Genomic DNA, 258905 nt, shown 5'->3' on the forward strand with positions numbered 1-258905 from the left:
CGCCTCCATCAGGAAGGACGTGAGCGTGAAGGGCGTGACTATCCCAGGCAGCGGAGGCCTTCAGGTCAAGACCTTCCTGTACATGGACAATGTCGCCGTCTTCTGCACCGATCGTCGGTCGGTGAGTAGACTATTGGACATCTGCGGCCAGTTTGAACTGGCCTCGGGTGCCAAAGTCAATAGGGGTAAGAGCGAGGTCATGTTCTTCGGGAACTGGGACGACCGCTCCTTCATCCCCTTCACCGTCAGGACAGACTACCTGAAGTTGCTGGGTGTTTTGGTTCAGTGGAGCTGGGGCGTGCACTAGGACTTGGGAGGAGCGTATCGCCAAATTGAAGCAGAAGCTGGGCAGGCGGACGCTCCGGTCCCCCTCCATCGCGGGTAAGAACCTGGTTGTCAGGTGCGAGGGGCTTTCGGTACTGTTATATGTGGCGCATGCCTGGCCTATTCCCTGGACCGCCGCTGCGGTCACCCGGGCCATCTTCCACTTCATTTGGGGGTCGAGGATGGATGGACCGGGTCCGCAGAGACACCATGTACAAAGACCTGGGAAATGGGGGAAAAGGCGTACTGAACACCACCCTCGCCCTGACGGCTACTTTTGTGTGTGGCTGCATCAAGCTGTGCGTAGATCCTCCAGTACGCAAACACCTAGTGTCACTACTTACTGAGGTTCTACCTGTCCCCGGTGTTGCGAAGGATGGGCCTGGCCTCGTTGCCGCGGAACGCTCCGAGTAGTTGGACCATTCCGTACCACCTGTCCTTCGTGGAGAAATTTTTGAAAGGAAACACCTTTGACCACAAGGCCGTCAGGCAGTGGTCAGCACGTAGTATCCTCAAGACCCTTCGGGAAAAGGAGAGGGTGGATCCCGTCGTGTGGTTCCCCACGCAGACTGCCAAAGTCGTTTGGCAGAATGCCTCATCGCCAGAACTTTCAAACAAGCACAAGGACATTGCTTGGCTGGCGGTGAGAGGGGCTCTGCCAGTGAGATCCTTTATGCATGCCCGGAATCTCTGCGCCACCGCGCGCTGCCCTCCGAGGTGGCTGCCGGGGGGGACGAGACTGTCGATTACCTCCTTCTGGAGTGTGCCTATGCGCAGGAGGTCTGGAGGGGGATGCAGTGGTATTTGTCGAAGTTCGTCCCTAGCAGCTCCATGACACGGGACTCCGTGCTCTACGGGCTGTTTCCGGGGACGCACACCGAGACCAACATCAACTGCGCCTGGGGGACCATTAATGCGGTGAAAGACGCTCTTTGGTCTGCCCACAACTTGCTGGTCTGCCAGCTGAAATAACTGACCCCGACCGAGTGTTGCAGACTGGCGCACTCCAAGGTCCAGGACTACGTGCTGAGGGACACGCGAAAGCTTGGGGCAGCCGCCGCCAAGGCGCGGTGGGGAAAGACCCACTGTGTGAGCCCCCTCGTCCAGAAAAGGGACAAGAACCCTATCTGGTAGCTGGGCCCAGCTGGCGCCTTCCCCAACTGGTCAGGGGGCCAACAGGGACCGTGCGGGGTGACGACTGCCGGGGCGGTTTCTTTGCTTTGTTTTTTTTTCTCTAGTTGGTGTGCGTACCCCCGGGTAACCTGGAGTGGCTTGCATGACTGGGTAGGTGTATAAATGTTTTATTTTTTTTGTACATTCTATGAATAAAGTATATTTTTTTCAAATGGAAAAAAAGTGACTGATTGTCTGGGAACAAACCTTCAAGCTCAGTGAACCAGCTTACATCTGGAACACAATAAAGACCCACTCTCTTGTGGACCGAGATGGGGAGAGCGCTGTGTTGGAGGTGGAAGGAAGACGTCAGGTTGGCTGTGCACCCTTGCAACCAGTGGATCTTAATGCTGGCTTCGGCCTAACGCTGGTTCAGGGGAGCAGCCAACCTGCAACGATGGCTGCGGCAAGTGGTCGAGCCCCAGGTCAGGGGGTCTGGAACACCATCCGCGTTTTTGTGAAGAAGGTGGATGAAGGTGCACCTGTGGACCACGCCGCCTTCATGAAGAGGGTCCTGTTGGATGTGGACATTTACTGCCTGCAGGATTTCCCCAGAGGAGGTTTTTACAATGTGACCTTCAGGAGTGCCAAGCTTTGCGAGCGCTTCCTGCAGGTTTTCAAGGAGAAATGAGGTGAGGGCCCCCTCTCTGTATTGACCGCTGTTCGTGATGCCAGCACAGAGGAGCCATATGGTGACTGTACACATGTACAACCCGCATGTGCCAGCAGTTGATGTCCTGACCTTCCTTGGAAGGTACGTGAAGGTGCAAGGGGACCCAACTGACATCATGGACCCCTTTGGCATCTGGACCAGTAAGAGGCAGGTCAAGGTGCCGCTGAGGATGGGCGCGGACAGGAACATCGTACACGCACCGTCCAGCTTCGCGATCGGCGGGAGCAAGGGCTACCTGACCTATGCAGGGCAACCTAAAGTCTGCCATGCCTGTGGTAGGACAGGTCATGTGGCGGCCGACTGCAAAGCCACCATCTGCAGGGAGGAGGGACACCTTACAAAGGATTTCCCATGAGAGAGAAGCTGCAACCTTTGCGGGGAAGCGAGCCACCTCTATAGGACATGCCCGCAGTGGGGGACCACCTACGCCCAGGTCGCCAGCAGGGGCAATGCGGGGCCAGCCCCCCCAGAGGAGAGTAAGGCACCAGGCCCCTGCAAGGACCCCACTAATGTGCAGGATGGGCCCGAGGCCAGCAAAGTGCCCCTCCAGGCTCCGCTCCCCCTGACAACCCGGAGTCGATGGAGGTGGCGACAGGCGACCCAGGGGAGTGGACAACGGTCCGGAAAGTGAGGAGGAAGGTGCGTCTGTGGACTCAGGGACAGCAGCCATCAGGTGGGAAGAGGCAGCTACAAGTGGGGCTATAAGAGCTCCTCTGATGAGGGAGATTTGGAGAGGGCCCGCCCAAAGCAGAAGCTAAATAGCTCAAGGGAGAAGGAAAGCAGCACCCCACTTCCAGGTGACGGGAGGCATCCTGAGGCTCCCTCCGACACCCAGTCACATGCTGCTGGGGCCCTGGAGGGGCCCCCCGGAACTTCGAGGCGGGAAGGAGGAAACAGCGCGTCCCCAGCCTGAGCCAGAGCCGGACTCTCCTGCCTCTGTACCCCCGACTGGGGGGGATTCCACCCGGAAGGCAGCACGGATGGTTTCCTGAGCCCGGACAGCGTCCAGCAGTTAGCCTGGACAATGGGCATGAAGGAACAGATGGACCTTGGACTTGGGGAGAGTACTGCAGTCACTGCCCACAATGGGGGTACGAGTTGTGAGCATTAATGTGCGCAGTGTCCAGTCTGCCGCAAGATGTGTGTCCACGTTGGCCTACCTGACCACCGTCAGGGCAGACCTCCTGTTTCTGCAGGAGTGCGGGATACTGCACCTCAGCAGGTACGGGACATGGTCTGGCGTTAACGACTGTTGCTCCTTGGGCCTGGCTATTCTGCTGCGGGGGTGCAACTTCACCATCTCTCAAGTTCAGGGGGTGGTGGGGGGGGGGGGCATCTCCGAGTGGCTGACGTCATCTACAGGAACGCTCCCTCGAGTACTCTAGAGTCAACCAGAATTGTAGAACTGGAATCACACGTAACCTAAAAAATAACGTAGGTCAAGACAAGTTTTCTCTTCTTCAGAGAACTTAAATCATCAGACTTAATCAATTTAATTTTTCAAGTTGTCATGGTGGGAATTGAACTCTCAACCCAACACCTCAGAAGAAAGTGTTAAGAAGGTGGAAGCCCTTGGAACTAAAGGGAAAGCAATGGTACAGATAGGGAATTAACTCTGTTATCAGAAACAGACAATGGTGGTGGATAGGTGTTTCTCACTCCAATAGATTGTAGTGACGTTCCTAAATGTTAATTTTATGTCCATTACACTGAATATTTTATAAATATTTCCATTCAGGTATAGTAAAATGTATTATAAAACTTGTAGATGATGCAAATCTCGGTAATGTGGCCGATAGTAAGGGTGATAATTGTAGGTTTCACGTGTACGGGCAGTTTGGAGAAGTGGGCTGAAGAAAGGCAGATGGTGTTCAATACAGTGAGGAGATTTATTTCTATATTCTTTCATGGGATGTAGGCACCAGGAGCAGGGTCAGCATTTCTTGTTGATCCCTACAGTGTGGAAACAGGCCCTTCAGCCCAACAAGTCCACACTGACCCTCAGTGTCCCACCCAGACCCAACCCCCTATAACTCCCCTAATCGCTGTTGCCTTGATTAAATTCCATCTATGAGGATCCTCTTGACCAGATCAAAATTTACATAGAAAAAGGAGAAATCTGCATCAAAGATATCAATAGATCATTGATCTTCAAGGCCATTGGCAAGTGCTGTTCTTTCACTGCTAATCACAAAATTCAACCCATTATATCTGTTGAGATAATTAGCTATTGCTGAAACATACTAGTCAATGGTTACACTGCGCATTTTCAGACTGCAGAATCTATCTCTAGCTGATCTGAGTCAACAATGTAGGTAAAAATCTCAAGTTCGTGGTCAGGCTTTTAGGTTAATGTATACCTTCAAGTAAAAACTTTAATAAAGTTATTAAAATACATAAAAGACTATTCAGAAAGTCAGTTTATCTTATCATTGTGTTGCATCACTTCTAAATGTTTTTACTTTGTTTAAACCTTTATTTGTTGCATTACAACTTTGTTACTGAGCAAGGAATATTTATTTTCCTGAGAATTTTGAACCATTCATAATAATATCAATGTTTTAAATCAATAAATTCTCCTGGCTGATTAATCAGCACTAATTACACTCCTAAATTGCCAATAGTAGTTCACTGGCAGTTTATTACCTTCCAACGATTGCTGTTTTTCCACTGTCTTCAGCTCTGATTTGTTGCTCTTTTATTTTGAAAAAGCCAGCTAAGTATTACACCAAACCAAAAAAATAAATCAATAGGAATCAATGTGATATTAGGAAAAGCATACTAGATCAAAGACGTTATTGCACATAATACATGGTGAGATATTTTGATAACATATTTACAACTGCAATGCATTAAGATATTCTAATCAGTAGTCTTCTGGAATAAAGTACAAGCGTTAAAACAGCTTACTGAAAAAAATTATTTCCAAGTTAAGAGAGCAAAAAAAACTATCCTCATGATAATAAGGTGTAAAAATAAGTTTAATGCTGTGTTATGATCCCACTTGAAAATATTAACTAGATAAGATAGATCCTGTACTAGGGTGAGAACAGAAATTATTGGGAGAAACTCAACAGGTCTAGCCACATCTGTTGAGACAAAAACAGAGCTAATGTTTCAAGTCCAGTGACCCTTCATCATCCATACTGAGACCCTGTTGATAGACCTAAGTTTTATTAATTTTTCTTTGCTGTAGAGATATGTCACTTAACTAATTCACAAACATTGTCAGTGTGTGTTTAACAAATTAAAAAATATTGTTCTACAAAACATAGAAAAAGCACACAAAATTTATTTTATGATGCGATGACAAATATCAGAAAGAAAGATTCAATACTCATATTCTAACAATAACCATAGAGATACTCATTCCTCGGTGAAGGGTCATTGTAACTCCATACTATGGTTCCTTGTTCAGTTAGCTCAACTGTACTTGGTTTATTTTTCAGCAAAATTCTGGCCAGTCATTTGATGCAATTCTCTCCAATTAATTTCTCTCCACATGACTTTTAAATTAGTGACTAAGCCAACTCACTGTTACTATGGGAAATAGGCTCTTAAATGTATGCCAACAGCACTCTTGCACAGAGTCATCTTCTCTAACACTTCCACACCCATCTGCTTCTAGAATTTTCTTCTCAGCAAGTCATAACTTCTCCTTTCTGACCTGCCTGTTCCGGGGCAGAAAATTCCTGCTCATCATTTAACTCCATTACGTGATTTCTTGGAAATACTATCTTTAGTTCACTATTCAAAATTACTTTTTGGCCTTTATTAAAAGAATTAAGACAGACCTTTGTAGCACTAAAAATTAAAATCAATTTTTCTTCTACTTTTGAACCAAAGTTTCCATATAATAACAAAATATCATGAGCATTCATCATAATTGTTAAACAAAGCAACAAGATTAAAATAGTTTGCAGGATCTAAAGAAATATGTGGTATCTGCTCACAAAGATATTGCTATTTAAAACCATACTGAGACATTATTAGTGAAGAAAATATTTGTGTAGCTAAAATAATCCCTTTGATCATTGAATAGAATCCCTACAGTGTACAAAGTGGCTATTCAGCTCATCAAGAGTGCACTGACCCTCCAAAGAGCAGCCCACCTAAAGCCAGACCCCCAAACTATCCCCATAACCCCGTATTTACCACAGTCAATTCACCTACTCTACACATCTCTAAACACCACGGCAATTTAGCGTGGCTGATCCAACTAACCTGCACATCTTCGGACTGTGGGCAGAAACCGGAAAACCTGGCAGAGCCCCATGCAGACACAGAGAGAATGTACAAGCTCCACACAGTCAGTCACCCAAGGCTGGAATCAAATCTTGATCCCTAAGTGTCGTGAAGCAGCAGTGCTAACCACTGAGCCACCACATCACGCCAAATTTAATTCATTTTGTTTCCAACCTGAGACACATAACAATATTTTGACTTTGGCTTTCTCAGGAAATTATAGAATATTCTTGTTTTATCATTGTGAATTACTTGAGAATATGTGGTTTGAACATCACAATGCATCTGAACATAAAATCTGAACACTGGTCAAAAGATAGATTTTCTGAGTAAGAGTTGCCTGTGTTTTTCTTGCACTGTTGGTCAGTCATCTTAACAAACAAATACATCACAAATATGTAATGAAACAAAGTGCTAGTGAGATTTGGTCAGAAATCACACGACACCAGGTTGTGGTCCAACACGTTTATTTGACAACACAAGATTTGGCACACCAGCACTTCTGTACATAGACATAACACTTCAAATCCAAGTAAATCTACTTTGATCCCCAAGGGGCTCAGGAAATGATGAACATATGCTTTTGAGAAAGGGGAGGAGGAGAAAGTGGAACATGTGGCGAGGATGCCCAGAGGAAAAGACAATGGGAGTTCTGATGGAAGAACAGGTGGGATATAGATGCAGAATAGGTGTTAATGGTAAGTGAGAATAGTGGAATTATAGATCAGCTCAGCTGAGAGTAAATCCATGTTAAAAAAGTATGTCATGAGGAATGGAGTGTAACCAAATAGAGGACACCGTTCATGATCTGAAATTGTTGGATTTGAAGTTCAGACTGAGGCTATGAAGTGCCTATAACAAAGTACTCCTCAACAGTCACTAGCCTGGCTTCAGTGGGAGACATCGCATCACAAATGTTTTGCACACCTAAGCTGTGGGCCTGAGAATCGGGAAGGGTGGGTGGGTAATGTGGGGAAATGGAGTCTTAAGTAATGGTTTGGATGGAAGAGTGATTTGCTCTAACCTAACATGGTTTACAGGAGTGCAATGCAAAAATGAAATGAAAGTTCTGGGGGGTTCGGAATGTATTGGTCGGCCAGATTGACAAACTGAGTCTGCAGCATATTCTGTGAAACACAACCTGTGTGGTCCTCCATCCTCCTCTCAACCATCATTTAAAAATGGCTGCACCACATTTGGAGGGAGCAGAGCAAGTATGTGTATGTCGAAGGGAGCAGGTTCTCCTTGTGCGTAATTTGAGGCTCTTCGGGGGCAATAAGGTTAGTCAAATACTTACACAGTATAGGTTAAAGACATCTGGAATCATATATGACCACGTATGTTACCAAGTGCATGTCTGAAAATCCTGGGTACATGTATGCCATCTCATTTACAAATAATTTGTAATAATCATTGTGAAGGAAATGTAACGTCAGTAATGAAGCTCCTAAAGCTGCTTACCTCTTGCCTTGGAGTATAACATTTTCACATTACTACCTTACAAGTAACGCTGCCTTTCTTGGGTAATGAAGCTGATGGGGGCTAGGCAGAAACAGACTCATTCCACCATATGAATCTCCAACTGAGCATAAGTGTGAATCAGGTCTACCACAAAAGGCCCCATGTCCTCCTCCTCAGATGTTTTCATGTTCCAGTGTTTGGAGGGCAGTGGTTACTTGTGTGTGCTGCAATTGCTGACTGATAGCATAACTGAAGAACTACTTTGTTTCAGGTATTCCCCACATAGGCCTCACTATCAAGGCCTATGGATCAAGACATAGAAACTATTATCATCTCTGCCACAACTTGGAGCGTTCACATAAATTGATGAGGAGCACATGAGCCTGGAAGCCCAGTCCCAGCAGCGACATCTAGAGTTACCAGCAAATGGTCCCTCATGATGCAGAGAAAGTGTAGAAGATCAACAGTCTTTCCTCACTGATGGAACATTCTCCTAACGAGTGAAGTGTATCAAATGAGGTTGTCTCAGAATACCAAGCCAGAACAGTGCCATCTGCTGAATAATTCCAAGATCAGAGCACTATAGTCTTTACACCTGTCGGAATGCCATATCATGAAGCCCAATGTATATTCAATGCAATACCTTCTTCTACTGGGACTATTGACAGCCATATAATATCTCCTCAAGATGGTGTTCCCACTGTTGCACTAGAGTACAGACCCATGGTACTGTACAAACCTTGTATACAGTGTTTTGGAGAACTGAGGCACACAATGAGGGTATGTGATGGACTATGAGGATCGGTGAGAACTGCAGTATTGATCCAAGTAGGGAAAATGAGGAAATTTATTAAAATCATCATTCCTTTTACCATGTTACAATGCAATGTAGCAACCAGACAGAAATTCTTTTGTAACCATTGTCAATGGGATTGAAGTTAACATTTACTAATTGAAAATGTATTGATGTTGGAAAGAATAACAGCCCTTATTTAACCTCAACTGCAAACCACAGCCAACTGGCTAATTTTTTTCTTCACTTTTCTTGCTGTTTAATAAAACTTAAATTATAAACCGATGGACACTTTTACAACATCGGGTATTCCTTCATCCAATAAAGATGAAACATCATGCACTAGAAAGAATTGATGTCCTTCATCTAGCATTCTAACATCATGTGACTATGAAAATGAATGTCCTTTGGAACTCACCCAAGTGAGGATGAAAAATAAGCATAAATTTATAAATATTACGCTCTAATTAAAATGAGATTACACCCAAGCCACCTGCGTGCTCTCAGAAAGCTTTCTTTTACCTTTTCATCCCGCTATGTCTCAAATGAAGTTCAGAGTCAGCAACTGGAATGGATGGAGCTGGCCCTATAATGGAGCCTGTTGACCTCAGAGATTTGGATGAATGATACTGGGGCATTTTTATCTCACGCAGCAGGCAGTGAAGAAAGATCACTGGAGTCAATGTTAACTCTGCTTTCTTTCCACCAAAGGAGCCAGGCCTGCTGAGTTTCTCCAGAAAATTCTGTTTTCATTGAAGCAAATTATATGTTGGTCCTCACAGCAAGTGGGGATTCAAGTCCAAGAGTAGGGATGTCTTGCTGTAGTTGTACAGGACTTTTATGCAACCACACCTGGAGTATTAAGTGCAATTTTGGTCTCCTTATAGAGTCATAGAATCATAGAGACATACAGCACAGAAACAGACTTTTCAGTCCAACGAATCCAGGCCAACAATGTCCCCAAACTAAACTAGTGCCACTTGTCTGTGTTGGGCCCACACCCCTCCAAATATTTCCTATTCCCATCCATTTATCCAAATATCTTTTAGATGTTGTAACTGTACCTGCATCCACCACTTTCTCTGGTAGTTCATTCCACACACAGACCAGTCTCTGTGTAAAAATGTTGCCCCTCGTGGCCTTTTTAAAACTTTCATCTCACCTTAAAATTATGAAGACTAGTTTTGAACGCCTCCACCTCAGAGAGAAGACCCTTGCTATTCATCTGATCTATGCCCCCACTGAGGAAGAATGTTCTGGCTATGGAAGGAGTGCAACAAAGGTTTACCAGACTGATTCCTGAATGGGATCAGTTAGGACTATATTCACTGAAGTTTGGAACAATGATGGGGAATCCCATCGAAAGCTATAATATTCCAACAGGATTAGTTAGGTTCGATGTTTATAGAATCCCCAGGTGTAGAAACAGACCCTTTGGCCCAACAGCTACCACCAACCCTCTGAACAGCATCCCATCCAGACCCATCCTCCTAAACTTTCCCTGTAACCCTGCATTTCCCATGGCTAACCCATCTAATCTACACATCTTTGAACACTATGGGCAACTTAGCATAGCCAATCTATCTAGCCTGCACGTCTTTGGACTGTGGGAGGCAACTGGAGGAAACGCACGCAGACACAGGGAGAGAATATGCAAACTCCAAACAGACAGTCACCCAAGGGTGGAATCAAACTTGGCTCCCTGGCACTGTGAGGCAGCCAGTGCTAACCACTGAGCCACCACGGAGTCTGGAACCAGGAGTCACAGTTTTAAGGATATGGGGTAGGGCATTTAGGATTGAGTTGAGATGACATTTCTTCAGTGAGTAGTGAGCCTGTGGAACTCTCTGCCAGTTGAGGCCAAAACATGGAATGTTTTCCTGAAGGACCTGGGTACCATTCTCACAACTAAAGGGATCAAAGGGCATGGGGCAGAAGTGAGAACAGGATACTGTGTTAGACAATCAGCCATGAACATAGAGAAAGGCTGAGCAGGCTTGAATGGTTGAGTAGTCTAAATGCTATAGAAAGCATGACTCATCAGCTCACCAGCATGTTCACAAGTCGGTAACTGCATACGCCTGCATGGAAACATATTGAAAAATGTTACGTTCTGTGTGTGAACCCCAGTGGGGAAACGTGCACCACCAGAAGCGAGGGCCAACCAGTGCTGAGGGAGAGTCAGAACAAGATTCCACTGCAGATAAAGCAGGAAGTCAAACCTGTAGCTCTCTGACAGAAACACCCCTGATGAAAGGGTACAAAGGCTTCAGTTACAAACTTGCAATGGGATGGGGTGTTTACAGATCAGGAATATTTGCTGATACTTTGGCTAGCTGCTAATGTTTGGTCATACCTTTTGGTTTTGGTTTTGTTTTGGTATTCCCTAAAAGGTACAGAATACTTTGTAACATTGTGCAACCTGATATTGCAGAAGAATTCTTCGCTGAATTCTACTTTTGAAATATTATAATTTTATTTATATTTGTTATATCAAATGCTTGGGTGCGCCATGATTTTGAGCAGGACCCAACTCACTACACAAATGGTGTAGAAAGGCCTGCGGCCCCAATAATTTCCTCAGGCTGTCAATTGAGCGTCACTATATACGGGCTGGAAGAGCCCAAAAATATCTAAGTTTATCAGTAACAAATCTGTCCAAATGATCAGATATCTTGCCTTTCTGCTTCCACACACTGGATTTGAGCTGCTGAATTAATTGTCAAACTATTGCAGCTTAAACATTTTCAGTTGCCGCAGCTGTTAAAAATACGGAACGGAAAAGATACTTACTATGTTCAGCCAGCAGGTGGGGCTGATGTTCTATTTTCATAAATTCTTGAAGTTTCCGTAATTACACATTTCTATTGCAATTCTGCTGTGGTGTCTTAAAATCTTCTGCTTTCTTTTATTTTTAGCACACTCAATAACACATTCATGTTTATATCTCTGTGTTAATTATTGTACCCTATGTATTTCAAATGAGTTAATGGACAAAGATAGCACAGGCAGTAACACACGACCTGCTACACCAGCAGTAGTTGGATATGCTATTTCAATCTGACAAAATTGCTCAAATTTCCCTGACATCCTTGGTCTTTGTTTTCTTAAGCTGATCTTAGTTTTCTGTTGCCAAAGAATGTCTACAGAGCCTGAAATAGAATGAAATACACTAACTTTTATTTGCAAACACAACTAGTGGTACCAACATCTATCAAAGACTTTAACTTTCCACAAGGCTGTAAGAGAACAATATAATGTGCCAAGTGACACTGCATCACTTCCTGCGATGATATTAACTGTTTTATTTACATGTTACACAGTAACCTCCTAGATTACAATTTTCAAAGTATTTATTTGGAGTTTTGTTCAGATAACAGACCTCAGTGCATTAAGTAGAGCAATTTCACACTTAAACAGGCAATATCATCAAGAAAGGCAAGATGCGAGCTCTATACTGGTTAAGACTGTGCTTTGCAATTTTTAAATTTATGTTTCCTACATTAGCAACATTGAGTGAATGACAGTGTAGGGACAGTTCTGTGCAGTGCTCAGGAGTTCAATGGAACTAGGCTGAGATTTCTTGTGTAAACAACAGTAACGTAGATTTATAAATCTCTTTTAAATAATGAAATACCACAAAGTGCTTCATAGGGTTGTCATAAGTCAAAGTTCAACAATGAACCAAGTAAGAAGATATTAGATCGGATTCCTTGAAATTTGTCCAGATTTTGGCCGAGTCCTAAAAGAGGAATGAGGGATAGAGGGCAGAGGGATAGCGGGATGTAATTAGAGAGATTGGGGCTGAAGTAGCATAAATCAGAGGAATTAAAATCAGAGCTGGGCCAGTGGCCAGAGTTACAGGAATACAGGTGATGTTAGAGGGTTCTGGGATTGGAGAAGATGTATATTGGGAGGAGTAGGGTAACAGAAATTTAAAAACAAGAATGTCTTGGTATAGCCAAAGTGAGGAGACACTTTCTCACTGATGCACTCAAGACTGAAATGAAGATCTCACGGATGGACCAACTTGTTGGGCCCTCCAGTTTAGTTTATCATATTACAAAGTTAAAAATAGTTTTGTGTCCCCGTTTAATATGATACCAATTTATCTCACTGATATTCCTTTTGTTTCTAAGTCAGAACAATAATCCAAGCCTCACATAATATAAATTATTATGTCAATGCATTACTTAGGATACTGGCATTGTCAGAAGGGCTGCCTTTTAAATGAGGACTTAAAAATTTCTCCCTGTTCAGTTAGATGCAAAAGATTCTTGCCACTTCAAAAAGGAACACGTTCTGACTAATTCATATCCTTCAGTCGTCACTACTGATGATCAAATTAACCATCCGTTGGAGTCAACTTGTTATTTAGGAGTCCTGCTGTGCAGAAATTAGCTACAGCACCTGCTTACATCAAACTTTGAACAATACCATGAAGCCTTGGGGCATCTAAATGAACTGAAGTCTAAGGACGGATTTAATGTGAATTGTTCATGGTTAGATACCACGGTAGTGATTTTCAATGATTGCATGCCTTGTACTCCATTGTCAAAGGGACAGACTGCAATTGATAAGCGGGGAGGGTGAAATATCCATCACCCATTGTGCAATCGAGGCCTGTCTAATGTGATTTTTATATTGTGAATAAGCAGCTAACCCTGCATTTTGAAACAGGCAAGAGCCTATATGCAATTGTCAGTAGCAAACAGCTCATCAACTTCTTGTCCATTTTGTGTGTAAATACAACACCACTTTGATATCCAAACAAGATTACCGTATACTGATAACTCTTCAAATTAATGTTCACAAATGTTTCTTAGTTTCATGTCACAATTGGGTTGAAATTACACATCGTCAGTACAGGATTACAATGTGTTCAACATAGAACCTCCATACAATAAAACTCCATACAGACTATAATAAAACGAGATTTAGAAATTTATCTTGGAAAACATTTAAGGGAAGGTGATGTGAACTTTTTGTGTAATGCATAACTGGTCAACATCCTGTGCCACTGCAAAGCAATAGAAAAGCTGAAGTGTCTGGAAAACGATTGCATCAACTTTCTTAAACACTGTCTGAGATATCACTGAACAGTTAAGATTCAGAGTAGACAAAATTCACCACTGTGGAGGTTAAAAATATATATTCCTGGTTTGCTTGAGGCAACTCACTTGCACAAAGTACAAGATGATACATAATATGACAATGAGGCAATTTGGTAAATTAATAAAGGAGCAGAACCATCTCTTACTGAGGAACACTGAAATTATATTCAAGAAAATGATTGATCTCTGAGCAGTCAAAAGGTGGATTAATGCTCCCTATGTCCTTCAAAAGTCAACCTCCTCAATACCTAAATCCTTCACTTACTAGCACCAGATGGTATCTGTGCAGGAGCATCAGATTTGCAGCCCTCCACAATCTGCTGTTCCAAATGCACAATACTAAGTAATGAGATCTGAACAGAAAAGTTGGCCATTTTAAGACAGACATTTAACGGGCAGGGCACACATACATGATCTACTGGGTAGTACACACACTTCGTCTTTTGGGGTGCCGGTAGATCTCAAAGTGGGCATTATAGGGATATGATTTGGAGTCCCAACTAGCAAACATCTCCAGCGAGCAGTGGCCAGAAACAGGGAAGCCAGTAACCAGAGGTGGAGTGCAGGAGTGGGGTTAGTGGCCTGCTGTGAAAGCAGGAACAGCAGCCCAGTGCAGACAGCAGTCAGACTACATGGAACCCCCCTATGCTGGTCTGCTGTGGGGAGCCCTCAGAAAGAGACTGTGATATTTGTCTTTTTAAACTTTGATTCTTGTTTTTTTTCTGACTTCTGGTTACACTGCATATAGCTGTAACGTAACTTTTTTTCTTTATTTCTCCATTCTGCAACTAAGGACTGTACCTAGGTGCTCTGTACCTAAGAAGGCAATGTGTTGGTGACATGATTACACTGTAACTAATCAATAACTGAAGAATCTGTACCTAGGTACTCTGTACCTAAGATGGCACCGTCAGTGGCAACTTATTAACTTTCCACTGCATTCATTTGAGTAGATGTGACAAGAAAGCAGATTCAATTCAGTTCAATTCAATTTAAACATAAAAGTGCATTGGCAGGTGGTAATATATTAGCATGACTCAAGAATTGGCTCATGAGCAAGAGAGAGCGGGAATAAATGGGTCTTTTTCTAAGTGGCAGGCAGTGACAAGTCGTATATTACAAGACTGATGTTTAGACCCTAGCAATTCACAAATACATATAAATGATCAGGATGAGGGGACCAAATGCAACATTTCCAAGTCTGCTGATGACACAAAACTGGGCTGGAATGCGAGTTATGTGAAGGATGCAAGGAGACTTTAAGTGATATAGACAAGCACTGGCCAACGCAAGGCAGCTCTAGTACAACATGGCTAAATGTGAAGCTAGAAAATAAAAAGACTATTATTTATGTGGTGATATATTGGGAAGAATGGGTGTACAAAGGGACCTGGGTGATGGGGTATGGGGAGAAAGCAGAAATGGAGGATCAACCACAATAATATTGAATGGTGGAGCAAACTTGACAGGCCAAATGGCCTACTTCTGCTCCTAACTTCCATTTAAGGGCGGTATAGTGGCTCAGTGGTTAGCACCGCAGCCTCACAGCACCAGGGACCCAGGTGCTCTGGTTTCCTCCCACAGTCCAAAGATGTGCAGGCTCGGTGGATTGGCCATGAGAAATTGCCCATAGTGTTCAGGGGTGTGTGGGTTATAGGGGATGGGTCTGGGTGGGATGCTTCAAGGGGCAGTGTGGACTTGTTGAGCTGAAGGGCCTGTTTCCACACTGTAGGGAATCTAAGCTAATCAAATGCTTTGGCCTTGTCTTTTGATGCTGGAGATATTTGTGGAGGCTTCTCCTCCGGTGTCTGCATCATTATTGAAGAAAGGCCAAGATGTGAGCAGAAAACTAGGGGAGCAGGGCAAGAACTAAGGAGGCAGCAAGACAGATGGGGCCAAGCAGTTAGCAGCACTGGCAGTATTAACATTTTGATTTTCATTTGTGATCTCAGCACTACAAATTTCACACCAATTCACTCATCTTGGTGGGAACGACACCAGGACACACTCAGTCAGGAGCATCTCATCGGTTTGTGATTTTGATGCCTATTGCTGAGCTTGCCATCCCCAATTTGAAAACTCAGGTCCTGTATATCTCTAAGATTATTTTCCAAGGGCCTGCAGATTGCATCAGAGAATACCTAGATACAATACTTTATGTGAAATTGCATCAGCATAGAGTTTGATCATCATTGCCACTAAAATATATTGTTCTGGCTATTATTGCATTAGTATACAATTTGTTTATTATTTGATTATTTAATATCATACCTGCTATGCATTTGAAGTCTCACTGGGCCCTGTGATAGTTTTAGGGCAGCACGGTAGTTCAGTGGCAGCACTGGTATCTCACAGCACCAGACCCAGGTTTGATTCCACCCTAAGGCAACTGTCTGAGTAGTTTGCACATTCTGCCCATGTCTGCGTGAGTTTCCGCTGGGTGCTCCGGTTTGCTCCCACAGTCCAAAGTTGTGTGGGTTAGGGAATTGGCCATGCTAAATTGCTCATAGTGTTCAGGATTATGTAGGTTAGGTAGATTAGCACTGAGAAATGTAGGGTTACAGGGAAAGGGCGTGGTGTTGGGTCTGTGGGGGATGCTGTTTGGAGGGGTGGCGTGGACTTGTTGGGCCAAATGGCCTGTTTCCACACTGTATGGATTCTATGATTGTTCACCCACATTGACAAAGTAGTTTAATAACATTCTGCACCTGTGGGATTGAGTTCAATAGCAATGGAGATTGGCGAGTGGCAAAAATAGCCTCTGAGCATCTGCAGCACCACAGGTTAAGGCAGTGATGGAACTCAAAGTAAAGATTGACAGTAACCTCTTTTTACATACATTAAAAGTTTAGCCTGCTGGTGTCATATTGTCATATCTACAGTACACAAGTTTGTGTGACAACTGTCCTGGAGAAGCATTTGCTAGATAATGGCTGTTTCTCCTGATGGGATTAGAATGCCTGTCTGGTCTGAGCTTGCATCATTAAGAGGTGTAATTCTTGTCTTTAAAGTTAGTAACAATAGTAAAAATACTAGATCAATATGACCTAAATAAGTGAGAACTAAATAAACATATGGAGGATATTAAACTGATCTCCCACAGCTGGGTTGTCAGATTTCATCTACTATTACTGGTACGTCAGATGCCTTCAAGGCAGAGATCGACTTATTCTTGATCTCACAAGGAATCAAGGGCTACGGGGAGAGTGCAGCGAAGTGGTGTTGAAATGCCCATCAGCCATGATTTAAATGGCGGAGTGGACTTGATGGGCTGAATGGCCTTACTTCCACTCCTATATCCAATGGTCTTATGGTCTTTTTGACAGTTCCTACACATTCATTCATGCAGCTTCATGCTCTTTTGACAGTAAATTTCTGAAAGGGAGCAGCTGTCCTATTTAAAAAGTGTAAATCCACATGTTAGTACAAGATGGATGTCCTAAATAAAAGTTTGAAATAGGCTGTGCATAAGGAAACATCAAAGAGATAAAAAGCAGCAGACTGTAGGGATATGGTAGTAGAGTAAACTGTTTGATGTCCTGCAGCCTATTCAGGTTGCAAGAGAGGGCTACTAAAGGGTTAGTCAATGTTATAATCTTTCCATTGTTTCAAGTGAATTTTTGGAGACATGATGGTAGGGATGACATTGTTCTGGGCAGGTTACATTATTAATACTTATTCGGGGTAGACAGAGGAATGGACGCTGTCGGTGGCAGGGGGGTTGGGAAACAGTTGGAAGTAATGTTTCATTATGTTGCTGTGCATTTACAGTAGAAAGAGATGATGTCCTGCAAGTAATCTCCTTCCTAGATTCCTGAAATCTAAGTAGTAGGAGTGAATACTAGCATTGAATACAAAAATAGGTGGATAGTGTTGGAGATAATGGGAACTGCAGATGCTGGAGATTCCAAGATAATAAAATGTGAGGCTGGATGAACACAGCAGGCCAAGCAGCATCTCAGGAGCACAAAAGCTGACGTTTCGGGCCTAGACCCTTCATCAGAGAGGGGGATGGGGAGAGGGAACTGGAATAAATAGGGAGAGAGGGGGAGGCGGACCGAAGATGGAGAGTAAAGAAGATAGGTGGAGAGAGTGTAGGTGGGGAGGTAGGGAGGGGATAGGTCAGTCCAGGGAAGACGGACAGGTCAAGGAGGTGGGATGAGGTTAGTAGGTAGCAGGGGGTGCGGCTTGGGGTGGGAGGAAGGGATGGGTGAGAGGAAGAACCGGTTAGGGAGGCAGAGACAGGTTGGACTGGTTTTGGGATGCAGTGGGTGGGGGGGAAGAGCTGGGCTGGTTGTGTGGTGCAGTGGGGGGAGGGGACGAACTGGGCTGGTTGAGGGATGCAGTAGGGGAAGGGGAGATTTTGAAACTGGTGAAGTCCACATTGATACCATTAGGCTGCAGGGTTCCCAGGCGGAATATGAGTTGCTGTTCCTGCAACCTTCGGGTGGCATCATTGTGGCAGTGCAGGAGGCCCATGATGGACATGTCATCAAGAGAATGGGAGGGGGAGTGGAAATGGTTTGCGACTGGGAGGTGCAGTTGTTTTTTGCGAACTGAGCGGAGGTGTTCTGCAAAGCGGTCCCCAAGCCTCCGCTTGGTTTCCCCAATGTAGAGGAAGCCGCACCGGGTACAGTGGATGCAGTATACCACATTGGCAGATGTGCAGGTGAACCTCTGCTTGATGTGGAATGTCATCTTGGGGTCTGGGATGGGGGTGAGGGAGGAGGTGTGGGGACAAGTGTAGCATTTCCTGCGGTTGCAGGGGAAGGTGCCGGGTGTGGTGGGGTTGGAGGGCAGTGTGGAGCGAACAAGGGAGTCACGGAGAGAGTGGTCTCTCCGGAAAGCAGACAGGGGAGGGGATGGAAAAATGTCTTGGGTGGTGGGGTCGGATTGTAAATGGCGGAAGTGTCGGAGGATAATGCGTTGTATCCGGAGGTTGGTAGGGTGGTGTATGAGAACGAGGGGGATCCTCTTGGGGCGGTTGTGGCGGGGGCGGGGTGTGAGGGATGTGTCGCGGGAAATGCGGGAGACGCGGTCAAGGGCGTTAGGGTTAGGGTTAGATAGTGTTGAATGGCGGGCTAAAACAGTGGTGAAGAAGGGTTGTAGATTCCTGAGGCATTGGACCTGCACACATTTGATCGATACCACTGCAAGGTCAGGACCAATATTTCGACTGGGAGCTTTGCTAATGCTATTACTCAAACTAACTGGCAAGATAATTTGATAATCTGCAGTAAAGAATTCTCCAGATTTACTACTCTAAAAGAAATTCTTCCTCATTCTCACCCTAACTGGATAACCCCTTATCCTGAGATTACACTTACTGGTCACAGACTCTCCCACAAGGGAGAAACAACCTCTCAGCATTCACCTAGCCAAACTTATTCAACCTTATCTCATAAAACAATCCTTCCATACTCAGTATCAATCCCCCTGGTGAAATGTCTCTGGACTATCTGATCTGTCTCCAAAGTCAATATATCTTTACTCAGCTATGGGGACCAAAACTGTTCATAGCATTGTAAATACAGCCTAGCTAATACCTTGTACAGTTTTAGGAAGACTTCCCTATTTGTAAACTAAATTCCTTTTGAAATAAAAGACCAACAGTCCACCTGTCTTCTTTACTACCTGCTGAGGTCAATTATCTCCATTCCAGGATTTTCTACAATAGTTTCCCTATCATTGAAGAGAGACTAACTGAATTGCTACTGAACTACTAGGTCATTTCAGAGGGCTGATAAGAGTCAATCACAATCAGATCGCTGCAGAACCAGAGTTATATGTAGGCTACAAAAGGAAAGGATAGTGTATTTCCTTTCCTAAAAAGACATTAGTGAATACGATGTTTATGTTAGAAACACTTGGTGATTAGCTTCATAGACACCATCACAGATCAGATTTCAATTCCATGTATATTATTTGAACTTTTAAATTTCAAGACTTGCCAAGGTATGACTTCATGTTAAAGTTGGGAAGTTAAGAAAACGAGTTTTTGAGAAGATTTGTAGCTCAGGTTGAGGTTCTGCATGTGAGTTTGCTCGCTGAGCTGGAAGGTTAGTTTTCAGACGTTGTCACCATTCTAGGTAACATCAGTGAGCCTCCGAAGCGCTGGTGTTAAGTCCCGCTTTCTATTTATCTGTTTAGGTTTCCTTGGGTTGGTGATGTCATTTCCTGTTCTTTTTCTCAGCGGCTGGTAGATTGGCTCCAAATCAATGTGTTTGTTGATGGAGTTCCAGTTGGAATGCCATGCTTCTAGGAATTCTCGTGCGTGCCTCTGTTTGGCTTGTCCTCGGATGGATGTGTTGTCCCAATCAAAGTGGTGTCCTTACTCATCTGTATGTAAGGACATGAGTCATAGTGGGTCATGTCGTTTTGTGGCTAGTTGAAGTTCATGTATCCTGGTGGCTAGCTTTCTGCCTGTTTGTCCAATGTAGTGTAGCCCACGAACCCACCAACACACTAAAACAGCAGCTAATGAACTTAAAAGTCCCTATACAGACAAAAAGCAAAACAAACGTCATCTACAAAATACCTTGCAAGAACTGTGACAAAACACTACATTGGAGCCAATCCACCATTCTCTGAGAAAAAGAACAGGAAATGACATCACCAACGCAGGAAATGACATCACCAACCCAAGGAAACCTAAACAGATAAATAGAAAGCGGGACATAACACTAGCGCTTTGTCGGAGGCTCACTGATGACGTTACCTAGAATGGTGACGAAACGTCTGAAAACTATCCTTCCAGCTCAGCGAGCAAACTCACATCCAGTTAAGAAAACCTCACATCTTAGGAGGAGGAACTAATATCACATCACCCACAAGTGCAATTGTTATAAGAACAATATTCAGAGAGAAGGCACAAAATCAATTCAGTTAGTGTCTGTAAATCAGTGTGACACAGCTAATGATGCCCTAACTCAGTGAACATTTGCACCTTGAATTCACCCTCAAACTGGCCAAATCAGGAGACGAGCAGGTTTAGTTCAACTTCTAACACAACAATCCGTGAAGACATTTTGTTTTGTTACCCCATCAGAACAGGAGCCACGGAGACACACAAAAATCCTGACAGCTACATTACTCAACATACTCTAGTTACCAGGTACTGCCACCCACATTAATGGTAGGCACAGCAGAATAGTAACACACAAAGCAGTCTTAGTGTGGGTGCATTTCGGTACATACAGAAAACATTAGCTGCTGGGAGCATAGCTACCAACCTGAAGGAAGTCCTAGAAGGTGTAAAATTGGTAAACGCTACAAGACATTCTCCTTTGAATTCCACAATATTTGTTCCTGTGTAGATTGGCCACAGTCAGTTGGTTGCAGACATGTCTCTGAATCACAATGTTCAGGGTCAAGTTCCACTTCAGACTGAACATGACAATATTGGGCGAGTATTGCATTGATGGAAATATCACATTCGACGTCAGATGTTAAACCGTTGCCTCATCTGCCTGCTTTGTTGGAATATACAAGATCCCACACATTATTTAGAGGAGCAAGGAGTTATTTCCCGTATCTTGGCCAAAATTAGTGTCTTAATCAACATCACAAAAATGAATTGTTTAGTCATTATCAGATTGGTCTTTGTGGGCAATTGGGGAGCACACATCAGCTGTTGCATTTCCTACACAGCACTTTAAAAAGTACGCAACTGGCTACAAAACACTTTGCAACCAGTGACCATGAAAAGCATTACATAAATGCAAGTTTTTTTTCTATGTAATATTATGGGAAATGAGCACATCCACTTCTTGTTTGAAGGGAATTTCAATGGTTATCATTTAACAAGGTCTTTGGGAAACAATCATACTCACGTTAATTCAGAAGATTTTCAAATACCAGCACTGTAGTCCTTACATAGATAAACATGTGTAACAGCTCTGTCAATTCTATTCATGACAAGAAATGCACCCAGTTCAAAAGTGGCTAACATTTGCTGCTTAAAAAAATAAAGATTCTTTTTAAATTCAAGGTTCTTTTTAAGAATCTGAAGACAAATGACTTTTATTTGCATATAACTTTCTGTTGTCCTCAGTTGTATTTTGGAATCACTGATATAGACACAAAAAGGTGGCGCAAGTTGTATCAACAAAAAATACCAATTATTAAAACACAATATTGTTAAATTGACAGGACTTAAGTGGCTAATACAGGCATAATATGACAATAGGGCAATAAATTAGGATTCACAATCACTTATTTTGATAGTTAGTGAAAAACTACAACTCCCCATGGTCCTGGTAATATTTTTTTCATCTTACTTCAGGATGAATTAATCTTTAAAATGACACCTGAATGATGAAGTGAAAAGATGTTTTAACATGTTGATCAGTTCCATTTTTGCCAAGCTTGCCATTTTTAAACTAAAATGGTCAAACATCATTTGCACTGGGCAAGGCTTGGTTTTCCAAGTATGCTCAGGAATAAATGAATATATAACGGGAATACCCAATTTAATGTTAGTGGCTTTTTTTTGATGCCTTCTCATATGCCTGAGGGTCCTTTGCAAAGCATTTCTCATGGAAAAATGACAACATCTCCCTGCTTGTCAAGTTTGCTGCTTTCATGATCAATCTTTCTCCATCATCTGTCGGAAAAAAAGAAATTTTTGACAGAATCAAGAAGTTATCATAACTACTTCAAAATAAACAAGCCAAACAGTATTCATACAAAGCTGAGCATTCACACAATATATTTAAATACAATTTTGGAGTTTTATTTTCATAAGTGTGCTTTAAACCTTTGGAAAAAATGAAATAATTTCATACATCACCAAAATACAACTTCTGTAATGATATATACTGCAAAATGGTACACAGTGCATGTATAATGCCTTTTTTACTGCACCCTTAGGGTTTAAAAATTTAAAAATCCAATTTTCTGCTACTCAAATTTCATGGTTTTGTGCCAAGCTGACATAATTGCCTCAAAATATTTTTTTCCTCTAATAGATGGCATAACAGCTAAGAGGGCTACAATAAAGAGTCACAATCTTAAATATGGTCTCACTAACACACACAGACTTAGAGAATTTCTCATGAACTACCAAGAAGGGGCTTTCCAAAATCAATTGAACTGTTTCTGCAAATAACATTTTAACTTCTGCATTCCAGACAGCGTTATAGATGACAAAACAGCTACGAGAGATTTCTAAAGGCAAAGGAATCGTCATATGAAAGTTCATTACTTTAAGGCTTTTTGAAATTCCATTAAACTATAAACACGGATGCTGATTTCAGTACTAACGTCATTCTGCTTAAGTCACAGACTTGCAGTTAACTAAGCGCTTATCACACTAATATTCTTATCACAGGTTCTGTTGGGTTTCTGGATACGACATTCTGCACTAAACAAGTCAAAATTTTGTTTCTGGTCAACTGTAAATAAGGAAAGGAAGTAAATTTTACAAATTTTACTTTGATGAAAACAATTATTCAATTAAGAAACAAGTCAAAGTTGAATGGGAACTTGATACTGGTACATTTTAAAAAAAATACCTACATATTTAATGGTCAGCTAAGAACAGTATTGAATGCGTCAACAATTTAGGTTCTGCGCTTTTTCTTCTCAATTTCAGCCTAGAAGGCTCCAATAGAGTGGGAAAATGCAAGGCAGTAGTAGGGAATACATTTTCAATAAAAATACAAGGTTGAGCACTGTTATACATTTCCGATATTTTACATTTGTGCCAATATCATCTAATCTATCACACTGTAGAAATAGAGTGCAGAAGTGCTATCAAAATGACAATGTGCAATGAGTGAAATGACACATAACCACATACAACACTTCACTTCAAAGGCAAAAAGAACTATTACCCTCAAACAAGGCAGCCCAATAACCACTGTTTGCAGAGAATAGAAAAGTAACTAATTATTTTACTGAAAAGCTTGGGCATATTGTGTCACACCCTCAGGACAGGTGGATATGAACACTCTGCCACAAGAAATTCATGTTCAACAATGTGCTGCAGCTGAGCTGAAGCAAAGGTTGTAGACTATGGCTAGGAGCTTGAGAGTCAAGAAACACTGGAGAGTTCTGAAAGGACAGGCAAGTGAGAACCCTCAAGTGATTTGCAGAATAATCTAACATTAGTGACCATTGTAATTTCAATCCTTTAGCATATCAAGCTTAACTTCTTTCCTACTTTAAGAAATACACAGAATCCTGTGCCAGAAACAATTGGAGGACATAGTAACAACTGCCGATGCTGGAGTCAGAGATAACACAATGTGGAGTTGGAGGAGCACAGCAGGCCAGGCAGCATCAGAAGCTCAAAAAAATTGGAAGCTTCAGTGAATGTCTTCTGGCTGCTACTCTCTCTCTGAATTTTCTCTTGATGTTTTCCTCCTGGTTGGAAGACTTGCACGTGACAATCTGTGTCTGAGTTTTCCATCTTTATGAAGGTGTGTTTACGGGATGCTCCTACTTTAGAACAATTATTTAGTAATATGACTTTCTATTACTCTTAAGTTTTCCAATAGATTTAAGTTATTCTAAATTTCTCTCTCATTAGTTGTGTTTTAACTAGTATTTATATAAATTGTGCTTTGTGTAACGTCATGTAGTTTGACCAGTTGCACTGCATCTGGAATACGCTCTTTACATTCTTCCCAGCTATAATCAGTTCTGAAGCAGGGTCATCTGCTGCATGTTTCCAACAATTGTTGTTTGTGTTTCTGATTTCCAGCATCCACACTTCTGTTTTTCTCTCTAGACCTCTGTTGCTCCCCAGAATGGCTTGATAATTTACCACTTGTATGCTAATGGTAGACCAACACTTCCCATCCAGAACTACCCTTCTCTGCCTGCCTGAACCCGTTTGCTCACTGAACAACTTCTCTTAACTCCCTTCACTTCCTCCAAATTAAAGGCGCTGCTATGGGTACCAACATGGTTGCAGCATATTTTCCGAACATGTGCTTAATTTTTGTTTAAATACAACAACAGCCTTTTTTTGTTATGCCAATATTGTAACAATGCTTACTTCCTACACTCGCCTTCAATCATAAAACTTAATTTATTAACCTTGCTATAAATTTCCACCCTTCTCTCACCTACACACAGCTACTTCAGATTTTCTTTCTGACCCTCACTTTATCTTCATTTCTGGCTATCACGAAGTATCATCAGCTCACCATCTCGCTCTAACTCAGAACACTTCCTCACATCCAGTCTCCCAATTCCTCTCCCTCATGGCATCTGTTTTGATTATACAACCTTCTAAACCAACAATGTTTTGTCTACCTTGCACCTCAAGCAAACATCCCCTGCACCTACCATGACTGACTTGGCCTTCAACTGTGTTGGAGGACTCATTTTCTGTACTTTACTTTCACCCTGTCACCATCCTGCTTCACAACAGAATGCCCCTGCCGTCAGCTTCTATCCTACCAGCTTCAGTATTCAACAGACCATTCTCTGTCACTTCTACCAACTCCAGAGTGTTGCCAACAAACACAATATATCCTTCCCTCCTTTTCTAGTATTCCAAACAGACAATCCTCTCTGTAATATCTTGGTCCATTCCTCAGTCATCCTGAATGCTCCAAATTTGTTTATTTGGTTCTCCTTGTACCACTCTCTTTAGCTCTGCCTCACCAACTCTATTATCCAATAATAACTCTAAATTTACATCCTATCAGGCCTTCTCTTTTGCTCCGAGGAAGGGCGCCGGACCTGAAACGTAAACTTCGTTTTCTCCTTCACAGATGCTGCTAGACCTGCTGAGCTTTGTCAGCAACTTTGTTTTTATTACTATATCGATACCTGGAATAAGCAGGATTATTTTGTTGTAGATTGGACAATGTTGGGTTGGTTTGCGCTAGAGTTCAGAACAGCCAAGAGTGATTTCTTCAAAATTTAAGATCCTGAATGGTCTTGCCAAGGTGAACCTGTAAAAGACAGGTGATCCCAGATCTAGGGGACACTTTTTAAAAGTAAGGGTTGCCCTTTAAGGACAGAGATGAGGGTTTTTTTAAACCCACTCCCTCAGGGTTGTACAACTTTGGAACTCTTTCCCCCTCAGAAGGCAGTAGTGGCAGAGTTATTGAAAGTATTTGCAGATGACCGATTTCCTTGCCAAACAAGAATCTAACAGATTATCAGAAACAGATGAATTTAGAATTTGGAATAAAAACTAATCAGCGATTATCTGTATTGCTGCTGCTCCTAATTTGTAAGTTCTTTCTTAAAATAAAGCATTTTAAGTTGGCACAAAAATACTTTCTAGTTTGACACAGAAAGTTGACCATTTTGTGAAACATTTCCTTTTCCTGAATGTTCTCCCTTACTAACTCCCCTTGCACATGATAAGTCATTTTGGCAGCAATATTTCCTGTCAAACCATTATCAATGTATTTATTCACTACCAACCAGTCAATGTTCAACTGAGCGAAACGTATATTCCTTCTCTTATTATTCATCACATGCAAATAAACATTTGGCCTCTGCATCGTACTTTACAAAGCAGCACAAATGCGGCTGGGTAGAGTTTGGTGCATCACACTCATGTAACCAGATAAAACTGATACCAAACCAAAAAGGGGGAAAGTCTAAAACACAGGATCGTTTCAAAGGACAAGAGACAAGTAGCGAGGAATAGAGGTTTAGATCAGGACTTTTTTTTACTTAAGGCTAAGCAAGTTGCTTCAGTCAATGGCAGATGTTAAACAGCAGCTCGGACTGACAATCGGTTATGGAAAAAATGATATGGAGGACATCAATCCCCGGATGGTGAAAGACAGCTGCGAGAAAAATACGGACTGCCTCTTTCAAAACTGCATATTAAAACCTGCAGACCAAAACATTTACCATCTGGACTTCCAGGGAATGAAATCTGGGTGTCTTTTTAATATCTTTGACCTTTAGTGGACTCAAAAGTAATGCAAAACTTACTGAAGGTGACTGATATAACAGGCTCCGTCTCATCATGCTTTACATCAGCTACAATCCGGCAATTAGAGTTTGTTAGGCGTGCCTTTTCTGTTCCTACTGCAGCAAGAAATTCCCTACAAAATTTTGAAAATAAAATGTAACTGGGCACAAACTATGCAAATAAAAACAAAACAGTCTTTTCATGCTTTTTTTTCCTGTTCAAGTGAGAAATACACTTTCAGAAGTGTAGAAGCATACATTTGCAAGGTCTCACATTTGCAAAACATTTTTTTTCGCAAAAAAATTGCCTCTTTTTAGCAGTTAGCAAAATGCACTGTTTTATTTTAATTAACATTACTGAACTCTGAAACACACATGTTCATAGAAATAATGACCAACTTAGAATTTTTAAGAATTCTTTCACAGGGTCTAGGGATTGCAAGGTTAGTCCTCATATATCCCCCCTTTCTAGTTGTCCTTGAAAAAAAAATGCCCTGTCTGCAACTGATGCAGTCTTTGGAGGGTAGGTACACACAATGCTGAAAGGAAGGGAGTTGCAGGATTTTGATACCAATGATAGTGATGGAGCAGCTATACAGCTCTAAGTCAGGATATTGTGTACTTGCAGTGCAACATTTAAATAGTAGTGTTCCCATGCATTTGCTGCCTTTGTCCTACTAAAATAAGAAAACTAAGGGTTTGGAAGGTGCTGCCGGGGTGAGTTGCTGCAGTACCTCTTACAGATGGTGCACACTGCTGCCACTTGTGCATCAGTAATGGAGGAACGAACACTGAAGGTGATAGATGGGATGCCAGTCAAGTTGGTGATTTGCTGTTGATGCTCTTCAAGTGTTATTTTAACTGTACTCATCAAGTCAGCTGGAGAGTATTCCAAACTCCTGACTTGCATTCTGTACAAAAACATTGCTGGAGAAACTCAGCAAGTCTGGCAGTATTTTTAACAGGATTTGTCCTGCTCTTTGTTGTCAGGACACACAGATGCTGTATTGGTACACCTTGGCTAGGGGAGCAAATGGTTAGAGTGTCATGGAGTCATACAGCATAGAAACAGACCCTTTGGTATAACTTGCCTATACTGAGCAAGTTTCCCAAACTAAACTAGTCCCACCTGCCTGCATTTAGCCCATCCCTCTCTAAACCTTTCCCACTCATGTACCTGTCCAAATGTTTTTTAAATGTTGTAACTATACCTGCATCTGCCACTTCCTCTGGCAGTTCATTCCACATAATGAACCACCCCACACCATGTGGGAAGAAGTTGTCCCTCAGGTCCCTTTTAAATCTTTTTCCTCTAAACTTAAAATTATGCCTATTTTGAACTCTACGGAAAACACTTTTGCTATCACCAAATCTATACCTCATGATTTTAAAAACCTCCGAGATCACCCCTCAACCTCCTACGCTCCAGTGTAAAATATCCCAGCTTATCCAACCAGTCCTTATTACTCAAACCCTCCAGTTCTGGTAATATCATTGCAAGTCTTTCCTGCACCCACTCCAATTTAATAATCTGTTCCCTACTGGAGGGCAAGCAGAGCCATATACAGTACACCAAAAGTGACTTCACCAACATTCTGTACAACAAGCGATATGACATTCCAACTCCTCTATCAAATGTCTGACCAACGAAGGTAAGCACACCAAACACCTTCACCACTACCTTGTCTACCTGTGACACAACTATCAATGAACTATGGACCTGAACGCCTAGGTCACTATTCTACAATGATCCCCAAGGCATTACCATTAACTGTGTAAGTCCCACTCTTGTTTGTCTTACTGCCAGTAAGTTGTAAGGGTCCATAACCCTTGCAGCATTCAATCATTTACCCAACACACCGAGAAAATTGAATTGATTGAAGATTGCATCTATGATGCTAGGGAAATCAGAAGGGCATTACTCAGTGTTTCTGAACAGGTTTGGACTCCTGGGTTCACGGTCACAGTTGCGTATGGCATAAGCCAGACCATGCAGTTACAGATTGTGGTTGAAGACAATTCTGCATCTGATGCTTTCAGCCCCACATAAATGTCCATTTGTTATGGTATGTTTGTAAACTATCCCATTCAGCCTACATGACAGAGGCAAGTAAAGGTAGGACTTTGGCTCACAATGACTGTGTGATGGGCACCATGACGAAATTTGGCTTTAAGAGGTGCATTTCGTCCTGGGTTTACTTTTGGAGAGGGGTTGGTACAACACAAGCAGCAAAAATGAGTGGTGTTAGGCTCCCAAAGAACCAGGGTTTTAGTTCAGTTTCAGTATTTGTTGGGGTTTTGAAGCTGGCTATTGAAGTTGCTCCGTCTCTCTCTCTCTCAGCCACATCTTTTCTCCCGGACTGGAGAAACACTGCATGTGAGACAATCTATTTTACTGAATTTGCCTTTGCCAAAAGTATGTTTATGAGATATTGCTATGTTGGAACAGTTGCTGTTTAGTAGTTAAATCATCTACTGTTCTGTTAAGATTTCCAATAAAGTTTTTATACTGACTCTTCTTTCTTTTGTTTGTATTTTAACCGTAGGATAAGAATAAAGTGTGCTTTGCTTAACGCCTAGTAGTGTGACCATCGAATTACAAATGAAATGCAGCACCTTAAACTTGCCTTTATAGAAGATAAAAATTAGGGTCTGGGCTATCTCCTTGATATATATTAAGGAGGTTTGGTATGGTCGTAGCATCACTCCTAATGATGTCACGGGCATCAGCTACAGCTACATCTGTGAAAGCAAGGTCAATTAAATGTTACCATCTTGTTAATTTTCTGACCTCCTGAGTGAAGAAACTCTATTGTTTAGGACTTGATCAGTTGGTCAGTAGTGGTTCTACTATGCCATTCTTGGTGAGGGATTGAAGTCTCGCATTTCTTTTGGATTTTGTGTTCTTGCCACCCCAAGTCCCATTTACCTGTTGCTATGACAGGATATGCCAAGGACCCTGCGATGATAGTCTTACAGTACGGGGTTTGAAATAGCTTGGGAGACGAACAAGCAGCAATATAAGAGGGAAAAATACTTCATTGAAGAGCCCAGCTCTGGGTAAACAAAATCAAACGTTAGTTGATAAAAATGTCACCAAACGAGCTACTTTTTAAAAGATGGCTCATGTACACCTGATGTACATTCTTGCATGATGAAGGGACAACAATCAAGGCCGGAGTTCAATGGTAACAAAGTAGAGTGTAGAATGAATCAGATAAAGGGTCTATATGACAGATGTCAAATGTTAACACAAGTGAGAACCAAGCTGAATATAGAAAGCTCAGAGAAGAGCTGAGAAAGGAAATACAATTGCAACAACAGAGTCTGAGGAAAAAAAAAAGTGGTACCTGACATAAAGGCAGGAATCCAAAGATTTTCTTCTGGCATACAAACAACAACAGGATGGTTAAAGGAGGAGTGGAACCAATTAGGGACCACAAAACAGATCTGGTATCTCTCAGAGATAATGGGAACTGCAGATGCTGGAGAATCCAAGACAACAAAATGTGAGGCTGGATGAACACAGCAGGCCAAGCAGCACCTCAGGAGCACGTGCTCTTGAGATGCTGCTTGGCCTGCTGTGTTCATCCAGCCTCACATTTTGTTGTCTTGGTTATCTCTCAGATGCTAATTAAGTACTTTGCACTTGTCTTCACCAAGAAAGAAAACAATGCAGTGGTAGTTGACATACCACGTGCATGACAAGTTGATAAAGAACGGCTATTAAAAAGCTGATTGTAAAGACAAGTCGCTAGGGTTGAATGGAATGTATTCAATGGCATTAAGAGAAGTAACTATAATGCCATATGAATTTGGAGGAGTAGAACAATCAGCCCATCAAGCCTGTTCGTTATGCAATAAGATAATCATGACTGATCCGATTATCCCACATTCCCAACAGTCCTTGTTAACCTTTCACTGTCTTGCTTGTCAAGAATTTATATACCACTGGCTTTAAAATAGTCGAAGGCTCTGCCTTGGAGAAGCAGGGCTGCAAACACATGACCCTTTGCGAGAGAGCATTTCTCTTCATCGCCATCTTAAATGGTGACCCCTTATTCTGAAACAGAGATCCTGAGTTCGAGATGATCCCACAAAAACATACATCCTTTCACAATGTACCCTGTCAAGACTCTTCAGGATTTTCTATGTTTCAGTCAAGATACTGCTTAAGTAAGGGTGGAAACTGTGCATGTAGATATGGAGGTAGCTCCAGAGGACTGGAGAACTGCAAGTGTTCCACCCTTGTTCAAAGTAGGGCAGTTTAATTTTGTAGTGAGAAAGCTTTTAGAAATTTGAATCCATAACAAAATTAATAGTTGCTTGGACTGGTGCAGCTTAAGACTTGTTAAATGCAAAGTGAGCAGGTGTGATTGCACCTGTAGATAGAGACAAACAGAGTTAATGTTGAGTTCGATATGACTTTTTTGGAACTGAACAGGTCTGGAAAACTTGTGTTTTATGTTGCAAATAAACAAAGGGGACAGAAAAGAAGGAGCAAATGAGACAGATGGGAAAGATTCTTGAAGGCTGTAAAACATCCAAGCAGAAAATGAGCTGCTATTCCTCCAGCATGTGTTGGGCTTCATAGAATATTAAAATAGGAACGAGGACGGAACTGGAAGCAAGATGGCATATTGAAATAGCAGGTGGCCAGAAGATCAGGATCATACTTGCAGACAGTGCAGAGATGTTCATTACAGCAGTCATCTAGTCGCAGTTAGTCCCAAAAAAGTATAAGAGACTATATTATGAACAGTAGATACAGTTGGCTAGACTGAAAGTATAGTGCTCGCGTGAAGCCTTGAACAGTGGGCAGTGAGGAGATAATAAAGAAGTTTTTCCACCTTCTACACTTTGTGATTGCATGGCATGGTGCCATTGAGTGAAGAGGCGTTGAGCACAAGAGGGGCAGTGGGCAGCCCCTGCAGAATGCTAATAGGAGAGTAGGAAGGGAAGAAAAGATATTTTTCATGGTGAAATCTCATGGGGGTGGTGGAGGGTTGCCCTTTGAATGCAGAGTCTGATGGCACAGAAGTGAAGACAAGGGCAACTGTATTATTGCTGTGTGTATTTGGGTGGAGTGTAATGGGGAAGGCAACCAGTGAGGGCAGAACTGTGGAAAATGGGTCAGACATAACCAGTCTCATTAAGCAGTGTGGGGAAGAATCCTTAGTTCAACGAAAGTGATGCATTGGTTTTACTGTAACAGATGCAACGGAGACAGAGAAACGGGAAGAATGGTCAATCACGATTCAGATGTAAATCCATATTTTACAGCATTGCTGCCTTCAATCATATCCAATTTTCATCAGTGTAATGACCAAAACATGATTCTTAAGCTTTAGACCTTTTAAAAGATAGTTGAAAGCTGCAAGAGTTATTTAAACAGCTGTTAAGATTTTGGAACAGAAGTAGTCTATTCAGCCCATCAAGTCTTCACCAAATAAGATCAATATTTTTCCATTTAAATAATATTCAGCTCCTCTATTCAACCTGGCAAAAAGGACACAACTTCACATTTCGCCAAATTAAATTCAATCTTCCAAGATTTCCCCCACTTTCTTAACTGTCTTTACCCACCTGCAAAATCTTTGCATCATCTCACCACTCACCTTCTTATTTTTGTCATCTGCAAACTTCACAATTTTAAATTTATTTTCCTCATCCAAATAAATAATAATGGCCCCAGCACTAATCACTAGTTACTGACTGCCAGCCTGAACATGTCCCCCTTATTGTAACTCTATTAGTTAGCCAATCCTCTTTCCTTGATGATATATGACCTCCAATACCATGGTCTCTTAACTTATTAAACAGTGTAATGTGCGGTTCCTTATCAAAAACATTCTGAAAATCTAAATACATTTACAGCCACTGCTTCACACTTATCTATCATTGTTGTTATCTCTTCAAAGAATGCTAATAAATTTCTCAGGCTTGATGCCCCCTTCAAGAAGCCAACCATCTAGATAAGTGAGGAGCATCTTTGAGAACAGTCAAATATACTTTTACAGTTAAAAGTAGACATGAATATATGTTAAAAGTGGATAAACATATTGAAAATCTCAATCTGTCCAGGGAACTGGGAGTTAATAAGTTATTTAAATAACCTAATATTTACATTTTTAAGAAACCTACAGTGTAAAAAGAAAGTGACTGTCATTTCCCTGCTTGGTGGCATAAGCCTGAGGACTATCACTGGATGATTTGCACTGAACAATTCATTCCACAATCTATTATCAGTTTTGTTCCCTAACACTTCAATTTTACTGACTAGGGCAAGTAAATATAATGTAGTTGAGGAAAGTTAAACACATCAAATTTTGGTTTACAGTAATGAGATTTTTCGAAAAAGGATTTCAGCAAGAAGCACTTGGAACTTTATTATATTTCATCTCATTTTGGGCACTGAGGTCTGCTCACAGTATATACAAAGTGAACTGGCATTGAAAATGTAAGGACAAAGTGTGGTAAACAGAGTGATATGGGTGACCAGACCGCCATACCTTGGTAAGTTCACCATTCATCTTCATCCTTGCGTATTCATCTGCAGGCATGTTTGTGACTTTTTATATTTTGGTGCAGTCACCCATATTATTGGCTATAGCCATCCTCACTTAATTTCAGATTAACTCTAAATTCCTCAACATTAGCTCACTTTCTGAACTAAATCCTTAGCGTTGTAAACAATAGTGGCCCAAGCGCATATTCCTCCAGAACACCACTTCCCTTCCGTCCAAAATTATTCCCTTAAATCCTGGTTTGCAGCAATATTTCTCTTCATTTACCTACATAGATCTGACTCCCCATCCTGTGTCTTTGTCAGAAGGCTCTGAGATTTAACTCAAGATTTTTCTGATAGGCCACATATATCACATCCTCTGCATATGGAATCACAAAAGGGCTACACCAGACACCATTCTCCCAGTCATATCCATGGTGGCTCCCTGTAACAGCAATTGACTTAGCATCTTCAGCTTCACTGTGCATAGTTTTTTTCTTTCCAGATAACACAAAAGCAGAGTGAAGGCTTCAGCTCCACTTTCTTTTCCACTAACAGTGCCTGATAAACTAAATGTTTCCAATTTTATTTCAGATTTTCAGCATATTGCTTTTTTTAAAAGAAATCTCCAATATCTGCATTGCTATTTAATCTTCCATAGGCATAATCGGAGTGTGGAGGAAGAAAAACAGAAATTGCTGTAAAATCTCAGTAGGTCTGGCAGGATCTGTGGAGAGAAAGCAGAGCTAACTTTCCGGGTCCAGTGATGCTTCTTTCAAGTTGCCATCAGCTCTGAAGAAGGGTCACTGGACCCGAAACGCTAACTCTGCTTTCTCTCCACAGATGCTGCCAGACCAACTGAAATTTTCCAGCGATTTCTGGTTTTGTTTCAGATTTCCAGCACCGGGAGTTGCTTGGATTTTAAAAACGAAAATGAAGGACATATATTGATACTGATATTGATTTACAATAGGAACTCAGACCATTATGGCACCGCAGTTTCCATGCAACTGGATTCATGTCTTCCAGAAAATACAATTAATTCTGTTGAGGAGTCAGTTTGTTTTCACCAAAGGGGCAAACTATCAAACTAAGACAAAAATCACCAGAAGAACGAGTAGGAAATGAAGCTTTATTCTGAGACCTTTCCTACCTGGCGCCGCGAACATTGGACTCAAAGGGACAGAACTGCACAATAACTTCTTTCACGGTTCTCAGGACAACTCGACCCCTAGCCGCCGCCATCTTACGTGCCTCCCAAGAGGCCGGGGCGGGGTGATAGGTACCCGCGGTGCGCTCTGGGAATTGCAGTCCATTTCCTGCCCTGGGTCCAGGCCCGAAACGTCAGCCTTCCCGCTCCTGTGATGCTGCTTGGCCTGCTGTGTTCATCCTGCTCTACACCTTGCGACCTGAAGGTTGCGGTGAGCGTCGGCGATGCGTTCGGACAGGCGGCGGGACGTCATGACGTCAGTATCACCCCCTCTGATGACGCCTGCCTGCCTGCGGCGCTCTGTGTCGGAGCGTGGATCCCGCTGTTCAGGGCAGCGCGTGCGCATGCGTACCCCGCCCCTGCCCAGCTGTTTGTAGCGACTTGGGTGTCGCACTGAGTGTGGGAGGAGCAGAGCCAGAGCCAAGGATCGCAGCAGTGTAGCTGCTGTGGAGAGCCTGGTGGGAACCAAATTATTACAGCTCTGAATGTGTGATCTCTATTCTTCATACAGTTACATATACAGTACGTTACAATTGACTACTTTAGTTGCTGTTTATGTTCGTGCTTAAGCTCTATCAACTTGAGTGTGAAGCAGCTGCGAGATTTAGCGACTTCTTTCATCATTTTTCATGGTAAGTTTTTTTTTCTTTTAAAATCCCCTTTGTAAACGTTCAGTTTCGTAGCCAGATTTGTGAAATATGGAAATTATTAGTTGTGCTCAACATCTATTAACTAGTAGCTAGAAAGTCTCATGATTTGATGGTTGTACTCTTCACGCCGGAGATGTACAGATCGTAATACTTTGTCTCGTTGCCTTGAGCACAATGAGAAACTGACATTTGTGGAATTGCTCGAGGCTAAAAATGCTGGGCATTTGAAATTAAATAAAAATGTATGGTATCATACGGTTTATAGTTTGATTTTTAGTGAGTGCGCCAAATACAGTATATTCGCCTTTAGTAACGATAAATCACGCAGTTCGCAAGATAACCTAAATAAATCTTGTGTTTTCATTAGAAAGCGTCAGTTGTCTATGTGACTTGGGTCCAAATCTTCTATAGTTTGTGTAGTGTTGAGCATTATATGCAATGCAAAAATATTTTATTTGCACTTGAGTTCAGAGGAGGTGTCTTCAAACTTGATTTTAAACGTGATTTTTTAAAAAAATAGTTTCTTCTCCAACGGTTTAGCCAACCTTCAGATAAAGATTTCTTTGATCTCATGTTAAATACCTGTCTTTATCTCACTCTCAATAACTTCGGGATCATATGACCGTGGAATGTTGCAAAACTGATCGTTTAACATAATTATATGTTCGATACCACATTATGTGTTCAAGTGATTTTATTTTGTATGTTGAGTGACAAAAACAAATGCTTGTTTGGGAATTACATGTTTAACTGATATTCCAGGAAATAAATGGCAAGTGATTTTGTAAAATCTGCCATTAACTTCAGATGGATTCAATGTTCTAAAATTATGTGGTGTAGTTTGGAAATAGTTTCCACAGTCAAGACACAAACATCTAAATGCATTTTCCCTTTTTTAATATGGTTTTGAGTGAAATTGTTTGCAGGTTCTGACTAAACATTTCCAACTGGCTGCATTACAGTACTAAAAAATATTGCATGCTTTTTCAAGTTCTGAAGTGACAAAATGCTTATCGCTACATGCACATCAGTTAAAGCTCATTTCTTTTTAATTATGTTACATACTAATTGGAGTAGGTCATTTTACCCATCAAGCCTGCACCAGCCTTCATCAAAATCATGGCTGATCTATCTCAACACCATTTTCCTGCGCTATGCCCATACAGCTTCATACCTTTAATTTATAGAATTTTAAAGATACGTTCATGGGATGTGGGCTTTGCTGGCTGGCCATCATTTATTGTCTGTCCCTAACTGCCCTTGAGAAGTTGGTGGTGAGCTGCTTTCTCGAACCGCTGCAGTCCACCTGCTGTGGGTTAAGCCACAATGCAATTCAGAAGGGAATTCCAGGTTATTGACTCAGTGACATTGAAGGACTAGTGATGTATTTCCAAAACAGGATGGTGATTAGCTTGGAAGGGAACTTTGAAGGTGGTGGTATTCCCATGTATCTGTTGCCCTTCTAGATGGAAGTGTTCATGAATTTGGAAGGTGCTGGCTGAAAATCTTTGGTGAATTTCTGCAGTGCATCTTATAGATAGTACACACTGCTGCTGCTGAGCATTGGTAGTGGAGGAATTGGATGTTTGTGGATATGGCGCCAATCAAGCTGTTGCTATATTCTGGATGGTATCAAGCTCCTTGAGAATTATTGGACCTGCACCCATCCAGATAAGTGGGGAGTATTCCATCACACTCCTGATTTGTGCCTTTTTAGGTGATGGAAAGCTTTGGGAGTTAAGAGGTGAGTTACTTACAGAGGTGCAATATTCTTAGCCTCTGACCTGCTCTTGTAGCCACAATTTTTATGTGGTGGGTCCATTGGAGTTTCTGGTCAATGTTAACACCAAGGATGTTGATAATGGCGTTACTATCACTGAATCCCCACTGAATATCAAGGTGTGATGGTTAGATTTTCTCTTACTGGTGATGGTTATAGCCTGGCATTTGTGTGGTACGAATATGACTTGCCACTTGTCAGCCCAAACCTGAGTATTGTCCAGATCTTATTGTATTTGAACATGGACTGCTTTCAGTATCTGAGAAGTTGCAAATGATGCTGAACATTCCCACTTTTGATCTTGTGATGAAGGGAAGGTCATTAATGAAGCAGCTGAAGATGCTTAGGCCTAGGACACTACCCTGAGGAATTCCTGCACAGATGTCCTGGACCTCAAAGGATGGCCCCCAACAACAATGACCGTTTTCCTATGTGCCAGGTATGACTTCAATTACCAGAGAGCTTGCCCCCTAATACTCATTGATTCCAATTTTACTTGATGCCACACTGGGTCAAATGTAGCCTTGATATCGAGGGCTGTCACTCTCACCTCACCTGTAGAATTCAGTTTTTTTTTTCCATATTTGAACCTAGGCTGTAATAGGTCAGGAGCTGAGTGGCCCTGGCAGAAACCAAACTGGGCATCACTGAGCAGGTTATTGCTGAGCACGTGTTGCTTGACAGCACTGTTGATGGTACCTTCCATCACTTTACTGATGACCAGAAGTAGACCGATGGGATGGTAATTGGCTGAGTTGGATTTGTTCTGCTTTTTATGTATGTGACAAAGCTGGGCAATTTTCAACATTGTCAGGTAGATGTCAGTGTTGTAACTATACTGGAAGATTTTGATTAGAGGAGCAGCAAGTCCAGGAGCACAAGTCTACAGTATTATTGCCAGAATGTGGTCAAGGTCCCTAAACTTTGCAGTATTCAGTACCCCCAACCATTTCTTGATATCATGTAGAGTGAATCAAATTGGCTGGAGACTGGTATCTGTAATGCTGGAGACCACTGAAGAAGGCCACAATGGATCATCCACAGGGCACTTTTGGCTGAAGATTTCTGCGAATGCATCAGCCTTATCTTTTGCTCTGATGGGCTCTTCCATAATTGATGAAAGGGATGTTTGCGGAGCCTCCTCCACCAGTGAGTTAGTTAATCATCTACCACCATTCATGACTGGATGTGGCAGGACTTCAGAGCTTAGGTCTGATCTGTTGGTTGTGGAATCGCTTTGATCTCTATTGGCATGCAAGTAGCCCTGTTTGGTGACTTCAGGTTGACACTTCATTTTTAGGCTGATCCTGGCAAGCCTTCCTACACTGCCCTCTGAATCGGGGTTGATCCCTTGGCTTGACAGTAATGGTTGAGTGGGGGATACGTTGTCCATGAGGTTACAGATTGTGCTGGAGTACAATTCTGCTCCTGTTGATGGCCCACAGTGCGTCAGGAATGCCCAGCCTTGAGTTGCTAGATCTGTTTGAAGTCTGTCCCATTTAGCATGGGGATAGTGCCAAAAACCTGATTTGAGGATATCCTCTATGTGATTATGGCACTTTTCTTCTCACAAGTACTGTGTGGTGGTCAGTCTTATTGGTACTATCATGCACAGATGCATCTGCAACCTGCAAATTGGTAAGGATGAGTACAAGTATGCTTTTCTCTCTTGCTGGTTCCTTCACCACCAGTTGCAGACCCAGCCTAGCAGCTGTGTCCTTTAGGACCTGACCAGTTTGCTAAGTAGTTCTGCTGCTAAGCTTCTCTTGGCATTGGACATTGAAATTCCTCACCTAGAGTACATTTTGTGCCCTTGCCATCCTCAGTACTTCCTTCAAGTGTCGTTCAACACAGAGGAGTACTGATTCATCAGCCGAGAGAGTACGGTATCTGGTAATCAACAAGATGTTTCCTTGCCCAAGTTTAACCTGAAGCCATGAGACTTCAAGGGATCTGGAGTAAATGTTAAAGACTCTGAGGGCAACTCTGTCCTGACTGTATTCCATTGTTCCTCCACCTCTGCTGGATCTGGCCTGCTGTTGGGGCAGGGCATATCCAGGGATGGGGATGGGGATGGTGATGGTGATGGTGTTGTCTGGAACATTATCTGTAAGGCATGATTCCATAAGTATGACTATGTCAGGCTGACGCTTGTCTCGATTGTGCGACAGCTCTCCCAATTTTGGCAATAGCTTCTACGGGGGACTTTGCAGGGTTAACAGGGCTGTTTCTGCTGTTAGCGTTTCCGGTGCTTGAGGTGATGTCAGGTGGTTCATCATGTTTCATTCCTTTGAGACTTTGTAGTGATTGGTACAACTTAATGGCTTGCTAGTCCATTTCAGAGGGCAATTGAGAGTTACCCACATTGGAAGAAAGTTGGCAAGACTGATCTTTTGATAGATATGCAGGGCAGGGAGAAAGTGGAGTGTAACCATTAAAGTTTTTACTGGTAAACTGGCTGTTGAGTCTTTTGGACTTTTAGGAGATGTAAGAGATGCACTGAGGATAATTTTGTGATTATTTCCAAAGCAACCAATGCCTGGTAAATCAACAGGAGATGGAAGGAGACAAAGGATTGAGGATTTCACCTGAGGTTAGAGAAAATAATATAGGCATGATGGTTGGAGGAATTAAAAAAAAGGAAATATGGAAGTAATGGGCTCAGATCCAAAAGGGAAGCCAAATAGTGAATTGGAGAAAAACTAAGCCACATAGGTGTGAGTACTTGTTAGATCAAAGTACAGTAGATTTGTTTTGAAATACCTGAGAAAAGAGACAAGGCATCACATAGGGAAGGTGTGGACTTTGAGTCTGAAGTCTGATAAAGTTAATATACTTAGGTGAATAGTAGATGTCATAAATGGATACTAAGAAAGCTGAGTGGTGCTAGAAGCTACCCACCGTTCAGAATTTAATGTGTGAATTTTGAACAATTTAAATACTTCCTCAAGCCAAATTAAAACAGCTGTTTGTAGATTCCTAGGCTTGTGCATCAAGACTAGACACCCACTGATGCCTAATTGATCTAATTAATCTAAGATCAGACAAATGCAAAGTGCTATTTTTCCAAACGCAGATTGAGAATCAAGCAATGTTTAAGCAAAACCAACTTAAGAGTTTTCTACTAATGTTAAACATAAGCAAGTTATTTTCATAAATCAAGTGTTTAGACATGTTATGACAGACCTCATGGGGCAGGTAGGACTTGAACCTTAAGTTTCTGGCCCAGAGGAGGGACACTGCCACTGTACCACAGGATTCTTGAGAGAAGTAATTTATAAGATTACTATTTAATTAAGCAAAAAACCTTTCCTTCTTATCCGACTCAACCTATTACATGGTTAATTGCACTGTCCTCTATTAATGCCACTCTTCCGTCACTCAAATGGTGGCACTGTCCTTCCTTCTTTCCATATTTATCTTGTAAACTGTAAAAAAGAATAACTTGAATAGATGATTTTCCTATTCCTTTACCGATTCCTGTAAGTGCTGCATTGATTATCATTGGCCCGTTCATATTTCTCATCTCAGTGCTGTCTCTTGATTACATTGTCTGAAAGCAGGTTCTGCCTCTACGCTGATAAAACTCAATTCTATTTCACCACCACTTCTCTTGACTGCTGCACTATTTCTAAAATGTCAGGCTGCTTATTTAGTATCCTGTACTGGATAAACTGAAATTTTCTCCAATTAATTATTGAAAAAAGTGAAGCAATTGACTTCAGTCCTCCTAGCAAATTCTGATCCTTATCCATCGGGTCCATTTTTTTTCCTGAAACTATCTAAGGCTGAATCAGGTTTTGTAACATTGGCATCATACTTGATTCTGAGATGAGCTTTTAGCTAAATATCTTTGCCATCAATAAGGGTGCCAAATCTACCTCTGTACCATTGCTGACTTCACCCTCATCTCAGCTTATCTGTTGCAGAAACCATCATACTGCCTTTGATATCTCTCTTTCAAACTCTTCCCCACCAGCCTCCCAAGTTCAGCTCTCCGTCAGCTTCGTCCAAAACTCTTGTCTCTATCCTAATTTAGACCAAGTCCTGTTCATCTGACACTTGTGCCTACTGACACTACATTGAGGGAATTCCTCAGTTTTAAAATTCTTATCTTTGTTTTCAATTCCGTAATGGTCTCTTCTTTTCCCAACTCAGATCTATAAACCACCAAATCTGGTGCCTGGGCATGTTCATTTTTTATTTCTCCACAATTTGCAGATCTATCTTGCATTACCAAGGCATTAGCCTCTGGAATTCCTTTCCTGTATCACTTTGCTTCTCTACTTTCCTCCTTTAAGATTCGCCTTAAAAGCTATGGGCTGAATCTCACGTTTGTTTGGCTAAGAATGAGTTGTGTGGAGTTTTTTGGATTGTTTTTCACCACAAGGCCTAGCAAGGTCTTTAACTGTGTCTTATCAAACTCATTGCATTAATTACCTACCCTGCCCAAGATATCTCTTGCTTCAGATTTCCACCCCATCTTAGCAAACGTTGTTCCTACTACTCAGCAGATACTTGCCATAAGACCTGCACCTCTTGTGCCTATGTTAACTTTAAAAGGCTGCTGTGCATCTGGATGAGCACTGGCATTCTGAAGCTGCCCTGCTTGGTCAAAGACAGAGTTGGGACATGGTGGAGAAGGAGAAGATGACATTGTGCTTCTTTGATCGGGACTTGGTTGTCCTGGTGGATGGACTGGTCTAGAGGAGAGGTGTCCTATTTCCAGAGGATCAGCAAAAGACATCACACCACCATACCCTTCCAGCCTGTTCCAAGGTCATTGTTTTCAGGCTGTGGGGGAATGGCCAGCAGTGCTGCAGAATGTCAGTGACTTGCTCCACTCCACCATGGTAGGTGCCACCTTCTTCTCTCTGCTACCTTACATTCAATCCATCTCTGCACCAGCACTAACAGTTACTGTTACCTGACTCATTTCTCCACTTCTCTGTTGTTACAGGAGAAGACAGCCCATAATAGGGCAGAGTGAGCTTGTCTGGTGGGATATTAGGGAGAGGGCAGGGATGGATGTTTGTCAACATTCAGATTTTCACCCCATACAAGGAGAGAATCTTGCCTTCATAGAAGAATGCCAGGGATGCCCCCACAGGTATGCAGCAACATCTGTGTCCCTGCCAAATGAGTAAGTGCCACTCTCCTTGCTCCTGCAGATCTTGCATTGAATTAACCAAGATGCAGTCAGAGTCATTGCACACTACTTCTGACCACTGACCGGGGCACCATCTTTCTCTGGAGTCTTGCAGGTTTGGCCAACCACGCGACAACCTGTATGGAAGAATGCTGCCTCCCCAGAAACACCCTGCAGAACCTCTGGTCCTCCTGCATCGCCCCCCCAGCTCAGTATGTAGCGCTGCATGCTGGTGAGCACGGTACAGCTACCGATGAGGAGCCTACTACACCATTTGCAAGCAGTGGGAGCTATGTGTGTGCATGGCATTAGACTTTGTCCTTCCTCTAATGTTTAGCTCCCTCTGTGCACAAAGGTGTAGCTGCCAATAGGACGGCTGTTCCAGGAACGTTCAACATACAGAGAGTGTCAATGCTGAAGGATGGCCAGGGAGAAGGAAGTCAGCGTGCTCTATACTGCATTGGACTGTGGCCAGTGTTCCTTTCCTTTTTAAAACCCTATCATCAACCCACTACCTTACAGTTTCAGTCATATATCCTATCCACGCTGAGTATGTTGTCAGCTGTTTTCTCTCTCACTGCACACTTCCTATTTGCACGATTAGGAGCCAGTGAGGTGCCAGAGCCTTCCGACCTGAACCTGAACTAGAACTCCCAAGTCTCTCGTGCTTCAGATTTCCAAAGTTTTTCCCCGTTTAGAAAATAGTCTGTGCCTCTGTTCTTCCTAACAAACTTCCCACTGTCCCACATTATGTTCCATCTTTATTTTCTTTGCCCACTCTCTTAGCCTCCCCACTTCCTCAACTCTGCCTGTGTTTCCACCTATCTTTGTGTCATCTCTATACTTAGCAACAATGCTGCCTGTTACTTTGTCCAAATTGTTAAGGTGTAACGTGATTAGTTGTGGTCCCAACACTGACTCCTTTTGAACTCCACTGGTCACTAGCTGCCATCCTGAATTATCTTTATCCCAACTCTCTGCCTTCTGCCAGACAGCCAATCCTCTCACCATGGTAGTACCTTGCCCCTAATACCATGGGTTCTTATCTTATTTAGCAGCCTCCTGTGTGGCGCTTTGTCAAAGGCCCTCTGAAAATCCAAGTAGATCAAGTCCATTCCCTCTCCTTTGTCGAACTTGCTCATTAAGGAACTCCTCAAAGACTTCCAGCAGATTTGTCAGGCATGGTCACCCCTTGACAAAGCTGTGCTGACTCTGCACTATTTTATCAAGCAATTCCAAGTCCTCCACAATCTCACCTTTAATCATGGTCTTTAAAATCTTACCAACAACCGAGGTCAGGCCAACCAGTCTATAATTTCCTGTCTTCTGCCTCTGTCCCTTCTTAAACAAGTGTGTTATGTTAGCCATTTTACAGTCCTCTGGGACCCTCCCCAACTCCGGTGATTCGGGAAAGATCATCACCAATGCCTCTACAATCCCGTTGGCTAGCTCCTTCAGAACCCTGGGGTTTAGTCCATCTAGTCCACGGAATTTATCTACCTTTAGGCTTTTCAGCTACCCCAACACCCTTTCCTTAGTGATGGCAACTACACTCACCTCTACCCCGACTCGCTTGAAGTTCTAGGTATGCTGCTGGTGTTTTCCACCATGAAGAATGGTTCAGGGTATCTATTCAGATCCTCCAAGATTTCTTTGTCTCCTATTACTACTTCTCCAGCCTCATTTCCAGTGGTCGAATGTCCATTTTGCCCCTCTTTTACCTTTAATGTATCTTCAAAAAAGAGACTCTTGAAATCTTCTTTTACATTACTAGCTAGCTTACCTTCATATCTTATCTTCTTCCCCCTTATTGCTTTTTTCAGTTGTTCTCTGCTGGTTTTTAAACACTTCCCAATCCTCTGGCTTCCCATTGATTTTTCACCACACTGTATGCCTTTTCTTCTGATTTTATACTGTCTCTTCTCTTCCCTCATCAGCCATGGTTGTCTCATTCTCCCAGAAACTCCTGTCATTGCTGCTCCACTGTCTTCCCTGCTAGGGTCCCCATCCAATCAACTCCAGCCAGTTCCTCCCTCATGTCTTTATAGTTACCTTGTCTCAATTGTAATACCGTTACATCTGACTTCAGCTTCTTCTCAAAATGCAGAGTGAATCCTCCTCATATTGTTTCACTGCCTTTAAGGGTTTCTTCACCTCAAGCTCCCTCATCAAGTCTATCTCTTTACACATCACCAAAACCAGAATTCTGCAGTGGCCTCTACCACAAGCCTCTCCAAAACACCATGTCGTAGACATTCCATGAGTTCCTTTTCTGGGGAATCTGATATTCCCAGTCCGTTCCCTACCCCCGGATTTTCCAGTCCCCACCCACCTGACATACGAGGTGACCATGTCTTGTGTGAAGGGTCTAGACCTAAAACATCAGCCTTCCTGCTCCTATGATGCTGCTTGGCCTGCTGTGTTCATCCAGCTCTACACCTTGTTATATTGTGTGATCATGTGCTGTTTCTTCCCACCTTGAAACCACCGTGTTCTTGGCTGTAGATGATTCTCCATCTGCTCCCTCTTCCCACCCCCTCCCTCAAACCCATGCTGCTTTTCAGCATCACACCCTGCATTTGCTGTATGTTTGCTGCATAAATTACTGGCCTATGGTACAGGTGTGGGTCTAATGCAGCAAGACCTAAAGCCCTAGACTAAGGACAGCTGAGCAGCAAGGTATTCTTTGGGTTGTGAGACTGCGTTAATTGGCACAGCAAGGCATGGATCGTTTGAACATACAGCTCGGCACTGAGTGAGCAAATGCTTATGTATCTTGGTCCAATCTCTGTGCTTGGTGTCGGAGCCTGTGTGTAAAATGTCCTTAGTGCAGCCAGCAATGCAATTTTATGCTTCCGGTGCACACTGCCAGTGTTTTGGAGAGGTGTCAAGATCGCCCTGAGAGCTTGTCAGATGCTGTTCATTTGTGAAAAAGGACGACTGATTATTAATGACATGAGTTATCCTGTCAGTAAGGTCTCTAACAAGCAATAATCCCTCTCAATTAGCAGCTTACTGCTGTCTAGTGAGAATCTTGCTACAAAACTTATAAAACCGTAAGAGGTCACAAAGGGCACTTGCCATTCAGTGGTAGTGTCTCTGAGCCAGAAGTTCAAAACATAGTCATAGGAAAAAGGCCCTTTGGTCCATTGAGTCTGTGCCAGTCAAAACAACCAAATAACTATTCTAATCTTTATTTTTCTACTTTAAACTAAGAACAACAGTAATGTTGACCTTTTAACTTATTTCTTTATTTTTCTATTTTGTGCCTAAGATTTTATACCTAGGTACCTTTTGTGTCTTTGTACTTCTGTATTTGAGTAAATGTGACAATAAACCTAATTCTAATTGTAATTCCATTTTCCAGCACTTGGCCCATAGTCTTGGCATTGCAAATGTACATCTAAATACTTTGTAAATGCTATGAGGATGTGTGCCTCTACCATTCTTGCAGGCAATGAGTTCCAAATTCCCCTCTGGGAGTGAAAAAATGATTGGCTACCTCTCCTCTAACCCTTCCGCCCCTCACCTGAAATCTATCCCCAGTGATCATTGATTCCTCCAACAAGGGAAAATTTTCTTACTGTCTACCCAGAGTATGCTCCTCCTAATATTATACATCTCACTTATGTCCCCTCTCAATCTCTGCTTCAAAGAAAACAACCTCAGTCGATCCAGTCTCTCTTCAAAAGTAAGCTCTTCCAGCCCCGACAGCACCACTTGTCCAGGAGGTGTGTCACAACACGAGCAGGTTGATTAAAAATATCAAAAAGATGGTGTGAGTTGCTTTCAATCCCATCTGATTCTGTCACACGTCTCGCCATTGCTCACATCGCTTAGATCCCTAAAAGATTTCGCCATACTTCTTTGACCAAATTCAATCATCAGTGATATTATCTCCTTTTGTAGCTCAGTGTCAGGTTCTGTTCGACAGTTATCTCTAGGCAGTCTATTCTAAACGAGCTGTATAAATACAAGTTGTTATTCTTGCATCACCTTAGAATTTGATATTGAGATTGTTATTAATGTTCCTTAAAATGAAAATGGCATTAGTGGAATGAAGAGTGACCTATTGAAAAGTAGTTTTGGTTTATCACAAGAAAATGGCAATTGTGTTGAAACCTAGAAATTTGATTCTTTAAGATTGTGTTCAGATGGTGTAAAGTGTGCTTTCACAGGCCATTTACAGTTTGTTTCAATCATATGTCTTCCAAAGTAAGTTGCACAAGAATGTTTGAACACAGCATCAGTAGGGTTTAATCAACATGGCATAGATTGCCAAAAATTTATAGTGAGAAAGTGGCAAATGCAAAAAAAAACTTTGCCTCTGTTTAATAGGCAGATATTGAGATTCTAGAGTGAAAAAGCTGGCTGGCTTTTAGACGTTAATTTGTTAACTTAGCAGATAATACTAAAGTTATTCAAATCAATGCATAAATATCTCTGTAACTGCTTACATCCCTGGATCTGGGTGGAAATTAAAGAATTCAACCATTTTTCAAAATTTCACTGAACTGGGAAAAACTACCTGGGGCATGGAGAATGACAACTGTGACTTCATTTTCCAACAAAACAAGAGTCATGAATAATTACAGGCCAGTTAATCATCAGTGTTTGAATATATGCGTGGCTTTTAATTATGGGATAAAGTTACCAACCAAATGCGAGAAATGAATTAATTGGGGGGTATTTGACTTTTCAAAGCCTATCATGGCAAGTTGCAACCATGAATTGTGTAAATTTGGTGGCTTCCAATTTGACCCCATAAAATTACCATTAAAGTTGCTGTAGTAATGCTACTGTTAAAAATGCAGTGGCATCACTACCCGTTCCTGTTGGAAATTAATCAGACAAAATTATTTGGGTTGGCCTACATGTGAATGCAGTAACACAACATTACTGACTCTTGGTGAAGTGAATAAGTTCATGCTATCTCACAAATGGCTGTTGTCCACCATCAGACCCTACAACATTGTTTGAAGTTGTATAAGGGATGGGTATTGGGAAAAGTAATATTTGAGGCACAGTATGGATGTGGCTGTAACATCTAGGAATGGGGTCTAATGTCTGACAGTACAATGGTTGGATATTAGGCTCTAATACTATTTTTGGATGGGTTTGGAGGTGCACTGAAGAATGGAGTTCTGAGAACAATGAGGAAGACTTTAGAATAGGTTCACTAATAGGATTCATCCAGAAGTACTGATGAGAATAGCCTTGGACCATTCATGAGATCTAAGACTGTTGCCTAAGGAGAGCATGGAGGGAGTTGCCAGATTGAGAAGTGAGGTCAGAGGTAATCTCGGGAAGAAGTTCTGGCATTCAGAGGGATTGGGGAAATGGTTTTGGCCATTTGGCAAGCTGGAATCTGGCAGTATTCAGGGGAAAATGGATGAGCGTCCATTTGGGAATAGTGGGATCAGGCACACTTTATTCCAATCCTTCTGCAACTGCAATTATCTGCATTCAGATAGTACTTTTAATGTAATAAAGCACCCCAATATATTTCACGGAAATATTGTCAGGCAAAATTTGACATTGAACCACATTCAGTGGTGTTGGAACTGATGAAGCAAGTTTTAAAGACCAACTGCATCGCATTCCAAAATTCTTCATATCCTTTGACCCACTTGCAAAATCTGTTTTGTTCACTTAGACTCTATCCATAGATTTGCTCATTGTTTGATGGGGAATCTTGTTACATTCTTGCCTTAAATTATTAAAGATAAAATGAATGCAAGGAGAAGCTTGGGCATGGGATGCGTATTTACTCGTATGTTCTCAACATTTGCCAGGAGTGGAAACTTGGTCAGTAACTGTTGTATCATCAAGCTGTGTGAATTATTGTTCCATCGTAGCTTTGCTTAAGCACGTACTCCCAATGCTTAGAGATTTACCTCTAATGCAGTGTCGGCTGTGACTCACTTTGGTAGCACTCTCACCTCTAAGCCAGAAGGCTGTGTGTTCAAGCTGTCCTCTAGGGCATGAGCCAAAAAACTGAAGCTCACTCTGTGGTGTGGAACTGATCGAGTTTGCAGTGTAGGAGGAGCAGTATTCCAGTTAAGATGTTAAACTGAGGCCCCACCTACAATGCCAAATGGACATCCATGATCCTATGTCTTTATTTCTAAGAAGAGTTGGTGAGTTATTTTTGGTTTCCTGGACAATGTTTATCATTGACATTCAAAAACAGGTTATCAGGCCTCTCTTCTATTTAACTTTGTGGCAGTTTGATTGCACACTTTAGTTGCTATATGACTGACCACTTTAAAACCAATTAGTTTGCTGCAAAGACCTTGTGAAGCCCTTTGATCACAAAAGATGCTATAATGCAAATTTTCTTTGTCTACTTTCATTCTTGACCATTTCTGAGACATGTTTTTGGAGTTGCATGATTTTGGATTTCAGGATTTTGGTTTTTATCTTTGCTTACTTATCTAACAAAACAAATTACTATAACATTATTTGACATAACAAGATGTAGAGCTGGATGAACACAGCAAGCCAAGCAGCATCAGAGGAGAAGGAAAGCTGACATTTTGGGTCTAGACCCTTCTGGGACCTTGATTATAACTATAGACTGCTGAGCCTTATGTCAGTGGTGGGAAAGTTGCTGGAGGGGATTCTGAGGGGCAGGATTTACGGTGGCATTTGGAGTGGTAAGGGCTGAATAGGAATTGTCAATACGGCTTTGTGCACAGGAAGTCATGTCTCAATAAACTGAGTTATTTGAAGAGGTGACAAAGAAGATTGGTGGGGGCAGAGCAGTAGATATTGTCTATGTGGACTTCAGCAAAGTATTTGGCAAGGTTCTGCATGGTAGACTGGTTAGTAAGGTTCGGACACATAGAATCTGGGAGAGCTAGCCAATTGGATATAAAGTTGACCTAAAGGTAGAAGACAGAGTGTGTTGGTAGACAGTTGCTTTTCAGACTGGAGACCTGTGACACTGATGTGCCACAAGGATCAGTGCTGGGTCCACAGCTTTTTGTCATCTATATAAATGATTTGGATGTAAATATTGGAAGTAAGTTTAGTAAGTTTGCAGATGACACCAAAATAGGTGGTGTGGTAGACACTGAAGAAGATTATTTCAGAGTACAACAGGACCTATATCAATTGGGCCAATGGGCAAAGGAGTGGCAGATGGAGCTTAATTTAGAAAAATGTTAGGTGTTGCATTTTGGTAAGGCAAACTAGGGCAGGTTACACAGTTAATGGTAGGATCGTGTGATGTGTTGCTGAACAAAGAGACCAAGTGGTGGAGGTGCATAGTTCCTTGAAAGTGGGGTCTCAGGTAGACAGGGTGATGAAGAAGACACTTGGCACGCTTCTCTTCATTAGTCAGAACATTGAGTACTGGAGTTGGGACATTCTGTTGTGACTGTGCAGAATATTGGAGAAGCCACTTTTAGAATATTGCATACAATTCTGATCAACCATCTATAGGAACGATGTTGTTAAACCTAAGAGGGTGCAGGAAAGATTTACAAGAATGTTGCTGGTGTTTGAGGATTTGAGCTATACGCCGAGGCTGAATAGGCTGGGGCTTTTTTTCTCTGGAGTGTCAGAGGCTGATGGTAATGGATAGGGTAAATAATGAAGGTCTTTTTCCAAAGATAGGGGAGTCTAGAGCTAAAGGGCATAGGTTTAAGGTAAGAGGAGAACACAGATTGGTTTGTGTGTGGAATGAACTTCCAGGGGAGATGGTGGTTGCAGGCACAAATACAACATGTAAAAGACATTTGGATAAACCGTGAATTGGAAAAGTTCGGAGGGAAATGGGCTGAGCAAAGTCAAGTCTCTGACATTAAAATGTAATTAAGAAAGCACGCCTTCCACTAGGATTTGGAAATTTCTCTGAATAGTTTGTTTTGAGAATGATGCCTATCATTAAGAGGACTTCAGTACTGGTAAACTAATCCTAAAAAGGAATTATTAAGTCCTAGAATTGAACAGCACAGAAGGGACCCTTCAGCCCATTACATTTAATTATTTTTCAATTCAAGTGGACTTACAGACCAGGCCTTATTAATAATAGAAGCCCTACAGTGTGGAAGCAGGCCATTCAGCCCATTGACTCCACACTGACCCTCCATGGAACATTCTACCCTTTGTGCAGTCTTTTTCTTACATAGTTTGAAACTGAAGTAGTCATTTAGACAATTCTTGTTACACTTTCTTTTTGTTGGCAGTTTAAAATAATTGTTAAAGTAGGTCTATGTAGCAGAGTTAAACTCATTGAACCTGGGACCAGAGCAATGTTTGAGATGTGTAGTGAGTGCCCATCTGCCTGATTTAACTAGGACCTGTATGTTGTGCTAGATTCTGGGGATAGAGAAGAGCCAGACCAGCTATGGAAATAAATATGTCACTGGCACACTGCACTAATCCAGCACTCCTGCAGTTATTACTTCCATGGCAATGACCATTTAGTTAAGCCGAAGAGCAAGTCATTTAATCAAGCCTGAGCACAAGTCTAGTTAACTCAGCAGAATAAAAAAAAAGATAGAATATTGGAAAGAATTACATTTCAAAGTGAAAGGTCAAACTTCACCAACTTTATTATTTTTTTTAAACAGTTCAGTAAAAAGACTAGATGAGGGTAATGTGCCAGATGTAATATCTATGAACTTTTAGAAGGCCTTCAAGAAAGCATTCCTTGGTAGACTCGTGGCTCCCGTCAAATTGTACAGAGTCAAGGGAAATGTAGCAGAATGGATATCTCCATCTCAGGCAACCAGCTTGTAACTGATGTCCATTTCAAGCCCACCGACTCCCACAGCTACCTAGAATACACCTCCTCCCACCCACCCTCCTGCAAAAATTCCATCCCCTATTCCCAATTCCTCCGCCTCCGCCGCATCTGCTCCCACGATAAGACATTCCACTCCCGCACATCCCAGATGTCCAAGTTCTTTAAGGACCGCAACTTTCCCCCCACAGTGATCGAGAACGCCCTTGACCGCGTCTCCCGCATTTCCCGCGACACATCCCTCATACCCCGCCCCCGCCACAACCGCCCCAAGAGGATCCCCCTCGTTCTCACACACCACCCTACCAACCTCCGGATACAACGCATTATCCTCCGACACTTCTGCCATTTACAATCTGACCCCACCATCCAAGACATTTTTCCATCCCCTCCCCTGTCTGCTTTCCGGAGAGACCACTCTCTCCGTGACTCCCTTGTTCGCTCCACACTGCCCTCCAACCCCACCACACCCGGCACCTTCCCCTGCAACCGCAGGAAATGCTACACTTGTCCCCACACCTCCTCCCTCACCCCCATCCCAGGCCCCAAGATGACATTCCACATTAAGCAGAGGTTCACCTGCACATCTGCCAATGTGGTATACTGCATCCACTGTACCCGGTGCGGCTTCCTATACATTGGGGAAACCAAGCGGAGGCTTGGGGACCGCTTTGCAGAACACCTCCGCTCAGTTCGCAACAAACAACTGCACCTCCCAGTCGCAAACCATTTCCACTCCCCCTCCCATTCTCTTGATGACATGTCCATCATGGGCCTCCTGCAGTGCCACAATGATGCCACCCGAAGGTTGCAGGAACAGCAACTCATATTCCGCCTGGGAACCCTGCAGCCATATAGTATCAATGTGGACTTCACCAGTTTCAAAATCTCCCCTTCCCCTACTGCATCCCTAAACCAGCCCAGTTCGTCCCCTCCCCCCACTGCACCACACAACCAGCCCAGCTCTTCTCCCCCCCCCCCCCCCACCCCCCCACCCACTGCATCCCAAAACCAGTCCAACCTGTCTCTGCCTCCCTAACCGGTTCTTCCTCTCACCCATCCCTTCCTCCCACCCCAAGCCGCACCCCCAGCTACCTACTAACCTCATCCCACCTCCTTGACCTGTCCGTCTTCCCTGGACTGACCTATCCCCTCCCTACCTCCCCACCTACACTCTCTCCACCTATCTTCTTTACTCTCCATCTTCGGTCCGCCTCCCCCTCTCTCCCTATTTATTCCAGTTCCCTCTCCCTATCCCCCTCTCTGATGAAGGGTCTAGGCCCGAAACGTCAGCTTTTGTGCTCCTGAGATGCTGCTTGGCCTGCTGTGTTCATCCAGCCTCACATTTTATTAGAATGGATAGCAATCTGGGTACAGAAAATGAAAGCAAATGGAGGTTTAGAGTAGTTATTCAGTTCAGCAAGAAGTGAAAAGTAGTGTTCTACAATTACTGGTGTTGGGGCCACTGATCACTGTAGAAATAATTTGAGTTCTTAGATCGCCCTGATAATCATTTTATAGTGACTAAGCATAATCGAATTATACATACAATACTGCACATATCAAATAATTGAGTCAATCAGCAACGGTGCTGTGAATAATTGAACATGTTAGCAGTTCAGGAACAATGCATCAATACTACAGAATCAAATTTAGATCGATGTTTGACTATGCGCTGCTGTATGTCAGCAGTTCAGAAATTAACATTGTATTGCAAAGTACCAAACCTGCACTGCAAAAAGCAATTTTATAGAATTTGTACTAAACTTTTGACTATGCGTGTTATATCAATTGATCATTTCCCAAGAACTCAATGCCACACTTCTTTAGAGGATTGTTTTTCTTGTTGGATTTTTAGATGTAATTTGCATAGACCTATACAGATTAACCCTACTACATTACACATTCTTTCATTAACAAGTATAAAACTCATTTGTTTTGAAAATTATTTGTATTGATCTGTAAGACTGTAATATTCCTGCATCCCGAAGAATCATGATGCTTGGGGTTTTGGGGGTTAGGTGAGAGAGGTTTAAAGTTGTTTCATATAAAATTATATAATTTAAGAGATGCATCAGCAAAATAAAATAAAGTCATAAGCGTGTTGCAACGAAAAACCCTAGGGAGAAACACGTGATTCTAGCACATCTATGGAATAGTGTAAAATTGAATGACAGTCACACACAAAGGAAGTTAAATTTACAACTTCCATCAGACCATTCAATGACAGTATTTTCAGCAGTAACCATTAACTGAAAACTGTGACCACACTCATTGCTGTTGATAGGAAACATTATCTACATGTACTGAATTATGTGAATGGAACCTTGCTCACTAACATTTTATTTGAGCGTGTATGAAATGAACACCAATCTTTAGTCTCCTACCTTTAGCATGAAAATGAAACAAGAAGACCAATAGTTTCTGTATGCTATTCCCCATTTCTCTGTTTAAATTCTTGGGGCTATGCACAGGTAGTATGACCACAGATGTGTCAATCGCTATCAAAAGTACATAAATTGCCCGCATCCAGGCCCATTAGAACCAACTGTTAATCTGTCAGGCTTATTTCAATGATAACTGGAAATTCTTACAAACTTCACAATTAATTTTAAAAAGTGACATAGATTTCAGAACCCAGGACTGATGGAATGGGGACACAAACAATACTGTTTTGCTTTGTTTTGTTTTGATTTGATTGATTACTGTTACATGTACCAAAATACAGTGAAAAGTAATGTTTTGAATGCTAAGCAGACAAATCATAACACATATATATAGGTATCACAGGATAAGAACAGAATACAGTGTTACACCTACAGAGAAGATGCAGAGAAACATCAACTCTAATATATAAGAGGTTCATCCATAAGTCTGAAAACTGGAGAACATGCTGTTCTTAAATCTGTTGGTATGCGTTTACAAAATTTTGTCTCTTGTGCCCAATGGAAGAAGGAGGAATAGAGTATTACCAGAGTAGGAGGGGGTCTTTGATTATGTTGTTTGCTTTCCTGATGCAGTGAGAAGTGTAGATGGAGTCAGTTGAAAGAAGGCTGGGTTGTGTGATAGATAGGGCTGTGTTTGCAACCCTCTAATTTCTTGCGATCTTAGGCAGAGCAGTTGCTATACCAAGTTGTGATGAATCCGGAAAGGATGCTTTTTATGGTGCATGTATAAAAATTGGTATGAATCATTGTGCTGAGTTTCTTTTAGCCTTTTGAGGAAGTAGAGGCATTGGTGTGCTTTCTTGACTGTCGTGTCAAAGTGGATGGAGCAGGATAGACCATTAGTTGGTTGATTCTAATGTTCATACTGGACAAGTCAGGTCACAAAAATTGCTTTGGTAGAGTATTACTGTTCATTTTATCCTTGTGTTTACAGTATGGTCAGTCACTGAACACGTTCATGGCAGACTGTCCCTGTACTTTTAACACAAGAATATGAAGTTCATTATGCACAAAAGGGAAAAAGATCATCAACCGTGTTACACTAAGTAAGAAAAAGTTGAAAAGATCTTATTAAAAACCTCACAAATAAAGATTTAAACCTTTACTCTCAGTAACAACTTTACAGATACTCAAGCCTCGGTGAGGGAACATCCTGTCTCCACTTCAGTGTTCCTTGTCTAGTTGGCGTGGAAGTGATTTGGGTTTTGGAATTTTCTTTTACTCAGTTCATTTTCAGATCAAACACATGGGTTTTAAATACCCTCAGCTTCTAACAGTTCTCTGCTGCTGGAGTTTTATTCCAAGTCAGTCAGGCTTTTTCCATCAGCCTTAACAGTTGGATTCTGCTGAGCTAACTACACCATTTCACCTTGACTGAATCTGTATACAGCCTGACTTTCTGGATGGTTGTCTTTCTGTGATTCTGAACTCCTAATGCTAGGCAACAGCGAGATGTTTTTCTTCTACCTTGATCTTCCCTTGACAGACACAACATAGAAAAATACATCAAACATATAACTATATATGGTTCTTCCACTTCAAAACCTAAATAACAAGATAATGAACCATCAACACACTGAAGAAAAACGTAACACATTGTAGAAGAACATCAATAAACTTGCAGGATGGACTCGGCAAATGATATTCAACACAAATAAATGTGAGAGAGTGTATTTTGGAGATCACTTTACTTGAAAGTAGGAAGTCTGGACAAATGCATCAGAACTGAAATGTTGGGAAGTTGTGCTGAGCTGTATCCAATCTTGGTTAGATCACTATTTGAGCACTATGTGCAATTCTGATCAGCATATATTGACCTAATTTAATGCTTCATTTTATATATCCATCCTAATTTTGAATCGAGAAAATGCTTGATGTGATTTTGATTAAATTTGATAATAAATCAAAGTTATTAAATCACTGCTATAGCAATCAAAATAGAAGTGGTAGAAGCAAGCACATTTACAACATTTAAAAGTCATTTGGAGAGATACATGGGTAGAAAAGATTTAGAGGGATTTTGGCCAAATGTAGGCAAGGGACTCATTCAGTTAATGTTTGAGCTGAAAGATCTGTTTCCGTGCTGTACGACTGCATATTGTAGAAAGGTAGAATGTAGAGGCACTGGAAATAGGTGATACAGAGATCTCTGTGTATATACCAGCAAAAATTTGACTTGCTGGATCTCCATTCTCAAAAAATAATGTTCTTTATTGACAGAATTACTAGAAACCTACACAGTTGTGAAAGATCTTTATGGACTGAAGAGAGAAAATGTTTCCTCTTGTTGGGAAGGACATACCTCAAGGCTATCAATATATCCTAATCACCAAGAAATCCAGTAGAGAATTCAGGAGAAACTTTTTTACACAACAATGGAAAGATTGTGAGATGCATTCCTATGCAGAGTGGCTGAATCAACTAGTATTGATTCATTTAATGGGAAGTCAAAAACATTTCGGTGAAAAGGGAAGAATTCTGGCATGGACTAGCTTGGCCAAGTGGCTTATATCTGCATTTTGTACCTTATGTAATCATGTCAAAAGCTGTGGATAGGTGAAGAAGGGTGAGGAGGGATAGTTTATAGTTGTCATAGTCCTTTGGATATAACTTATAATTTTTGGAAAGGTTCTTTTTATTTGAAAGAACAGTGAATTCAGCAGATTTAAACATCAGAAATAAGAGAAAGGTTCTCAATATAATATGGAAACCTGGAAAGAGAAATTAGATGGCCAGTGGAAATCAGTTGCAATATAATGTCCAGTGTCAATGTAATTGTACCTACTGTAATATTAAATAGCTGAAGTAGCTGGAATTAGATTTTTAAAATTATCTACATACTAGTCTTGTGTAATGCCACTTTTTTTATATTTTAAATCTACACTTTGAATTATAGAATAAGTGGAAGCACAAAAGTGTTACCTTTTGTCTCTGACTTTTCTAGTACATTCAGTGCACTTAAATGAGGTTCATTTAATTTGTGTATATGCATGTATTCAGCGTACCTTCATGAAATATGAAAAAATGACTGAGTACCACCGTTTCTACTGCATAGAAATTGTGATGATACTGTGCCTTTAAGAGATGTATATTTTGTGCTTTTTTTTAATAAAGTTTGAGACAGAGGCGATGATTGGTCTACTCAGAGCCATTAGAGTATACAGCTTCTGAGGGCTTGGGGTGGTTTTCTTAAAGTTGGAACAATAGAGGCATCCTGAATGGGTGTGGTCAAGCTCTCACAGAACCAGGATATTTAGTTTTAGTTTTTCAGTAGCAATTTCTGGGGCCTTGAAGCTGGGTTTGAAAGGTGCAGTACATCTCTCCCTGCTACTCTCACTCTGAGTTTTCTCTTGACGTTTTTCTCCTGGACTGGAGAATTGCATGAAAGCTGATCTATTTTACTAAATTTGCCATTGCCAAAGGTGTGTTAATGGGATGTTATCATATTGGAACGGTTGCTGTTTAGTAGTTAAATAATCTATATTTTGTTAAGCTTTCCAATAGATTTAAGTTATTCCAATTTTTTTGTTTGTTTTGTTTGTATTTTAACTATAGTGTATGAATAAAGTGTAGTTAGCTTCAAATCTGGTCGTTTGACCAGTTGAATTGCATCTGAACACGCCAGGTGCTTGCCTTTAAAATAAGAACTTAGGGTCTACGCTACATTCTTAATATAATTTGAGGGGGTTTGGCCTAGTCCATAACAAAATTGACACTGAATGATATAATGGACAATTTTGAAATAACGTTAATGTAAAGATTAATGTTTATTTGAAAATAGCAAGTCAAGGAGCATCTGTGGAAATATTTTAAGTTTCAGAGTAATTGCCTTGCTTCCCACTGTGGCTGCAGTATATCGCATTTACAAAATCATTATGAAATGAAACATACAATTCGGAAGTGGGTGCAGAAGCAGAGGAATCTGGGGCGACATATGTACAAATTCATTCGGGCTCTTAGAAGAGGCTAAGAAGTGGTTTAATAAGATGCACAAAACCTGGGACTTTATCAATAGGGTTTGAGTAAGTAAAGCAAGGAAGTTTGGTAAACCCTGATAAAATACTGATTTGGCCTCAACAAGAGTACTGTACTCAATTCTCAACACTACACTTTAGGAAGGATGTGAAAACATTGGACAGGCGCGGATAAGTTCCATGTGAATGATTCAAGGAAAAAGGAACAGAGTTTTGGAGAAGTTGGGATTTTTTGCGGAGGAGGTGATTTCATAGAGGTGAACAAAATTATTTGTCTTCTGGTCAGATCATATAGGGAAGAACTGTTCTCATTAGCAAAAGGATTGATGACTAGAGGAGACAGGATTTAAGACAATTGGCAAGTAAAGCAACGTAGATAGGTGAAACAAGAATGATGCTGAAAGTGATAATGGGAACTGCAGATGCTGGAGAATCCTAGATAATAAAGTGTGAAGCTGGATGAACACAGCAGGCCAAGCAGCATCTCAGGAGCACAAAAGCTGACGTTTCGGGCCAAGACCCTTCATCAGAGAGGGGGATGGGGTGAGCGTTCTGGAATAAATAGGGAGAGAGGGGGAGGCGGACCGAAGATGGAGAGAAAAGAAGATAGGTGGAGAGGAGAGTATAGGTGGGGAGGTAGGGAGGGGACAGGTCAGTCCAGGGAAGACGGTCAGGTCAAGGATGTGGGATGAGGTTAGTAGGTAGGAAATGGAGGTGCGGCTTGGGGTGGGAGGAAGGGATGGGTGAGAGGAAGAACAGGTTAGGGAGGCAGAGACAGGCTGGGCTGGTTGTGTGATGCAGTGGGGGGAGGGGACGAACTGGGCTGGTTTTGGGATGCAGTGGGGGAAGGGGAGATTTTGAAGCTGGTGAAGTCCACATTGATACCATTGGGCTGCAGGGTTCCCAAGCGGAATATGAGTTGCTGTTCCTGCAACCTTCGGGTGGCATCATTGTGGTACTCCAGGAGGCCCATGATGGACATGTCATCTAAAGAATGGGAGGGGGAGTTGAAATGGTTCGCGACTAGAAAGTGCAGTTGTTTATTGCGAACCGAGCGGAGGTGTTCTGCAAAGCGGTCTCCAAGCCTCCACTTGGTTTCCCCAATGTAGAGAAAGCCACACCAGGTACAATGGATACAGTATACCACATTGGCAGATGTGCAGGTGAACCTCTGCTTAATATGGAAAGTCATCTTGGGGCCTGGGATAGAGGTGAGGGAGGAGGTGTGGGGACAACCCCAATGATGCCACCCGAAGGTTGCAGGAACAGCAACTCATGTTCTGCTTGGGAACCCTGCAGCCCAATGGTATCAATGTGGACTTCACAAGCTTCAAAATCTCCCCTTCCCCCATCGCATCCCAAAACCAGCCCAGTTTGTCCCCTCCCCCACTGCACCACACAACCAGCCCAGCTCTTCCCCTCCCACCACTGCATCCCAAAACCAGCCCAGCCTGTCTCTGCCTCCCTAACCTGTTCTTCCTCTTACCCATCCCTTCCTCCCATTCCAAGCCACACCTCCATCTCCTACCTACTAACCTCATCCCACCTCCTTGACCTGTCCGTCAACCCTGGACTGACCTATCCCCTCCCTACCTACCCAGCTATCCTCTCCTCTCCACCTATCTTTTTTTCTCTCCATCTTTGGTCCGCCTCCCCCTCTCTCCCTATTTATTCCAGAACCCTCACCCCATCCCCCTCTCTGATGAAGGGTCTAGGCCCGAAATGTCAGCTTTTGTGCACCTGAGATGCTGCTTGGCCTGCTGTGTTCATCCAGCTTCACACTTTATTACCTTAATGCTGAAAGTGGTTAGGATCTGGAATGAATCACCTGAGGGTGTCTTGGAGGCAGAATGAGTAAAAGTCTTCAAAAGAGAATTGGATCATTATCTGAAGAGGGATCTCTGATAAGACAATGGGGAAAAAGTGGCAAGGGAGCCTAGGTATCATTCCAAATGACCACCTGTGCTCAAACCTTTCTATGATTTATAATGTTAGAAATAAAAAGGTCATGTCACTTACATTGAGTTTCCCAATTGGCTCCATGAAAGCTGCACATCTGCCATCTAAAGCATTACTTTACACCTAAAGGGTGTTATGGGCCAATTTAATCATGATAAAACAATTACTCCTCCTGGTGTTTTAGTGTCATTGTGAGTGTAGGATAGGGAAAGTAACATGGTAATTGTTGGGCTGGGCACACACCTATGTCATCAAAACGAAAACATACCCTCATTTGCATCACAGACTTGTGCTGTAGTCAGTAGACGGAAACTGTAACCTCAACATCTGCCATAAAACTATCAAACAAAATCAACATTGCTTCAATTATGTGATGTGTAGGATTATTTTGTTTTCGATCTATACCTTTTGTTTATTAGAATATTATCTTTCGGAAAGTGTTGTTAAATTTTGGGTCACGGGAGGGATCATGTGACATATGCTGGTTTCTGCCTCACAAGAAACTTGCTTGACTTAATTGTTACTAATCAGAAAAGACTCAGGTTATTGTGAGGGATGATCCAGATGCTTTGACTTGTTTCCAAGTTCACAATGAGAAGACTGTAAGTCTCCTAAGACCCAGAGATGTATTTTTAATATAATTTTGTGTTGGAATGTGTCCCCTTATTTCTACGATGAAAAGCTGTTGTGATCATAGCTTTTTAACATTTCCTCTTGGATACAGGGTGAATATGTTTCCAGTTGCCTCTTAAAAAAAAATGCATTTAAAGCAGCCATTTTGTAATCAAATTACATGCTTCCCCATAAACTCAGAAATATTACAGAGAAAGGCAAGCTGTGTTTTTTGATCATTTGAATGGCTTGTGGCCAAGTGAAAGAAGGACAGCAAAAAAAATCAGTCAAGTCACATTTTTTTAAGCTTAGAAAATGACAGATCTATCATTCGCCGCATGGAATGCAGCTGGGAACTCACAATCAGTTTTGAAGTCCAAGTTTGTGAAGAGTTAGAACAAGACTGGAGGCTTTGCCTAGCTTGAGCTGGACAGCAAATCACCAGGAAAATTCACATGATGAAAGATACTATCCCAGGAAAGGAGAAGAACAGAAATAAACTATTGACAACCGTGGAGCACTTGGATTTGGTTAAGGAGAACTGGATGTCTGCTTGAGAGACTGAATAACGTAACAGGATTGGAGTTTTCATTTAAAGATAATAAAATGTGAGGCTGGATGAACACAGCAGGCCAAGCAGCATCTCAGGAGCACAAAAGCTGACGTTTCGGGCCTAGACCCTTCATCAGAGAGGGGGATGGGGAGAGGGAACTGGAATAATTAGGGAGAGAGGGGGAGGCGGACCGAAGATGGAGAGTAAAGAAGATAGGTGGAGAGAGTGTAGGTGGGGAGGTAGGGAGGGGATAGGTCGGTCCAGGGAAGACGGACAGGTCAAGGAGGTGGGATGAGGTTAGTAGGTAGCTGGGGGTGCGGCTCCTGCAGTGCCACAATGATGCCACCCGAAGGTTGCAGGAACAGCAACTCATATTCCGCCTGGGAACCCTGCAGCCATATAGTATCAATGTGGACTTCACCAGTTTCAAAATCTCCCCTTCCCCTACTGCATCCCTAAACCAGCCCAGTTCGTCCCCTCCCCCCACTGCACCACACAACCAGCCCAGCTCTTCCCCCCCACCCACTGCATCCCAAAACCAGTCCAACCTGTCTCTGCCTCCCTAACCGGTTAGTCCTCTCACCCATCCCTTCCTCCCACCCCAAGCTGCACCCCCAGCTACCTACTAACCTCATCCCACCTCCTTGACCTGTCCGTCTTCCCTGGACCGACCTATCCCCTCCCTACCTCCCCACCTACACTCTCTCCACCTATCTTCTTTACTCTCCATCTTCGGTCCGCCTCCCCCTCTCTCCCTATTTATTCCAGTTCCCTCTCCCCATCCCCCTCTCTGATGAAGGGTCTAGGCCCGAAACGTCAGCTTTTGTGCTCCTGAGATGCTGCTTGGCCTGCTGTGTTCATCCAGCCTCACGTTTTATTATCTTGGAATTCTCCAGCATCTGCAGTTCCCATTATCTCTGGAGTTTTCATTTGTCACTTAAAGTGGGAGACAAATTCTGTTGTCACTTAAAGTTCAATTTGCCTAAGGAAAGAAAATAATGTTTGGTTGAAGTGTCATTTTGCGTTTATCAAGCAACATCTTAAAAACATGAAATATTATCATGAGTTCTTCTTTCAGTTAATAACTTCTAAAAAGAAATTCAAACTTTCAATTATCAGTCTCGATGGAGATCACAGCATACTTCAAAATCTACCACGAGATCCTTATTTCAACTAATTAAATATTTACTTGATTACACATGAAATAATGAATTAAAACAACTAGATTTAGTTATTAAATACTAAGGAGGAAAAGTAAGCAATGGAAAACTTATCAATCAAGATGTATAAATAATTTTCAGAGATAGTAGGAACTGCAGATGCTGGAGAATTTGAGCTAACAAGGTGTAGAGCTGGATCAACACAGCAGGCCAAGCAGCATCAGAGGAGCCAGGAAAGCTGATGTTTCGGCCCTAGACCCTTCTTCAGAAATGGGGAAAGGGAAGAAGATTCTGAAATAAGTAGGGAGAGGGGGAGAGGCAGATAGAAGATGGATAGAGGAGAAGATACGTTGAGGGGAGACAGACAGGTCAGAGAGGTGGGTATGAAGCCAGTGAAGGTGAGTATAGGTGGGGAGGTCGGGAGGGGATAGGTCAGTCTGGGGAGGATGGGATGGCGGCGGGATGAGGTTAGTTGGTAGGAGATGGAGGGGATAGGTGGGATGAAGGACAGGTTTGGGAGGCGGGGACAAGCTGGGCTGGTTTTGGGATGCACTTGCAGGAACAGCACCTCATATTTCGCTTGGGAATCCTGCAGCATACAAACGTGGACTTTTCAAGCTTCAAAATCTCTCCTCCCCCTACCACATCCCAAAACCAGCCTAGGTTCTGTGCAGGCAGCTGTTTCAAGTTTATGCTATCAGTTTTTCATATGGATGCATATTATTTTGTACTGAGGCACCCTGTGATTTTAATATCTGGCAGGCTGGAAGAGCAGGTGTCAGACTGACTCACGTTAGCAGCTCTGTTTTGCTGCTCTGATATATGAAAAACCGAAATGTAATGACTGCTGATGTTTGGAGGCCGTAGGCTTTGTGGAGTTGCTGGAGCAAGGAGGAGAGACAATATTAGTTGAGGGCCATAAAAAATTTTAACATAAGCTTCAGAATTGTGAATTGGGCCATATTGTGGGACAAGGTCCAGTGAAGGTCAATGAATGGAGATGTGATATTTAAGGTAGATATGGTTCCAGTTAATATATGGAGAGCAGGATGGCATGTTTGCCAAATGAGGAGAGATTGGGAGGAATGGACCTGAATTAATCAGAGTTTAGTCGAATGAGAGGGGATCTCATTGATCACATTGGGTGCAGGAATAAGGTTTCCTACGGGTTCAGGGTCTCAGGAACAATAGTCTATTTTGGACTTAGATGAGAAATTTCCTCACTCAGAGCGTGGTGAACCTGTGGAATTCTTCAGCACAGAAGGCTGTGGAAGCCAAATCACTAAATATATTTAAGAAAGAAGGGTGTCAGGGATTATGGGGAGCAAGCAGGAATATGGCAATAAGATAGAGGGTAAACCGTGATCATGTTGAACGCTGGGCTGGGCTTGACAGGCCAAATTGCCTACTTCTGCTTCTATTTTCTATGTATCTATGCATGTGGAACTGGTATCAATGGGGCTAATTTTGCTGAACGTAATTATGATTGCATTAGAATTTATGTAGTTGTAGAAAAAGATGAAGATAAACGTGGAATAAAGCCTGTTTTACTCAGTTGAAATGGGATTTTGTGAAAATGGGCTGTAAACAATTATATAAAGGCCAATCCTTGTTGAAGGAGGGGGAGGATTCAAAAAGAAGTTGGGATAAGAACAAATATGTTTCACAAAGAATAAGGCTGTGGCTCCAAAATTTGAATTGCCCTGGATGCCCAGTATAATTCTGATACAAATTTTGTGATTGCCGTTCACAACAAGCGAAAAACAAGCGAAAGTTTGTTCCAGAGACCTCAATACTGTTGAAAGCCTCAGAGTCGAGAGAGAGTGGAGAGGTGAAATGGAAAAGGAAGTTGGCAAAAGAAAGTGCTGCTCAAATTTAAAGTGTACAATGAAATATTACAACTATCATTTTACCTAATGAAGTAAGTGTAATGAATCAGCTAATGTGTTTTTGTTTACATGTTAAAAATCTAAAATAATAGCATGCCTTATTTGATAGAGTAATGAGCAGTCACTAAGTTATTAAAGTTCAAAATTTCTTTCAAATGTATACTAAATAAAGGTCATAGAGTATTTAATTACCAATTGAATAAGTATTGGGTAGGAGATATTGTATCATTATAATATCAATAAAACTATGTAAACCAACCCAGTGCATTTTATCCCTCAAACTACTTTGACACATTCTGCAGTAAGAACACTTCTTGTTCCAAAAGTTACATTTTGCAGGATGTACTTGTTTTCTCAGTATATAAATAATGTACAATATTTTAAACAGTGGTTACCATGAGATATAATCTACAACTCACAGTGTGGTCAGAGACTAAACTATTCTTTAAATGAGCAAGTTGCTTATATGTGAGAGATAATGGGAACTGCAGATGCTGGAGAATCCAAGATAACAAAGTGTGGAGCTGGACGAACACAGCAGGCCAAACAGCCCGAAACGTCAGCTTTTGTGCTCCCGAGATGCTGCTTGTCTGCTGTGTTCATCCAGCTCCACAGTTTGTCAAGTTGCTTATATGTGTTTGCTTGGTTCCAATGGTGAATGTGCATAACTAGATTGTAGCCAGTACCTAAAATTGGAAAGTTGCACGGTTTGACCACAGAAAATAATAATACTAAGGATGTTATTATTGAATTATCATTTGCTGGATGTCAATGCAAATGAATATGGGGAATAAAATGAACGTATATTTTATTCAATTTAATATTTGGAAGAACTTGTGTTAATAAACAAAGTCATTTAACCAACGATGTGGTGTTCAGTGGGAGTCATCCATTTGTCTGGGTCTTATGTTCTTTTTCAAATACCTATGTAATTCCTTTTACACTCCATTGTCATTTCATACAAACTGCTTATTAAAGATGTACACAATTTTGTGATTGCCGTTCCCAATAAAATACTTCCACAGTTGCCTTTTCTTCACATAGTATTCTAAAGATGTCTACTTCTGCAACTCCTTCGTATTTCTCTCAGACATGGATGCAAAAATCAGCCATTCAGTCCATCATGTCTGCTGTGCCTTATCATGGCTGATCTGATGATCCGCAAGGATAGTAGGAACTAAAGATGCTGGAGAATCAGAGATAACAAGGTGTGGAGCTGGATGAACACAGCAGGCCAAGCAGCATCAGAGGAGCAGGAAAGCTGATGTTTTGAGCCTAGACGCTGAAGAGCGGTGGTTCGTGATCTGAAGCAGGTGGGACTTGAACCTGGGTCTTCTGGCTCAGAGGCAGTGAAACTATCATTGTGTCACAAGAACCTTTGCGCTGAACTTGGATTCTAGCTTTTGATTCATGCACAAGGACTCCCAAATCCTTCTGTTTTGTAACTTTGTGCAGTCTTTCTCTGTTTAACTGATAGTTACTCTTCTTCCTGTCAAAGTGTATATCTTCACATCTTCACACATTATATTCCATTTGACAAGTTTTTGGCAACTTGCTTAATTTTATGTATACCTCTGTAGAGACTTTGTTTCCTTTCCTCTTTTTGCCCTTTAATTTTTGTGAAATGTTATTACTGTCTACTACTGTGAGGACTTAATGAAGAGTGTTTATCCAACTCCTCTGACATTCCTAGTTTCCCATTATTATCTCCCCAGCTTTCTGCTCCAAGGGGCCTATGTTTACTTTGGCTTCTCACTTCCTTTTCATACATTTAACAGAGATTTTGCCTTTTTATTATTTTTAAGTGTACTGCAGTAAATGTATATGTAAAAATTCATATTTACCCTAAGTTGACATAATTAGCAGCTTTGAAAAAAATCAGCATTTATTGCCTGTCCCGAATGGCTTTTGAAAAAATGGCGGTGAGCTGCCTTTGTGAACTGGTATAATCAATATGGTAAGAAGAGGTCCGAAGTTTATATTTATAGACTGATCTGGCATTTTCAGCTTTTCAATCAAAAGCTTTATTAATTTGTGCAAATGCCAATTTATGGAAGCATCTATTTTTCAGTTCTTATAAACTGAGAATCAAAAATGAGTAACCATCTCCAGCTGTAATGACATTTTCTGTTTACTCATGATAAATGGAATTTCAAGCACAAGAGAGTTGACTGTCCATGGAATTTGGATAAAGACAACAATTTCTTTGGGATTCTGATGATGCAAACTGCACAGTTATCTTGATTGAATTGGTGCTTTTTAACTACTTCCAAGTATGTATGTATTTTGGCACACAGCAGCTTGTGTAGAAGTTTCAACAGAGTGGTGCATTCTCCTCTGCTGACATCAATTCATTTAAAAGCATATATTCTGTCACTGCCATGTTTTTAAGGCTGATCTAACTTAATACTATTTCTCTTCACGTCCATGTCTCTCAGTTAGTCCAGCAGTTACTGTTCAAACCTGCCCAGTATCCATTTGTCTAAAAGCCTTGGGGCTCTGTTTTGCATGTGTTGTATATATTATTGCAAATACATTCACTTTGTTTAGTCACAAAGCAGCTACTGTGTTCATTTTATTCAACTGGGTTAGTTCATTTTATGGACTAGGCAACATTTGCATGAGATTGCTTTCTGCTTTGTGTCTTCACACAGCTTTTAAGTGCCAGTGATTGCTGGGACTTAACTGGCGAAGCAGATTAGTGCCTCTACTGTTAAGTGGTGAATAAGAAAAAAAATTGAAAACCTCTGTGATTGTTCACATTGCATGAGCCTTCTTCAATTTTCCTCTTTCTGTTTAGAGTATGCAGGAACAGTTTACTGATGTTTTAATATATCTCCACTCCACTTTCTTTTACACTTACATGCAAACAAAAATTGTTTAACCTTTTTGAAACAATTCCCTTAACTGTGATTGATGGATTGTATTTATTTCCAAGGTAAACGGCATAGAGTTTGATAATAACATGGGTTGAAATGAAAATGTGCAACACAGTCTAAAGTTGAATTTTTTAAAAAATGCCCAATGATTTGCAATATCCACGTACCATCCTACCTATTTAATACAAACATGCTGTGTCTTTGTAACAATGAAGAACTGAAATCCCCCCAACAATGCATAGAATCATAGAATCCCTACAGTGTGTAAACAGGCCCTTCAGTCTAACAAGTCCACACCGGTCCACCACAGGCACCACATACATAATAAGGATATAGTGGGCAACATTTTTTAAGTTGCTTATACTTAAAGGCCATTTATAGTAATGTTTGTCCTATCTTTAATTGTGAGTGAGTGTAACATATTTATTAGGCTTATAAAGGAAGGCCTGTGGTGAGTGTCCATTGTATTTTACTTCAGCTGGACATCAGGGCTGGAATAGGGGTACCCCTGGTGAGAAAGCAAATAGGAATGAGAAGTTTAGAAAACAAGTTTGCTTGTTACTCTTGAAGTACAATTCTCTATACAACTGGTGGAAATTTGCTGATCACATGAGCACCAGATAGGAAGTAGAAACATGTGCATTGCAGATTTTAAAAAAAACACAGAAAAAAAACAAGCAGAGCATGCAGATGTTGAACAAGCTTTAGCTGTGTTCCTTACTTAAAAATGCAGGCAAAATCTTCTTCTATCAAATGGCTGCAGCACATTCACTTTTACTGAGAACAAAAACTGCCAATCAATCAGTTCTGCAAAATGTCTCCAGTAGTGATGTTTGATTTTGGCTTTTTATTACTCAGCATGGAAATGAGCAGAAAATGTTTTCCATTTAGGGTAAGCCTACTGGCTTGTCTTGCCTCAGGGAGTGGAACACCCATCTCCAAGAAAATCTGTGGGACCACAATTTCTTTTTGTTCCGTTGTGGAATGTGGGTGTTGCTGGCTGGGCCAGCATTTGTGGACTGTCTCAAGTTGCCCCTGAGAAGATGGTGATGAGATGATGGCCGCCTTGAACTGCTGCCATTGAGGCCCTATTTAAAGGCTAAACCAAACAAAAATATAAAACCTACAGCATCAATGAACAATTGTGTGCTCTGGATACAATAAATAAAAACCATGCTTACTTCCCCATCACTCTGAACACTGAGAATAGAAAAGTTCATACTTTATATCACTAGAGACTTCTTGCAATACTTTATCTTAATTCTACTTTGTAACTATTAAAATGAGCTTTTGTTTTGTGTCATTCTTAGATTAAATGTTGCTATAAATAGAAAAATGCATGCTTCCAATTTATATGTATGCTGACCACGAAGTTCCTGTGGTTAATGTGCAACTGGGAATATGTGATGAACTTTTTGCATTGCTTCATAATGTGATATCAAACCTCCACAATGAGAGATCTCTATCCTCAAATTGTGGCCTAGCTAGGAACAATCTTTAACAAAAAAACCAAAGAGGGATCAATGTAAAACATTAATCAAAACAATACTCTATGTACTATGAGAGCTTATGGAGGGAAAATAGATGAGTCAAATTGAGAAATATGTATTGAAAGAGGAAGTATTCCTGTCAGTATAAAAAAAGCTGAAAATAATGATTTTTTTTATATGTGAGAACTGCTGACAACTGACTGGGTGAATGTTTTGAGCTGAACTGTCAGAGGAAATTAATTTGCATCAGTAGATATTTAGAATGGATGACAGAGGGGCAGGGTAAGCTTCTGATTTCAAATGTATTGACTTTCGAAATTGCAGAAGGAAGCCATTCAGCCCAATGTGCCTGCACCAGCTCTTCAAATGAGCCAACAAACATCAGAGCAGGAATAGGCCTTTCAGCTCTTTTAAGCCTGCTCAGCCATCATGTCTGACCACGGCTGATAATCCTACCCTGTTCCTGCTTTCTCCTGCATACCCTTTAATCCCTTTTCCCCCTAATAACCATATCTAGTCCTTCCCGAAAACATTCGATGTTCTGGCATCAACCACTTTGTGAAAAAGAATTCCACTGGCTCACCACTCTTTCTGTGGTGTAGAAACTTCTTGAATCCCTCTCTTTTTCCAGTCCAGTTTTTCTTCCCAATGGTGACTGTACTTATTGTGGGAACACAATTTGAAAGTTATTGCAGAAGCCAAACTTCTGTGTAGCATTTGTTAATGCTGACACACAGGCAGAATACTTTTGGTTTGGAGGAGTGATCTGGGATGCCTTTATTTCTGAGTACTTTTACCAAATTGGGATAGATCTGTCAGAATCAGAGCGATAGAGAAACAGCCAGGGCTGTTTTGTAGGTTTGGCCTAGCAGGGGAGTGTAGCTACGTCATATACCCTAGACCGGCGGAGCGGTCCTCTTCTAGGGGGTCATCCTCTGCGACCGAGCGCTGAGCTTCGGGAGGGATGCACATGGAGCTGTGAGGGAAGGGGGACACCCGCCTAGCCAGCCAGATCAGCCGAATCAACCCTAGCGATCAATGGGGTGACAGATGTCGCAGCCAGATCGCCCTCACACCCAAATGAGGGCTGTTTTGTGTTGGCCCTTTGCCTTGCCTCCTAGGTCATCAGCATCTAGGATCTATTTCAGTTTCATTCTTCATTACACATCATCACCATCATTATTCACATAATCCATAAATCTTTTAGGCCTTTAATTTTCGTTACATTCCTTACCATTGCCTGCTTTTGAGATCATTTGTACTACCTACCTTTTTCTTACAACCATTTACGTCATTCCACTGATGCTTCTGTTTTTGTGTTCTGATTCTGTTTAAATGTTTGTTCCTCTTCACATTTGCCTTGTATTATTTTCAAGATTTCAAATGTTAACTTGTCTTTTCTCTCTGTACTTACTGACTGACTTCCTGTAATTTTTTCATTTTTCCTGGTTTAGTTCCAAAATTTCCTTGGTTGCTGCTGGGAGAAGAACTTGACATCCACTTGACTTACAATTTGATGACTTTTATTTGATTTTCACGTGAAGGCTGAAAACAGTACCCTTATTGTACTCCTTTACATTACCATAACAATGTTACATGATGCTTGTCTCAATAAATTCTTGTACAACACATCTGAGCTAGCGAGTTTTAAATTACAATCCAGAAACTTGGTATATAAATGTGGCTCCAATTTCAGTGAGATTTGGAAAGAATGGGGTCACATCTGCTTGTCTTTTAAAGTAATATTCATAAGATGTGGGTTTCGTTGACTAAGACAGCATTTATTGCCCATTCCTAATTGACCTTGAAAGGATGGAGAGAAAATTAAGAGTCCACAGTACTATTTGAAAAAGAGCAAGGGCTTTTCCCATATTCAATTATGGCATGGCTACAGATTCCTGACAGATTCTATACCTTGAAGATACTTAGTTGACCACACATTAAGTGACATTCTGGTATAAAGACACTTGCCTGCAGTCGCATATAATGGTCAAGCGCGGTCAGTTGGTAATGTACGTGATGAACAATAACATCGATATGAATAGAAGCCAGACACTCTGGAAGTCTGTAAAATCAACAACTTCTAAATGGATGGTATTGTAAATAAATTTCAGATTTCTGACTCACGAACTACTGCCCCACCCTATCCAACGAACTGTGTATATGTTATGCACCATAACAACATACATGATAAAATATTAAATGGTCTCATGGTGGCAGTAGTTGGGTACTGTCAGATGCTGCCCAGTGTGTAGTGAAGCCTCGTCATGATGGCTAGTTAGTGTCAGTAAGTACACACTAATGGCTGAGAAGATGACGACAACATGAGAGCCATGAAAAGTCCTTATTCCTAACCAGTTATGTATCTGTCTGAGGTCAGATCTCAAGTTGCAATTACAAACCTGATGTGTTACAACAAAATCTGGAGATTACAAACTTCTCTGAAGCATTTTGACTACACCACCTTATTCTCTTTAAAAGCAAAACATATATGAGAGCCTGCTTTTCAAAGGTAGTTTTAAATGGTTCTGAAAGAACAACTGCAAATCACTGCTAGAAAAAAATACAGCTTAAAAACACTTGAGTGTTTTTCTGCTGTTTTGGACACAGGCAAGCCTTTTCTAAATCATTTGTCGGTTCCACCATTTTGTTTTACAAAAAAACATGAAAATTCCAAGAAAGGTGCATATGATAGCACGGAGATCTTTACCTAGGTGCCAAGGCTATGCTTGTGAAGAGTAGCAACAGATGCTGCCAGACCTGCTGAGCTTTTCCGACAACTTTGTTTTTGTTGGCCGTAATTGCTGGTCGGGTTTGAAACTGCCGTACACTGTGTTCCCATCTGGCAAAGTAGGAGCTAAAATTTGGCCTTTTGTCTCTACTTGAGTTGTGACTTTGGTTAATGCATTTGTTTAACAAACTGGTAAATGCAGTTTCACCTTTGCAAACAAACAATGAAATGTATGAGTATGATAGTAGTAACTTGAGGAAAGACTGACAGTTTGAATCATGTATTTCCCTTCAGTCTTTACACTTTAGATGTTGAATTTGATATACTAGATGGCGGTGTCCCTGTCCACCATAATGATTAAGGCCAAAAACTGTGCTTCTGTACAAAAGAGGTTTTAGTCACTTTGCATATGTAAATAAGAAAACTCATTCCTGGTTGAGGCCTGCTCAGCAAAATTATTTTGCCTTGAGGGTGCCAGCACCTATTTCACTCAAAAACGTGGGTTTTGCCTATTACATTATAGAAACAAGGTATGATTTTTATGGTGGACTTACTTGAGTGTGGAGTCAGAAGGAACATAAGGTTCTGTCATAACTACATTCAACTGTCATTCCTGTCATTCCTACAGCTGGTGAACCTCCACGTTACATCGCAGGCCAGGAAGTTGCTTTAAGCCCTATATATAATAGCTGTGCAATGTGCCTTTATTTTTCTGTCTTTCGTTTCCTGAGGCTGTATCACTGAACACTTGCTGTCAGTGAAAAAGGAAATGAATCCTTTACTCTGCCATTCACTGCACTTATATTTGTCCTCTGGTTTCCTGTATAACCATGATGTTCAATATTAACCTTGTCTAGGTCAAAAACACAGTAGTTTTGTTTGAAAAGTCTGGATGGTCAGAGTTGTAACTGCTTTGTTGTGATGAAGATAAGTTAAAGATCTTGTTGCTTCTGCTATATATTGTAAAGTGGCAGAATGTATGATTGCTGTTATCACTTAATTCCAAAACATACTGCTTTAACATAAGACCTAAATTTTCTTGAGTTCATATGTAAAAGTTGCTCCCCTCCCTGTGTTTTACCCAACGTCATCTAGGTCTTTCCACTCTCCCTCTGTTGTGGATTATCACTGTCATTGACTTGTATCCATCTCACTCATCCTCCCAAACACCCCATGTTTCTCCTGAGCCATCAGTGTCAGTCAGGAAAGTCTGGCAGAAGAGCAGTGAGAGAGGGAGGCTTGGGAGAGGGTGATTGTAAGCTGGAGGGCAGCTCAGGAGAGGGATGTGATGAGCAGAAGAGAACATCCAGAAGCGGAACAGGCTGGTGCCGATCAGGTTATAGTCACAATGTAGAAAGTGGTCAAGCAGAAAGTCCTGAAGTGTGTGGTCATTCTTAGAATGGATTTTAACTTTGGGAAATTGTAAGTTGCGTACAAGTCAACTCCAAAATTTGAGCCAAAATTTTGTGTTCAAAAATCAACTTTTGCATGAATATACGCTGTAGTTAAAGAGAAAATGCTTAAAAATTCAGATCGCACACCACCTATGGAGAGAGAAACATTGTTAATTGTGTGAGATTAATTACCTATTGTCATTAAAGCTAATTCTTCTTTTTCATATTGTCATATAATCCTTTTGGTCTGATTTACTATTAAGTGATCATTTTTAAAATCAACAAGTTATCAATGATAAATACCAATAATGTGTTCTTTTACAGAATCAAGCTGCATGTAAGTCAGAACCAGATTAGTGGCACATGATTCTCAAATATGAGGGTTGGGAAAAAGACATTAGCGTTATGGCATTATTGATTCTGCGGGCTAGCTTTTATAGCTTGAAACTGATGTGGGTATGACTGATACCTAAAGTCAAACTTCCTTCCGTCTTAACTGTAGTCACTTTATATTTATCTGACATTTTTGCTTTAATTATCTTTTGGATTTATATGATTGACTATGATTGCTTTAAAGTGTTCTACATTCCTCAAATTGTTTGCTTTTGTCACATGTAATTCTTGAGTATAATGTTATAGAGTCATACAACACAGAAACATACCTTTTGGTCCAACCAGTTCATGCCGACCATAATCCCAAACTAATCTTTTCCTACCTGCACGTGCTCGGCCCATATCACTTCAAACATTTCTTATTCATCTACTTATCCAATTGTATTTTAAATGTTTTAATTGTACCCGCATCCACCACTTCCTCTGGAAGTTCATTTCACACACTAACTACTCTCTCTGCAGACAAATAGCCCCTCAAGTCTTTTTCAACGCTTTTTCCTCTCACCTTCTTGAAATCCCCCACACTTGGGAAAAGGCACCTACCATTCAGCAAATATATACCCCTCATTATTTTACAAACCTCTCAACTTGTCAACTTCCTGTGCTCCAGTGAAAGAACTCCCAGCCTATTCAGTCTCTCTTTATATCTCAAACCCACCATTCCTGGCAACATCTGGGTAAAGCTCTTCAGCCCTTTTGAACTTGCATGCCTTTCAATATGATCATGGCTAATCATGTAATTTCACTATCCCACTCCTGCTTTCTCTCCATATCACTTGATCCCTTTAGCCACAAGGGCCATGTCCAGCTCCCTCTTGAATATACCTAACAAACTGGCCCCAAAGGCCCCCTGTGGGAGAGAATTCCACAGTTTCACAATTGAATGGAGAAATTCTTCTTCATCTCTGTCCTGAATGGCTTAACCCTTATTCTTAGTCTGTCTCCCCTAGTTCTGGATTTCCCTTACATTGGGAACATCCTTCCTGCATCTAAACTGTCCACTCATGTTTCTACGAGTCCCCCCGCCCGACCTCATTCTTCTACATTCCAGTGAGTACAAGCCCAGCTGATCCAGTCTTTCTTCATATGTCAGTGCTGGCATCCCAGGAATCAGTCTGATGGACCTTCGCTGGACTCCCTCAATAGAAAGAACATCCTTCCTCAGACGAGGAGACCAAAACCCCTCTCAGTTCTCAAGATGTGGCCTCATCAAGGCCCCGTATAACACCAGCAAGAGTTCAGAACCCTCTTTTGAACCCTCTCCAGCTTAATAATACCCATCCTATAACAGGGAGATCGGAACTGGGCATGGTACTCCATATTGGGGATAGTAAGAACTGCCGATGCTGGAGTCAGAGATAACAGTGTGGATCTGGAGGACCACAGCAGGCCAGGTAACCTCAGAGGAGCAGGAAAGCTGACGTTTAGAGCCAGGACCCTTCTTCAGAAAGTCAGAGCTCCCTTTCCCCCTTCCCCATTTTTGAAAAAGGGTCCTGACCTGAAATGTCAGCTTTCCTGCTCCACTGATGCTACCTGGCCTGCTGTGTTCCTCCAACTCCACACTGTGCTATAGTACTCCATGTTGTTATGATATTCAAAATTGATGGGCCATTGTACATTTTAGAAATTAACTTGTAATTATAGGTGGATGAATAATAAAAGCTATATTTGAATTTTGTGATCGGACTTGAATTTTAACCATGCCTCTAAAGGAATGGTGTAAAAGCGCTGGGGAGAAACAGTTTTATTTGTATCAGAGATAATAGGAACTGCAGATGCTGGAGAATCTGAGATAACAAGGTGTGGAGCGGGATGAACACAGCAGGCCAAGCAGCATGAGGATGCTGCTTGGCCTGCTGTGTTCATCCAGCTCCGCACCTTGTTATCTCTGTTTTATTTGTACATTGAATTTTGGGCTTGAATCAGGTGTTTGTCATCAGTGATAACAATTTTGCCTTGGAGTCAGATGATGTGGGTTATAAAGACTTGAGCACAAAATCTCATCAGCAGTGCAGAATTTTGCACTATTGTCTGTTGTATAATCAAGGAAGATATTCAACCGAAGTGTAGAGCTGGAGGAACACAGCAGGCCAGGCAGCATCAGAGAAGCAGGAAAGCTGATATTTCAGGTCGGGACCCTTGTTCAGAAATGGGGAAGGGGAAAGAGAGCTCTGACTTTCCGAAGAAGTGTCCTGACCTGAAACGTCAGCTTTCCTGCTCCTCTGATGCTGCCTGGCCTGCTGTGTTCCTCCCAGGTCCACCCCTTGTTATCTCAGACTTCAGCATCGGCAGTTCCTACCATCTCTGAGATATTAAATCAGAGCTTGGTCTGTATTTAGAAAATTTTGCAGAGCTCTGGAGAAAGACAGGACCAATCAGACAACCAATGCTTTCAAAGACCTGGACAATTTGTCTGTGCTGAATGATTTCATAAAATGATGAACAGTTTTTAACTTAAGTAGTGATGGATTGTTTTTAGTAGCGTGTGAGCATAACGAGAATAATCTTTAAGTGAATTAACAAGAAGTTTAAAATGTGTTTACATAGGGAGTAGTTAGAGCAATTTTGAACAGTGAAATTGCAGGCTCTTTAGAGGTAGGGATACCACAACATAATTCTGGCCACATCCTCTTTTAATAGTGAACGCAAGACACAAATACAGGCAAATGCATTTCACATTTATTTATTTAGACAGCCATAACCGTTCAGTGTGAAACACTGTAGTATTGCAGTTTACCAAAACGTAGAATTCTGGGATGAATCTATCAGATTCAGCGTGTTCGAATGTAACTTCTGGATTTTTACTATTTTTAATCCTCAACAATTGTGGGCAGCATTTAACCTTGCCCAGCTGATTGCCTTGAATGTGGACACTCATAATGAGGTGCACTAGATTTACCTTGTTCTCTTCGCCCAGAATATAGCTGGGTACCACTTGTCCTTTGTCATGACTTGGTGTGATAGAGCTGCTCATTGTTGGCTGGCTTGCTTTGTTTCTGACCTGAAGGAGTTATACTGGTCGAGCTAATTGTGGTGACACCCCCGCTCCCTCTATCCATTCAATATTCCCAGTGTTTCTATAGCACTAAAGATTTCACTTCTATTAAACAGTGATCCAGCAGAAGGAGGAACAACACAATGATTAAAAAACACCCACATGCTGTCTTATTGATTTACTAACACAGGGGGGGGATAAAATCAAAATAAGCATGCACGCAGTATTGAGATTACAGGCCGTACAGTGGTGTTGATTACTTATTATTTATTAATTCAAAATTGACTTAACCACGTTCGGATTTCCAATTATCCATATATGATGAGTGGCTAATGTAGTAAACAACAATGGGTGTGAAAATGCGAATATAAAATGCAAATGATGATGAGTCTGTAATATCTTTTTCAAGCAGCCATATGATTGCCCTTTAAAAGAGAGACATTAAAGGACCAAACAGAAGAGGTCGGACTAAACTTGGTGGAACATGGGGGAAAAGCTCGCACTGACATGATCCTCCAATTTTGGAGTTAAAACACCTTGTGAGTTTCCTTCTGTCTGGTGCTTACAGAGGCTAAATTAAGGATTATTAGAATGTATATTTGTGTGAGTACACATATGCATGTATGAATTTTGGTCAGGTACTTGGAACGCTTATATGTCTATGTTATATCCTATGTAAATAAAAGCTCAATCCTTCGGTCATTGAAAATTGAGAAGTGCAGCTACCTGTCTCTGATTCTTTACTTTGCCCCTCTCTTGGCATTTCAGCAACATATTTCAGTTACAATCATTAAAGCTGTCTGGGTGACTATCAGGAAAAGCAGTTCTGGTCTGTCAGAAGATCAAGTGTAATTGATCGACCTCCTTTGAGCACAGTGCTGGTGTTTGTTCAGCCTCTACTGATTGAAATATGCAGCTGCAAAATCATTAAGTTGATGAATTTGGAGATGGAGAAAATGAATCATTGCACCATTTCACCCATAGAGTATGAGCAGCAAGGCATGGCTTTGCATGAGAATAACTAGATTTATTGCAACCGTGTTGCTAAAGAGAAACAAGGTTGGTCTGATGTGAACCTTTGTACAGTACAATCTTACACTGTCATTATGGGTTCTCAGTTATTTGGTAATATAGAGTAAAATTACAATGTAGGAAGCAAACTAATTCCGATAATATTCTACTGCTTCCGATGCAAGAACTGACATCATAATTTAATTTACCTATGTATGCTTTCAGAGGAAGGAGAGAATTAAGTGGCACTTGTGCTTTAAGTTTAAAGTGTGAAAATATGTGTGCACGTAATTTTATTAAAATAATAATATTCTTAAATTACATAGTAAATCTCAGTCATTCTTTCCATTTCTTAATGACCTGATTTTTAGTGAAAGCTGGTTGAATTTGAGTTATTAATGTTCTTAAAATAATCTTGTCATTTCACATGAACAGCATTAAAAGCATTGAAATAATAGGTTTTATTTAAATATTGAAATTTGTGAGCATCCCTACCCAAAAAGCTGAAATGTGAAAAGTTCTCAGAATTCAGCTTGCATTCCATCCAATCTCTCTTTTATTCGGTTTAGGACTGGAGGAGATAATGAACGCTGTTGAACAAAGGACACCTTTTATCTACATGGTAACTTAATTTCTTATTAAAGTATGTAAAGAACTTATGCCATCTTCTAATTGCGGGCATTTCATTTGCTTTCACACTTCTTTTTGCATCAAATAAGATGCAGAAATTCCTTCTATTGCTAATTCTGTTAGAAGTATAAGGATTTTAAAAATAAAACATAGACAGGAAATAGTGATGGGTATTCATTTGTTCAGTACCGTACTGAGCAAAAGTTACTTCACCATCGTCTTATCAGACCACAGGGTGTTGCCTTATTAGCGAGAGAGAGAGAGAGAGAGAGAGACAGACAGACACGACTGGTGTGGTTTAACTCGAGGGTGACCATGCCTCAGGTGAGGTGAGAGGTTGAAAAGGAGAGTTCTTCATATTACCCTCAGTCAGCATGGGAATTGAACCCATGGTTTTGGCATCATCCCACATCACGAACCAGTCATCCAGCCAATGGAGCTGAGTAGTTAGTGGTTGGATGGACGGTTTGTGATGCAGAGAGATGTCAAAACCATGGGTTCAATTCCTGTACCGACTGAGTGTACTATGATTGACTCTCTGTACAGCAACTTTACATTTACATTACCGTATTGAGCATTTCTCCAAAAGAAGTTTTTTTGAACATTTTATGTGAAGTAGCTGAAGGAGCACTTTTTAAAAGAACATATTAGAGTCATCAATGAGAATAGTGTGTAGCATTCCACAGCTGCAGAGTAAGATATGAAAGAATTATACTTTGGACTTTGAGGTAGTATGCTTTGCAAACTATAGTGTTATGACCCCAGCTGACATTATTTCTGGACAAGTTACATCCCAAACTGAAATCTGACAACATAGTACATATCTTGTTTTTACTTTGGTTTTAACATGGTAGCCTCTAACTGAAACATAAGCATGCAATTCTGAAGATTTATTTTAACCATGAAACAAAGCATTATTATGCAAAAGAAAATAAAATAGAGATAAATAGACTAAAAGCCTAGCTACTTAGAGATCACACACGGTTAAAGATTTTGAAACACACAGTAAATTATAATCCAATTAATCACAAATGCACTCCCTTATAGCATTTGTACTTGAGAAAATTCACTTCTCTTTCACATCTGTAAGGTGCAATTTAACTGTGGCCTCAGTTTCCCATCTTGAGAATCTGTTTATCTCTTCCTTGAATCTTCATACAGTGTAGCATAGACTTTCTCAGCTTCATTTGGCTCCTTCAGGGTTGTAATAGGATATTTGGTCTGGAATGTACAAAGTTAACTGCTTTATTTCTTAACCACCTTTTAGTTCTGCTTTAGTTTTTAATCAGCTCCTTTGGTCAGAAACAACCCTGCAGTTTCAACCAAAAATTCTGTAAAACTACCAATCTTAAACCCCAAAAGCTTTATTCTAAGCTATGGGTATTTCCCCTCCATTCAAAGGAAGAAAATCAATCTCTCTCCTTGTAAACTGAAAGCCTAATGTACAACTGTTTATTTGTTCACATGTGAAAACTGTTACAGTTAAAACTGTGCCTCTCAACAGATATCAAAGCTGGATCTCCTTAAATAGTTTGCATGCAGTGGTAAAGGCTGGCATCTACAGTATGTGAAATGCAGGAGATAAAGTGCCAACCTTTTGGAAGGCAATCCATTATCAAGTAGTGATAGCACCCGCTGAGAGAAGTGTTTTGAGCAGCAGCCCCTCAATGGTTAAAAAGCCTCTCAGACTCTCATTTTCATTAAAAACACAGTCTTGTTGTGCATTCTCCGTGGTGACCAGGAACATAATGTCCGAATTGTAAAGTCCAGAATTGAGGGTTAAAGGAGTTCTTCATTGTGAAAGAATTGCAGGTCAAGATTTTGAGATGTTTATTGTAACAACGGAACAAAAGATAGATGAAAACATAGACTAAACAATATTTAATGGGTAACTAACACACTAAACTAAAGCAAATTTCCCGTTAATTATGCAACTGAAATACTTTCTGACACATTTTACTTGTTACTGTTTTCCCAGCAGACATGAAACATCGAGTCGTAGAAATGCATCCAACTTGTCCGTACTGACCAGGTATCCTAATTAATCCAGCCCTATTTACCAGAATTTGGCCCGTATCCCTCTAAACTCTTCCGATTCACTACCAATCCAGACGCCTTTTAAATGTTGCAATTGAACCAGCCTCCACCCCTTCCTCTGGCAGCTCATTCCATACACACACCACCACCTGTGTGAAAAAGTTGCCTGTGTCCCTTTAAATCTTTCCCCTCTCACCTTAAATCAATGCCCTCTAGTTTTGGACTCTTTACCCCGGGCATAGGCCTTGACTAATCACCTTATCTATGCCCCTCATGATTTTATAAACTTCTACAAGGCCACTTCTGCACCTCCGACACTCCAGGGAAAATAGCCCCAAGCTATTCAGCTTCTCCCTATAGCTTAAGCCCTGGCAACACCATTGTAAATCTTTTCAGAACCCTTTCAAGTTTAACAACATTAAATTATATCAAAATATTAAAATTAATAATGAATGCAATTGTTTTGCATTTTAGATGTGTTGAATTGACATCCTTATGTTTGTTCACTTTCAAAATTCAGTTTAGAGTTCAAAATAGGCATGAATTTAATGCTGTCCATATGAAAATTTTGTTATGGTCATGTATCTTTTCTATTTGCCTTTATTCTTTTTCTGATTTACCTCAAAATAAATCAATCTGAAAATAAAGCCAAACTTCCTGGTTTTTTATATTTAACAGAATGCAGTTGAGAACATATGGTTATCAGATGCATGCATCAACTGAAGCTGCAAATAAATCACGTTGACAAAATGAAACATCCTTTAATGACATAACAAGGTGTAGAAGTGGATGAACACAGCAGGCCAAGCAACAACAGAGGAGCAGGAAAGCTGACGTTTCGAGTCTAGACTCTTCCTCAGAAATGGGGCAGAGGGAAGGGGATTCTGAAGTTAATAGGGAGAGAGGGGGCAGTGGATAAAGGAGAAGATAGGTGGAAAGGAGACAGATAGGCCAAATAAGTGGGATTGGAGCCAGTAAAGGTGAGTGTAGGTGGGGAGTTAGGGAGGGGATAGGTCAGTCCAGGGAGGATGGACAGGTCAAGGAGGCGGGATGAGGCTGTTAGGTAGGAGATGGGGGTGGGGCTTGAGGTGCGAGGAAGGGATAGGTGGGAGGAAAGACAGGCTAGGGAGGCGGGGATGAGCCGGGATGGTTTTGGGATGCAGTCAAGGGAGGGGAGATTTTGAAGCTTGCGAAGTTCACATTGATACCATTGGGCTGCAGGGTTCCCAGGCGGAATATGAGATGTTGTTCCTGCAACCTTCAGGTGGCACTGCAGGAGACCCAGGATGGACATGTCATCCAAGGAGTGGGCGGGGGAGTTGAAATGGTTCGCGACTGGGAGGTGCAGTTGTTTGTTGCGAAGCAAGCGTAGGTGTTCCGCAAACCGGTCCCCAAGCCTCCGCTTGGTTTACCCAATGTAGAGGAGGCCACAACAGGGACAGTGGATACGATATATCACATTAGCAGATGTGGAGGTTGACATCTGTTTGATGTGGGAAGTCTTCTTAGGGCCTGGGATGGGGGTGAGGGGGGAGGTGTAGGGGCAGGTACAGGATTGGCTGTGGTTGCAGGGTAACGTGGTGGGGTTGGAGGGGAGTGTGGAACAGACAAGGGAGTCCTGGAGAGAGTGGTCCCTCTGGAAAGCAGTCAAGGGTGGGGAGGGAAAAATGTCTTTGGTGGTGGGGTCAGATTGCAGATGGCAGAAGCGTAGGAAGGTGATGCGTTGGATCCGGAGGTTGGTGGGGTGGTACGTGGGGAGGAGGGGGTTTCTGTTTTGGTTGTTATTGCGGGGAGGGGTTATGAGGGATGAGTTGCAGTTTCGTTTACATGATTTATTTGGTCTGACAGCTGACTAGATTGAAAGGCAAAAACAAAATTTTAATTCATTTGGAAATAAAGAGCCTAGTTCTACATCGGATATTGTAATTATGGGAGAATAACTCTTCAGTGACATATGTCGGCGATGAACTGTAAATTTAACCAACTCATTTAGCCCTGTTTTTAGTTTACCTAATGTTCTGATTTTGAAGTAAGGAGCAGCAAAGCTTTAGTTTTAAACAAGATCAAAAGTTAGCTTATTTATCATTTATTGCTGAAACTATTGCACACTCACTCTTTGCCCTTATCTGTCGAAGCAACTTGTTTTTTTTTGTATCATTGCTCACTAGCAACCTAAGATGGCCGCTATTGCTGTGTGACCTTCAGGAGAAGGTAAGATGTATACCATTTAAGGGATTGGCACATCTAAAACAGCCCTTCTCCCATCTCTGGTTCTTTGCTGTCATTCTGGTCAATTCCAAATTTACACACTCTGAGTCATAACGAAATTTTATCTCTGCGTTGAGACTGCAGGGAAACATAAATTTTTGAGCATTGTCTTTTGTCTTCGAGTCTGCAGAGGATCTCTTCCTTTCTCTCCTACATAATTTATTATTTCTTTTGATCTGCCACCATCTATACCTATATCTTTCATGCTTTCGTTGAGTTAATATATTAATTAGCACATATTTCTTTTGATCAGGACTGTAATGTGTTGTTTTGCGCTTTATGTACGTTACTCGACCTAAAGCAGAATTAATTTCCCTTCTCAGATGAAGTGGCATGCCAGTATGAACATATTGAATTTTTTTTAAAAACCATTTCCCTTTCAAAAACAGACCTTGTTGAATCAGAAAGTGGCTACTAAAGGGTTGAGGAATCTTTTACAACTTCAAAACAGACTAACTACCTTCCTAAAAGTTTCAGATGGATTTAAAAAAAAATTTGGTCATGTGTGAAATACCAGAGGCTGGTACCCCTTTTATTTACATATAGAGAATCCTTGGTCCTGATCTAGCTTTTTCAGAGATAACAAGGTGTAGAGCTGGATGAACACTGTAGCCACGCAGCATCTTAGGAGTAGGAAAGCTGACGTTCCGGGCTCCTCCTGGGGTGTTTTCGCATTGGGTCAGGCTCCTCCAAATCTGCCTCTGGTATGGACGGCATGTAATGCACCATAGCTCGCTCCTTGTGCCTAGAATGTCTCGGAAGAAATGCATTCTCCTCTTCAGATGGCAAAGATGTTGAGGTGGCAGCATCTGCCATGTCCGTCTCAGATTCTGAGGTATCTTCAATGTTTGATGGAGAGGGAAGACCCACAAGTCCCAGAACATTTGGAAAGGCAGTTGAGGAGTGGAGCACATTTTGCTCCCACACTGTTTGCGAGTTTACAGCTGTCATATTGTCCACTTGCTTGTTCAGGACGGTCGCATCTACCCAAACACGTCACTGGACCTGAACTCGCGTCAACCATGCCTCTTACCCATGCAGGATCTTTCCTGTGGCTCCTACACCAAACTTGGTCCCCTGAATAAACTGTCTCTCTCGCTTCGTGGAGTCTTGTGTTCTGGCGTTGGTGTTGATAATGCTGTTTCTCCTTCCCACTAACCCTCTCCCCTCTGGGTCCAGGAAGATCAGATTTAATGTGGTGTGGAATCTTCTCCCCATTAGCTACTCTTCTGGAGCTACCCTGTGGTTGTATGAAGGGTGGTCCTATAATCAAATAGGAACCAGGGAGTTTGGTATCTAATGAAACAACGGGCTGTTTCTTTAAGCCTGCCTTTAATGTTTGGTCTGCGCCTTCTACCAGACCATTAGATGATGTTTCCATTTATTATGATACCTTACCTTTTTTTAATGACTCGGCAGAAGGCATCTTCTCCTGGTCTAGGCTCAGCAATGCAGTGGATTCTAGAGGCCCAGAATTGCAGTACAGGCCTGGCACCTGGTGAGGTGGTCTCCCAGTGTGGCGGTTGAGTGGTGGTCCAAGAGGGGTGGTCCTGGCCTGGCATGGTAGTCTTATCTGGCATGGAGATCTTCAGCAGTATTCTAGCAGTCCTGTGTGAAGTTCTGGTCCCAGTGTGAAGGTCTTGTCTCAGTGTGGTGAGGTGGTCTCGGCCCAGCGTGGTGGTCCTGGCCCGGTTTTCCAGCATGCCCCAAAACCAGAAGCTGTTAGTTGAACTGTGATAAACTTCCACGTTGTTTTTCTTCTTATTTATGACTTCTGTCATTAACTTAGGCGGTGTGAAATGGCGACTTGTAAATCTTTTCATTGTGCTTTTTGTAAAAATACACATGACAATTCATTGCTATTTTATTTTATGATGGATGGTGTGGAGCTGCCCTTCTTTGTCGAATACCATTCAACTTTAGGAAATATTCCCTGCTGGTAAATGATGGCCCGTTATCTGTGACCAGTGCTTGTAGGAGTCCGTGTATTGTGAAAAATGTGCGCAGTTTTTCTATCGTTCTCCCCATGTTTGACAAATGAACTCTCTGCACGCCCAGCCATTTTGAGTGGGTATCCACAATGACGACAAATATTTGAGCTCATGAAATGACCTGCATAATCAATGTATAACTGAGTCCAGGGGTTTAACTGGCCATTCCCATTAATGCTGGTGGCAATACCCCACTAAAGCAGCAATGTCTGCATCCAGTCCTGGCCCCAGAGATAACTTCTGGCCAACGTCCTCATTTTGGAAACCCCTGGGTGACCCTGGTGAAGTTCTACCGGTGTTTGGCAGAGCCCTTTGCTAGCGACATTCACTGTTACTCCCCATAATAATACGCCATCCTCTACTGTTATCTGGTCTCTCCAGGTACAGAAAGGTTGCAGTTCTGGTTGTGATGCCCTTTGATTTCCTCCATCCCCGTGAGCGGTACCACTGGGAGTGTATCTGCCAGCCGGACGCAGCTCAATGCATCCGCATTTGCTACTGGGGCTCCCAGACGTTGTTCCAACTCGTAACTATATACGCTTAGTATTAGAGCCCACTGCCAAATTCGGCCTGAAATTATGGGCGACACTGCTTTGACATCTTTAAGTAGACCTGGCAGAGGTTTGTGGCCTGTTATTATTTCAAATTTACTTCCATAAAAGGTATTGGTGGAACTTGCTGACTCCAAATATGACCGCCATACCTTGCTTCTCTATTTGGTCATATTTACCAAAGTATTAGCTAAAGTCTGGGATGCAAATGCTACTGGACTTTCCTCTCCATTCAGCTCATACTATTCTGATTCCATATGGGGAGGCATGGCATCTCAATGCCATGTCTCGGTTGCGATCATAGTGTGTAAACGCCTTTTAAGGATGATAGCTGTTTGTTCAATTCCCTGAAAGCTGCGTCTTGGCAACGTGACCATTTCCAAGGCTAACCATTTTGTAAGAGTTGATACAAAGTTGCCAGGATGGAGGCCAGGTTATGTATGAACTTTCCTTAATACTTCAATGCAAGGAAAGACCTAAGCTCCAGTATAGACATCGGAGCTGGGGCTCATTTGATCACCCAAACTTTATCTTTCAATGTATGTAACCTGGTCTTGTCAACTCTGTGGCTCATGTAGGCTGCTATGGGTGCCTGAAACACATTTTTCCCTTCTAAGGCGCATACTCGCCTCGGGAAATTTCTCAGGATTATGTCCGAGTTCTCTTAAGTGTTCCTTATTGGCCTGCCTTGTTATTGATATGTCATCTAGATAAATGGTGGCCTGGTGTAGACCTTGTAAAATGTTCTCCACGGTCCACTGAAAAATTGCACAGGCTGACAGTACCCGAAATGGCAGTCTCGTATATTGATGCAAACCTTTTATGAGTGTTAATTATTTATTAACTTTTAATACGGGAATCCTTATCTAACCACAATTGCAAGTACACGTGACCCATGTCGAACTTAATGATAGACACCACATCCCAGCCCCCCTTCCCCACTAGCTTTGCATATAAATTCTCTGTGCGAAGGGGGTTTAAAAGCAGTTTTCTGTTTACTTAAAATCCCCACAAAGTTGAATCGATCCTTCAAGCTTCACAATCAGTACAACCGATACTGCCCATTTCAGATACTGACTGGTTTGATGATTCCTTCATTCTCCAGCCTTCAGATTTCTGCCTGTACCTTTGCCTGTAAGGCAATAGCACTGGATGGGCCTTGTAAGATTGTGGAATGGCTTACTGGTCACATGAAAAGTGGCCTTGGCTCCTTTGATCAATCTTCCTGAGAAACCTCCAGGTATTTAATTGAGACTTCACTCGGGCAGCTATTTTCCCATTGATAAATGTTGAGCCAATCCAGGTAAATCTTTCTCGATCAGTTTTGCCCCATCAAGCTTGGGCCTGAGCCTTTTACTGCCATCAATGGTAACTGATGCAGCTGCTTCTTATAAGAGACTGGAACCAAAGTTGTGACCTTTAATCTGTAAACATTCCCCATGTAGGTTGCTCTTAAAAAAAATGGAGCCTGCACTGATCCCTGTGGAATACCTCTGGGTCACAGGCCTCCAGTCCACAAAACATCCCTCTTCCACACTGTCTCCTATTGTAAAACCAGTTTTGTATCCAATTGGCAAGCTCATCCTGAATCCCATGTGATTTAAATAATTTACTAATTAGTCATCCATGTGGAACCTTTTCAAAGGCTTTCCTAAAACCCGTAGAAACAATGTCTACTGCTCTGCACTGATTGATCCTTTAGGTTACTTCCTCAATAAAACTCAATTGAGCTTGTCAGACATGATTCTCCATACATAAAACCAAGCTGACTATCTCTAATCATTCCTTGTATCGCCAAATGCTTGTAAATCCTATCTTTCAGAATCACCTCTAACAACTTAGCCATCAAGGATGTCAGACTCACAGGTCTGTAGTTCTCAGGGATCTCTAGACAGCCTTTCTTAAATAATGACACAATATTAACCACCCTCCAGTCGTCTGGTACCTCCCCCTTCGTTATAGATGGTATAAATACTTCTGCCGGGGCCCCTGCAATTTCTTTCCTAACTTCCCACAACATATGGAATATACTAAAATTCCCGCTGCATCCCCTGCCCCTTACCCTAAAACTATGCCCCCTTGGAATAGACCTTTGAACCAAGGGGACCAGCTGCTCTCTATTCATCTTGTCCGTACTCCTCATAATCATATATACCCCAATCACGTGCCCCTTCAGTCTTCTCTGCCCTAAAGAAAACAATCCAATCCTATCTAGTCTCTCTTTTATAGTTCAATTTCTCCATCCCACGCAACATCCTGGTGAACCTCCTCCGCACTCCCTCTGCACAACATGCCATGACTGATGAAAGCTGGCATCCCGTATACCGCCTTAACTAACTTATTCACTTGCTCTGCCAATTAGCCCAAGATTCCTGTGTTCCTCCAAGCCACCCAGTGTCCTCCCATTCATTAAATACTCCCCTATCGTGTTTCTTCTTCCAAAGTGCATCACCTTGCGTTTATCAGGGTTACGTACCTTCTGCCCATCTGACCAACTCACCTATATCTTCTTCAAACCTACAACCATCACCTTCACCACTCTACCAATCGTGGTGACATCTACAAATTTGAACTGCAGTCCCCCCCAGATTTTCATCATTTATGTATATAATAAATGCTAAGGCTCCCTGTACTGATCCCTGTGGAACACTGCTCGTCAAACTCAATAAAACATCCTTCTACCACAAGCCTTTGTGTCCTTTTTACTAAGCACGTTTCTGATCCATCTTGCCAAATTTCCCTCCATTCCATGTGCTTCAACCTTCTCAATCAGCCTTCCATGTGGGCCCTTGTCAAAAGCTTTGCTAAAATCCATACAAAATACATCAACTGAACTTCTCCCATCCCCACACTTGATCACATTTTTTAAAAACTCTAACAAATTTTTTACGCATTACCTCCCTCTGACAAAACCATGCTGACTATTCCGAATTAATCTGTGCTTTTCCAAGTGGGTATTAATTTGTTCATTCAGAATTTTCTCCAACACTGACATGAGACTCACTGGTTTGTAAGTTCATCTCCACCACCATTCTTGAAAAGTGGAACCTCGTTAACCATCCTCCAGTCCTCCGCCACTTCCCCTGTGGCCACAGAGGAATTAAAGTCAGGACCCCTGCAATTTTTTTTGTCTCACCTCCCACAGCAGCCTGGGATGCAATTCTTTCTGGGCTTTTTTAAGCCTCCAATAGCTTTTTTAAGTGCCTCCAATAGCTCTCCATTTCCAATGTCAAACTGTGCAAGTTGCTCACAGTCCCTTTTTCTGAATTATGTACCTACATTCTCCTTTTCCAGGTGAAGACTGAAGAGAATTATTTAATCAACACCCTTCCAATGTTTTATGGCTTCACACAAACGTTGCCCCCTTCGTCCCTAATGGGCCCTACCCTTTCCGCAGTTAACCTCTTCCTTTCAATGTGTTGATAAAATATCTTGTGATTCTCCCTAATCCGGTTCGAATGTCCTTTCTCATGGCCCCTTTTTTGATCTTCTAATTGTTTTCTTATGTTTCCTACTGCACTTCCTGTATTCCTCGCGAGCCACAGTTGAATTGCACCTTTTGGATTTGCTAAAAGCCCTTCTCTTCCTCATCCAGTCCTGAATTGTCCTAGACATCCAGAGTTCTCTGAACTTAGCCTTTCGAGGGAAATGTAGGAACACTAAATGTTGGACCTGTACTGTCCCCAGCTCCTTTTTGAATGCCCCTCAACTGCTCTGCTGTAGGTGCATCCACAAGGAGCTCTTCCCAGTATACTGTGGCTAGATCCCAATTTATTTTAATGAAATCTGATTTTCCCGATCCAAAGCCAGCTTATGCAGGCCATCTTTTCTCTTACCCAGAAAAAATTTAAACCATACTGCAAGATAGTGGGAACTGTCGATGCTGGAGAATCTGAGATAACGAGGTTTAGAACTGGATAAACATGGCAGGCCAGGCAGCATCAAAGGAATCAACATCAGCATCAGCATCATTTCTGAAGAAGTGTCCAGACCTGAAACATCAGCTTTCCTGTTCCTCTGATGCTGCCTGGCCTGCTGCGTTCATCCAGCTCTGCACCTTGTTAAAGTGTACTGCGTTGTAGTCGCTATCACTAAAATGTTTCCCCACAGCCACATCAAACAGTTGCCCAGCTTCTTTCCCCAGAACCAAGTCAGCACTGCACTGTCCTTTATTGGGCTTTCTACGTATTGATCCAAAAATATTTCAAGAAATCCGCCCCACTAAACCCTTTACACACTATGATGATCCCAATTTATGTTGAGAAAGTTGAAATCCCATAATATTACTCTTACACACTTCTGTGAATTGTCTACATATTTGCTTCTCTATTTGCTGCTGATCCTTTGGGAGCCTATAATACACTTCCAGTAAAGTAGCTGCCCCTTAACATTCCTAAGTTTCAGCCACAAAGCCTTGTTTGAGGACCCTTCCAAGATATTATCTCTCCTAATTACAGTAATTGACTCCTTAATTAACAGTGCTACACAGCCATCCTTTTTACACTCTCCCTGTCTCACCTAAAGATCCTATACCCGTATGTTGAATTACTGACCCAGCCCTTCCCTCCATTATGTTTCTGTGATTGCAACAGAATCATGCTTCCATGCATCAATCCTTGCTATTAATTCATTAGCTTTACTTATTACACTCTTAGCATTAAAGACTTTCCAGCCTTGCCTTACATCCTTTACAGTGTACATAGCTGAACTCACAGGGCCTTGCTTCCTTTGCTGTAGCATGATGTGTCTGTTTCATTGATATTCTGTGTCCGCTACACCTGCCAGACTAGATTAAATTCCTCCCAAAAGCACAAGCAAACTTACTAGCCAGGATGTCGGTCCCATTGTGGTTCAGATGCAGACTGTCCCATTTGTACTTAGCCCACCTTCCCCAAAAATGGTCCCTTTGATCCAGGAATCAAATCCCCAACCCCCCCACCCCCCACTTTGCAACAATTCTTGAGCCACACATTCATTGGTCACATTTTCCTATTCCGAAACTCACTAGCATGTGGTACCAGGAGTAGTCCAGAGATTACAACCTTTAAAGTCCTTTTTAATAGCTAACTCATTGAATTCTTGATTCAAGACCTCATTCCTCATGTTGCCCATGTTGGTACCAATATGTACCATGACCTCAAACTCAGCACCCTCCCCTTTCATGATGCCCTGGAAACATTGTACACATCATAGGGTTTAGGACAGGTCCTGGGAGTTGGCAGATGTAATGTTGGAAAATATGACAGGAAGAATAGAAGAGGTGATTTGTTAGTCAAATAGAAAGATTGCAGGAACCTGCAGTGCAGAGGGGTTTGTGGATCCTTGTGCATGAGTCATGGAAAGCTAGCATCCAATTCAGAAGATAATAAGGAAAGCAGATGGACTGTATGCCTTTGTTTCAAAGTGAATGGACTATTAAAATAGAAAGGGCTGGCTAAAACTATACAAGGCAATAATCAGACTATGATAATAAAATGTGAGGGTGGATGAACACAGCAGGCCCAGCAGCATCCCAGGAGCACAAAAGCTGATGTTTCGGGCCTAGACCCTTCATCAGAGAGCTCTCTGATGAAGGATCTAGGCCCAAAACGTCAGCTTTTGTGCTCCTGGGATGCTGCTGGGCCTGCTGTGTTCATCCAGCCTCACATTTTATTATGTTGGATTCTCCAGCATCTGCAGTTCCCATTATCAATAATCAGACTATGCCTGGAATACGGTTAACAGTGTTAGTCGTCTTATTGTAGGAAAGATACTGGTATTGGAGCCTGTCCAGAACAGGTTCACTACATTGATTCTGAGTATGAGGGATTTTCTTATTGGGAGAGGTTAATTAGATTAGTGCTGTACTCATTAGAGTTTAGAAGAATGAGAGGTGATCCAATTGAAACATTAAATTTTTAGGGAGATTGGAAGGGTAGCTATAGTTTGATCTTCCTTTCGCTTATGACTCGTAAATTAAGAATCCATTGCCTCACTGAACATCCATCTTGTCTTCTGGGTAGGCATGTACATGAAAGGTTGTTTCTCCTTATGGGAGAATCTAGGACGAGAGTGAGAGAGATGAAGATTTTTCTCTGAGAGTAGTCAATGTGTTGGCGTTCTTTATCACAGAGGATTGCTGGGGCTGGCTTGTAATGTATATTAACAAGGCTGAGATAGACATTTTTAATGATTAGACGAATCACGGGTGATGGAGAAAAGCAGGAAAGTGGTGTTGAGAATTGCCAGATTAGCTGTGACCTCGTTGAATGGTGGAGCAGACTCAATGGCCTGAATGGCCATACACTGCTCCTATGTCTTATGGTCAACCACAACACTGTCCCATGCAATCACAGGAAGTGCACCACTTGTTGTTTTTCTTCCTCCGTCCTCATTGTGCAAGATTTCAGGTGAAGTGGCAATTTACCAGTATTTCTTTTAACCTAGTCTACTGCGTGGGTCGCTCACAATGCGATCTCCCCTGTACTGGATTAATTAAACATATCTCGGTGACTGCCTAGACATGTCCTCTCCACAACATGACCCTAATCTTTCAGTTGCTTACTTTTTTCAATGTACCATCTTGTTCTCATGGTTATGTTTCTGCCGTAGACCTGCTGTAGTGAAGCTGAGCTGCTGTGAGCACTTCTTACTAGTACCTAAGAAAAGTAAAGTACTGTAGCTGCAAGAAATGAAATCAGAAAGTATATGGAGAATCTCCAGTCTGGTAACATCCACAGAGAAAAGAAGAAAGTTACTGTTTTGCGTCAAACGGCTCCTGTTTGGAAATACTATCACCTACCCTGGACCTAATCCTCTTCTCCCGAAACACAGTCTTCGTATTTTGTGATCAGAGATAATGGAAACTGCAGATGCTGGAGAATCCAAGATAAAGGGTCTAGGCCCAAAACGTCAGCTTTTGTGCTCCTAAGATGCTGCTTGGCCTGCTGTGTTCATCCAGCTTCACACTTTTGTTATCTTCGTATTTTGTTCTGTGATACCCAGAATCTGTAATCCCCTCATACTCCAATCTTCCCTTTTCTCCCTCTTCCTTCTCCCTCAACTTTTTATTACAAATTATAATTCATCACTTTTCCACTTGCCAGTTCTGAAGAAAAGTCAAACTATTTACCCTTTCTCTGCACAGTTGCTGCCACACCTGAGTTTCTCCAGCACTTCTGGTTTTTATTTATGTTTTCCAACATCAGCAGTACTTTTGCTTTTGTTCATTTTCCTGGCTCATTGGTACTGTCTCTCTTGCTCTCTCGCTCTCCTCTGGCTGTTTGATCTTTCTTTTGCGAATGACTCGCAAATTAAGAATCCATTGTCACTGCCTCACTGAACATCAATCTTGTCTTCTAGTACAATGTTGCCTGTAGTTAACAGCACACCCTGCGATGGTCACTTGCTCTCTGAGTAGTCACACAAGCTGTTTCATCTCCTTATTGCAAGTATATCTGTTTTTTTTGTGGATCCATAAAGTTAACTTTATTAACCTTCTGCACTTTCTCCTGTTCATCTCTCTTGGCTGCATATACAGCGTGCCCTTTGGCCACCAACATAGAAACTCCACCCCACCCCCACTTAACATCTGCCACCCCATCTCTTATTTAAATACTGTGCAAGTAAGAAAGCTAGGACATCAGTTGAAAATATCACTGAACTAGTTCATGGTCGCAATGTTTATAGATTCTTCCAGAATGTAAAATTGATCCTCAATTACGTCGTGGAACTCAGAAATTGTTGCTACAATCTGAACACATCAGCTGCCTCGGTTCAACTAACAAGTCTGTTATTCTGGTATGAATGTGAGAGTTTTCAAAGTAGTGTGTGGACAGTTCAGCAATTTCCTTATGTTGTGTGAAGAAGAGTGTTCCTGAAGGAGTCAAAGGCAATTAAAACTGGGTAATGAGCAGTCACAGATTATTGCTCGAATCTTTATGCCGAAGTCTCTCACTTCGACGTTTATCGTAATAAGTATTCAGTATTCAGAGATCCTTTCTGATTTGCGACTTCTCCATGTGCAGTTGTGTGGGAAAGTGATTTAGCAAGTATTGCATTAGGTAGTTCATGTGGAGTAGGGAAAACAGCGTTCGTTCTCATTATTCAGAGAAACTTCTTGAGAATCATCTTCTGCAGTGATTGTGGAAAACTGCTATGCTGTGCTTCAGCCAGATGTTTGAACTGTTCCAAGGAGTCTCCAGGGAAACAGTTTGCTTCCTTCAGTGACTATTATGATATGGAAAATCACATTAGTTTCAGTTCATTACATTCTATAATCCTATTTATTTAAAGTTCTTAGGCAGCTGCATCAGTTAGATATTATATTTGTTCTTATTACATATTTTACAAGCTTCATATTCAATGCTTACCAAGCAGGCAGCTGGATACATAACTGTAATTTATCCAGCTTATAATAATTGAATAAAACTTGTGTGTTGACTGAAACCATATCTTGCACTGTGGTTTTTCTGCAGTGTCTTAGAAATGTGTGACATGTTTGTCTAATTGCAACTACTAACACACATCAAACATGCACATTTGATTTATAATGGATTTTTCACAAGCCGTAACGCATTCCATAGTGGTTAGAGCTAATTAGTGACTGAGGGAATTTTATTTGGCAGCAATATGTTCAAAGTTTTGGATGATGAAGGAAAAAAGTGATCAGTTGTATAGGTACACAATATATCGATCCAGCTGTTCAAGGCAGCTAATTTGTGCTACTTGGAAAGGTTTTGCATTCAATCTCAGATCAATGATTGTGGTTGCTGTGGTCGCTAAATTAGTTCCTCATCCATGCAATGTTTTAGAATGAGCTCTCATTCTGTAGGTTTTTACATACTGTAACATATGAAGATACACATCCATGATGTGTATTCTAGTAGCACTGTGCAGTAGTCTGCATGCAATGACAGTTAAAGAACCCACATATGGATATCATCCATCCTGTCAAAATGAATTGAGACCTAGAACGTCAAAGGCTTCATTATCAACCCGAGCAGCAACGGACCTGAATATCTCACTACTGTCATACCCGTGATCTCCGGTGTTTTGTTGTCACCACTCTGAGTGAGACACAGTGGGCGGGAGAAGGCCTGCTTAGTAGCTAAGATGCTGGATACACCTTCTTCTGGATAAGTACATCTGAATAAGAATACTGACTCTCTATGATTGGTTTTGTTTTTAAAAACAAAACCAGGTGACCTACTCAATGAGCTTTATTTTTGAATAAACAAATGCCTCGTGACCCTTCGATGCACCCTAAACCAGTAGTCAGCAGGACATACCCCTCAACACTAGAAGCAATGCATGAGGCCAAAGAGGAATTCTACTGCAGCCTTTATCAATCATTGACCCATGTCCCACAGGGAGACAAGCTAATTCTTGGTGATTTCAAAGCCAAAGTGGGGAGGAATATGACTCCGTGAAGGAAAACCCACTGAGTCAGTACTTCACATCTGATCTGGCGATGCACAATGAGCAGGATCTACAGAATGTCCACAGCATCTGGTCTACCCCTAAATCCACTAAAAACACCAGTTGCGAAAAGACTGTAGGCTTGTCTACAAAGAAGCATGAAAACTGTTTTTGATTAGAATAACCAGGAGGTCAGGAGCTGCTCAATCACAAGTGCAAGGTGTTTCTGAATTGGAAGCACCACCAAAATGTAAAGGAAAGAACATCGGTTGACTGAAAAATGATGATCAAGCCAAGCACTAACCAAAAAACCCATGGTTAAAAGAAGAGAAAATGTGTAGAAAGACCACAGACAAACTGGCAACTCACTAACAGCCATGAAATGCCTGGATACCTCAGTGCAGTCATGATCACATACAGCCCAAGCACATATAAGTGAGAGAAATAGAGATAATGAGAGACAGAGAAAATGTGGGAGAGAGAAAGAAAAGTAAGAAAGAGCCAGATCTCCTCAACTCAGTGTGTTCTTTTTCTTTCTTTCTCCCTTTCTTATCCCTTCTCTCGGCCTCAGATACTTGGCCTCCGACTCCCAAAATCTGAAGCAGGGTGGATGGCCGGCAGAGATGGCCACAGCTGGAGCGGCCCAGTGTGGGAGTAGGGCTAGTGGCCTGGTGCAAGCATGTGGAAGCTGTGGCCCAGTGTGGGAGTAGGGCTAGTGGCCTGGTGCAAGCGTGTGGAAGCTGTGGCCCAGTGTGGGAGTAGGGCTAGTGGCCTGGTGCAAGCGTGTGGAAGCTGTGGCCCAGTGTGGGAATAGAGCTAGTGGCCTGGTGCAAGCGTGTGGAAGCTGTGGCCCAGTGTGGGAATAGGGCTAGTGGCCTGGTGCAAGCGTGTGGAAGCCGTGGCCCAGTGTGGGAGTAGGGCTCGTGGCCTGGTGCAAGCGTGTGGAAGTTGTGGCCCAGTGTGGGAGTAGGGCTAGTGGCCTGGTGCAGGAATGTGGATGCTGTGGCCCAGTGTGGGAGTAGGGCTAGTGGCCTGGTGCAGGAATGTGGAAGCTGTGGCCCAGTGTGGGAGTAGGGCAAGTGGCCTGGTGCAGGAATGTGGAAGCTGTGGCCCAGTGTCGGAGTAGGGCTAGTGGCCCAGCATAGAATGTAGCTGCAGCCAGGGGTCAGACCATACGGAGAGAGGTTGTGATGTTTGTATTTTCAACTTTGCTTCTTGTTTTTCTGACCTCTGTAAAGCTGTGAAGTAATTTATTTTTCTTTTCAATTACTTTTCTTCAGTTCTCTATACTTTAACTAAGGATTGTACCGAGGTACTCTGTACCTAAGATGGTATCATGTGTTGGTGACATTGTTACACTGTAACTAATCTGTAACTGAGGAAGCTGTACCTACATAACTTTGTACCTAAAATGGCACTGTCGCTGGCAACTTATAAACTTTTCACTGTACTTATTTCAGTACATGGGACAATAAAGGTAATTCAATTAATAAAGACTTACCAATCAGAGCTAAGAATGGAGTGGTACGCAGCAGGGTCAGAGATGTGCCTGTTCGAAGGAGCACTTTGAAAATTTCCTTAACAGAGATTCGATTCAATGTAAGTGTCCTCATTCTCATCCCATAACATGTTACTTGCCTCCATCTCCATCTCAACATGGGATTTTATCGTCTAACAAAAGGGGACCAACACAACCAAAGGTACAGATGGAGTCATCAACAAAGTACTAAAATAATGTGAAGAAACGTTCTTTGCCTCAGATCCAGCACCAAACTCATGGTCTAGCATACAGTATCCATATGCATTGGAGATATGGACAATGTACAGAAGACAACTCAAATCCCGAGAGAAATACCACCAGCGATGCCTCTATAAAATCTTGCAACGAAACAGGTTCTCTACTCTGAGCTCTGTTACAGCAAGAAAGTAGCAGGAGCAGAGAAATGGATGTTGTCAAAGCCTCCCTTTAAATATCCAGTGTCTCTGTTGATTCATAGGAATCTTTTTGTTCAAGTTCTCCCAAACTGGAGAAAAAGCATCCACGTAAATACCAATGATCTTGAGCATCTGCAACAGGTCTATGTAAGTACGTGATAATGTTAGCTGGTTATTCGTGTCATTGCTATCTGCCTGACACTGCTGTTGAAATTGCCTATATGTTATGGCCCAGACCAGACCCCTGAAAATCTATCAAAGAGATAGCCTAGACCAAACTCATTTTTAAAGGCAAGTGTAAGATGCTGTGTTCCAAATGTAATTCAATTGGTTACTCTACTCCTTTAAGCAAAACACATATTATTCTTACCCTACTTTAAAAAAAATACAAACAAAAGAAGGAATAATAGATTAATAGTAGATTATTTAACCACTAAACAGTAACTGTCCAATATTGTAACACCTCATAAATGCAAAGGCAAAGTCATTAAAATAGATAGTCTCACAAATGATTCTGGCAGAAAGAGAGAACGCAAGCACTGTATCTGTATCAGGAAGACGGAGACGGTTTCTACAGCCAAATTCAAACCCCAACAACTACGGAAAACTAAACGAAAACTCTAATTGTGTGTGAGCCTGACTCCACCCATTTATGCTGTTTCTATTGTACCAACTTTAAAAAAAAACCCAGCATCTGCACCCAAAATGTCAACTTTCCTGCTCCTCTGATGCTGCTCGGCCTGCTGTGCTCCTCCAGCTCCACACTGTTATCTATTATTAAAAGTCTCACAAGCTGTTTACTTTATTAGCTTGGAGAAGACACAGCCTATTTCCTATGGCCCAAAACCCCTCTTCGAACAAAAGAGAAAAAAATGCACCTCTTAAAAGCTATTGTATCATCACCCATACAACAGTAATTGCACCGTGTACCTTACAAAATAATGTATTTTAGGTAGAATCAGATAGATAATATGGAATGAAACTAAATACCGTTTTTTCAGAAGAATACTCCCAATCTGGAAATAACGTGATCAAAAATCTGCCAACAAATTTCCCCAGCATTAAGATAACAAGGTGTAGAGCTGGATGAACACAGCAGGCCAAGCAGCATCAGAGGAGCAGGAATGCTGACGTTTCGGGCCTAGATCCCTCTTCAGAACCGTTCCCCAGCACCAAGTTGACTTCACAACTTCAGCATATTCATTTAAATTATTTTAAATTTAAATTAATTTCAAATTGTTTTAAGAATGAACTAGCAGGGAGAGGGCTGTGTCATCATAGATTCTTCAGACTTAGTTCCCAGTATCTCAGCAAATATAGTCTTTAAAATATTTAGGTTTCTTTATCCAGTGGATTGATCTTCCAATATTTATAAATGTTTCACACCCGTAATTTAGTTCACTTACCTTAACTATTCAGTGGTATGGTAGTTTTACATTAGAATACCTAGTTTCTATTAAATCGGTCTCATATTAAATAACTGACATGCTGGAAATGTCAATTTAAATGTTTCTTATAATTACGGTATCTTTTCAAACTTAATCTTGCTGTTGTGTTTACTGTACATTAGTCCACAGCAGGGATTGGCAGAAGTTGGCATGACATGGAAATAGTCAGTATGCGGATTAAATAGATAAAAAATTAGATGCTGTTATGCGCAGCAGCCAGGATATGGGCTCATGTGGAGTTGATCATAAAGAGAGTATTGAAAGTATTATTTTCACGCAGTGAGTTTTGCTAATCAAGTAACTGTTTTATTTTGGCTATTGTGTTGCTCAGATATAAAATTAGCATGATTAAACTTGTAGTTTTTCAATCATGTCAGTGAAATACAATAAAATCGTTATGAAAATAGAGAGAGCTCAGAAGTGGCAAGCAAATGTGAAATTCAAAAATTATTTTATGAAATGTGTTGAAAGATAATGAAGTATTCTTCTTAGAAACGTTTTAAAGTAATCTGAAAAACATGATTGGCGTTTTAGACTAGAAATCCATTTAAGTTGTGACGTGTGCTTAAGTTAGATATTCTTAAGGCTTGCTCAAGGTAATTAAATGTTTTATAGTGAACAGTGGCTGCTGAATTTCTGTGATCTTGGAAATATCAAGGCAAGCAGAAAACTGGTTATTTATACTATGAGATTTGAGAATCAGAAAAACTTTGGACAATAATTTCTCAGGTAATTGCACAAGCAGTTGAGAGTCTAAAATGAAGCATATAAATTTCTTGGCAAAATTATTTCTTTAGTTCCATACATTATTAAGTTCTTGAATTATGTTAGATTGAAATTGATATATCCTGGGAAAAGATCTATATTTGAAGAAAAGTCAGAAAACACAATATTATAATTAATGGTGTATAAAGAGTTCACTGTTGAAGGATAAAAGAAAAACAAACATTGGTGTCTTGTATAGTAATCAGTAGATAATGAATTTAAACTTTTAATGATTTTGGCTCCTATTAAGAGTTGTCATATTTCTTATAAGAATTGTAATCAAACTCGACATATCAAATTCTAAATTGCTTCCACACTTAAATTATTTGTTATCATTGGTTGCATTGGTGATAATGGAGGAGCTTTGTCCAACTATGTGACATGCAGTTAGTATTAAACTGTTTCTTGGGTAAAAGCAATGGAATTGTCATTTGTGGCAAAGTTTCAGGTTTTTTAAATTAACGTACCACAATTCCACATCAAGTATGCTTGCATTAAGTGTAGCATGCATTTCTATCTTTTGTAAAAAGGCTGTTTCTTTGTTGCAAATTAGGAGAAGCACTTCTTTGCACATCTGTGTATTTCTTTTTCATTTACCTGGCTAGCCACTTCCACCAGGAAAGTGAATTTAGATTATGCAAACAAATTTTATGGTTCTTTGGGAAAGAACTGATGCATTGACCACGATTTTACTGTTCACATTGAAGTCTCAATATTGGGAGGAAATGCATGTCTGCAACACAGAAAGGTAAGAATACCATTTAACTAGTAATCTACTAGCCAGGACTAATTTTAGGGAGGAAAAAAAAATGCCTAGAAAACTGTGGATACTGGAAATGAGAAGCAAAATCAAAAATTGCTGGAGAACTTCTGAAGAAGGGTCATTGGACATGAAACAGTAACTCTGTTTTCTCTCCACAGATGCTTCCTGTTGAGTTTTTGCAACAATTTCTAATTTTGGGGGCATTAGTTCAAATCCCAGCTCGATAGCTGATATAACTGAAATTCAATGAATAAATCGGGAATTGAAAGCTTATCTCAGTGCTGCTGATCATGAAACCATCCTCAACTGTTTCGACTCTGGTTCACTTATGCCCTTCCAAAATGGGATCTGCTATCTTTACCTGGTCTGGGTTCTTTCAGGCTACGTCCTTAGCATCTTCGCTGTAGATGTGGGCCGTCCAAAATTTGTAGGGATGCAGTGCGTTTCAGCAACGCAGAATTAGTAGCGAGTTTTGAGAAGATTTGTAGCTCAGGTTGAGGCTCTGGATGTGAGTTTGCTCGCTGAGCTGGAAGGTTCGTTTTCAGACGTTTCGTCACCATTCTAGGTAACATCATCAGTGAGCTGTCGACGAAGCCTCTTTTGGCTAGCGGAGTGTTAAGGGGAGGTTTGTATTTGAGACATTTGGGTAGTACCTGTTTCCTTAGGCATTCGTGCAGGAAGTACAGCTGTTCGCGGGTGGCACTCTGTCGGATGGCATTGGTTTCCCATCTTCGGGCCAGTTTTAGCGTATTGTGCCCATAGGTACTAGCGAGTTTAGAGAGAATTATTCAGCAACTATCTCATGTACCAGAATAAAGAAGGCAGCAGCCTACCTCCACATCAACTCTGGGTACAGGGTGCACCTGTAGTAGTTTCTAGAACTGAACATCTCAACAAGTGACCCAGCACAGGAGGAGTTCACTAGGGTACATTAGTTTTTCCAATGCATACATGTACAATGTTTAATGAAAGAAAATGTTGAACTGTGAATTGAAATAGTTTGTGCAATTATTTCAACACACCACTTGATTAAAATTAAATCCAATGGCATTTGTTCTGTAAAGCTGAGATACTTGAGACCACCTGTTTTGATGGCCTTCGTACATGCAGTTACCAGCACAGGGAAATGACAAAGGCTTCTGAAAATCGATGAGTAACACATGGCTCTGAAAGAGGAATTTATGGTTCTTTGGCCCCTCCATTTGTCCTTAATGAAAGTCTGCCGATCAAAGAGTTGTCTATCTCCCTGCCATACGCATCAGTCTATCATTGTTCTGATCCCTCAGCAATGCCTTCAACAAGTGACACTATTGCCTTTTTTGAGGTGCCTTTTTCTCCTTCTGGAGAAATGACTGACTCATTGAGTTCCTCTGACTGCAGCACTACTCTCCTGTACCACCAAGTTATACAATATGCAGCAAGCAACAGCATTCAGAAGTGTATTGCAAGGCTTCCCCAAATCTGCTGAGGGGCCAGAATGCCATCTTCAAGTCTTTGATCTGCTTAGTTATGGCCCTTGTAGCTATGTCACAGTGGTTATATTTATTTTTGCCTCTGTGTTGGGGTTGCATACAAGGGTCAGAAGCCATGATTAAGCGTATCTCCCCTGCTCCCACAATCTAGCAATGTGTATGACTGTCTGAGGATCTTTTAGTCCTGCTAACTTCCTGGAAACCTCAGACAACTTGCATGAAGTGCTTTTGCTGCTCACCATTGAGTGACTAACAGCCCTTTTATTCATAAGGCCACCTGGCTGCTGTGAGGGAGCCTTGTTGGCCAAATGAGTGATTCGATGACCCACCGTACTGGTGAAAACCTCACCTTGGGCTTGAAGCTGATAGCCCCCTAACCTGATTTGATATGTAAATCAGTCTGCTGGTACGTGGTAGCCATTGCCCACTCTATGCAGGCATGGTCTACTAACCGAGGCAGCCTACATCCCCAGACAATCCCTGGAATGAACTGTCAAAGAAATGACATGCCATTGTCACCTTTAACGTGACAGTCTTTGGTTTGTTGCTATTTCTGCATGCTCCTAACTCCCACTCCGTCATTCCGCTTAATTCCATCATTGAAATAAAGCAAAAGAAAACTGTGGATGCTGGAAATCTGGTAAAAGAGAAATTACTGGGAAACTCAACAGGTCTGACAGCATCATGGACGGAAAGCAGAGTTAGCGTTTTAAATCTAGTGACCCTTCCTCGGGACATTCTGAAGAGGGGTCACTGCACTCTTTGTTTTTCTAATTCTGTCGTGACCCAGCCGAGTAGGCACGGTCCGCAAAGACATTCCTGGACTACTCTCAGAAGCAAAGCCTCTATTCGTCCATCTATAGCGCCAGCTAAAGCCTTATATGAACAGGCTGCTCTTTCCCATGTGTCCATCCTGTCCACCTCCAATGCCTTTTTCCGCCACTGGAATTCCCTTAAGGCTTCAATGCTGCAGCATGTAGCTGCCACCCATGTCTGGGTCATCTCCTCCTCATTGGATGAGAAGCCAGAGTCTAAACCTCAATTGCAGATGAGGCCTTCACTGATCTGTGAATCCGACAGCTTTTGTCCTGCCTCCAGTGCCTTTTCGGATCAGGGAGATATTTGTCCAGCAGCAGCAATTCAAATTGGCACTATCCTCTGCTGAGCCACCAAACCTGAGAGCTGGACTTGGTTGAGAAGACATGTGGCAGGCACATTAACAGACCCACAATTTATCCTGCATGACTGTTGACTGATTTCTCACCTCATTGCACTTGGTGAACTGGCATAGTCGTTGACTCCCTTATGTCCCTGCTAATATTGCAAATACCTGATAAAATCCTTCTCTAGTGGCACCTTATTTCTGTGAAGTGCCTTCCTGCCTCCGTTCAGAGAACCTGTAATCTGCCACTTAGAGAAAACAAGCTGCTAATAGAGATAACAAAGTGTGAGGCTGGATGAACACAGCAGGCCAAGCAGCATCTTAGGAGCACAAAAGCTGACGTTTTGGGCCTAGACCCTTTTCTGATGGAGGGTTTAGGCCCAAAACGTCAACTTTTGTGCTCCTAAGATGCTGCTTGGCCTGCCGTGTTCATTCAGCCCCACACTTTGTTATGTTGGATTCTCCAGCGTCAGCAGTTCCCATTATCTCTGCTAATAGAAATAGGTTGGGAAGACTGTTCAATGCAGGCTCATATTACATTACTAATTGCCCTGCCTCCATTCCCACCTTCAATGGGCTGTGATAAAAGTCTACTGGCAAACTCCAATTTTAGAAGTAAAGATAGTTATGGTAAACCACTCTGATGTTTTGTCTGCTTTATGATCCTTATTTTTAGAATGTGTGCTAATAAGTTTATTTTCCAACACTCTCTGAACCCCTGCTCCCACCTATAAATTCATTACTTCTTCCTGAAAAATAATGCAAATGTCAAACCTGTTCCATCATTTTTTTTTATATTATGGGCAAGAATTTACAACTCGTTGAAGATTGTATCATTGCTCGCTTGAAGTTCAAGATGGTGATGCTGTCACCAATTCAAGTGATACTAATTTCAAGCATAGTCTTTCAGATAGGATGGACCCCATTTAAATTCCAGTCGTGAAGTTCATTGAAGCAAATGCCATTATTACAATGAAAAACTGCAAGCATGTCAAGCAAAACATTTTCACTTATCAAGCAAGGAAACAAGAAGCAACATGTTCAGTGCAGTATCTTTCTAAATATGAGCCAAGAGTGAAAGTAGGATCCCTACGGACGAAATATTCATTTAGGTGTGCAGAATTTACCAGGGCAGCAACACAACATCTGCTTCTGCCTGAGTTCATGGATGTTATGCAGTGTGTTTTGATCCAATGCCACAAACTCTGCAGATGTCTATTTTCACACGAAAATCCTTTTCACACGAAAATCCTTTTCACATCTGCTTTTGGGAACATATTGTGTAGTCATTCCGTGGGAACAGCTCGTTAAGCTATACTGTTCACAAGCACATGATTTATCTGTTTCATCCTTAGCATACCAAAATTGAAATTTCTACTTTTGTCAGCTAGTTTATTTTGTTCCTTTGGCAAAGATAGGATGCTGTTTAAAACATGAATTGTCGCTGGGTCAATTTTAATGTGCAGATTGACTGCACTACCTCCTACTCCTAATTTGTTTTGTCAACAGTACTTAAACCCTGTTCATCCATCTCCCCCTCTTCTTGCTGTGATTGTGACTATATTCAGGAAGGGACACGAATCTGATTTTAATAACTGTAGAATAGTTTCCTGCTGTCTGCCCCAATGAAGAAAATCATTGGATGATGACTGTTAACTACACCGTCTCAATGCCTGATGTCTTTTAGAGTGTGTGTGGTTTTCTTGATTGAGAGGCACCAGAGACGTGATTGCATTTTACTAGAATTGGGTACAAAGGAGCAGCACCAACCTCTGTGGCCTTTTTTAACTTCAGAAAAGCCTATGACTCACTTGTCAAATATGATGCCTTATGGACTATCCTCTTCAAGTCTGCCTGTTCTCGAAAAATTTGTCACTATCGCCTGCCCACTCCATGATGACAGACAAACTGTGAGCCTCACCCAACGAAAGAACCACAAACCCTATTTTAATGAAAAACCGATCTGTGTCATTGCATCAAATCTCTTCTCTGTTTTCCTCACAGCAGATAATCTACAGGACAGATGGGAAACTCTCCAACCTATACCACCTTCGATCCAAAACCCAACCATTGTAACTTAAGATATCAAAAATGGCCTAGAGGTATTATCGCTGGACTGTTAATCCAGTGACCCAGGTAATGTTCTGGGGACCCATGTTCAAATCCCAAAATGGCAGATGGTAGAATTTGAGTTCAATAAATATCTGGAATTAACAATTTAATTGTGACCATCGATTGTCAATTGTTGGAAAAACCCATCTGGTTCACTAATGTCCTTTAGGGAAGGAAACTGCCATCCGTACCTGGTCTGGCCGACATGTGACTTCAGACCCACAACAATATGGTTGATTCTGAACTGCCTTCTGGCCAGTTAGGGATGGACAGTAAATGCAGTCTGGTCAGCAATGCCCTCGTCCCGAGAAAGTATTAAAAAAAGGAGTTGGTATGCAAATAGCATTAGTGTTGCACTCACTTAAAAGCTAAACTTTAGAGGGGATTCCAAGATAATAAAGTGTGAAGCTGGATGAACACAGCAGGCCAAGCAGCATCTTAGGAGCACAAAAGCTGACGTTTCGGGCCTAGACCCTTCATCAAGGGTCTAGGCCCAAAACGTCAGCTTTTGTGCTCCTGAGATGCTGCATGGCCTGCTGTGTTCATCCAGCTTCACACTTTATTATCTTGGATTCTCCAGCATCTGCAGTTCCCATTATCTCTAGAGGGGATTATTGATTTCATGTCAGCATACAAAACAGTAAATATTTCAGTAAACACCAGAAATCTAAGTTTCAGTTTCCAAAAAGCTGCCACAGTATAAAACCTCTCTCCACTTTGATCAGGATCAAAATACCTTGAAAGACTTTGCTTGACGAAGACAGACATAGACAACAAACTTCATCATTCTGTCTAATGTGCCAGCATAGCCTATGACCAAACCATTGGAAAGGATGATTTGAGGACCAGAATCTCAGTTCGAAGACCCACGGTCATTTTAGTGGGTTACTGTGATCCTGACACTGCTATATGTTTAAAAGCCTTGCATCAGGTAACACACGGCACTATAATACTATGAACAACCTTTGAAAGTTCCTCCAAATTTGCTGGAATGAAAGGCAGCCCAACAGCACTGCAAAGGCTAATTTGCCCAACATTGAGATGCCAGTTGTACAAAAACCAATTGCATAGGTGAGAGACAGTAGGAACTGCCGATGCTGGAGAATCTGAGATAACAAGGTGTAGAGCTGGATGGACACAGCAGGCCAAGCAGCCTCAGAGGAACAGGAAGTGCCTTCCTATCCGGTCTCCGGTCTGTCCTACATGTGACTCCAAGCCAACAGCAATGTGGTTAACTCTTAACTGCCCTCTGGGCAATTAGGGATAGGCAATAAATGCTGGTCTGGCCAGCAATGTCCACATCCTGTGAATGAACTGAAAGAAACTTTGAAAGTAAGATCCTGTAGGAGCTTTGTGAGGTCCATGACATTATCAGGAGATGCACCACCTTCTGGAGGGTAATGGACATTTCAAACACAACTCTCCTCTACAGAGCAAACTAAAGAGGCCTTCTGGAGCTGGTCACTGCTTAGAATAGAATCCCATACTCTCCCATGGGCTATTCTCCACATTATCTTTTCTTTGGGATTAGGCCAAGTCCTTCCAGTGAACCATCTCCTTGTGTTCATCACACTTTCTCATAGAGATGATCAAGTATCACACTAAGCTAACCAAGAGCTTGAAGATGATATCCAGAGGACAGAGATAAAGGCCGAGTAGAGAAAGACGATCCAAAGACTGACTTGACTGACAGTCCAAACAATGTAAGAGTATTCCAAAAGCAGGAATATCAGAGGTGGGAATAAGACACAGGATATGTGGGATACTAAACCACACAGTACACGCTTTCAAACTTTTGAATCTTCGGCTCACTGGAAGAGAATGAACAGGGATGGAAGGAGTCTTTGATTATGTTGGTTGCTTTCCCAAGGCAGCAAGAAGTATGGCTGGAGTCAATCGAAGGAAGGCTGGATGTTGTGATGGACTGGGCTGCATTCACAACTCTGTAATTTCTTGCAGTCTTGGGCAGAGCAGTTGCCATACTAAGCTGTGATGCAGCTGCTTAGGATACTTTCTATAGTGCATCTATAGCAATTGGAAAGAGGCGTTGTGGACATGCTGAATTCCCTTTAGTCTTCTGAGGAAATAGAGGCATTAGTGTGTTTTCTTGACTGCACTGTCGCCATGGATGGATCACGACAGATTGCTAGTGATATTTACTCCTAGGAACCTGAAAGTCTTGATCACCTCCACCTCAGCCCCATTGATACAGACAGGGGCGTGTCCTCCACTCTGCTCCCTGAAGTTGATGACCAGCTCCTTTGTTTTGCTGACATTGATGAAAGAATTGTCTTTACATCATGTCACTGAGTCCTCTATCTCTTCCTATACTCTGAGTCACCATTGGGATCTGACCCACTACAATGGTGTTATCAGCAAATTTGTAGATAGAGTTATAGTTGAATTTAGCTACTCCAAGTCTGGGCACTGTGGGCCATTAGCAGTGGCAAAATTGAATGCAGACCTTCGATCTGCAACTTCACACCCAGCATATCACCCATCTGTCATCACTAACAAATGAGGGGATCAACCATGTTTCAATGGAGTATGCATAGGGACATGCCAGGAGCAGCACCAGGTATACCTAAAAAAAATCAGTGCTTATTCTCATGAAGCTGCAAAATGGGACTAAAATAACAAAAGCAGCAAATGGTAGACAGAGCTAAGCAATTCCATTACCACATCCTGCCATGTGCGGTGGTGGACAATTAAATTATTCATTGAAGGGGAAGCACATCACATCAGTACAAAAGGTAAGACTGAAGCATTTGCAGTAATCTTCAACCAGAAATGCCAAAATGACCATCTCTAACAAGAGAGAATTTGACACTAAGGTTTTGGAGTAGATCTGTAGCTTGGGTTGTGGGTGTTGAGGTTGGTTGACTCGCCGAGCTGGTTTGTTGTTCTGCAGACGTTTTGTTACCGTGCTGGGTAACATCCTCAGTGCAGCCTCTGATGAAGCGTTGGTGTGTTTTCCCACCTGGCTTTTAAACTCTGGCGTCTGTTGCGATGGATTGCCTCACTTCTGAGTTCCCTCTGTAGTGGAATATATATGGGGTCAAGTTCAATGTGTTTATTAATAGCCTGCTTTGTGGAGTGCCACACTTCCAGGAATTCTTGTGCTTGTCTGTGCCTCACCTGTCCCAGGATCTTGGTGCTGTCCCAGTTGAAGTTGTGGTTCTCTTGTATTGTTGTTCTCATGTGTATTGAGATGAGTGATTAATGGTCATGTCTTTTTGTAGCCAGTTCGTGTTCATGTACTCTTGTTGTTAGTTTCCTTCCTGTTTGTCGGATGTAGTGTTTGTCACAGTCTCTGAAGGGCATCTTGTCGATGGCATTGGTCCTGTCCGTGGTGGGGAGTGGCTCTTTAGTTCAGGTGAGCATTTGTCATAGGGTTGCTGTGGGCTTGTGTGCCACTCTGATGCCCGGCAGCCGTAGGAGTCTTGTGGTGAGTTCCAATGTGTTCCTGCTGTGGGGTAGCATGATGAGTGTGTCAGGGCGTGTAGAATCTTTCTGATGCTGTTCCTGTAGGTATCTCCTGACCCAGTTCTTTGGATATCCATTATCCTTGAACACTTGGAAGAGGTATTCCTCCTCCTCTTGGCGTAGTTCCATGTTGCTGCAGTGTGTTGTTGCCCTTTTAAATAGTGTTCACACGCAGCTTTGTTTGAGTGTGTGGGGATGATTACTATTGAAGTTCAGTACCTGGTCTGTGTGTGTGGCTTTTCAGTGTACTTTTGTTTGCAGTTCCCCATTTATCTTGCGCTGTACCATGACGCCCAGGAATGGGAGTTGTTTGTTCTTTCTCCTCCTCCCTGTTGAATTTTATTCTGGTGAAGGTGTTGTTTCTGAGTTTGTGTGTCTCTTAAACGTTAGAATCAGACATTTCCCTTTTATGTTCAATAGCATTGTCATCAATAAATCCACCACTGTGAAGATCTGGGAACCATTGACCAGAAACTGAACTGGAGCAGTCATGTGTGATGATAAGAGCAGGTTAGAAGCCGTGAAGTCTGTAGTGAATAACCTTGGTCTGTACAAAGCCTGCCTATCATTTGCCAGGCATACATCAGGAATTTGATGGAATGCTTTGCTCATTCTTGGAGGGGTAAGTGCAGCCGCAGCAAGATTCCTGAGGTTTTACAATATCCAGGACAAATCATTTTGCTTGATTGGCACTGCCTTTCATTAACATTTCCTCTAAGTTGCATAGCCAAGCAGCCAGCCTGAGGGTTTGTGAAAGCTGATGTCGTTTGAAGTTTGTTTCAGAGTTCACTGCTGTGCACAAACCTCAAGGGCCTGCGCTGAGGAAGGAAAACAAAGCGGCAATGCGCCTTAACTATTCAGTTCCTTTACCACCAACGTACTACTGCTACATCTGCCTAATCTAAACATGGCAGGAATTCACCATGATAGCTCCTTCAGCAGCACCTTCCTTTCCCTGGACCTCTGCCATCTGGAAAAGGGCTGCAGATGCTTGAGAACACGACTGTCTGCAAGTTCCAGTCCAAGTTATGTACATCTTGACATGAACTATTTTACTATTTCTTCAGTGTCATTAGGTCAAAGTCTGATAATTCCCTTCCTAACAGCACTGTGGGTGTCTCGACCAAGTAAGCAACTCATCACCATCTTCTCCAGGGTAATTAGGGACCAGCAACTAATGTTGGGGTAACCAGTCACATTCGCTGTTTTTAAAATGCAACCTCCCTGCTTCCCAAGTTGTCCTCAGGATTGATATTTAACCTATTACGACTCACTGAAGTATTGTACCATAATACCAGGTCCTGATATTTGCAGAGTTGTAACAAATGTGAACTTTTTAAAGATACATGCACACTTCTAAATTTATCAACTTTCAGACCAAGGTTGATAGAAAGCACCAATTAAGTTTTTGTTTTAGACAAAAGTTATTCGTAATAACTAATTAGAGCACAGAACAGTACAGCAGAGGAGATGGCCTTTCGGCTCAACCATCATGCTATTCCTGTCTGCCCGCACATAGTGTGTATCCTTCAGACTCTCTGCCCATTCGTGTGTCTGTCTAAATGCCTCTTAAGCAGATACAATAGCAATGCTTCTGCCACCTCCCATGGCACCACTATCCAAGCACCCACCACCCTTTGTAATTTGCTTCATACATCTCCTTTAAACTTACCCCCAACATCTTAAACTTATGCCCCCTAGTATATGATATTTCCACGCTGGGGAAAAAAAACTTTGACTATCCACCCCTCATAATTTCTGCCTCTCATGGTTTAATATTCTTGTAGCAGGTTGTCCCTCAGCCTCAAATGCTCTAGTGAAAACAACCCAAGTTTGTCCAAGATAATGAAATGTGAGGCTGGATGAACACAGCAGGCCCAGCAGCATCTCAGGAGCATAAAAGCTTTTGTGCTCCTGAGATGCTGCTGGGCCTGCTGTGTTCATCCAGCCTCACGTTTCATTATCTTGGATTCTCCAGCATCTGCAGCTCCCATTATCACTGATCCAAGTTTGTCCAATGTCTCTTTATAGCTAATACACTCCAATCCAAACAACATCCTGATAATCCTCTTTTGCACCATCTCCAAATCCTCGGCATCATTCCTCTAGTGCAGTGACCAGAATTGCACACAACACTGCAAGTGTGGCCTAACTAAAGCTTTATACGGCTGCAGCATGACTTGATATATAGCTACAACTAAACAGATGTAAATCGTTGGTTTATAACATTGCTAAATAAAACTCTAATCTACTTATAAACACCCTTTACACATAAACACAGACAAACAAATAGGAGAAAATTGATTATTGGTAGAGGTAGAGAAAACCGGGAAAGTCAGTTGCTTAGTCTTTGCTTCCCGATTCTGATGTTGAGATGGTTCTACTTTGCCTGTTCAGTAGTTATTCTTTGGAAGCTTCCAATGGTTTGTAAGAAGTACAGAGTATCTGATTCACTTCTCTATTCACACAGCCTCTAATTTATCAACTCAAAAGTCACAGCTCACAGCAACAGCTGCAGAAAATGTAACTGGTTCTCTTCAAGTTTAAACTTTTCTTTTACTGCAGAGAACAGACCACCTCTGTTGAGGAGAACAACAGCGTACTCATTTGTACCTTTTCTATCTCTGTGTATCCTTGTCACTGAAACTTGTTTCCAGATCTAATCTGTTCCAATCAGCTTCGGTTTGTAAATACCTCCTCAGACTCTTGATCGCTCACACTTCGCAGGAACCCAGGGCCACAAAAAGAAGTTCACGATGGATGTTAATTTCCTTGCTGTGAAATTATGCAGCCATTCGGGTAAACCCCTGTTCTTTTTTAAAGAAAATAGTTGTTTCTCCTTGCAATCCACCGTTTTTAAAGATATGAAAATAATAGATATGGTTCTTAGAAACCATCAATTAAAAACCATAACACCACAGGATATGATTTTAAAATAGGAACTAAATGACTTTTAATTTTAAAAGACTCCCACACTCCAAAGATGTGCAGGCTAGGTGTATTGGGCATGGGAAATGCAGGGTTACAGGGGTAGGTTGGTGGGATGGGTCTTGGTGAGATGCTGTTTGGAGGGACAGTGTAGACTCAATGGGCTGAATGGCCTGCTTCCACACTGTAGGGATTCGGTGATGCTGTTAAATTCCAGCTCCACTATCTCTGCCTGTTTCAAATCTGCACACCATGAAAATCTGTTAATTTGTCTCCTTCAATGCAACCTACAATGGAATTAGAAACTAATGGCATTCCCTTGCCACAATAAGGCATGTTACTCAGCGATAGTACGAACTGCCGATGCTGGAGTGTCTGAGATAACAAGGTGTAGAGCTGGATGAACGCAGCAGACCAAGCAACATCAGAGGATGATAATAAAATGTGAGGCTGGATGAACACAGCAGGCCAAGCAGCATCTCAGGAGCACAAAAGCTGATGTTTCGGGCCTAGACCCTTCATCAGAGAGGGGGATGGGGAGAGGGAACTGGAATAAATAGGGAGAGAGGGGGAGGCGGACCGAAGATGGAGAGTAAAGAAGATAGGTGGAGAGGAGAGTATAGGTGGGGAGGTAGGGAGGGGATAGGTCAGTCCAGGGAAGACGGACAGGTCAAGTAGGTGGGATGAGGTTAGTAGGTAGATGGGGGTGCGGCTTGGGGTGGGAGGAAGGGACGGGTGAGAGGAAGAACCGGTTAGGGAGGCAGAGACAGGTTGGACTGGTTTTGGGATGCAGTGGGTGGGGGGGAAGAGCTGGGCTGGTTGTGTGGTGCAGTGGAGGGAGGGGGCGAACTGGGCTGGTTTTGGGATGCAGTAGGGGAAGGGGAGATTTTGAAACTGGTGAAGTCCACATTGATACCATATGGCTGCAGGGTTCCCAGGCGGAATATGAGTTGTTGTTCCTGCATCCTTCGGGTGGCATCATTGTGGCACTGCAGGAGGCCCACGATGGACATGTCATCTAAAGAATGGGAGGGGGAGTGGAAATGGTTTGCGACTGGGAGGTGCAGTTGTTTCAATAAACTGCCTTTCAATAATCTCCCCTTCCCCAACTGCATCCCTAAACCAGCCCAGTTCGCCCCCTCCCCCCACTGCACCACACAACCAGCCCAGCTCTTCCCCTCCACCCACTGCATCCCAAAACCAGTCCAACCTGTCTCTGCCTCCCTAACCGGTTCTTCCTCTCACCCATCCCTTCCTCCCACCCCAAGCCGCACCCCCATCTACCTACTAACTTCATCCCACCTCCTTGACCTGTCCGTCTTCCCTGGACTGACCTATCCCCTCCCTACCTCCCCACCTATACTCTCTCCACCTATCTTCTTTACTCTCCATCTTCGGTCCGCCTCCCCCTCTCTCCCTATTTATTCCAGTTCCCTCCCCCCATCCCCCTCTCTGATGAAGGGTCTAGGCCCGAAACGTCAGCTTTTGTGCTCCTGAGATGCTGCTTGGCCTGCTGTGTTCATCCAGCCTCACATTTTATTATCTTGGAATTCTCCAGCATCTGCAGTTCCCATTATCTCTAACATCAAAGGATGAGACACCTTGGTAACACATGTTACTCAGAGGCCGGAATTCTACTTCATTGCATAGGATTACAGAGCTGGGATAGGCCAGTAGGCAGAAACCTCGGAATAATATTCCATCTCTTACATTATAGTGCAAAAGTCCACCACAGTATAGTTGTTTTTTTAAAAAAAAAGCTGGATTTAAAAAGTACCTAATTTGTAAACGTTACCATAAAATATTTGTACCGGCCGAAGCTAAGAGAAGAATGGCAACTATAGTGCTATTAATCCTGCTGAGATGTTATCAAATTTGTCAGTTTATTGTTTTGTTTTTAAGATTTTTGCTGTGCAAATTCAGCTACTGAGGTGTGAGTATTCATTCCTCTGTAGTTTGTTTCTCCTTGAGCAGTATTTCAAATTTAAGCCATCTGTTCGTTCTCCATTCTCCTTCCTAACACCTACAATCATTGGCGGTAGTTCCTCACGATAGAATCCAACGACTCCCCTTCACAGCTAATGTGTTTAAATATCCTGTGGCTTCAGAGCACGTTCCTTTCACGGGGGACAATAATGCTGGCTGGAGTGTATCTGCAACATTGGAGAATTCACTTCAATCAAATCAACGTTGGCATTTTCCTGAAAATGTGAATAAGGGTGGATCACCTTTACCTACAGTAAGAGTGATTGATAACTATGGGTTGCATTTTAACTTGGAATAAGTGCATTCACCATCACCTCAAGAAATTTTCTTTGCTTCCAGTTTCCAGTTCTCCCTCACCTTCACATGCTCCATGAAGTTTTGTTTCTTTGCCTTCTCCATCTCCATTTTTAGGAATGGATTGTTCCCCAATATTTAATGTAAGACCACCAACATCTACGGCTACCTGGCTTATATTTGCCCTACTCCCAATTTCTCCTTCACATCTGATCTGGCGGTCACCTTCTCTTCCAATGCTTCTGATATGTCTTCCATTTTGCATGTGCCAAGGTTACCCTCATGCTCTCCATCATGCCTGTCTGACCTTCCAAAATTAAGCCTTCTCCTCATAACCAGAACCATGAAAGAGTCCCCTTGTCTTCACTTTACAATGTACCAATCCTTGTGTTTATTTAGGGCCAGGGTAAACATGTAGATTCTTGATCAGTAGGGGAATCAAGGGGCATGAGGAAAATGCAGGAAAGTGGATGTGAGGAACGTCAGATCAGCCACGATCCTACCGGATGCCAGAGAAGGCCTGACGGATCAAATAGCTTACTTCTACTTCTAGGCCTGAAACGTCAGCTTTCCCGCTCCTCTGATGCTGCTTGGCCTGCTGTGTTCATCTAGCTCTACACCTTGTTAGCTCAGATTCTCCAGCACCTGAAGTTCCTACTATCTCTGTTCCCAGATCTTGACGTGTTTGTCCATAACCTCAGTTTCCATGTCATTATATAGTAGTTGCTGGTAATGGTTCATTGTTATTTGGAGTTCTCCCATCTTTTTTGTTTTTAATTGCCCCAAGTTGCCTGCTTCGGTCATTTTTGTCATTCAGTGTGCACATTCGTAGCTTTTTCCTTTCAAACTTTACACCCTTCTTTCCCTAGCTGGGCAGTTTCTTCTAAACCTCTTGAAGTGGCTTCCAGTTTAAAAACAGGCTGCCAGTCTGAAATAACAAGGTGTGAAGCTGGATGAACACAGCAGGTCAGGTAGCATCAGAGGAGCAGGAAAGCTGACGTTTCGGGCATAGACCTTCTTCAGAAATGGGGGAGGGGAGAGGCAGAGATGGAGGAATTGGGAATAGGGGATGGCATTTTTTCAGGAAAGTGGGTAGAACGAGGTGGATTCTAGGTAGCTGTGGGAGTCGGGGGCTTGAAATGGATATTGGTTTCCAGGTGATTACAGGAGATGGAAACAGAGGCGCCTAGGAAGGAGAGAGAGGTGTTAGAGATGGCCCAGGTGAACTTGAGGTTGGGGTGGAAGGTGTTGATGAAGTGGATGATCTGTTCAAGCTCCTAGTGGGAGCATGGGGCGGCGCCGATGCAGTCATCAATGTAATGGAGGAAGAGGTGGGGATTAGGGCCTCTGTAGCTACGGAAGAGGGACTGTTCCACTTAACCTACAAAGAGGCAGGCATAGCTTGGGCCCATGCGGGTACTCATGGCCACCCCCTTTGTCTGTAGGAAGTGGGAGGATTTGAAAGAGAAGTTGTTGAGGGTGAGGACCACTTCAGCTTAGCAGATGAGGGTGTCAGTTGAGGTGGACTGGTCAGGCATGCTGGACAGGAAGAAGCGGAGGTCCTTTAGGCCATCTGCAGGGGGAACGCAGATTTATGGGGACTGGACATCCATGGTAAAGATGAGGTGTTGGGGCCCATGGAATTGGAAGTTCTGGAGGAAGTGGAGGGCGTGGGTGGTGACACAGATGTAGGTGGGGATTTCCTGGACCAAGGGGGAGAAAATGGAGTCGAGATAGGTGGAGATATGTTTGGTGGGACAGGAGCAGGTGGAGACAATGGTCAACCAGGGCAGTCAGGTTTGTGGATTTTGGGAAGGAGATAGAAACGGGCTGTGTGGGGTTGGGAACGATGAGGTTGGAGGCTGTGGTTTGGAGGTCACCTGATGAGATGAGATCGTGGATGGTTTGGGAGATGATGGTTTGGTTTTTGACAGGGGGGTTCACGATCAAGGGGGCAGTAGGTGGAGGTGTCAGAGTTGGCCCCTGGTCTTGGCGATGTAGCGATCAGTGCGCCATACTACAACTGCGCCTCCCTTGTCCATGGGTTTTATAGTGAGATTGGGAATGGAGCGGAGGGAGCGGACGGCTGCATGTTCTGCGGGGAGAGGTTGGGGTGGATGTGAGGGGTGGAGAGGTTGAGGCGATTGATGTCACGATGGCGTTGGTGATGAAGTGGTTGAGGAGGGTGGGAGGCCTTGGGCTGGTGTCCAGGGGGAGGGGTTGTGTTGGACGTGGGAGAAGTGGTCAGTGGGGGAAGGGTTAGGCTCACGGTTAAAGAAGTAAGCGTGGAGGTGGAGGCGGCGGAAAACCTGTTCAGTGTCCAAGCATGAGTGGTATTTGTTGATGTGTGTGTGTGGAGGAGACAAAGGTGAGCCCTTTACTGAGGACTGACCATTTGCCCTTAGTAAGGGGGAGGTCTGGGGGTGATGGTGAAGACCTGGCAGGGCTGTGTGCTACTGTCTCCTCTGGAGCTGCTGGCTGGGGAGGCAGTGGGCGGAGTGACGGTTGTGGGCGGAGTGCCATCGGCGGTGGGCAGAGTGGGGTAGGCGGCGGTAGCAGCGGTGTTGGTAGGTGCGTCCTCAGTGTCTATGGTGTTGGCCTCAGAAATGGATGCGGTGACATCAGCAGCGGTGTCGATGGCGTTCGTAATCCCAGAAGTGGTGTACCTGGCGGTGGAGGAAGTGCTGTCACCCGCAGGTGCTCGGAAAGTGGCCACATGGCCAATGGCGGCGGCTACATTGTGGGGAATGTCCTGGGTAGGATTGGGGACTTGGGGGGGTGGAGGAAGCCCGTTTTGAGTGGCAGACACCAGTAAGTTTACTTGTATTTATGGTTTTTAGCGTCCAATACAGTTGAGTAGAACTGTGAGTTCAGGTTGTGGATCCTACGAAGAATAAATGTTCATCCTGTTCCTCTTTCACAATACTCTGCTAGACCTCTTGAGTATTTCCAACCTGTTCTGTTTGTTGCTGATTTCTGACATTGTTAATATTCTGCCTATTCTTTACCAGGTTATTGATCCACACTTCTCAGGCTGCGTACTGTGGCCTATAATCCTTGTTTAGTTAATAAATGACCTCAGTAACTTTCCATTCTTTAACGCGTATGCAAAGCTTTGCTCACTGCAAGGCTAAGCGTTATTGTTAAACTGTGAGAAAGAATTTCCACACATTTTACTAACAAAGGAGTCCATTTTCTGATGAAGGGTCTAGGCCCAAAACGTCAGCCTTCCTGCTCCTCTGATGCTGCTTGGCCTGCTGTGTTCATCCTGCTCCACACCTTGTTATCCCAGTCCAGCAGATAACCTGGATGCTTTTAAAAGGTAGTTTCACATGACGGTGACGTTTTCTGGCACTCAGTAAGAATTGACTGTGCTGTGAAGTTGTCTCTCAGGCTGTTGCAGGCATGACATTCTTGTTAGAATGAGTTAGACTCTAATCTGGCTCTAAGTATCTGTCGATGAATGTTTACATTGATACTTTGTCAACATAACATGACAGAGTACCTTCATCCAGAGCCATCAGATGCAAAAGCATTGAAAGAGAAATTGCTGCTTCGTTGTATAGAACATAGAACACTGCAGCACAGCACAGGCCCTTAGGCCCACGATGTTGTCCCGAATTTTTATGCTAAACCTCAGCTTAACCTACCCTATCTAACTTTATACTACTATATATATGCCTATCTAATATTAAATGCCCCTAATGAGGCCGACTCCACTACCCTCTCCGGCAATACCTTCCACGCTCTTACCACTCTCTGAGTAAAGAACCTACCTCTGAGGTCTCCCCAGTACCTACATCCTTTCACTTTAAAACTATGCCCCCTCGTAATAGCTACCTCCACTCTAGGAAAAAGTCTCTGGCTGTCTACTCTATCTATACCTCTGATCATTTTGTACACCTCCATCAAATCACCTGTCATCCTTCATTGTTCTAAAGAGAAAAGCCCTAGCTCTCTCAACCTTTCCTTGTAAGACCTTCCCTCCATTCCAGGCTACATCCTGGTAAATCTCCTCTGCACCTTTTCTAACGCTTCCACATCTTTCCTGTAATGAGGTGACCAGAACTGGACACACAATACTCCAGATGTGGCCAAATCAGGCTTTTGTATAGCTTAGTATATGTTCTAAAATGACTCCAGATATTCCCAAATGAGTAGTAAATCTGTCAAGACTGACTAAAATCTTCAATATTCAGAAAAAATAGGTGGAAATTACTCGCAGTGTAGCTGAGGTTTTCTGATTTTTATATGCATTGTACGAGTTACCTTTAGAAATATAGATTGTAAATTCCTAAACCACCCCTACGGGTAGCATCTGTTGATACATACTTGTTCAATCAACTTAATTTTTTTTGTGGTTCTTATGTTGGCTTTCAGTTTATGGGTGACATTGAGGTTTTAGATCGGCCCTATGAATGCAATATCTTCTGCATTCGAAGGCGTAGTATTTGAGAACTTGTAAACAAAGGAATCATTTCAGCAAATAAAGGCTGTCTCGTTAAATTAACTTGATCAAAAATGTTGATAAGTTTTAGAAAAATATTTGCATTCTGAAGCAGTGCTCTGTAAATCTTATGGCAGTTCCCAGGCAGGCAGCACCTTGGGTCACATTCTTCATCACATGAATCACATTCTCTTCTGCTCATATGGAACCCATGCCCTTGTGGGGGAATATGACAAAACAAAATGTGCTTCAGATTGTAGCCAATAACTCAATTCTATTAGAGGGCAATACAGCAAAAGCTCCTTAAAAATAACTATAACCAAATGGCATTGAATAAAATGGAAGATGGAAACCATTCTTCAATTAATTTTGAATTCCAATAGTTTGCAAGTAATCTGGCTGGCATTGCATTTCAAACCAGTCTCATGAATGTGGTATTTTCAAGAAGCCACCAATTTCCCATCACAATCTTACAGTCGATTGTGTCTTCCTCAGAGTTGAATCTTAATTGTAGCGGGATTTACAGATCAGGAGAGCACAGGAACAGGCTTTTTGGCCCACCAAGACTACACCGACACATGATGCCTTTCTAAACTTAAAAACCTTCTGCCTTTTCATGGTTCCTATATTTTCTGCCTATTTTTACAGCTTTCAAAATGCCTCTTAAATGTTGCTATTATACCCATCTTGACCACCTCCTCAAACAATGCATATCAGACATTTACCAAACCCTTTCTGAAAAAATAACTTGCTTCTCACATCTCCTTTAAACTTTCCTCCTTTTACCTTAAACTATGTTCTCTAGTAATTGGGGAAAAGACTCTGACTATCCATTCTATCCATGCCTCTCGTAATTCAGTAAACTTCTATCAGGTCACTCATTATCTTTCAATACTCAGCTGTAAACAAACCAAGTTTGTCCAATTTCCTTACAGGTAATAAGCACCAAACCATGCAACACCCTGCTGAAACTGTTTCTGTACCCTGTCCAAAGCCTCCACATTAAACATAGAGCCCAATTAATTTTTAGACCACATTTTCAATGAATGGATCTGGGTTCTCGCTATATAAGTTTTGTAGTTGTCTGGATATGCAGTAATTTCTTGAATTTAATACCACTGGGATAGAGCTTTGATGTTTCGCTCCAGGTCAAGAAGTAATCAGGTTCAAGAGTTCATTTAGGCTTAAGAGATTGGCTGCCAGCAAATTTTCAGTATGATATTGTTAGTCTTGCAAGCTATTCAACCAAGTTCCCAAATTTAAATAAACCAAATAGAAACAAAAGTCTCAGTGTTAGATGTGGTTTATTGAACCTTGGCTATATACCAGCTTCCGGTGTCTAATGGAATGAGGGTGACCTTTCGTTGTGTAAATAATAGAGGCTCCACTATTCATAATTGATTTTTACTTTAATGTTTCAGCTTTACAGAGGAACTACATATGTTTATATAAACATTAAACTTAATGAGCAAAACTACATGACACCCATCAATATAGGGTGTATGTTTTGAATATAAATTATAAATCACAGCAATAATTACATTTTCTCTTTAGGCTTGATGTTGATAGTATAGCGAGATTTCATCAGTGGACGCATATTGAGATTTTCTTCTCTTATTGTTGAGAACCTTGGTGAAGTAGAAGGTAGCTCCAATGACACTGGAAACTGAGAGGCAGCTGGAAACATAAGAATGTTACTAAGATATATTTGATCTGCAAAAGTGAGTAATATATATTGGACAGTCAGTCAGCAAATCATAGAAGGGTGTGAGAGAAACGATGTTATGTTGGTTGGGGACTTTAACTTCACTAACATTATCTGCGATCACCTTAGTGTGAAAGAATTAGTCAGGGTGAAATTTTGAAAGTGCATCCCACAGAGCTTTTTGTGCCAGTGTAGATAGCTCTACTAAAGATAGGGCAGTGCTAGATTTAATTCTCAGAAATGAAGCCAGTCAAGTGCCTGCAGTTTTGGTGGGTGAGCATTTTGGGATAGTAACCGTAACTCTGTGAGTTTTAAAGTCCATTATGGACAGTGCAGAAGTGTCCAAACTGGGGGAAGGCTGATTTCAACATCATTACGCAGAATTTGTCAAACATAAACGGGGAAGTCTACATTTGGGAAATAGGAGTCTTTTAAAAGTAACAGTGAGAATTCAGGCCCAGCATGTTCCTCTAAGAGTGTACAGCAAATGCAGCAAATCCAGGGACATCTACAGTTTGAGAAAGAGAAAGAAGCAAGCATATTTCAGGTACAGCGCATTAAAACAGAAGAGCTCCTTCAAAATTATAGAGTATGTTGTGACGTGATGTGCCTTTAAGAGGGATTTGTTCTGCCCCATCTCTCTTGAAGAGGGATGTTGACAACTTAGTGCCAAGGAATCTACTCTATGGAAAGCGAATAAATAGTTTTGGGTTTTTGACATAAGAAGCAAGAGTGGGTGGAGTCACACAGACCCAAGGCTTTTCACTTTCAGTTGTTGAAATTGGAGTTTTTACAGTTGAAACTGCTAGATACTGCTCTCTCTGCCTCTGCTACAGCAAAAGGTTTTCAGTTCTCGGCTGCTAGAGTGAGAAACAACGCATGAGATTGAAACTGTTTTTCTAAATTACCACACCATGGGTGTGTTTAAGGGGTGCTGGTATATTGGAACAGTTGCTTAAGTAATAATTAAATAACATATTATTTTGTTAAAGGTCTTTTCATAGAGTTAAGGTTGTGCCAGTTTTTGTTTTTTTGGTTTGTACTTTAACCGTAGTATAAGAATAAAGTATGTTTTGCTTAAAACCTAGTAGTTTGACCAATTGAATCAGATGTGGAACACAGTGCCTTACACTTGCCTTTAAATAAGATAAAAGGTAGGGTCTAGGCTACCTCCTTGATATATTTGAACGGGGTTTGGTCTGATCCTTAACTGTAATCAGTTGCTTAAAAGGAGGGGCTACAAAATATCTTTGGAAGATGGAATCCAGGAAGACCTTTAAAGTTTTTAACAAGTATATTAAGAATAAGCGGATTACCAGGGAAAGAGTGGGACCTAATGAAAGACCAAAGAGACAATCAGTGTGTGGAGCCAGTGGATGTGGGTGACACCTTAAATGACTAATTCTCACCTGTATTCACCGAGGAGAAAGATATTGTAGCTTGTGACATCAGTTGGGATAATGAAATTCTTGAGTGCGTTAACATTAATAATGAAAAGATATTAGAATTCTTAATGGGCACACAGGTGTATAAATTCCCCGGGCCTGATGAGATGTATCCCAGGCTGCTATGGGAGGCAATGAGAGAGATTGCTGGGGACTTGCTAGAGATAGTTAATGCTTTGCTGGTCATAAAGTGCCAGATGACTGGTGGCGAAATTCTTGGGAAAAAATTCTGAAGGATAAGAGTGATCAACACTTGGAAAGGTAGAGATTGGTCAGGGATAGTCTGTACAGATTTGGTAGAAGCAGACCCTGTCTGACTGATTTAACTGAGTTTGTTTTTGAAAAGGTCACTAAATACAGTGATGAGGGAATTTCTGTTGATGGGATTTATGTGGAATTCAGTAAGGCCTGTGTCAAGGTCCCATGTGGAAAGTTGGTCCAAAAGGTAAGAGCCCATCGGATCCAAGGTACGTCTGCAAACTGGATCCAAAAGTGGCTTACAAAGGAAGTAAGAAAAAGGGTGGCACGGTGGCTTAGTGGTTAGCACTGCTGCCTCACAGCACAGGGACCTGGTTCAATTCCACCCTCGGGCGACCATCTGTGTGGGGTTTGCACATTCTCCCTGTGTCTGTACAGGTTTCCTCTGTATTCTCCGGCTTCCTGCCACAGTCCAAAGACGTGCAGGCTAGGTGGATTGGCCGTGCTAAATTGCCCGTAGTGTTCAGGGATATGTAGCTTAGGTGGGTTATAACAAGATGGGCCTGGGTGGACTTTATGGGCCGAAGGGCCTGTTTCCACACTGTGGCGATTCTTTGTATTCCACAGATGTAATGTGTAAATAGGAGGCAAAGGGTGATGGTAGAGTGTTGTTTTTTTGTAATTGGAGTCTTGTGACCAGGGTGGTACCATGTGGATCAGTGCTGGGACCCTTGTTGTTTATTATGTACATTAACGCCTTGGATATGAATGTAGAAGGTATAATTAAGAAGTTTGCAGATAGCATGGAAATGGGGGATAATGTTTGCAGTGAGGATAATAGCCTCAGGCTGCACTCTGGTAAAGGGCAATGGCAGATGGAATTTAATCCTGACAAATGCAAGCTGATGCATTTTGGGAGGGTTATACACAATGATTGGATAGGTCCCTAGGACATACGGAGGAACAAATGGATCTTGGGTGTACAAGTCCATAGGTCCCTGAAGGTGTCGATACCAGTAGACAATTTGGTGAAGAGGACCAATAGGATGTATGCTTTCATTAGCTGAGGCACAGAATATAGGAGGAGCAAGGAAGTTTCGTAATGGCTTTATAAAACAGCTTTTGAACCGCAGGTGTAATACTGTGCGCGGTTCTGGTCGCCGTACAAGAAGATGGATGTGATTGCACTGGAGAGAGGGAGGAGATTCACCAGAATGTTGCCTGGGATAAAAAGTCTCAGTTATGAGGAGAGAGTATAGACTGGCTTTTGTTTTCCCTGGAGCAGAGAAGGCTGAGGTGAGGATCTGACTGAGGTATGCAAAACTATGAGAGGCATAGGCAAAGTGATAATGATAATCTTTTCCCTATGCAGCTGTGTTTAAAATGACAGTGCATTGTAGGTTATGGATCCAGTGCAGGGAAACAGGATTGGTGTAGTTTGGTGCTTGTTGGTGGGCAAGACATGGTGGGCAGAAGGGCTGTTTCTATGCTGTATGACGATGACAATTAAAACTTCTGATTAAAATTTTAGCATGTCTTTTTAAAAGCTATATTGGCTCCATCTAGTGGCAGCAGTATATAGAGCAATTTAATTCTCTTGCCCACCCCAGATGAATACTTTCAAGTGTGGCCATGGATCAAATTTTCCACAGCACAAATAAAACCACAATTCACTCTTCACATCAGCTAGTTGAATCTTAGTCACCAGCCTTCAAAACAAAAGAACTCTAATCCCAATCCATTAATACCGTGGGCCACTCTCCATGCTTGAATGTTCCCCTTATTTCTTAAAGATCACTTCTGAAAAACAAGTTGAAGACAAATTCTCATCTGTGTGTTGAGCAGTTTTGGTATGCTATTTTCTGAATTATATTCAATTGAGCTAACAAGATAAATTCTGCAAAGACAGAAATTACTGGAGTAACTCAGCAGACCTGGTAGCATCTGTGGGAAGAGACCAGAACTAACACTTCAACTCTGGCAACATTTATTCAGATGGTGAATATCTCTCTAGCAATTTTTGTGGTTGATGAAGATCTCCAGAATTGCAGTTCTTTGTTTTATTTTAATATAATTAAGCATTCAATTTAATTCATTTATCTTCATTCAGTGTGACCTGGCACACTTTATCTACAAACAATCACAATCTCTTTGTTTGCCCCCGCAGTGGTCGAGAACGCCCTTGACTGCGTCTCCCGCATTTCCCGCAACACACCCCTCACACCCCGTCCCCGCCACAACCGCCCTAAGAGGATCCCCCTCATTCTCACACACCACCCCACCAACCTCCGGATACAACACATCGTCCTCCGACACTTCCGCCATCTACAATCCGACCCCATCACCCAAGACATTTTTCCGTCCCCACCCTTAGAACTTGGAACATAGAACATAGAACAGTACAGCACAGAACAGGCCCTTCAGCCCACAATGTTGTGCCGACCATTGATCCTCATGTAAGCACCCTCAAATTTCTGTGACCATATGCATGTCCAGCAGTCTCTTAAATGACCCCAATGACCTTGCTTCCACAACTGCTGCTGGCAACGCATTCCATGCTCTCACAACTCTCTGCGTAAAGAACCTGCCTCTGACATCCCCTCTATACTTTCCACCAACCAGCTTAAAACTATGACCCCTCGTGCTAGCCATTTCTGCCCTGGGAAATAGTCTCTGGCTATCAACTCTATCTATGCCTCTCATTATCTTGTATACCTCAATTAGGTCCCCTCTCCTCCTCCTTTTCTCCAATGAAAAGAGACCGAGCTCAGTCAACCTCTCTTCATAAGATAAGCCCTCCAGTCCAGGCAGCATCCTGGTAAACCTCCTCTGAACCCTCTCCAAAGCATCCACATCTTTCCTATAATAGGGCGCCCAGAACTGGACGCAGTATTCCAAGTGCGGTCTAACCAAAGTTTTATAGAGCTGCAACAAGATCTCACGGCTCTTAAACTCAATCCCCCTGTTAATGAAAGCCAAAACACCATATGCTTTCTTAACAACCCTGTCCACTTGGGTGGCCATTTTAAGGGATCTGTGTATCTGCACACCAAGATCCCTCTGTTCCTCCACGCTGCCAAGAATCCTATCCTTAATCCTGTACTCAGCTTTCAAATTCGACCTTCCAAAATGCATCACCTCGCATTTATCCAGGTTGAACTCCATCTGCCACCTCTCAGCCCATCTCTGCATCCTGTCAATGTCCCGCTGCAGCCTACAACAGCCCTCTACACTGTCAACGACACGTCCGACCTTTGTGTCGTCTGCAAACTTGCTGACCCATCCTTCAATTCCCTCGTCCAAGTCATTAATAAAAATTACAAACAGTAGAGGCCCAAGGACAGAGCCCTGTGGAACTCCACTCACCACTGACTTCCAGGCAGAATATTTTCCTTCTACTACCACTCGCTGTCTTCTGTTGGCCAGCCAATTCTGTATCCAAGCAGCTAAGTTCCCCTGTATCCCATTCCTCCTGACCTTCTGAATGAGCCTACCATGGGGAACCTTATCAAATGCCTTGTCTGCTTTCCGGAGAGACCACTCTCTCCGTGACTCCCTTGTTCACTCCACACTGCCCTCCAACCCCACCACACCCGGCACCTTCCCCTGCAACCACAGGAAGTGCTACATTTGCCCCCACACCACCTCGCTCACACCTATCCCAGGCCCCAAGATGACTTTCCACATTAAGCAGAGGTTCACCTGCACATCTGCCAATGTGGTATACTGCATCCATTGTACCCGGTGTGGCCTCCTCTACATTGGGGAAACCAAGCGGAGGCTTGGGGACCGCTTTGCAGAACAGCTCTGCTCGGTTCGCAATAAACAACTGCACCTCCCAGTCGCGAAACATTTCCACTCCCCCTCCCATTCTTCAGATGACATGTCCATCATGGGCCTCCTGCAGTGCCACAATGATGCCACCCGAAGGTTGCAGGAGCAGCAACTCATATTCCGCTTGGGAACTCTGCAGCCCAATGGTATCATCGTGGACTTCACCAGCTTCAAAATCTCCCCTTCCCCCCACCGCATCCCTAAACCAGCCCAGTTCATCCCCTCCCCCCACTGCACCACACAACCAGCCCAGCTCTTCCCCTCCACCCACTGCATCCCAAAACCAGTCCAACCTGTCTCTGCCTCCCTAACCTGTTCTTCCTCTCACCCATCCCTTCCTCCCACCTCAAGCCGCACCTCCATTTCCTACCTACTAACCTCATCCCACATCCTTGACCTGTCCGTCTTCCCTGGACTGATCTATCCCCTCCCTACCTCCCCACCTATACTCTCCTCTCTACCTATCTTCTTTACTCTCCATCTTCGGTCTGCCTCCCCCTCAGTCCCTATTTATTCCAGAACCGTCACCCCATCCCCCTCTCTGATGAAGGGTCTAGGCTCGAAACGTCAGCTTTTGTGCTCCTGAGATGCTGCTTGGCCTGCTGTGTCCATCCAGCTCCACACTTTGTTATCTTACAATCTCTTCTGTTTCAATTTTAGCAATTTCTGTAACTTTTTTTGCCATTATGTCAATTTATGTGTAGAATTTGCAACAATTGTTCTGTTTAAGCTTTGTAATATTCTTGTACACATCTCATCAGCAAGCTGTCTAAAGTTTTTAAAGCAGGCAATGTTAAAATGAATCTTGAAATGTTTTATAAATCCAGACAGTGTAAGCAGTTACGTAAGGAAAGGGTTACGTTTATTAATGATCTAAAGAAAATTCAAGGTAGAACCAGACAACTTTGTTTAAATTAATATTTTGCGCCCGTCTTCAGAAAAGAAGCAGGTGATATAAAGTTAATATTGAGGCAAGGAAAGTTATAGTCATTGCGGTAGAAAAGACGCACTGAAAGGGTTAGTATTGTACAAGGCTCTGCAGGGTTAATACTGAGGAGTGGCTTAAGCTGTATTTATTATGATGTCAAGATAATAAAATGTGAGGCTGGATGAACACAGCAGGCCAAGCAGCATCTCAGGAGCACAAAAGCTGACGTTTCGGGCCTAGACCCTTCATCAGAGGGTCACCTCTGATGAAGGGTCTAGGCCCGAAACGTCAGCTTTTGTGCTCCTGAGATGCTGCTTGGCCTGCTGTGTTCATCCAGCCTCACATTTTATTATCTTGGAATCTCCAGCATCTGCAGTTCCCATTATCTCTTTATTATGATGTCATTTGGACTTGTATCTCAAAGAAGTAAGAGCTACTGTCTAGATTGTTCTTTTGTCCCTATAACAATGTCCATCATTTCCTGAAGAAGGGTGTAGGCTCAAAATGTCATCTTTCCTGCACTTCTGCTACTTGGCCTGCTGTGTCCATCCAGCTCTACACCTTGTTATCCCATTTACTTAGTTCCTACCTTGCAATGAACCACATCTTGATAAAGAGCCCCTTGTTAGAGTAGAAGAAGTTTTTCCAATAGAACATCAGACCAAGCATGCCTTGCAGGTCCCCATGTGAAAGAGGATGGCGGCAGTAAACCTGCCACATGGATACAGAAGGACCCTACGCCATGGTGGCCAGCAGTGAGGATTGTTCACACAACAGTTAGTATGACTGATTGTTGATAAGACACCTGGTCTAGATGAAATGCATCCCAGTTTGCTGACGCATGCAAAGGCGAAAAAAGCAGAACCCATTGGTCGCCCTGTAATTGGGTGTGTGATAACTGTAGTGATTGTAATGAGGTCATAGAATATGAGTTCCCAAATTGGGGCTGTTAATCTAGTCCAATCAAGGAGCCCTAGCAGAAAGATAAGAACAGGAGAGTCCGACACCCTATTCAGTGAGAGAGCTGGTGCTGAGGGAGCTGATCAGTGTCAAGGACTCTCCACTAGTAAATAAAGGGTGACTTGATAGTGGAATACCAGTCTCTGTGGAGTTATTTCCGTAATATATTTGTTATGTTGCTTGTTGAGTAATCCAGCATATTGATGATCCTAATTCAACGGGTCAAATCCAGCACTGCAGGTGTAGGATTTTGATTCAGCTAATTAATTAATAATTCTGTAATAAACTGTTAAAAGAAATAGTATCCATGAAAATACTAGATTTCCATCAAACCTATTTGATCAAAGTCCTTGGGAAAGTCAGCTGTCAGCTGCCTGCTTCCTGCTGTGGCTTATTTGTGACTCCCAAATCACAGCAATATGGTTGACTTTTAACTAGACTCTGAAATTACCCCATAATTGGCTTCATTATCGGGGTAAAGAATAAATGCTGGCCTTAGAATTGTCTTGTAGTGCAGTGATAGTGTCTCTAACTGTGGTCCTGAAGGTCTGGGCTCAAGTCCCACCTGCTCCAACGGTCTTCGTAACACACCTGATTGAGTTGATTCAAAATATCTAAATGAATGATACTGTGAATTCACGTTTATTTTTGAAAAAAAACTTCCATCCTCATTCATTATTGGAGGAGCGATGGAAGACTGAAGATTTGTTAACTTTTTTATAACAGAGGAGATTGGGATAAACCCGTAAATTATAGGCACTTAACCTTGCATTAGTTATTGGAAACCATAATCAAGGACAAAATAAACTTCTGTTTGGGAAAGACATGGGTTAGTCAAGTCAAAACCAACTTGAAAACAATGATTTGAGATGGGGGGAGAATGACAGTGGAAACAGCAGCATTGCTACGAAGATGACAGGCGATAGCAGGTGGTGAAGGTATTCCAACTTTAGAAGAAGGGTCACTGGACTTAAAACTTCGCAGATATTGTCAGACCTGCTGAGTTTTTCCTGCAATTTCTGTTTTTGATGTAAAGTCTTGCTCAGCCTTCATTTGTTATTGTTTAAAGTGCACTGCTTATCAAAAATGATGCTTATGACTGCTACTTATACTGTAACGTTACAGTACACAAGGACAGTCTTAATAAAGATGTATTTTGCAGCCACTGCCATTTGTATCATTGAAGTCATCAAACTAATTCTGAGCTAAGGTATGTTAAAAAGGTAGGTGTGTTAGTGCTCACTTGAAATGTATGTTATGTTTTGTTGCTGATTAATGAATAGGAAGGTTAGTAATTTTCGTTGCAAATCACATGTGTAAACATTGCACTAGACCAAGCTTTTTTTATTCATTCACAGAATGTGGGTGTCACTGGCTAGGCCACATTTATTGCCCATCCCTAATTGCCCAGAGGGCATTTAAGAGTCAACCATATTGCTGTGGGTCTGGGGTCACATATAGACCAAACCAGGTAAGGACGGCAGATTTGCTTCCCTAAAGAGCATGAGTGAACCAGATGGGTTTATCCAGCAATTGACAATGGATTCATGGTCACCATCAGTCTCATTCTTCCAGATTTTTAAAAATTGAATTCAAATTCCACCATGTGCCACAGTGGGAATAGAACCTGGGTCTCCAAAACCGTACCTGAGTCTCTGGATTACAGTCCAGCGAAGGTACCACTGGGCCATCGCCTCCCATGCATCAGCTTTGTTGTATTGAATGATTTTTTAAAAAATTTTCTGGCAAAGCCAGAACTTGTTGAGCAGTTCTGAATTTTCTTTGAATGGGCAATGGTCATTGAGTAGTGACAATAAAGTACTCATAACTCTAGGAGAATCTCTACACTGCACACACAATTATGTTGGCTTGATGGAAAACCAGTCTGACAGACTTATGACAAGCAGGAAGAATCCACAAACTGCATTGACTGATTGATCTGTTTTTCTGGCAGTGATGATGTGGAGGTGCCAGTGTTGGAGTGGACCAAGTTGAGAGGGCAGGTTATAATCCAACAGGTTTATTTGAAATCACAAGCTTTCGGAGAACTGCTTCTTCATCAGGTGTTTACAGATGAAAGTCTCTGATTATGTCTGGAATGAAAAAATGTTAAATGAGGCATTAACACTGTATGCCACGTGGTTTTTTCTTTCTGTAGTGTGTATCTGTGACAGCTAACCTTTTGATTTTGAAAGACCTTTTATTTTCAGACTGCAACAGATAATAACGTTGGTAAATTACAAGATAACAAAGTGTGAAGCTGGATGAACACAGCAGGCCAAGCAGCATCTCAGGAGCACAAAAACTGACGTTTTCGGCCTAGACCCTTCATCAGAGGCTCTAGGGTCTTGGCCCGAAACGTCAGCTTTTGTGCTCCTGAGATGCTGCTTGGCCTGCTGTGTTCATCCAGCTTCACACTTTGTTATCTTGGATTCTCCAGCATCTGCAGTTCCCATTATCATTGGTACATTACATTCTGATTGTCAATCTGTAGTTCAAGGCCACAAGAACAACTTTGGCTAATCAATGCCTTAGGGGATTAATTGACCAGCAGGTGAAATTCCACTCAGGAAGTTTGTGTTCGGGAGCGGGACTTTTAAAGGTGTATGCTCATTAAAGAAAATGGAAAAAGAACAGTTGCCATGTGGCATGGGTAGGATAAAGAAGGGAAAATAAACCAACGATTTGAGAACTTGAGGATGCTGTACGTGTCACAATAAATGAACTGGTTTTGACTGTGATAACGGGAACTGCAGATGCTGGAGAATCCAAGATAACAAAGTGTGAAGCTGGATGAACACAGCAGGCCAAGCAGCATCTCAGGAGCACAAAAGGTGACGTTTCGGGCCTAGACCCTTCATCAGAGAGGGGATGGGGTGAGGGTTCTGGAATAAATAGGGAGAGAGGGGGAGGCGGACCGAAGAAGATAGTTAGAGAGGAGAGTATAGGTGGGGAGGTAGGGAGGGGATAGGTCAGTCCAGGTAAGACAGACAGGTCAAGGAGGTGGGAATGAGGTTAGTAGGTTGGAAACGGAGGTGCGGCTTGGGGTGAGAGGAAGGGATGGGTGAGAAGAAGAACAGGTAAGGGAGGCAGAGACAGGCTGGGCTGGTTTTGGGATGCAGCGGGTGGAGTGGATGAGCTGGGCAGGTTGTGTGGTGCAGTCGGGGGAGGGGATGAACTGGGCTGGTTTTGGGATGCGGTGGGGGAAGGGGAGATTTTGAAGCTTGTGAAGTCCACATTGATAACATTGGGCTGCAGGGTTCCCAAGCGAAATATGAGTTGCTGTTCCTGCAGCCTTCGGGTGGCATCATTGTGGCACTGCACGAGGCCCATGATGGACATGTCATCTAAAGAATGGGAGGGGGAGTAGAAATGGTTTGCGACTGGGAGGTGCAGGTGTTTATTGCGAACCGAGAGGAGGTGTTCTGCAAAGCGGTCCCCAAGCCTCCGCTTGGTTTCCCCAATGTAGGTTTTGACTGATCAGTTTTCCACATCATTTTTGTTTAGTGGTCCTAGGATTTTTCCTGTTTCTTCAAATCTTTTTGAGACATCTTTTCCTTTTTTTTAATCTTGCAGAGAATATCAGCTTTCATGTTTAGAGTCTAATGCTTGTCAGCAATGGCACTTGTGACTTCCCTCTTATACTGTTAGTAATTCTTAGCAAGTCCTGAGATTTTTGGCTAATTTGTTGCTGTTTCCACTCGTGGGACAATTTGCTGGGAATGGAGGGGTTGAGATATAAAAATAGACTGGAAAGGCTGGGTTTATTTTCATTGGAGCAGTGGAGGTTGACAGGTGATCTTATTGAGTTTTACAAAATCATGACAGGCAATAAATAAGGTGAATGTAAGGCATCTTTTCCCCAGGATGGGGAATTTCAAAACTAGGAGGCATACTTTTTTAAGGTGAGAGAAGAAAGATTTAAAAAGGACATGAGGTGCAAACTTTTTTTTACACAGAGAGTGATTTATATGTGGAATGAACTGCCAGAGAAAGTGGTGGATGCAAATACAGTTACAACGTTTAAAAGACATTTCAATAAGTGCACGAATGGGAAAGGTTTGGGGGGGATATAGGCCAAGCACAGGCAGGTGGGACTAGTTTAATTGGGAACATGGACTGGTTGGCTGGAGGGTTTCATGTGTTATGACTCTGCCGTTGACATGAAAGTTGGTAGAGTTGTGGATGCGTGGAGGGCTGTTGTAGGTTGCAAAGGGACGTTGACAGGATGCAGAGCTGGGCAAAGAAGTGGCAGTTGGAATTCACCCCAGAAAAGTGTGAAGTGATTCATTTTGGAAGGTAGAATTTGAATGCAGAATACAAAGTTAATAGCAGGATTCATGGCAGTGTGGAGGAACAGAGGGATCTTGGGGTCCACGTCCTTTGATCCCTCAAAGTTGTTACCCAAGTTGATAGAGTTGTAAAGAAGCTGTACGATGCGTTGGCTTTCATTGGCAGCGGAGTTGAGTTTAAGAGCCATGAGGTTATGCTGCAGCTCTATAAAACTCTGGTTAGACCACACTTGGAATATTGTGTTCAGTTATGGTCACCTCATTATAGGAAAGATGTGGAAGCTTTAGAGAAGGTGCAGAGGAGATTTACCAGGAAGCTGCCTGGAATGGAGGGCAGGTCTTATGAGGAAAGGCAATGGCCTCGTGGTATTATCACTGGACTGTTAATCCAGAGACCCAGATAATGTTCTGATGATCCGGGTTTGAATCCCATCACAGTAGGTTGTGGAATTTGATTTCAAGAAATATCTGGAATTAACAATCTAATCATGACCGTGAATTCATTGTCAATTTTCAGAAAAACCCATCTGGTTCACTAATGTCCTTTAGGGAAGGAAACTACCACGCTTACCTGGTCTGGCCTACATGTGACTCCAGATCCACAGCAATGTGGTTGACACTTAACCTGCCCTGTGGGCAATTAGGGAAGGGCAATAAATGTTGCTTAGTCAACAACGCCCTCATTCCTTGAATGAATAAAAACAAAGATTGAGGGAGCTAGGGTCTTTTTTCATTGGAGTGAAGAAGGATGAGAAGTGACATGATAGAGGTGTACAAGATGATGAGAGCCCTAGATAGAGCGGATAGCCTGAGACTTTTTCCCAGGGTGGAACTGACTATTACAAGGGGGCATAATTTTAAGGTGATTGGAGGAAGGTATAGGGGAGATGTCAGAGCTAGGTTCTTTACATAGGGAGTGGTGGGCATATGGAATGTGCTGCTGGCAGTGGGAAGTGGAGTCAGATACTTTAGAGACTTATAAGTGACTCTTGCATAGGCACATGGAGAATGGTAAAATGTTGGATATGCAGGGCAGATTGATTTTATTGGTTTAATCGGTCTGCACAACATCGTGAGCCGAAGGGCCTGTACTGTACTGTTCTCTGTTCCATGTTCTGTGACAAAACAAGTAGTGTGATTCCATGTACAAACACTGGGGGGCAGGAGATCTTCTCGCTAACAGTGTGGAAAGATGTTTGTGTGTACAGTTTAATAGACTATTAAAATCTGTTGTTTTTGGCCAATTTAAAGTACTTGTCCAGTAGGTAAAGCACAGCTAGAGTATGTTCAAATTTTACTGACAGTTTTAAAGGTCATAAATAAGCTTTCACTGAATCTTTAAATCTCCTTACAAAATATTCTAGGTTTATGAAAAACATAAGTACCTCATATGCAAATAATGATGTAATGTATTTTGAGTTTCTTTCACATAGAATGTGCATTAACTGTCATGAAACATGCTGCCGTTGCCAACTCAAGTACACTATGTCGAGAGTTTGAAAATGGAAACACGTTGCAAAAGTGCAGCGACAGAGGTGTGAATTTTTTTTTGAAAAGCACCTCTTACAACCACAGGAAGCCCTAGCCACTTAAAAACCATAACAATGCAACCAGTGGAGTATTTTTAAAGTATAGACACTGTTGCAGTGTAGAAAATATGATTGCAAGTTTGCACACAGCAAGCTCCAGGAAACAGCAGGATAATGATTTGATTTTTTTAGTGATAATGGTTAGGCATAATTCCCCTGTGCAATGAAATCACCTGTAAAGGCAGATGTGACCTCATTTTGCCATCTCATCACCTCTAAAAATGCATCCTGTCTCAGCAGCTCAACTGAAGTGTTGAATCTGTTAAATGTTAGATTTAACATCACACAGATGAATCCTGCGTTACATGTTATTGTCTTTAAAATGAACATGACAATAGCTGCTGGCAGTCAGCAGTAACACACATTCAGAAATGCAGCATGTTAATGGGGGCAGTGACGTATCTAGTCAACAGCATTAAGTGGAACTTAATGATTTTCTTCTGAATAATGCTCCAGGAGGGGTAATCAAAACTCAAAATTTGAATGATTGGAAGCCTGATGTGGAACAAAATGGAGGCTTCCTACGAGGAAAAGAGAACCTTAATCCAAAAAATTCTCTTGATTGGATCACACCCCAAGAGTGATTTGAATACAGCATCACAAACATTTTTGTCATAGATTTGAAGCTCTGATGGTTTCCAGGCTTTCTGGTTGCAGCCAAAACCTGACTAACGTTGAAGAATGCTAATCAAGGCTATTTGTAAACAAACTAAAGGAATGAAATCCTGAATTCAGAGATTTAGACTGATAAACTTATATTGTGTTCTATTTATAACTGCATTTCACAAATCGCTGTATGTGTGAATAGAAGGGCCTCTGTGTTATTAGAACCAGTTTTGTTCTGTTATATTCCACAGATCCTAAACTACTTCCGAGCAACTGACCATCTCCTACACTTTTGAAAAGGAACAAGCTTTCGATGCACTCCCAAATTTCTCACTCCCAGTTCAGGCTTCTAACAATCACATCGCTGCTGCCACTGTTGAGTCGCTCAGCTGCTGCCTGTCTGCGGTCTTTCATTCTGTAGTGCTTCCTATAAAAATGATAAAGTTACAGCTTTCATAGTCTGTACAATAGAGTCGGTTAGTGTAGCGGCTCTCTATCTCCTTCTTTCCAAGTTTAATCACCATTTTCAATCATAATCTGCCTATCCCATGTCTTGGGCCTATAGAATCCCTACAGTGCTGAAAAAGGCCATTTGGCCCATCAAGTCTGCATCAGCCCTCCAAAAAGTATCCCATTCCATCTAAATAACACTACATTTTCTGCAGCTAACCTCCTGGCCTGAACACTAGGGGCAATTTAGCAAGGCCAGTCCGCCTAACCAGCACATCTTTGGACTGTGAGAGAAAACCAGAGCACCCAGAGGAAACCCATGCAAATGCAGAGACAACATGCAAGCTCTACACAGACAGTCACCTGAGGGTGGAATCAAACCTGGGACCCTGCTGCAGTGAGGCAGCAGTGCTAAGCACTGAGCCACTGTACCACCATATAATCCCATCTGCTGTCAAAAATAATTTCTTCTGTAAGGTTTATTAGTTCTCAGTTTTATGTTAGTTAAACTCTGATCACTCAATTACCTTTGACACTTTTTGCTCAGCCAACAACCTTTTTAGATTTTAAACAAGAGGCACAGGGTGATGGTATTTTGTAATTGGAAACCTGTAAGCAGCAGAACCACAGGGCCCAGTGCTGGGACCCTTGTTGTTTGCTATATACATTAATGACTTGGATGTGAGTGTAGAAAGTATAATTAGTAAGTTTGCAACAACATGAAAATTGGGGATATTGTTGATAGTGAAGAGGATGGTCTCAGGCTACAGTCTGATCTCGATCAGCTGGTAAATTGGGCAGAGCAATGGCAGATGGAAGTTAATCCCAATAAGTGTGAAATAATGCATTTTGGGAGGTCAAAGGGAAGGATTTCCTTTGGGAAGGAGATGCAGAATGAATGGCAGGTCATTAGGGATTACTGAGCAACAGAGGGACCTTGGTGTACAAGTGCATACATCCTTGAAGGTGGCTGAACAGGTAGGTAGACAGGGTGGTAAAGAAGGCATAGAGGATGGTTACCCTCATTAGTTGGGACATAGAATGTAGGAGGAGCGAAGAATTCCTGTTATAACTTTATCAAGCATTGGTTAGGTCACAGATGGAACTCTGTGTGCAGTTCTGGTCTGGTCACTACGCTATTGGAAAGACATGATTTCACTGGAGACAGGCCAGAGGAGATTCATAAGGCTGTTGCCTGGGATGTAAAGTCTCAGTTATGAGGAGAGACTGTGTTTGTTTTCCCTGGAGGAGAGGAGGCTGAGGGGGAAATCTGTTGACGTATACAAAATTATGAGAGACATAGAGTAAATTGTGAGAATCTCTTCTTCAAAGCAGATTTAGTTAAGATCAGAAGGCCATAAGTTTGAGGTGAGGAGCAAGTGGTTTAGAGGAGATCTTGGGGGAAAAAAATTCACCCAGAAGGTGGTACATATCTGAAACGTGCTGCCAGCGAGAGGTAGAGGCAAGTACTCTCTCAACACTTAAAAAGCATCTGGACAAGCACTTAAAATGTCAGAACATGGTTGGCTATAGACTGAGTGAGGGGTAAATAGGATTAGTGTGGTTTAATGTTTGTTGTTCGCATAGACATGGTGAGCCGAAGGGCCTGCTTCTGTGACTCCAGCTATCTATTTGGAGAGAAACTTCAAGATACTTCAGTGCAAAGGGATTGGGGTTCCTCATGCATGTGTTACAGAAAGCGATTATGCAGGGAGAGCAGGTAATGAGGAGGGTAAAAGGAATTATGGCATTTATTGCTAAAGGAGTGGAGTATAAAAGCAGGGAAGTGTTACTGCAACTGAACAAGGCGTTGGTGGAACTGCAGCTGGTGCACTGTTCAGTTTTGATCCACTTACTTGAGGAAGAATGTAATTGTGTTGCAGGCAGTTCAGAGAAGATTGACTACATTAATTTCAGAGATGAAAGGCACGTCTTATGAGGAGAGATTGAACAGTTTAAATGTCTACTTGCTAGAGTTTAGAGGAATGAGAGGTGATTTACTTGAGGTATATGAGATGCTGAAGAGAATTGGCAAAGTGGACAGAGAGTGGCTGTTTCTCCTTGTGCCTCCTTTAATTAGAATTGCTTTAAAGGGTTATGGGACGGGACAGAAAAGTGAAGTTGAGGCTCAGTTGAGATTAACCATGACTGTGCCAAATGGCAGAGCAGCCTTGAGAGGTTGAATGGCCAGTTATTGCTCCTGGTTCTTCTGTTCTTGTCTGAATCTGAAGTCACCCTGTCAACACCAGAAAACTAGCTCTTTTGTGGATCTGTAAAGAAGATTTATGAGATATTTGTTTTTATTAAAACCACAGGAGCGGAAGCAGGCCATTGGGCTCATCAAGTGTTCTCCCACATTCAATGAGATCATGACTGATCTAATAAACCCCAACTCAATTTTCCAGCCTTATCCCCACTATCCTTGATTCCTTTACAGATGAAGAATTGGTTTTTCTCCACCTCACTGACCCCATAGACCTCATGATCCAACCATGACGGCCCTCTATGGTAAAGAATTCTATGAATTCAGTACCTTCCGAGAAAAAAAAATCCTACTTCCCTCTGACTTAAATGAGGAGCTCCATACTCTGTGATTATGCTTCTGGTCCAATACACTTCCATAAGCAGGAAGCAACCTTTCCTCGTCTATCCTGTGAAGGCCCCGAGAATCTTCTATGTTTCAATAAGGCCTCATCTCACTTCTCTGGGTAAGCTGCTGCATGTTGCTATCTTTGTTTTCTATTTGTAAATGGCAGTGCCACAATGCAACCTGAAACCATGGTCCAATCTACTGGAACTGTTCAACTTGCTAAAATGAAGTGAACTCTGTAATATTGCTTTAAGTGTTAGTGATGTCCGCACATTGTTTGAAAAGCTTTTGTTGCACATGGAATCTGTAAGAAATATGTGATATAAAACATGATATAATGTACATTGACTTTTAACATTAATTTGAAGTACCCTACAGAAGGATGATTTATTGTTGAGTAATCACACAAATCAAGTGACAGATTCATTCATTTTGGACAGTAATTCCTTTGTTCCATTAAATTGAGCGAATTACTAGTTTGAGCAAGTCACAATAGTGTGTGCAACTTATTCAAAGTAACTGATTAATTAATAAAAATCTTTTGCTGTAGCTTAACCAATTTGTACTTGTTGGCGTAAAATTAAATGCTACAGTGCTGGGATGTTACGGTCACTTTGGAAGGATGAATTAAAATCAATCAATGACCTTTTGTCATCCTTAATTGCCATGCGGATCTAATAATGCAATCAGTTTAGGCGTTTTTGTTGTCAACAACTCAGTTTTAAGTAGGTCAGTGGTATGCAGATTGCTGCCTCCTAATACTCATCTGTTGTATGTATGGCTGCTGAAATTCCATACAAGATTTATTGTGGTGCACTTATTTTTTTTTGAGTGTATTTAAAACACAGTTGGTGAATGAATATGACTGGTGTACTTAATTGTTTACACATTATCTGGTGTATGATTTGGCAATCCCTCAGTACTGCACAACAAGAATACACATTCAAGCAGAATGAACTCTCAGCAATCTAAGTGGTGCTGGTCATTCGAAAACTGCATTGAATCACAACAGCCCCCAACTTTGGAGCCAAAAGGAGGCGTGAATGTGTTTGAGAGATAGTGGGAACTTTTTTTCTGATGAAGGGTCTAGGCCCGAAACGTCAGCTTTTGTGCTCCTAAGATGCTGCTTGGCCTGCTGTGTTCACCCAGCTCCACACTTCGTTATCACGAATGTGTTTGCTGCCTATAGAGTCATACAGCGCAGAAACCGACCTATCGGACCTATCTATGCTAACCAAGTTTCCCAAAATAAATTAGCTTCTTCCCTTTTTACCCCTCTCCCTGACTTGTTCTGTTGCAGCACTTGCTCGGGTTTCATACCATTTTATGAACTGCAAGCCTGGGTTCTTGAAACACTTAACATATCAAAAAGAAAGCAAAATATTGTGCATGCAGGAAATCTGAAAATGAAACAGAATGCTGGACACACTCAGCAGGTTTGACAGTATCTTTGGAGAGGGAATAGAAAATTATAGAAAATAGAAAAGTGGGCCATTGAGCCCTTTAAGCCTGCACCACCACGCAGTGTGATCATGGCTGGTCATGCAATTTCAGTAAAGCATTCCTACCCTCTCCCCATACCCCTTGATCCCTTTAGCTTCAAGGGCCACGTCCAGCTCTCCCTTGACTATATCTAATGAACTTGCCCCAACAGCTTTCTGTGGGAGAGAATTCCTTATGTTCGCAACTCTCTGAGTGAAGAAATCCTTCCTCATCAGAGCCCTGAGTGGCTTACCCCTTATTCTTAGACTGTGACCCCTAATTCTGGGCTTCCCCAACATTGGGAACATTATTCCTGCAATTAGGAGGAATCGGAGTTAACGTTTCAAGTGCAGTTTTATTCTTCTTCAGAATTGAAACATGCTGGAAAATATTTCTTTTACTTTTGACAGAGGTGGAGGCTTAGGGTGAGCGACAAAGGTTGCAAATGATGGAGAAAGAGAAAAAGTGATGTAAAGTGATTATAATTGCAAGTGTGAAAGGGAGAGAATGACTCCATGCTACCAAGAGCAATGCAGAGAAGATCCAAAACCTACAAGGGTTGATGATGGAGTGAATGGAAGAAAAATGGAGAATAGACATAGCACAATCAGGTTGTGAAATTCAATATTGAGACCCGTGAGCCGAAATTGATGTGTTACTCTTCAAACATGCATTATGCTTAATTGGTACATTGCAGCAGGTTCAGGAAGGAAATGCTCCCACGAGAGCAAGATAGTTTATTGAAATTGCAAGCTACTCGGGGTGGGAAAGTGAGGGGTGGGGTGGGGGGGGAAACAGGGAGTAAGGATCATTTCTACAGACACAGTGGTGGTGTTCCTCAAAGCTGCCACTTAGTCTGCATTTGGCCTTGCCAATGCTTAAGAGATCATCAGGTCTGGCTGCGTCTGTGGAAAGAAATCAGAATTAACATTTCTGGCTGAGTGACTCTTCGTCAGAACCAGCCCTGCTGAGCTTTCCCAGCAATTTCTGTTTTTGTTTCTGATTTACAGCATCCGCAGCTTTTTCAGTTTTTGAAAAGAGATCATGGAGCAACAATCACAATAGAGCAAACTGAAAGAAGTACAAGTGAAATGCTGCTTCACCTGGAAGGTGTGTTTGAGGCTTTGGGGGAAGCAAATGGGCAAGTGCAACTCTTCAACTGCACTTCTGCAAATGCATGGAAGGGTGCCAAGGAGGATTGAGGAAGAGCTCGGAGTGATGGAAAAATAGACCAGGGTGTCACAGAGGGAACAGTCCCTGTGGAATACAGACAGTGGAGGGGAATGGAAGATGTGTTTGGTGGTGGCAGCCTGCTGGAAGTAGTGGAAATGGCAGACGATGATCCCTTGTAATACAACAGAAACCCTATTGTGGTTCTGGGAGGAAGTGGGTGCTGAAGGCAGATGTGTGGCTGATGGGTTGGACATGCCTGAAGGGCCTGTCAAATACTATAGGGAGGGAGTGGGTGGGTGGGATGTGGAAAAAGGAAGTCATGCCAGAGGCAGCCCACTGGAATTTGGCATTTCAGTACAAATGTGAATTCAGAAATTGGAATAAATTTAGGGAGATATAAAATAACCCTACAACTTTCAACTGCAAAATTATTTGAATTTTAATCTTCACTTTTTATTTTGGTAATCAAACTCATCAATCGCTGCTCGCAATGAGAATATGTTATTGCAGTAGGAAAGGGCAATGAATAGAAACTCTTTCATCATGTGCCAAGGAAGAAAGTTTAGAACTTCTGCTTGTTCCTATCTCATTGTCAGAACATGTTGTTCAAATTCACTGTTTTACAAAGTCTGCAATGATGTGAACCCGTTAAAAACAGTCACCAGAAGAGTTATTTGGGAATTTAAATGTAGTAGGTAGTTTTGATTCTTTTGCAAAACATTCAGCCTTTGCTTTCCTCGTTAGAAGCACATTCCTTTTAAACTTGATTTACGAAAAAGAACCAAGGAGAAAACAAGCTGGCATTCGGTTATTTTCACTTTTCAGAAGAGATTTATTTGCATAACTAACATAAAGGGAATTAATTCCAAATCTGCCATAAATAATCCTACACAATAGCTTCGAGCTGAAACTGCTTGTATTTGGAAGAATCTGTTGTTTATGACTCCTCATGCAAAACGTAATATGATCTGCATAATATGACAGATCAGTGCACCACTAATTCAGTGGCATTTATCCTGTGCCAGATGCAGTGTATAATGGACCACTAAAAGTTAAAGGAGATGTGACATTCTTTAATAATGAAGCAGAGTGTTCAATGCAGAAAACATTTCCTTTAAGAAAAAAATGGTTAAACAACGCTCACGCATTGCATCACAAATTAATCCCTGAAACATTGATAAAACAACATCTCCAAAGACATTGAACATGCATTTCTGCTGAAGTAATCATTGATTCCCTTTCTTGTAAGAACATAGGAACCGGGAGCAGGAGTAGGCCATTCAGCCCCTCGAGCCTGCACCACCATTTGATACGATCTTGGCTGATCTCATCTTGGCCTCAACTCCATGTTCCTGCTTGCTCTCCATAAACCTTCAAATCATTACTAATTTAAAAACTCCTCTGTCTCTTCCATAAAATTACTCCATGTCCCAGCACGCATCACAGTCTGAGGTAGTGAATTCCACAGATTCACAACTCTTCGAAAGAAGTAATTTCTCCTCAACCCTGTTTTAAATCAGCAACCCCTTTTTTTTTTAAAAGCTATGACCCCTTGTTCTAGACTCCCCCACATGAGGGCACATCCTTTCTATGTCTACGTTATCAATTCACTTTAGCATCATATATACATGTATTACGTCTCCACTCATTATACCAAATATCAGAGAGCTAGGGCTTAACAGCTCAAGTTCTCTTCATAAAACAATGCTATCCTCCTTACTGGCCAATAATGTTTGTATCATCCGTGAATTTACTGAACAGCTCTCATGCATTCATTCTAAATCATTTACATATACTGCAAAGAGTAAGGGTCCCAACACTAACCGTATGGAACCCCAGTGTACATGGGCTTCCAGTCACAAAATACCCCTGAACCATGACCACCTGCTTAGTGCCAGTCAGACAATTTTGGTTGCAATTCGCCAAATTTCTTTGGATCCCATGGCCTCTTACCTTTGCTACAAGTCTTCTGTGCGAGACATTATCAAAGGCCTTGCTGAAGTCTAAGTACACTATGTCAAATGTATTGCCATCATCTACACACCAGGCCACCTCTTCAAAGAAGATAATCAAATTGGTCAGACATGACCTCCTTTTAATAAAACGAGCTGACAGTTCTTGATTAATCCCTACCTCTCCAAGTGCAGATTATTTCAGTTCCTCAGAATTATTTCTAATAGTTTCCCCATCACCAAGGTTAGGCTGACAGGCCTGTAGTTTCCTGGTTTATCCCTTGCTCCTTCCTTGGACAGCAGTATCATATCAGCTGTCCTGCAGTACCCTGGCAACTCACCTGCGGACAGAATTTTCCAATGAGATGGCGGCAGAGTAGGGTTCCTGAGCCTGGGATTTGTCCACTCTGTCCACTTTTCTTTTCATTCCTTTTTACTTTTCTTCCTCTCTTTACACTTTTTTTTCTACTTTTTTATTTTACTAATCTCTTGTTGATGAGTCACGGCGACCATATTAGCCACAGCAAGTTGGCCCAGTACTGAATTGGGGGTAACAAAGTGTGAAGCTGGATGAACGCAGCAGGCCAAGCAGCATCTTTGGAGCACAAAAGCTGATGTTTCGGGCCTAGACCCTTCATCAGAAAATCCTATTATCTCTCCCCATTACTGAATTGTCTAGGCCCAGCACAGACTTATGTAGGCTCAGCAGTCCGGACCATTGGCAGTCAGTGAGTGCAGACTCATGGCCGGGGCGTTGGAGGTGAGTGTGCGTTCTTACCGGCTCCTGCATTGACAAGGCGATCGTAATGCCATGTCATGAAGGCTGAGGCAGAGGCCAGTTTTGGGCCCAGTATGAGACCTGATGGCATCAACAGCGGCTGCATTGGCAAGGTGGGTTTGAAGTAAACTTGACAGTTGCGTTTAGGCCAGTGCAGTACCTGGCTGCATGGGTGAAGCCTGCATCGGCAAGGTCCAGCGTGGACTTGGTGGTGAGGGCAATAGTGGAGGTGAGATGTCACTGAAGAGCAATTACTTTTGTTCCTGCAGTGGCAGTGTGGCAAAGGGGACTGAAGCCTGGCCATGAGGCCCAGTGTGGAGCACTTAACAAGAAGGGCTGTAAAGTTGGACACTATTTATTTATTCTTCTCCCTTTATATTCTATCTTTTAGTTTATTTTTCTGTGCTTTAAGATGGCACCGGAGAGTGGTGACACATTACATTGTATTCTCGTACAGAATACACATGACAATAGATAAATCAAATGATTGCTAGCACCCTTGTTTCCTCCCTTGTCTCTCAACAGCATGGGATACATTTCATCCAGCCCTGCATACTAGTTTGCTGTGATTCATGTGTGAGGATTCCCAGATCTCTCTGCACCATGCTTAATTCTCTTAATTCAGATAATATGTCACCTTTCTATTCCTCCTGCTTAAATGGAGAACCTCACAGTTATCCAAGTTAAACTTTGTAAAATCATCGAATTCTTACAGTGCAGAAAGAGGCCATTCAGCCCATTGATGAGTCTGCACTGTTCGTCTGAGGAGCATCCCACACAGACCCACCCCTCCACAAAACCCCGCCCAACCCGACATGGGGTTCTTACCACCAAACCTGTGCATTCCTGGACACTATGCGGCAATTTAGCACGGTCAGTCTGCCTAATCTCTAGACCTTTGGATTGTGGGAGGAAACCGGAAATCCATGCAGACACGGGGAGAACGTACAGCACCAGGGACCTGTGTTCAGCTTCAACCTTGGGCGACCATGCGTCTGGAATTTGCACATTCTCCCTGTGTCCATGAGGGTTTCGTATAGAGCTCGTAATCCATTATATGATATTTGTAATAAATGTTTCACTTGTTCTTTCTCACTGTTTGACTCTTACGAAAATGTGTTATTTGACACATTAATTTAGGATATTGTTGACTGAACATGTATCTGTAATATGGATATTTTTGGAAAGAACACTTCGCGAAACAAAGGAAACTGACTGCGGCAGGGAAAAATTGTTGCACTTGTGAAGAACATAGGTTACTAAAGTGGCGCGACTGAGTCTCTAGTGCTTTCAGAGAGCGGTCACTTTAGACTTTATAGAGTCATACAGCATGGAAACAGACTCTTCAGTCCAACCCATCCACACCAACCAGACATCTGACCTACTCCTATTTGTCAGCATTTAGCCCATGTCTCTCTAAACTCTTCCTATTCATATATCCATCCTGATGCCTTTTAAATGTTGTAATTGTACCAGCCTCCGCCCTGCTCAATTCACAGATGCACCACTCTCTGCATGTACAAGTTGCCCTCAGGTTGTTTTTAAATCTTTCCCCTTTCACCATAAACAGTAGTTATTATGTGAGAGTTCCTTCAAGCATGAAGTGATCCAATGGAGATTAGGTTGTGCATCTTTCTAGTCCAACTGGAAGAGCCTGATTGAGTGGGTGATATGAAGTTAATTGCATTTCTGCAACTATTTACAGGTTACATAAATGTAACCAACATTGTTATAGACACGGTTCAAAGAATATGAGCCCTAGGCCTGACCCCTACAAGTTCTTTCTTTATTCTGACAAATTTCTTGTGACATCACCACAGTGTGTAAGGCTTTCGGCACTCATTCAAGAATTAACTCTTTCAGACACTTGTAGATGCACGGTAATCAGGAGCAAGAACCCTGACTGATGCATTCCCGTTCTAACACCAGGAATCCAGGCTGATAGAAACTACTTGACCCAGTTTGAAAGTGTAATAAAACTTTTGGATTTCAACACAGGCAATCAGAGACATGACTTGCCTGGAGCTATAGCCTTTTCCCTTGGTCTTTCTTTAAAATACCCTCTCATGAAAGCAAAACTCAGTGGAAAGTCTCGTCATGCTAAATGGACAACTGGAAAAGCAACTTCAGTCAGTCATAACTGATCCAGGAAGGCACTCTAGAGCTTGTGTGCAAAATTACGTTGGCTGCAGACAAACAGTCGGACAATCTGTGAATTATCCTTTTTCCTGAAAGTAACTGTTAGTTAGCTAAAGTTTCCTTTGAGATTCTGAGTGTGTGTATATTGTTTCAAGAAGAGTCATTGTAAATATTTGCATAATTTAAATATTCTGTTCATAGTCTTTGCTACAGGATGGTTTGGTTGTTTGGTTAAATTCATCAGGTTTGTTATTAGCTGACTTGTTTCTGATACTGAGCTTTACATGGTGTGCTTGGGAATGTCACTGTCAAAATTCACACTTTGTTGTGAGTGTGAAGGAGTGATTCCAGGAAAGTAATTAGTCCACCCCTCTTAATTGTGTTGCAACAATTTAAGCACTGAAGATTCTTCAGTATGTATCTAAGCGGAGGTTACTCTTGTATTAGGGTCCTGTCAATAATGCATTTAATCAGGAATATTTTGTGTTCTTTATGTGTTACAGGTACAACAGAACTATTTCTGCGTCAAGTGTTTATGGACAGTAGAATTTTGTCTCCTTTTCCCTAATGGCTCCAAATTCTGTCGATCTTGTCGGATTTATGCCAGGGGTATTTGACAGTGGACAACACCAAGTCATCCTCTGGATTCTGCTTGCTGTTGTCTGTGCCTTTTTGCTCCTGACCATTCTTATTTTCCTATGCAATAGCTGTTACAGGTAGGAATGACATTTCACATGGGAAATGGGTTGCAATATTGCATGATGTTATATTACAAAGCGTTGACATTGAATGTCAAACAACTATATTTCAAGTGATCCCATACCGTTGTAGCCCACCAGTAACTGACATGAAATTCTTCTGTTCAAATGTGATTTTTCTGTTTTCCAATGTAATTGATGTGTGCGGCTCTCAGGGTATCTCCAGCAGTCTCTAATCTGATGAGTCTTCACAGAGCAGAAGGAGATTTTTTTTAATAGAGGGGAACACGACAGCAATATGATGAGGCAGCATGAGTTTCAAGATCAATAAACAAAGTGGGTTTATGAAACATGGTAGTTTAGCAATGGGTCAAAACCAAGATGAACTTATCTTCAAATGAAATACGTGGATAACTCTTCATGGGATTTCAAGGTTAATCATGCTGAAATTTTGAAGTTCAGTTATCTTTTTGTTCCTTCAGAATTTTTTGAACTATCTTTGGATTTGTCTCAATCTGGGTTTCTGCCACTCTGAAGTTTCAAAGCATTTCTAAGTCGGATGGTATAATGCATCATTCTTGGCGTCTTCCCCTATTAAACACCCATCACAGAATTTAGTGAATTGAGGTGGTAGGCAATAATTCTGCCTGTTACTCCCCTTGTATCTAGATCAGGCACCAAAGGGAAATAGTGCTTTTGGAGCAGTACTGCATCTTCAATCCGCAAGAAGGGGACAGCAAAACTGTCAAATTGCAGTATAGCCTGATCATCAATTAGTTACTAAATAAAATTTTGCCATATGCCCATGTTTCTTTAGTCAAGTTATACATTGAGCTCTTTTTCCAAGGAAATGTTTTGCTATTGAATTACATTCCTCTGTTGCAGTATAGAGTAGCTTTTCTAGGAGCTGATAAGCATCTATACAATTGCAGTGGGGATAATGTTTTCATAATGTGCTTCACTAATTGGGCTTTAAAACTTAAAGAAATAGTGCTAGGTCTTCATTTATCTGTTTTGATGATGGAAAGGAAACCAAAATATTTTGGTTTTTAATAATTTCCTAAGAATATTCATTACGGAATGAACATGATCTTAATGTCATTTTATAATAAGTTACAGGCAGTTTGCTAAATTAAGGGCAATAATTATAACACTCAACCAGAAAGTGCTGTCTTCTAGTAATTCCAGTGAAATTGATTGGCATTACATGGAACCTGACCTGAACATTAATTGAAAAACTATGGATGTAGTATAACTACATGGATTAACTCTGAGCAAGTTATTCAGTTACACAGCAGGGTGTACTACCTGATGCATCAATGTTTATATTCCCCCTCAACCTAAAAATATTGACCTGCAAATCATGATATTGAAGAATCCAACAGACATTTATTACAGCTGTTACCTACAAATATTAGCAGATGATTCACCTATATTTATTCATGTGTTTGTAATGACCCTCCAATTGACTCCTCAGCTTTGCAATACCTTGCAGCTATTTGAGTGAAAATAGAATGATTCTGATTGTGGATATGTTCATGACCAGCAGTAATACTGCTGTGTAGCAATCAGGAATACTCTTAGAACAGAATCAGAAAGACAATATCAGCCATTCATGGTTTCTTACCAGTGCCATTCATGTGAGAAGTGGCAACTTAATATTTTCTGTGACATTGACCATATCAAACCCCCTCAAAATATTCGTAAGATAGTCTAGACTCTAACTTTTTCTTATTTTAAGGTAAGTGTTGCATTCCAGATGCAGCTCAATTGGTCAAACTGCTTGGCATTAAGCAAAACGCACCTTATTTTTACTCTACAGTTAAAATAGAACAAAAGAAAGAAGAAATTGGAATAACTTAACAGAATAAAATATTATTTAGCTACTAAAGAGTAAATTTTCCAATATAGTAAAAAAAAATCCCATAAACACACCCTTGGCAGAGACAAATTCAGTAAAATAGATTGTCTCACAGGCAACTCTCCAATCCAGGAGGTAAAACTTCAAGAAAAAACTCGGAGAGGAAGAAATGTACTGCTGCTTCCAAGCACAGCTTCAAGCCCCCAGAAACTGCTACAGAAAAACTAAAACTAAAAGTCCTGGCTGTTAGGGATCTTAACCGCTTCCACTGTTCCTACCTTTTCAAAAAAAAACAATGCCTCACAAGCTGTTTACTTCATTGGATTCAAATAGACAGCTCTGTATCTCTTAAAACATCGCTTCAAAGGAAAGGACAAAATACATCTCTTAAAGCCATGGTATCATCACATCTGTATAGAAACTATGAATTGGCAAAACACTTCATGCACCAAGCTGGATCATGGAGAATATTTCACCTGTTAAAATATTACTTTTACCTCTACACACCATTTATATTTGTGCTGAAAGGAAACTTCTATCAACAGGTATCCAAGTACAACTCAAATTTACGATGGCATCATGAATGAGGGGAGGTAGTTGCCTGGTGGTATTATTGCTGGACTGTTAATTCCGAAACCCAGGTAATGTTTTGGGGATAGTAGGAACTGCAGATGCTGGAGAATCTGAGAAAACAAGGTGTAGAGCTGGATGAACACAGCAGGCCAAGCAGCATCAGAGGAGCAGGAAAGCTGACATTTTGGGCCTGGGCCCTTCTTCAGAAAGACACTTCTTCTGAAGAAGAAGGGTCTAGGCCCGAAACGACAGCCTTCCTGCTCCTCTGATGCTGCCTGGCCTGCTGTGTTCATCCAGCTCTGCACCTTGTTAACTCTAATGTTCTGGGGACCTGGGTTCGAGTCCCACCGCTGCAGATGGTGGTATTTGAATCCGATAAAACTCTGGAATTAAGAGACTAATGATGACCATGAAACCATTGTTGATTGTCAGGAAGATCCTGTCTAGTTCACTAACGTCCTTCTGGGAGGGAAACTGACATCCTTACCTGTGATTTACACGTGACTGCAGAACCACATCAATGTGGTTGATTCTTACCTGCCCTCTAGGAGTTTCGGGATGGACAATGAATGCTGGCCAGCCACTGATGCCTGTATCCAATGAATGAATATAACAGAAAGATCTGATAATCCTGACTCGGAGAGTGATTACAAACTTTGTTACAAGAGACAATGAGGGTGATCTTTGGAGCGATGTTGACAGCTACTTTTCTACTCAGTGGATGTTTCTTTTCTGAACCATAAAGTTTTGTTGGTGATTGGCATAGGATCATTAGAATAGCTAATGCATTTCAGTTGTACTTTGTTCTATGTTATGTAGCGTTCACACGTTAATGTCCAACACTGGTGAGTGTCACAAGTCAATGAGGAGTAAAGGATGACTGCTGTTTAATAAGAAAAATGTTATCTTGTTCAAATATATCAAATACCCATTTATAAACGATCAAATGATGAGTATACCTTTCTATTACCAGGCACCTGAACACTGCCGAACGAAATGGGGACAATGAGAACCTAATGAGTGTGGTATGTGTTGTACAATTAGCTACTGTATATCAAAATATAACAAATGTATAATATGACAATTTTTTTAAAAAATAGATCAAAGTAAAATCACGGTGATATCCTTTCACATGTAAATGTTAACTTGAATTTTTCTGGGCGATTTTAGATATTTTAATCAGAATACAGAATTCTCCGAGAACATTTTAATTTATGATGGTTTCACTGGACCAAATGTTTTAGCTTCATGACACAACTTGCCTCTGTGCTATTTTCCAAGAAGATCAAAATCAGTGTTTAATTCATTTCAAAATTTTGCATACCCAAAAATAATTGGGCATTGTCGTGTGTAGGAACGATATCCAAATGTGTATAGCAGTGAAAGGACTGACTACGAATTCATTTCCATGAGGGGTTGATAACAGAAACTGCTTAATACCAGTGCCAACATGCCATTGCAAATACACCTTCCTGCCATTCTCCTTTTGTGCGCCTTCTCTGTTCATTTTTTCTTATACAGTCATACGGTATGGAAACAGACCCTTCTGTCCCACAAGTCTATCCCAAACATAATCCCAAACTAAACTAGTTCTGCCAGTTGCATTTGATCCATATCCCTCCAAACATTTCTTATTCATGTATTTATCTAAATATCTTTTAAATGTTGTAATTGTACTCACATCCACCACTTCCTCTGGAAGTACATTCCACACAAACCACTCTCTGTGTAAAATTGCTCCCCCCATGTCGTCTTTTTTAAATTTTTCTCTTCTCACCTTAAAAAAATGCCCCCTAGTCTTCAACTCCCTCACCCTAGGAAAAAGACCCCCGCCATTCATCTTATCTATACCTCTCATGATTTTGCAGACTACTATGGTCAGCCCTCGCTCTCCTACACTCCTGTGCTCCAGCTTGTTCTTATAACTCAAACCATTCCGGCAACATTCTAGCAAATCTCTTCCAAACATCCTTCCCTTATTCTTTCATTTTTCATTTCTCCCCTACTCCTTTCTTGACTGTCTACCTTTCTTTCTTCCCTCTACTTTCTGCAGTAACTTTGTAACGCTGTTAACATTTGAGTAAAAATATTGTGGGTTCTAGGCCTGCTCCAGAGGTTTGAACAAAAACCTCAACTGATGCTTTAGTGTAGCAGAGAGAAACAGTTACGATGTTGGAGATAGTAAACTGAGAACCAAAACCTTTTCTATATACTTATTTGGAAGTGAAGGACTGCATGGTGTCTTAGTCAATATTTATCCCTGAATCTTCATGAAAAAAAAACAGATTATCTGGTCATTGACAAACAGAAAATGAAAGAATAAGGTAAGAAGGTTTGGAAGAGATTTGCTAGAATGTTGCCAGGAACGGGTGGAGGTATAAGGGTTAGCAGGGTAGGCTGGACGCTTTAGCACTGGAGTGTAGGAGATCGAGGGCTGAACGTATGAACTTGCTGTGTACAATTTGGCTATCACATTTCCTACTTTGCAACAATGGCTGTACATTAAATGTATGTCATTGGCTGCAATGTGCATGAGATACACTAAGCAGTGTTCCTTATAGTATGCACCTTAGTGCAATAACTTGTCACAGTTGACTATGTGGGGGGGATGGAATGGTTAAAAGTGCAAGTAGCTGGAGTGACATTGGGAAAAGGTACAGACTTGATTGGGAGAACAGTGATCATGATAGAGAGGGAATCTGTAATTGAAGCAGCAGTAAGTGTAAGAGAGAGAAAACTCAAAAGAGTGGAATAGCATGGGGAAAGTGTCAATCTGTGATTGGAGCAGGAGCAAGTGTGGGATGGAGGAAATCTGTGGATGGAGGAGTGAGATCACACACTTAGGGAAGAGGGTGGGTGTTTCTGTAATTGGATATTGCACAGAGAAAAGAGCAAGGAGTCAGACAACGCCTCAAAGACTCAGAAAGGACCTGGCTTCAGAAGGAAAGAACATTCCAAATTCATTAGTCAAGGGTTGTCAGTCAAGGTGGGCAGTACTCGGGCTAAAGTTTGGCAGCAATTAGTCAGCTTGTGAGGAGAGAACCAAGGTGGCTGAATGTAACGGGACTTAGAGTGTACAGTTGTCAGCACTGAATTAGATCTAGACCCCAGAAATAACCCCATTTCAACAGAAATTCGGTGACTCAGAACTCAGCCTGGAGACAAATGACCCGTTAAAAACCCACAGCAACTGGAAGTCACAAACCTATTTGACATGGCTAATCATGGCCAAGAAATTGTCACCTCAGATTGTGACTAAGTCCATTGAGAAACTCATTCATACTACCCCATGCAGATGTGAAGAATATGCCAGAATAAATGTACACCACCACCATCACTCTGGAGATGAAATTCCCCAAGGCCTTAGTCATTGTGGCCGGCAACTTCAACCAGGGCCAACCTTGAGTTCCACCAACACCATCTCCTGCCCCTCTAGAGGACTGAACATCCTGGACCACAGCTACATGAACATCAAAGCCACCTACAGTCCACATTTAGCGAAATCAGATCACAACACTATGTTCCTCCTCCCAGCTTACAAGCAGAACCTGAAGCAAACAGTAATACAGTGCTGGCCTAAGGCAATGGAAGAACATCTCCAGGACTGCTTGGAGTTGATGGACTGGACCTTATTCAACTTCTAAGCGTAAAACTTAGCTGAGTACGCCACCACCAACACAGACCTTATTAGCAAATGCGTGGAGGACTGCATGCCAAAGAAGTCAATCTGGGTGTTCCCCAACCAGAAACCTTGGATGAAGTGGGAAATCCATTCTCTACTGAAGACCAGCTGGGCAGCATTCAAGTTAGATGACCCAAACCTGTACAGAAAATCCAGCTATGACCTCCACAAAGCCATCAGATATGCCAAGAGGCAGTACCAGACCAAATTAGACACCCGAACCAACCATATGGACTCCTGCTGCCTATGGCAAGGCCTAAACAACATTACGGGATACAATATGAAGCAGAGCAGGATAGCAGACAAAGACTCATCCCTCCCTGATGCACTCAATGCTTTCTATGCTCAGTTCGAGCGGAATGCCAGCGACATGATGTCACTTGCCCCAACATTCCTGGACACACCTGTTCCCCCTGCCACGGCTGCAGAAGTCAGATTGATCTTCCTGGGAGTCAACCCAAGGGAATCGACAGGCCTGGACGGTGTCCCCGGCTGAGTGCTCAGATCTTGCGTGGTCTAACTGGCGGACATATTTACGATATCTTCAGTTTCTCCCTCCCACAAGTCAAAGTCCCCACCTGCTTCAAAAAGACCACCAACATGCCTGTACATAAGAAAGCACATGCAACATGCCCTAATGACTACCGCCCAGTGGCTCTGAACTTTACAATCGTGAAATTCTTCGAGAAACTGGACATGGCCCACATCAGCTCCAGTCTCCCAGCCTGCCTTGATCCCCTGTAATTTGCCAATTGATGTAACAGGTCCAGAGCAGATGTCATTTCCCTAGCACTGCGCTCATCCCTGGAACATTGGGACAACAAGGACACCTACTTCAGACTCCTGCTCATAAACTACAGCTCCACCTTCAACACCATTATCCCCTCCAGACTGATTTCAAAACACTGTGACCTTGGTCTGGGCTCCACCCTCTGCAACTGCACCCTCAGCTTTCTGACCCATAGACTGCGATCGGTAAAGATAGACAACAGCACCTCCTCCACAATAACATTCAACACTGGAACACCCCAAGAATGCATTCACAGCCCCCTACTGTGCACCCTACACACGTACGACTGTGTTACCAAATTCTGAATGAACGCCAGCAACAAGTTTGCTGATGATACCACCATGGTAGGACAGGCATCAAACAACAATGGGTCAGAGTACAGAAAAGAGATAGAGCTTGTTGGCTTAGGAAATTTGGCATGCCCATGAGGACGCTCACCAACTTTTACAGACGCACCATAGAAAGCATATTGTCCGGGTGCATCATGACCTGGCATGGCACCTACTCTGCCCAGGAGAAGAAACTACAGAAGGTAGTGCGCACAGCCCAGACCATCATGGAAGACAAGCTTCCATCCATGGACTCTATTTAAATGTCTCATTGCCACTGAAAGGCCGCCAACATCACCAAAGACCCCTCGTACCCTGGTAATGTTCTCCTACAACCTCTTCCATCAGGCAGCAGATACCGAAGCCTGAACATACGCACCAGCAGGTTCCAGAACAGCTTCTTCCTTGCCGGTATTAGTCTGATGAGTGGACTGTCTAACTTCAAATAAAGCTGATCTTGTTAATGTTCATCTTGCTTTGTGTTCGTCCTGTGCAGTGTAAATTGTACGTCTCATTTTTTCCAAGTTTTTTTTCACCCTATGACCTGTATTTCGTTGCTTACAATGATCACTCAGTACTGCTGGCAAGCAAAGCTTTGCATTCTATTTAGGTAGATGTGACATTAAATCAAATCAAGTCAATGAGAGCCCAATGCTTTCTAATAGACAGGGTTTTGAAGCAGATTAAACTATTGATTGCACGTATGAAGCGCCAGAGAACTTTTTTTTTGGGCAAGGTCAAAAATCACGTAACGCCAGGTTATAGTCCAACAGGTTTATTCGAAAACACTAGCTTTCTGACTGTTGCTCCTTCATCACGTTTTCAAAATAAACCTGTTGGACTATAACCTGGTATCGTGTGATTTTTGACCTTGTCTAACCCAGTCTGACACCGGCACGTTGTGTGTTTTTTGGGTGGCCCCGGGGGCTCAGTGGTTAGCACTGCTCCCTCACAGTGCCGGGGACCCAGATTCAATTGCACCCTCAGGTGACTGTCTGTGTGTGGAGTTTGCATGTTCTCCCCGTGTCTGCTGAAGTCTCCACCTACAGTCCAAAGGTGTGCAGGTTCGGTGGATTGGCCATGGGAAATGCTGGGGTACAGGTATAGCGTAAGGGGGTGGATCTGGATGGGGTGCTCTTTGGAGGGTTGATGTGGACTCGATGGGCTGAATGGCCTGCTTCCACGCTGTGGGGACTCTATGATTTCTATGATTTAGCATTGACCAATCCATGTATACCATCCTGTGAGCTGAAGATTAATTGAAGTTTTCTTGTTTACTGGATAACTGATGAGAGACCTGGCTAAGTAAGTTTTCTTCCACTCTATAGCATGATGAATAGACTTTTCCAGCTGTATGTGATCTAGATTCAGGATTATTCAACCTCATTACAGAGCCACATAAGATATTCCTAAAAAAAGCACTCCACTGTGGAAATAATCCCCCAGGCCAGAGTTTGATCTGCTCATGGCTTTCTGGACATGTCAATAACAGTCTTTGAAGATTTTGAATGATTGTGTCCTCCAGTAAACAGTTATCCAAGCAGTCCACAATCCTAACTGAAGTGGGAGTACAGTATCAGTGGGAGCAGGAGCTGGGTATCAATTCCTGCCTATCCTGCTGCCGAAACCCTGTGACATTGCATGAGCTCTTAAATTCCCATGAGCACAGTGGAACGGCTATCCATGCTCACCCTTATTAAGGGGTGCATTAGACAGCAACCCCTGACATTTGCATAGGTACAGTTAAGCACAAAAATTGAAAATGCTTTGCCCGAGTTTCCCTACTGCCCCAGAGGCTTTGCTCTAGCAATACCGTACTGAGTGATTCTATTATAAAATACATGGAATGGAGTGAATTAGTGGTACCTGTGTGATTGATACTGACTAAGCACGTTCAGAACTATTTAAGGCTTGTCCATGGAAATGTAGGTGAATTTCCAATGGTGTGATTAATTTTAGCTGCCGCTAATCAATTTCTGTAGCCTTGGAAATTCAGTTTTACGTAAGTGGAGTCTCCATGGCTTCACATTTTAATCATTGTTGGAGATTTCTTAAAATATTTTAATTTTTTTTTGCCTTTCAAATCACTGTCAGTCCCACCTTTCTTTTCCCCTCATTGCTTGGATTTCTGTGAATTTCCAGCTTTGGACTCTGTGTATTCTGGTGAGAGCTTTTCCATCTGATCAGTTGAAGAGACATTCTGTTCACCTTGCTTATACAGGCTCCTGTTCTGTGCAGACTTTGCAACATTGCTTTCTGTGACTGATAATTATTTAAGTCACAGTGAAGAAGCTCACATAACTGAAATGAATATCATGTGCTATTCATGCTAAAATTGAAATACCAGAAAATGCATTTCAGAAGTTTCATTTTAAATCTTGTCTCCATTTTAATATCTTAATTCATTTAATTTAGCATAGGTACCATATTTTTCCAATTAAAGTGGTGACCAAGTGACCAAAACTAGTATTTGGTGAGCATCATTTTTGGCTGGTTTTTAGGAGCAAAAGAGGAAGCAAATGATTCACTATCTATTCATCTGTATCCACCGATAAAAATGCTTCCATGGTCTCTTCTCTTTCTCTCTTGTGTCACAGACTTAGTTTTAACCTTGACATGTGCAAAATTACAAGTATCTGTGTCCTGGTGAATAGCACGACTACACTTCTGCTTCATATTTTTAGAGCGATCGCTCTTCAAGCCTGTGCAGAGATTTGGTGAGATCATGGCTGAACTGCAACTCAAAACACACTAACTTTGCAGTTATTCCCCACACCCTTCAATAATTTGATTAACAATTACCTAATCATTTCACTTTTAAATTTAACAGCCTTGCTATTTCCAAAAGGGAGCTTCTAACTTCTATCATCCTTTGTGGTGTAGAAACATTTTAATGATTGTGAAAATGGTGACAGTTTAATTTTTAAAGCCTTTCTTTTTTGGCTAAATGGTTCTTTTGGTGGAACATAACTTTACAAAAGATTAATTTCCTATAAGCAGCTCCAATATTTACAGAGCAGTTTATAACTATTAAAATGAACACACAACTGACAAGCTATAAACACACATGTTTGCATGGAAGTCAACGATCTAAGTTTCTATGATGCAAGATATTTTCTTTTGTGCTTTATTTTGAGGGAACCTCTTTTTCAATTTGTTTCAATGGTAGTGCAAAGATGAATATATCGTCAAAGGAAAAGCACCAGAGGAACTGGGAGAGTCAAGTCATTTTTGACGTAGACAATTTTAAAGCAGTTATTTTTGTAATACAGATCTTAAATTAATTTCTTTATAAGAATCAAGATCATGTTGTAATTTTGATAATTTAATTTACAGCCTTCAGAGAAAGAGGCCAACAGCTATTCAGTCTCAAATTTTGGAAATGAGGTGCCAGCAAATGGTCACACTGACAGCCTTGCAAATGGAGACAGTAAGTGAGCAACAAGCATTTAGGAACATAGTGACATTTAAAGTAACACTCTCTTTATTTGACTTTAAGCAATCATAAAACAATCATGCATAGTAATCTTTAATTAGATGATATTTGTTCCCCAAATGGTTCCCCATGGCAGGCTGTTGGAGAAAGTGAAGTCACATGGGGTCCAGGGTGTGCGAGCTAGATGGATAAAAATCTGGCTAGGCAACAGGAGACAGAGAGTAGTAGTGGAAGGGAGTTTCTCAAATTGGAGACCGGTGACCAGTGGTGTTCCACAGGGATCTGTGCTGGGACCACTGTTGTTTGTGATACATGGAAATGATCTGGAGGAAGGTATAGGTGGTCTGATCACCAAGTTTGCAGGTGACTTGAAGATTGGTGGAGTAGCAGATAGTGATGGGGACTGTAAGAGATTACAGCAGAATATAGATAAATTGGAGAGTTGGGCAGATAAATGGCGGATGGAGTTCAATCCAGGCAAATGTGAGGTGATACATTTTGGAAGATCTAATTCAAGAGCGAACTATACAGTAAATGGAAAAGCCCTGGGGAAAATTGATGTACCTGAGATCTGAGTGTTCAGGTTCATTGCTCCCTGAAGGTGGCAACGCAGGTCAATAAAGTGGTCAAGAAGGCATACGGCATGCTTTCCTTCATCGGACAGGGTATTGAGTACAATAGTTGGCAGGTCATGTTACAGTTGTATAAGACTTTGGTTCAGCCACATTTAGAGTACTGCGTACAGTTCTGGTCGCCACATTACTAAAAGGATGTGGATGCTTTGGACAGGGTGCAGAGGAGGTTCACCAGGATGCGGCCTGGTATGGAGGGTGCTAGCTATGAAGAAAGGTTGAGTAGATTAGGATTATTTTCATTAGAAAGACGGAGATTGAGGGGGGACCTGATTGAGGTCTATAAAATCATGAGGGGTATAGATAAGGTGGATAGCAAGAAGCTTTCTCCCAGAATGGTGGACTCAATTACTAGGGGTCATGAATTCAAAGTGAGAGGGGAGAAGTTTATGGGTGATATGCGTGGAAAGTTCTTTACTCAGAGGGTGGTGGGTGCCTGGAATGCGTTGCCAGTAGAGGTGGTAGATACAGACACGATAGTGTCTTTTAAGATGTATCTGGACAGGTACATGGATGGCCAGGGAGCAAAGGGATACAGACCCTTAGAAAATAGATGACAGATTTAGACAGAGGATCTTGATTGGTGCAGGCTTGGTGGGCCGAAGGGCCTGTTCCTGTGCTGTAATTTTCTTTGTTCTTTGACTACTATTACAAACGGTTCATAAGACTGAATAAATCCCCTATTTGTAGAAATGTCAATTGCATATTTGTCAAACTGTTGGTCATTGCCATTTTCTGTTATTCTGTTCACATTATATGAAAAGTATTACACAACACTTCTTCGTTCTGTTCAGTGCAGAACCATCATCATCACATTTGTTTCATGCTGTTAAATTTTGGAGCAATTTTCACCCAAATGCAAATAACCCTACATGTCTCATAGCAACATTGAGGTTAGTGAGTTTTGAGAAGATTTGTAGCTCAGGTTGAGGCTCTGGATGTGAGTTTGCTCGCTGAGCTGGAAGGTTAGATTTGAGACGTTTTGACACCATTCTAGCTAACATTGGTGAGCCTCTGACGAAGCGCTGGTGTTATGTCCCGCTTTCTATTTATCTGGTTAGGTTTCCTTGGGGTTTCCTTCCCAAGGAAACCTAACCAGATAAATAGAAAGCGGGACATAACACCAGCGCTTCGTCGGAGGCTCGTTGATGATGTTACCTAGAATGGTGACGAAACGTCTGAAAACTAACCTTCCAGCTCAGCGAGCAAACTCACATCCAGAACATTGACTTTTAAAATGGAATGATGGATAAATTGTTTTATTTTGACAGTCCTTTCAGATGAGATTCCAAATATTCAGTCTTCTGAAAATGCAGTGCTTCCAATGGTAGTGAACCAACAAGAAAATTCCTGTAAATCTTCAAAATGTCCTCAGAGCAGAGAACTGCCACAAATACCTGGGAATGATTCCATACCCAACACCGAATCTACAACAGTGACTGAAAGCGAGACCTCTCATGGAGTGTATGAGCCGTATGAAGTGCTAAAGGCCAGTTCTTTGCAAGATATCATTGTTGAAGACTCTCTCTATGAAACTGTGAAGGAGCCAAAAGATGAATCTGGCAGTGTGGCAAATGAAATTTATTCTCAATCCGAAGATTCAGATATTGTGGTACAGTGCCAAAATCCCAAACTTACTGGTGCTACTCCAGAATATGCAACGGTAAGCAAGGTGAAAATGAATCAACAGAGCACTTCAGTAGAAGAGATGGTGGCTGGTGAAGATGATCCACCAACGCTTCCAATAAAGGAGTTGAATGAAAATGAGAACGTGGATGGTAAAGGTGCAGAGGTAAGCTGTTTGTTATTACTCCTTCATATCTGCTCTTTGAAACACTAAATCTGTCTCATTGGGTTGAGAAGGACCTACCAAATCGGGTTGAAATAATTCCACAGAGGATGGTATCCTGTCACCAACTCACCCTTTATTTACACATGAACACTGACCCAGCTCCCTCAGAGCCAGTTCTCAAAGTGAACAGAATGTCTGACACTCTTGTTCTTAACTGTTAGCCAGGGCTCTCTGATTAGATCAGATTAACAGCCCCAACCAGGGTCCACCTGGCTGACTGTGTTACAATCACTGCAGGAGTGTCTTCAACTTAGTCAACAGTGTTGTTGAAATTTTTATTTTTATATAATTTTATATTTTTTAAAAATGGTTTGTTTGTAAATCCCTTTTCTGTTTCATTTTCAAAGTAATTCATTTTCTCCATACTATTCCTTTGTTTCTTCCTGATTGATACCTATGCTTTTTCAAAAGATTTCTATGCCGCCTCTTAGTAGAAAACCATTTTCTGAAACATAATTTGAAAAACGTCAGTTCACTTACAAATGAAAACTTAAACATTTTTGATGTACAAGCTCCAATACAATTAATTTCTACCTCTTGTGTTAAATAGCATTTAATTTTTAATTCTAGATCTTTAATTCTCTATTTGACCAAGTTATGATCATCTTTGTGTAAGGATGAATATTTTGCAAGTGACAATTTTGAATGAAGTTGACTGGCAGGTCTCAGCTGGTGTTGCTTACAATAAAATTAAATAAATTTTATAAACTAGATGTATTTCTTAATACATCACAGAACAATTAAGTTATGAAGTATAGCTTTATTTATGGTAGCTTGATGCTTAAGGTCACATGGCCTCTTTGCTTTAAGTAGATGTATCCCGAGGTCAATTAGAGACCAATTGCTTTTTGTAAGGCTCACTTGGAAGTACTTTGTTACTGAAGAAATTTCTTTACGTTGCTTGTTGTTTGTAAATCTTTGGCGCCTCTCGTATAAAATGGAAAATTAAAGGAAGACGTGACTGTCTTTTATGTTTTTTAAAATACTAATATAGAATAGAACAAAAATTAAGGCAGGTAATTAAATGTGATAATCAAGTATTGGACTTCTCAAACCTTGTATACACACAGTGAATCTCTGGCAGTTTGCTCAAGGCAAGCGAAGAAGTGTAGGTAGCAGGCACATACATTGCACATACTGCCCTTGGAATGCCAATTTGATATGTAGAAGTACTTAGCAAATAGGTGGGTGGAACAATGAAGGCAATGGCCTGGTGGTATTATCGCTAGACTATTAATCCAGTATCTCAGTTAACTTTCTGGGGACCGGATTCGAATCATAACACGGCAGATGGCGAAATATAAATTCAATTTAAAAAGCAATCTAGAATTAAGAATCTACTGATGAGCATGAAATCAATGCCGATTGTCAGAAATACCCATGTGGTTCACTAATTCCCCTCCAGGGAATAAAATCCACCATCCTCACTTGGTCTGGTCTACATGTGACTCCAGACCCACGGCAATGTGGCTGACTCTCAGTTGCACTCTGAAATGGCCCAGCGAGCCACTCTGTTGTACCTTTCGCTACAAAATCTCAAAGAAATGAAACCAGACGGATCACTTGACCTAGGCAATGGAAACGATAATGGCAGAAACAGCCCTGTCGAGCTTGCAAAGTCCCACTTACTAACACATGGGGGCTAGTGCCAAAATTGGGAGAGCTGTCTCATAGACTAGTCAAGCAACAGCCTGACATTGTTCATAAGGTATAATTCTGAGTATGACAATGTCCCAGACACCACCATCGCCATCCCTGAGTATGCCACGTCCTACCAGCAGGACAGCAGAGGTGGCAACATCATGGTATACAGTCAGGAGGGCATTTCCTTGGGAGTCCTTCACATTCGGATCCCATGAAGTCTCGTGGCTTCAGGTTAAACATGAGCAAGGAAACCTCCTACTGATTACCACGTCCCATCCTCCCTCAGCTGATGAATTGGTGTTCCTCCGTGTTCAGCACACTTAGAGGAAGCTCTGAGAGTGGTAAGTGCATAAAATATACTCTGGGTGAGGGATTTCTATGTCCACCACCAAGGATGGCTCGGCAGCAGTACTGATCGAGCTGGTCATGTCCTAAAGGACATAGCTGCTGGACTGGGTCTACGGCAGATGGTGAGAGAACCAACAAGGAGGAAAAATGTACTTGAATTCATCCTTGCCAATCTGCCGGCTGCAAACACATCTGTCGATAAGAGCGACCACTACATTGTCCTTGTGGAGACAAAGTACCGCCTTCACATTGCAAGTCATCTCTATCATGGGACAGACTTCAAACAGACCTACCAACTCAAGACTGGGCATCCTTGAGGCACTGGGCTATCAACAGCAGCATTGTACTCCAGCACAATCTGTAACCTCATGGCCCAGCATATCCCCCACTCAGCTATTAGCATCAAGCCAGGGGATCAACCCCCCAGTGTAGTGGAAAGTGCAGGAAAGCACCAGGCATCCTGAACATGAGGTGTCAACCTGCTGAAGCCACCAAACAGGACTATTTGCTGAACAGCATACACAGCAAGTGACAGACAGAGCTAAGCAATCCCACAACCAATGGATCAGATCTAAGCGCTGTAGTTCTGAAACATCATGTCATGAATGGTGGTAGATAATTAAACAACTCACTGGAGGACGCTCCACAAATATCCCCCCCATCCTAAATGATCCAAAAGCCCAACACATCAATGCAAAAGATGAGGCTGAAGTATTTGCAGCAATCTTCAGCCAGAAGTGCGAAGTGGACCTCCAGTGGCCCCCAGCATTACAGATACCTGTCTTTAACCAATTCTATTCCCTCTACCTAACATCAAGAAATGGTTGGAGACACTGGATACTGTAAAGGCCATGGGCCCTGACAACATTGTGGTAATAGTACTGAAGACTTATGCTCCAGAACTTGCTGCTCCCTTAGCCAAGCTGTTCCAGTACAGTTACAACACTGGTATCTACCCAGCAACGTGGAAAATTGCCCAGGTATGTCCTGCGCACAAAAAGCGGGACAATCCTACCCGGCCAATTGCCTCCCATCAGTCTACTCTCGATCATCAGTAAAGTGATGGAAGGTGTCATCAACAGTGCTATCAAACAGCACCTCTCAGCAATAGCCTGCTCAGTGACGCCCAGTTTGGTTTCTGTCAGGTCCACTCAGCTCCTGACCTCAGTACAGCCTTAGTTCAAATATGGACAAAAGAGCCGAATTCCAGAGGTGAGGCGAGAGTGACAGACCTTGACATCAAAGCTGCATTCGACCAAGTGTGGCTTCACAGAGCCTTAGCAAAACTGGAATCAATAGGTATTAGGGCCAATCTCTCCGGTGGTTGGAGTCATACCCGACACATAGGAAGTTGGTCGTGGTTGTTGGAGGTCAGTCATCTCAGCTCCAGGATATCTCTGCAGGAGTTCCTCAGTGTAATGTCGTAGGCCCCGACATCTTCAGCTGCTTCATCAGTGACCTTCCCTTCATCATAAGGTCAGAAATGGGAATGTTTGCCAATGTCTACCATTCACAACTCCTCAGATACTGAAACAGTCCGTGTTCAAATACAATGAGATCTGGACAATATTCAGGCTTGGGCTGACAAGTGGCAAGTATCATTCACGCCACACAAATGCCAGGCTATGACCATCACCAATAAGAGACAATCGAACCAGTGCGTTTTGACATTCAGCGATGTTACCATCACTGAATCCCCCACAGCCAACATCCTGGCGGTTATCATTGAACAGGAACACAGCTGGACTCACCACATAAATACTTTGGCTATAAGAACAGGCCAGAATCTAGGAATACTGTAGCCAGTAACTTAACTCCTGACTCCTGAAAGCCTGTCCACCACCTACGAGGCCCAAGTCAGAACTGTGATGGAATACTCTCCCCTTGCCTGGATGAGTGCCGCCCCAACAACTCAAGTTGCTTGATATCATCCAGGACAAAGCAGCCTGCTCGATTGGCATTACACCCACAACCATCCACTCCCTTTGTCACTGATGCTTAGGAAGAGTGTGTACTAAATACAAGATGCGCTGCAGAAATTCGCCAAAGATCCTCAGACAGCACCTTCCAAACCCATGACCGCTTCCAACTTGGAAGGACAAGGGCATCATATAAATGGGAACACACCACCTTCAAATTCGCCTCCAAGACACTTGCCATCCTTACTTGGAAATTTATTACCATTCCTTCATTGTTGCAAGATCAAAATCCAGTTGAAGTTGGGGGTTTTGGAGTTGAAGCTGCTATATCTGTCTCAGCTGTTGCAAAAAGGTTAAGTTCTCTCTCTGTTGCTTGACTCATTTTTTCAGTGTTCCTTCTCCTAGTCTGGAGGAGGTAGCAGGTCAGAGAAAGATAATAAAATGTGAGGCTGGATGAACACAGCAGGCCCAGCAGCATCCCAGGAGCACAAAAGCTGACGTTTCGGGCCAAGACCCTTCATCAGAGAGGGGGATGGGGTGACGGTTCTGGAATAAATAGGGAGAGAGGGGGAGGCAGACCGAAGATGGAGCGAAAAGAAGATAGGTGGAGAGGAGAGTATAGGTGGGGAGGTAGGGAGGGGATAGGTCAGTCCAGGGAAGACGGACAAGTCAAGGAGGTGGGATGAGGTTAGTAGGTAGGAACTGGAGGTGCGGCTTGGGGTTGGAGGAAGGGATGGGTGAGAGGAAGAACAGGTTAGGGAGGCAGAGACAGGTTGGACTGGTTTTGGGATGCAGTGGGTGGAGTGTGGTGCAGTGGGGGGAGGGGACGAACTGGGTTGGTTTTGGGATGCGGTGGGGGAAGGGGAGATTTTGAAGCTGGTGAAGTCCACATTGATACCATTGGGCTGCAGGGTTCCCAAGCAGAATATGAGTTGCTGTTCCTGCAACCTTCGGGTGGCATCATTGTGGCACTGCAGGAGGCCCATGATGGACATGTCATCTAAAGAATGGGAGGGGGAGTGGAAATGGTTTGCGACGGGGAGGTGCAGTTGTTTATTGCGAACCGAGCGGAGGTGTTCTGCAAAGCGGTCCCCAAGCCTCTGCTTGGTTTCCCCAATGTAGAGGAAGCCACACCAGGTACAGTGGATGCAGTATACCACATTGGCAGATGTGCAGGTGAACCTCTGCCTAATATGGAAAGTCATCTTGGGGCCTGGGATAGGGGTGAGGGAGGAGGTGTGGGGGCAAGTGTAGCATTTCCTGCGGTTGCAGGGGAAGGTGCCGGGTGTGGTGGGGTTGGAGGGCAGTGTGGAGCGAACAAGGGAGTCACGGAGAGAGTGGTCTCTCCGGAAAGCAGACAAGGGTGGGGATGGAAAAATGTCTTGGGTGGTGGGGTGGGATTGTAGATGGTGGAAGTGTCGGAGGATGATGCGTTGTATCTGGACGTTGGTGGGGTGGTGTGTGAGAACGAGGGGGTTCCTCTTTGGGCGGTTGTGGCAGGGGCGGGGTGTGAGGGATGTGTTGCGGGAAATGCGGGAGACGTGGTCAAGGGCATTCTCGACCACTGTGGGGGGGTAAGTTGTGGTCCTTGAAGAACTTGAACATCTGGGATGTGCGGGAATGGAATGCCTCATCGGAGGCGGAGGAACTAGGAATAGGGGATGGAATTTTTGCAGGAGGGTGGGCGGGCGGAGGTGTATTCTAGGTAGCTTTGGGAGTCAGTGGGCTTGAAATGGACATCAGTTACAAGCTAGTTGCCTGAGATGGAGGCTGAGAGGTCCTGGAAGGTGAGGGATGTGCTGGAGATGGCCCAGGTGAACTGAAGGTTGGGTGGAAGGTGTTGGTGAAGTGGATGAACTGTTCGAGCTCCTCTGGGGAGCAAGAGGCGGCGCCGATACAATCATCAATGTAACGGAGGAAGAGGTGGGGTTTGGGGCCTGTGTAGGTGCGGAAGAGGGACTGTTCCACGTAACCTACAAAGAGGCAGGCATAGCTGGGGCCCATGCGGGTGCCCATGGCCACCCCCTTAGTCTGTAGGAAGTGGGACAGTGGTCAAGAACGCCCTTGACCACGTCTCCCGCATTTCCCGCAACACAACCCTCACACCCCGCCCTCGCCACAACCGCCCAAAGAGGATCCCCCTCGTTCTCACACACCACCCCACCAACCTCCAGATACAACGCATCATCCTCCGACACTTCCACCATCTACAATCCCACCCCACCACCCAAGACATTTTTCCATCCCCACCCTTGTCTGCTTTCCGGAGAGACCACTCTCTCCGTGACTCCCTTGTTCGCTCCACACTGCCCTCCAACTCCACCACACCCAGCACCTTCCCCTGCAACCGCAGGAAATGCTACACTTGCCCCCACACCTCCTCCCTCACCCCTATCCCAGGCCCCAAGATGACTTTCCATATTAGGCAGAGGTTCACCTGCACATCTGCCAATGTGGTATACTGCATCCACTGTACCCGGTGTGGCTTCCTCTACATTGGGGAAACCAAGCAGAGGCTTGGGGACCGCTTTGCAGAACGCCTCCGCTCGGTTCGCAATAAACAACTGCACCTCCCCGTCGCAAACCATTTCCACTCCCCCTTCCATTTTTTAGATGACATGTCCATCATGGGCCTCCTGCAGTGCCACAATGATGCCACCCGAAGGTTGCAGGAACAGCAACTCATATTCTGCTTGGGAACCCTGCAGCCCAATGGTATCAATGTGGACTTCACCAGCTTCAAAATCTCCCCTTCCCCCACCGCATCCCAAAACCAGCCCAGTTCGTCCCGTCCCCCCACTGCACCACACAACCAGCCCAGCTCTTCCCCTCCACCCACTGCATCCCAAAACCAGTCCAACCTGTCTCTGCCTCCCTAACCGGTTCTTCCTCTCACCCATCCCTTCCTCCCACCCCAAGCCGCACCCCCAGCTACCTACTAACCTCATCCCACCTCCTTGACCTGTCCGTCTTCCCTGGACTGACCTATCCCCTCCCTACCTCCCCACCTACACCCTCTCCACCTATCTTCTTTACTCTCCATCTTCGGTCCGCCTCCCCCTCTCTCCCTATTTATTCCAGAACCCTCACCCCATCCCCCTCTCTGATGAAGGGTCTAGGCCCGAAACGTCAGCTTTTGTGCTCCTGAGATGCTGTTGGGCCTGCTGTGTTCATCCAGCCTCACATTTTATTATCTTGGATTCTCCAGCATCTGCATTTCCCATTATCAGCAGGTCAGAGAAATCTTATTTGCTGAATTTGCATTAGCCAGGCTTACGAGATATGGGTTTACATGTTTACGGGATGCTGCTGTATTGGAACAGTTGATGGGTTGTAGTGAAGTAATGTATGATTTGGTTAAATATTTAAATAGAGTTAAAGTTATGCCTGTTCTTGTTTGTTTGTATTTTTACTGGGGTGTGAGAATAAAGTATGATTTGCTTAAAGCCTCATAGTTTGAACAATCGAATCACATCTGGAATGCAGTGCCTTGCGCATGCTTTTAAATAAACTGAAAGTTAGGGTCCAGGCTATCTCATTGATATGTTCTGAGGAGTTTGGTCTGGCCCATAACACAGAATGGGGCTAAGATCGTTGGGTGGGGCTGAGCTGTTTCCTCCTTGCTTTAGTTTCTTCAGTAACGGACTGCACTTTCTCATATAAGAAATGCAAATCCTTGATCCTACAGTGTTATTCTGTGTGTTCATCACTTATGAGAAGGGAAGGGTTGGAGCTGATTGATATGTTAGAGACAAAGAGCTGGGTGCAGCTCCTCTGCCCCATCAGAAGACCAGGTTTTCCAAAACACTGAGTTTTGTTTTGGTAATGTTCTGATCACATTAGAAAATTAGGCAAATAAACGTCTCTCTTGTGTTTGGACATGTCTTAATTAGAATGGCTGCATTCCAGCATTTATTGATTGAGAAAATAATATTTTCAGGTTTTTTTGTGGGGCAGCCATGTGGAATAGTCAAGGCCTGTGTGTTGGACTCTGCAACTTGTTACCAGGGAGACCATAGTATTGAGCTATCCAACGTTATAACTGAAATTAGCTCGGCAGGATTTCAGACATTAACTAGCTATTAAACCTGCCATGCACAATCACTAATATCGAAAGGGAAATTCCTAACATGACACTCGACAAAGATTTAGTGCAAACATAAATTGAGCCTTCAGGTAAAAGAAAACTGAAAGCAGACATCCCTACTGTGCATTTTAGAAAGGAAAATTGATTAATCCTCAATATATTACATGTGCAGTTTTCTTTGAACTCATATTTGGCACTGCAAGCTTTTCTTATGTTTGCTTATAGCAATAAGATTAAGCAAAAATGTTTGTTCCAAATAATTGGATTCCTACATCTTTAGATGAGTTCTGAACTGGAAATTCCTGGACAGGGGCCTTTCTTTCAATGAACTTTTCAATGAATCCTTGAATCCAGCAGCGGTGAAAATCCTGCCCCCTGTTGTGGCAGTTCGTGTGCTGTCAGTTATTAACACAACAGTGGGGAATGATATTAGCTCTGATAAAGGGATATAGCTTAGAAACACTAAGGGGCAGAAAATAATCATAGAGGTTGTAAATGGGCTCCCAAATTGCTGTGGTAATGCTGGGAAAGGCTTTAACCAGGAAATTAGAGGTGCAAGCAGAAAAAAAGGCGCAGCTATGAATGACTTCAGTCTGCATATAGATGGACAAATCAAATCAGTAACAATACAGCAGATCAGGAATTCCTGGAATGTGGGCGAGATGTTTTATTTGGATCAGTATGTTGAGGAACCAATTAGAGGATAACTGGGTATTGGGTAATGAGGAAGGAGTAATTGGTGAAATGCCTGTTTGGGACGCCTCACGGAAGACTGACCGTAATATGACAGAATTCTTTATTAGGATGGAAAGTGACATAGTAGTCAGGATTAGGATCCAGAATCTAAATAGAGGAAACACCAATGGTATAAAGCGCAAGGAATACTTACAGGAATGATGGTTGATCGGCAATGGCAAATATTTAAAGAATGCAAAGAAGAATTGCAACCTGTATTCTTTCCTGTCTGGCACAAAAATAAAACATGAAAAAGGGTCCGGTCATTGTTAACTGGAGGAATAAGGGATAGTTTTCAATCCACGTAAGGGGCACACATATTGGCCAAAATGAGCAGCAGATCAGAGGATTGGGAACAGTTTAGATTTCAGCAAAGGAGGACAAAGGGACTGGTTAAGAGGGGAAAGATTGGGAAAGCTATAATCGGGAACAAAGAGATGACAGACCAATTAAATACTTATTTTGGTTTTGTCTTCATAAAGGAAGTAACAAATGGTTTCCCAAAAATGTTGAAAAATGTAGGATGTAGTGAGGGAGAGAAATTGGAGGAAATTAGTATTAGTAGTAAAATGATCTTGGTGAAATTCGGATTAAAAGCCACCAAATCCCAGGGGCCCAGTAATCTACACCACAGAGGACTTAAGGAACTGGCCGTAGAAATAGTGGTCCACTTGTCAAGATTGTATGAATCTGGAGCAGCTTCTGTAAATTGGAGAGTAGCTAATGTAACCTCAAGATTGAAAAAGGAGAGAAGACAGAAAATTATACATCAGTTTGTTTAGTTGTAGGGAAAATGCTCAAGTGAATTGTAGAAGATTTGATAGCAGAGCACTTGCAAAGTAATGACAAGCTGGGACAGAGTCAGTAGGGATTTATGAAAGGGAAATCGTGCTTGACAAATCTATGGGAATTTCTTGAAGAAGTAATTAGTAGAATTGACCAGGTGGAACCAGTAGATGTAGTTTACTTGGACTTTCAGAAGGTGTTTGACAAGGTCCCATGTAAGAGATTAACGTGAAGTTAAAGTGTATGGGATTGGTTTAGAGAACTGACATGGATAGAGAAATGCTCAGCAGATCGGAAACAAAGAGTGGGAATAAATGGGTCACTTTCTGAGTGGCAGTCAGTCACCAGTGCAGAAAGGATGTTCCTAATGACCACGATTCCCGACCCAGCGGTCATGGCCTAAGTACATAGGGTAGGCCAGTTAGAACTGAGATGAGGAGAAGTTTAATCATCTAGAGAGTGGCGATCCTATGGAATTAGCTACCACAGAAAACAGTTGAGGTCAAAACATTGAATGTATTCATGAAGAAGATGGATGTAATTCTTGGGACTAAACAGATAGAATGGGGTGAAAGCAAGGACAGGGTATTGAGTAGACTGATCATCCACGATCATATTGAATGGCAGAGAAATTCAAAGGACTGAATAGCTTCCTACTACTCCTAATTTCTGTGTTCCTAGCTCTGTGTTTCTATGCTGAATTCTGCAAATTAAATGTCCGACAGAACAGCGAGGCTCTTTGATAGCTCTAGTGAAATGGTACGTTACCAGATGGTTAAGAATGAGTGATATCAGATTGGTGACGGAGTGAAGCCAGTGTGCCAAGCGGATAAAATTCCAGGTGGGTAAAGTTGGCAGCATGTCTGGTAGGTGAGATGCCAGGTACATGGCTTCCCCAGCAGGTAAATGACTCCTTAGGGTGGGAGGGTATAAGATGGCAGAGGGATTGGGTTCAGATCTTGGGGGTGGGGTGACTATCAATTGGAGGCTGGGTCTGGGGTGAGGTGAAGGAGGGGTCTCAGGCCCTTGGGTGGGAAGTGTGGTCTGGCCCAGGGTCTGTCAAACCAGCAAGGGTAGGAAATGTTCAGTTCTGGAGAGGGACTCTGTGACGGTGGTGATGAAAGCCCATTCAGGGTCCATTTGAGAGTGTGGTATGACAAATGGTGTTGGTTCTGAGAAGTTCTGATGTGAGGGGTGTTGAATGGTCAGTTTGGAATAGGGTGAGCTGAGAGCAAGGAGAGTTCAGGAGACGGGGGCAAGAACTGACCGGGAAGTCAGTTTAATAGCTACCTAGGAATTAAAAAAGGGTTTTATTCCTCTGACATTTTCTGGATTACTTCTTTATTCGTTCGGTGGGGGAGTCCAAAACTAGAGGGTGTAATTGGAGGGCTCTTGGTGCAGGGGAATTGGCCATTGAAATTTTAAGTTTCCCAAACAATTTCCACAGAGTCAATTGCTTCAAGAATTCCACGTGGTCCTGATACACAACTCCATTCTAATCTGGAGAAGTCCCTCTCTGTCCATCAGAATATTGAAGCCAAGACAATTTTGTCTCTTGACCATCATGCCTCAACATTTATACAACATGCAACATACTTTTTTATTTTTAAATATCCGAATATCAAACTGATTCTTTCACATTTCTTCCCAGCCCCGCTCATTCCTTCTTCATACACAGCTGCCATATTGGATTTTTTTTACTAATTCCACAGACTAGTAAGTTACAAATGAGGAACAGGTCATCCACCACAGGAAATTCATAATGATGTTAATGCTGTATGAGTAAATCACTTTAGCCACTCTTGTATATTGCACCTTTTTTTTCTCATTTATCTGTCCAATCTAATGGTCCACAATGGCCCCCCTGCTCCCCCCAAACATCGTTGATTAACTGCAGAGCCTTTATAGAAAAACTAATGTTTATCTTTAATTTAGTTCTTAGTTTTCTAACATACTGTGAATAAGTGTAAGGTAATGTAACCTTTTCCTTTTATCTTTATTTTCTTTGCATCTAAAATTTGTATCTAGGTACTTTATACCTAAGCTAGCACCATGTGAGGAGACATTCTAAACTTTTCACTGTACTCCTGTACATCCGTACTTGGGTGCATGTGACAATAAACTTAATTTCAAAATTCCAATGTTAACATTTTAGTCACTAATCATGGAAATGAATTTCACAGTCTCCCAATTTGTGAAGAAATTTCTCTTGTTCACTGTTCTAAATTTCTTTATTGTCTATGGCCCTCATTCTAGTTGCCAGTCTACTTTCTACCCCATCCTATCATTTCGAGATGTGAAACCCCTTTAGCATTGTGTCTATAATCTATATTCTTTAAAATCCCAATTTTTCAAATAATCAGATTAAAAAAGGCCTTATTTGTGATTGATTTCTTCTAACTTAAGTGAAAATACTTACTGTAATTTCATGCACAATTTACTGTTTAAAAGATAATTATACAATGCCAAACTATAACAAAACACATCCTATGATCTAGTACATCTGGAAAATTTAATATTCATGGGAGACTTATGGTAATGGCATTTCCTCTAATGCTGGACTGTGAGGGCCTTGTATAAATAGATTGTGCAAATGTGTTCTGAGCAGTCTGATAACTTGTTTTGATTATTTGAACTACCTTTGATTTATGACATACTGTAAAGTGTCTTTAGCTAATTTGGAATTGTCCGATTATTAAAAGTGTAAAGTCACCATTGTCCCAGCACACTGCTCTCTCATTAGCAGGAGATAACTGGTGAGGCTTTAACCTGAGGGTCAGCATACCTCGGGCAAGGGGAGAGGTTAAGAAGGAGGTCCTTCATGGCAACCTCAACTGCTATGGGAATTGAACCCACGCTGTTGGCGTCACTCTGCATTGCAAACCAGCCATCCAAGCTAGCTGACCCCATTACCATTGGGAATAAATAAATAGTGTGTGGGTTGGACACTAATGTCTCACTTCTGGTGCTGTAAATCCAAAGCGGAATAATGGGTTGAACATTACTTTTGGCACTGTGTGAGAGAAAGGAAATGTGAAATGGATACTGGGCACACTCCATTTTGTTCTATCACAGTCAAAATAACCCTACCTGAGCTTGGCACTAAACTAGTAATCTCATTCAAAGATGTCGAAGGGTAACTAGAATGGTAAATAGAAAAGTTACGCTGTGGCAGTGTGAAGTTCTTTTCTGAGATTAGGATAATATTCTGTCTTCATGCATGCAATAAGTGCCCTTTGTTTTAATGCTTACCATGATTGTGTACCAAGACTAACTTTTACTTTGAAGAAAGCAAAATTCACACAAATTAAGTCAATGTTTTATGATATAGCTTCGTCTTTGTATTCACCTTAAATGGAATAAATTGAGATTTGAAAATAGGTTTGACTTTAAATTTACATTTTAAATTCAGGCTTCTTTTTCCTTTACAGTAAGAATTTTCAAATAACTGAAGTAACTCCTGTTTAATAAATTTGCAGGGATTCTGTTTGTAAAATGAAAGGAGATTTAACTTGGGAGTAGTGAGATCCCAACAATGTTGGACATTGGGAAAATCAATGAACAAATAAATGCTTTTAACCCCTGTTCACTTCGATGAGTTTGCAAACACTTATTGAGTGGTGCAATATAGTTTAACTGTGTATTAACTACTGCCTTCCTGCAAATCACTATATTAAAGAGTTTACTATACGTTCTTTCTATAAGTGCAAATCCACCAATGCTTCAGAAGGTGTTTACTGAGCTCAGTGAAATGTTACTGTTCTTGAAGCTGAAAACATTAAGCCTTATGAAATCATCCAACTCGGGTTTACCTTTATTAACCATATTGAATATGTCATAATTTTACAGAGATTTCCTGGTAGCTCAAGTTCAAAAGCCTTTTTCTTACTGTAGAATAAAATTGAATTGAAGTATTAGAATGTCCTAGGTTGTTAATCCTGTTAGTTCATTTGTTTGCTTTAGATTTGAGAGGCTTAAAGCAAAAATAATGACTCAACCTGATGGTATCTTCATGTAGAACAACATGCTACCAATCTTATTACCACTTACCACCTTCTTCATGATTTAACGTTGGATAATTGGGTACTTTTGTAATCATTACCAGATTAGAAGATTGTGAAGTATTTAAAACACTCCAGATCCACAAGATTTAATTGTTTGGGGCCAGCTAAATAACTCGCGCATCCTAAAACCATTTATGTCTCTATGGTCAACTCGGGACATTGGATCTGAAGTCTTGTAACCATTTTAGAGCTGCAATCATCCAGGGAAGCAGAAAGTATTCTATCATTTGTGATATCAATGTGATATCAATTGTGCCAACATTTCTATGATTCCATGAAATTGGCCTATTATCTCATTTGAGCTCTAGGATTGGTATTTGATTTCATTTAATTTATTACTGTCACATATACCGAGATACAGTGAAAAGTATTGTTTTACATGCTAATCAGACAAATCATATTTTACACTCCTGACTTGTGCATTGCAGATGTGGGACAGGATCTGGGGAGCCTTGAAGTGAATTACTCGCTGCAGATTTCGTTCTGATCTGCTCTTGTAGCCACAGTATTTGTAGGGCTGATGCAGTTAAGTTCCGCACCAATGGTAATATTCGGAATGTAGATGGTTCAGGTTTCAGCAATGGTAATACCATTGAACCATCAAGGGGGCATGGTTAGATTTTCTCTTATTGGAGAAGGACATTGTTTGTCAACCATGTGATGTGAATGTTGCCACTTGTCAAATCAAGCCTGGATGTCATCCAGGTCGTGCTGCATATTGACATTGATAAATGAAACCGGAAGTGATGGCAACCACCCCAGCAAACCGAGCATATACATAACAAGTGGGATAGAACACCAACACTTCGCTGGAGGCGCATTGACGATGTTACCTAGCAGGGATGAAACATCTGCAATCAAACACACCAGCTCAGCGAGCAATTCTACAACCTCATATTGACATGGGCAGTTTTGGTCTCTAAGCAGTAGCAAATGGAACAAAATATTGAAGGGTGTGATGACATGTAGTTATTGAGAGAAGACAGAAAAAATTTTTTGAAGGAACTGGAATGAATATTTGAAAAGAAGACATGTGGGAAGGATGTTTGATGGAAATAATGGGGTTATAGTAAAGAGATATCCTCCTGTGCCGACATTTCTATAATTCATGAAATTGGTCTGTTATCTCATTTTGAGTTCTAGGATTGATTTTTGATTTCATTTCATTTATTACTGTCACATGTACCAAGATACAGTGAAAAGTATTGTTTTACATGTTAATCAGACAAATCATACATTACACAAGAACATCAGGGTAACAGAACAGAATGCAGAGTATGGTGTTGCAGTCACAGGGAAAGTGCAGAGAAAGATCAACTTTAATATATAAGAGGCCTGTTCATATGTCTGATAACAGCGGGGAAGAGGCTGTTCTTAAATCTGTTGGTACATGTTTTCAAATGTTGTATCTTCTGCCCAATGGAAGAGTATAGGAGAGAGTATAACCAGGGTGGGAGGGGTCTTGGATTATATTGGCTGCTTTCCTGAGGCAGTGGATGTGTAGATGGAGCCAATGGAAGGAAGGTTGGTATTTGTGATGGACTGAGCTGTGTTCACAACTCTCTGTAATTTCTTGCAGTCTTGGGCAGAACAGTTGCCCTACCAAGCTGTGATACACCCGAATTGGATGCTTTCTATGGTGCATCTATAAAAATTGTTAAGAGGCATAGCTGTACATGTCAAATTTCCATAGCCTTCTGGGAAAGTAGAGGCATTAATGTACTTCCTTGACTGTAGTGACAATGCGGATGGATCAGGATGGATTATTGATGATATTTACTCATAGGAACCTGAGGCTCTCAACCACCTCCACCTCTGTACCGCTCAACTCCACTTCCAGAAGTCAATGACCAGCTGCTTCATCTTGGGGATATTAAGCGAGAGATTGTTGTCTTTACACCATGTCACTAAGCTCTCTATCTCCTTCCTGTACTCTGCCTTGTTGTTTGTGATCTCACCTACTGTGCTGGTGTCATCAGCAAATTTGCAAATGGAGTTAGAACTGAATTTGGCCGCATAGTCATGAGTGTACAAGCAGTATGGTAAGGGGCTTTGTGTACAGCCTCGCGGGGCACCGGTTTTGAGGGTCATTGTGGAGGGGGTGTTGTTGCCTATCTTCACTGATTGCCCTCTGCAGGTCAGGAAGCCGAAAAAGATTCACAAGACCCTGCCAGGAATAGAAAAATTGAGTTATAGTGATAGGCTGGGGCTTCTTTCACTATAGTTTAGGAGGCTGAGGAGTGTTGATAAGGTGAATGGCAAATCTTTTCCCTATAGTGGAAGATTTCAAGACGAGGGGATATATTTTTAAGGTGAGAGGAGAAAGATTCAAAACGGACATGAGGGGCGACTTTTTTTACGCAGAGAATGGTTCATGAATAAGCAATATTCGGAGGGATTGTTAGCCAAGCACAGGCAGGTGGGACTAATTTAGTTTTGGATTACAGATGGCATGGACTTGGTTGGATTGAAGGGTATGTTTCTGTACTGAGATTCTGTGACTTTATAAGATGAGGATCCAGTTGCAGGAGGGAGGGCAGAGTCCAAGGCTCAGAGTTATAGGTGAATTTTGTTGAAATGATGATGAAAGCGGAGCCAAAGTCAAAAAAATAAGAGTTTGACGTAGGTGTCCTTGTTATCCAGAAGTTCCAGGGCTGAGTGTAGGGCCAGGGAGATGGTACCTGCTGTAGACCTATTGTGATGGTAGTTAAATTACAGCAGATTCAGACAACCTGGAGGCTAGAATTGATGTATGCCATTATTAGCCTCTCAAAGAACTTAATAATGATGGATGTCAGAGCCACTATTCAGTAATCATTAAGGCATGTTGCCTGATTTTGCTTTGGATCTGGGATGATAGTGGTCTTCTTGAAGCAGGTGGGGACCTCACTCTAGTGATTTGAATGAGGTCAGCCAGGTAGATCTCATAGAATATGAGTTCCCTAATCGAGGCTGTTAACCTGGCCAAATCAGGAAGTCCTGGCTGACAGATATAGGGACCGGCTCTGGATCAGTGTCATGTAATATGCCCATGTAAGACCATAGACACAGGAGCAGAAATTAGCCATTCGGCCCATCGAGTCTGCTCCGCCACTCAATCATGGCTGGTAAATTCCTCAACCTCATTCTTCTGCTTTCTTCCCATAACCCTGATCCCCTTGATAATCAAGAACCTATCCATCTCAGTCTTAAATGTACTCAATGACCTGGCCTCCACAGCCTTCTGTGGCAGTGAATTCCATAGATACCACTCTCTGGCTGAAGAAGTTTCTCCTTATCTCTGTTCTAAAAGGTCTTCCCTATACTCTAAGGCTGTGCGCTCAGGCCTTAGACTCTCATACCAATGGAAGCATCTTCTCCACATCCATTTTGTCCAGGCCATTCAGTAATTTGAAAATTTCAATTAGATCCCCCCCTCATCCTTCTAAACTCGAATGAGTACAGTCCCAGCGTCCTCAAAAGTTCCTCATATGTTAAAGGGTATAATTAAAGGGTGACTTGATGATGGAATACAGACCTTCATGGAGTTATTTTACTCACGTTGTAGTAAGGAGAGGGTAAAGATGTCGGCAAATACTCCCACCAACTGGTCCATTCGGACCTTGTGGTCAAATTGCCCAGGTCTCTAAATGTGTTGAAAATATGATGCTGTGTATCTTCAGACTCAATAGTTAAACAAATTCTTTCAGCATATTTAAATCTCTCCTACCTACCAGGCATTGTGCCCTGCAGAGGATCTAATTTGACTACAAAGATACTTTCCTTTCAGGAAAATGGTTGCCATTTTGACACTTCAACAATTGACTTTCCCAAATCTCTCTGCACATATTCACAAACTCTCAGGAATTGCTGGAAATGTTAACGTGCATTCTCAATGGTTCTTCTATAGCAGACTTGGCTGCAGTGCCTGCTAGAGAATAGCATTCACAATTACATGTGCATGCTGCTGTTTTTTATATGGCTATAAACCAAACTGAAAAGGAAAAGGCAGCTTGAGTGTACAAATTCACAAGAAGCTAGGAAATACCACCAGTTTATTGCAGAAATGACTCCTCAGCTTCAGCAACTGGCTTAGTGTTTTCAAACATCATTATTAGAGCACTTTTACTCAGCCCCATTAATGGCCCCATGCTGTTTCTCCTGAGATGTTGTGTATTTTGCTATAATGTGCATTTTGGCTGGCGCCCAAGTGAAATAATTTTAGTGAGTTGGCTATATGAGTAGACTATATAGCTTTTCTAAACGTGTTGACCTTCCATCCAACCCATCTGTCTGTCCTCTTGAGAATGTTGCCAGTTTCATTTCCCCTCGCTCCATCCCAGGCAGGCCTGTTGTCAAAGCAGGGCTGAAATGATACTTGATGGCACTTTTTTCAAATGTAGCTGGTGGGTGGTCACATGATTTTAACTGTTAGTGACAGGCAGATCTACATGACTATCCATTCTTTGATGTTTTTAATACTTTGTTTCACAAGTGACATATTTTATCTGACATTTGCTTTCCCACACATTTACTTTGTAATTAATTTATTGTAACAATGCTTAAATTTGTAAATCCTGTTTTTAGGTTAACATTAGCTTTCCTGGTCTAACCTGTAAACCTCATTGTAAGCTAGCTAACTAACTGTTGAGTAAAGATCTTAAAGAAACAAAGCAAACATTCAGGTTGGTCCTTTAGATGTTTGCAGCAGGAACACCATTGTTTCTCTTTCAGTTTTACATAGGTACACATTTTTCCTAAAGAAAGCAATATTCTTTGCACAATGCACTCCCTGGTGTCAACACATTGATTAAAAACCAAAAGAAATGCAGATTCTGAGGAAGGGTCACCGGACCCAAAATGTTAACTCTGTTTTCTCCTTAACAGATGCTGCCAGACCTGCTGAGTTTTTCCAGCATCTTTGTTTTTGAACACATTGATTGTCCATTGTAATATTAATTTACAGACAGAGTTGCAGTAGAATTTCCATTGCTTCGATTGTGTGGACCTTAAAACTAGGATCACACATGAAAATAAAACCCAAAACAACTGCAGATGCTGTCAGTCAGGAACAATAGCAGAAGTTGCTGGAAAAGCTCAGCAGGTCTGGCAGCATCTGTGAAGAAAAAAATCAGAGTTAATGTTTCGGGTCTGATGACCCTTCCCCAAAACTAATGGTAGTTGGTAAAATGTCGGTTTTTATGCAGAAAATAAGGAGGGGGATGGGGCAGGCAGTAGATGAGAGAATAGAGCCCGAAGAGAGAGAAAAGCAGTTGGATAGACAAAGGAGTTGATAAGACATAGCCTGCCGTTACACATCCCTGTTGTTAGTCACTAATGTTCCCCATTAATGACTATTCACCCTCCCAGCCTGATCGTTAGCAACTCCCTTTGTCTAACTACCTGCTTTTCTCTTGCTTCGGGCTCTATCCGATCATTTACTCACAACTCCATCCCACTCCCTACTTTCTGCATATAAACTGACATTTTGAAAAACTCAGTTAATATTTCAGGTCCGGTGACCCTTTCCCAGAACCAAGGAAGGATGCATCACCTAACCCAAAACGTTAACTCTGATTTTTTTTTTCTTCACAGACCTGCTGAGCTTTTCCAGCAACCTCTGTTTTTGTTCCACACATGAAGACATTGTTGTTGATGAGAACTGCAAGCTCTGTTCATTTTCCCAGTTACAAAATGCACAAAACTCTGCTTGCATTTTGGGATTCATCTGTATTCCCTTCAGCCAATTCCTTCATGATTATCATGTATAAAACTGAACGAAAATTTCCAGGGTCAGATATCTTGTGTATTTGTGTTTCAAATTCTTTACTCTATACATGGCAGCCATAAATATAGTCATACAAGAGCTGTCAGGAAAAACTGGTAGCTTGGCCTCTGAATAAATAGTAATGTTTTTCAATGTTTTGCATAGGCGCCTCGGTCAAACACTGAGTTTGACTTCTGGGGCAGGTACTATAATGGATGTTGATGATTGATACTATTGGCTTTAATCAGCCTTCATCTCATTCAGAGAAGGTATTTTGTCCTTTTCCATAACTTGTTTCACATGTTCTGCACTTTTAACTCTGAAAGTTGTGGCCTCAATGAATTTTTGAAATACTTTTAAAAGTACTGAGGTGACAAAGTGTTATTTTCTCCTGTTGAGAGATAATGGGAACTGCAGATGCTGGAGAATCCAAGATAACAAAGTGTGAAGCTGGACGAACACAGCAGGCCCAGCAGCATCTCAGGAGCACAAAAGCTGACGTTTCGGGCCTAGACCCTTCATCAGAGAGGGTGAAGGGTCTAGGCCCGAAACGTCAGCTTTTGTGCTCCTGAGATGCTGCTTGGCCTGCTGTGTTCATCTAGCTCCACACTTTGTTATCATTTTCTCCTGATATTTGTGTTTCAAGTTTAATCCTTGTTCTCCTTCACTGGGGCAGCCCACAGCAAATCAAGCCTTGCTGTTCCTGGAGTCATCTCAGAAGTTTTAGAATGCATACAGAATTTACCCAATTTACCTGGCTTATAGACACCCAGGTTGAAAGTATGCTTAAAAATAATTACTACTTTTTACCAATAAATATAGTCTAACTACAGATAAGCACTATGAACCATCAACACATAACACTAGATAGAACACTAACTCCTTTATAAACTCCCCATACTCCTATACAGAAAGGAAAGAAGGGGCAGCACAGTGGTTAGCACTCCTTACAGCGCCAGAGACCCAGGATCAATTCCACCCTCCAATGACTCTGGAGTTTGCACATTCTCCCTGTGTCTGTATGGGTTTCCTCTGGGTGCTCTGGTTTCCTCCCACAGTCCAAAGATGTGCAGGCTAGATAGATTGGCCATGCTAAATTGGCCATAGCGTTCAAGGATGTGTAGTTTGGCTGGGTCTCAGGGGGATGGGTCTGGGTGGGATGCTCTGAGGGGTGGTGTGGACTTGTTGGGCTGATGGGCCTGTTTCCACACTAGGGATTCTGTGATGATCTGTGAAACATGAGTGCTGAGAGTGGAGGAAAAGACTGAGAAGGCAGTTTGGTGGGCCCTCTCCACAAGATTTGCTGAGATAATCTTTATGGTTTGTTAGGACTTACTTCTCCAGGCACTTTTACCTGCTTACAGGAGTCTCAAAGAGCTGGTTCACACTAACAAAGTCTCTGGCTTACAAGTTAAAAAAAAAGAGTTTACACCAACTTCAGAGGAAAAATAAATTGGCTGACTTTATTCAGACTTGACGTGTTTTTAATAAAAGGGACAGTTCCTATCCTTTCGGAGATCCAATAGCGTCAGCCTGATTATTCATACCCTCAAGCTGTTTAACTACTTGAGAGCCAATCACATAGTTGTCGGCAGGCAGAAGGCCTTTACTAACAATATTTGCGCATATGTTCTCATTCAGCTGCTTTGTAACTAGGCTTTTTCTACTGCTTGGAAAAAGAGCAGCTGTGTAAACAGTACCTCCAATGAGCATAAGGTCAAAGTTCTGCAATCCCTTCAACAATGCTTGCAGCTTAAAACGGTCCTTTACCCAGTCCACAATCAAAAGTGTAGGAAAATAAAAGATGTCTTCAGGTCCCATATGAGCTAGATCTTTGGAGGGATTTCCAGGGAGGCCTAGCAAGTTTTCTTTCCATATCTTGCTGAACACACTTCATTAAGTATCTAAACCAGTGCTTCAATGTGCAGAACTATAATCAAAGTACTGTAAGTGAATTGAAGGTTCACTTTTTTTAATCTTAAAATGCCATATTTTATTTCTTTTCATCATGCGTACATTTACTAGCCAGCTTGATACTTACATGAAACATTTTTTGCAAAACCTCAGCTCAACGTTGACGCAATGTGTACTAAGTTCATAAAGCAATTGTCTTTATCTCCCAGATCAGGATAGAGGAAACAGGAGAATATGCTTCCACTAATGTGTAAATGTGCAATTGATTCAAACACTCACAAGAGAGTGTTAGTACAGCTCCAGGATCAGGTTCTGTTCTGATTTCTGAGCACACGAAGTTGTCATCCTGTAGAATGCATAGAGAGAGAAGGTGTGGGGCTGGGGAAGGTAGGTGGGATGGCGATGGGTCCGCACTTTGACAAACAGAGTTTGTATTAAGTACAGTATAACTCTGGCATAAATCTTAGAAGTATTTTGGTCAAGTCCAAATTGCATCGTGGTTTTTGGAGGGATTTCCAGGGAGGCCTAGCAAGTTTTCTTTCCATATCTTGCTGAACACACTTCATTAAGTATCTTTTCCAGCTCTATAGAGACCCTCATTATTGATTTAGGCCTCATCTTACCATGTGCTGGTCTCAGAGCAACTTGCAACTCAGTGGATATCTGTTAAAAGGCCAGCATCCCTTGCACCCATACCACCTCTGAAAGTGCACCCAGTCCATCATGTTGTGTGGCCCTGTCATGGTGCTAAATAGGACAGATTTCAAACCAATCTAGCCGCACAAGTTTAGGCATCAACGAGTCACTGTGAGCATTTAACAGCGATGGAACTGTATTCAACTAAACTGTATAAACTTCTGGCCCAACACATTTCTACCCGCCGCACCCCCCCCCCCCCCCCCCCCACTCTACCATCAACCCTGATTCATTGACAATTGCAAGAGGGCATGCCAAGACACACTGGGCATACCTAACGATGAGTGAATCTGGCTGAAGCTACAGGATAACTTGCACACCTAACAGGCAAAGCAACATGCAATAGACAGGGTGAAACAATCCCACAACTGGTGGATCATGTCTAAACCCTGCAGGCATGCCACAACCGGTCATAAATGATTGTGGACAGTTAAACAATGCATTGGAAGAGGAGGGTCCACAAAGAACCCCATCCTTCATGACAGGGCAACCCAGCGCAAAAGACCAAGCTGAAGCCCAAATTGCTGAATGCACAATCCCTCTTGGCCTCGTCCCGAACTCCCCAGCTTCACAGATTTCAATCTCGGCTAATTTGCGGCACTACACGTGATAGCAGGGTAACAGTTGAAGATGCTGGGTATTGCAAAGGCTCTAGACTTTAACACCTTTCCAGCAAAGGTACTGAAGATTTTGTATTCCAGAACTATCTACACTCTCCAGTCCAGCTAATTCAGAACAACTACAACACAAGAATTGTAGTGTATAAATGTGGCGTGGGCTTTTCTGTTGTGTTAAGAAGTTATGAGAGAATACTTTTTCTTTAGTTAAGTACATTGACTGCCTACTAAGTGCTTAGCCTATGCTGATTTTGTGTATTAGAGTAAAAGACTTCTTTAAATTGCTCACTAGGAAACCCTTAACTATTTTCAAAAGTTCATGGTTTTTGGAGATTGCAACCTGATGCCTTCCCTTTGGATGATATAACAAAGGAGGAGCAGGAGGCGTCCTGGGGAAAACTTATGAAATAGCAGTGCGTGAGCAGCAAGACATATGGCAGCAGTGTTCTAGCTGTAATGGGATAGATAAAGAATGAAACAATGAGACAGCAAGAACTGCAGATGCTGGAGTCACAGATAACAAAGTGCGGACCCATTGCCATCCCACCTACCTTCTCCAGCCCCACCCCTTCTCTCTCTGTTTATTTCTGAGCTCCCTCCCACTCCCCATTTCTGAAGAAGGGTCCTGACCCAAAATGTCAGCTTTTCTGTTCATCTGATGCTGCTTGGCCTGCTGTGTTTCTCCAGCTTCACGTTGTGTTATCTCAAGGATGAAACAAGCAAGGGCAGCTGGATAATCATTGATAAATCATTAATATCCCATTTTTAAGAGTATTAAATGCCAGACTTAAATTTTGAGGCACGTTTTATGGACAATTGATGTACAAGTGCAGCAACCTCATGAAACTCGTAGGGGGTTAAATGGGAGATTCTATTTTCACAAAACTAAAGATGGAACTTTGCAAATCAGTCAGTGACCTTTGTGCAATTTGCAACTCATAGATATACCTTTGCTCCAAGCAACTGGATGAACTGTACTAATATCAGTCTGTGTCACACATGCATTTATGTGTTCAGCAAAACCTGGCATGGTCACACAATTTAAAAAAGAGAATTGGAAGGAACCCAAGTAATAAAATTCTGGAATTGTACAGGACAAAATAGGAAACACTTGGAAATGTGGATTAATTATATAGCTTCAGTTGGCTTTACAAATGGGAAGCCATGTTAGAGAAATTCACTTGAACTTTCAGTAAAGTAACCAAGATGTTGTTAAAGGCAAGAACATTTCATATGCTTGCATGCCTGTGAAATTTTTCTTAAGTTTCTGTAGGAAGAATGAAACAAGTTTAATTTTTGGTTTGTAGCAATTACTTTAATTCAATCACAATAAATAAGTGGCTTAAAAAGACAAAATTAGTGTTATGAGGACAATTCCTCTTGTTCAACAGAAAATAGCTTTAGGGAGAATTCAAATACAAACAACGCTGAATTGTTCAGTTAATTGGAAGATGAATAGATTCTTTTCAAATTTAGCTGACAATTACTTAAACCCACAAAGCAATAGCAACTATTCTGTGGGTATTTAACACGCCTAAGTTAGTCAAAACAATGTATCAATCCAATTTAACTTTTAGAAAGACTATTCTAGACTAGCTACAGGGTATATTGAAAGAATTACTTTGTATTATAATATCTACAATATAATGTATATAATTTAGAATGAAGGTTGTCAACTATCTATAATATCTCTTGTACCTAATTATGTAGCACAGACTGGATTTTATGAGATACCTCAATCCTTGCCACTGGGCAAAAAAAAAACTTGGGGAGCTTGTCTACATGCCAGTTTTACACAGCATTTTAATGCTGGGAAATAGTCAGCGCTAGGATGAGGCACTTAAGATGCTATAAATTTTAATTGGCCACTTTAGTGCTTCACTGGCTCAAGAGTGAGTCTCCTCACACCCCTATAAAAATCTTCGATGGTTAGGGGGAAAGCATAAGGTGGAGGAGAAGCCCCTGGCTCGATTTTGCATGTCCCTTGCCTTCATACCTGCTCATCAGGGAGTGTAAAATCCAGCCGTATATTAGTAATGCTATTAGGTGCTCTTTTGTTAATTCAAATTGTTTTTAACTTTCTATTGTTCCTCTAGGGTCTATTGAGAACTCTCTTTATATTGCTTCAGCACATTCCCTGAGGTTTGTTCAGAGCTTTGAATCTTTTAACTGTTCATCTATAGTTTTTTTACCTTTAGCAAATTACCTTTCTCCCCATTAGTTGCTAGTTTTGGTTGATATTGACTAAGACTGCATAATTTGACATAGCCTGGTAGGTGTCTCAAATGGCACATTATGTACATAATAGATACCACAGTATGGAGCTGGAGAAACCAAGATAACAAAGTGTGGAGCTGGATGAACACAGCAGGCCAAGCAGTACCTTAGGAGCTCAAAAGCTGACGTTTCGGGCCTGGACCCTTCACAGCAGACCAGGCAGCATCAGAGGAGCAGGAAAGTTGACGTTTTGGATCAGGACCCTTCTTCCAAAATGGGGAAATGGAAGGGAGCTCAGAAACAGAAAAAGGAGAGGGGTGGGGCTGGGGAAGGTAGGAGGGATGGTGATAGGTGAGTGCAGGTAGGGAGTGGTGGGGATTGGTCAGTGGGAAGGGTGGGGTGGATAGGTGGGAGAAAAGATGGACAGGTTGTGTCAGATCAAGGAGGCGGTGATGAGAGGGAGGGTTGGACTTGGGATGAGGTTGAGGGTGGGGAGATTTTAAAACTGGTGAATTCCATGTTTAGACCATCGGGCTGTCGGCTCCTGAGGTGGAATATGAAGTGTTGCTCCTCCAGTTTGTGGGTGGTGTCATTGTGACACTTGGAGGAGGCCAAGGATGGACATGTTGCCCAGAGAGTGGGAGGGGGAGTTAAAATGTTTGGCGACCGGAAGGTGTTGCCGTTAGTCGTCCTCCCATTATGTATGTAAGATGTGTATGTGTAATAGAGGAGGTACCGTGAGTCACTTCTCAATATCCATAAGTTTTACATTTTTGCATGTCATCTCTTTGTTTTTGTTCACTCGTGATAAGCTACACTTATGTGATAGCTTAAGAAAAAACTGTCTGTTGTGAAGCTAATAACCACATGATCAGAAGTAATTTGTCATCACTTTGAAGAATAAACATTTCAGGTCATTCATAGGCAATCAGAATGCAGATTCTGAGCCAGCATTACATTAAATAGTAAAGATCAACTGCAAATCGATAAATGGAGACAACGGCCCAAATAGTCATTGCAGTGGCAGAGACAGGAGCTGCATGTCAGGACCATATGGAATTCCAACGCAGCTGATTTAGAGGGAATTACCTGGGAATGTTACAGTTCTGACAGACCAGTCTCTTGGATCTGGAACCCTCTGAAAGTTGGAAGATTCTGACTGACTTAAATTTAATAAGGATCCAGGAAATATTAGAGCTTTAAAAACCTGCTCTCACTCCTGAGTAACTATTAAACTGAACTGAGCAGGGTCACTATGGACAGCCCCAAACATTGAGACACGGGTCTCTCCTCCCTTCTGAAACCTGCCCGTCCTGACGCAATCCCTTCAGATCCACCACCACCTCCCAGTCATGACCTCACTAGACACAGAACCACCGCCTCTCTCCTCCAGTCTGACCCATCTCGGCTGGGATTAACACAATTCCTCGCCATCCCAGTCCCATCTGTACCCAGATCTGACACGCTCAACCCCTCACCAGATCCCAACAGTAATGCTCACTCCTCCCAACCCCACACACCCCAGCCCTGCACAATATGACCCCTAATGAATCCAACCCCCAGGCTTCCATTGACCAGACCTAACTGTCCCTGGCAGATTCTAGCCTAGCTGGACCTGACCAACATCACCAAGCTGACCACTGCTGGTCACGACCTTCACTCTGCCATTCTCACATACTGATCACTTAATCTACACTACCGACACCCTTTCTCTCCCTGTACTCCATCCCCCCCACCATAGCATAAATGCTGCCTCTTCCACATTTCACGTCAGCTCTGAAAAAGAGGCATCTGCAAAACATTAGCTTGATCTCGCTTCGTGAATGCTGTCTCACTCTCTGTGATTTCCAATATTTTTTGTTTGCTTTGTGTAATTTTTCTTGTGTTCTATGATGATCCCCGCTGACAGTATTACTGGATAAGTCAGATCCCAGAATGAATTCTAGCCTGATGGATCTTTTACTTAAGTTAATGTTGTGGTCATTTTTCGGAAACATATTCCTATGAGGCTACAGAGTTTCTTTAACAGCAGAAATTTATTATGCAAAGGACAAAAACAAAAAAAAACACGTTTTCTAAATTTAGAATGTGGTTGAAAAAAAGTCTTAAAATGTGAAGCAAAACAAAGTTTCAAACTATTTTCCAACACCATCACTTTACAGTACTTCAAATCCGGAGAAGTTACCCCTCTATAACAAATCTTTAAGTTTGACACAACTGAGCCTGTCTTGTTCTTTCCTATGAACTGTGACGTTTTCTTACATGAATACCTAAAAATTGAGAGTTTAGACTTGCTTAGCTTTTTAGTTACCTGCGGATGTCTAAACAAGTATTTCAAGTCAAGAAGTTGCACAAAATATGTTTCTCCACTTGGGTAACTGTGCTGTCCCTCTGTACTCTTTTAATTTGAAGACAACCTATATTTACTTTAGATCCCACTCATGACTCTTCAAAACCTTCAGTCTCTGAGTTTACTAAGCTAATGTGAATGCTTGATTATTTCGAACCAAAGCAAGCTAATGGCCTTCAATGATTATGCTTCTTGTTTTAAACAACACAGAACAAGCAATCTTCCAGGGAGCCCTTGTGCTCTGACACATACATATTGGATTGGGTGTTCCAGAAGGACTGTCTAACCGAGTTACTTTTTGTAAAACTTCAATAAGATAACCTACCCATGTGTCACTATTTCAAAATACAAAATATAAATCATGATCTAAAAATTATAGATATCATCAGACACTTTTTTTATGGTTGCTGTTCCAGAATTTGCTTTGTTATCATGCCAGTCACGCTTCAGATTAACTACTGATTGTGTGCTCTTGTTCCTCCATCTATTTTGAGTAGCTCAAATATTCTGTCATTTGCTGGTTTGTTCTTCCAGTAATTCCAACTCATTTTGAAACTTCTGGTTTTACATCCTGGATTCTTCAAATTCGATCAAATTTTTAGACTTCTTACTGTCTCGTGTATTTTCCTTATTCATAACCTACTGTAGTAACTGTGCAGCTTTTTGATTTGGTAATTTTTGTGGAAACCTGGACTCTTCTACTTGCTGCTTCTGTGGCTATTTGGTTTCTTCTATTTCCCATTTGAGTTCTATCCCTGGAGCATAGTTGCTGACTCCAGATCTTCCTGCAATCTTTTGACAAGAATGATGGTAAAGAGTGTGCAGTTTATCTTGCTTTCATGCTTTCTTTCCAGCTCTTCACTCACCTTTGTAAGCTGAGTGGAGGTATACTGTAAAGACTTCACCGTCCTTCTGATGATATTCTCAAATTTATCCCGTACTGATGTTCAGCCTTTTAGTTGAACTTCCATTTTGCTCTTCACAGCAGAGCGTTAAGATTTTATCTCCACCAATTCAGAAGGAAGTCAAATGTTCTATTCTACTTTCTGGAAGTTTTTCCTGGAATAGTAAGCCACAGTTTCTGTTGAGTACCTAATATCGATTGAGACAAACGATTGTGACTAATGTGAGACCATGGCATGCTATTTCAGCGGAGTCTGTGGTGCAGAACATCTGCCATGTCTGGGTGAAATGATTGTACTTCCACTTCAGCATGATTGAACTGCTCATGAAAGTTTGTCAACATTCTGACAACATTCCTTTGACTTTTCCTTGCTTGATGATGTTCCAGCAGATGCCCTGATCATTGCATTTCCTAAGTGAATTAAACTAGCCTCTGGAATGCTTAAGACAAAACTGTGTTTTCAAGATTCTTCAGAATATGTTGAGGATGGTTTCATGCACTGTTGCATGATGTAAAACTGTCAAACACTGTTTCACCTGTACATTAACTTGCTCGCTGGCTGTTCGAGCATGATAGACCTTAAAATGTCTAGCAAAATGAAGTTCATTTTATTTCCCAACACCATCACTTTACAGTGATTCAAATCCAGAGGTTTTACGCTTCTACTTCAAATCTTTAAATTTGACATAACTGATTCTGCCTTGTTCTTTCCTGTAAACTGTGAGGGTTTCTTGCATGAATACCTAAAAACTGAGAGTGAGGCTTTCTCAGCATTTTAGTAAGCTGCAGATCTCTAAACAAATATTTCAATTCAGGAAGTTGCATAAAATAAATTTTTCGACTTGGGTAATTGTGTTTTCCCTCTGTACTCTTTTTATTAGGAGAGATTGTTAGACGGTCTAATAATAACTCTCTAGCCAGAGGTTGATTAACTCTGTGGTTTAGTTTATTTAAAACAGTAAAACACAAGCTATGAATCAGACTCAAGAATAAAGCAACTGATTTCTCTGTGTGCAGCTTGCAAAATCTATAGCAGACAGATTGGCAGGCAGAGTCACAACATGGTTTACTCAACACTTATGAAATCCTGAAGGTTGCCTTTTAAAGGCACAGTAAACCCACAACAGAGGTGTTGTCTTTCAGGTGAAATGTTAGGCAATAGCGCCAAGTACCTGGTTCGGTGGTATAAGCTCCCATGGCATTATTTTGAAAAACAACTGGTGGATTATCCTCAACAACAAAACCACAAGTTGCTGGAAAAACTCAGCAGGTCTGGCAGCATCTGTGGAGAGAAAATTAGAGTTAACATTTCTGGTGGATTAACCTGGTATCCTGGTGAAAATTCAAGCTTCAGTTGACATCACAAAATATTGAAATATTGAACACATTATTGGGACATTATGACACTGCTCTTTTGCTGTGCAGCAATTAACAACAATTCTTACATTATAACAGTGATGATACTTCAAAAGTAATTAACTGACTATAAAGCATTTTTAAATTTTCAGTGGAAACGGAAAGTTCTGTGTAAGTAAATACAAGTTGTTTTATATACAATTTTCCAAAATCTGAACTCTGTTGTTTACATTTGTATGAATCAACAAGTTCTTCCACTGTTGTCCTAAAATGAGTTTATTCCGTAGATTTATTAGTTGTTAACAAGGTAATGTTTTCAATGTTATCGATTTATAATTTCACTTAAAGAAAGTAGCGCATTCTTGTGAAATGTGGCAGTTGGCATACAGGTAAATACTCCTCTATGTTTTACATAACTATTTGTATTTTAATAATGGCATGCACATACAGTTTGACTGTAGATTGATCTCACAAGGCAGCAACCATGTACAGTAACTTTAAGTTGAGAAGTTGGTTCGAAAAATCTGTAAGGATATGCATGATAATCGTGATCATGACAAATAATACCTTAACTCTTCAAACACTGTTTCCAGCCAATTTCTCTTTAACTCTTGTATTGCAGTGTCAAAGTTTGAGATAATGAGATATGTTAAGATTTAGAGAAATTCACATTACAATTGCACACTCCAGTGGAAGAATACTTTACTAGTTTAGAATTTGTAGAAATTAATGTTTGATCAGTCGGCATTAGAGTAGAATGTTTTAGATTTGAACTTTTAACACTATGTCTAAAATCTATCAAATACATTTTTGTGTAATTTGCTTTATACATCTAAAATTCTAAAGCTGGATAACTGTTTCTTTCCAGATTTCAGCCATGTACTCCACTGTGAATAAACCTGCAAAGACGTGGTCCCAAGCAGAGGCAGAGCAGGAAGGTGGGTATGCCAGCATTGATGAGGTGACTCCACAACGGCGCCCATCTACAGCCAGTCATCTGTATGCATCTGTAGCTGACTATGACAGAGAACCCAAGGTTGCAGGTCCAAATCCATCCGTAAATGATGCAGGGGAGGAGTCTGATCCAGGATATGAGCCTATCAGAGCTCCAAAAGAGGAATCTATAGACAAGGGGATTGAACCCAATGAAAATGGATCTCAGTGCAATGAAGGAGAGCATGACTATGAAAGTATACGGGAATTGGAACAGAAACAAAAAAATGAACAATCCTAACGTTTAACTGCTGGTCATTTAGCACAACTGAGAGACACATTGTAGCCAATTACTTTAAAATTTGCTTGGCATCTCTCATACTAGGTATCTTAAGAACGGAGTTTAAGGAGGAAATATTTCCTGACTCCAATGTACTTCTGCGCCAATACATTAATGAAAATTGCTTTTATATTTGTTTAATTTGTTTTTGAGGGGGAGGGGGAAGAATAATTCCTAGGTGTCTGAACAGGATAAGTCACTTGGTGATTTTCTTTTATGTGAACCTGTTTGAGGGAACACAGTAACAGATCAAATTGCAAAAACAAAGAGCTACGTTCAGCACAACTGTGTTCTTTGCACAATGCAGTTGGGTGAACTCTACTTACGTTTGGTATATTTTATTTGGGAACAGAAAAACATGTATTTTCATAAATTAAAGGATTGATTGAGTAGCAACACAAAGCATTCTTCTTTTGAGAGAAATAGTAGGATAGTTCTTCTTTTGATGTATGTTCATTAGTAAATAGCAACATCGAATAAAAACCATTCAAAAATGAATACTTGTGTAAATAACCAAATAAGGAGAAAGGAAAAATTTAGATGATTATGTTTCAGATAAATTAGAATTAAGTATATCATTCAAGAGGGCTTACCACAATGACTGTGTGTCATTAAGATTTTGTTGAGACCCACAGTTGGTTTCTCTAATTGGCACCAATATCTTCCTGTACTCTGACAGAAAAACAATTATGAAGCAATTTTCTGCCTTTCATTAAATGTAAACTTTATTTTGACTCTCCAAAATAAATCAAGAATGTGTAATATTAGAAAGCGAGCTACAAGACAAGATGCCTTCATTCATCTACAAGCAATAAATCTTCTGAACTGCACTTGCAGCTCAAATAATAGAAAAGGACTAACTCCCCAGGTCAGATCAGGTCTATTCAACACCAAACATTTGCAATGTCTGGGAAGAAGACAAAATTCTCTTTTAGATCTCAAATTCTGCATCAGAAACCTGTATGCTTTCTAATTTCAGGCTTTGCTGGTAAGCCTCATAAGCAAATAAACTGTTGGTTCACCTATCTGAAGGAAAACCACTTTTGAATGTTGATATATAGAAAGCATTTAAAAATAAACTCTGCCTTCCTGTGTATCAGCTTAAATGTGCAGCTCCTCCAAAGATCTCTCACCAATATCTCCTAAGATGGTAGTGATACAGCTGTATTTTAATCCCTTTGGAGCAACCTGGCCCGCCCTTGTTCTGGCTATGACCTGTTGACAAACAGGGAAGGCAGTTTGAAATTTGCACAGATCTGGTCTGGTCAGCACACATCAGTGTGGTTGACTCTTAAACTGACCTCTGAAATGGTCTAGCATGTTATTCCATTCAACGGTGAATATGGATGGGCAACAAATGCGATCTTTGCCAGTGATGTCCATATCCTATGAAGGAATGAAAAAAATAAATTGTAAAAAGCTGAGTCTCACCTATCATCCTTGTGGCAGATACTCTACTAGTTACAGCCAACTTGAAAATTTAACTCTACCCTCTTGTTCTTGTCTATTAACCAATTCTTGATTTATGCAAATGTACGACTTTACAATTCATGAACCCATTTGCGCATCAACATTTTCTGTGGCACATTATCACATACCTTTTGAAAATTCCATCTACTATACCTTTCTCTGTCTATCCTATTAGTTGCATCCTCAAAAATTACTCATAAATTTGTGAAAATACTATTTCCCTTAAAAAAATCCTCATTGACTCTCTCTGATCATACAATGAATTTCTAAATGTATTGTTAAGATTCCATTAGACTCTAGCATTTTCCTGACTTTCCTGAAGCAATGTTGGGTTACTCTACTGACAAAATGGTAAAGTCTAGCTAGACACCAAAGTCAATATTCATTCCATTATTTTGTAAAAGTTGCATAATAATGCAATAAACTGCTTACTATAGTTTGAGTTGGGGCTTACTGTGCACAAATAGGCCCACTGGCATGAACTTCAATATTAGGATCATATATAGGATCTTAAGTCGTTTCAATTTAAACATTTTTGAAGTCTCTATATTCTAGTTATCTTTTTTAACCTCACAAGGTGCAATTAGCATTGAAAGCACATTTAGGTATTCATACCAATGGTGGTTCTTAAAAAGGTACATTGGAGAATTGTAACTCAAAATTTGAATGTTGTGACAATACATAATGCACAATTAATCCACAAGTAGGCGTGATAAGTTAATCATTTTAGCAGAATCCTTTCTCTACTGCTGACATTGAAAATATATCTTTCAATTGCAGTAATGTATAGAGCAATGAAAGATCTATGGTAGGTTGTTTGGAATCCATGAATCATTTGTTATAAGATATGTTAAAACAGGTATTCGCTGGAGCAGAGAAGGTAGTGAAATGAAATTGATCTAAATGATCCAACTCTGTTAATAGAACTTGATGTAAAATGCCTGTAGTTTGTAAGCCTATTTACCAACTACACTTGTTGTGTGGCAGTATTTGTGAACCTTTGTTATTTATGTTCATAACAACATAAGGTACTTATTCCAAAAGTTTTGTATTCACTTTAAAAACACTTTTGTACTTTTTAAAATTAGAAGATATATTTGCATATAGTTTATTTTACTGAAGACTAATAGGATAAATTTCTAAATCGTTTGTTGTTGTAAAATGAACAGTTTTTATTTTGTTTCGTTTTACATGTTGAACAACGTCAGTGTGCATGTTTAGTAAAATGGATGAGTTTTAATTAAAAATGCTTCAACAAACATTTTCTCAGCTGGGCAGTAAAAACATCTGCATCGTTTGCATTGCAGGCATGCAATGATTTGTCATATCTGAATGTGTCTTACATCATGTTGAGATTTTGGGAAGTAAAAACTGGCGACCATTTTTAATGTAATAAGGCAACATTGTTATTTTGCATATTTGGTATATTACTATTTGTGCTGAAGTTTCTTCATCACAAAATCGATCCTTAAGTTGAGTGAAATTTGGACCTCTGTTATCAGTAGGTTTAGAATGAATCATGTTGATTTTCTAAATTAGGAGAGGAAGCTACTGCCAAGTACTAACCTCACTTCCTCGTCATTTTCCCTTCTCTGTAAATATACAGCTAATATGTATTGGAGCCTTTATTTGGATTTATTGTCAGAAGCCTCATGATTACTTGTAAGATGTCTTTGTCCTCTGACTATAGTCATGGGACCATGCTATGATTCTTCAGTATATAAATGCTGGTCATATTATTTTGATTAATTATACATTTCATTCAAGCAGGAAACAATGCACAGTGCCCCCTTCCTGATTTACCTTGTCTTTTCTCTTCTTGTTTACAACCTTAACGTTTTGCAGACACTAAGGGCAGCAGATGCTGGAAACCAGAGTCAATAGATGTGAAGCTGGAAAAGCACAGTAGGTTAGACAGCATCAGAGCAGCAGGAAAGTCAGCATTTCAGGCCGAAACCCTTCATCAGGACTGGGCAGTGAGAGGGAGGATGGTGGGGTTGGGGGTGTAGGGTGGGAGCGATGGAGATAGGTGGATGCAGCTAGGAGCTCATTGTGATTGGCCAGTGGGAAGGATGAAGTGGATAGGTGAGTAGGAAGATCAGATCAGGGAGGAGAGAAGGAGGGAGAAGGCTGGACATTGGATAAAGCTGAGGGTGGAGGGATTTTGAAGTTGGTGAAGTCAATATTCAGGTCATTGGGCTGAAGATGAAATATCAGACGTCATTCCTCCAGTTCACGTTTGGCCTCACTCTGACTGCAGAGGAGGCCAGGGGAGTGGAAGGGGGAATTGAAATGGATGGTAACCAGGAGGTCAGGTTGGTGCGTACAGAGCGCAGATGTTCGGCGAGCCATTCCCCAAGTTTGCATTTGGTGTCCCCGATATGGAGGAGACCACATCTGGAGCAAAGGATGCAATAGAGCTGATTGGGTAAAGTGCAGGTAAGTCCCTGCTGGATCTGGAAGGATTGTTTGGGGCCTTGGACAGAGGTGAGAGGGGAGGTGTAGGGACAGTGTAGCACCTCCTGTGGTTGCAGGGAAAGCTACCGGGTATAGTGAAGGGGTCATTGGGGAGGATAGAGCTGCCAAGGGAATCGTGAAATGAAATGTTCCTGGAAAAACGGACAGGTGTGGGGAAGGAAATATCTTTTTGGTGATGGGATGTGATTGTAGGTGACGGAAATCTCGGAGAATGTTGCATTGGATTCAGAGGTTTGCGGGATGGTACATGCGGACTAAGGGGACTCTACCCTTGTTGGGGGAAGGGAGCTTGAGGGCAGAAGCGCAGGAAATGGAAGAGATGCGGTTGAGGGCATCCTTAATTACAGAGGAGGGGAAACTATGGTTTCTAAAGTAAGGGATATCAAGAATGTCCTGGAGTAAAATGCCTCATCCTAGGATTAGATGCAGTGGACGTGGGGGAATTATGAATGTAAGATAGCATTTTTACAGGAGGGTGGGTGAGAAGAGGCGCAGCCGAGGTAGCTGTTGGAGTCAATGGGCTTGAAATGGCTGTCAATGTGAGTCGGTTTCTGGATTTGGAGATGGAGAGGCCCAGGAAGTTGGGGAGGGGGAGGTGAATTTGAGGGCATGGTGGAAGGTGTTCGCGAAGTTGATGGATTGCTGCAGCACGTCACGGGATCAGTCATCGATATAACGGAGAAAGATGGTGCGGGTGTGGTTGCAAAAGAGGGACTGTTCCACGAATCCTACAAAAATGCAGGCATAGCTTAGGCCCATGTGGGTGCCCATGGCCACCCCTTTGGTTTGTAGAAAGTGGGAGGAATCTAAGGAAAAGTTGTTCTGCCAAGTGAATGAGACTGTCAGTGAAGGGAGACTGGCTGGCAGATGAAGAAGCAGAGGGCTTTTATACCCTCCATGTGGGGGACATAGGTACATAGAACATTACAGCACAGTACAGGCCCTTCGGCCCTCGATGTTGTGCCGACCTGTCATACCGATCTCAAGCCCATGTAACCTACACTATTCCATGTACGTCCATATGCTTGCCCAATGACGACTTAAATGTACCTAAAGTTGGCGAATCTACTACCATTGCAGGCAAAGCGTTCCATTCCCTTACTACTCTCTGAGTAAAGAAACTAGCTCTGACATCTGACCTATATCTTTCACCCCTCAGTTTAAAGCTATGCCCCCTCGTGCTTGCTGTCACCATCCTAGGAAAGAGGCTCTCCCTATCCACCCTATCTAACCCTCTGATTATTTTATATGTTTCAATTAAGTCACCTCTCAACCTTCTTCTCTCTAACGAAAACAGCCTCAAGCCCCTCAGCCTTTCCTCGTAAGACCTTCCCTCCATACCAGGCAACATGCTAGTAAATCTCCTCTGCACCCTTTCCCAAGCTTCCACATCCTTCTTATAATGTGGTGACCAGAACTGCACACGAGACTCCAAGTGCGGCTACACTAGAGTTTTGTACAGCTTCACCATAACCTCTTGGTTCCGGAACTCGATCCCTCTATTAATAAAAGCTAAAACACTGTATGCCTTCTTAACAGCCCTGTCAACCTGGGTGGCAACTTTCAAGGATCTGTGTACATGGACACTGAGATCTCTCTGCTCATCTACACTACTAAGAATCTTACCATTAGCCCTGTACTTTGCCTTCTGGTTACTCCTACCAAAGTGCATCACCTCACACTTGTTTGCATTAAACTCCATTTGCCATCTCTCAGCCCAGCTCTGCAGCTTATCTATGTCCCTCTGCAACCTGCAGCATCCTTCATCACTATCCACAACTCCACTGACCTTAGTGTCGTCTGCTAACCCATCCTTCTACACCCTCATCCAGGTCATTTATAAAAATGACAAACAGCAGTGGACCCAACACCGACCCTTGCGGTACACCACGAGTAACTGGTCTCCAGGATGAACATTTCCCATCAACTACCACCCTCTGTCTTTTTTCAGCAAGCCAATTTCCGATCCAAACTGCTATATCTCCCACATTCCATTCCTCCGCATTCCTCTGTACATTTTGTACAGGTGTAAAGGGACTGTGTGTCATTGGGGGGGCTAGGGAATTGAAAGTTTTGGAAAAGCTGGAAAGCGTGGGTTGTATCCCAAATGCAGGTAGGGAGTTCCTGGATCAAAGAAGAAAGAATGAGGTTGAGGTAGAGGGGGACATGAGCTTAGTGGAGCAGGAGCAGGCAGAGACAATGGGCCAGCCGGCGAGGTTGGGCTTATGGATTTTGGGAGGAGATAGAAACGGGTGCTGCAGGCTTGGGCAGCTGTCAGGTTGGATGCTGTGGATGGACGATCTGTGTGATCAGGGGTACGGTGATAATCGAGGGGACGATAGAGGGAGGTGTCAGGTGTCTGGCCTCAGCGATGGAGAGGCCAGTGTGCCATACTGCCACTGCGATCCCTTTGTCGGTGAGTTTAATAGTCAGGTTAGGGTTGGAGTGAAGGGAGCAGAGGGCTGCGCAATCTGGTAGGGAGAGGTTGGCATAAGTGAGAGGGATGGAGAGATCCAAGCAATTGATGTGGTGGCAGTTTGGGATCAAAAGGTCAAGAAGGGGTAGAAGGTTCCAGGAAGGGGTGTCCAGGAGGATGGAGCTTACTGGAGGCAGGAGAATGGGTCATTAGAGGGTGGGTTGGATTCCCGTTCAAAGAAATAGGTGCAGAGGCATAAAAAGAGCTTGACATTATGACATGCGCATAATTTGTCTACATGTGGGCACAGGGGAATGAAGGTGAGCCCTTTGCTCAGGGCTGACTGTTCAGCCTCAGTGAGGGGGAGGTCTAAGGGTACATGGTGAATACCCAACAGGGCTTGGGGCTGGGGCTGAGTGTAGAATTGGGGCTGAGGGCAGGCATGGAGACTTCATCAGGATTGGGTAGGTGCACTGCAGCAGTCATGTAGGCAGAGCACCTATGGTCTGCACACACCAACAAACCTGGCCTCCCAGTTACCATTTGTTTTAATTCCCTGTCCCACTCCCCAGGCGACATGCCCATCCTTGGCTTCCTCCACTGCCAGAGTGAGGCCAAACATAAACTGATATTTAGCCTTGGGACCTTACAGCCCAATCACCCCAATATTGACTTCAGCTTCAAAATCTCTCCACCCCCAGTCCCAAGTCCAGCCCATCCCCTCCTCCTCAGCTCCCTGACCTGGCCTAACCTGTCTATCTTCCTCCTCCTCTATCAGCTCCACCCTTCCCACTAACCAATAATATCCTACCTGCATTCACCTATCACCATCCCAACGACCCTCCTGCCGGCCCACCCTCCTCCCTCTATTTATTTCTGGGCTCTTCCCATCCCCTCCGTCCTGATGAAGGCTTTCAGCCTGAAACATTGACTTCCCTGCTCCTCGGATACTGTCTGACCTTGATGTTTTGTATTTGTTCCTTGACTGTGATTTCTTGTTGTATCAAAAAAAATACATGTGGGAATTGATGGATCGTGTTCAGATGTGTGAACAATTGGTAACATAAATTGTTAAATAAAGATAAAATTTGTTTAGGTCTATACTGTTGTAATATATTAACTCCTTTTGATCCTTATTTGGTATGCTTAAATGTGATATTTTCACAGAACTAACTGCAAAACCTTTCATTGCAGTTGGAATGCTTTCTTTGCACCACAATTATTTAACAAAATTAACTTTCAGTGAAGCAATTCTTCATCATCGCAGTCTTAACTGGCTTGCTTAACATTCTGAGACTGTTTAGCTCGGTTCTGTGGCCCACAGCCACGATACTGTCTGTCCTTCTATTCCATTTCTATTGTATGCCAGAGAATAGACACCTAGTCTCCTCAATCTCCTTGTAGGCCAGTGCAAACATCCCAGGATGCAGTCTGGTAAACCTACATTGCAATCCATCCCTGCATCCCCAGCCACTATGACCTCATTCCAAATTTAAACTGGTTTGATCCCTCAGGAAGACTGAAGGGGATGGAGGGAAGTGCTCTTGGGTATGAGTTAGAGCAGGAGCACAGCTGTTGTAGCTTGGCTATAGCTCCCTTGTGACCATTGCTACAATGGAAGTTGTAACACCAGAAAGTGGGAAGCCCTATGCTATGGCAAGTATATTCTCCCTTAGGCTAGAGGACCAGAACTGCGCATAATACTCCAGCTACATTTAATCAATGTTTTATACAATTGAAATGAGGCTTTTGCTTCTGTATTCATGCAAGAAATGCTAACATTCCATTTGCCTTCCAAATTGCTCGCTGTGCCTAAAAATCCCGGGGACTTATTCCCTGAAGGCAGAGACAGTAACCAGTTGTTGTGTGACTGATTATTGATGAAAAATGGCATGGCTCCAAATTCGGTTTGTGACAAGCAGGCTCTGCCTATGACACAATTCCTCCCCCAGTTCTTCATGTTTCCTGTTTTCTTTCTGTCCTGTGGCCATGATGACCTTTCAGCCTCCTTCCCATTTATATAACGACTGATAGCCCAACTTTACCCCCAGAGCCCCCATCTTTGTAAATTACCATGCTTTTGTTGGCCCCACACTGTCTCTACGTAAAGGCTGGAGTTACCATGATTTATTTGATCCTTCTGGAGCTCCCAGGATCCTCCAAATCACTGTGAGGTTCCACTGTACCACACACAACTATCCTTTATAATTGTCACTACTCCCTCAGAGCCCCAGTACAATGAAAAGAGAAATTGTCTGCTTTCCCCAGCACTCTGTTGGCTGACCCTTAATAAGCTCCCAGACCATTATTGACCAAACTCCCTGGACTGATTGTGGACTCCCTACCCCCGACTGACTTAGCAGGACAGTCCTGTTTAATCTTAGTCCACTGTCCCAGACTGATGTTTCACCAGCACCCATCCTGACCTATCTGTAGTCCCAAGATTCCATTGCACTTGACCTCCAGGTCTGATTGTGTCTCGATCCACAAGCTGTAAGGATGTCGATCCCTGGACTCTGATATGACCAAGTACCTGACTGCAGCTAACCCCCTGCAGTGTAAATGGATGTAAATATAGTTCCTATTTACCTCACTAAAGAAGTTATAGGAAGGATATTATCAAGCTGGAGAGTGTTCAGAAGAGATTTACCAGGACGTTGTCAAGTATAGAAGGTTTAAGTTATGAGGAAAGGCTGGATAGGCTGGGACTTTTTTTCACTGGAGCATAGAAGGTTGAGAGGTGATCATATAGAGGTTTATAAAATAATGAAAGTTGTACATAGAGTTAATGGTTGTTTCTTTTATCTTGAAATTCTCCATCTTAGAGAAGAGGCACATTTTTATGGTGAGAGGAGGAAGATTTAACGAAGACATAGGCAAATTTTTTACATATTCACATGTTGAATGAACTTCCTGATGAAGTAGAGGATGCAGGTACAATTACGGTGGATATATGAATAGGAAAGGTTTGGAGGGACATGTGACAGGAGCAGGCAGGTGGGACTAGTTTAATTTGGGATTATGTACAACATGGACTGGTTGGACCAAAGGGTGTGTTTCCATGCTGTATGACTGCTTCCCTTTGAGGTTCACTTGTGGCAGGTACACCACATGCAGTTTGTTGGCTGCTGATGCATTGCAGCTCTGACACTGACCTAGCACACTGCTACCTCTCCGTCTACGCTAATATGCAGCGCAAGCCACAGGCACCTCAACGTTAAAGACAATGTGTGCTCAGAAAGAAATGTATCTGACATCTGACACAAAGCTGGTGGAGTGTAAGTCCGTGCTGATGTCAATATGTGTTAAGAAACCAGTGTAAAGCAAGTAGTGGTCAACTGCTTCCAAATAAACACTAAAGTGTGTGGGAGCTAAGAAAGCAAACTATGAGCCATTAGACACATGAATCTGTGTGAGCAGGAAAGCACCCTATAAAAATGCATGAGGCACACATCTGTCCCTACCTATGAAGCAACCTGGTGGAAGCAAGCAATTGCTGCATGTCACAGAGACCTAAATAAATTATTGGAGGTCTGAACTGATGCCTGAGTTGCCCTAAGAATAGGCATGATGATGTGTTGAGCCTGATGGTTTCCTGATGCTGATTTGTGTGGATGATGGTTGTGGGACATACAGGGTCAGCTGGTCAAGCAGATGCATGATGGCCAGGGTGAGCATTCTGCAAACACCAGGTGCCCATTCTGGTAGAAATTTAACACACACGGTTTCTCAGTGGAGGAGGGGAAAGTGGGTGTCATGTATAAATAAGACAAATTGGGAATTTAATGTTGCAAATCCTACTTCCAAGATGGGGGCGGCAGAGTAGGCTGAATCCCAGGACTCACCCTTCCCATTCACTTCTCTGTTTTTTCCCTTTTCTCCTTCAGCTCTTTTCTAAACTTACCCTGTGGAGAGCATGGCAGTGATAGCTCTGGAGCATTGCAGCAGCTATAGGGTCAGTCAGCCTGGAGCAGAGCAGGATGGCCAGATGCCGACGGGCCGGAGTGTCACAGCCAGTGGTCAGCTGACCCAGAGTGGAGTGGCTGGCGGATTTGGGGGCCCAGAGCAGTCAGCCTGCCACAGGCGGTGGCGAGCTGTTTGTGAGCCCGGTTGGGGTTGGCTCAGCATTAGGGGAGGGCAAGACCATGGTGGAAAGCCCCTAGTGTGGAGTGACTGCAGGCTATAGATGGACTGTAATGTCTATTCTTTAACTTTATTTCTTTACTTCCAAATATATACTGTGAAGAACTGTGATATAGAACATTTAGCTTTTTTCTTTATTTCTCTATTTTTATACCTAATCTATTTTAGTAGCTAAGATTTGTAGCTAGGTACGTTGTACCTTAAATGGATCCATGTGTGGCGATATTGTTCACATTTTACATTGCTCCTGTACCTTTGTTGTTGTTGAGTACACATGACCATAAAATCAAATTTTACTAAAATAGAAACAAAGTAGGTTAGCTGGGGGTACAACTAGTCAGCACTGAAAAAACGGCCGTGTTCTTTTTAAAGTGCAGAGCATTATGCCTGATCAATGTGGTGAATTTCCTCATACAATTCACTGATATGGGGAGGAGAAAAATCAAACAAATTGAACATGATGGGAGAGAGCATTCTGCAAAGTTCTTGGGTAGCGTACTGGAGGCCTTAGGGGAGAAGGTGTAAAGAAGAAGTAAGTTCTGTCTGGACTGGTCATGGAACCAGATAGCTGTACAGGGTCAATGCTAAGAGTCAAACACCCAAGGACCTGAATGCAGTGCTGCAAAAGTATTCAATGATCTGAAATGAATGCTAAAGGTCAGTGAATGCTTCTTCAAATGCTACATCCCACCAACTCCACCAATAGACTCGGCCAGTGCTCAATACACCACACCCACGTCACTTACCTGTCAAAAACCTCCAGCAATCAGATCTCTTAGCTAACATTCAAAATTGCACCTCACCTTCACATGCTTAGTAAAATTCAAATTTGTTATTTGGATTTCCAAAACAGGCATTTTTTTGGATAATTGATCATTTATTGATGGAGCATTCAACTTAAATTATTATCTGAGGCTTAAATTGTTGTGGCTGATGGATTATCCTTACTTTCTGAGAAGTAATTATTAACTGCTAGAAGAGAAATGGTGCTTGTATTATCCTTTAATTGTCCCCAGTTAAAAGATGTTAATGAAATTTTGTTTTGGTTCATGACGTAATGATGGTTTAGATGCTGTGAATTATTTTCTTAACTATATAATGAGCCCATGCCTCAATTCTTCAGCTTCACAATTTATAAATGTAAAACACAAGGTCAACAAAGATAGTTACAGGACACAGACCTCTAAGGTATGTAGAGTAATTTCAGCATTAAACGAATGTGGACAGTTGAACTGTTAAAATGATTATATATGTATAGGTATGTCACTAGGCTAACTGTGTTTTAACAAACTTCAAACAGATAATTAAAGTTGTTTGAAGATCTAACTTTTGCTGAAATCGCAGGCTGGATTTTATGGGATGACGGGTGTTCTCCATTCTCCCCTCCACCAACTAACCAGCTAGTTGGAAGCCCATCTATAACAAAGCCAGCTGCCCTGCAGCCACTTTACAATTGTCAGGTCATTAATTAACTCAGGGAAACAAATAGAGATGTAACTGGTGAGAAGAGCCTTTGCTAGAGATATGTCAGCTTGATCCGAGTGGTCCCAGCTTGGAGATGAGGTTATAGAAAAGGGACTGACATTTGATCCAGATTATCACTGGGGCCATGCTGGAGGTGGAAGGGTGGGAGGTGGAAGACGTGGCTCGAATGGCAAAGGGAACTCCCTTAAAGGAGGTTCTTCCCCCTTGCCCAACACTGGCTCACCAGTATATGCTGCCAAGATACCAGCTCTGTCTGAGCGATCCACGAGCTGTATTTTACAGCCCACCCTCCTTGCACTCTGGGCGAGTGCTGCAAAACCTAACCCACAATGTTTTATAAGTCTTAAAGTAGAGAAGATCAGCAAGATATGAAGAATTCAGTAAAGCACTAAAAAGATATTTTAAAGTTATTCATGGGGCATGACCTTTGTGCCAGCATTTATAATCCACCCCTAGCTGCCCTTGAGAAAGTGGTGTTGAGGTGTCTTCTTGAATCAAGACAGTCAGTTTGGTTTAGATGCATCCATAACATCCACAGTGCTGTTAGGGAGGGAGTTTCAGGATTTTGACACAACAATATTAAAGGAATGGAAATATATTTCCAAACCTGGATAGTGAGAGTCTTGGAGTGAAACTTCTGTGTGATGTTGCCTCCTTGTATCTGCTGTCCTTCTCCTTCAAGGTGATAGCAGTCATGGGTTGCGATGTGCTGTGGTGAATTTTCTGTAGGCTCAGAAAAAAGGTTAGAAGATAATGTACGGTTTAGAAGGGGTGGACGCTAGGAAGTTGTTTCCGTTAGGCGGGGAGACTAAGACCCGTGGGCACAGCCTTAAAATTAGAGGGGTAAATTTAAAACTGAAATGAGACGACATTTCTTCCAGAGAGTGGTGGGCTTGTGGAATTCATTGCCGCAGAGTGCAGTGGAGGCCGGGACGTTGGATGCCTTCAAGGCAGAGATCAACAAATTCTTGATCTCAAAAGGAATCAAGGGCTACGGGGAGAGTGCAGGGAAGTGGTGTTGAAATGCCCATCAGCCATGATTTAAGTGGTGGAGTGGACTTGATGGGCCAAATGGCCTTACTTCCACTCCTATGTCTTATGGTCTTATGGTTAGAAGTGATGCCTTTGTAAGTATTTTGTGATCAATAGCCAAAAAGGACAATGATTATCCTGATGTCATCAGTAGCTGCCCTGTGTCATTGATTTGCAGGATTTAAGAAGGTTATTAACACTGTGTAGACTACCTGCCCCTGGAAATAAGGTACATTGCCATGTGATCAGGTTTGGAGGGCAGACCTCAACAGGTGGTTCTTGTAGGTTTCAGTCCTAGTCAGGGTGATGTCTACTTCAGATGCTAGGTGGACCAGAAGAGATTGAGTGGGTGCCCAGGAAAGAGTTCCCTGACAGTTTAGTTGGGGCAGCACAGTAGCTCAGTGGTTAGTACTGCTGCCTCACAATGCTACGGGACACAGGTTCAGTTCTACCCTTGGGTGACTGCCAGTGTTGAGTTTGCATGTTTTTCCCTGTGTCTGCATAGGTTTCCTCCCACCGTCCCAAAACGTGGCAAGTGGGTGGATTGGCCATGCTAAATTGTCCATAGTGTCCAGGAATGTGTAAATTAAGTGGATTAGCATTGGGAAATGTAGGGTTGCAGGAGTTGGATCTGGGTGGGATGCTCTTCAGAAGGACTTGATGGGCCAAATGGTCTGCTTCCACAATGTAGGGATTCTGTCAGACAGCAGGATTCTGCCTTCACAGCTGGCTAATCACCCTTAGATATTAGTGAACCATTTTCCAAGTGTTGTGTATGAATACTCTTGATTAATTAATATATCATACCTAAACTGCAGCTTCTAAACAAACAAATAAACTTGCTGAAAATTCCTTAAACTGCCTATGTTTAGGTAATTGTGATCATGAATCCCAAAACCTGACAAATGGTGTCAAGAGTGGGATCCACAGGAGTCGAAGTATAATTAGATTGAACCTTGAGAAGCAGCTGTCTTAGATTATAGTTAAATACATGTTGAGTAATTCTTAAACAGAACAGGAAGTTACAATAGCGTTCAAATTATTCTATAATGCAACTGATAGACAGTTTAACAGAAAAGATAAGAGCATCGATACTAGGAGTTGTATGAGAAATTGTAGAAGGTTGCTTTGGAATTTGCAACTGTGTTCTTGATAAGCCTTTTAAAGAGGTTCTGAAAGGAATGAATGAGATAGAAACAATCTGGAAAGTTAGCTTACAGTTGGATAAGGAACAAATAAGTTCTGCTGGATTTGGTGCAAAGGGATAGTGATGGCCAGCAGGAATTGCTGTCTTCCTGTACAATACAATATGTAATGCAAGGAAAAACTGCTATGAACCCCAGCATTTGAACTGGACATTGACTTGCAACAGAAAATACCAAATTCAGTGAGAAATTGGAGCATGACTTCTCCTAATATTTTGCTAAAGTCAAACAGTGTCAGGCACAACTATATGTGTGAATAGGCAGTAGCTATGGCTACTATCTCGAAGATTAGGGTTGGAAAACTTTGGTGCTTTGGATTTTTCTCCGACGTACTGAGGCAAACCCAGCATGCAATATCATTGGGAAAGAGTCCGGATAGGAGGAGAAGGGATGAGTGAAGTACCTCCAGCGTTAGTGACTATACTGCACAAATTCTTTACCCCCAGTGTAGCTAAAGAGACACTTACTGGAAATCAAAGCTGAGAAATTCTACGACAGTTACAATCAGACCATACCTTAAATTCAAATAAGATCATTACTAAAATTGTTCACAATAATCAAAGATTCAAAATCGCTTTGAGGAAGAAGTTAATAAGTATGGAAGAACTTGACAAGAAGCTGAAATGTTGTGACATCCTTTGCTGCAACGGTACTAGCTGTGAAAATTTACAATTTATTCCCATGATGTGCAGATCAGTTGAAGTTTGGCAGATATCCAAATTAAATGCAGCATTTGAAAATTGTTTAAAGGAGAAAAATAGTAAACAAAGGAGATGGGAGAAATATTTTGTTCTGGAGGCTTGTTCTTTTTAGCTTAATCTTACAAAAGGTTCGAAAAGGATTGTGAGATCATTGGAATGTTTGCGCAAAGTCAAGGAAAAGGCATGTAAAAATAATTCTGAAATAATTGGGATAGTTCTTGTTTCTTCACACAAGATATGTGAAATTAACAAATGATGTCATTTGGTGAATCATATCTGCAGAGAGTTAACTCTTTCTGCTGCCTGTTTTTTAAACATAATCAGCCACCTCTATTGCTACATGAGTGATTTTGGACATTACTAAATGTTACATTTCTAAATTTATAGATGAGATATGGCATTATTAGCCCATTGGGGTTATAACTAAAGCCACAACAGATTATATTTTTTGTGTTTTAAACAGATTTCAAACACTGTGACCACAGCCAAGGACTCAAGATTGGACAGGCAATGCCATAGTAGTATTATCACTGGTCTCTTCATCCAGACATCTAGATAATGTTCTGGGGACCTTCAAATCCCACCGGAGCAGATGGTGGAATTTGGATTCCATAAGTAAAATCTAATGATGACTGTGAATCCATTGTTGATTGTTGGGAAAAACCCATCTGGTTTACTAATGCCCTTTAGGGAAGGAAACTGCCATCCTTACCTGGTCTAGCTTACTTGTGACTCCACACCATAGCAATGTGGTTGACTCTTAACTGCCTTCTGGGTAATTAAGGTTGGGCAATAAATGCTGGCTTGGCCAATGATGCTCTCATCCCATGAATGAATAGAAAGAAGAACATACTACATATATTAGAAATTTAGTCTGAAGTCTTTGCTTTCCAGAGATTTGGCGTTGATTAGTCAAGGCATTTGTTGTCTTCTGAGGCAAAGTGTCAGAAGATGGAAGAACCCCAAACTTGCTGCGATTACTTCTGTTTCCAAAATTAAAGCACTATTTAAAAACACCACCTGGACAGAATTGTTTTTAAAATCAGGATTGACAAAATAACTATCCCAATTGTTATTTCAGGCATTCAAAGGGAAATTTACATTAAGTTTAACACAGAAATAAATTGAAAAACGTTTGTTTTAAATCAAAAGTCAATGGGAACAGCCTAAGTAATATTAAGTTATATCAATTAAAAAGAAAAAAGTTAAAAAGTAAAGTAAAAGGAATTTGGGAATGGGGCAATTAAAGGTTGGGAATGTGGGTGGAAAATATTTAATAAGCCACAAGGTGGGTACAAGTGAAAAAGGAATTGGAGAATTTTCTATGTCCATGTGTAATGTCTCAGGAAGCCTGATTGGAAAGGAGCATCATTTGTTCTTGGATACCATAATGGAGGGACTATTTGTGGCATACCTAGGTTAGTCCTAATCCCAGTTCTGTAGACCCATCCCTGGGCCTGATTTATCTATTTCCACGTCAATGCATTCAGACACATGCCTTGTGCAATTGGGACTTGAAACAGATCCTTTGGCTGAAAGGTAGAGGCGCTACCATTACACCGCAAGCTTTTGACTCTAGAAGTTTATTGATGCACAATCAATGACTTTCCCACCATCAACTGACTGATTTTTTTTTCTAGTGTTTCTCATTTAGGAGGAGATTTCATTATAATGGCTACTACAACAGAAACTATCCTTCCCCAAATATAATCAAATTTCTAGTGAATAGAGACACATGGGAAGGCACAAAGAAGGTCTCCAGCATCACTACATTCACTGAGATTTTGAGGCTCCGTTGACCTGACGTCAAATATATTTGTCTGACATCATCCACTGTCAACATCCTGAGGCTTATCATTGACCAGAAACTTAATTGGATTCACCATATAAACAGTGACTACAACAGGCTAGGAACACTGCAGCCAGTAACTCACCTTCTGACTCCTCAAAGCCTGTCCATAAGCTACAAGGCACTAATCTGGAAGCTTCCGTAAATGTTTCTGGGCTGCCACACTTTAGAACTTCCTCTTGATGTTCCTTCCTCCTGGATTGGAGAACTGCATGTAAGAATCTGTGTCTGAATTTGCCTTTCTGTCAAGGGGGACAGCAAGAACTGCAGATGCTAGAGTCAGAATCCATAGAGTGTGGAGCTAGAGGAGCACAGTAGCTCAGGCAGCATCAGAGCAGCAGGAAAGTCAATGTTTTGAGTTTACACCCTTCATCAGGACTGGGAAGGGGGTTGGGAGCTCAGAAATAGATGGAGAAGGGGTGGGGCTGGGGGAAGGCAGGTGGGACAGTGATCGATGGAGGCAGATAGGGGGTTGTGGAGATAGGTCACAGAGAGGGTGGCTCGGATAGGTGAGAAAGAACATGGACAAGTTGTGTCAGGCCAAGGAGGCAGGAATGAGAGGAAGGGTTAGACATGGGATGAGACCAGGGGTGGAGAGATTTTGAAACTAGTGAATGCTATGTTGAGGCCATCGGGCTGTAGTCTCTCAAGGTAGAATATGAGGTGTTGATCCTCCAGTTTATGTGTCATTGAGACACTCGACCAAGGATGGACATGTCACCCAGGGAGTCGGGGGGAGGGGGTTTAAATAGTTGGCAACTGGAAGATGTTGATTATAGCGTACTGAGTGCAAATGCTCCACAAAATGGTAGCCGAGTATGCGCTTGGTCTCACCGATGTAGGGGAGACCACATCGGGAGCAACGGATACAATGGACCAGATTGGAGGATGTACAGGTGAATCCCTGTTGGATTTGGAAAGATTATTTTGCGCTTCTGCCCTCGAAACCCCTCCCCCAAACAAAAGTAAGGACAGAGTCCCCCGGTCCTCACATACCACCCCACCAACCTCCACATCCAATGCATTGCCCTCCACCACTTCTGCGACCTGTAATCTGAGCCCATCACCAAAGAGACATTTCCCTCCCTGCCCCTATCTGCCTTCCGTAGGGACCACTATCACCACGACTCACTTATCTGCTCCTCACTAACCACACCACACCCAGCACTTTTCCCTGCAACCACAGGAGGTGCTACATATGCCCCTACACCTCCCCCTTCACCTCCATCCAAAGCCCCAACAATCTTTAAAAGTCCGACATTGAGCAATTTATTTAAATACTATAGTTAAATTACAAACAAAAGAAAGAGGAATTTACAATACTTAACTATTGGAAAACATAACTGAATAAAAGATACAGTACCCATTACTAATTAACTGTTCCAATATACTAACACACCCAGTGGCAGAAACAACAGTGTGGAGCTGGAGGAACGCAGCAGGCCAGGCAGCATCAGAGGAGCAGGAAGGTTGGGTTTACCAGTCACATTGCATCTGGAACATGGCACTTAAAGTAAGAAAAAGTTAGAGTCTAGGCTACTTTCCTGAAATATTTTGAGGGGGTCTGGTCTGGTCCATAACACCCAGAGTAACCTAACAAGATATGGGAAAAGATCAACTTTTTAAGCCAACATCTTTGATAGTCCTCAGGTCATCCATCTATTGAAAGGCTTTGCATGACGTCCAGTTGAAGGAGAAATGAAAAGCTTAAAATGAAAATACTTGTTATCTGAAAGTACTTATTTCCATATCATTGGTTGAAATATCTCTGAGCAAAAAATTTGAAACAAAATAGTTCACATGAGCTTTCAGAATTTCTTAGTGCATTCTTACAACAAATGTAGCATTGAAATAGTTTTACACCACTGTTGATCTTGTAAAGTATATGTAAAAGCTCATTTTGATACGAAAGAGGAGCTTATCACTCCCATTTCAGATGGAGTCTTATCTTCAGATTGAGACTGCATTTGCACTAAAAGCATTTTCTTTGGATGCTGTAATTATGATATAACTTCATCATCAAGCACAACAAACAAATTGTGATTTGTAACATTGGTTATTGGGGAATATATTGTGCATGAAAGGAAAATATCCTTTCCTAATCTGTTTTATTTTGCAAGCCGACAATCAAGTGGATATTTGGGTATTAACAGCTTGAAATGTTTCAAGCTCAATTCCTGAAGTTTGGCTGATATTTATATTACATTCCGAAGCAGGCAGCTCTTAGCACATAATAATTTAAAGGCAAATTTCATCTCAGGATGGAAAATGGAAGAAACCTTGATTATACTCATTGAATACCTGAGTTTATCACAAGGTAAGGCTAAAGAAGGCATGTACACAGCCTTCCCCAAAAACAGTAAACTGTGAAAGTATCAAATAAAACCGGGACCATAATCATTTTGATGGCTAAAATTAACCCTAAGAGCTAATATAGGCCAGAGGTATATGGACAATATTGAATAATCTGAGGTTTTAAAGGTCATAACACTAACCACAGGAGAAATTGAGATGAGGAGAGGTATCTTGTTCAAAGGGTTGTGGATTTTTCAATATTGAACATGTTTAAGGCTAGGATTCACACATTTTTGAACTTTCATGGAGTCAGGGATATGGAGAAAGGGTGGAAAATTAAAGTAGAATCATAGAATCCCTACAGTGCAGGAGATGGCCATTTGGCCTATACTGACCCTCTGAAGAACAAGTATTATGCACAAGTAAATAAAGGGTGACCTGATGACAGGTGCTGGTCTCTGTGGAGTTATTTCAACTAAAGCAGTATCGAAGCAAAGGATAGGGAACTCAATGTGAGTTTGGAAGACCCAGAGAAATGTGATGGGGCAGAGAGAGCCATCAGAGTGAGAGTAGTAATGCTCAGAGAGGATTCAGGCATAGCACTGGAGGAGTGAGCATGTGAGGTTGAACCAAAGCATAATTGGAGGCTTTTTTGTTAACGTGGTTACAACTGGAAAGTAAACTTTTCTAGATTTTCCGGGGTTTGAGTGAATAGTGACGTTCTGAGCAAGATTACTACTGAATTATTTGCATTAGTCCAAGTTCCACTAACTGGAACTCCAATATATTGAACTTGGTATAAAAGTGGTTTTTTACTTAATTTAAATTTTTTGTTTCTATTTCATAAAACTGTTCACCATGTACCTACAAGGATCCAATCTTACTTTCCTCATTCAGAGATAATGAATCTGTGGACAATCTGGAGCCACAAAAGAGGCATTTTATGAAAACCCATCAAATCTTCTAAGAATCTAGAGCAAATTCATGAGTGGGAACTTAATTTTACTTTGAAACCAAATTAAAATCATGTGAGTTGACATACCTTGCAAAATAAGATTGAATGCTCAACCCAAGGTTAAACATTTTTGTAGTGATTGTAATGAGATCAGCCACGTGGATTTTGTAGAACATGAGTTCCCTGATTGGGGCTGTCAATCTGATCCAAATCAGGAAGCCTTGGCTGACAGATATAAACAGGAGTGTCAGAGGGTCTGTTCACACAGAGAGGTGGCTCTCAGGAAGCTAGACCAGTATTAAGCTACTGTGCATGCAGAAATAAAGGATAATTTGGTGGAGTGATACCAGCCTCTGAGGAATAATTTCAGGTTTACTGGGGATGTCAGTCTGGTTGAGCCTTAGATGGTGGCAATGGAAGGAAACAGAACTGGTAGTGAGTAAAGAAGTTATGTGAAGGGGGCTATATCTTCTGTTTCCCATTCTTTGCTTCCTCTCATATCCTATTCTGTACTTACCAGGTGCTGCATTGTAAATTGACACCAGTCATAATAAAGGTGTATGGGTTCTTAGTTAAACAGAACCACAGATAGGGTTAAATAAACCTCCACACAATTATTTACAGAATTCATTCCATAAATTACAAAATCATCATACATTTCCAAGCATTGTACTCTGATTAAAATTCAGTAAGCATACCAGACTGAATTTTCCCAGCCCTTGAACAAGTGGGCAATGGCAAGTCATTTGGGAAAATGAAGCAAGATAGGAAACACAAGATTCCTGGTGTCACGAAAAACAGTCTGATTTCCAACCAATGTTTGAACAGCGAGATATGAGAGGCCTATATTCATGTATTCACATTTCATTAGTACCTATTCCCAGCTCATTTATATACTGTTTCCTGTTCTTCCACATGCTGGACAGGAACTAATCACTGACTATTCCCGACATGAAAGTTAGAGCAGGTCATTGGCAGCTTCAGTTCGCAGTTTGCTCTTTTGGGTTTTCATCTTGGACAGTAGACCCCTAGCTCATTCTGTGGGCAGTGACCGCCTGTGCCCCCACTCCATCTACAAAGGTTACCATCGGACGTACATCAATCTTGCCAGACCATTCGGGGTGATCCAAGATGGAGGATGGGAAATATTGTAGCTGTAAGAGCTGTTCCTTTTTTGAAGTATTTTCAGTGTTGGTGCGGATTTCCTCGGATCCTAGGAGCAGTAATGACTGTTTTCTAAGCTGTTGCATTATTTTGGAGCTTTGGGTTAAAAAAAGTCAATAAATTGGCACATTAAAAAGGAGGAAGAGAGACAAGAGCAATGACCACATGGGCAAGACTCAAACAGAGAAAAAACACTGCTGTCTGATCCTGCGGTAACCTACACAGCTGCTGCCTTTGCTGCCTGGTTCCAAGTATCTCTGGATATCAGAGTTTGTTGTAAGAAAAATAAACAAACAACGAAAGTCACAGGTGCCCTAGGAGAAACCAATGTGTGGAACCTGACAGAGGGGGGCAGCTAAATGGTTCTTTTCATGTGTAACCTTACTGGTTTTCTTTTGTAAATCTACAATAGTGAGTAGAAAGGTTTTTGTTTGATTATGTGTTACTGTTGAGACCTGTCTCTTGATTAGACTTTAAAAATATAAGAACATAGGTACTAAGCTAGCCTGGAGCAATGTTTTTAGAGCAGTAAGATTGTGCTATTTTCTGAGTCTGTAGATAGCTAAGGTGCAAGGATTGCCTTTAGTAGAGTGATGTGATCTTCCTGTTGGATTTGGAAGATTAGGGAGAGTTTCCATGTTTCTGATTATTATGTCTGCAGGCAGTGTGTTTGGTTGCAAATCCCATTGGATCGCATGGATCAGTTGGAGTGGCAGTTACAGGCAATGAGGAATTTACAGGAGCTAGGTGGCATGATAGAAGGCAGTTGCAGGAAGGGGGATAAACTGAAGATACAGTCAGGTAGATGGGTGACCTCCTGAAGGATGTGACCTTCAGTAGGAGAAGGAAGCAGGTGGTGCAGGTATCTCCTGTGGCTATCTCCATCTTAAACAAGTCTGCTGCTTTGGGAAATGTTGGGAGTGATGGACTCTAGGAGGAATGTAGCACTGACAGCCAGGTTTCTGATCCCAAGGCTGGCTCTAATGTAATGAGGGGTATGCCAGGTTCCAAGCAGTTGATTATGATAGGGAACTCCCTAGTCTGAGGCACAAACAGATGTTGCTGTGGCTGACAGTGAGACATCAGAATAGCGTGTTGCCTCCCTGGTGCCAGGATCAATGCTATCTCGGACAGGGTGCAGAATATTCTCAAAGGCGAGAGGAACCAGCAGGAGGCTGTGGTACACATTGGAATTAATGACACAGGAGGAGATAAGGACGAGATTCTGAGAAGTGAGTGTAGGAAGTTAGACAGGAATTTAAAAAGTAGGCCCTCGAGAGTAGTAATATCTGGATTACTTCCAGTGCCACGAGCTAGTGAGGGTAGGAATAGGACAGCACAGATGAATGCGTAGCTGAGGAACTGGTGCAGCAAAGGGTTCACAGTTTTGGATCAATGGAATTTCTTCTTGGGTAGAAGTGACCTGTATAAGAAGGACGATTGCACCTGAATTGGAAAGGAGGTCATGTACTAGTTGGGAGATTAGCTATAGGTGCTTGGGAGGATTTAAACTAGTAAGGGAGGGTGGGGGACTGGGGAGATAGTGAGGAAAGAGAGCTGTCTGAGACTGATACAGATAGGAAAAGGAGTAAGTCAAACAGCTAGGGCAGGCAAGAACAAAATAGAAAATGAAGTAGGACTGATAAATTAAACTGCATTTATTTCAATGCAAGAGGCCTAACAGGCAAGGCAGATGAATTCAGGGCATGGTTGGGAACATACGACTGGGATATCAGGCAATTACAGAGACGTGGCTTGGAGATGGACAGGACTGGCAGCTTAATGTTCCAGGGTATAGATCCAAAAGGAAGGATTAAAACGGGACGAAGAGAGGACGGATATTAGACTGTTTTTAGGGAGAATATGTCCACGGAAGCTATTTGGGTGGAACTCAGAAATTATTAGGATTGCACTATAGACCTAGTCAGTGGGAAATTAAGAAATAAATTTGTAAGGGGGTCTCAGTTTACTGTGAGAATATTAGGGTGGTTATCATAGGGGATTTTAATTTTCCCAAACATACCTGTGGTGTGAAGGGCTTGGATGGAGAGGAATTTGTTAATTGTGTCCAAGAAAATTTTCTGATTCAGTATGTGTGTGTACCTACTGGAGAAGGTGCAAAACTTTGACCTACTCTCGGGGAAACAAGGCAGCGCAAATGGCTAAGGTGTTAGTGGGCGAGCACTCTGGGGCCAGTGACCATAATTCTGTTAGTTTTAAAATAGGTTTGAAAGGATGGACTGGATCTAAAAGTTAAAGTTCTAAATTGGAGGAAGGCCAATTTTGACAGCATTAGGCAAGAACTTGCAAAAATTGACTGGGGTCGGACATTTGCAGGTAAAGGGACGGCTGGATAATGGGAAACCTTCAAAAAATGAGATAATGAGAGTCCTGAGACAATATGTTGCTATTAGGGTGAAGGACAAGGCTGGTAGGTGTGGGGAATGCTGGGTGACTAGAGAAAATATTGAGGTTTGGTCAAGGATAAGAAGGAAGCATATGATGGGTATAGACAGGAGAAATCAAGTGATTCCCCAGAAGACTACGTATGCAGTCGGAGTATACTTAGGAGGGAAATCAGAAAGGCAAAAAGGGGCCATGAGGTAGCTTTGACAAATAGAATTAAGTAGAATCCAAAGGGATTCTACAAACACATTAAGGACAAAAGGGTAACTAGGGAGAGAATGCAATCAGCAAAGCCACCTATGTGTGGACCTGTAGGAGATAGGGGAGATACTAAATGAGTGTTTTGCATCAGTATTTACTGTGGAGAAGGAAATGGGAGATAGGGGCTGTGGGGGAATAAATAGCCACATTTTGAAAAATATCCACATTACAGAGGAGGAGGTGCTGAACGTCTTCAAATGCATAAAGGCAGTTAAATCCCAGGATCTGATCAGGTGTACCCTGGAACTCTGTGGGAAGCTAGAGAGGTGATTGCTGAAGTCCCTTGCTGAGATATTTGTATCATCAATAGCCAAAGGCAAGGTGCTGGAAGACGAGTTTGGCTAACATGGCGTCACTATTTAAGAAAGATATTAAGGAAAAGCCGGGGAACTACAGACCAGTGAGCCTGACATCAGTGGTGGTCAAGTTGTTGGAGAGAATCCTGAGGGACATGAATTACATGTATTTGGAAAGGCAAGGACTGACTAGGGATAGTCAACACAGCTTTGTGCTTGGGAAATAATCTCAGGAACTTCTTTGAGTTTTTTGAAGACGTAACAGAGAAGATTGATGGGGGAAGAATGGTGGACATGATCTATATGGACTTCAGTAAGGCGTTCAACAAAGTTCTTCATGGTAGACTGGTTGGCAAGGTTACATTACAAGGAATAGAGGGAGAGCTAGCCATTTGGATACAAAACTGGCTCAAAGGTAGAAGTCAGAAAGTGGTGGTGGAGGATTGCTTTTCAGACTGGAGGCCTGTGACCAGCAGTGTGTCACAAGGACCAGTGCTGAGTACACTACTTTTTTGTTATTTATAGAAATGATTTGGATGTGAATATAGGAAGTATGGTTAGTAAGCTTGTAGATAACACCTAAATTGGTGGTGTAGTGGACAGTGAAGTAAGTTACCTTGATCAGATGGACCAATGGGCTGAGGAGTGACGGGTGGAGTTTAATTTAGATAAATGTGAGGTGCTGCATTTTGAAAAGGCAAATCAGGGCAAGACTTATACATCTCATGGAGTGTTGCAGATCAAAGAGACCTTGGATTGCAGGTTCATAGGCTCTTGAAAGTGGAATCACAGGTAGATAGGATAGTGAAGAAGGTGTTTGGTAAGTTTGCCTTTATTCATCAGTGCATTGAGTATAAGAGTTGCAAGATCATGGTGTGGCTATACAGGACATTGGCTGAGCCACTATTGGAATACTGTGTGCAGCTCTGGTCTCTCTGCTATAGGAATGATGTGGTGAAACTTGAAAGATTTCAGAAAAGGTTTACAAGGTTTGAGCTATAGGAAGAGGCTGAATAGGCTGGAGCTATTTTCCCTGAAGCAAGAGAGGCTGAGGGATGATCTTATAGAGGATTATAAAATCATGAGGAGCATGGATAGGGTAAATAGACATGGTCTTTTAGCCAGAGTGAGAGAGTCTAAAACTAGAGGGCATAGTCTGAAGGTGAAAGGAGAAAGATTTGGAGCAGCACGGTGGCTCAGCGGTCATCACTGCTGCCTCACAGCGCCAGGGATCTGGGTTTGATTCCGGCCTCAGGAGACTGTGTAGAGTTTGCACATTATTCCCATGCCTGAGTGGGTTTCCTCCCACAGTCCAAAGATGTGCAGGGTAGGTGGATTGGCCATGCTAAATCGCCCATATCCCTGGAGATGTTTAGGTTAGACATGGAGAATGGGTCTGGGTGGGGTGCTCTTCAGAGAGGTGGTGTGTACCTGTTGGGCCGAATGACCTGTTTCCACACTGTAGTAATGTTTTCATGCAGACGGTAGTGCATGTATGAAATGAGCTGCATGAGTAATTGATGGAGGTTGGTATGATTACAGCATTTAAAAGGCATCTGGATGGCTATATGAATATGAAGGGTCTAGAGGAATATTGGTCAAATGCTGACAAATGGGATTAGCTTTATTTATGAATCTGGTCAGCATGGACGAGTTGGGGTGAAAAGTCTGTTTCTATGCTGCATATCTCTGAGTCTAGGACGCAATCTCATCCACTTAGAATACAGTGCTCCACTTGAAAGCTACACTTCAGAGCACACCAGCATCTTATGTTTTAATTAAAAAATGAAAGAACTGCAGATGCTGTGAATCAGAAATAAAATCAGAAATTGCTGAAAAAACTCAGCACCCAGCACAGAACTGTTCTTATGAAAGGTCACTGGACCCAAAATGTTAATTCTGCTTTCTCTGAACAGGTGTTGCCAGTTCTGTTGAGTTTTTCCAGCAATTTCTGTTTTTGTTCTTGATATTGTAATGCTACTACTAGGCTGTGATGTGCACACAAATGGCACCCATCTAATGCCTTAGAGATAGGTGTACCTCAGAACACAGGCATGGTTAGTAAGTTTGTGGAAGACACCAAAATTAGTGGCATAGTAGACAGTGAAGAAGGTTTTCTAAGATTACAAAGGGATCTTGATCAAATGGGTCAATGGACTGAAAAATAGCAGGTGGAGTTCAATCTGGATAAATGTGAGGTATTGCATTTTGGTACAGCACACAAGGGTAGGGCTTATACAATTAACACTTGGGCCTTGGATAGTGATGTGGAACAGAGGGACCTAGGGAAACAGGCACATAATTCTTTTAAGTTTACATCACATATAGACAGCATGGTTAAAAAGGCATTTAACACACTTCGTTGCTCAGTCCTTTGAGTACAGGAGTTGGGATATTTTGTTGAGGTCATACAGGACATTGGTGTGGCCTCTTCTGGAGCACTGTGTCCAGTTATGGTTGCCCATTTATAGGAAGGAGACCATCAAACTGGAAAGGGTTCAAAAGAGGTTTACCAGGATGTTGCTGGGTATGGGAGGTTTGAATTAGAAGGAATGGCTGGATAGACTGGGACTTCTTTCAGTGGAGTGTAGGTTGAGAGGTGGCTTGGTAGGAACTTACCAAATAATGAGAGTTTGAATAGAGTTGTTTTTTTCCCTAATATGGAGAATTTCAAGACTAGGGCGCACATTTTTAAGGTGAGATGGGAATGATTCAAAAAGACATAAGAGGCAAATTTTTACATAAAGGATGAACGCATCCCAAAACCAGCCCAGCTTGTCCCCGCCTTCCTAACCTGTCCTTCCTGCGACGTATCACCTCCTCCCACCTCAAGCCGCCCCCCCATCTCCTACCTACCAGCCTCATCCTGCCCCCTTGACCTGTCTGTCCTCCCTGGCTGACCTACCTCCCGTAACTCCCCACTTACTCTCACCTTTACTGACTCCAACCCTGCCTCTTTGACCTGTCTGTCTCCTCTCCACCTATCTTCTCCTTTATCCATCTTCTATCCGCCTCTCCCCCTCTCTACCTATTTATTTCAGAACCCCCTTCCCCTCCCCCATTTCTGAAGAAGGGTCTAGGCCCAAAACGCCAGCTTTCCTCTCTTCTGATGCTGCTTGGCCTGCTGTGTTGATCCAGCTCTACACCTTGTTATCTCACATTCTCCAGCATCTGCAGCTCCTACTGTCCATGATCTTGTAAGCTGCACAAGGGCATGGAGCTTATTTTCTCATATCTTGAGCTGTAAGTATTCACCAACATGCAATGCTGCCTTTCTTGGGTGATGTGGAGTTGGAGTTGGAGGACAAGGTGTTGGTAATCATACAGCACTTACAATCTCGGTCTTAATTTGCATGACATGGCTTATGCTGCATTCATCACACAAGGGCCGTATGTGAAAAATTCAAGTACAGGCATTCTGTGACCTTTCTTATTGTTATCCTTCACTGTATGGTGGACTATGCTAATCCATCATTTTTGAGTGATGCAAATACCAACTGCTCACACTACAACCAACATATTCTGTTTCTCAAAGTCCCCATACGGCTTCTTATGGTCACTGTTCCAGCCACAGCACAGGCCAACATTGCTGTGGTTATGAGGCTATGAAGGCATAGGAGGGTAGAAGAAGAACACATACACCAAGAAGATCACCGATCTTCAGCAGATGCCAAACAACCTCCACATATAGAAGTCACAACTGAAGGTCCCCTCTGAATGCAAAGGAGGAGTAGGAAGCCCAGAATCTGGTGTCTTCCATGCCATTTTCTCCAGATGACAGCAGTGCTAATGAACCAGAACACTGTCATAAAACTATGCAATCTGCTGGAGCAGGACGAGTGACCTGAAGTGGTGACTGGACATCCTCTCCTGGTTGCTGTCAAGACAGCTGCAACAAGTTTCACACACTTACTGCTTCCACTGTGTGGATCCCTCAATCCTCAGCCCATAAACATACCCAGATGATGACCGATGCCATTTTTACCAGATCACACCACTTCACCTCATTTCCTTGTGATAAAGTCAGTGCTGCTGACATGCCCCAAGGACAGGGTGCTATCGACAGTATGCACATTGAGTTGAAATCATAACATAGCTGGCTTCAACAGAAAGGGTTCCATTTCATCAACGTACAAGTTATCTGTAATCATAATGCAACCATGGCTGATGGCTCGGTTAAGCAGACCCCTGAATATAGATACATGCTCTTATAGGTGCTCTGTCCAACGGGGCCAGTTAAAGAGGGAAGGTGAGGGATGCTGAAATGCTGACAGAGTGACAACAGAAGGATGTTGAGGACATTGTGCAGTGGGAACATCATCTTTGGCATGATACAGCACTGCAGCATCATGCATAACTAACCAGACAAAACTTAATTGATGCCCTGTTCCATTAGATGTGATGATCATCCACTCACAATAAATTTGTTGTTGCTCAAAAGGAAAGCAGCTCCTGTTGGTTCCCAGAAAAAAGGGCAACGTTTTATTATTTGTTTTTCCCTTCTGTACTTCTCCTTTTATTCATTAGAAGTTAACATTTTAAACCACTTGAAGGCTTTCTGTGATGCCCCCATTCTGAACAATGACAAGATGTTAAGCTATTCTGGGTGTTAGGCAAAGAGTGGCACTTACTTAGACAGTTTTAAGATTTTACAACACCAGGAATGGATAGCCTATGAAGCTTTATTCTTACAGCTGCTGTTATAATGACCGTTTATCAGATAGCTGATGTTGCAAAGAGGCAATACATTCATTAGTCTGACCTGAAGAAAGGAGGAGAACACGTCCCCCATCTACATCAATCGAACTGAGATTGAGAGGGTGAAGGCCATCAAGTTCTTTGGAGAGACAGCCTGTCCCAGACTTTCCACTTTCATGCAATGGCCAAGAAGGCACAATAACGCTTCTTCTTTATCAGGCAGTTCAAGAAGTTTGGCATGTTCATATGGTCCCTCACCGACCTCTACAGATGCACCATAGAAAGCATACTGCCTGGGTGCATAATGGCCTGGTACAGCAACTGCTCTGCCCAGGATCATAAGAAACTACACAAGGAGGTCTGCATGGCCCAGTCCATCATGGAAGTCAACCTTCCATCCACGGGAATGAAATGTGAGGCCGGATGAACACAGCAGGCCCAGCAGCATCTCAGGAGCACAAAGGCTGATGTTTTGGGCCTAGACCCCGAAACGTCAGCCTTTGTGCTCCTGAGATGCTGCTGGGCCTGCTGCGTTCATCCAGCCTCACATTTCATTATCTTGGATTCTCCAGCATCTGCAGTTCCCATTATCACTTCCATCCACGGACTCTATTTATTCGGCTCACTGCTGTAGAAAGGCAGCCAACATCATCAAAGACCCATCACAGCCTGGTAATGATCTCCTACATCCTCTTCCATCAGGCAGAAGATACAGAAGCCAGAATACACATATGATCAAGTTCAGGAGCAGCTTCTGCCCGGCTGTTAACAGACTGATGAACGGACTCTCTAGCATCAAATAAGACTCATCTTGCTAATGTTGATCTCACCTAGTGCATGCCGCTGTGCAATGTAACCTGTATGCCTCTGTCTAAGTCTTTTTGATCTGTACACCCTTTTCTTGCTATGATCTGCCTGTACCACTTGTAAACAAAGCTGTATTTCGGTAGGTGTGACAATAAAAAAAATTGAACAATCAATTATATTTGCAGTAAGCGACAGCTGGGCTTTAAATAGAGTTCTGCCACTGGAACTCCCAGCAATGGTCAGTACTGCCTCTGGAAAATGCATGATAGCGCGAGAATGATACGGAAGAGGTGGGCCATACAAAACTGTGTGAGATAAGAGCTCAGAGCCAGCAACACTCCATTAAACTCGCCCGAAACTGACACATCAGCAACTTCTAGTAAAATTCCCTCCACCATTTAAATGCTGAAACAAACAATAAAGTGCAGTCATGCCAGACTGTAAAACAATCTTTGTTTTCTATTTGCTTTCGTTGTTTGTAGACCAGGCAAATAATTGTGAATTCATTGTTCAGTAATATAAATCAATTCATGGTCACATCCTTTAAGATGCGATACAGGCCATTACAGTCTCTTTCAATCATTCTTGTGATTCGCACAAGAAACTGCTGTGGAAAGAAGGAAACCCATTCTGGGAGAAATTAAATAGGACTAGGGTTAGATAAAATAACATCATTTATCAACTGGTTTTCTTGATAAACTGGCAAAAATTATTTTCCTGAAATACCAGAGGTTCACGATCATCACGATCTCCTCAATGCCCGAGTATGCAGTTGAGGGTGTGAGTGAGAAGGCTCTCTGGCAGAAAGTTTTATTTAAGGCAAATTATGTTATTACTTAAGTGATTTTTGCTATAAGTAAAGAGTAACAGTGATGTGTATTCTCCCTGCATTATATTTCTATTACTTAGTATGGGTTTTTACATTGATTATGTGGACCTCCTAGTCCCATAGGGGCTGGTTAATAAAATGTTTGCTGATATTTGGAGAATCAGTTCAGTGAGTAAACATTATTTCTCCAGCCCCTTTAAACAACCTTAGACAGTAACTTCAATTAAACCTTTTAATTTCTACAGTTCTAAACCGGTACTATCAGAGAAGCTCTCATTTAATTAGCAAGCCCTGAAATATTGCACTTTGTGTCAACATTACCAGTTGGTTCACATCTGAGAATCGCAACAGTTTCATTGCACAACAATTAAATATTACGAGGCTATTGGGATAGTGCAGGAAAATGGTGTTGAAGTAGAAGATCAGCCAGCAACTTGTCGAATTGTGGAGTGGGATCAAAGGACTGACTGACCTACTCCTGCTTCCATTTCTTATGTTTGTTTGAATTGCTGTTGAAACCACAATATCTATATGGCTGGTCCCACTCAATTTCTGGCCAATGGTAACCCTCAATGGGTGAATCGAGCAATGGTACTGACATTAAATATCATGGGACAATGTTTAGATCTTTCCGTTTTGGAGACAGTCATTACCTGGCACTTGGACTCATAGGATCCCTACAGTGGGAAAACAGGCCATTCAGCCCATTTTGTCTGCAAGAAGAGAATCGCACCCAGACACATACGCTATTTCCTGTAACCCTGCATTTCAAAGAACAAAGAAAATTACAACAGAGAAGCAGGCCCTTCAGCCTTCCAAGCCTGCGCCGATCTAGATCCTCCTTCTAAACATGTTGCCAAGGTATCCAAGGATCTGTATCCCTCTGCTCCCTGCCCATTCATGTATTTGTCTAGATACATCTTAAGTGATGCTATCGTGCCTGCTTCTACCACCTCAATTGGCAATGCTTTCCAGGTACTCATCACTCTCTGCATAAAGAACTTTCCACGTATATCTTCCTTAAACATTTCCCCTCTCACCTTAAAATCATGACCCCTAGTAATTGAGTCCACCATTCTGGGAAAATGCTTCTTGCTATCCATCCTGTAAAACTTCTCATGATTTTGTAGACCTCAATCAGGTCCCCCCTCAACCTTCGTCTTTCTATTGTAAATAATCCTAAACTACTCAAACTCACTTCATAGCTAGCACCCTCCATATCAGGCAACATCCTGGTGAACCTTCTCTGCACCGTCTCCAAAGCATCCACATCCTTTTAGTCATGTGACAACCAGAAATGTACGCTGTATTCCAAATGTGGTCAAACCAAAATCCTATACAACTGTAACATGACCTGCCAACTATTGTGCTCAATACCCCGCCCGATGAATGAAAGCATGCCATGTGCCTTCTTGACCACTCTATCATTCCACATTGCCACCTTCAGGGTACAATAGATCTGAGCACCGAGATCTCCCTGTTCATCAATTTTCTCAGGGCTTTTCCATTTTCCATATAGTTCGCTCTTGAATTGGATCTTCCAAAATGCATCACCTCACATTTGCCCGGATTGAACTCCATCTGCCATTTCTCCACCCAACTCTCCAACCTATCTATATTCTGCTGTAATCTCTGACAGTCCTCTTCACTATCTGCTACTCCACCAATCTTAGTGTCATCTGCAAACTTGCTAATCTCACCATCTATACCTTCCTCCAGATCATTTATGTATATCACAAACAGCAGTGGTCCCAATACAGATCCTTGTGGAACACCACTGGTCACAGTTCTTCTTTGAGAAACTCCCTTCCACTGCAACTCTGTCTCCCGTTGCCCAGCTAGTTCTCTATCCATCTAGCTGGTACGCCCTGGATCCCATGTGACTTCACTTTCTCCATCAGCCTACCATGGCAGCCTTATCAAATACCTTACTGAAGTCCATATATATAAAATCTACAACCCTTGTCTCATCTATCAACTTTGTCACTTCCTCAAAGAATTCTATCAAGTTGATAAGACTTGACCTTCCCTGCATAAAACCATGCTGCCTATCACTAATAAGCCCATTTTCTTCTAAATGTAAAGATATGCTATCCCTCAGTATCTTCTCCAGCCGCTTCCCCACCACTGACGTCAGGCTTACTGGTCTATAATTACCTGGATTATCCTTGCTACCCTTATTAAACAAGAGACAACATTAACAATTCTCCAGTTCTCTGGGACCTCACCTGTGCTCAAGGATGCTGTAAAAATATCTGTTAAGGCCCCAGCTACTTCCTCTCTTGTTTCCCTCAGTAATCTGGGATAGATCCATCCAGACCTGGGGACTTTTAGAATACCCAACACTTCCCTTCTCCTTATGCTGACTCGACCGAGAATAATCAAACATCTATCCCTAGCTTCAACATCCGTCATGTCCCTCTCCTCCATGAATACCAACGCAAAGTGTTCATTAAGAATCTCACTCATTTTCTCTGACTCCTCACATAACTTCCTTCTTTTGTCTTTGAGTGGGCTAACCCTTTCTCTAGTTACCCTCTTGCTCCTTATGTACAAATAAAAGGCTTTGCGATTTTCCTTAACCCTGTTTGCTAAAGATATTTTATGACCCCCTTTAGCTCTCTTAATTCTTTATTTCTGATTGATCCTACTTTCCCAATATTCTTCCAAAGCTTCGTCCGATTTCAGTTGCCTAGACCTTATGTATGCTTCCTTTTTCTTCTTTGCTAGTCTCACAATTTCACCTGTCATCCATGATTCCCTAATCTTGCCCTTTCTATCCCTCATTTTCATGGGACACGTCTGTCCTGCATTCTAATCAACCTCTCTTTAAAAGCCTGCCACATATCAAATGTGGATTTGCCCTCAAACAGCTGCTCCCAATCCACATTTTCCAGCTCCTGCTGAATTTTGCTATAGTTGGCCTTCCCCAGTTTAGCACTCTTCCTTTAGGACCACTGTCATCTTTGTCCATAAGTATTCTAAAACTTACGGAATTGCGACCACTATTCCCAAAGTAATCCCCTACAGAAACTTCAACCACCTCGCCAGTAGGGGTAGGGGGAGGGGAGATTTTGAAGCTTGAAAATCTCAAAATCTCAAAAGCTTCAAAATGTCCCCTCCCCCACTGCATCCCAAAACCAGCCTAACTCGTGCCTGCCTTCCTAACCTGTCCTTCCTTAGACCTACCCCTCCTCCCACCTCAAGCCCTGCCCCCCATCTCCTACCTACTAACCTCATCCTGCCCCCTTGACCTGTCCATTCTCCCTGGACTGACCTATCCCCTCCCTACCTCCCCGCCTACACTCACGCTTACTGGCTCCATCCCCGACCCTTTGACCTGTCTGTCTCCTGTCCACCTATCTTCTCCTCTATATATCTTCTATCAACCTCCCCCCCTCTCCCTATTTATTTCAGATCCCTCTTCCCCTCCCCCATTTCTGAAGAAGGGTCAAGGCCCAAAACATCAGCTTTCCTGCTCCTCTGATGCTGCTTGGCTTGCTATATTCATCCAGTTCTACACCTTGTTATCTCAGATTTTCCAGCATCTGCAGTTCCTACTATCTCAGTCATTCATGATTGGGCCTTGGACAGGACCCTGAGGAACACATGCAATGATATCCCAGAAATGAGAAGGGTGACCTCCAACGACCACAATCTTCTTTTGTTATGCTAACTTTGACTACAATCAATAGGGAGCTTAGTCCTGATTCCCACTGACTAAAATTTTGCTTAATACTCATCAATGCCACATGGCATCAAATTCTGTCTTAGTGCCAAGGATATTCGCCATCACTTAATCGCTAGGATTTATTTCTTTTGCCTATGTTTGAACCAACTATAATGAGGTTAGAAGCTGAGTGGTCCAGGCAGAGGTACAACTGAGCATCAATAAGCTGTATTTTTAAAAAGAATTGTTATGAGATGTGGATGTCACCCATTAGGTGGGCATTTGTTGCCCCTTTCTAATTGTCGAAACAGCTGTTAAGAGTCATAGAAACACAGAAACTAAGAGCAGGAGTAGGGCCATTCAGCCCTTCGCACCTGCTCCTCTGCTCAATATGTCCATGGTTGATCCTCTACCTCAATGTCATATTCCCACTTTCACCCGACACCCCTTGATGCCTTTAAGATCTCAAAATTTATCAATTTCTTTCTTGACTATATTCAGTCTTCAGTGGTGGGGAATTCCAGACGTTTACTCCACTTTGAGCAAAGAAATATTTCCCTATGGAAATATTTCCTAAATGGTTTACCCATATCATGCGATTGAGATCCTCAGCTTTAGACTCCCCAGCCAGGGAAACTTCTACCCTGTTTCCAGTTAATCCAGCCTGTTTTTAGAATCTTATAGTTTCAATCGTATATTTCCCCTCTCATTCTTCTAAGCTCCAGTAAATACAGGCCAGGTTGAATCAATCAGTCCCCATTGGATAGTTCTGCCATCTCCAGTCTCAGCCTAGTGAACCTCCACAGCACTTTGTAGTAAGTATATTCTTACTTAGTTAGGGAGACCAAAACTACACAAAATACCCCAGGTGTGGTCTCACCAAGGACCTGCATAACTGGGTATTCAGAGGATATTTAAGAGTCAATGTAATTGTTGTGGGCCTGGAACCAATATTTAGGTCAGTTCAGGCAAGAGCAGCAGATTTCTTTCCCTGATTGAAATGAATGAACCCAATGCGTTTTCTATGATAGCTGCTGATGGTTTAATTGTCACCATTAGTGAGATTAGCTTAATGGCCTAACCTATCTTTTGTGCATCCTGCTTAAAAATAGTGTAAACTCTCTCTGCCTTTGGGGTTGTGTTGCCTGCTTCACAGAAAAAAAACTCTTCTATTATGGTTGAGTTTAACTTTGAATGATAGTTAGGATAACAAATATGGGAAAATATATTAAATTTTTTCCAATAACTGACTAAACTGCATCTTTCCATAATTTACTACTGTTAACAAAATTGTAGGAAAGCCTGTGCACTTCCTGTAAACACAGTTTTGTTATTACAATCAAAACTGGCAAGCAATTACATGTTTAACAATAATGTGAAGCAGCTAGCAAGGCACTTTACTGTACGAATATTATAAAGCAAATGCGGAGTGCACTGTTTCTGCAATAAATGATTCAATGAGAATTGAGAAAATTCTATAAATCTCTCCATACACCAAGGAACATTGTAATAATCACGCTTGTGCATTTGCTCAAGTATTTGCTCGGAAAATGTGATCTGTACTATGCAACTGTAACATCGTATCATTGAGGCAAACTGATGAACCAAACTGGTGAAATTATAAAATGTGAGGCTGGATGAACACAGCAGGCCAAGCAGCATCTCAGGAACACAAAAGCTGACGTTTCGGGCCTAGACCCTTCATCAGAGAGGGGGATGGGGTGAGGGTGCTGGAATAAATAGGGAGAGAGGGGGAGGCGGACCGAAGATGGAGAGAAAAGAAGATAGGTGAAGAGAGTATAGGTGGGGAGGTAGGGAGGTCGGACAGGTCAAGGAGGTGGGATGAGGTTAGTAGGTAGGAGCTGGTGGTGCGGCTAGGGGTGGGAGGAAGGGATGGGTGAGAGGAAGAACAGGTTAGGGAGGCAGAGACAGGTTGGACTGGTTTTGGGATGCAGTGGGTGGAGGGGAAGAGCTGGGCTGGTTGTGTGGTGCAGTCGGGGGAGGGGACGAACTGGGCTGGTTTAGGGATGCGGTGGGGGAAGGGGAGATTTTGAAGCTGGTGAAGTCCACATTGATACCATTAGGCTGCAGGGTTCCCAAGTGCAATATGAGTTGCTGTTCCTGCAACCTACGGGTGGCATCATTGTGGCACTGCAGGAGGCCCATGATGGACATGTCATCTAAAGAATGGGAGGGGGAGTGGAAATGGTTTGCGACTGGGAGGTGCAGTTGTTTGTTGCGAACTGAGCGGAGGTGTTCTGCAAAGCGGTCCCCAAGCCTCCGCTTGGTTTCCCCAATGTAGAGGAAGCCACACCGGGTACATTGGATGCAGTATACCACATTGGCAGATGTGCAGGTGAACCTCTGCTTAATGTGGAATGTCATCTTGGGGCCTGGGATGGGGGTGAGGGAGGAGGTGTGGGGGCAAGTGTAGCATTTCCTGCGGTTGCAGGGGAAGGTGCCGGGTGTGGTGGGGTTGGAGGGCAGTGTGGAGCGAACAAGGGAGTCACAGAGAGAGTGGTCTCTCCGGAAAGCAGACAGGGGTGGGGATGGAAAAATGTCTTGGGTGGTGGGTGGGATTGTAGATGGCGGAAGTGTCGGAGGATGATGCGTTGTATCCGGAGGTTGGTGGGGTGGTGTGTGAGAACGAGGGGGATCCTCTTTGGGCGGTTGTGGCGGGGGCGGGGTGTGAAGGATGTGTTGTGGGAAATTTGGGAGACGCGGTCAAGGGCATACTCGATCACTGTGGGGGGAAAGTTGCGGTCCTTGAAAAACTTGGGAAATGCAGGAACAGCAACTCATATTCCGCTTGGGACGCGTCTCCCGCATTTCCCGCAACACATCCTTCACACCCCGCCCCCGCCACAACCGCCCAAAGAGGATCCCCCTCGTTCTCACACACCACCCCACCAACCTCCGGATACAACGCATCATCCTCCGACATTTTTCCATCCCCACCCCTGTCTGCTTTCCGGAGAGATCACTCTCTCCGTGACTCCCTTGTTCGCTCCACACTGCCCTCCAACCCCACCACACCCGGCACCTTCCCCTGCAACCGCAGGAAATGCTACACTTGCCCCCACACCTCCTCCCTCACCCCCATCCCAGGCCCCAAGATGACATTCCACATTAAGCAGAAATTCACCTGCACATCTGCCAATGTGGTATACTGCATCCACTGTACCCGGTGTGGCTTCCTCTACATTGGGGAAACCAAGCAGAGGCTTGGGGACCGCTTTGCAGAACACCTCCGCTCAGTTCGCAACAAACAACTGCACCTCCCAGTCGCGAACCATTTCCACTCCCCTTCCTATTCTTTAGATGACATGTCCATCATGGGCCTCCTGCAGTGCCACAATGATCCCACCCGAAGGTTGCAGGAACAGCAACTCATATTCCGCTTGGGAACCCTGCAGCCTAATGGTATCAATGTGGACTTCACCAGCTTCAAAATCTCCCCTTCCCCCACTGCATCCCTAAACCAGCCCAGTTCATCCCCTCCCCCCACTGCACCACACAACCAGCCCAGCTCTTCCCCTCCACCCACTGCATCCCAAAACCAGTCCAACCTGTCTCTGCCTCCCTAACCTGTTCTTCCTCTCACCCATCCCTTCCTCCCACTCCTAGCTGCACCCCCATCTCCTACCTACTAACCTCATCCCACCTCCTTGACCTGTCCGTCTTCCCTGGACTGACCTATCCCCTCCCTACCTCCCCACCTATACTCTCCTCTCCACCTATCTTCTTTTCTCTCCATCTTCGGTCCACCTCCCCCTCTCTCCCTATTCATTCCAGAACCCTCTCCCCAACCCCCTCTCTGATGAAGGGTCTAGGCCCGAAACATCAGCTTTTGTGCTCCTGAGATGCTGCTGGGCCTGCTGTGTTCATCCAGCCTCACATTTTATTATCTCGGATTCTCCAGCATCTGCAATTCCCATTATCACTGGTGAAATTATACCTGTGATTTCTCAGATTTGTTTTGTTTTTCCTTTCACCATCATGAACAGCCCTTCTCAACCTCAGAAAACACCTCTTGACTAAACTTCAATTTGTTTCATGTGTTTTGTTATGACTAAGAGGGGTCACATGCTTCTTTTTTTTAAATAGCCTCTTGATCAGTTGCAACAAATAATTTTCACATTTTCTTTTGTAGCAGGCATCCATCGCAGTTCATTTAAAATAACAGTTTATCACATCAAAAACGAAGGAAGCCAGTTCCAAGGTTACCTTGAGTGAAATAGAGTGAAATTTTATCATCATAACGTTACGTTACTTGAAAAAATATAAAATTTAACACCAAAGCACACACAGATACAGATGATGATCTCATGAAGCAAAGAAAGCAAAACTTCTAGCTCAGACAGGAAGATGAAGGCCATTCTAGTTTACAATTTTTTAGAGAATTTTAATTGAGAAAATGAAAATGACCGAATCCAACTCTAGCGTCAGATCTGAGGAAGGGTTACTGGACCCGAAACATTAACTCCGATTTCGCTCCACAGATGCTGATAGAGCTGCTGAGCTTTTCCAGAAATTTCTGTTCTTGATTCTGATTTCTAGCATCGGCAGTTCTTTTGTCTTCTCTATTATTTAGCTGTTGTCTGGTTTCCTCTGTAATGGCAACACTGCCAATATCCCGGAGGTATCAATGTGGATTTCACAAGCTTCAAAATCTCCCCTCCCCATACCGCAACCCAAAACCAGCCCAGTTCGTCCCCGCCTCCCTAACCTGTTCATCCTTTCACCTATCCCCTCCTCCCACCTCAAGCCGCACCTCCATTTCCTACCTACTATCTTCATCCTGTCCCCTTGACCCGTCCATCCTCCCTGGACTGACCTATCTCCTCCCTACCTTCTCACCTACACTCACCTTTACTGGCACCATCCCCACCTCTTTAACATGTCTGTCTCCTCTACACCTACCTTCTCCTCTATCCATCTTCGATCCACCTCCTCCTCTCTCCCTATTTACTTCAGAACCCTCCTCCCCTCCCCCATTTCTGATGAAGGGTCTAGGACCGAAACGTCAGCTTTCCTGCTCCTAAGATGCCGCTTAGCCTGCGGTGTTCATCCAGCTCCACACTTTGTTATCTCAGATTCTCCAGCATCTGCAGTTCCCATTATCTCTTCAGTGTGTGACCTCTACTCACATTCACAAACATCCAGTCTCTCCACTACTAATGCACAGCAGCTGTGTATACCAGCTACAAGATGCACTGTTGAAATTCACCAAAGCTCTTTAAACAGCACCTTCCAAACCCACAATCAAGACTATATAGAAGGACAAGGGCAACAGATGCATAGGAACACCACCACCTGCAAGTTATCCTCCCGGTCATTCACTATCCTGATTTGGAAATATGTTGGTTGCCTTCAGTGTTGTCGAGTCAAAATCCTGAAACTCTCTCCCTAACTTGTGGGTCTACCTACACCAAATGAATTGCAGCAGTTCTAGAAGGCAGCTGACCACCACCTTCTTGATTAGTGATCGGAAGTAAATGCTTGCCCAGCCAACAAAGCCCAGACCCATTAGATGAATTAAAAAAGAGCCACATTACATATTGTAAGAAGCAAGCCTGTAAATATTTTCTTCACCTCCTAGAAGAGATCTTTAATTTCAAGTCTACGAAAAGAATGAGATGAAGAGGTTTAGCATAGCATAGAATTTTTAAAAGATAAAAGTGATAATCGCTATGGATGGGAGAAACCTTTAAATCTTGCATTTTTCATTTTGAAAATTAATACAAAATCAAACTATTACAAATGATTATTTATTTTTTAAAAATCCTAAATATATATATTGAAGCTTCAGGGCATAGATACATTGTAAATATGATCTAGACAAGAATGTTATTACTTAATACATTTATAAATGTGTTATTTATATTACTGATGTCAGTATTTTCAGTAATAAATTTTATTTGGGTAGAATGAAATATCTGTGGGATATTGTCAGTATCTAGTATATAAAGAAAGTTTTCCTGAATATCTACATTCTTATTATGTTTGAGTCTTCCTTTTCTTATTTTGCAATCTGTCATTATTGCAGCTTTTACATCTTTTATCTGGTTGGAGGAAGAAAGCTGGCAGGCTTTTAAAGCGAGTGAAACATACACATAATAAAAATCATATTTTATTGTATCAGTTGTGGCACAGTAGGTAATACTTACCTCTAAGTCAACAGAGATTGTGCTTTCATATCCCACGACAGAGACTTTAACAGAAAATCTCAACTGGAATATCAGGATTTTTGTGCTCCTGAGATGCTGCTTGGCCTGCTGTGTTCATCCAGCTCCACACTTTGTTATCTTGGATTCTCCAGCATCTGCAGTTCCCATTATCGCCACAATTTGTTATCTTGGGTACTGAGACAATACTGTTTTGTCAGAAGTGCCATCTCTCATTTGAGATTTTATTTTTAAAAAATTACCCTGTCTGCTCCCTGAATAAATGCTAATGATCCCATAGGACCATTCAAAGAAATATCAGGAAAAGTTTGAAGAAGACTAATGATTTATCTTTCATATAGATGTGCACTTTTAAGATATTCTATAAAGAGATGTTACTTTTAACTAAAACAGGAAGTGCTGGAGATAATCAGAAGTCTGGCAGCATCCTTGGATAATGGGAAAGAACTTTATCTATGAGGATGCACTTGCAAAGGAAGTTAGACATGAGGATGGCAAAATGACATGTTTAATGAAATCATTATCCACTGCATATGTTCAAAATATATGGATATATTACACTGCTTCCCCTATTAAAAAAGATTTTTTTGTCGTTAATAAATTATTTCCCATTTCATTACACAACTTCAACATTTAAAAGTAATTAAACAAAGCTTTGCAAATACATACTCTTGACAGAATATTAGATGACTTTTTAAAAGTAGCTTGAGAACCAAATTTCACAACTGGTTTACAAAGGCTACCTAATTTCATATATTAATGGTGTAGAGTCAGGTTCTGGACAGTTTGTTTCAGTTTGACACTCACAAAAAATTTGGAATTAATACTTCAGGTAATATTTTTGGATCAGAAATCTTTGCTCTGCTTCTTAATCACTGCTCTTAAAGTAAAGCCCTGGATACAGGTTTTGCATCATTTGCTCCCTGCTCTCCATTTCTGGTCCATGTTCACCTCATTTGACTTACATTACAGTTGTCCATAGTAATTCAAGGAAACACCTTGCAAAATTCACTATTTCATTCCTCTGATATGTATTCCGTCTTTAAATGGAACCATTTTATCTCTTCACAGCGCTTCACTGACTGCCCATAAATCATAGAATCCCGACAGTGTGGAAAACAGGCCATTCAGCCCAACAGGTCAACACCACCTCTCCCGGACCCATGTCTGACCCACCTAAACTAAACATTCCTGGGCACTATTGGCAATTTAGCATGGCCAATCCACCTACCCTGCATATCTCTGGGGTGCGGGAGGAAACCGGAGCACCTGGACGAAACCCACGCAGACAAGGGGAGAATGTGCTAACTCCACACAGACAGTCACCTGAGGCTAGAATTGAACCTGGGTCCCTGGTGCTGTGAGGCTGCAGTGCTAACCACTGAGCCATCCATAGTGCAAGTAAGAAAGTCAGTACATCAGTTGAAAATATCACTGAAGTAGTTCATGGTCACAATGTTTATAGATTCTTCCAGAATGTAAAATTGATCTTCATTTACATTGTGGAACTCAGAAACTGTTGCTACAACCTGAACATGTCAGCTGTTTCGGTTCAGCTAACACATCTGTTATTCTGGGATGCTTGCGAGAGTTTTAAAAATGGTCTGTAGACAGTCCAGTAATTTATTTATATTGTGTGATATTGTATATCACCAGGTAAAAATTGGACAATCCAACCTTAACTCCTTCTGGTCAATGATACAATTTATTATTATACCATTTGACTGCCCTTCAGCATCATAAGAGATTGTCACTTCAACAGAAGTTCCAAAAACACTTCCACTTCCTATCCAATCTATCATTTTGAATAGAACAGGAAATCAGAATTACTGTGACCTAACTCTACTTACTCAGGCCTTTTTATTTTTATTTTGTGAATCATGGGGTTATATTTCACTTCTTCTTTGTGTACAAGATGTGTTTTCATACTAAGTTATAGATGCTAGAATGAAAATTTTTTCCCACCACAACCCTGTCCCAAATCTTAGGTATGGGATCAGTACCCAGTCACATTCCCATCTATGCAATAGCGGCTCAACAGGGATGCCAATGCAGCAAGGCACACGCAACCTCAAGGCACAAGGACATTTCATAATGGTGAGTTTAAGCCAGCTGAGTTAAATATTTAAGATGGTCTGCTATCCTCATTGTTTTCTCCCATGCTGGCCGGCCCAAAATGAAGCATTCATTATTTATTAGCCCTCTAGCAATTAGCTCTGTGATTATTAGTTATACAATAATATTTAGAAATGCGTTTATTATTTTCTTTACGGCATAATTTGTGTGCCAGGAGAGAGCACTTGAATGACTTCAATATTTGCACAATACTTGCCGCATTTCCAATCTCACGTTCACAATGTTTCATATTGGGGTACTCCTTGGCTCAGTGAAGGAAAAGTACATTATGTAAATATTGCATTTCTCAGTCATTTGTACAACTCTTTCCCATATCTTTATAATATGCTTTAATGTAACAAAGCTATTACAAAGAGGAGAGTGTGGCATATATTGAACAAGCTGAGAAAATATCAGAAAAGCTACTGGTTGAAATAATGCTTTATTATTATTTTAAAAATTTTAGATCACTGCACACACTTAGAGTTAAAGTGGCAATTTGAAGATTTTCCTGTGCACCGTATAAAATTTAAATAATAATGAGCTTCTACATTGTTCCGGTTTGCAAACCTGAATAGGAATCCCCTTACATTTACAATTTGCAATGTTGTGCAGTTCCCAGATTAGTGCTTGATTTTGATCCGACATTAGATAGAATAGTTCTCAGGACACCTGGTGAAAAACAGATTATTTAGATTCTTTGTCTGGGACCCACAAACACAGAGTTAATTGCTAGAGGGCTAACAAATAATGAATGTCTTTGGGCCTGCCTGCATGGGAGAAATCAACCTTCAATTCCTTGCAATCACAGATAATGGGAACTGCAGATGCTGGAGAATCCGAGATAACAAAGAGTGGAGCTGGATGAATACAGCAGGCCAAGCAGCATCTTAGGAGCACAAAAGCTGACGTTTCGTTCTGATGAAGGGTCTAGGCCCGCTTTTGTGCTCTTAAGATGCTGCTTGGCCTGCTGTGTTCATCCAGCTCCACACTTTGTTATCTTCAATTCCTTGCAACACTTTTATTATGGCATAGAAATTAATATGCATTTCACCCATTTCTTGGGTGTGAAATGATTTATTATAAAGTGATTTATTCAGTCAGGAGGGATGTATGGAATTTGCTGTTTAAACTGTTAGAATTGTTACCTCTCAACATGCAGTTGAATTATTTGAGGTTCATGGCAAAGTCATTTTTATTGAAGCATGAACAACGTTGCCACTCTAATCTTTTTGACAGGCTGCACCATAAAAATGTACATGCAATATCACATTGTATAATGATCTATTAGGCAGTTTAATGCAGTTGTGCATAAAACTATTTCATACAATTGTGAATCTGTTAAGTGTTACAGCTCTCTCAGCTACTCTGGGTAGGTGGAAGGAGTTGAGTGTTGCAAAGAATTGAAGGTTGATAGCCAACCTTTTTGGACACATTCAAATGTACCTTCCTTTGTCACCAAGACCTAAGTGGGATTCAAATGTGGAACTTCTGAATTAGAGGTAGGGATACTATCTGCTGTGCCACAACCTCCTAAACTTGCCCGACAAACCTCTAAATAGCAATCTCCATCAGGGGAATGTGAAATAGAAGGCAGATGATTTCCCAGAGTGAGCCCTGAGCGTGTGTTACACCCAGGGTATTGTTGTAAACTAAAGATCAGTGAGCACTTTAACAAGAAGAGTTGCAAAATCTAGATATTCGTTTAGGTAGCCTACCAGATATTGGACAACTATTCAGAAAAAAATCAGTTGGAGACCAAAACTTGGTGACGCTAATCCTAACCCTAACCATAACCCTAAGTCGCTTCGCTTAAGTAGTGAGTTAAGAATCCTTGTTTGAGTATTATATGAAGGATTACAGAACAGCAGGGCTTACAATTCAATAGGGAAAGCAAAACGAACTGCCGATTGCAGCATTAAGGGTCATGGATCGATTTGAATGCAACCAAAAAAGAGAATCCACAGCCTGGTCCAGAAAGGATATGAGGTTCAACTTTTTTACACAGAGAGTGGTTGATGTTTGGAAGGAACTGCCAGAGGAAATGGTGGATACAGATACAGTTACAATATTTAAAAGACATTTGGATAAGTACATGAAGAAGAAAAGTTTGAACAGATATGGGCCAAATGCAAGGAAGTGGGACTAGTTTGCTTTGGTTACATGGTCAGTGAGGACTAGTTGGGCTGAAGGGTCTGTTTCCATGCTGTGTGACTATTGCTGTAGCCAAAGGAAAAGCTGTGAATCCCTGAACATCTATCATATCAGTTAATTATCCCATGGCCTAGAAGACTCAAACTTAAGAGCAGAAGAACTCTGAATCCCTGAATATGTCTTTGAATCAGCTCAATGAGGTTGGGTTGTGCCAAACTGTAAATTATCTCTCAGATTTCCTTACTTTTAAAGAAGTGCACCTCAGAAAGAACTTGCTGACCTTTTGGAAGGGTAAAGGATAGGTTCACTAGATGATAGCAGTGGTAAGGGTTAAATTATGCAAGAGGTTGCATAGACTTGACTGGTATCCTGCTGAATGTGAAAAATTAATGGGTAACATACCTTGAAGTTTAAAAGATGGCCGAAGGAGTTGACAGGTTTGACAGAGCAAAGCTAATTCTGGAGGGGGCAGTGTGGAGGCGGGGGTGAGGGAGGGGGAGATGGTGGTGTCTGGAACTGGGTGCATAACCCTATTCAGGGCTGATGTTAAAAAGAAGTGCCACAAGGGTAGAAATCAGGAACAGCCTGTCCCAGAAAGCGGAAAGTTTATGTGTTGCCAACAATTGGTGCGTGACAACGGGCAGCTCACTAGCTGAAACATGGGAAATTTGGTAACTTCCTTCAGAGCCCTGCAGCTGAAAATGTGCACATAAAGTGGGAAGTCAGGAAACACAGTGGAACTTGCAATTCCTTGCTTCTGGCCTACAAATATAAGTTGGTGCTTATCATTAGTTCTCAAAATGCAAAGCTACTAAGAGTTTGTGGCAGAGGTGAACCTGTAAGCATCACTCTGTGATGAATTGCACCCATTTTTAATGAGTGCCTTTGTGTTACCACAGAATGCCGTACATAATTAAACTGGGGAATGGGGGAGGGAGTTAGATTTTGACTCCATGTGTCAGTATAAAACAGGTGATAATGAGCTAGAAGTCTGTTCAATATTTCGCCCAGCTGCTGGCACACTATCACATAGAATTGAGATCTGCTCTCTGGAGTAGGGAGAAAAAAATACCATAGTATTGAAAATGCAAATGACCAAACTTGAATGATTGATAAGGCAGCTGTTTGCGGTCTGCTGGTGACTTCATTATCAGATCAGCGCTTGAAAATTCAGGAAATTTCCTAGCTTTTCATTTTCTGGAATGGGTAAGCTGAGCCCATTAACAGACTTGTTTTTGTTGGCTGAGGCTGGTCATACTGACTCTCAGAAGTTCATAAATGCAATCATTTAACTTGGTAATAGCCAGTAGTTTAAAAATGATTAGGAAGTGGAGCTGTTTATCACAATAAGCAATATCTCCACAACATTGGCCTGATGCAAGCATATTCCAGAAACAGAAATCACTACTATCTTCTAGTTCCTCACAAATCTGAAAACATTGCTTTGACATCTATTTCAAATGGGCCATGTTCAAAAGCCTGTGTCATTAGTTAGATTTGCCCATACACACTTAGGTTTTCTTTATTTTTGCATGGCTGTTTGTGGTGTAGCGAGAAAAATTGAGCTTTTGGAACTTAAGTGAAAAGAGGAAGTAGCTGTGTATCTCCTTAACCAGCCAGATTAAAGCACTGTGAAGTGAACTGCATAAACTGAAAAGGAAATGCACATTACAATGAATTAGGGTGAATTGAATGTGAACTTGGGTAGAGAGAATGGAACTCAAGGGCAGATTCTAACTGCTCAGCCAGAGATGTGGGTGTGGATTCATGTGCAAGTGGAGGTGAAAGTTAAGTCCCAAAAATACTGATGGTTTTCAGACAGCAACAATGATCTTGCTCACTTTCAGATTTTACCAGGGCACATTTAGAGGCTTGCGGGAAACCCCATGGAGTTACTGATTCAGTCATGTAAATATTTAAAGGTTCAGTTAATTGTACCATTAACCCAGAATTCTGGCTTTGGCAATTCCAGCTAATGAACTGCATGAAGCTGATGATGGGGATATGAACACAGCAGTATTTCATTGATCAATGAAGCTGACAGGTTGGAAAATATTTGAAAAACGTAACTTCATTGCTGCTGTGAAAGGCTTGTGCCCACAGCACTTGTTCTGAGGGCATAGTTTCAGTGGTTCATAGGCAATTTTCTCTGTTTGGAAGACATTTCACTAATCTTAGACTTTTTCTATTTTGATCTAAACTTTATGCTTTTACTGCAGCATGGGAAATAGTTATATAATCTACCACTGATGAGGAACAAGAGGACTAATCACACCGACACTAACAACACCAACAGAAGAAAAATGATGAAAACACCAATCTCCTTCACCATAGCTTCTTGCAAGTCCACATGGCAGAAGGGGTAGGCACAGAGCTCCATCTCACTCCAGCACTGGGTCCACAGACTATCAACTTCCTAAACCTATACAGCCTTAGTAAGATCAGGCTTTCAGGGCAGGTTATTGCTGACAACAGTAACCTTTTGGAACAAGTCCTCTTTCCAAAAGATCCAGCCATTATCAATGTCACCTCAGCCCAAAATACCTTCATCTCCAACTCCTGCGAGGAATCTGGCTGTAAAATCTGCTACCTTTCACAATCTGCTGCTTTCAGTGAATCTCTTGGGTGACAGTCTCCCAGGGCGCAGAAAAGATTTACACGGATGTTGCCAGGGTTTGCGGGTTTGAGCTATAGAGAGAGGCTGAATAGGCTGGATCTATTTTCCCTGGAGCATCTGAAACTTACAGAGGTTTATAAAATCATGAGGGGCATGGATAGGGTGAATAGGCAAGGCCTTTTTTTGCAGGATAAGGGTGTCCAAAATGAGAGGACGTAAGTATAAAATGAGAGGAGGAAGATATAAAAGGGACCTAAGGGGCAATTTTTTTCATGCACAGGATGATAGGTCTATGGAATGAGCTGCCAGAAGAAGTGGTGGAGGCTGGTACAACTACAACATTTAAAAGGTATCTAGATGGGTACATGAATAGGACTGGTTTAGAGGGTTACAGGCCAAATGTTGGAAAATGGGACTAGATTAATTCATGACATCTGGTTGCCATGCACAAATCCCCCCAAAGGGATTATTTCCATGCTGTACAGCTCTATGACTCTATATCATCCTTGTCAAGTCAACAATGTATGTCCACTTTGACTCTGATGAAGCCAGTTAGGTACAATTTCTGCAGTGGCTGCATTCCCACAGGTTAATACATGTGGCATCACTCCATCAATATTCAGCTGCTATTTCAGCACTGGAGGACTTTTGTGTATATTTGTGCGAGGTATTGTGCAAGTTGCTCTGTCCTGGAGATTGCACAGTCAGTGCCAGAGCAAATTCACCTGAACGAGACAGAAACTGAATGAGCATATCAGAGAATTTAGTCCAAAGTGAGGATTCCACTAGTAAATTGTTTTCAAGTTCAATTTTAGGGTAAAATTCAGATTCTGGTCAAGATCTAACAGCCTTAAAACGACAATAGCCTAGTTAATCGGGCGGCTATCTGATAGTGTCAGTTATTTATCACTCACCTGAAATCCTTTGATTACTGTGGTAGGACATTAAGCTAAAAAGTAGCTCCTCATGGCTCTATCTCAGAAAGGAATTTTTAAAGTACACGGTCAGTCAGGCACACACTTGATGTGGGGAAGACTTCACCTGAGTGAAACAGAGGGTGAGTGGGTAAATCTGGGAATTATGTTCAAAGTGGAAATTTAGTATCAAGGGGGAAAGAGATACTTTAAATAAGGTCTATTACGAGAAGTAAAGTGTACAGAGCGGGGCATTTGGTGAAGGGTGGGGAGGAGGTTTTGTTTTCTTCTATCTTTCTCAGTACGTTCACTGGTTGGTAAGAAACTGTTATTAGAAACTGTCTTTAAATTGTTGTGAACTAGAAACATGCACTATTTTTAAAGAAGTCACTATATTTTTTATTCCTCATGTTTCTTGATTAAATACAAGAAAATCAGGGCTATTATAACAAAACAATATAACTAAACCAAAGCAGAATAAAGTTAACCTAAGAAAACAAAGTTAAGATATGGCAGCTGAAGCAGGCAAGGGGGCTGTTTGGTCTGTAATATTTGGGAAGTTATTGATCTTAAAGATCTTAAAGATGTACAGGAAGTGTGGCCAGCTGCAAAGATGTGAGTTCTGGATTTTGGTTCTAGTTGAGAGTGGAGTCGCTGTGGTGTATCTGCAAGACTGAGAGTTATATGGATAGCATTTTCGGAAAAGTGGTCACATTGTCCTTTAAGGATCTGGACCCTTAGGGAAATGCATGACCACAAGGCAGTCCAAAGCAACAGACAGGTATTGTAGGAGTTCTCTGGGGTCCCACCCCAAAAATCAATATTCCATTTTGGAGATAGTAGGCACTGCAGATGCTGGAGAATTCCATTTTGTTATTCCATTTTGCATGTTGGCAAGGGTGATGGTTGTAACAGATAGACAAATATAGCAGGAAAGTGCCAACTAAGGACATTTTGTGAACTCAAAGCAGAAGCCTGACATAGGCAAGTCGGGGCAGGTCATGGTTGATCACTTTATTCACTTTGTATAAGAAAAGGGCTATCAGAGCATGCAAAAAAAAAGTGCCATAACCGAGGTGTCACCATTGCAGAAGGAGGGCCCTGTGTTGAGGACTCAGGGAAGGATAACTCTGAGTCACGATCTTGGAGAGAATGACCCTGAGTCAGGGGCTCAGAAAAGACAACAGGAACCTGAGATCAGCATGCATAAGAAGGAAGAGCCTGAGCTTGGACCTCAGAGAAAAGGAAAACATCCATATTGAATGGCTGAAGCCTGGCCAGCTCATTTGCCGGTGCAGGTAATTCCTAGAACTCAGTAGTGAACTTTAATTGTCTCTGAAACTGTGATTAGACTAGCTCTTCTGAATAAAGAAGAGTTTCACTAAATGTAGGTGTCTTTACTGTGTCTACCTAGGTTGATCAAGCTAGGTCTTGGTTCCTTAAGGCAATGGGGTTAGGAAAGGGGAATAAGAAATGACAAGCCTTAAGTGATTTTTTTGAGGGGAACATTAAGGAAATGTCATTTCTGTGGCCGTAGATATGATTTCAGGATGGTACATTGCCTCCTTGGGTCAAGTTCAAGGATGCCAAAGTAGCAGGACATACTTCTGAGGGAGTGAACAGCCAGCGATCCATGTTCGTACCAATGACTTAAATAGGAAGGGGAATGTGGTCCTGCATTTGGGGTTTAGGGAAGGAGGTAAAAAATTAGCAATTAACAAAGCATGACCTCAAATGTGTGTTCTGATCAGACTCAAAACATTAACTTCATTTCTCTTTCCATAGATGTTGCCAGACCTGTAGAGTTTCTTCAGCACTTTCTGTGTTTACGTTAAATGTAGGAATCTCCAGATTACTCCTAATGCCACATGCAAATATCTACACAAGTAGATAAATAAGGCAGACAAATGTGTGGCTGGAAAGATGATGCAGGAAGGAGGGGTTATGAATCCTCAGACAGAGGATCTGGCTCTGGGGAAGACACATTGCACCAGAACAGATCTGAGACCAAGATTCTTGCAGGCTGCTTTGCTACTGGTGTTGGGAGGGCTTTAATCTGCCTCGGAAGGGTGTGGGAACCAAGAGAAAATATTTGGCAAGAATAGTGGTATTCAGAAAAGAGCTCCAGATACAGATAGCACTAACATACAGAATAGGTGAAGCCAGAGTATAGGAGAAAGTAATGAAATCTAAACCAGTCTAACAGTGCATGTTTGTGATTGCACGGAGAATAATATAAGGTCGGTGAGTTACAGCCATAAATTGCTATGTGAAAATATGATGTTATGGCCTTTCTCCAAGAAGAGTATGACTAGGGTTTGATTATTCTTGGATACAAGGCATTTGGAAATGATAGAAAAGGAAGAAAAGGTGAAGGCATGCCAGTATGGTTTAAGGAGGATGTTGCAGTTCCAGAAAAAGTCGTTGTTTCAGAGGGTTCAAAGAGAAAATGAATTTAATCAAAGCTGCAGAATGAAAAGTGTGCAATTACATTGCTCTCTGTGGACTATAGACGACCAACTAGTGGAGAGGATGGATAAGAACAAATCTGCCAGAGATGCAAACATTATAGACTAGTTGTAATGGAGAACATTAATTACCTAAACATAGACTGGGTTATTGATAATGTAAATGATACGAAGGGACGAGGATTCCTATTTGCGCTCAGGAGTGTTTCCTCAAACAGTATGGAGCCCAACAAGAAATGAAGTCCTAAATAAAACCCAAAAGAACTGCAAATGCTGCAAGTCAGGAACAAAAACAAAGTTGCTTGCAAAGCTCAGCAGGCCTGGCAGCATCTATGAAGGCAAAAACAGAGTTAAAGTTTCAGATCTGGCGACCCCTCCTCAGCCGAACAAGAAATGATGTTCTGTTCACCTGGTCCTCAGAAATGAAGTGGGCCATAATAAAATAAAATTTCTAATTTTTTTTATTCATTTCAGGGATGTGGGAGTTACTGGCTCAGGCAACATTTATTGCCTGTCCTTAATTGCCCAGAGGACAGTTAAGAGTCAACCACTTTGCTGTGGGAAGAGAGTAAGATATAGGCAAGACCAGGTAAGGATGGCTGATTTCCTTCCTTAAAGAACATTAGTGGCCAATTTTGGTATTTCTGGCAATTAACAACAGTTTCAAGGTCATCATTGAACTCTTAATTCTGAATGTTATTGGGGAATATTTATGAGACAGTGATCAGTGATTGTAAGGTTTAGGATGGTGGTGGAGAATGACACTACTCAATCCAGAGTAGGAAGAATCAGTTGGAAGGGAGACAACCTTGGTGGGGCAAGATGAAGCTGGGCAGGGTAGACTGAAATGAAGGTGAGATGGACCTACTGTAGCTGAAGGACTGGCTTCCTTTAAAATGCAATCAAGGTCCAGACCCTCAAAAAGGAAAAGTAAGTCAATCAAAGCCAAAGATAAAAAGTACAACAAGACAAAGGGATATAAATAAAAATAAAGAAGAAAAAGTGTGCTTATTACAGGTGTTGGGGTGAAAATACAATTGAGAACTGAATGGAATGCAGGAAGTACAGAGGGCAGGTGAAATTGCATATTAGAAAAACAAAAAGGGATTATGAGAAGAGCCAAAATAAAGAGGTATTCTAAAGGCATTATAAGCATTTAAATATTAGCATATTAAGAGCAGGTGTAGGACCAATAAGGCATCAGAAAGGGATTTACACATGAAAAGCAGAAATCATAGCTAGGGTATCAAATGAATAATTTTGCATCTTTTTTTTAAACAAGGAGGTAGGTGCTATGCAGCCATGGTGACAGAAGAGGAAACTGTCGTTGAAAGGGTTAAAAAGTGATACTAAAGAAATGTTGGATAGACTGTTGATGCTTAAAGCTCAGGAGACACTGGAATCAGAAGAGGTCATCCAGGGATGTTGATGAAAATGGGAGTGGAAATTCCAGGGACTTCAACCATAATCTTTCAATTTGCTCCAGACTCAGAGGAGGTGCCAGAAAACTAGAGAATTGCAATCATCGTGCCCTTGTTCATAGTAGTTACATAGTAATGTCTGGATTAATTAGGAAGAACCAGATAGGTTTCCAATGGGGAAATTGTATTTAACTAACTTACAGGAGTTTATTTGAAGAGGTAACAGAAAGGGTGGATGAGAGTTATGCGGCTGACAGATTTTCAGAATAGATTTGCATAGTGTCATATATCAGACTTGTGAGAAAAATGATAGCTCATGAAATAAAAGGAGCAGTAACTAAGTGCATATAAAGTTAGCTGAGTAATAGGAAATGAAGAATAATGGACAATGGATATTTTTCCGGCTGAAGGAACGTTCATAACAGAGTTCCCCATGTTTCAGAATTGGAACCCATAAATAAATTATCCAGATCTTGGCATGCTGAGGACAATTTCAAAGCTGGCACAAGGTATGAAACTTGGAAGCAGTATAAACTGTGAGCAGGAGGACAGTAGAACTTCAAAGGGACATACAGAAGTTGATATAGGGTCCTTTTTATTCATTCATGGGATGAGGGCATTGCTGGCTAGGCAGGATTTATTGCCCATCCCTAATTGCCCAGAGGGCAGTTAAGAGTCAACCACATTGCTGTGGATCTGGAGTCATAGGTAGGCCCGACCAGCTAAGAATGGCAGTTTCCTTCCCTAAAGGGCATTAGTGATCCAGATGGATTTTTCCCAACAACCAGCGATGGATTCATGGTCATCATCAGATTCTTAATTCCAGATATTTATTGAAATCAAATTCCACCATCTCCCGTGGCAGGATTCCAACTCCAATCCCCTATCTGGGTCTCTGGATTAACAGTCCAGCGATAATACCACTAGGCCATCGCCTCCCCCGGATCTGTGGCAGATGTAATTCAATGAAGGTGATGGTAAAAAGAACACAAATAGATACTGTATCATCAAGGATGCGGTTCTTAGGGCGTGCATGAATATAGAGGCAAGTCTGTACATTTACATGGATTACTGAAGCTAGCAGAACAGGTAAAGAGAGCAGATAATAAAACACACAATATCCTGGCCTGTATTAGTCCAGGCATTGAGTACAAGTGCAAGCAGAGGATACTGAACTTGCATAATGCACTGATTTGACCTCAGCTAGAGTATTTTGTGTAGTTTCATTAGCCAGACTATAGGAAGGATGTAAACACATTGGAGAGAGTACAGACTGGCTTACAAAGAATGTTTCCAAGAATGAAAATTTTCAGTTATGAGGATATCACAGAGCAACTGGGACTGTTCTCGTTGGAGGGAAGGATAGGTGGAGATCTGATCAAAGTTTCCAAACTCATAAGGTGTTGAACAGGCATAGAGAAACTGTTCCAAAGGATCATGAATGAGGGTGCACACATTTAAGGTAATTTGCAAAAGGAGCACATGAGTCATAATAAAAGACTTCTTCACATGAAGAGTGGTTTCTGACTGGAATGCAATGCCTGGAAATGTGGTGTAAACGGGTTAAATTGAGGCTGTCAAGAGGGTATTGGAAAATTAATTAAATAAAAATAATGTGCAAGGCTATGGCATGAAGGCAGTACAATGGCACTAAGCCATGATGCTCATTTGGAGAGCCAGTGCAGATTAAGTGGGCTGAATGGCCTTCTTTTGTGCAGTAATAATTTTGTAATTCCTTTATTTTACACAATTCACATCTAAGGAATGTGTGCATTTCTAAACAGACTGAGCAGAAAGCTCCTGAAGACAAGGTCTCCCCTCTGAAGATGACAGCTCTTGACTGCCGTGTGGAGCCCTACCACTGAGATGTACAACAGGAATCACACATCACAGGGACAACTATCGACAAAGTATTGAGTTGCTACAAATGTGATTCAGGTGCATGCATAAGTTTGGATGTGCCATTAGAGAGTCAGAGGCTTATTCCACTGGTCTGACAAGAGAAGTGCCCAGAACAGCCAAACACAGGGTATCAAGGCCATCAAGGGAAGAGTAGACAATATCATTTGAACAGGAGACAGTGTATGGGCCTCTGGCTGAGGCAGTGAGAGGTGCAATGGCTGAGAGTTTTGAGATCTCAATACAACTTTCCCTACCTCTGTATTTTTAAAGCCCGTGTTCCTGCTAGCCCCATCAGACTACTCTTATTCATCAGCAAAATGATAGAATGTGTTGTATGAATGGTACTATGACCAGCACGCAATCACTAATAATCTGATCACTTCAGTTTGCGGGAACACTTAGTTCCGTGAGTCAATACAGCCTTGGTCTAAGCATGATCAATAGAGCTGAATTCTGAAAGGGAGATGAGAGTAGCTGCTCTTGACATCATGGTGTCACCTATTCGTTTGTGGCACCAAAGAGGCTGACCAAGATCGAAGACAATGAGGAAAAGTTTTTCATCGGTTAGATTCATACCTAAGTCAAAAAGAAGATGTTTGTGGTTATTGGCGATCAATCATAATGCAGGCTTTTCCCAGGGCTCTGTGTTAGAACAAACCATCTTGGTCACTTCATCAATGACATTGTCTTCATTGCAATTTCAGAATTGTGGACGTTTACCAATAATTGCTGCACTCAGTACCATTCACAACTCATCAGATACTGGAGCAGTCAATGTTCATATGTAACAAGAGCTAGTCAACATTCAAAGTTTAGTTAATAACAGTTGTTTCATGCAAATGCCAAGCAATGCCATCTCAAGCAACAGAGTGTATATAATCACTTCCATTTGACATTTATCATCATTGCTGAAATATCATGTACACACACTGTACCTGGTTTATCTCAACATAATTGGCAATAACCATTTTATGGTTAATTCTTCCGGCCAATGTTTTAAAGAAAGCTTGGCAGTTAACTGTCGGTCATCATTGAACACGATACATCTCCAATGGTCATATCTCCACTTGCCACTAATCAGATTTTCCTGTAACAGTGTAAATGTTGCTTTTCTTATCCCCCCTTATCTCTTGGTTATTATCCAGCTAAGTGCAAAGAGATAGCCTTTGACAAAATGTATCTTTTTTCAGCAATGCTCATACTTCTGCCTCTCTGCCATGCTAAAGGAGATTCACTGATATAACGTAACAAATGGTTTGCAAGTTTTAATTTCACATCTGTGACCCTTCCTATGTTCCACTTAAACATCTAGCCAAAATTGAAGCAAGTATTTTCAGCGTGTGTTTAGCTTACTATCAACTCAGTCCAAAATTTGATTTTAGACATTGCTGGTAAAGTACTACTAACACTTGTCTAGCCATCTTTAACCAACTGGAAACTTGTTAGGCAGGCTGGGTGAGGCAGGCCAGAGGCATTTTAAACATGTTAAGAGTTACAATCAAAGTGCTGATAAAGAGAAAAACCGTGAGAAAGGAAATAACTACATGAAATTCAGTTGTAGCCCTTTCACAATCTGGACTTTTCTTTTTATACATTCATAGGATGATGGTGCTATTGGCTAGGCCAGCATTTATTGATCCCTAATTGTCCAGGACAGGGGTTAAGAGTCACTCACATTTCTGTGAGTCTGGAGTCACATGTAGGCCAGACCATGTAAGGATGGCATTTCCCCTCCCTGAAGGGCATTATTTAATGAGATGGGTTTTTTCTGACATTCAGCATCATCAGACGCTTAATTCCAGATTTCTTTTCAATTGAATTCACATTCCACTGTCTGCTGTGGTGGGGTTTGAACACAGGACAACAGGACATTATCTGGGTTTCTGGATTAACAGCCCAGTGACAATGCTACTAGGCCATAACCACCCCTCTGTAACATGACTGTGTTATATCATCTACATTAAGCAGAGTCGATTATAGTGGCTGGGGTAATGGAGACTGTCAGGCCACCGAGGTGCATTGACTGTTTCTTGATGCTTTTCTGTTGCGTTCACTTTGGAATCTAGACTCTGGATCCATGTATTTCTGCAAGCACAACTTATACAACTACCAACAAAAACAGAAATTACTGGAAAGACTGTAACATCTGTGGGGAGAAATCAGAGTTAACATTTCGAGTCTAGTAGCCCTTCTTCAGAACTGATAGTAGCTAGGAAAAAGTTAGTACCTGTGCAGAAAATAGGTTGGAAGGAGGAGAAAGGAGTCGACAATACGTGGAGATAGAGCCTAAAGAGAGAGAAAGGCAGTTGGATAGACAAAGAACTGAGTAATGGGCAGCCTGAAAGCTGCAAATGGGGACCATTTGGAGCCAAAAATGGGTTGTTGGTGGTAATAGCCCATGTGATGTCAAGATCTGATGTATGGGGGCTGAGGCAAGGACACGAGAGAAGATTTTCAATCCTTGAAATTGCTGAACTTGATTTAAAGTCACAAAGGCTGCAGAGTTCCCATGGATAATGAGGTGCTATTCTTCCAGCTTGCACTGAGCTCCTGCAGGATGCTTATAGATTGTAACTCCAAGTAGCCATCAAGCTGCTGACTCAGCAGCCAAGGGATTTCACATCCGAAATGTCCAGCTGGTTTGTAACTACAGTTGACGTCTCATGCAGGTGAATGCACTGTATCCTGGTAGTTGCCAAAACAATTTCAAGCTCAGATAATCAAAGGAGATGCAAATCTTTCTGGCATCTGAGAAACCTTGCTAGAGGACATGGATGTCGGCTGTTACTGATATTGAACATGAAACGTTGCAGCAGAGGCAAAGTGATAACACAACTGGAACCACCATCTCATAGGCTTCAGAGAGGTATGGACCAAGAGGAAGAAGCAGGGGAGCAGCACATTTACTCAGATCATGTAGACAACATGGCAATGAAGGACTGTAGATAACAAGGTCTAGAGCTGGATGAACACAGCAGGCCAAGCAGCATCAGAGGAGCAGGAAAGCTGACGTTTCGGGTCTAGACCCTTCTTCCTGTTATCTCAGATTCTCCAGCATGGCAGTTCCTACCATCAATGAAGGACTGTACCCAGGATCCAGGATTGTTTATCCAAAGGTTGCCCTGTTCTGGAAAGCACTTGGGTTGGATACCTATTTTCAGTAAATTAGTTACCGCATCCACCCTGCACACAATGAAGAGGTTTACCATTGTTTCTGACATTGAATGAAGCACAAGTCGCTACTGGTCACTGATGTGACATATGGACACAGGAATATCCACCTTTTGTGTGTGCTCCTTGTGACTATGCATCTCTGCTTGGTTCAGCATGGTTATATCTAACCCCCCAGCTTCAAACAGTGACAGCCCACGGCTGCCTCTGTCTCTGCCTCCCTCAATTCCTCCTGTTTACTCATTGAACAGCCATTAAAGTTACTGCTTTGGCATGACACAACCTGGGGAGGAAGGTTCTTCATCCTTGTCACCCAAAGACATTCAAATCATTTCACTTCGTTTTCAATTCATTTCAATATCACAAGGACCACTTTGTCATGTGCATCTACCCTGGTTCAGGAGCGACTGCCCGATGAATGTTAGAGCCACTACATTCACATCATGACCAAGTTGGTTCTTTAGCATTTTGTGCTATTTTATCCTATAGGATCAAGAAGGTGACAGTTAAGACCAAAGTGATCTCCTTCACGGCTTCTGGCTGCACCAACTTATCTTATACTTTTCATAGATTGTGGGTATCGCTGGCAGGACCAGCATTTGTTGTCCATTCCTTATTATCCTTGAACTGAAAGGCCAGGTTAAGAGTCAACCACATGACTGTGAGCTTGGAGTCATGTGTAGGCCAGACTGCTGAAAGGTGGCAGATTTCCTTCTCTTGTTAGTGAACCAGATGTGTTTTTGCAACAATTGATGATAGGTTAATGGTCTCTCTTACTGCAGCTAGCTCTATATTCCAGATTTATTAACTGTATTTAAATTCCACCAGCTGGCCAGGTGAGGTTTGAATCCATGTGTCCACCCAAAGCATTATCCTGGGTATGTCGATTACATGCCCAATGAACTCACCATGACTCCATGATATCTGCATGAGATGTTATTGTTTTGGGTGCACCATTATGCACTTTCACTAGTGATGTGAGGTTTGCCCAAGGTTATTGTGGACATACATGGATCGGCTGCTCTGGGGAACTATGCATCTGCAGCAGGTGGTCTTGTGTGTCTGCCTGTGACTACAGATCTATTGTCTGGGAACGGCATTGCACCTCACCATGCCAGCCTCCAAGAAGGTAATTTAAGCTATTGCTGCACTCTACCCCAGCATTCCTCACTAGATGACAGCTGCCACCTCCAGGCATGTCTAATTGATCTGCCTGGCTAGCCTGTGATCCACCAGGAATGTGATGGCATCTTGTGATACTACTGCTTTTAAAAGTACCTCACACAAGCATCTTTAGATTTCAAGATCACCCTAGAACTGGCGTTTGTCCATTTGCTCTCCTCCTTCTTCCATTTCCTCAGCTGGGATCCACAATAATGGATCTCTTGCTTACTCTGCACCTCCATCAATACTAAATGACCAACACCCTGGGCACTGGTTGACATTTTCCCTCAAACTGCTTGGTTGTCAGGTGCCAATCTGAGTTATATTGTCCCAATCTCAGGATGTAAATTTAACCCCGAGTTTCTCCTTTTCTGAAACCTTGTGAGTCTTTCTCTGTATCTCTATTGTTTTATTCGTGTGGCTCTGCTTGCTAGCATCTCCATCTGAAACCATATACCTGCCAGATCTTAACTCATCAAACACAATCAGTTTGCTGTTTCTACAAAGATATTTTAATAGCAGGAGCTACTGTTTGTCCTGTTTGTATTCAGTATTTAGGATAAATATTAAGCTTGAGCCTTTATTTTGTCTATGTTAGAAATTTGTAAGCAAGTCAAAATGAATACCAACATTTTGTGTACCAATTAGCTGCAGTAAAGTAAGACATCAAGTCATTTATTTGCTTAAAATACAAATTATTTGGAAGTGGTGCAAACATAATTAGATAAGATGTATAGAACTGAATCAATTTACAAGTCCTTTAGGAGTTGCTACTTAAAATATACAATTTTACTGTGCTAAACTGATTAATAAGCTACATTGTTTTTGCTGTGGTCTCCCTCAAAGGTCTTTGTTACAACAGAAAAATAATACCTAGCCAAAAATAAGTTGCATTAACAGAGAATTTCCTCATTAGCTATTTCTCAATGATTAGCCTAAAAAGAGTTCATTTTTCCGAGCATGGATTTTTCACTAAATATTAGATTTATAAAAGAAAAATGTTTTTAATGTAATAAATCCTCGAAAGCAATGAATAATTTTGACTTTGGGCGCAGCATAACTGGTGTAATATCAAATGAGCTGCCCAGGAAATCACCCCTGAAAGGTTTCTATTGCTATTGCAGAACATGAACTAATGATTAATCTGAAGAAAGTTTTGTTTTGTTTGTGGGATGTGAGTCTTGCTGTATTCATGTTCCTAATTGTCCTTGAGAAGGTGGTGTCAAACTGATAGAACGAGCTGGGGAATCTCAAGCATCACTATTCGGGCATGGCCAATATGGGGTGTTTAAATTTCTCCTTGGCCCATGGAGCTAGTGGCAAGCTCCTTTTCCTTGTAAAATAAAAATTACTCCTTTATTTTCAGTTAACTGGTGTCAGAACAACAGTTCTGCACATCACTAACTTGGTTTCATTATATCAAACATACCACTTACATTTATATAGTGCCATTGACGTGCGGAAGCATCCCAAAGCAATACAATAGTCACTTGTCTGTCCCTCTGACACTGTTTACCTTTCCCATGGTACCTTCCCATGCAAGCATAGGCAATATTATACCTGCCCTGTTATCATTCTTTCTCATTGTGCAAGGCCCACTCCTTCCAGGTGAAGCATGTACATACATGTATTTCTTTCAGTTTAGCAAACTATATTTGCTGCTCATTTTGTGGTTTTCTTTACCAAATGCAGATTGGGTGATCACTTAGCAGAATACCTCTGTTTAGTTTGCAGGCAGGACCCCAAGCTTCTGATCACTTGTGATTTTAATAATCTTCTTCACTCCAATTCTGACCTCCCTATTCTCAATCTCTTACATTGTTCCAATGAAGGTCAAGAAACAGCATCCCATATTTGGTTAGGCACTCAACATTGAGTTCAACTATTTCAAATCGTAATTTCTGTCTCCATTTCTTTTCTTTTTCGAGGCCAGTTGCTATTTTTGGATGGCAGCTTTTGGTAATGATTCTACATTTGCACATTAGCAATTATTCCAGACATATCTTTTATTTCCTTTCTTGACCCACGCCTAAATCCTTTACTACACAACAAAGAACCGCTCACACTGGAGATCTGAAACAAGCAAAACAGAACAGTCTGTCAGAAGAGCGGACGAAACGTCAGCTTTACTGCTCCTAGCATGCTGCTTGGCCTGCTGTGTTCATCCAGCTCCACACCTTGTTATCTTAAAGCAGAAATTCAGCAAGACTCACAGCATCTGTGGAGAGAAGATAAAGTTGATGTTAACTCTGTTTTTCTTCACAGGCCTGCTGAGTTTCTGCAGCTATTTCTGCTTTTTGTTTGTCCCAAATCCTTTCTGCCTTGCATTATTACCCCACTGTCATTTAATCTCTTCAAACTCACATCCCATGGAAACATTGCGATCAGAGATAATGGGAACGGCAGATGCTGGAGAATCCAAGATAACAAAGTGTGAAGCTGGATGAACACAGCAGGCCAAGCAGCATCTTAGGAGCACAAAAGCTGATGTTTCAGGCCTAGACGCTTCATCAGAGACGGGGATGGGGAGACGATTCTGAAATAAATAGGGAGAGAGGGGGAAGCGGACCAAAGGTGGATAGAGGAGAAGATAGGTGGAGAGAAGATTGTACGTGGGGAGGTAGGGAGGGGATAGGTCAGTCCGGGGAGGACGGACAGGTCAAGGACGCGGGATGAGGTTGGTAGGTGGGAAATGGAGGTGCGTCTTGAGGTGGGAGGAGGGGATAGGTGAGAGGAAGAACAGGTTAGGGAGACGGGGATGAGCTGGGCTTGTTTTGGGATGCAGTGGGGGAAGGGGAGATTTTGAAGCTGGTGAAGTCCACATTGATACCATTGGGCTGCAGGGTTCCCAAGCGGAATATAAGTTGCTGTTCCTGCAACCTACAGGTGGCATCATTGTGGCACTGCAGGAGGCCCAGGATGGACATGTCATCTAAGGAATGGGAGGGGGAGTTAAAATCGTTCGCGACTGGGAGGTGCAGTTGTTTGTTGCGAACCAAAAGGAGGTGTTCTGCAAAGCGTTCCCCAAGCCTCCGCTTGGTTTCCTCAATGTAGAGGAAGCCACAACTGGTACAATGGATACAGAATACCACATTGGCAGATGTGCAGGTGAACATCTGCTTGATATGGAAAGTCATCTTGGGGCCCGGGATGGGGGTGAGGGAGGAGGTGTGGGGGCAAGTGTTGCAGGGGAAGGTGCCAGGTGTGGTGGGGTTGGAGGGCTGTGTGGAACGGACAAGGGAGTCCCGGAGAGAGTGGCCTCTCCGGAAGGCAGACAAGGGTGGGGATGGAAAAATGTCTTGGGTGGTGGGGTTGGATTGTAGATGGCGGAAGTGTCGGCGGATGATGCGTTCCCATGGAAACATTGCCTGTGTTCTTCCCCTTCTTTTGTGGTGTGCTCCTATATTTGCTTTAAACTTGTTTCACCTTTGGATTTGATTTAATTTATTATTGTCACATGTACTGAGATACAGTGAGAAGTATTGTTTCGCGTGCTATCCATACAAACCATACTTTATGTTGATAGACCAGAATGCATAATATAATTACGGCTACGGAGAAAGTATAGCGAAAGATCAACTCTAATATATGAGTTGCCTGTTCATAAGTCTTTTAACAACAGGGAAAAAGCTGTTTTGCACTTGTTGGTCTGCGTTTTCAAGCTTTTGGATCTCCTGCCTCATGGAAGAGAGTATAACAGGGTCGGAGGATCCTTTGATTATGTTGATTGCTTTCCCTAGGCAGCAGGAAGTACAGATGGAGTCAGTGGAAGAAAGATTGGTTTTCGTGATGAACTGGGCTGCATTCACAACTCTCTGTAATTTCTAGTGGTCTTGGGCAGAACAGTTGTCATATCAAGCTGTGATGCATCTGGATAAGATGCTTTCTATGGTGGATTCTTAAAAATTAATGAGTCATCATGGACATGCCAAATTTCCCTAGCCTTCTGAGGAAGTAGAGGTGTTGGTGTGCTTTCTTGACTGTGGTGTCAAAACAGATGTACCAAGACAGATTATTGGTGATATTTACTTCTAGGAACTTGAAGTGCTTGACCACCTCCTTCTCTGCACCATTGATACAGAGAGGGGCATGTCCTCCACTCCACTTCCTGAAATTGATGACCAGCTCCTTTGTCATGCTGATATTGAAGGAGAGAGACTGTTGTCTTTGTACCATGCTACTCAGCTGTCTATCTTTGTCCTATATTCTATCCCCTCGTTGTTTGAGACCCAACGCACTACAGTGCTGTCATCAGCTAATTTGTAAACGGAGTTAGAGCTGAATTTGGCCACACAGTTTTGAGAGTATAAAGAATATAGTAATGGGCTGAGTACACTGCCTTGTGTGACACCAATGTTGAAAATTACTGATTGCAGTCTGCAGGTCAGGAAGTCAAGGATCCAGTTACAGAATGGGGAGCAGAGTCTTAGAACTTGGGAGTCTGGAGATGAGTTTGTTAGAATTATGGTTTGAAGGCAGAGCTGAAGCCATTAATTAGGAGTCTGACAGCGGTGTTGTTGTCATCCAAATGTTTGAGGGATGGCTGTAGGTCCAGGGAGATGGCAACTGCAATACATCTCTACCTTTTCCCATTTATTGCCCAGCCCCAATTGCCCTTGAGAAGATTATCACAGGCTCCTGTGGTCCAGAATCAATGTTAAGGATTCTCAGATTTACTCCCTCTCAGTTATTTACATCTATGTCATCACCAGGCACTGATTAATTGTGTTCACTTTCTGCTGTAACTTTTGCAATGATTGACCCTGCTCCTTGAATCAAACCCAACTTCAAAATGAACAAAGACCCTCTGCCGCAAATTCACCTCATGACAAAGATACAACTTTGCCAAATGTATTGTATAAGAAAAACACTGCCTCATATGTATAGAGTACAGAATTTATTAAAGGTACTTAATTATAAAAACACAAATGAAACTGCTTTCCAGCATTAAGAAAAAAAATAGTTGCTGCTCAGTATCAGGAACTTTCTGCTCAGCAATTGTAACTACTAGTTTTCTGTGGTATCAGTGCTACAAATAAATTATATACTAAATATTCAAATATTTTGATTCTTACTCTCTGTCTCCTCTGTAACATCTCCTTTAATTATACTAAATTATAAAGCTACGTAAACAATTACACTACATTTTTAATTATCCATTGACATCAATGATAAAACAAATAAATAAAACTGAGTAAAACAAACATTCATAGCATTTACTAATAAACAGCAGGGATACACAACACTTTCACTGCATTCATGTCAACTACCAGCACCAAATTATGCCTCATGTACACAGTTGCTCAACATTAAGCAGTCCTACTTTAATTACTTTGGATTTAAAAACACCACCTGTTTCTCCACCCTTGACTATGTTAGTTCATGGGGGTACAAGTCCAGAATATTGGCTGGTCACTGGTATCTTGCTTAAACTGCTATTTCTCATTTAAAAATCTTTATTGTCACTTTACTGGTGAAAGCAACAAACATCAGCTCAGCAACATATCACTCTCTTCCCTTTTTATACAGTGCCACCAGACAGGTTTCTAATCATTATCATAAGATATGTTCTGCTCTGCCACAGCTAAAAAGGTCACCTTACTTAATAAAAAAAACTGAGTTGAAGTGTAAGAATATATTTTAATACAATATCTCAAAATTTTGCAAGGTACAAAAGCTAAATGGAATCTGCATGTGTTAAAGACATAACAAATTTAAGATATTCACCAGCAAAAACATACAGCAGAATGCTGATCCCCTGCACCGAATTAGATCCGAAATACAACAACTGCTTGGACAACAAAGTGTGGAGCTGGATGAACACAGCAGGCCAAGCAGCATCTCAGGAGCACAAAAGCTGACGTTTCGGGCCGAGACCCATCATCAGAGAGGGGGATGGGGAGAGGGTTCTGGAATAAATAGGAAGAGGGGGGAGGCGGATCGAAGATGGATAGAGGAGAAAATAGGTGGAGAGGAGAGTGTAGGTGGGGAGGTAGGGAAGGGATAGGTCATGGATGTGAGTTTGCTCACTGAGCTGTAAGGTTAGTTTTCAGACATTTCGTCACCTTTTTTTTTATTTGAAAAAATATACTTTATTCATAAGATGTACAAAAAAAACCATATTTACACACCTACCCAGTGATGCAAGACGCTCCGGGTTACCCAGGGGGTACGTACACCAACTAAAGGAAAAAAAACAAAGAAGGAAAAAAGAAACAAAGCAAAGAAAATACCACGGCAGTCGTCACCCCGCACAGTCCCCGTTGGCCCCCTGACCAGTTGGAGAAGGCGCCAGCTGGGCCCAGTTACCAGATAGGGTTCTTTTTTCTATTCTGGACGAGGGGTTTCATACCGTGGTCTTTCCCCACTGCGCCTTGGCGGCGGCTGCCACAAGCTTTAGCGCGTCCCTCAGCACGTAGTCCTGGACCTTGGAGTGCGCCAGTCTGCAACATTTGGTCGGGTCAGTTCTTTCAGCTGGCAGATCAGCAAATTGCGGGCAGACCAAAGAGCGTCTTTCACCGCATTGATGGTCCTCCAGGCGCAATTGATGTTGTTCTCGGTGTGCGTCCCCAGAAACAGCCTGTAGAGCACGGAGTCCCACGTCATGGAGCTGCTCGGGACGAACCTCGACAAATACCACTGCATCCCTCTCCAGACCTCCTGTGCATAGGCACACTCCAGAAGGAGGTGATCAACAGTCTCGTCCCCTCCACAGCCACCTCAGAGGGCAGCGTGCGGTGGCGCAGGGATTCCGGGCATGCATAAAGGATCTCACTGGCAGAGCACCTCTCACCGCCAGCCAAGCAATGTCCTTGTGCTTGTTTGAAAGTTCTGGCGATGAGGCATTCTGCCAAACGACTTTGGTAGTCTGCGTGGGGAACCACACGACGGGATCCACCCTCTCCTTTTCCTGAAGGGTCCCGAGGATACTACGTGCTGACCACTGGCTGACGGCCTTGTGGTCAAAGGTGTTTGCTTTCAAAAATTTCTCCACGAAGGACAGGTGGTACGGGATGGTCCAACTACTCAGAGCGTTCCGCGGCAACGAGGCTGGGCCCATCCTTCGCAACACCGGGGACAGGTAGAACCTCAGTAAGTAGTGACACTTGGTGTTTGCGTACAGAGGATCTACGCACAGCTTGATGCAGCCGCACACAAAGGTAGCCGTCAGGGCGAAGGTGGCGTTCGGTACACCCTTTCCCCCATTTTCCAGGTCTTTGTACATGGTGTCCCTGCGGACCCGGTCCATCCTCGACCCCCAAATGAAGTGGAAGATGGCCCAGGTGATCGCAGCAGCGCAGGTCCAGGGAATAGGCCAGGTCTGCGCCACATACAACAGTACCGAAAGCCCCTCGCACCTGACAACCAGGTTCTTACCTGCGATGGAGAGGGACCGGAGCGTCCAACTGCCCAGCTTCTGTTTCAATTTGGTGATACGCTCCTCCCAAGTCTTAGTGCACGCCCCAGCTCCACCAAACCAAACACCCAGCACCTTCAGGTAGTCTGTCCTGACGGTGAAGGGGATGAAGGAGCGGTCGTCCCAGTTCCCGAAGAATATGACCTCGCTCTTACCCCTGTTGACTTTGGCACCTGAGGCCAGTTCAAACTGGCCGCAGATGTCCAATAGTCTACTCACCGACCGACGATCGGTGCAGAAGACGGCGACATCGTCCATGTACAGGGAGGTCTTGAACTGAAGGCCTCTGCTGCCTGGGATAGTCACGCCCTTCAGGCTCACGTCCTTCCTGATGGATGCGACGAAGGGCTCCACACAGCACACGAACAAGGCAGGAGACAGCGGGCAGCCCTGCCTGACTCCAGATTTGACGGGAAAACTGTCTGATTCCCACCCGTTGATCGAGACTGCGCTAACGATGTTGGCGTACAGCAGCCGGATCCAATTGCGGATGCCCTCCCCGAACCCCAATTTGGAGAGGACGTCTCTCATGTAAGCATGACAGACCCTGTCGAAGGCCTTCTCCTGGTCCAGACTGATGAGGCAGGTGTCCACCCGCCTGTCCTGTACATAGGCGATTGTATCCCTGATGAGCGCGAGGCTCTCAGCGATCTTCCTGTTCGGCACAGCACAGGTTTGGTCAGGGTGAATCGCCGACTCCAGGACAGACCTGACCCGGTTGGCTATGACCTTGGCCAGGATTTTGTTGTCCACGTTCAATAGTGAAATGGGACGCCAATTCTTAATTTCTTCCCTCTCCCCCTTCCTCTTGTAAATGAGGGTGATGATGCCCTTCCTCATGGACTTGCACATTTCCCCTGCCCGAAGCGCACTGTGGTACACCTCCAGCAGGCCCTGGCCGACCAGGTCCCACAGAGCGGAATACAGCTCGACGAGTAAGCCGTCACTCCCGGGAGTCCTATTCCTCTCCAAGGACTTAAGGGCTCTGGTCAGCTCGTCCAGGGATATCGGCTGGTCCAGCCACTCCCTCGTGCCGTCGTCTAAGACCTCCGTGATAGACGAGAGGAACGACTCGGAGGCTGTGCTGTCCGTGGGCTTCGTGTCGTCGTACAGTCCGGCATAGAAGGATCTGCTGATCCTCAAAATGTCGGGCCGAGACGACGTCACCGAGCCGTCGTCCTCCTTCAGCTGGCTAAGCACAGAGCTCTCGTTGTACACCTTCTGAAAGAAGAAACGTGAGCACGTCTCGTCCTGCTCCACGGAGCGGACCCTGGGCCGGAAGATTTTCCTGGGGGCCTCCGCAGCGAAGAGCGAGGCTTGCTGGCCCCTCACCTCGCGGAGGTCCTCTGTGACATCGACCCCCATCAACTGCAGAAGGAGCAGGTTGTTCACCCTTTTCTGGAGTAGCGACAGCTTTCCCCACCTCTCTCTCGCCTTCCGAACACCCTTGAGGACAAAGAACCTCTTGATGTTCTCCTTCACCATCTCCCACCAGTCGCCCGGAGACTCAAAGAGGGGTTTCACGGTTCTCCAACCAGCGTACTCCCTCTTAAGCTCCTCGACGTTCTCTGGGGTCAACAGAGTCGTGTTGAGCTTCCACGTCCCCCTGCCGGCCGGCTGGTCGTCCTGTAAGTGACAGTCGGCCAGCAGGAGGCAGTGGTCAGAGAAGAACACTGGCTCGACGCCGGTGGACCTGACCGAGAGCGCCCGTGACACAAACAGGAAGTCTATCCTTGAGCGGATAGACCCATCTGGCCGTGACCAGGTGTACCTCCGCTGCGCTCCGTCTGCAGGGGCGCTGAAGACGTCGAGCAGCTTGGCGTCCTTCCCCGTGCCCATCAGGAATCTGGACGTGACGTCCAGTTGACTCCCCCCACCCGCTGTCCCCACGCCGGATCTTCCATCTGCATCAATGATGCAGTTGAAGTCTCCGCCCAGGATGACCGGCCTGGACGTAGCCAGCAGGGGTGGAAGGCCGCTGCAGGACGGCCAACCGCTCACTCCGTACCGCTGGGGCGTACACGTTGATCAGCCTCAGGGGAGCGTTCCTGTAGGTGACGTCAGCCACTAAGAGGCGCCCCCCCCCCACCACCTCCTGAACTTGAGAGATGGTGAAGTTGCGCCCCCGCAGCAGAATAGCCAGGCCTGAGGAGCGACAGTCGTTACCCCCCGAACAGATCGAAGGCCCACAGGTCCAGGCGCCGGACCATTTCCTGTACCTGCCGAGGTGTGGTATCCCGAACTCCTGCAGAAACAGGAGGTCCGCCTTGATGGTGGTCAGGTAGGACAATGTGGATGCACATCTTGCGGTGGACTTGACACTGCGCACATCAATGCTCGCAACTCATACCCCCATTGTGGGCAGTGACCGCAGTACCCTCCCCAAGTCCAAGGTCCAGCCCCTCCATCTGTCCCTTCATGCCCATTGCCCCGGCTAACTGCTGGACGCTCTCCGGGCTCAGGAAGCCGTCCGTGCTGCCTTCCGGGTGGCATCCCCCCGTCAGGGGTGCGGAGGCAGGAGGGTCCGGCTCTGGGTCAGGCTGGGGATGCGCTGTTTCCTCCTTGCCGCCGGGAAGTTCCGGGGGGCCCTCCAGTGCCCCAGCGGCACCTGACTGGGTGTCGGATGGAGCCTCAGGACGCCTCCCGTCACCTGGAAGCGGGGTGCTGCTTTCCTTCTCCCTCGAGATCTTTAACTTCTGCTTCGGGTGGGCCCTCTCCGAATCCCCCTCATCAGAGGAGCTCTTGTAGCCCCCCTGTAGCTGCCTCTTCCCGCCTGATGGTTGCGGTTCCTGGGCCCGTTGACGCACCTTCCACCTCGCTTTACGGACTGTCGTCCACTCCCCTGGGTCTCCTGTCACCGCCTCCATCGACTCCAGGTTGTCGGGGGGGAGCGGAGCCTGCAGGGGTGCTTTGCTGGCCTCGGGCCCATCCTGCGGGGCTGGGCCCTCCTGCACGACCTGGCCCTCCTGCACGTTAGTGGGGACCTTGCTGGGCCCTGGTGCCTTCCTCTCCTCCGGGGGGGGGCTGGCCCCGCATTGCCCCTGCCGGCGACCTGGGCGTAGGTGGACCCCGCTGCGGGCATGCCCTATAGAGGTGGCCCGCTTCCCCGCAAAGTTTGCAGCGTTTCTCTTGTGGGCAATCCTTTGCAAGGTGCCCCTCCTCCCTGCAGTTCCTGCAGATGGTGGCTTTGCACTCGGCCGCCACGCGACCTGACCTACCACAGGCATGGCAGACTTTAGGTTGCCCTGCATAGGTCAGGTAGCCCTTGTTCACACCGATTGCGAAGCTGGACGGTGGGTGTACGACATCTCCGTCCACGCACATCCTCAGCGTCACCTTGACCTGCCTGTTACTGGTCCAAATGCCAAAGGGGTCCATGATGTCAGTTAGGTCCCCTTCCAACTTCACGTACCTTCCAAGGAAGGTCAGGACATCAACTGCTGGCACATGCGGGTTGTACATGTTTACAGTCACCATACGGCTCCTCTGCGCTGGCATCACAAACAGCGGGACAGCGGTCAATACAGAGAGGGCGCCCTCACCTCCTTTCTCCTTGAAAACCGCCACGAAGTACTCGCAAAGCTTGGCACTCCTGAAGGTCACATCGTAAAAACCTCCTCTGGGGAAATCCTGCAGGCAGTAAATGTCAGCAGCAGCGAACCCACAACAGTCCAACAGGACCCTCTTCACGAAGAAGGTGCGGTCCACAGGTGCACCTTCATCCACCTTCTTTACGGAAACACGGATGGTGTTCCGGACGCCCTGACCTGGGGCACGAGCACTTGCCGCAGCCATCGTTGCAGGTTGGCTGCTCCCCTGAACCAGCGTTAGGCCGAAGCCAGCATTAAGATCCACCGGTTGCAAGGGTGCACAGCCAACCCGACGTCTTCCTTTCACCTCCAAGACAGCACTCTCCTCCTCTCGGTCCACAGAAGAGTGGGTCTTTATTTTGTTCCATATGTAAGCTGGTTCACTGAGCTGGAAGGTTTGTTTCCAGATAATCAGTCACCATTCTAGGTAACATCAACAGTGAGCCTCCGATGAAGCGCTGGTGTTATGTCCCGCTTTCTATTTATCTGGTTAGGTTTCTTTGGGTTGGTGATGTCATTTCCACTGTCGGTGATGTCATTTCCTGTTCTTTTTCTCAGGGGATGGTAGATTGGCTCCAAATCAATGTGTTTGTTGATGGAGTTCCGGTTGGAATGCCATGCTTCTAGGAATTCTCGTGCATGTCTCTGTTTGGCTTGTCCTAGGATGGATGTGTTGTCCCAATTAAAGTGGTGTCCTTCCTTATCTGTATGCGAGGATACGAGTGATAGTGGGTCATGTCGTTTTGTGGCTAGTTGATGTTCATGTATCCAGGTGGCTAGCTTTCTGCCTGTTTGTCCAATGTAGTGTAGCCCACAAACCCACCAACACACTAAAACAGCAGCTAATGAAATTAAAAGACCCTATACAGACAACAAACAAAACAAACGTCATCTACAAAATACCTTGCAAGGACTGTGATAAACATTACATTGGACAAACTGGCAGAGAGCTAGCCACCAGGATACATGAACATCAACTAGCCACAAAACAACATGACCCACTATCACTCGTATCCTTACATACAGATGAGGAAGGACACCACTTTATTTGGGACAACACGTCCATCCTAGGACAAGCCAAACAGAGACACGCACGAGAATTCCCAGAAGCATGGCATTCCAACCGGAACTCCATCAACAAACACATTGATTTGGAGCCAATCTACCAGCCCCTGCAAAAAAGAACAGGAAATGACATCACCAACGCAGGAAATGACATCACCAACCCAAGGAAACCTAAACAGATAAATAGAAAGCGGGACATAACACCAGCGCTTTGTCGGAGGCTCACTGTTGATGTTACCTAGAATGGTGACGAAACGTCTGGGAACAAACCTTCAAGCTCAGTGAACCAGCTTACATCTGGAACAAAATAAAGACCCACTCTTCTGTGGACCGAGAGGAGGAGAGTGCTGTCTTGGAGGTGAAGGGAGGACGTCGGGTTGGCTGTGCACCCTTGCAACCGGTGGATCTTAATGCTGGCTTCGGCCTAACGCTGGTTCAGGGGAGCAGCCAACCTGCAACGATGGCTGCAGCAAGTGCTCGTGCCCCAGGTCAGGGTGTCCGGAATACCATCCATGTTTCCGTAAAGAAGGTGGATGAAGGTGCACCTGTGGACCGCACCTTCTTCGTGAAGAGGGTCCTGTTGGACTGTTGTGGGTTCGCTGCTGCTGACATTTACTGCCTGCAGGATTTCCCCAGAGGAGGTTTTTACGATGTGACCTTCAGGAGTGCCAAGCTTTGCGAGTGCTTCCTGGAGGTTTTCAAGGAGAAAGGAGGTGAGGGCCCCCTCTCTGTATTGACCGCTGTCCCGCTGTTTGTGATGCCAGCGCAGAGGAGCCGTATGGTGACTGTAAACATGTACAACCCGCATGTGCCAGCAGTTGATGTCCTGACCTTCCTTGGAAGGTACGTGAAGTTGGAAGGGGACCTAACTGACATCATGGACCCCTTTGGCATCTGGACCAGTAACAGGCAGGTCAAGGTGACGCTGAGGATGGGCGCGGACGGGGATGTCGAACACCCACCGTCCAGCTTCGCGATCAGCGGAGCAATGGCTACCTGACCTATGCAGGGCAACCTAAATTCTACCATGCCTGTGGTAGGTCAGGTCACGTGGCGGCCGAGTGCAAAGCCACCATCTGCAGGAACTGCAGGGAGGAGGGACAACTTGCAAAGGATTGCCCACAAGAGAAACGCTGCAACCTTTGCCGGGAAGCGGGCCACCTCTACAGGGCATGCCACCTATGCCCAGGTCGCCGGCAGGGGCAAAGCTGGGCCAGCCCTCCCGGAGGAGAGGAAAGCACCAGGGCCCAGCAAGGACCCCACTAATGTGCAGGAGGGCCAGTCGTGCAGGAGGGCCCAGCCCCGCAGGATGGGCCCGAGGCCAGCAAAGCGCCCCTTCAGGCTCCACTCCCCACCGACAACCCGGAGTCGATGGAGGTGGTGACAGGCGACCCAGGGTAGTGGGAGTGGACGACGGTCCGGAAAGCGAGGAGGAAGGTGCGTCGACGGGCCCAGGAACCGCAACCATCAGGCGGGAAGAGGCAGCTACAGGGGGGCTATAAGAGCTCCTCTGATAAGGGGGATTCGGAGAGGGCCCACCCGAAGCAGAAGTTAAAGATCTCGAGGGAGGAGGAAAGCAGCACCACGCTTCCAGGTGACGGGAGGCGTCCTGAGGCTCCCTCCGACACCCAGTCAGGTGCCGCTGGGGCACTGGAGGGCCCCCCGGAACTTCCAGTCGGGAAGGAGGAAACAGCGCACCCCCAGCCTGACCCAGAGCCGGACCCTCCTGCCTCCGCACCCCTGACGGGGGGATGCGACCCGGAAGGCAGCACGGACGGTTTCCTGAGCCCGGAGAGCGTCCAGCAGTTAGCCCGGGCAATGGGCATGAAGGGACAGATGGAGGGGCTGGACCTTGGACTTGGGGAGGGTACTGCAGTCATTGCCCACAATGGGGGTACGAGTTGCGAGCATTATTGTGCGCAGTGTCAAGTCCACCGCAAGATGTTTATCCACGTTGGCCTACCTGACCACGATCAAGGCGGATCTCCTGTTTCTGCAGGAGTGCGGGATACCGCACCTCAGCAGGTACGGGACATGGT

The 258905-nt window shown here is 42.6% G+C and overlaps 2 protein-coding genes across 6 annotated transcripts; one reads left to right on the forward strand and one right to left on the reverse strand.

Moving 5' to 3' along the window:
* Nucleotides 1-21774: 21774 nt before the first annotated feature.
* Nucleotides 21775-34637, reverse strand: mrpl53 (mitochondrial ribosomal protein L53). The gene is made up of 3 exons (XM_048529732.1): nt 34339-34637; nt 26699-26811; nt 21775-22388 (listed from the first exon to the last, which is right to left on the reverse strand). Exons 1-3 carry the CDS (start codon nt 34428-34430, stop codon nt 22261-22263), a joined length of 333 nt encoding a protein of 110 aa, XP_048385689.1. The 5' UTR covers nt 34431-34637; the 3' UTR covers nt 21775-22260.
* Nucleotides 34638-34808: 171 nt separating this feature from the next.
* Nucleotides 34809-193973, forward strand: pag1 (phosphoprotein membrane anchor with glycosphingolipid microdomains 1). Of its 5 annotated transcripts, XM_048529727.2 has the most exons (9): nt 34809-35027; nt 75615-75744; nt 76786-76838; nt 81052-81094; nt 142515-142727; nt 146117-146168; nt 153281-153374; nt 155284-155804; nt 186116-193973. In XM_048529727.2, the coding sequence occupies exons 5-9, from the start codon at nt 142579-142581 to the stop codon at nt 186479-186481; spliced, it is 1182 nt and encodes a 393-aa protein (XP_048385684.1). In that variant the 5' UTR covers nt 34809-35027; nt 75615-75744; nt 76786-76838; nt 81052-81094; nt 142515-142578; the 3' UTR covers nt 186482-193973. The 5 variants fall into 5 exon arrangements, with proteins under 5 accessions (XP_048385684.1, XP_048385685.1, XP_048385683.1 ...); XM_048529728.2 differs by lacking the exons at nt 75615-75744; nt 76786-76838; XM_048529726.2 differs by lacking the exons at nt 75615-75744; nt 76786-76838; nt 81052-81094.
* The last annotated feature ends 64932 nt before the right edge of the window (nt 193974-258905 follow it).

This window comes from Stegostoma tigrinum, chromosome 5, assembly GCF_030684315.1.
Source record: "Stegostoma tigrinum isolate sSteTig4 chromosome 5, sSteTig4.hap1, whole genome shotgun sequence".
In the NCBI taxonomy this organism is placed as follows: domain Eukaryota; kingdom Metazoa; phylum Chordata; class Chondrichthyes; order Orectolobiformes; family Stegostomatidae; genus Stegostoma; species Stegostoma tigrinum.

What these genes read in the sequence shown, in the direction of transcription:
- mrpl53 (XM_048529732.1), bottom strand. Translation starts at nt 34,430, where the DNA reads ATGGCGGCGGCTAGGGGTCGAGTTGTCCTGAGAACCGTGAAAGAAGTT. An exon ending in TCCAATGTTCGCGGCGCCAG is followed by an intron (nt 26,812 to 34,338) that starts GTAGGAAAGGTC and finishes AAAATTTTGTAG; the next exon opens with GGAATTTCTTGCTGCAGTAG. An exon ending in TGTTATATCAGTCACCTTCA is followed by an intron (nt 22,389 to 26,698) that starts GTAAGTTTTGCA and finishes TTTTTCCGACAG; the next exon opens with ATGATGGAGAAAGATTGATC.
- pag1 (XM_048529727.2), top strand. Translation starts at nt 142,579, where the DNA reads ATGGCTCCAAATTCTGTCGATCTTGTCGGATTTATGCCAGGGGTATTT. An exon ending in CTATGCAATAGCTGTTACAG is followed by an intron (nt 142,728 to 146,116) that starts GTAGGAATGACA and finishes TTCTATTACCAG; the next exon opens with GCACCTGAACACTGCCGAAC. An exon ending in ATGAGAACCTAATGAGTGTG is followed by an intron (nt 146,169 to 153,280) that starts GTATGTGTTGTA and finishes TTTAATTTACAG; the next exon opens with CCTTCAGAGAAAGAGGCCAA.